Source organism: Trematomus bernacchii, unplaced genomic scaffold (assembly GCF_902827165.1).
Source record: "Trematomus bernacchii unplaced genomic scaffold, fTreBer1.1, whole genome shotgun sequence".
NCBI classification, from domain to species: domain Eukaryota; kingdom Metazoa; phylum Chordata; class Actinopteri; order Perciformes; family Nototheniidae; genus Trematomus; species Trematomus bernacchii.
The window spans coordinates 8,584,357-8,872,714 of record NW_022988097.1 but is presented as its reverse complement, the minus strand read 5'-3'; the positions used below and the strand labels follow the sequence as shown (position 1 = coordinate 8,872,714).

General features: G+C 41.7%; 13 protein-coding genes across 25 annotated transcripts; 6 read left to right on the top strand and 7 right to left on the bottom strand.

Moving 5' to 3' along the window:
- Positions 1-21,506: 21,506 nt before the first annotated feature.
- On the bottom strand, positions 21,507-25,223 carry rhogd (ras homolog gene family, member Gd). Its single transcript, XM_034121135.1, has 2 exons — positions 25,131-25,223; positions 21,507-24,499 (listed from the first exon to the last, which is right to left on the bottom strand). The coding sequence occupies exon 2, from the start codon at positions 24,468-24,470 to the stop codon at positions 23,895-23,897; it is 576 nt and encodes a 191-aa protein (XP_033977026.1). The 5' UTR covers positions 24,471-24,499; positions 25,131-25,223; the 3' UTR covers positions 21,507-23,894.
- A 1,622-nt stretch (positions 25,224-26,845) lies between these two features.
- Positions 26,846-36,067, bottom strand: fhdc2 (FH2 domain containing 2). Its single transcript, XM_034121134.1, has 12 exons — positions 35,849-36,067; positions 34,156-34,741; positions 33,993-34,054; positions 32,118-32,220; positions 31,772-31,857; positions 31,426-31,526; positions 31,028-31,098; positions 30,711-30,818; positions 30,361-30,431; positions 29,820-29,937; positions 29,575-29,739; positions 26,846-29,463 (listed from the first exon to the last, which is right to left on the bottom strand). The coding sequence occupies exons 2-12, from the start codon at positions 34,615-34,617 to the stop codon at positions 27,508-27,510; spliced, it is 3,303 nt and encodes a 1,100-aa protein (XP_033977025.1). The 5' UTR covers positions 34,618-34,741; positions 35,849-36,067; the 3' UTR covers positions 26,846-27,507.
- Positions 36,068-60,858: 24,791 nt separating this feature from the next.
- Positions 60,859-78,737, top strand: ogt.1 (O-linked N-acetylglucosamine (GlcNAc) transferase, tandem duplicate 1). Of its 5 annotated transcripts, none has more exons than XM_034121139.1 (22): positions 60,859-61,207; positions 64,158-64,308; positions 65,065-65,308; positions 65,613-65,681; positions 68,841-68,957; positions 69,056-69,135; positions 69,510-69,705; positions 69,824-69,964; positions 70,983-71,083; positions 71,193-71,346; positions 72,304-72,405; positions 72,506-72,685; positions 73,001-73,159; positions 74,333-74,422; positions 74,557-74,682; positions 74,773-74,943; positions 75,040-75,156; positions 75,305-75,475; positions 76,376-76,528; positions 76,629-76,881; positions 77,318-77,441; positions 77,530-78,737. In XM_034121139.1, the coding sequence occupies exons 1-22, from the start codon at positions 61,171-61,173 to the stop codon at positions 77,708-77,710; spliced, it is 3,117 nt and encodes a 1,038-aa protein (XP_033977030.1). In that variant the 5' UTR covers positions 60,859-61,170; the 3' UTR covers positions 77,711-78,737. The 5 variants fall into 5 exon arrangements, with proteins under 5 accessions (XP_033977030.1, XP_033977029.1, XP_033977028.1 ...); XM_034121138.1 differs by having other exon boundaries at positions 72,506-72,703; XM_034121137.1 differs by having other exon boundaries at positions 64,128-64,308.
- Positions 78,738-79,400: 663 nt separating this feature from the next.
- gcna (germ cell nuclear acidic peptidase) lies at positions 79,401-83,750 on the top strand. Of its 3 annotated transcripts, none has more exons than XM_034121061.1 (13): positions 79,401-79,506; positions 79,845-79,942; positions 80,538-80,730; positions 80,827-80,899; positions 81,040-81,089; positions 81,232-81,298; positions 81,411-81,481; positions 81,572-81,994; positions 82,094-82,259; positions 82,340-82,484; positions 82,588-82,723; positions 82,873-83,077; positions 83,193-83,750. In XM_034121061.1, exons 2-13 carry the CDS (start codon positions 79,853-79,855, stop codon positions 83,419-83,421), a joined length of 1,848 nt encoding a protein of 615 aa, XP_033976952.1. In that variant the 5' UTR covers positions 79,401-79,506; positions 79,845-79,852; the 3' UTR covers positions 83,422-83,750. The 3 variants fall into 3 exon arrangements, with proteins under 3 accessions (XP_033976952.1, XP_033976953.1, XP_033976951.1); XM_034121062.1 differs by having other exon boundaries at positions 79,432-79,506; positions 79,840-79,942; XM_034121060.1 differs by lacking the exon at positions 79,401-79,506 and adding an exon at positions 79,589-79,635 and having other exon boundaries at positions 79,840-79,942.
- A 2,526-nt stretch (positions 83,751-86,276) lies between these two features.
- cetn2 (centrin, EF-hand protein, 2) lies at positions 86,277-88,571 on the bottom strand. Its single transcript, XM_034121069.1, has 5 exons — positions 88,263-88,571; positions 87,889-88,053; positions 87,666-87,794; positions 87,264-87,401; positions 86,277-87,075 (listed from the first exon to the last, which is right to left on the bottom strand). Exons 1-5 carry the CDS (start codon positions 88,263-88,265, stop codon positions 86,986-86,988), a joined length of 525 nt encoding a protein of 174 aa, XP_033976960.1. The 5' UTR covers positions 88,266-88,571; the 3' UTR covers positions 86,277-86,985.
- Positions 88,572-89,582: 1,011 nt separating this feature from the next.
- Positions 89,583-97,509, top strand: nsdhl (NAD(P) dependent steroid dehydrogenase-like). The gene is made up of 7 exons (XM_034121005.1): positions 89,583-89,807; positions 89,921-90,082; positions 93,867-94,013; positions 94,426-94,554; positions 95,053-95,195; positions 96,100-96,202; positions 96,759-97,509. The coding sequence occupies exons 1-7, from the start codon at positions 89,787-89,789 to the stop codon at positions 97,089-97,091; spliced, it is 1,038 nt and encodes a 345-aa protein (XP_033976896.1). The 5' UTR covers positions 89,583-89,786; the 3' UTR covers positions 97,092-97,509.
- A 2,988-nt stretch (positions 97,510-100,497) lies between these two features.
- Positions 100,498-114,225, top strand: znf185 (zinc finger protein 185 with LIM domain). 3 transcript variants are annotated; one of them, XM_034121075.1, is made up of 36 exons: positions 100,498-100,671; positions 101,567-101,630; positions 101,936-102,050; positions 102,146-102,253; positions 102,337-102,363; positions 102,496-102,552; positions 102,635-102,691; positions 102,777-102,848; positions 102,945-103,025; positions 103,202-103,264; positions 103,856-103,978; positions 104,060-104,461; positions 105,161-105,226; positions 105,344-105,415; positions 105,663-105,737; positions 105,963-106,037; positions 106,697-106,777; positions 107,130-107,189; positions 107,333-107,386; positions 107,606-107,665; positions 108,137-108,187; positions 108,295-108,339; positions 108,546-108,593; positions 108,872-108,931; positions 109,062-109,109; positions 109,702-109,758; positions 109,925-109,996; positions 110,123-110,185; positions 110,490-110,603; positions 110,875-110,919; positions 111,210-111,245; positions 111,946-112,017; positions 112,118-112,192; positions 112,384-112,440; positions 113,079-113,184; positions 113,648-114,225. In XM_034121075.1, the coding sequence occupies exons 2-36, from the start codon at positions 101,621-101,623 to the stop codon at positions 113,747-113,749; spliced, it is 2,709 nt and encodes a 902-aa protein (XP_033976966.1). In that variant the 5' UTR covers positions 100,498-100,671; positions 101,567-101,620; the 3' UTR covers positions 113,750-114,225. The 3 variants fall into 3 exon arrangements, with proteins under 3 accessions (XP_033976966.1, XP_033976965.1, XP_033976967.1); XM_034121074.1 differs by having other exon boundaries at positions 100,500-100,671; positions 107,330-107,386; XM_034121076.1 differs by lacking the exon at positions 103,202-103,264 and having other exon boundaries at positions 100,501-100,671; positions 107,330-107,386.
- fut11 (fucosyltransferase 11 (alpha (1,3) fucosyltransferase)) lies at positions 114,112-120,614 on the bottom strand. Of its 2 annotated transcripts, none has more exons than XM_034121078.1 (5): positions 120,535-120,614; positions 117,848-118,186; positions 117,332-117,712; positions 115,779-116,401; positions 114,112-115,612 (listed from the first exon to the last, which is right to left on the bottom strand). In XM_034121078.1, the coding sequence occupies exons 2-5, from the start codon at positions 118,184-118,186 to the stop codon at positions 115,462-115,464; spliced, it is 1,494 nt and encodes a 497-aa protein (XP_033976969.1). In that variant the 5' UTR covers positions 120,535-120,614; the 3' UTR covers positions 114,112-115,461. The 2 variants fall into 2 exon arrangements, with proteins under 2 accessions (XP_033976969.1, XP_033976968.1); XM_034121077.1 differs by lacking the exon at positions 120,535-120,614 and adding an exon at positions 118,480-118,755.
- rab9b (RAB9B, member RAS oncogene family) lies at positions 120,147-124,198 on the top strand. The gene is made up of 2 exons (XM_034121082.1): positions 120,147-120,266; positions 121,130-124,198. Exon 2 carries the CDS (start codon positions 121,187-121,189, stop codon positions 121,796-121,798), a length of 612 nt encoding a protein of 203 aa, XP_033976973.1. The 5' UTR covers positions 120,147-120,266; positions 121,130-121,186; the 3' UTR covers positions 121,799-124,198.
- A 354-nt stretch (positions 124,199-124,552) lies between these two features.
- Positions 124,553-131,520, bottom strand: plp1a (proteolipid protein 1a). 2 transcript variants are annotated; one of them, XM_034121080.1, is made up of 7 exons: positions 131,266-131,520; positions 129,004-129,190; positions 128,721-128,877; positions 128,202-128,370; positions 127,167-127,240; positions 126,999-127,064; positions 124,553-125,149 (listed from the first exon to the last, which is right to left on the bottom strand). In XM_034121080.1, exons 1-7 carry the CDS (start codon positions 131,267-131,269, stop codon positions 124,985-124,987), a joined length of 822 nt encoding a protein of 273 aa, XP_033976971.1. In that variant the 5' UTR covers positions 131,270-131,520; the 3' UTR covers positions 124,553-124,984. The 2 variants fall into 2 exon arrangements, with proteins under 2 accessions (XP_033976971.1, XP_033976972.1); XM_034121081.1 differs by lacking the exon at positions 124,553-125,149 and adding an exon at positions 125,265-126,594.
- A 2,420-nt stretch (positions 131,521-133,940) lies between these two features.
- On the bottom strand, positions 133,941-137,161 carry pcdh20 (protocadherin 20). Its single transcript, XM_034121304.1, has 2 exons — positions 136,927-137,161; positions 133,941-136,629 (listed from the first exon to the last, which is right to left on the bottom strand). The coding sequence occupies exons 1-2, from the start codon at positions 136,972-136,974 to the stop codon at positions 134,125-134,127; spliced, it is 2,553 nt and encodes an 850-aa protein (XP_033977195.1). The 5' UTR covers positions 136,975-137,161; the 3' UTR covers positions 133,941-134,124.
- Positions 137,162-142,941: 5,780 nt separating this feature from the next.
- Positions 142,942-146,615, top strand: si:dkey-27i16.2 (regulator of cell cycle RGCC). The gene is made up of 5 exons (XM_034121305.1): positions 142,942-143,111; positions 143,903-144,067; positions 144,674-144,754; positions 145,375-145,437; positions 146,009-146,615. Exons 1-5 carry the CDS (start codon positions 143,090-143,092, stop codon positions 146,014-146,016), a joined length of 339 nt encoding a protein of 112 aa, XP_033977196.1. The 5' UTR covers positions 142,942-143,089; the 3' UTR covers positions 146,017-146,615.
- A 9,839-nt stretch (positions 146,616-156,454) lies between these two features.
- nlgn3a (neuroligin 3a) lies at positions 156,455-276,973 on the bottom strand. 3 transcript variants are annotated; one of them, XM_034120996.1, is made up of 7 exons: positions 253,241-253,761; positions 252,121-252,180; positions 243,462-243,521; positions 235,616-235,765; positions 201,246-201,431; positions 169,037-169,826; positions 156,455-159,041 (listed from the first exon to the last, which is right to left on the bottom strand). In XM_034120996.1, the coding sequence occupies exons 1-7, from the start codon at positions 253,704-253,706 to the stop codon at positions 158,195-158,197; spliced, it is 2,559 nt and encodes an 852-aa protein (XP_033976887.1). In that variant the 5' UTR covers positions 253,707-253,761; the 3' UTR covers positions 156,455-158,194. The 3 variants fall into 3 exon arrangements, with proteins under 3 accessions (XP_033976887.1, XP_033976885.1, XP_033976886.1); XM_034120994.1 differs by lacking the exons at positions 243,462-243,521; positions 252,121-252,180 and adding an exon at positions 276,725-276,973 and having other exon boundaries at positions 253,241-253,929; XM_034120995.1 differs by lacking the exons at positions 243,462-243,521; positions 252,121-252,180 and adding an exon at positions 249,793-249,797 and having other exon boundaries at positions 253,241-253,332.
- Positions 276,974-288,358: the final 11,385 nt, after the last annotated feature.

Genomic DNA, 288,358 nt, shown 5'->3' with positions numbered 1-288,358 from the left:
AATTTCTTTCATAACTTTAATCTGGAATGTGATCTTTAGAGCTCCATTACCAACAGAGAGATTATCACTAATTATAATTAGTGAAAAACCCAGTCATTACTTCACTGTATATGTATTTATACTGTAAATCAATAGTGGGTCAATATTATACATCAACTGTGTCTTCAGCTGTTTGCTCTTTGGATTTAAGCCAGATAAAGTAAGATTATTGCATATAACATTATGACTTCAAATGAAATGATATTTATCATATCATATAACACATCATTCCAGTCCCACTTTTTCACAGGAAGTGAATCCTCTTCCTCACTGTATTACAAAGATTAGACATTACTTTTTGATGAGATCAGTTCAACTGAATGTTGGCTATGTAATTCAAAAAGTTTGTTTTGCTTGAATTCAATTTTTCTATTGGTTAATAATCCGTTTTAGAGAATCTTTAATATTGATTGTGTTGATCAACACAAATAATCATATGTTTTTCTTTCTTGTTTGTTTGGGCTACAGTCCCAAGTAACAATGTGGGTACAAATAAAATGAAAATAAAATAATTCAAGTTAAATTAATTAAAACAAATAAAATAAAAATGTCTAAAGTCTAATCTAACTATACTTTGCCAAATTATTCTTTTTGGGTGATATTTAATTGTTAACATAAATTCTGCAAAGCCAAAGAACATTTTTGTTTTTGTTTTATTTATTTGTTTAAATCTGTTTCAGATGCCAACATTGAATTTCAAGATCGCTTAAAATATTTAATTCCAACTGTTCTCACCCCACTGTTACTGCCACTTCCATGGTGAGTCCAATATGAAAGTGCTTCCTGTGTGAGGAGACTGGCTTCCTGTCCTCCTCTGCATGGCTGACTCGGGCTGAGCGTGGCGACAGACTCATCTTATTCTGAGCTCTGTTCTACACAACAGGGAACCTGAAGGTATCTGAACAGTATCCTTTGTGTACTTGGTAATCCAAATAGATTGGGGGATAAACACTACCCAGACTAAATCCATGGCTCTGCAACATTTTCTTTGGTTCAAACCCCCAAGGTTGAGGGATCAGCTGAGTGTGCATCGGCAGCCTATTGTATTCTTTATGAGGCAGATGCTGCTGATAAGAAGCATTTCAGATGCTGACAGGTCTATTTTTCTCACTATCTCAGTCCACAATTAATAGAGAAGTTGGTTTATTTAAACAAGGGACTTTTAGTGTCAAAACACCTTTAACTCACCCAGTCCCTCCTCGACTTTTTAAAGAGATATGGGACACTATTGGATCTAATGTCCATACAATTATAAATAGCAGCAGAGAGTCCGGTTCTGTGCCAGTTTATTTCAAACAAGCGGTTGTGGCACCCCTGATAAAAAACAAATCTGGACACTTCTCTCTTCTCAAATTACAGACCCATCTCGAAGCTTCCTTTTATTTCAAAAATATTGGAGAAAACCGTACTCTTACAGCTGCAGTCTTTTATACATGCACACAATACTTTCGATATTTTTCAATCCGGTTTTAAAGTGCTTCACAGTACTGAGTCTGCCCTTCTAAGAGTATTCAATGACCTCCTGGTCACTACAGACTCTGGTGACTCTGCCAGAGGTGGGACCAAGTCATTGTTTTGCAAGTCCGAGTCAAGTCTCAAGTCTTTGCGCTCAAGTCCGAGTCAAGTCTCAAGTCAGGATGGGAAAGTTCAAGTCAAGTCCAAGTCCTAAACTTTGACAAAACGAGTCTTAAACAAGTCCTTATGTGCTTTTCAACAAATGTAATGACATCGATCAACAGAATAATAATCAAACTGCTCTTTATTAGTCACATTAATAATTTAATAATCCATTTTCTCTCTGCTGGTAAAGTAACGTGTTTGTCTTCTATTGTAAGAGGGATCAGTAAGGTAAGGCTACCGTGACGGTTTGATTCAGAAGGAGTTTAATGGATAAGATCCCTGATGTTAAGGTAACCAGAATGTTTATTTCCACTGTGTACAACATGTTATAAGGGACCCACTTCTATCTTTATGCAAGGGATAATGTGCAGCGAGGCGGTCTCTATGGGGAAAAGAACACCTGAATCTAGATCCCTCTGCAGGTGGTACTTTAACTATATTTTGATGCTAATACTTTTCTACTTTTACTTGTAACATTTTGAATGCAGGATCTTTTATTGTAACCGAGTATTCCTACACTCTGGTACTTTTACTCAAGTACAAGATCTGAACTTCTCCCACCTCTGACAATAAATCCTGAGTGGTTACCAAAAAAAAAACCCTGCTCTGAAGGTTATTTTCATTTTACAAATCCTGCACTCAGCTTTGCTTTCTCCAATATCATGGAAATGCAGCCAGATGCTGCTTCTTTTTTCGGTTTTCGCAAATGTCTTGACTTTTCCCAACGCGCTTGCATTTAAATCCGGCTCCCCGTCTCCCCGTGGCTCTGTAGCTGGCCTGTACCACTACACCTGCTGTCTTTGGAGCGTCTGCCCCCCACCCTTCTTTCACATAATGGTATGATCCTAGTGTGTCCTCGCATATGATTGGCCGCATGCTGGCTCAGCAAAATAAAGTCCCGCCCCTGCCTGCATGGATTCTCAGCAAGAGTTGCAGCGGCTGAAGATTCTGCTCTCCCCGACGGGAGTCTGCTCTTCTAGCGGCATCTCGCGATCGGCGTGTTGGAGACCCCTGAATTAAATTATCAAGTCACCTCAAGTCAGAAGGCTCAAGTCCAAGACAAGTCCCGAGTCATTGGTGTTCAAGTCCAAGTCGAGTCGCAAGTGTTTTGTGATTTTGTCAAGTCGAGTCCAAAGTCATCAAATTGGTCTGACTCGAGTCCAAGTCATGTGACTCGAGTCCACACCTCTGGACTCTGCTATTCTTATGCTCTTAGACCTCACAGCTGCCTTTGATACGATTGACCACTCCATCCTTATCTCTCGTCTAGAGCACTGTGTGGGTATCAGGGGCACTGCCTTAGAGTGGTTCAGGTCCTATCTGTCCCAGAGATCTTTCTCTGTTAAGATTGGTGAATTTGTATCTTCTTCTGCCCCCCTATCCTGTGGAGTTCCCCAAGGTTCTATTTTGGGGCCCATTTTATTTTCTTTATACCTTCTCCCCCTTGGACAATTTTTTTTAAAACATGGCGTTTCCTACCACCTTTATGCGGACGACTCCCAAATATACCTACCCCTAAAAAAAAACATTTTCCCAACTGGTTGACTGTCTTAATGACATAAAGGCCTGGATGGCGCTAAACTTTTTAAATATAAATGAGAGCAAAACGGAGGTCATTGTATTTGGACCAAATGGTGATGTCCCTTCCATTGACCTGGGTTCCCTGCAACCATATGCAAAACCCATGGTCACAGATCTGGGCGTCAAAATCGACAGTGCTTTTAAATTGGATAAACAGATAAACTCTGTGGTTGAGTCCAGTTGTTATCACTTGAGGCTCCTGTCCAAAATTAAACCGGTTTTATCCTTTTTAGACTTTGAGCGTGTAATTCATGCCTTTGTTTCTACGCGTCTAGATTACTGTAATGCACTTTATGCCGGCCTAAACAAGACTTCGCTGGCCCGCCTGCAGCTGGTACAAAACGCTGCGGCTCGGCTGCTTACAGGAACACGCAAGCATGAGCACATCACACCTATTCTGGCTTCCCTCCACTGGCTTCCTGTCCATTTTAGAGTTCATTTTAAGATTTTATTGTTTGTTTTTAAATCGCTTAATGGGCTGGCCCCTCAGTGCATCTCCGACCTCCTACAGGTGTACACGCCCTCAAGGGCTTTGAGGTTGGCTGATCAGCTGCTGCTGGTAGTCCCTAAAACAAAGAAAAAGACCAGGGGAGACCGAGCCTTCTCAGCGGTAGTCCCCAGGCTCTGGAACGACCTGCCCCCCCATGTCAAATTGTCGCCCACCCTTCAAACTTTTAAGTCCCGCCTGAAGACCCACCCCTGGCTTTCGAGTCAGTTTGAGCTATGTTTTATCGATTTGTATGCTTTTATTGTCTGTCCATAGCCTTTATGTGCCTTTTATCTATTCTTATGTGTGCCTTTTATCTATTATTGTAATATTATATTTTATTATAATGTTATGTTTGCTGTGAAGCACTTCGGTAAACCCTCTGTTTTTAATATGTGCTATATAAATAAAGTGGATTGGATTAACTATTTTGTTTGGACATAAGAGGAGAATCGGCTGCTGTTGAGGTGAACATGAAGTCCTTAAGATCAAGTGCATTTACGAGCAGAGCGTATCATCAGTTCCTGGAAAAAAGATTCCAGATCAGATTAATCAGATTAATGGCGCAGGAACATCAACCCACACTGGAAATTAATGACAACATAGATAGCAACTTCGTAATAAGCTTTAAGATATGTCACTTAACCAAAGTACTAATATCATCATGTCATATGTACTTTAGTACAGCTGATTATAAAAAATACTGAATACAATCCCCACTTAGTAGCTTTTCCTGCTCTTCCAATCATATGATGATATTGCTCTTGAGATTAAGTTTGCATTGTTGAGTTATAGAAGATTTTTGAGCACTTTAAGGATTTATCATCCACGTTGGTAACTTGACAAACTCAATCTACTTATGAAGATCATGCAATATGATGAAAAGCACCAGATCAGCTATTATGCAATACACAATATGGCGACTGTTTTCTCAGTTTCTTTATCCAAGGTTTATGAAAACTGTAAACCTTATACAGTGCTAGTTATAATATTATAGTATTACTTTGTTATTACTGAAGCAGAAACATCAAATCTGCTTTTTTGTTGCAACTGGCTGAGCTGAGTGTAATACATACTGCTGGAAAATTGTATTTATAACTATGGATAAATATATTAATGTATTAATGTAGCATAATGAGGTTCAAATACCATTTAAAATCGACATTTCTGTGTGTGTTGCTATCTACGGGTCAGGGGTCACTCACAATAATGTTAATATGTATGCATAGACATGCACGTTATTATATGGGGATACACACAGTAGAGTGGCCAAAGGTAAATCCCCCAGAGCCCATGTTCAACCCCTCTTAACTCAAAATCATAGCTGGAGGATTAGAGAGTGTCGTAAAGCCACAATGTCACTGTGCGTGCAGACCTCGCAGTGAAAAGTCGACTAATTCTTGTTTTACTTTCAGGCTTCAAGAGTTTACACTGCCCGTCAAGCTGGAGACAAACAGAAGGTGAAAGCAGCTCTCAAATATAACCACAGGCTGAAACACCTACCCTCTGTTTACAGAGACTCTGAGGGCCTTTTCACTGTTTAGCTGTGGATTTCCGCTCCGGAGCTATCCTCCGTATGAACATGCATGCCAGCCCATTTTCTATAATGATAACATTTACTCTGCTGCAGGTGGGGTGAAAGCAAAACAATGTGTGAGGAGAACACGCTGCAATACATTTCCCATACAGATGGACAGAAACTGTATTCCCTCATGCAGCTTGAGTCGTGAAATCTCACAGCCTGTGTCTATCCCAGAGACGATTAGACTTAATGGAACAATTTGTAATCACATCACATCACATCCGACCCATGACAGGTGGCTTTGTGGGACTTTGTTTTCAAGCGCTCTGCAGTTTGATGTTTTGGGGCTTGCAAGAGCCAGTGGGGATGTGTTGAGGGCTCAGATAGGAACTGTGAATATGTCAGATCCTGTGTTGGATCAAAGCAGCCATCACTCTCGCTCTGACAGGAAAGACAAAATGCAGACTGTCACATCTGGCTCGCTGCTTGCTGCCGCTTCTGCAAAAGCTCAAAACGCGCTCTGACATCTTAGTTATCTCTGTCATCACATTAATTCCTTTTAGCTTCTCTGCTGCGCTACCAGCACGCCTCTCTCACTTTTACAGGGTGAATCTTGAATCAGAGAACATTAGTGCTTGTAAGACCCAATGGCGAGAGAAGGTGAGTTGAAAAGAGGATGTCAGGGCCTTGTGCTTGTGAGTGTTTACATACTCGGGGATGTGAATAGAGTCTGAATTGCCTTGGCCTTGCCAAACAGAATCAGGCCAGAGGTTGTATGGGATAGAAAATAATTGCTTTGGAAGGAGTAAAAGCTTCTATATGTAAACACAAGTGCTCTGTTTATTGAATTAAAGGTATGTCAGCGTCCTAGCCCTGGCACTGTGTGTGTGTGTGTGTGTGTGTGTGTGTGTGTGTGTGTGTGTGTGTGTGTGTGTGTGTGTGTGTGTGGTGTGTGTGTGTGTGTGTGTGTGTGTGTGTGTGTGTGTGTGTGTGTGTGTGTGTGTGTGTGTGTGTGTGTGTGTGTGTGTGTGTGTGTGTGTGTGTGTGTGTGTGTGTGTGTGTGTGTGTGTGTGTGCAGGGAGTTGGTTCCCTGTAATACTAATGGGATCTGATTGCTCCTGATCTCACTGAGGTGGCAGAGTCTCTCCCTTCAGGCCATGTTAATGTGTCTTTATGGAGTGGATAGTGCATGTGAATGAACAGCTGACAACTGTCCTTCCCTTCCTTTTTTCTTTCCCAAAGCCACACCCGATGACACCAAGGGGCACGTTTTTTTTTAGAGCAGTGGAAACATATAGCAGCACTTTGGCAGCAACAAACATTCCTCTACTAGTCAGTTTCTGCATAAAATGTAAAACAGAGCAAAGACAGATAGAAATATATTTCCTGGCTGAAACATGTCCACATTTCTTTTAGATAATAGGAAGGTGACACGAGGACTGACTGCATCCGTCTCCTTTTAGGATGGGAGAATAAAACGTGTAAATAAGTGATTAAAAATACATTAGTGGAAACAGTCGTCTCCTGACTTCATACTTTGCCAGTCCCAGGAGCTTTGGAGGCCGATGCGTGAAACAAGCTCGTATTTGTTTTTGTTCGACACAGGTAGCTTCAGTTCCCACGGGAGGATTGCTGTTAATGACTTAGCCGAGAGAGAGCGTATAGGTATTAGGGTGGGTTGGGATTAAAAGAGAAGGGAATAAAAGCAAGAGCAGGAGTTAATCAGCAATAGCTAATTAGTCTTTCAAATGTATGCAGACGTGTTGAGGTTTGTACTTTGAAAGGTTTTCATGCAATCTGTGGGATTTCAAGGTAACTCAGGCAATGGCAGCGGTGTTTATTACTGTCAAATGATTGTTGAATCTGACTCCTCGAGACCAGATGATGAATTCTAATGTGTGAAATAGTGCTTAGGGTAAGGTTTAATTAATTAACGGCATCTTGGGATATTAACTTTTGATTTACATGGATTAGTTTGACACAATCTTAGGCAGCATGGACTATCATGAGGCACATGTCAACTCAAAATCTAAAAGTTCCCAATTCAATCCCCAATTACTCCAAAGTGTCGTCAAAAGTGCAAAATGCAATCCGTTTTTATAGTAGGTTGTGTACCAGACTATTTGATGACAGGGACCGGTAACTTGCGATAGTATACACTAGGCAATAGTCTGGCGAATCATTTTTTCATATCTCTCACATAAAAGCCAATAAATGTGAATGCATTCCTTTTTATATCAACTTCATCATGAGCTGTGTATTGATTTTGTAATGTTTGCAACTTTAAACCTGCTCTGGGCCTCGTATCCAATCCCTGTTCTCTGTGACTGTGCTGTTTTTTAAGACCCAGGCCATGTATTACTGGGCTCCAATTGTGAGCCATTGTCAAACCTGAAGCCTTAAACACGGCCTGCTTCCCACAGATTGAATCCCTGTCTTGTTGGTCACCTTGCCCGCCAGCCATTTGTGCCCCAGTCAATCCTCAGCGGCTTTAAGTGTGTCAGGGCTGGGATGGAGTATGCCTGCTTGCAGACAGCCCAGTGGGACAGCAGCGTCCACCATAGCTCGGGGCTTTATTATCTCCATCTGTTTCCTGCGAGCAAACCCCAGCTGTGACGAAAAACAGTGGGGCTTTTGGGAAAAGCAGCAGCCTGATTTAGGATTCCCAGCACTTCCTCCTTCCATTCTCCTTCGTGCTGAGACTCCCACTGCAGCATTTCACACAGGCACAGTCCTAAATGCTTGTACAAATTTCGCCACAATTGTCTTACTTTTACTTCATTTTCATTCATTTCCTGCTTCCATTCAGAATCCATGTCTGACCCTTTGACCTCACTCATCATGCTCCTGTTGCTTTCCTTCCCCATCCGCCACCTTTAACCCTCCCTGAAGAAAGCATGTCATTTAGGATGCTGCTCTCCCTGAAGGCCAGAGAGACGCTGACCCTTGGGTTTATTCTCCTCTAACCCTCCCTTTATGGATTGTTAAACTTCCTGTCAGCTCATTTGCTTGCATACATGCAAACCCACACACACACATGCTCATGCTATAGTATAGAGGCATCCTGATCCGTCCTCTCAGTTTTCTCCTACTTCTCCTCTCAGTCTTATCAATAATTCAAGTCTCACTCATGGCAGCGCAGGCAGGCAGCTCTGGGCTTTGAACAGAAGGTCAGGCCTCACCAGGGCCTCGGGGATGGCATTAATTAGATACTTCCTGGTGCCCCCAAACAAACATCTCCACACTGAAACTGCTCTCATTAGCCTTCTCCTCGCAGCAGGTCCTGAAGACTCTGACATCTTTACAATAACACCAAACGCTTTCGTCCTTAACTGCTCGCCCGGGAGCGGTCTCTGCCTGTTGCCCACCTCCCCACACACACAGATACACACTCACATAATCTGACGTTACGAGGAAGAGCATAAACAAGCTATTCTGGTCTCTGTTCTCACTAATACCACGGTGTTTATGCTCTTACTCATCCCGTTAAACTCCGCTTTGAGCTACAGGCTGACCTGGGATGGGCTGATCCCCCCCATTCCCCTCCTCGTCTTTACGTCCCACTTACCCAGTTTGTGTCACAACACCTCTTACAAGAGTGATGGCTCACTCACGCTCCCCATCAGGACGTCCGAGGCAGCCGCCTCCATCCTGATCTGTGGCCATCCATCTCTCTGGCAAAGGGAGTAGAAGGAGGAGGACGATAAAGCAAAAGTGGTTAAGGCAGACAGATATATAAAAGGAGAGCTAAAGTGTTAGCTTTGAAAGTCTTGTTAAGTCAGTCTTGTTGAATGGATGGTTGAATAGACTATCCAAACTTTTTATTTTATACACAAACTATTTATGGGACGCCTATAGGATTATCATCTCTGGTGGGGACGAGTCTGCCTACAGGTGGGAGATGGACCATCTGGTGACCTGGTGTAGGGTTAACCACCTGGAGCTCAACGCTCTCAAAGCTGCAGCGTGTCATCCGCTCTGCAGAGAAGGTGATCGGCTGTAATCTGCCATTCCTCCACGACCTGCACGCCTCCAGGACCCTGAGGCGGGCAGGGAAGATAGTGGCCGACCCCTGCCACCCTGGACACAAACTGTTCACCCCCCTCCCCTCTGGCAGGAGGCTGCGCTCCATCAGGACCAAAACCTCTCGCCACCTGAACAGTTTCTTCCCCTCCGCTACCTGCCTCTTAAATAAGGCCCGTCCCCCCCACAGACACTTACCTCAGCCACAATGTAGACTCTATATGCATTACATTAATGCACACAATTTTTTTGTTTTATATTTTATGTATGCACCTTGACATCAAGTCAAATTCCTAGTATGTGTGAACCTACCTGGCAATAAACCCTGTTTCTGATTCTGATTCTGATTCTGAAAATGTTGGGTACAGAAACACAAACACTTTCACCCTGCCTGCAAGCTGCAAGAGTTTTTGTTTCACCACTACTATTCCAAATGAGGCATCTGCTTTAGAATACACAATATTAAAATGTCTATATCTATTTGCAAGTTGGGTAAAATGAATAATCTTCAGCCATGCTAGTGTTTCTGTGAAGTTGTTCTTCAGTACATGCTAACATGAAGCATGTGCAATGTTAACCATGTTCTTAATTTGAGCTATGTGAGCATGCTAACACTTGCTACTTAGCATTAATCTGAAAGTGTGGCTAAATTTGAAATATCATTTGTTTTGCCAGTGTTAGACTGTAGTTGAAACACGTTAGATACATTTGAACAGGAACATCTGAACAATTATCATTACATTTCACTCAAAACCACACATGTGAACCTCACGGCGGTGCTGGATACAGAAGCTCAAGGAATCACTAGACGCTGTATAATTTACCATGAATGGCTATTTCAAAATGAATGGCATCCATCCAATAGCTGTTGAGATATACCAGTCTGTACCTAACCTGTGGACCGACTAACTAACACTGCCATCCCCAAGAGCCATGCAGTTACAACTACGACACACATTTTTGATTCATTTTCTTCAAGAAGCATGGCAGTAAAGTTACACAATAAACCTCTGTCCAACTGACAGAGGACCATCAAGGTCAACCCAACTGGTTTATGGGCATGACTTCAACAGGGCCTTTAAAACCTCTCCTATGTTGCCGTCCTTCACTGTCAAACTAATCCATCTAAACGTCGTAGCACAGTTGCCATATACTATATACTGAAACACACATAACTCCACTGTAGGCTAGAAAGACACTGGCTATCACTGAGGTAGACATGCAGGGGAATACAGAGCACACAGTTTGCCTTGAGGCATTCACTGGGCTTGTCTTTCGAGCAAGATAAAGGATGAAGGGGTTGTCTTCCTCTCCTGCATAGTAAGTCTGATTTAAAGCTAGAAACAGGAAGAAGCCAAGATCCTTCTCCCTCCCCTGCTACTTTCGCTATTGATTGAAGACCAGCAGGGAGAATAAATCACCTGGCTATGCATTGGTGTGTCATGGAGAGCCAGACGGGAAGCTTAAGATTTGAATCTTCTGTGTCTCCCAACACCTGAAGCCTCCAGCATACTAAAGATCACTCACATCCTTATAGAATCCACCGAGGGTATTTTTTCGCCGTTTCTTATACTCTTCATTTTTCCACCCAGTCAATGTTGTTCCCTCACAAAGACAATTCAGACCTGAGCTCTCTTCGTTATCCCTGACCTCCAGGATACAATGTCACCAGTCTAAATATTGGTTTTCACGAGTCAATTCCCCCCAGAGCTCCTCATTTCTTTTTAAATCCACTGCCTGAAAACAATGGCTGGTGGAATTGGAAATTAATTGTGTTCCATCAGAGTTGATTACTAGGGAGGTGTTCTCATGTTTGTTTGTGAGTGTGTCTGTGCATGTGTGGACACTGCGTGGGCTGGTGAATCATAAATCTATTTTGGTATGGGAGAGAAGCAACACTGAGCGTATAATTACAGTCATCTCTGTCAGTGACGGGAAGTCTGATGGAGATCAGGATATGATGGGCCCTTCAGGTTGATTGAAACACACACATGGAAAAAAAACACTAAGCAATTACCTACAGATGCACCTTAGGCCTACAAGTACATTGATATACAGAGTACAATGGAAGAGCAAAATATCTCTTCATTATTGAATATCATGGCTTCCCCTTCGAGGTTTCCCCTCCAAGAAACGACACTTTGCTCAACACGCCAGGAGCTCGTCGTACACTTCCTCATCAGGGACTACAGGCTATTTTAGGTGGGAATGAAAGGTTGTTTTTGAAGGTGTGGATACTTTCTCTAGATTATTCCCCTTAAAAAACAAGCTTCTCAGTGTCAGTGCTTCTTCAAGGAAAGAAACCTTCTCATAGAACTAGCACCAGGCACGATATAATACATAATGCATGATTTCAGTTCTAAACCTGTTTGTTAAAAACTGTTTTCATTAAGTGTAGGACATAAGGAAAGAAGCTTTCTTGTTTTTAGCAATGCAAGCAGCTTTCCGTTTCTCAGTCAGTTAAAAAATTAAAGGTCAAACTGAATTTAGAATGTATTTTTTATCTGGCGCTGGAAGCTACACCTTTTTGGCATTTGTCCATGTAAGTCAAAACAAATATTTTCCTATTAACTTTTCCTTGACCTTGATAGAAGACGTGATAAATTGTAGGAAAGCTGGGGAACAGAATTCATAAAGACTTATGAAAATACAATGTTCGCACTATCCAACTACAGAATTTGATTTCCTCTTTACTTACTTCCAGGTCATTTCATGCAGTTTAGGAAGTTCCCTCAGCAGAAAAGACAATCACAGTCACAGTCCAAGGCTTAAAGTGCACCTATCATGCTATTTTTAGGCATATATTATGGATCTCAGATATATAAAAATATATAAAAAACATGTCTACAGTATGTGTTTTGCTCAAAATACCAAACAGATCATGCATTTTAGACACCCCTCATATCCCTCTATTTCAGCCCTGTTATGGCGCATTTCCATTGCAGCGCGTAGCTCGCTTTAAGCGTGCCGTGTCGTGCCGTCCCCTTTTTTGGTTGTGCTTCCACTAGGCCTCGTTCCGGCGCGGCACGGCGCGGGGCCACTTTTTCCCCTCTTTTCTGGCCCTAGAAAATTGTGGTTCTATCGGGGCCAACAAACAGGGCTGAGTCGGGCTGAGTATGCTAAACTAGAGAGAGGAGCGCTGGCAAGAGGGCTAGAACTACAACAAGATGGACATATTTGACCGTGATTTAATTGTAATACACGTTTCAAAATGATGCCGAAGTAACAACATACTGATACCGGTTAGTAAAAACCATGAATTAATGCTTTGTCAAGTCTGCAGACAGACGGCAGGCGAAAAACCTTTTAAAATTCGTGTTTTTCTAGATGGAGATTGGCTAAGCTAACGCAGTATATGCCCCGACCGTCCACACTCACAACAATCCCTATACAGACATAAATAAGGCAGCGACTGTATTCACCATGACACAGGCAGTCTGTGGTGTGTACTTGTTTAACTTTTGTCGAGTTTCTGAACATATATAAGGAGCTGTGAGCTCTGAGTGCTAACAGCTAACGGCTGATGTTGTGTTTCTGGATTTCTCATTGAAGATGACGTCACGGCTCCGCCTACACTGCGTTACTATAGTAACTACCCCAGTTCCTAAACTGTAATGGAAGCGCAGCATGAAGTGAGTCGGCCCTGTTAAGGCCCAACGCGGCCAAGCCGTACCGAGCCGTACCGAGTGTGGCCGAGGCCGACCGTGTAGTGGAAATGCGCCATTAGAGAACTGCTGATTCGGGGTCCTGAGCTTGAAAGAAAAAAAAGAGGAGGTGGAGCTAATGCCTGCTCAGAATTACATGGCAGATTCAGCTCAATGCTCCCGTGACTAAATGCCGTCATGTTCCAAACCACATCAAGGATTATTTCTGAAACTGTATGGAGCCCAAATAATTTTTCTGCCGGTTTACCACAAGGTGAGTTGTTTCTGATAGCAACTTTCTGATAGTGCCGTGGGTCCACATTTCCGATATTACGTCATATCGGACGCACATCTGGATCAGCTCCATTGTACCCCCGTTTTTAGAGATTTGAGTGCGGAGGAAAAGACATCAAAAAGTACATTTTGCATAATAGGTGACTTTTAAGTCAAGTGAGGTCATCATGTGTCTGCCAAGCAAGTCGAGTCCGAAGTCATCATTTTCATAACTCCAGCCCAACTCAAGTCCCGTGGTCCACCACTACTGACTGTAACATCTCTTTAATAGGCAAATGTGAGCCTAACAACAATCAATTCATATGTTCAAATTATACTCAGACATCACTGTGTAGGCACTATTTTTGCGACAGTCTCACAGAGCCACTCGATTGGTTATGCACTGTGACAACATGATGTCCTGACACAGTATTAGTAGTATTAGTAGTTGTTGCTATATTATGTATTTTTAATATACAGTTTTGTGCGGTATGAAAATAAAATAAATAAATAATCTTTAATTAAAAATTGAAGGTTAGAACCATGGCGCGTTCAGAGGCTGTCAGTGTCATGGCAACAACCTTGTTCCAATCAGCTGGGGACTTTTGCTGCATGCCTTCAGAAATACAATAACATCAATAGAATATCGATTAAATATATATGTAAAAAAAGGATGCACATACACTCTGATAATGCCTTTAAATCACTGGGAGCAGGGGTCACAGGGTCTTAAAGGGTATGAAAGCTACTTAAACAGTCTTAATAGATTTCTTCAATGATCCTCCTTTTGCCTTCTGAGGCTTAGGTTCAGCTCAGTACTGTGGACTTTAGGGATTCTCACTGGATATTTTATTCAGGACAAATCTAGTTAATTTACCAATGTGCTGTGTGCCAAATACACAGTGGTGTCGCTTCTCCTCAGCTGTGAAATTAAAACTGTTGGGGAATACAAAATAGAACCCTGGTGGGCGTCGAAGAAACGCTGTGAGGGGAAACGTATGGCTGACCTTGAGTGTGCATGCACATCTGTGTGCAGCGATGCACACACAAACAGCACGTCTGTGTCTGGGTAAATGTTTAATGCATGATGATTCTATACAGTAATTATAGTCTACAGTATGTCCTGTGTTTGCACTAGTTTTGGTTAAGCCCCTTGCTGTCCTAGTGAACACTGTGTGTGATTCAGTGTATGGAGTAATCCTGACCTTCATTATTGGATCACACAGTGAAGGCAGGCGGGGGTCAAACACTCTCTGCTGGGCGGTGGTGGCAGTAGTGAGGAGGAGGTAGACTGTATTAGCGATTAGCACAGAGCCCCAAGGGGAGCCAGCTTCAATTACTGCACACAGCTTGCTTCCCAAGCGAGAGAGCCTAACCGCACACTGCTAATCTGCAGATACAACATCTGGAGGAGACATCTCTCTCACAAGCCAACCAGAGCTCTGCTAGACTTCAGTGGAGAGGTGGAAGAGCTTGATCAGGAATGGAGCTGTGATTGAACCAAGACGAGCATCAAGGGTAAACTTGTATCTGGTGGAAAGTGTGATGTGTACACCAAAATGTCAGCATCTCTTCAATTTTTTTCTCCTCCCTTCTCCTTTCCCCTCTTCCCCTCTCAGTTACGCTCTTCAGGATTCTTGTGTCTAAGTGTCAGTCTGAAAATTACCAAAGCCGGCGAACGAGCTAATTTCCCGTTTCCATGGTCACAGAAGAAGCTGTCTCAGTATGTCAGATGTTAAAAAAGCAAACCAGCTATTAGAGCACTCAAACATGCAATGTCTGCACATGGCTTCACACACAAACATCAACACAAAAAGAACATGAAGACACACTTTCAGGCAATTTTGTGCAAACATTATAACGCTGTGAATTTGGGTCCTTTGATATTTCCTGTTGATGAATCTTCAGTCACTGTTTCCACAGATGTTCATTTTATGAAATGATGTACATGGATTTGAGATTCTGTTGTACGTGTTCAATATGTTGTACATTATTAATATGAAATGTTTTTTTTTCTTACGAATAAAACAAATACACGGAGGATATGAGTCAGAATTGGTACTGAAACTGAAATGCTTTGGTATGAATATCAGTAGAATATAAAACACAAGGACAAAAGCAATATTTAAATATAATGTTCCCAATTACAATGTGGTTGTGTGCATCAAAGTGAATGTCCAAACATTATAACACCATGTGACAAAGTTCACAAAGCCCAAAAGAAAGTTTTGTTTTTGTGAGTTTGGTTTGGTGGAAATTGACAGAAATTGACCTCAGAGAGCTTTAATAACTGACCTCGCTAATGCTCTTGTGGCAGAGTGGGACCTAATGATTGAAGCCAGTGTGTGATTGTTAAATATGATTGATTGTTTGACACGAGACACTCACTGTTCTGTACTGCCCTTTTACAAGTCAAAGCTGTTTGTATGTTAGTGTGGTCTGAATCTTCCCATGCCAATTTCTTGCCACTTTAAAAGTGGATAGTTAGAAAGCATCCGGACTAAAAACATCACAAACTGGCATGGGATGATTCTTTTTCGATTTTTCTTGGGTATCATGAATGGACATCAATGTGTACAACTCTGTGTTGTTGAATGGCAATAAAGGAACCTTGAATACTATCCGTTTCATTATATAGACTCTATGCATTACATTCATGCACACAATGTTGACAATATTGCAGTTACTGCACATATTGTATATTCTATAATTTATTGCATTCTATTTCAATGTAAATTACTGCTTTATTTTATTGCTATCTATATTTGTTATTACAGTGTTCTTAATATAGTTCGCTATCTGTGTTCTTTTTTTACATTTGTGTTTTTTATTACTTTTATATATGCACCACGACACCTAGTCAAATTCCTCGTACGTGTGGTACCTATGGTAATAAACCCGTTTCTGATTCTGACTCTGATATCACAGGATCTTCAATAGCAGATGGATTTTGCCCAGTTGAATAGCAGATGTTTATTCCTTTAAGCTGTACAGTACACATTTTTGGCACATTCATTTTTGTATCCATGAAACTTCTTGAAGCCTTTACCAAGGAGGATAAAAATACCCATCCATTCATGTCTGGATCCTTTGGGTTTCCAAGTTAAAATCAGGACAAGAGACAAACACTAGAAAGAGAGCCAGCGGTAAAAGCACACATTTCTCTGCGTATCCATCTGAGACAGCAACAGAGAGATGAGGACAAGAGGAGACGGAATAAAGGAGTGGAGGAACTAAAAAGTTCTCATAGCTGACTTTAAGAGATGATGCTGCCCCTGGGAAAGAAGTGTTTTTCTTTCATGTGAATTAGTCCGCACGAGCTACCTAATTAGAGCGTAAGCTGACATTAATAAAAGTCACAGTTACTTACTGCTGTTTCTTAATACAATGAGACCGACGCCAGATATTACGCCCCAAGGGTCAACAGTTATTGTTTTGTAATTTTTTTATCTCAGCAGATCATATTTAATTGTGTCTTTTTGGCGAAATGCAGAGTAGGTTTATGTATTAAGCAGGGCCAAGGACAACAGTCTCAATGGCAATGACGTGTGCCCTGTCTAGATGCTGACCTCTAGGTAATCCATAAACATTTCACACACACACACACACACACACACACACACACACACACACACACACACACACACACACACACACACACACACACACACACACACACACACACACACACACACACACACACACACACACACACACACACACACACACACACACACACACACACACACAGCACCTGAAAGTGGCATAACGGTGTGATCCTCTACAACAAGAGAGACACCAAAGTGCTATTTCAAAGAGCAGAGATCTGTAGTGAAAAGAGATTGCCTGTGACCACAGGAAAACCCAAGCCCAGATAGGAAGAAAAATAGCTCCCTTCTTCCCATGAAAGCTTTTTTCCACCTGGTTAAACCCCACAATCTACGATGTGAGCAGAACGGTGAAATCTGCTCCTCAAAGAAGAGACGGGTGAGTTCAAAGCAGGCCTGGCACTGCAGGAGAGCGGTAATCACGGCAGCACAGGATGTTCTGCCGTGACAAATGGAGGCCACAGTCCCAGAAACACCAGCGCTCTCTAGGCTGGAATATGTGTTGTTACAATGAGGCATCAAGACTGCAACGTGTCTGATTGCTCCATCCTTCCATTTGGGTTGCTCATCTGGCAGAGAGTTTGCAGATGTGCTCGGTGTTGGCGGCCTATATTGCTGAGCGACCTTTTGGCTGGCCGGTTGAATTGACAAGTTTGTGAAAAGGTTCTGCTCTCTTGCTGACAGATCCTGGGGATAGCTGACACTGACGCACACCGGAAAGCAAAACAAAGACAGAGAGAGGACGAAAGGACGAGAGGCTTGCATGATCTTAATAGTGTTTGGTTTCACGCTGACGTGTTGTTTAAAAGTTATGACAGCTCAGACGGAGCATAACACCAAAGTTATAGCTGGTAATTGGTAAGGGCAGAAGGTTCCCTGTGTGTGACCAGTGATATGTCCTATCCAATCTTAATGAAGAACCGCTAAACTCAAACTCAGATCATCGATTGCTTTCACTTAAAGATAACCACGGCTTGTTCCACAACGATCTTCCCTGTTTTTTCTCTTCACACTTCATCACTCCAACCCTGCGGCGGTGTGAGCGTGCTTCTCAAAAGTGTCAGAGTTGACTTGCTCTGGCACCCCTTGCCATCTGGCCTCTCCCCACTGTGGTGATACAGACATCAGTGAATGACAGCGTGTGAACAGCCTCGTGTGGATTTAGACGGATTGCGCATCAACAATAGCTCATAACACGGGATATCTAATCAGCCTGGCTCCATTCTGCATTGGTTTTTCTCAGAAGAGGGGTTAGAGCAGCAAGAATGTGAAGAGGGCACTCGAGGACTTTCTGTTCCCAAGGCTGTTACTTCAGTGATTCGCAGGCAGCAGTGTCCCACCTCCAAGCTGCAAACCAACAAAATGTGTACTTTAGCAGAGTTCCTTTCTTCTCTCTGTTCTTCTGTCTGTTAGCGTCTCTCTGTACACTCTCATTATAGTTAATCAGCGCATACAGATCTTCATTTCAGCGCCCTCCCCAGAGCTGTGGGCAATACTGATGCTAACATAAAATAAACTGCTCAATGAAAGAAATGTATTGACATTTTAGTGAACATGCTAATCTGATTTCTGGGTGAGATTTAGATGAGAGGATTCATACTTGGTGTTATGGCATTGTGTGTTCAATATGGATCTTCCAGCAAGCAGCTTGGTATCTTAGCATGTTTGGAAACAGCCAGTCTTTCTCTGTAAAATAAACAAGTATTTTAAGTGCCTCTAAACCTCAGTCAATAACACGCCATGTCTTGATTGTGAAATCCGAATAAAAAACAGTTTGAGGAGTAAAACAAGAAATTTGAACGGCTGTTTCAAGTCTTTAGGCAAAGCGAACAGGTTACTGCCAGATACAGCCAGTAAGAGTTTCACAAACACGTGTATTGACCAAACTTTCAAACTACACCATTGTAAGGACAGTTTCTAGGAGTTAGCAGCACCGTTGCGGTAACAAGCTGCAGAATGCTTAACCATGCTAACGCTCACTCAGTCAGAGGCCATCATTATGAAAATATAACTTTAAAAGTAATACTGTTTAGTCGCTGTTTCCATTTACAGCAGCGACTGAACAGAGTTTTATAAATATGACAGATATCTAGGGTGGCCGTAAGATAACATAAAACTCGAAAGGCCCAATCTAGAGCCAGAGTTAGCTCTGTCTGTTCTGAGCTACTTTAGCAACCGCACATAGCAACATTGCGGACTCCGTGGAAGAGGACCCACTCCTTGTTCAGGTATATTAGGCTCATCCTAAGCTTATGAAAACCCAACAATTCTCAATCAATTTAATTAAATTCTACTAATAGATTCTCCCAAATCTTACAAACTGAGCATTTTAACCTAATACTTAGTTCTTGTGACTGAAGGCTCAAGTCCCATTTGTCCTTTTTCCTATCCATTTATTTTGCCGTCTCTCCCAAACTTTCATTCCTTCTGAAGACTAAGACATTCTCTCCATAATTATTATCTATGCTTATTTCTTTCCGTTACAGTCTCAGCAGTCTGTCTCTCTTTCTCCCACGCTCTGACTCCTATTTTGTTGCGAACACAGCTAACGGCCTTCACCCCCCCCTGTTTTACAATCTCATGTTCCCTCTCTGCTGCTGGAACAGTTTGATTTGAATGCAGAACTGCAGCTTTCTCAGTCTCGGTGTAGCTGCGGGCCTTCTCTTAGATTAAGGTATTTTGCTTTCCTTCTTTAAAAAAGGAGAAGAAGAGGAATCTCCACAGTGACTTGACTGAGTAGTGCCGAGAGCTGCCTGGCCTTTCGGCTTCACCCAGCACATCATCACACGGACAGTGAGGGCAAGGAAAGATAAAGGGAGATTGAGTATAGCGATAGACAGAGCTGAGATCAAGGTCCCGGCGGACGCCAGCACTCCCACTCTCTTCATGCTGATGACTCACAGAAAGCATATCCGCTGGTGTTCTTACCCTCAGCTTTACATTTCTATCAACCAGGCAAAGATGGAGCACAGAGAAATTCTCACCTTCTAATACGTTCAAAAGAAAGGTTTGCTTTGTGACTTGAGGAAAAAACATCTACATTTCCATCGGACAAAGCATACCGTAAACAAAACGCCCATTCGTTTTGATGTCACAAACAGATGAATGAAAATGTGGAGTACTGGATGACGTTATCTTGAACAATGTGGTCCTTTTAATATAAAATAAGAAATACAAATTAGAGTAGAAACTCAAATGCACAATCAGCATTTTGTTAAAGGTTTGGAGTGTAGGGAAGACTCCTAGGAAGCACAAGGGCATAACACTCATGGAATTGAGTCTAATTATGTGTATTCCTTTTATTTACACAATTTCATGATGTTTCTCTGTTAATCCTGCTCACAGTTATTCATTATGAGCTAACTTTGTCAGACTTTGAGTGATAATGAGGCTGGATTGGTGAGGTTCTCAATGTAATAATTTAGCAGAATTATTTATTATAATGCCTAGTTTAGCTAAACAACATTCTGTATTAGATGACATGTCCTTGGTCTTAGATAAACCTCCATGTTTAGTGTTTCGTAGGTTAACTAAAGTTTAATATCATAATTAAAAACCTGCAAATGAATGTTTATATCTTAGTATTCAAATGACACATTCTTAACAAAATGCCATTGTTACATGCCACCTGCCATTCAATAGTATGTTTTTTGACTAATTTCATTGCTTAAAGACTCAGTCTTGATCGTGATCAAACTAACTGTGGTGGGCTTTTGGCATTGTTGCTATGACTACAGCCTCAAATCAGACCGTTTTGAAGAACTGGAAAATTCTGATTTGGGCCAAATTATCAAAAATCTAATCAAGCCCCCTACAAATATCCTTGTGCAAAGAATGAGGCTCTTTAATTAGCGAAAGGGAAGGAGAACTGAAATATGTCCAGTGCACTGACCTACAAATGGATCACCTCAACCGACCCAGCTCTCATCGTCCGCCTGCCTGAGTTGAGCCCAAAGCAGACAGTAACTCGTCTTTTCTTATCTCACTTAACCATCACACTTCTCAGTTGTGGCTCCTGAAAGCATCTGCAATTCATACTTGGCAGAGTTCACCGAAACAATATATCAAGCCCTGATAAGCAGTGACAACTTGTACAGGCTGTAAAATATCACTCAGCGTCGCCTTGATTGTAAAACATTTAGACAAACCGCAAAGGAAACGGCTCTAAATGTTGCTGCAGTGACGTTATAATGAGCCTTTGGAGGAGTTCAACACATCTGTCAATTGTCAAGAGCCACCGCCCATAAAGGTCAAGGGAATTTTTCAGAGCGAGAGCACGTCAGCTTTTTAAGCTCCAGCAACTGATTGAACTTGTGGGTGTCTCCTCAACTGAATGATGGCCCTGAAAACTGGATGGGTATAGACCATTAACTCCAAATGTATAGAAATGAAAAAAACAGGCCATGAAGAATGGCACTCATTCTGGATTCTATGGAGCTGAGCAAGAGGGCTGTGTCCATCTAGTGTCCGGACATGGTAATTGAAATGACATTTACATGAAAAGAAAATTAAGTATGTTACAAAATGTATGTGACAGGAAAGTGGTGTGGTTTCCTGAGCTGAAAATACAAGCAGCTGTGAGAAAATGTGACTCTCAGCATGACTTCACTCTTTCATTATTACCATAGGGCTATGCAGTAATGTGCTAATAATGTGTAATACAAGAAGCACTTATGTAAAGTCACAAAACAATAAGGGGAAATAATAAGTAGTTGTCTGGTTTTAACCACCATTTTATTTGGCATAATTTAAAAATCATTTCACTGTTAGTTCATTTATACAAATATGCTTTTGTTATATATAAAACAATTACAAACAGATTTCTACAAATCAAGTTCCCAGTGTAAAAGCGTAGTACCACGCACACGGTAGCATACAGCTCACAGAAGGGAGCCCACAGGTGTACGTTCCACTTCAACAGCATCATCCGAATGAAATCAGGACAAAGAAACAAGCTCACCACAATCGACAGGTTGACATATTGTGCACTTACGTTCAACCCTCCACACACAGATCTGGGACATTCTCAAACATCCTTTGGCAGATCTCAAACCGCATCACTGTTGTTAAACACATCTACTGCTCGTGTCGCGTCTTCCGTTAATTTAGACTTTACAGGCCACAATAAATGTTTACTTATTATTCACCCAGCTCGAGTGAGAAAAGGAAAATAACTTCAGTACAAGGGTTGCTGTTATTACTGGCAGCTGAAAGCACAAAGGAGCAACCAGTCATTACTAAAAAAATAGATTATAAAATGTATAAAAATCTTCAGATGTGGCAAGGCACGTTCCACCAACGCAGCTCTTGCTAACCGAATGTGCAGGTTGTGCTTGTGCCTTGCCCTCACTTGCGGTATGCAATGCAGGGATGTAAACCACATTCTGTAAGAGCTGTGGGCCTCCAGCTGTTTCACAAATGCATAGACTTGCAGAGCAAGATGTCAGTTTAGCACCTGTGTCTTACAAAGAGGGCTGCAGGAAGAATGTGTTTACTGGCAGAAGGCTTTTTAAAATTACAAAAATGAAACCCAGAGGTGGTTCAACCTGGATTTGAAAGGTTGTGTGGCACTTGCGTCACCATGGAGCTTTAAGCTTTGGGTTGAAAAGGAGCAAGACTATGGTCTTTGGTTTGGATAAGGCACCTGACCAAATAAAAGTCTCCATAAGTATTGTGGATAAACTGCTGGTAAATGGTAGAGAAATCAACAAGGCAGCTACAATGCGTTGCTTCTTCCCAGATGAAATCATTATTGACCAACCAAAACAATATAGTGAAAAAGGCTGGTGTATAAAGCCTAGCTAAGCCAGTTAAAACATATTCAGTTATTATATGCTGTACTGAATTAATTAGGAAGTGGTCATAAGTCTGTTGACCTTAAATGTAAGGCTATAATGTAAATGACAAAGGGAGCATTATGGAGATGTGGTTTATCAAATATGAGTATTAACTACACACAAACATCATACTGATCAAATAAACATAAGCTATTACAAAAAATATATTCAACTTTGGCCATAACCGCACTCGTGGGTTAAAAACACTTGAGAAAAAAAATCATTTACAGAGTAAATTCAACATAATTAGACAAAATACAGTCTCTTTGACCCACTCGGTCAAAAAGGAATTCTTAGGCATGTTTTAATGGCACTCCGTGTGAGGCTCAAGAGTTGGGATGGAGACAGAGAAGCTGTACTACAACCTGACTCCCTGATATGCCAGGTTGAAAAATCCTGTACCAATGTGGGTTAATTTGGCAGAGGCCTTATGACACCTGCTCCTCTATTACTGAAGAGGGCAAATGGTTGGCTGCTTTCAATGGGTACAGCTTATATTCAAAGGCCTACTGACTCTTCCATGCATGGCAGTGAGAGAGCAGTGCAAGAGGGTGGAAGGGCAGCCTGCCAAAACAGCTCTAACATGCCAGACTGAGCACAAGTGGGAACTGCAGCTCCAGAATTTAACCTCTAATCTGTGCATATTGGTCAAGGGGTACTGGCAATTGTCCAGGAGTCATCACACTATTTCTGGACTCAAGCTGCTTGAAATTCAAACGTGTTCACCCTCTACTCATTACATCTAAATAAGCAAGCATTTTGTTGGTAACTTTGCTTGAGACTCGTGAGATGCAACCTAGGTGAGAGTATGAGGTAGTCATTATTTCTCCACCTAAAACAAAAGGCAGATCTCTTCTCTCCAGTCAAACAGGGTAGCTTGGTTGGTTGGTTTGGATGTTATTATGGCTTGAAACAACCATGATCAGTATTTTACAAGGCAAAGCAGAGAAGCTATAAATCTAGAACAGATGTAAAATTGGAGAAAAGTGTAAATATCAAAAGTTAAAATTGTAAGAAAAATAGGAGATTCGGTCTGTTGCCCCCATTCTGGCATAGTCACTTTGGTGATGATGACAACGGAGTGAAACCCTCCAGGAGATGAATAAGGAAGAGAAAAATAACAGAGGAGTTGAAAACAAAGTCTAAACTGCCAGGCGTGGTATGGAGGCAGACAGGTGACGACGTTCATTTCCTCATCCTTCCTTTGCTCCTGTGGATCTTCATCATCCCTCTCTACAGTCCAAATCTGGGAACCATTTATTACAACAGCACACACTTTTTCGGGTTCTTTTTCGTGACAGGATACAACACTGCCCTCACAGCTTCAGCAAACACCTCCCTGACACCATCCTGCAGCAGAGCAGAACACTCCATGTATTTAACAGCCCCAATCTGCTTGGCCAGGGCGTTTCCCTGCTGCTGGGTGGTAGGAGCCAGGCCCTGCTCCTTCAGCTTCTTCACCGTTTCGGCATCGCCCCTCAGATCCCTCTTGGTGCCCACCAGCATGATGGGTACGTTAGGGCAGTGGTGGGACACCTCAGGGTGCCACTTGTGCCTGACATTGGCATGGGAAGAGGGGCTGCCAATTGAAAAGCAGATGATAAAAACATTGGTCTGGGGATAAGAGAGTGTGCGCAGGCGGTCATACTCCTCCTGGCCCGCTGTGTCCCACAAGTTGAGGCTGACAGTGCGGCCATCTACGCTCATCTGAGCGCTGTAGTTGTCAAACACGGTGGGAATGTACTCTTCGGGGAAGGCATTAGTGGTATAAGAGATGAGCAGGCAGGTTTTACCGACTGCCCCGTCACCCACCACCACACACTTTATGGTCTGCATCCTGCCTACGACCACTGGGGCTGCAGCACCTGACAACAGAAAAAGCGCACCTGGGTGACTATTTATTACAATCTTTATGACTTGAGAGGCCAATACAGGCTTTTTAATAGCAGTGATAAGAGGGGTGATCATTAATCATGAAATGACAAAGGGTAAAAGGACCGGGGAGTAACTTTAAGGCAGCAGTTTTACAGGAATACATAGTGTACACTATTAGCAGAGGAGCTAACCACCGCGAACGTTAGCTCATCGACGTAATTAACGTTACATGGGATAGCTACCATTCAAGACGTCCGCTAATAAACAAAGTTTGGAAAGTTTACATAGCTTAGTTAACTACACTCCTCGAACAAGGGAAAACGAGTTTATCTCAGTAAGGAGCTTATTTAACGTGTTTATTACTTTACACTGCTCGCCTATGATACTAGGCGTTCCCCCGGTGGCTAGCATCAAGCTAAGGAACTAGCACATTTAGCCGCTAACAAGCTAGCTAGTTAGCAAACAAGTTGGAAGTTTATTTGCAAGCTACTTCTTCAAAAGGTCTTCGCCTGGCCCGATAACTTCCCACAAGTTTCTCTAAAAATTGTTTTCTGTTCTAATATATATCTGAGGCGTAGTAACTTTCTGTAACAGCGAAATTTAAAGGATTTTGTGACTTACCGCCACTTGGCTTTCGATCTCTTTTTGCCTGGTATAGTCAATCACAGCCGCATCCGGGGAGCTGTCCATTACGTAAAAATCGACGTACGGAAGCGATGCAGTTTGGTAGTTGCAGTTTTATTGGTGACAGTTGTTTCCATGACACTAGATGGCGTTGTAGAGCCGTTATGCTCTCTTGTGATTTTCCCTTTGACATATAACACATGGATGCATAGAGCCCAGCACTGTTTTTAGTACCTAATTCGAATTTTAAATCGGGCTGTAATTGCAAGTGTGGTGAGTGGTGACTGAAAATAGTGTCAGAACAGGATAGCTTTTTATACATTCTGATCTAATTAGAAACAAAAGAAAAAGGACTGATACAGAATGGCCCCTTCTATTTGCTGTTACATTAATGGGTAGAAGCATGTTAATGTTAAACGTTTGATATGTAGCTGTAGCAGTGCTTAATATTTTCTGTAGAAAATCTTAACCAGCAAATATATAACATATATTTATGATTCTTTTTCTATTCTATATATATTATAGAATTGTAAAAAAAAAATATGTATGTATTTCTGTTCTATGCTTAAGACCAAAGCAAATTCTTTGTAAACCTACTTGGTAATAAACTGAGTTGCTAAAAATGGAAATACTCAACAATTGTATTTCAAAACTGTAGTAGAGCACTTGAGTAAATGTACTTTGAAAAAAGTGACCCACAAATCTATTCCTCTCTTCAAAGTCATCTAACTGCCAGATTTATGAAAAAAAAGGATATTTCTTCCTTCAACAAATGGCAATTATTTCCTTTGCTAATGGCTTCAAAGATATTGTCAGAAAACTTTATTTTCAATTAGTTTGACCTACAATTTGACTGCAAGTGAGGGATACTGCTCTTTAACTTTACCAGTCTGTTAACATATTAAATGAGTCTTAAATGTATTGATTCTTAAAGACTTTAACCTTTCTCTTGAACTTGCCCCATTCTCGCCAGTAGGTCACTGTTTAAGCTTACATACCTCACTTACAAAGGCTGTAAACAATCCTGTGACCTGGACCATATCCTCCATGTTGGTCAGCACTGGTCTAAAAGCCCATATATCACTTATTCACCTTCAGACAAGTCATTATTCTCACTCAGCCCGTGCTTTCAAATCAATGCAGAATACACGAAGGCAGCTAAAAGAGAGACCACTTTAGACTGCTCTGTCCTGCACCCCTGGAGACCCGTTGATGATGTCACCCCTATACACTGAGGTAGGTTAAGAGGCAAGCGCTGGCCGACAACCGGACACTCAAGAAAACAAAGAGGCACCGGTTTATTGCCTTTCCCAAGAGGTTCTGGCGTCACTGCAGCCCTATAAAGAGAGCATTCCCACTGGGACCCTACACCCACAGTCACCCTCAACCCCAACCCTTGCACCCCACTATTCTGCCAGCAGATTCCCTGGGACGTCTGTAGCATTTCCATGACAACAGCCACTGACAGAGATGGGGGTGACCGTGTCAAGAGATGCAGCAAGTGGGAGTTCAGACGAGAGGGGGAGAAGAAGAAGAAGTGTGACTAGAAGACGATGAGAAGATGCAAGAGCAGTAGTTAAGGAGTGTAGACCTTGAGAGTGAAAGCTCTCATTTGAATCAAAACCTAAGGAACAGATGTTACATTATATCAACAACACAAGTACGGTTTCATTCAACTGATGAGTGCCTTTGCAATTGATTAGAAACTACTATTCAGTACACAGTCTTTATTCGTGTTTTATAAATCCAAATAATACAGTGAATAACAACAAATGCTATTCAATAAAGTTATAGAATATTTTGATACAAAATAAAAAAAGGACAAACATTACAGTAACCATCCCCCCATGGCCTCTTCTTTAGTTTGTAAAGTGCATCAGAACAATGTGGCCTCAACAAGAGGATAAACAGTTCAATATTGTACCGAGTTCAGCTGCACTGTAAGACAGCCAAGTGTGAATGAACAACAATCACTTAAAGGAGGGGTCACAGTATTCAAAACTTTAAGACAAAACTACTTGTTTCTAACAGTTTTCAAAATAACTAGGCACAGAGTGATGTCACTTGGCTGTGTTTTTCTGCTTTTCTATATATTTAAGATAGGGGTCTTGTGTTGTCCTATCGCCTGCAAAGGACACAAATAGGTTACATAAGAGGTAGGATTTATTCTGCTATAAGATGAAGAACATTAGATTAATGTTCCCCAAAGCAACCAGTGCAGCTCCCTCTCATCTACATACACATTTCATAAAAATTGAATTTAGAAAACTCAGAGATGCTTAAGACCAGAAAGCTGATGATGCCCACTTGAATAACATCACACTGTTTATATCAGACTGACATCCATAAAGGCATGATAGTGTATTCACTCCCATCACCTCCACTGTGGTGAGGCTGCAGTAGCTCGGGGCATTTTGGGTCCAGGTATCCGTGAAGTTGCAGGGGCTTTAGGGCTCACAGGGGAGGGGCTTGTGCTCGTCGTCTTGGCGGTTTTGTTTCGGGCGGCAGATATGACAGCTGTGCGTATGGTCTTTGCCGTGGCAGAGGAAGGGCTGTGGGCAGTGCGAGGCTGGGAGGGCGCCTGAGCCTCAGAGTTTGGGGCGACTCGTTTTGACACACGGAGAGGGGTTCCTCTGACAAATGCTAGCTGGGTGCTATCTGAGCCCTTCTCTGGTACAGATCTGTCTGAAGTCCTGCGGGTTAAGGTTGGCTTACCTGGAACCTGTGTCTCACTTACAGTTCTCTCCCGTGTGCTTTTACTGCGTTTCACTTCTGTCTGAACAGCGGCAGGCCGAGTGATAGAAGAGCGCATTGATAAGCTGCGAGGACTGGACAGCCGGCTGGGCGTGGGTGTGTTAGGGGGGGTTGGGGCCCCATTTGAAGGCTCAGTGTTGGAGCGTACCCTGGGAATGCCTGTGCCATTGGAAGGTCCTGCACGTGACACAAGTCCTCTTTTGGCCCCTATTCCACTACGCACGGGGATCTTCACGGTGCGAGCCTCCTCCTTTGATGTAGGAGACCCTGGAGTTGTCCCCGCTCGGAGGTCGCCCTCCCTCTCTTTCCTCCACTTGGAGCACAGGCTCGGCGCGGGTCGTGGGAGTGGGGAGGTCGGGGGTGACAAGGCATCATAGGATCGGAGGCCTTTCACCAGTGTGTGGCACTCCAGTGTTTCACCAACACGTGAGTAAGGCTTTGCCGTCTCCCTCTCAGGACTTGGCAAGTTGGAGATCACCTCTCGCTGTGATTGGTTGAACTCTGGTAGACCTGATGGAATCCAGTTCTCCTCTACAGGTGTTGATGCCACTTCTGAGTTAATGTTTTTTGTTAAACCTGCCTCAGGCAAAGGTGTCACAGCACTCGTTGTCACAGTTGGTGTCTCTCCCGTCTGCGGTTTTGACTGCACCCTCTCTGGAGCATTTACAGATGATTGTGATTGGCTCTCAGTTCTCTGGTACTTGAATGACCTCCTCATGTTGTCACCGTGAGAAAGTATTCTATTTTGAAGAAGAGAGTGTTGTACAGACTCAACAAAAGAGTCATTAGATTTACTCTGAACTGGGCGAGTATTCTCTGTTGCTGGCAGGCCAAACCTATGCCCATGAGTGGGGGATTGGTATTTAACACAAGGGGCAGGTTTATCAGCGGGTATAGCAGCAGAGTTTGAGCAGGAGGTCGGTGAAGATTCAGTGGTCATTGAAACAACACGTTCATGTGAAATCTCAGCATCTTTTTCAAGTACTGTTGTCTTTGATTGGCCTTGCAGCACATAAGAAATGCTTTCAGGCCCGTGCTGCTTGACTGTGAAGCCAGGTCCATGCTGAGAGTGGCTAAAAATGGCAATGTGTGATTCCTGAACAGCTTCCACGCTTTGGGTTGTTGCTCGGCTGTGCTGGGACCTGCTTCCTCTCCCCAGAACAGGTTCTTGGTTGATTGGAGAACACAATCCGTCAGTCTCCGGGGAGCTACAAAGCACAGAGGTGGTCTCGTGGTCAGAGGAACTGTTGGAGTGATAACTGGTCGACGTAGGACTGCTGCCCAGCTCAGGGAAGCCCTTGAGTGTGGCAATATTATGTTGATGGTTATCGTTGTGGAAGTGATGGGAGTGTTTACGGGACTCAGAGCTTCTCAGGCTACGTCGACTCCAACTGTAGCTCAAGTTCTTCTCCAGCAGCTTCTCCAGCTCATCTTGGTTCTCCTGACTCTGAGGCTCTTTGGCGAGGCTGAGGCTCAGGTCCAGCCCCGTACAAACAGCCACAGAGCGACGCTTTTCACCAATCTCACGTTGACGATCCAAACGTTTCTGCTCCTTCAGCTCCCGTTCGGAATTCTCCTATTGAAAATGAAAAGAAACATTCATTTTTCAGTGACCACTAGAGTTAAATCAATACTATTTTTGAGAATATATATGTTTTATCATCCGATGTTTCAAAAAATATCTAACCTGGACAGATCTTTGGAAGCGGAGGCAAAACGAATTGAAGACCCTGCAGGCCTCCTCCAGTTTGAAAGTGCTGTCATCTTCACAGAAGAACTCCACCAGAGCCTGACTAGACATCCTCATGCCCTCTACCTCATCCTCGGCCTCCTTCAAACGCTCCTCAGCTACCTGCACACAAAGTTTACACAGTCATGGCAAGAAACAAGCCATCAGAAAAACTTTTAAAAGATGATGTCATTATGTCATACCTCTAGGAAATGTTGTGTATGCAGCTGGATCTCCGCCTCAGTCTGGATGTTTGCCTTGAGGGCCACCACTCTGCTTTTTAACTTTGTTAACTCCTCAAGCACAGACTCCTCACTTAACCTGCAGAGAAGTAGATGGCATAAAATATAAAGTTATTATTATAAGATCTGTATAGAGATAGCTGTGTGCATTTTATAGTAGGAAAGGCTTTTATAACTAATAATATGCAATAGCAGAAATTGATAAAAAATACCCCAAAATGGGTTATAACTGAATGCAAATGGTCCAAAGTGTCCAGGAATACTTTAAAATGGACACTAAAAAAAAAAAAAAAAGCTTATAAATTGGGTTTGAGTATCAATGTTGTCATGACCCACTTTCTCTCAATGCAGCTAGCTATCGCTAAGAGCTGGGTGCCTTGTTCTGATACTAGAATTAAACAGATTTTTCATTATGTTTGTTTTATCAGTCTCCCGGGTTGTTAGTAAGCTTGTATAGACAGCGACAGTCCTTGTAAGATCTGAGTTTTGGGAAGAGACTGACCTGGAGGCGGAGCCAACATGGCCTATTTGGCTAGGAAATGAGAGTAAACTCTGGTCCTTTTTCACAGCTTCCTGCGGAGACAAACACAAATAATTATCCAGCTATTGTTTCAAAAGATTCAACACGTCATTTGCTATGTTGACAAAATCATATGCTTAGCGGAGCAGCCTGGCTTGAGAAGCTACTGTTCTCTAGACATTTTAGGGTCAGAGAAGATTGTTTTCTTGTAAAAAGTGCTAAAAGTAATATTTACACATTCTTACTGTCCACCATTTCACAAATACCCTTACACACAATATAAAGAATAATGTTTAAGTTTTGATAAAAGGATGTCCTTTTACTGTTCTTACCATTGCTACAAAATGCAGCAGATTCATGCCCGGCTTGTTAGCTTTGGTGTCGGCCAGTTTGAGCAGCGATGAAATCCGGAAACCAGCGGCGTTCCCTGCATATCCACCCTGAGAGGCCACATACAAGGTCAGAATAACACACACAACATGTGACAACTTAAAACAAACAAGGATACAAAAACCAGGTGCGCAGTCAGAGTGACGCCCCTGAACACACACCCAGACCCCAGCGACTGGTGTATTATACACAGATAAAAGAACTGATCCTCTTTGTCGGGCTAAAGAAAAGGAAAGAAACTAAATAAAGAAGCACTCACAGCGTTCATGTAGTTCCCCGCCTTCAGCACCAAACGAAGGATGGAGTGTAATTCAGGACAGCTCAGCAGTTCTAGACAAGAAGACAGGGATTCAATATTTTGCCTCAAGGTTGGGGAATAATGAGGATGAATGTGTATGCAACTGACGTCAAGGCCTTACAAGTAGTCAGCAACTTTGTTTGGAATACACTTAAGCAGACAAGTGTACTAAACTTCTATACAAAGATATCACTGATAGCAGGTTTCTCCTTAATTATGAAACTATTCTTAATTACAATTGCACTCAGGGTATAAAACTTTACTTTCATCTAAATAGGAGTATTTGAAAAAGGGACCTAAATAGGATCTGTTAAAGAGTCTTTATGGTGGTGTACACAACTCCCTGCTGTTAACTTTACCTCTGGCCGCCTCCCTCAGACATCTGGCTGCCACACACAGAGAGGTCACAGCAGGGTCAAACTCTTGTTGCAGGATCATAGCATCCAGACGCAGCCGAAAACTAATGGAAGAGAAAGGAGGGGGACGGATTGACGGAAGAAAGGACAGGGGTGAGTGATGATGGAAACAAAAAGGCACTCCTGATCAATCATCAGTTAAACAAGCAAACGTCATCACAAAGTGAAGCACGTCAGCAGGATAAGTGTCACAAAAATAAATAAACAGGGGTTTTTCATGCTAAAGAAAAGATGGAAAGTATTGATGGTATGTGTGGTCATTTTATCCAATCTAGGACAAGGGGTGTACCTGGGAACTTCCACTAACAGCAGCAGAAAAAGATCAGTCTCTCCAAGCCAGCTCCGCTCCCCACTGAACCTCCTCAGGCGGGACTCCTGAGAGAGAAAGAACAGATGCACAGTCAAATCAGGGAGGCAGCTTCGATTGAAATAACCAACATGCCGTTAACAGTCAATTCTAATATCTTTCAGCGCGATCCTTCTCCGGAAACAGACCACATCATACGACATGGTGTAATGGCAAACTTTTGATCATTCTAACCAGAGCCAGATGATGTGTAAGAGAAGAGGGAGGGGAGGGTAGGGGAGGGGAGGGGAGTCACTGTTACATTTGTATGCCTAAAGAGGCACTTTACCTCCTCATTGTCAGGCAGCAATTTGCAGAGCTCTGCGAGCTTCTCTGCTCCGTAGCGATCCCCCACACCATGCCTAATATCCTCAACTATCTCCTTCGCAGGCCTGTGGAAAAATTACAAAATACATGTTTTTGGAATGACATCATTGATGGTTTTCTCAGGACACCTCCCCAGAAAACTAATGTTGCCAGCACTATCAGCTCTTTGTTTTTCCTTGACCACACAGTGTTGTGGCTTATCCCGTTCTTATCAGTCAGTATTGGGGAGAGACGGTTGGTTGACGCCACACAAAGTGGCAAATCCACTGGGCAAATAAAAAGCAGACATGCAGGAAAACGTTTGAAAGGCCTTGGGATGTGGCTAGAAACTGAACTAACTGACTGATTGACCTTTGACTTACTTTTTCTGACTGAGTGACACATCTGTCCAGAGGTTTTCCATTACCCCCTCCCCCTCATTTTCAGCCCATCACACATGCCTATACTCCATTATGTGCAAACTGTGTTTGGCTTTCTCTCCTCATTTATAGCTCAATATTCACTTCCATTTGAAATTATTTTGACACCAACAGGTGTACACACAAAGACATTATTTATTGTACAAGAGCCCTTACACTATTATTGTGCGTAATCTGTCCCAACTAGTTGAAAACTATTGAAAGCAAAATTCTGAGTGAAACAGCCAATAAAACAGAACCGTCCCAGGATAAAAGGGTATCACAGTGAATACCCAGACACTGAAAATACAAAACCATACTTTGTTTAAACTACACCCACAACTCAACAGTACCTCTGTCTGCCTAAAACAGCAGGCAAATAAGCTCCCGACAAGACACATGTTTGTGTACACAAGAGCTTCTTTACACATAATGGCTTTCCCTACAAGTCTTGACAGATCTGGTCTAGAAAAGAGCCGCTCTGAAGTTGAGTCTGTTAACAATTTACGCACACGTCGAGGCGGGGCAATATAGCAACTCAGCACTTCTTCTCCAAGTCATTGTATTTACCTGTAAATGTTGTATAATGTCAGGAGTTTCAACATCAAAATATAATAAGGAAACTTTGGGTATTAAACTGCATGTAAGTATTAGCGAAAAATGTAAAAGCCATATTAATTTCCAGAAGGTCATCTCTTGTTTGAGTCAGACAGGCATGTTAAACAGGCTTTAGAGGTATGGTGAATAGGACAAGCCACTAGTGTTGTCGCGCTGTAGGGCGTAGTTTTAACATAAGACACTCTTTAAGGGCATCAGCAGGTGTCAACACTAACTCCACAAGGCTTTACCCAGTCACTTACCCCCCACCCTCATACAGACGGTCCTGCTGCTCAGTTGTACCCTCCCCTGCACCTGTCCCCTGCAGTATACCCGTGTCCTCTCCCTGACAGCAGACATCCTCTCTCCTGAGGAGACTTCACACTTCTGACAAACACTGACTGACACTCATCGTTGATATATGGCCACCCACTTCAGTTCAGCTCAAGAGAAGTACTGCTCCCCAGGGTGCTGTTGTACACACTTCTGTTTCCTGCCTCTAAAACTTTGACTTATGTGACCCTCAGCAAATGTAGACATAAAAAGCTGAAACTGTTCAAGTGCAGCACGTTGTAAGGATTAGGGCTGGTGTTTACAATCATTTAACAATCAATTATTCTTGTGATTGTCTTAATTTATCAATCCAAAATGTATGTTTTTCAGCAAATGACATCTTCAAATGTCTTAGTTGGTCTAATCAAGAGCCCAGAACTAAAGATGTTCACATTTACAATGATACAAAACAGTGAAGAGCACCAAACCTTCACATTTGAGAAGCACATGTTGGCATTTTTGCTTTAAAACTTTGGGTTTCAGCTCTAGTTTAGAATAAAGAAGCTTACGTCTTGAACTGGCGTAGAAATATTCCAATGTTCATACTGCGTTTGGAGTCAAGCAGGGAGATCTGAAGAGGCAAAGGACACAAATAAATGTAAGAAAACCGCCCATAATCTCACTATCTTTCAACATGGCTGAAACATATCACTGCCATCCTATTGATCTCACCTCCTCCGTGCTGTCCTGGGGCGATCTGCAGCGCAGCAGAGTGGACCGGCGCCTCAGGGTGCTCGTTCTGTCCTGAGGCTTACTCTCCTTCTGACCAAACAGCTCGTCCAGAGAGTGGAGGTCTATGGGGATCTCGTCCTCTCCCGGGGCCGCCCCGTTCCACACACTCTTCCTCCCCTCCACCTTCTCTTTGGGGATACGATCCCAGTTCAGCTTCCTCAGGCGACTCCGACGGGCACTGTCTTCCCGGCTAAATGGCGAGGAAGATTCAGGTAGAGGTGGTGGTGGAGGAGGAGGAGGAGGAGGTGGAGGTGCCAGGGGAGCCGGTTGAGGGGTCACCAGCACCGGATGTGACTCCATGGCTGTCACTTCCACAGTGTCAGGGGCAATGGCGGGAAAGGCAGGCTGTGTTCCATGAAAGGCACGAGATTCCTTGCTAGCCACAGTCAGGTTGATGAGCATAGAGGCTGTGAGGGTTTGAGAGGGGGGGGGTTATAGCGGATGAGCAGCCTCTGTTCAGAAAGTCAGTGACGTATTTTCCAAATTCCAGTTAGCTCCGGTTCTAAGTTCCATCAATAGTTCCAGCCTGGGAAACAAGACGACAAAACAGACATTATTGAACACTGAGAGCCACAGGATATCAGTTGTTTTTAAAGAGTTTTGTAACAGCTTCTTTAACTGAGGCTGATGACTTCATGAGCTTGTCTGACACTTGGCCTCACTTCTCCTTTCATTAGCATAACTCCAGTGAATTGACTGATCTAACAAGTAGTTTGCAACTAAAAATGTAACCCCTGGTTCAACCATCAAGTTCAAGGAGTTTTGGGGAAAGTACTAACTGAGCAAGATGAGCTCTCCCCCTCTTTGAACAGCTTGTCCCATCCTGTTCAGTTTCACCTCACTGCATGCACACACTCCTCTCCCTTCTAATTAGACACATGGAGACACCACAGGCGAGGTAAGATGCACAGTTTAACCACAAACATGAGAAATAGAGGGTCTGCAACATCAAAAATAAAATGTTCACTTTTAATGTCCTTTCCTCCTTATGGGAGGTTAACATCTGAAAAGCTGGTTGCACACACTTGCTCCAGCAAGTTTAAAAGCGGATTAGTGATGCATGACTCAGAGGTTTCAGTGTCAAGCAAAAGTCTTTAATCATCTCATGGCGAAGCATTTGGCCAAAGCCAAAAACACATCCTGACTTCTCGTATTCTTTCGCGCTTTTAACATGAATCACAAAATCACAGCTTTTGGGAAACTTTTCAGTAATGCCCGTGATTGTAGAGCAGTTCCAACGAGCGCCGCACGAGCGCGCTGCAAAAACCCCCCTCCGGTGATCTCACCCTCCATCATTTAATGAGATCTTTATCTTGACAAGCGAGAAATCATTTGACAAATCGTGTTTCTTAACAGCCAATACTACGGATAAATAGTTCCGGAGAAAGCAAGATATCAATCAAACAAAAATGCAAAATTAACGTAATTTATAACTTTTAATTAAATGAAATTTGTTCTTGTTGACGTTTGGTTTATGCTTACAAAACCGGTTTTCCCAGTAGTGTGTACCCGCGCATTTTAGGTTTACCTCACATTACAAATAATGTCTCAATTAAAAATTGTCAAATCATTGTAAATGAATCTCATCCCTCAGTTTAAGGTAAATCCAATCCAATCAAGTTATGTCACTTACCTGCCGTTAACGGCTGCACTTCCGCGAGGTAACCCCGCACACACCAACAACAGCTCGCGTTTTTTCTTAATTGTAGCCTACAGAACACTGGTACATTTACGCTTCAATCCCAGGTTTTTGTTTCCCGTATGTCCTTTATCCCGGTGACTTGAGCCGCTCCACTCGCTGCAGTCCTCTTGTCTTTCTCAATTTGCAGGGAAACTTCCACAGTCCATCGGGAACGCGCACACGCGCGCACCCGCTGACTGATATCCTCCCAGTTTTCCCATGGGCGGATTTAGGGGTTTTCAGGTGGGAGAGTACACTCGATGTTAATTCCACTTTTTGACTTTCAAGATGTTGTGATGGCACTTAATGTCTAATATGTTTGACATGTTGAAAAGGAGTTATTCAATCAATAACCTTAAGATTTTAAGTCTTGTTTTTCTTTCAGAGGTAACGCAATAAATAACTATAAGATTACAATTATTTTATTTATTTTAGAGGAAACACAATCATCCTAACATTCAAATTGTAATATTTATTTTCTCTTTCAGAGGAATTGTTTTAATTTCCTTTATACATTTTATAGTGCCTGCCTTTACAATATGTTGGGCCAGATACGATTTTACATGAAAGCTTGCTGTCAGGACCTGCACTGACAACCTGATAAGTCTCTATTTCAGGCTAATCATCATAGTGGGGAGGACTCTGATGTGTAATTGGTGCAGAAGGCCTTGATCAGGCTAAGAAGAGTATGCTATTGAGAACCTGAGAGAGGGAGCAGATGGCTATCAGACATGGGAAATGTTGTCCGCATCTCCTCCCTGAACCAGGAACAAGGCATAGGTGAAAGCCAAGAGACCAGAAGTCCCTCTCGGGTGCTGAAATGGCCCAGGTGCTGGGATGTAGACCCATAACAACGACCTTTCATCCAAGGTGCTGGAGCGCTCCTGGCCCATGTCACCTGGTGCTCCTGAGTCCGGCTCAGGTAGCCCCTTTCACAGGCCACGCTGACAGACAGTCGTCATCACCTCCGGGACCTGCAGTAATTAGGGGGTTACGACCCCAAGGATCTGGCTATTGTTGTGCCTGTGCAGCAGGGCATGTTATAGTGAACTTGTGCCAGAATAAACCTCTCTCAGGAAACTTCACTTTCTATTCAGTCACTCACTTCTCAGAGTACAGTGCACTCCTCAGAATTCAAGGAAATGCCACTGGAGAGAGACGGCAGCTTTATAGTCCGTGAAGGCCCTGAACAGCCCTGCACAGTTCCACATGTTATGCCAGCATTCATGATACACGGACATTGGGACTTTGATTAATGAATAGTAAAGAGTTAACTTGGCATCCCTCACTTGTTTCACCGACATAGTGGGCCTGTAAACACCGATGTGTTTACAGGCCCACTCCCAGCCGGTCTCCCCCTTGGCATAACAGTGAGCTTCTGAGCCTGTGCTTCACTCTGCCTATTATTTACTGAATGAATGTGCATCAGGGTGCTCATGTGTAAGATTTGTGTGTGAACCTGTGTGAGTGTAAAGGAGGATCCATGCATTCAAGTAAAATTATGCTGCATAGACATGATGGTGAGAAATATTAGTTATCCGTATTAAGGATTAATGAAAACGCCTTGAGGAAACCTGCTGCCTTTTCCTCTCAATGGATAAATAAGGTTTTACACATCAAACTCCACCAGCAACACGTCTTTAAGAGCCCAGTTTGGTGGAGTGGTTGCAGCCATCAAGTGTTAGTCCATAATCTTGCTTTGAAGTCCAAGAGGGGTTATGTAAAGGTGAAGGCTATTAGCTCCCCCCTCCCCTAACTTACACACATAATCATAGCTGAAAACACATACCGTCAAAAACACAAAAAATTGACATTTGTTTGACAAAGTTATTTTTGCTAGGCTGATCAAATTCTGTAAAGTGACCTCTACTTCAATTGGCTTTTTACACTGCAGAAAATGAACCCGGATGGAAAGAAATCAATACAATAGATTTTTTGCCCTGATGTCCAATTTATATAGCGTGTAAAAGTGGCTGTAAAACTATTCCAAGCTAAGCTATTGATATAACTGTGCAGGGGCTTAGTGTTATTCTGCCAGTCTGGTCGCCCTGCTGGGTCTTGGCCATTTCAATGGTGGAGTAAATAGGTCAGTGTGACTGCAGCTCCGCGGGGGTATTAAACACATACTGTGCCTTATGTGTGCATGAAAAACTGTGCACGCAAACACACACCTGGGACTGATCCCAGACTGGGACAGCAGGTCTGGGGAGGTATTCCTAATCAAACCCAGCTTCCTCAGATCTCTCCTGGTTTCCCAGCTGCACTAAGATCACGTGCAGTTATCCAGAACAGCCTGACAAGGATCTCTGGCTTTGGTCAGACCGCCAGCCTGATAAGGAGAGACAGCTAGAGACAGACAACACAGACACACTCTCAGCGTCTTGGCCTCTTTTCTCCAAACTCTCACATTACTTATATGAAAACTTAGAGTATATTTACCCCCCACATACATGTGTCACACATGATACTAAAAGACACACATGCTTCCACACACAACTGCTGCACAATGTTACTTCAGTAGTTCACAGACAGGACATCAGACAATGATTATGGAGACAGAGAGAGGAAAGGGCTGTGAATCAAATTTGTGAAGAAAGAAAACCCACGCTATTAAAAGCTTTCTGTGGAGGTTTGCAGGTTGTTATCTCTTTGTCAGAGCAGCAAGCATTTTTTTGTCTTTATTCCCTCTATCTTAAGGCTTCCTGTCCATTTATTGTTAGCTTATGTTTCACATGTGCTTTTGTATGAGTTTTTGCTACAACTCCTGCTTTATTATTTATTGAGAGAGGCATGACTAAACCATGACTCCTTGTTTTCATAGACCGTCTTTAGGCCCCATTTACACAGGAACGCAAACGAACCGAATTCGATATAAAAAAAGTCTTCCATTCACACGGATACGGCTCAATAAACGTGTCCCTTCACACGAGACCGCTCGACCCGCTGGAGACGCTGTAGTACATATGCCGGGCCTGTAAGTGGCGCTGTACTTCCGCCACAAAATACACCAAAAGCAGCGAAGAAGACCTCCGAGCATGGTTGCCATGGTTGCCTGGTTGCCCTTCTGTTTATTCTCCGTGGTGGATTTAGCTCCATGTCCACTTGTTGCTGATGGTTGTGGTAGAGGAGCTGTAGATTTTGCACTAACATCTGTAGCATGGTCAGTAGCAGTAGCAGTAGCTACTGACAGTAGCTACTGAGTGAGCAGCAGAGGTGGGGAGAGGCGGGGCTATGGCTTCATCGTTATCAGGAAATGATCGTATAGGACGTACACACGGAGCCGTTTGGCCCCCCAGAGCGTTCCATCCGCAGATCTATCCACCTTGGGACCCGTTGTCGTTTGAGGGGTCCGTTTCCGCGGTTCCGTTACGGCCTCGTGTGAACGAACGGGCTATACGAAAGAGAAAAGTAGCGGATACAACCTGTTTCGTTCCCGTGTAAACAGCGCCTTAGAGCACAGCTGACACTCTGCTTTGTTTACAAAGCTGTCTACTGCCATAACACTTTTAGCGCTGGATGCTTGTGCACACTCATGTGTGTTGTTACATTTCCCCAGGTTTGGATGGATGGGAAGCTTGAGGAGATGCTTGTTGTCATTTGTCCTTGCGTATTGTCTCTGTGTGTGCTTAAATTAAACTCAGCAGGGTGGCAGGGAAGCTGAGGTGCTTGTGGTCAGTTGTCCTTGGGGGTTGGGTCGCCTTTGTTTGTCTTCACACATCTGGCCACTAGAGTCACTTCCGACTCCAATTAGGATTTCCTGAGACTCAATAAAGGGGATTATTGGCCTGCAAAACACTATCCCAGACTCTCCCACCCTCACCTTCCTGCCTCTGCTGCTACGGTCATTACACTAGCCAGAACTACAGTCGCACTCCACTAGAGGCTCACAATGACACAGTGACATTCAGCGACATAGACAAATCAGCCCTTTTCTTCCCATCCTTTTCTTGCATCTCTTTTCTCCTTTTTGGGAAATGAAAGACTCCTCTTATATTTGATCTCTACTTTAGAATCTCCTCATATGTGAAAGGAATCAAACGCTTCATAAATGATGTCAGCAATGGAAACTACATTTCTGCCCAACTGGCTGATGAGAGACCACAAGAGTCTGTGTACCAAGCTGTGGTTGGGCACAAAGCCTCAGAGCGGAGTGCAGGGGAGCTGGGCTGCGAGGTGATAGGGGGTCCCGAGCGGCTGCTTGTGTGGCAAGAGTGATCACACAGTTAATATTCAAAGGGCCAGGTCTGTTCTAAGGAAGCCACTAAATAGAGGTTGACAAAGCGCATCGTACAAACAAAGGCTTCTCTCTAAGTAGGCTGTGTATATAGCACGGAGGGCAGAGAACGGATGGGCTTTGCTGGGTTGGTCATGTATGGAGTCTATAGTGAGTTATTAAAGCAGGGCCTCCTGTTCTTCCTCCCCCATCTCAGTTAACTCCAAACCACACATTCTTCATTTCTTTATGTCTCTTGGGCTTTAATGGGTTTTTTTGTCACAAAACTATACATCTTTGGGCATAAGAGGTAAAAAATGCATTGAATTATTTCTCTTCAACTTAATAATTGCTCCTTCATATACCCTCTTCAGATGAGCGGCATTATTTCTCCAGTGTTCCCTGTGAGTATGGATAGTAATGTCTACGTGCTTCATATTGAGTAAAGCCTTGAAAATTCCTTTCTACATCACCACACACCCACAGTTACTTCAACTATCTAAACCTAATTATTCTACCCCTGCTTCACTGTGCCAACTAATGATGTCACCCACAGAGAGACAGTGGAACTGTTGACTTGCTGCCTTTGGGAGGCAAGGAGAAGAAGAGGGGAGGAGAGGAGACGAGAGGAGAGGAAGTTAAGAGAAGATTAGCAGCTGAGAGGTTAGCAAAGTAGGAAAATGAGGGAGGGGGACCCCTGGAGTTTTGGCTGGCCCTTGTGTTGGGACCGCAGGGATTAACCAGCCTGCTCTGCTGCTGGACCCAGAGAACCCAGCCTACTCCTTTCTGCTCCCTCTGTGGCTCCGATAGACATTCAACCAACACATTTAAAGGCTGAAAGGAAAACACGGAGGAACTATGAGGGCCAGGCCCCAAGGGGACTCCTTCTGGGATTAACCTAGCTGCCACTCTCTACCCATCACTTCCACTGGCATTCACTGGGCCTATGCTGGAATCCATTCATCCTTGCTAAACTGTTGCATAACAATGCTGCATGCCTTTTGCTGCAGCATTGGAGCTGTTGGTAAAACAAGGCACCCTTGGGCCTCCAGAAGCCCCAAGCCCATGGCCCTGTTGCCTGCATTGTCGGTGACGCTTTGGAGGCTGGATCAGTTTGGGAGGGACTAGAAATGTGGGGCACACGTCATAGTGGACGCGAGTGGCGCATGAGTGGCGTGTAAGTTGGGCGATAGCTTGACAAATACTTTGACATTTTGATAATTGGCTTCGTCATGCTGGCAGTGTTAGTGGAGTAGCATTCTCACGTGTGTTCGTTTAATGTGAAATTACAGCGATCATGCGATTATCTTTTCTTTGTTTAAAGACTGGAAACAGGCCAAGAGATTGACTGGCACATAGTCCCCTATAGATTCATACATCAATGTTTGTTCATATTATCTAAAAAGATCATGTATACAGAACCAGGCAAACTGTTTTCCTCTGTTTCCTGACCTTATGCTAAGATAACGTGACTGGCTGTCGGCGCTGTTTACATATTCATCGGTATCTAACTTCAAATGTTGATTGTCACACTTAAAGTGAGGCAAATTCCTAACATTTTCAAACTATGCTTTTAAAAGTGCAGAGAAAATTAAGCATTCTTTAACAGGACGGCCCACAGTCACTTTAAACATGAATAAAACAGACATTGTCAGTGGCAACGGAAATTATTGTCACAATTAAAAAAGACCAGATGATCTCAAAGCCATTAATGCAGAGGGGCAGAAAAGGGGAGAAATGACTTAATGTGGGTCAGATAAATGGGAAGACAGCATGCGGTTCATTCCACTTTCTGGAAATCATGTGCTAACCCTCTTTCCCTCCTTTCTCTCTCTCCCCGACACATGGAGAGCTGGCATGTTTGGCAGAGGCAGAAAGGAGAGGAACAAATGGATGAGTGACCAATGCAGAGTTGCGACGGCCAGCTGAGTTATTTGGTCAAAACTCAGTAAAATGGAAGGACAGGCTGTTGCTAGGCTATGCTGAGAGAAAGAGGGAGCACTCTGGCTGAGCTGATAGAAAATAACCAGGCCTCTGTTTACTCACACGGATATTCCACTTTAGAAGCCCTGCAATCACCACCAATTAGTACTATTACTGTTACCTCCTATCACTCTGTTTGGGCCTTTATTAACCACTCAAACTGTTGAACAGGATCTAAAGGACTTAAGGCACGGACACACCAGGCCGATTATCGGCGTCGGTGGGCGTCAGGCCGACGATGAGCGTCGACACGCCCTACTCAGATTGGTGTGTCCCGCACCATCGGGTCTTTTCAGCCGGGCCGACGCCTTTTCGGGGCGGGCAGTCGGCCAAAGGCAGTAAGCAAAATAAATCACTCTGATTGGCTGTTCAGCTAGCGAATCAGTGCATGAGAAGCGAAACGGAAGAGAGGGACCCAAACAAACTATTAAGAAGGCAAATCTGAGATTTCATTTAACTCCAGCTCTCGACACAGGTTCGGGAAAGCCCCATGAGCTTCTCGTTGTAGATTGAAAATGGAACGCACACGCTATTTGTTGTTTGTTTATATCACGCAGTCTGTTCTTCTTTTCTCGGTTATCACGTAGTCTGTCTTCCGGTTGTTGCCTCTTTTGAATGACGAATACACACTACCGCCGCCTGCTGGTAAGGAGAGTTATTGCCACTCACGCATGCGCTGAAGTCTTTGCGGTGTGTTCCAGTGCGACACATGGCCAAAACGCAGAGACGCAAGGTGACGCAACAGTAGGTGTCTGTCTGTGTCAGTTCTTTGTTGTCAGATTGGTGTGTCCGGGCCTTTACAAAGAGGCTGAGAGAGAGTTTCAATAGCAGTGAATGATGGGTGGAAATTAACAATGCACATGGAAATGTACTATGCCACGAATACTTGGAAATACACAGCATCTAAGGGGTTCTGATTTTAATAATGATATATCAAAGGTCAAAGCATGGTGTCAGTATATTGGTCTCTCTGTCCTTGACAACCAAAGCACAACACACCAAAACACACATAACTCATACTTAGAACAAATCACACCCCTGTTTATCCCTTGCATAATTCTGACTGCAGTGCACTGCAAACATAAATGGTCACAAAGGCCAAAATAATAATAATCATAACCTTAAACGGCAAGACCTCAAAGACTGATTTAAGGGACAATAGCTATGGATGCATTTTCAAAACACTTTAATATTTTTGTTCTTACAAATTACTTGAATGCTATTTGGCAGTAGAGAGTTTCCATTCCGGTGCCCACATTTTTCCCAACCCATATTTTTTTATTGTGATGGTTTTGCAAGAAAGATGGAGAAAAAGCGTAGAAATCTCAGGACAATTAACATATTTTGTGTATCAGATTTATTTTATTTTTCCTATCTGGCCATCATCTTCTAACCCACCAACTACAGCTGTTGATGGAAATAAAAGTATTAAGAAATGACTGTGTCTGACCCTTTCCGTATATTTTCCGAAACCACTGATCCAACATTCACAACCACTATGTGCATATGAAAAGGGATCAGGGTTTAAACTTCTCTCTCAAGCTCCCTTTTGTATTTGTTAGAAAACTATTTCTGTCACTTTTAACTTTGGAACAAACACTTTTCTTTCTGCAATAAATGACAACACGATGTATAAAGCAATTATTATGCTTGCTTAACGCGGCTCTAAAGCATTGTTGATTTTGGTAATTTTATGTTACTTTTTGAACCTAAGGAGAAAGATGGACAATCACCAGCCTTATTCTTTCACAGTTTTAAACCTTTTCAGTTTTATTGTAAAAAATAGAGAAATATTTAACAAACGATTGGAATCCATTTTTATCAATAGTTGACTTGTTTTCTCACTCTAGCCCAAAAATATCTTCAAAAAATAGGAAAAGGGGACAATCACAAGAGTGTCAATCAGAGAAGCTTAGATAAACAGATCTATGCATTTCTGTTTACTTCTCACGTGTGCACCTCTGGCTCCGTGTTATGAAAACTCAGGATGGGCTCTGAAGGAAGCCGGCTCAAAGGATTATCTTAGGCCAGCCTTAAACAGAAACCAGAGAGAGACTAGGGAACAAGAGAAGTGGAGAGAGAAGCAGAAAGCAAAACAGAGAGAGAAAAAGATTTGTGCATTAAATCCCTAGAGGCCAATGTCTTGTTTGAAGAGCCCTGAGGTTAAGGTCAGAGGTCACAGGTTAGGCTCAGGGGTTATCAGCAACTGTTTGGGGTTAACTACAATTGTCTGAATAGATGAGCACTTATACAGTTAAATGGATTAACCCAGTGAAGGTATTCAAGGGTTACAACCAGAGTGCAAGCCCATGTCCACACAAACACAGAGCATACACACTCATTTCTGTGTGTGGGTACTGTAAACTGGCAGACACACTGGGAAATGTATCTCTTGTTGCTCTGGGTGTGGTTGAATGTGGAGCGGGGGTGTTAGAGGAAGTCAGTGGCTAGCAGAGGTGTTGAACCCTGTCATCCTGTTGTTACTGGTCACACCTGTTGTTCCCAGAGAGCATAAATACTGGAAGTGTGTTGGTGAAATGAGACCAATGAAGGAACCACTTAATTATACCATCAACCAAATAGGGCATGGAAATAACTCATTTCTGACTAACCCAAGGGCTTTGCAGCGTACATACAGCTACAACAAACACAACAATCACCCCCTGGTGCACACACCCATATACACAAACACACACTTATGTGGATGATAATGGCAGGGCTCTTGTTTAACGCCCCCTTCATTCAGCATGATGGGGGTTGTACTACAGTGCATTCTTAATGGTCTTCCAACTGTGACCTGAGCAAGAGGTATGGAGGAGGTGGCAGAGGAGGAAAGGACACGGTGTTAAGAAGAAAGGGAGGTCTTTAAAAATAAAAACTTTGGCTCAAATCTTTGTCCTCCATTGGCCCAATTCCAAGACAGAATATTTGATTTGATCATTTGTTTATTGGCTTGGTTTTCGTAATAAATCAAAGCTGTTTGTTGAATATATTTGAATGAAGCGTGTTTTCTGTATTTTCACGCTTGATGGTCAAATCAGAATCAGCTGTATTCCACAAGTATATGTATACATGCAAGGTATTTGAGTCTGTTTCCTTTGTAAAAGCGTGCCTCGATGTACTTGAACAGAAATAGAGATGAAAGTCTTGTTGTTTTGGTTGTTGTCGCACAGGAGACCCCACAGTGTATTCTGTGTATCTCAGGCTGATGTCAGTCATCGCCAGTGACCCGCAGAGGAGTCGCAAATGAAACACGGCAGTGATAATGCCCAGCTCTCCCTGGTGCTGTGTTCAAGCATAAACAAAATACGCCTGATTACTTCCATAGGACTCAGTGACAATGTGGGCATCCCAGTAGAGAAGGCTGCCACTATGTGGCACATGAGAGCTGCAGGGTCCAGGGCACAGATCTGGGCACAGAGTGGGTCTTTCATATGAAAGCCCTTTGAACCTTGACTGACATGGAAAATTCTTTGAAGTGCTGTTGGGTGAATCCCAAAGTCCAAAGCTAGTTCAACATGTTGAAATGGATCCTTTGTATTCCCACTTGGTCATCACAGATCTAACATGTGGAGAATCATAGAGCTCCCCCCCCCCCCGTGTGTGTTTTGCCACGTTTTTTTTTTTTACTGATCAAAGTGAAATGTAAAGAGGAGAGGCATATATGAGGAATTGTAATGACATGTTTGAGGCTCAATGTTAATTCTTAGCCTATTTCCCACCAGGTGCTTAATATGGGTATATAAACAGGGGAGGGCCACAAATTGTGCAGCCGCAGTGCTCCACAGGGCATAATAACATAGTGCGCCCATAAAAATAGCAGATAAGCTAAGGCTACTTATTACCGCTGACAGCAATGATAAAGTCTACTGTATTGTCTTTTGCTGGCAGAGTAGATCATAAATAGCTGACCATGACCATTTGCGACCGGACATGCCACTGAATATTTGTCCTCTGTACGTATGTAAAAGACCACAAACTTATTGGGAGATGGTAAGAATAAGGCAAATTGCCATGTTATACCCATTTATAAGAATCCCATAAAACCATTCATCCAGTTGTCCTTCTTCCACTCCCATTTCCCCAGGTGCACTGGGCATGTCTTTGCCACGCAGTGCTAATTATGAGCTAGTTGGTTTCAGCATTGTGTATCACACAAAGGGGATTTGCTCCAAACCAAAGCCATGCCAAAAAACAGGCCTGCCCCCACTGCCTATAAGCCGGGATGTTTGAATTGCAGGTTATGTCACTACATCATTTTTTGTCCCATAATTTAACCATAATAATAACAACAACAGGTGGCCCTAATACTAACGAACTAGGAATTAGCTACATAATTAATGACAGTCACACAAGTAAAGCAAAATAAACTTTAGATATAACTGTGAAGTATTTCTATATAAATGATCAAATCTGATAATGCCAGCTTCGGTTCTTCATCATGGCTGTTTAAAACTCATATACCAACATCATATCAACTATAACACTAAATAGTATCTAATCGTTTTAAGAAAAGCTATCCTCTGTTTGCCTTATGTGCCAATATCACTCTGTAGGACATTAGTTAATAGTTCCTGTTTTTTGGGCAGACACCCAGCCCTTGATGTAAAGATAGAAAGTCACTAAACCAGAATGTAGCAAACATGACAGCACAAGTTTCTATTGTACTTCAGCTAAGTGTTTTTAAGTTATGTGTTGGCCTGAAAATTACCACACTTCAAAGTGACTTAATAATTGAGTCAATATGTGTTATCTCTCCTTTCCACGCTGTTTTTGATATATTATGTTCTCATTTAGAGTTGCTGGAACAGCCAACATCCTCCAGATCCTTCGTATGGTTGTGTTTTTGTCAAATTTTCTGCAGAAAAATAATGGCCCTTATCTGGAACAGACATGCTCAAGTGTACTTGAGTCTGGGCCCCAATCTGATCCAATTTCTAAATGTTCATGCACTTCCCGTCTTAGTTTTTCTTTCACCTTCAAAGCCTCGCCCAGAAGCCAGCTGGTCCAACAACAATATGAGGACAGGTCTGTTCACTTTATACATCTATGAGCAGGCGCATTCAGTTAGCCTCTTACAGTGGCGAGCCGTCAGGGCCCTCTAGGCCCTCTGTGAGGGCCTAAGATATTCCAAAAAATAATATTTAAAAACATTAAAAAAAAATTTTTTTTTTAAAAATATATATCTTTTTTATATTATTTTTGTTATATTTTTCATTAGTTTTACGGAAAAAAAACTTGATTTAATAAAATAACATTTCCAAAGAAATAAATCCTTCGAATCTGCCTGTTCGGTCTCTGTTTGAATGTGAAGGGTTACATGAAAGAAGGTCTGGCCCTCTCTGCGATTCACAGAGGGCCCGCTATAGTAACTGAACGAGAGAGTAATGTCAAATGACAGTACAATTGACCAATCATATCTTCCCTCTAAATGGGTGGGTTTCATTATCGCGGACTTTATGACAAGTTCCGCCCGCTGTGAAACTTTTCTTGTTTCCAGAGGAACAACAACTTCCTGTCAACAGCGTGAACTCGCCTTCAAAATAAAAGCATGCCAAATTACACGTAAGACATACAACTGTAACGAAAGTAACAAACACAATGCAATATCATTTTCAATGTCAAAGAACACAAATTGAGTTCACAGGTGTTGTTTTGTGTGGTAGAGGGTCGCTGTCATTGATGCGTTTTGCACCCTGGGCCGTTGTTTTGATATTCCGCTGAAGTATACGCTGTGACGTAATAACTATTTTTTTTCCTTTTTTTCGAGGGAAGGGGTGGGGGTCAGAGGGCCTAGGTATAAAGCTCACGGCTCGCCACTGGCCTCTTAATTCATAGCACATTTCACATGTTGTTTTCCAGTAGCTTAATTGATAAACACTTTATAGACTATAAGATTGTCTGGAAATGCTGACGAGCTAATTTAGCAAATTTGTTCGCTACCATTACAATTATTCTCCTGCCACACCTGTCCTCAATATAAGTACTTAATTATGATGGATGTTTAGGTTGTCAGTTGTTTGTTCCTTGTGACAAGTACAACAAGAATTGAGAAAATAGCTGCCTCAGGGTAGGAATGGGACTTGGGTTAGCTATTACTACCTTGCAACCTTAAATCATCTAGCCTGCCACTGTAGGCTAAGAACACAGTGGCTGTTGAGCAGCCTACACACAGTATTATACACAACGTATTATCTTGATTGCATACGTTATGTCTGTGTTAATCTTACTTTTGTTTCTATGGTAAGTGTCCATGTCACAGTGATAATAACTTAAGTGTCCTGACCAGAGAAAACAACAAGGTACATTATTATTTTTGGAGTGGAGTGTAGGCCAGCCTAAGTCTTGACTGAAATATCAGTGATTACATGGGAATGACATTTCATAGCAGGACATGCAAAGATTAAATTAATAACAATAATAATTGCTGTATTCTCTATTACTGTGTCATTTCCAGGGTCAATTGTTTGTTCTGGCTCACTGGCTTAGCTTACTGGGACACTTGTAATAGGACAGAGTGATCATAAATGATACATGTGCTGTACCTGCCAAAATAAATCTAAATGTCTGACACAAAATAAATGGCTATTTATTTTTAGCTTGTTATGGCTTCAAATGCTATGGTGCAGCGCAGTGGAAAGACCATTACACATGACAAACTAGGCCCCTCCTCATGTTCAGTGACTGCCTGTGAACTATCAGTATGTAATAAAGTATAAATGTAAACATATAGTGAGTCATTCGAACATGATTGGTGTTTAAAGACTTGGAGTCTGCAACTCTTTGGCTGTGATGTCAAAGGTCACCACCCCATCCACTCCCTCAATGACCCTTGTTTCTGCATCCGCAACCCCTGACCTTTCACCCCCATGTTTCTCCCCGGTTGGTCCCGTCTCTCGGGGTCTGTCTCTAGGGAGGGACCCAGTGCTGTGGAGAAAGGGATAAAGATCATTCAAGAGTACAGAGCCACTTATGCGGGAGATAAGATTTTAGAACAATACCTGTAACTTTACGTAAAAGCATACTTCTCAACACTTCAGTCAGAGTTTGGATGTCGGTAAAGTATATTTACTATAGAGTCGACATATATATGTGTATGTGAAAGAGTGCCTGAACTTGGACACAGTTTTACATTCTTATTGTTTTCACTTTCCATTCATTCACTCAGCAAGACAAGAGTTCATACAATTCCTGTAATTGTTTGCAAGAGATAACACAGGAAACAGAGAGGATGTAATCCCCTGAATTTGAACAGCTTGCAGATAAATAGAGAAATCATTCACTTATATTGTGACAAGTGGACTTTACAAAGACAAAAACTTGACTTGACTGTATTAGACATTAGATTTCACCGCACTTTGCTCATTTGGTGGCCTTTGACCCTTGCAGCTTCACCACCACAGCTGTGCCTGGCGCTCTCCCACGCTGTCTCCTTGCTGAGCATAATTATTTGTTTTGAGGAACTGTACACCCAATTTCCCTCAAAGGTGAAATATAATTAAATGTACATTGATTTATTATTTCATTGTTGTGGATGAATGCTAAATGTTCTTTTGGTTTGTAACATCATGTAAAACTTGAATAAGGGTGTGTAACCTTGAGGAGATAAAAGCCTGCACGTACCTCACACCTCAAATATTTGAGGTGAAAGAGTAAAATTGTTTTAGTGTTTGAACCATGGTAGTCCATTCCTGCACATATAAGTAGTTTTACTCCAACAGTTTGAATCCCTTTCCTAAGTTTCATTACTGTAAAACCACAGTCATCACTCTGTGAAATCAGCCTGACATTTTTCCTTGTCACTTTTGCTGCAACACTACATTTTACAAGACAAGGTCAGAACACCTACAATGATGTTCGGCTTTCCCTTTTGTAATCATGGGCTCCCTGTTTATGTGTGTGCATAAGTGTGAAATTGTCTCGCAGTGTTTTATTGTACCCTGTGGTAAGGGCAGTGGATTTGATGGCTGACAGGCAGGAGTAACGCCTTTTCCTCCGGACTCCTTCCCTGTTCCTTCCACAGCCGCTGTGGTCCAACCCGTTTCCGATCTATGCTGACACACACACAAAAAAACATAAAAATTGGCCAGACATGACTGCACATGCATAAAGTAACACACACCTTTTTCTAAATTAAAAATACTGTAACATCCTGGCAATCTCTTTGAGATCCAAGCTGGCAAAAGGAGACATAATCTCGAGCAACAGTATTTACAAAATGTTGTCTTTCCTTTATACTCGCTCTCAAATCAAGTGTGTATTGTGTCTTGAAATGAGTCAGGCAGTTTCCGCAATATTTATACAACTGTGAGTGCCATATAAACAGGATACATAGAGAGGAAAAGAACAGGGTGGGAAAGTCAGGCTGAGATTGTAGGTAAACTCTGCAAGCAACCATGAAAAAAAAGTATTCTACAATTACTGTATCAGAGGAAAAAAGTGAATCACCAAGTCAATCAATCAATCAATCAATGTATATTTATATAGCCCAATATCACAAATGTTACATTTGTCTAAGTGGACTTCACAGTTTGTACAGAATATCAGTATGACAATACGACACCCTCTGTCCTTGGACCCTCACATCGTACAAGGAAAAACTTCCAAAGAAACCCCACAGTTTAATGGGGAAAAATGGGAGAAACCTCAGGGAGAGCAACAGAGGAGGGATCCATCTCCCAGGACGGACAGACGTGCAATAGATGCCGTGTGTAAATTGAAAAGATAATACATTTACAACATAGGTAGTCCAAATGTTTGGAAATGCATGTGTCTATAATAAGAAGATGAATCCACGAGGATATCAACAATCCTGCGGGAGCCATCAGGGAAGTAGTATGATGAGAGTCAGACAGGACCACAGTGATAGGTTCAGCCACGACTCGAGGTCTGAGGTGGATATGCGAAGGACAGTTGAGAGGTGATCATCAGTGATAGAGGATCTGTATCTGGATTTGTTGAACTTCATCACTGAGAATGTCTGTTCACATATGTAGGTAGATCCAAAGAGGACCATCATCTTCTGAGCACGTCTCCTGATGTGTGGAAAGTTCTCCTCTTTCAGGGAAGAGTAAAACTCAGGCAGTGAGACTGACCTAAAGTGCTCTGACAGAAGTGTGTCAGACTGCAGGTCAATGAGTTCAAGCTGAACATCACTGGGTGCATCATCCACATGGCATGTAAATGGGGAAAAGATCATGTTCATTTCATTCTCAACTGTTTTGAAGTCTTTAAATCGCCTTGAAAACTCACCATGCAGTGCTTCTAACATGGATGAGTACCTCTGGAGGTGATCAGCTGATGGTGTGGCTTCCTTCAGTGTTGGCAAGTGCGTGAGAATGTTGTCTTCCATTTGGCTTGAGAGAAGCTGCAGCTTTCTCATGAAAGCCTTCACTGCACTGTACATGTCATGCACAAAAAGGCCCTTGCCTTGCAGTTTGACATTTAGTTCACTCATTAGTGCAGTCACATCTACAGCAAAACCAAGGTCTGCCATCCAGTCTGCATCTGAAAGCTGTGGGATGTTGTTTCCTTTCTTCACACAGAAGTCTTGAATCTCTTCTCTCAGGTCCCATACTCTTTTCAGCACTTTGCCCAGGCTGAGCCACCTGACAGCTGCAATAATCTCACTTTCCTCCAAAAGTGCAACAAACTGTCTGTGGTTCAATGCTCTTGCCCTGATGAAGTTAACTATTTTAGTTACAACATCAACAACATGGTTAATTTTTAACACTGACTTACACAACACTTCCTGATGTATAATACAATGCAAAAATACCAATTTCTGCTCAGGGTTAATTTCTGTCACTTTATCCTGCATTCTCTTCAATAGTCCAACATTTTTCCCTGTCAGATTTGGACAACCATCCGTTGTCACGCCTGCCAGCTTGTCCCATTTCAGTCCCAACTTTTCCACACATGCATTTACCTCCATGAACAAATCACTCCCTGTTGTTGTCCCTTTCATTGACTGCATGACTGCCAGCTCCTCCGTGATTTTGAAGTCTGTAGTTATCCCACGTAGGAAGATGAGTAGCTGGGCAGTGTCACGTACATCGCAGCTCTCATCCAAAGCCAAGAAAAAAAAGTCAAAGTTGACCGCTCTGTTCTGCAGCTGAAGCTCCAGATTTCCCGCGATGTCCTCAATCCTCCTCGTAAGAGTGCGTCGGGAGAGCGGCACTTTCTCAAATGCCTCCTTTTTCTCCGGGCATATTAGTGCGGCAGAGTCCAACAAACACTCCTTAATGAACTCTCCGTCCGAAAACGGTTTACTTTTTTTTTTGCAATTTTGTGGGATAAGACATAACTCGTCTTGACAGCTGCATCTCTGGATGTGGAATGTTTTGTGGAAATGTGTTGTTGGCTTTGCAGCTTAGCTAGCAAAGCATCCGACCCCTTTGCCCGCTCTTCCTCAGACAGGTTCTTGTATTTATCTGCGTGTTTGGTAGCATAGTGGCGACTCAAATTGTACTCCTTGAACACAGCGACCTGCGCACCACAAACTAAACACACAGCTTTACCTTTCACTTCTGTAAATAAATACTTAGCGGTCCATGTCTTGTTGAAAACGCGGCATTCAGTATCGATCTTTCTTTTTTTGCGGAAGCATAATGTGAACAAAATAGGTCCAAGCACTGAGCCCTGTGGCACTCCATGGCTAACTTTGGTTTGCATGGAAGATTCATCGTTGACACACACAAACTGAGACCGTTCAGATAGATAGGACCTAAACCAGCCTAAAGCAGTTCCCTTTATGCCAACTAAGTGCTCTAGTCTTTGCAATAGGATATCATGGTCTCTCCCAAGTGGGAGGAAAGGCAAATAAACTTATCCAAATGAGAAGAACACTCCAGACTAAACTGCTTAACCTATGAATATGGATGGACTCTGCAACTGGTGTTATTGAATGAGATTAAAGATTAAACAAAAACACCTCAGAGTTAAAAAAAAAAACAGCTCTGTGCTGCTACTGCTTATTATCGTTATGAAGCTTATCTCCTCAAAGTTGGGTTAATCCTTTATTGTGGCAAAGTGTGCAGTTACATAACTTGGAATGGCATCAATAAGACAGGGAGAGAACAGTTCTCACACACATAGGAAGGCTAAGTTGTTTGTGACTTATGAAGAGTCAACTTGTGATGCGAAAGGTGCAATAAGTAGAGTTCAAACACATAAGGCTTCCTCTTTAGCAGCTTATAGGAAAGCAGCAAGTGGAGACCTTTGGTTGTAGGGTGAACTGTGATGTATTGTGCCCTAATCCTGTCTGATTTCTGCTCTACGGCAGTGACCTTCTTTCCGAACAAAATGTTCCCCCCTCCATCGCTGACTCACAACCAGTGGGAGGAAAGGGGCTACAACAGGGGAGTGGGGTTTGTGATGGATGATCCATTTTTCTGGATAAAAGGTTTTACAAAGTGGATGACTTCTGCGTCAGACACAACAAAAGTCCTATTTGCTCAAGGGAAGCCACAGGTCAATTATGCTGTAACTCTCACTGGTGAGGAAACTGTTTGACTGTTGCAGAGTGGAACCACAAGAGGCAGAAACTGCCAGGTGAATCTTAAGAGAGAGGAGCATCATTCAAGGCAAGGCAAGGCAAGTTTATTTATATAGCACCTTTCAACACAAGGCAATTCAAAGTGCTTTACAAAAATGGAAGACATTATGAAAATGGCATTTAAAATCAGTCATTAAAAAGAAAAGATAATAAAATAAACATTAAAAGAAAAAATACATGGATAAAAGTTAAAAGTTACAGTGCAGTTTAAGATGTGAATAGTTCAATTAAAAGCAGCGGCAAAAAGAAAAGTCTTCAGCCTGGATTTAAAAGTAGTAAGAGTTGCAGCGGACCTGCAGGTTTCTGGGAGTTTGTTCCAGATATTTGGAGCATAATAACTGAATGCTGCTTCTCCATGTTTAGTTCTGACTCCAGAAAGCTGACCAGTCCCTGAAGACCTGAGAGTTCTGGATGGTTCATAATTTAGCAGTAGGTCAGACATGTATTTTGGGCCTAAACCATTCAAAGCTTTATAAACCAGCAGCAGTATTTTGAAATCTATTCTTTGACACACAGGAAGCCAGTGTAAGGACTTCAGAACAGGAGTGATGTGATCCACTTTCTTAGTGTTAGTGAGGACTTGAGCAGCGGCGTTCTGAATTAGCTGCAGCTTTCTAATAGATTTTTTAGTGAGACCTGTAAAGACACCATTACAGTAGTCGAGTCTACTGAAGATAAAAGCATGGACAAGTTTTTCCAAATCCTGCTGTGACATTAGTCTTTTAATCCTAGATATGTTCTTTAGGTGATAGTAGGCTGATTTAGTAACTGTTTTAATGTGACTGTTGAAACTCAGGTCAGAGTCCATGACTACACCTAGATTTCTGGCTTTATCTGTTGTTTTGAACATTGCAGACTGAAGCTCAGCGCTAACTTTTATACGTTCTGCCTTGGCTCCAAAAACCATTACCTCAGTTTTATCTTTGTTTAATTGGAGAAAGTTCTGACACATCCAGTCATTGATTTGTTCAATGCACTTACTCAGTGTTTGAATTGGAGCATTCAGCCAAATGGTTGTTTATTTGGTGAAATCGGGGGGTGCTTCAAGCCCACAGAGCAATCAAACCTGAAATCACAGTGTTTATACTGTATGGGTAATGGTAATTATAGTTAAACCTCTGACAGCTTATTTTTGTTTTTCATGTAAGTTTCCACCTCCATGTAATCTTAAACAAACAAAGGGATAGGCCACAACAAGCGCTCTGTTGACAATGGGGAAAGGAGAGAAGTCACAAAGGAGTAGTGAGCACGTTCCCACTGTTATTTTGTGGAAAACAAGGCCTGGTTGGTGCAACTTCATTTTGGATTAGAAGAAGCAATAAAAAACAAAAGGTTATAAAACAAATAATGAATATCTAAAAGAATGAGTTAATAAGACTATAAAACAACGACTCAAGTGTTTTAACAGGCAAGTGAAAGTAAAGATCACACTCATAAAATAAATTAAATCTGAAGAAAATAGCTGCAGGATAAAATGGTTACAGTGTGTACAACTTAAAGTAATAAAAGACATGAAAGACGAGTGATTTAAGAGTGTGAGTGATTCTGTTAGTCTGTGTCTGATCTAAAGCTGCACACTCTTTAGAGTAGAAAACAACGACGATCAGCTTCCCAACTCACATCAACGAAGGCAAACAGGAGAACCTCTCAGATAGTGCAGGACCTCAGCCAGTCAGGGAGAGTCTCCTCTAATCCTTCCCCACTCCAGACATCCCGTCTCTGAGATTGCACGCCACTTGATGCCCCCTCAGGTGGATCTAAATGAGATCTGGCAAAGCTGGGATCAGTGGAGTTTTCTTTCTGAGGAGACTTTTTACATGGGAGACTTATCCTAAACCCTTGGACAAGTCACATATATTCAAATGCACTGCGATGTGTACAACATCCAGTGACATAATAAGGTGTAACATTTAAGTAGATATGGATAGAATTATTTTTAAATCATTAAAACAATTAACAAATGTATCATCAGAATGCCAAGAGGTTTAAGTCCGGACAGTAGGTCGAAGACTTCTTTGTTGAAGAGACGGAAATGAGCATGTTTAGCAGCTAGCCCCGGCCTGTCCTGTCTTGTAATATGCTTGTTCCTGGAGAGGCGCCTGTGAGTCACTGTTGCGTCAGATGAACAAGTGGAGCTGCCACAAATTTGGCCTATTCTTGCCCAGTCAGTAATTGGCCTTCTTTTATATAACTAATGACTGTACTTTAAAGGTCACCTATTATGCAAAATCCACTTTCATGTATTTTATACATAAACGTGTGTCCCCTCTGTGTAAAGAGATTCTCAAAGTTTCAGGAGAAAAGATTCGCTCCTGATCCATTTATATAAAAACTTGTCTGAAAATGAGCTGATCAGATTTTGGCCACTTTATGATGTCATAACGATTTTTTGGCTTGTATAACCATTAGCCAATATGGGTGCCACAGTGACGCGTCCTAAAACCCGGAAGTAAGCTTCTTCCGGTTCCCTCGACAAAAAAGCAATGCAATTTCTCTATCGATTAGATTTATGATTAGAAAATTATAAAAGTAGGGTATGTGGAGATTATCCAACTGAACAAAACGTGATCCGTCTGTGTCAACCACAGACCTTATTTCGAGCTATTTTCCAAAATCCTATGGAGAAATTGCATTGCTTTTTTGTCGAGGGAACCGGAAGAAGCTTACTTCCGGGTTTTAGGACGCATCACTGTGGCACTCTATAACCAACCAAGGTAAAACCCGCTCACCTTATCACCTGAATCTCCTCCTAGAGCACCATTGTGTTATTTTTAACCAAATATCTCTCAGAGGGGCGTGGGGAGTGGCTCCTTATTTTCATCTAAAGTAACAGACAGAGAATCAGCACTTTTGAAACAGGGCTGAAACAGAGGGGTTTATGGGATGCTACAATGCATGATCTGTTTGGTATTTCGAGCCAAACACTTCAGAGACATGTTTTGTATATAACTGAGAACTATAATATATTGATGAAAAACAGTATAATACAATAGGGGACCTTTAAGATTGTATGCAATCAATAGTAGAGCTGAAATACTGCCCCTCTATTCATTTGGATGATGCCATTATAATGTTACCCTATTTAAACATTAGAAGACAAGTGCTGTGTTTGTCTAACAATGCACTTCTCTCCTGGAGCGCTCCTCCTGCAGCAGCAGTCTTGCAGAGAAATGCTGCATTAGCGTGGTGATAAAGCCAGAGGTGGTTTGCTGTCATAACTGGAAGAGATTCCCAGAGTTTGAATAAAGCCAGGATCAGAGTTGGAGTGGGTGTCAGTCAGTCGGTGTAATTGATAGCAGAGACTGACAGCCGTTGTCATGAGAGGTGTCAGCAGGTCCTCCATACTGCCACTCTCCTCCTTGCAGAAAGAGAAGGAAGGAGGGCCACAGAAGAAGAGGAGCGGGCAGGGTGAAATGAGAGGGGTCAGGGAGTCAGAGGGACGACAGGTGATGAATGAAGAAATGTAGAGGAGACACCAGGCAGGCCTTGACACCTTTACTGCCCACACCAGTCCTGCCCTGTCCTGCTCTGACCCTGATGGACACAGGAACAGACAGGGTTCAACCTTACTCTGCGGCTTCAATAATGGTGAATAATGATGATGTGCCATTTGTGTTTTTCCCCCACATGCACTCAAATATATCACTGGTAGAGATTGGTGTGGAAGCAACTTGAAACAGACTATAAGTATGTTTTCCACCTGGGCCGAATAACTTTGAACCAATAATCCCTATTTGCTTCAAACAAAAACAAACATTTTACGGCAGTGCATTTTTCTACATAGTTGTGTTGTTCAGACACAACTTCCAACCACAAAATGCGTAGCTATAAAACATCAGTCTGCACCTGACAAATGTGTTAAATAAAGGCCAAGAGCATGAATCAAACTGCTAGTACCTGATGATTAACCTGGCAGGCAGCTTGAAGTACAACATTTGCCTGCTTGTTTTCCATAAAGTGCAGTCACTCTTAGCACACTTTTAACTGTTTCAAAACTCGACAAAAAAGGGAATCACAATGATTTTAAAGCTTTACACATCTTAAAGGGACTCAGCATTGTCTCACTGTTAGTGTGTCAACTCACTGTTAGTGTGTCAGCAGCAAAGATTATCCTGAGGAAATGTCTTTGTTATGTCTCTTTTTTCTATCTGTTTTACAGAGGGGAGGATTAGAGTGTGTTGCTGCAGGCCATCTAGCAAAGCAATAAAGTGTTCCACTCATGCAGACACAATGCTTGTCTTCTTTTATGCCATTGAGTTAATCTAAAACTTCCTCTAGTGTGTCACTTGCTATCCATCTTGTAAGTGCAGCTGTATATGTTTATTTTTCTCTCCTATCATTGAGATTTGTGTGAAGACGGCTAACACATTCAGGAAGCACACAGTCCATCTGCTGGCTGTTCCTTAACATGCAAGTTGTAGTTGTTTCCTCAAGGTTTCTTCAATTTCCCCCCCATAACTGTGGGGTTTCTTTTGGAAGTTTTTCCTTGTCCGATGTGAGGGTCAAAGGACAGAGGGTGTCATTTCATAATCTGAATAAGTCCACTGAGACAAATGTAAAGTGTGTGATATTGGGCTATATAAATTAACTTTGATTGATTGATTGATGCAAGTTGTAGAAAACCTAGCAGCTGCAGGGTTGCTTTTAACAATTAAAGCTTTTAAGATATGAATGAAATCAGTGCATTAGGTCTTGTCATGTAATCAGAAATTGAAATATAAAATCTTGCCATTATTTTCTACTTGATGTGTCTAATTCATGTTTAGCATCCCTGCTGGGCTGAAGCATCAATTCTGGATTATAAGACCTCTGGAAAGCACTAATGACACCACCATAAAATCAAGAGGACTCATTGATCAGTCATTCTGAAAGTGCAGATACTGTATGGAGATCCATGACGCCTATTCCAGATGTGTGAGTGAGCAAGAGATGATTCCCTCATTACTGTGAAATGTGTTTCTCTGAGCTCATGCATTGTAAGAAATAAACAGCTCTCTGAGTCTGAGTCACTGAATGGAGCCAAACATGCAACTAATGAACAAATAACTCCCGCTGTATCCCAAAGCAACCCTATTCAACTCTACAGTCGGTAAGCATCCATAAATACTGCAAACAATGTGGGTCATCAGCTTGCATTTGATCTTCTAAAATAAATGGGCGGAAATAATTCTGGGCCACTCATTTGGTAGCAGAATATTCTGGCCTGGAAATTGAATGGCCCAACATACTCCCAATATCTCCAGGCTATGCTGAGATTTTAATAACGGTTAAATTGACCTGTGAGTGAATGAACCTCTTGCCCTCAAATGCTTCCTAAAATAGATTGTGTGAAAGCAATGGCTGTTGTGGAGAGCTGTCACCGATCCTTTAGGCAAAGAAGATGCGTTCACCATGACCGCCTTCCTAGTGACTGTAGCCTGCACAAAGATAAAGCATGTCAGATGCAATTGCCATGCACACAGGGCCCATGACATCATTCTGTGCACAAGTGACCGCTAAGTAGTGTGAAGAGTGAGGGCAAAGGAGAGTAACTTGTGGAAGAGTACACAAACCCTGCACCCTATGCATGCTTTAAGCACACAGAGCAAAGCTAACATGGGCGATGATGTCAACTACTTTCCCATAGAGGGACTATGGGAAAAACTGGGGTGCAGCAAGCAGTAGCCCCCTTTTCATCATATAGAGGGCAGAATGGCACGTTAATGACTATGACTTCACAGGGTAAAACTGACTTGGTAAACATGAATTAATTAAAGAGATGCCGAACATTATAGCGGAATGAAATGATGGGCTGCATTGCCAATGATTTAGGTTTGATATTAATAGTTATAAAAAAAACTGTGACATTGGCCAAAATGTGTATTATCAAACTCAAGAAGGGGCTCTTCCAATGGTTTTTAGAAGTATTTAACTATGTAATAATTTAACACAAACTATTATAATAACAAATTCCGGGGGAATAGTATTGCCAAATACAAATATTAAATTATGGGACCTTCCGAAATACTAAAATAAAGGGCAAAATCATGGTCAAAGCCACTTTGTAGGGCTTTATAAATCCTTCTCTGAAAAAGGTTTACAGAGGTCGCCCTCTGTTGGTGATTATGAATATTGCATACCTTCTGAACAGAAGCTCCCTTACAGTACTTCCACAAGTAAATGCATGCCAATCCTGGTTACCCTTTTTTCCCCAAGCTAAAGTTCCCATACACTCATCGCAAAAACAGACAAACCATATTGTGGCAAAAGAGTTTGGCATAAACATTGTTGACCTAGGTCAGTTTTAAGAAATGTCACTGTTCTTAAATTCAATTTAGACAACAACAATTGAAATACTGTATTTGTCCTTGGATACTGCAGCACAGTTTTAAACAAAAGGCACCACATTTATCACAACTTTGTTACCAGGACAGCTTCTATGGAATTAAATTCTAGTTATTGAATTTGTCTGTTTTGCTTCTTAAAAAAATGCATGTTTGTGCAAGGAATTTACACAAAAATGTGTTTGATTTGTTTACCTTTGGTACAATCTTGCACAGCTGTTCCTAAAAATGCACATTTATTAACTTCACTACCACCACAAAGCTACATTTCTGCATGTATTTGTGCCTGCTCGGGTACAAATGCAAGGTAAAAATCATAGGATGTTGTCGATCTAAATTCCATTACTTTGATGCATACAGTTTTGTGCTTTTTACAGGAAACTCAATTTAGCACTATTAATGCAGTTCTATAGCAGGCTACAAGACTGCATTTTAGAGTATTTTGACCAAATAATTACTTAGTTATGATTATCCTGTATTATTCCTTAGATCTGTTACCCTATAGACTGCAGGCTTTGGCATGTCAGCCACATTTAGATTATTACCATGTCGTAATCATGGAGAAAAATCAACCCATGAATCTTTAAAGTGCGGATGAGGATGATGATGAGGATGCTTTTTCTGGAACATCTCATATCACTTGCACTCAGTCTCTCACTGCACCAATGTATTCTTCCGCGCTATATGATTTGTAATCGGTTTATTTTTCAGCCATCAAACGTATAACGCACGGTTCGCAAACAATACCTTAATCCCACATCCTATGAAATATTATTCTATTCATACGAGGTTGAGATACATTTAGATGCCAATTTCCCAGTAATGGCGATGTTTGGATCTATTTTGTCTCAAAAACGAGTTCCACCATAGCGCCATTTTATGTTCCATAGCAGCTTTGTTGTGAAGAGATGCCTGCTTGAGCCATAGCAACATAATTTTAATGCCCGTTAAAAATATATATGTTAGGGATTGTAGCGAGATTAGTTATCACCAAGTGTAACTACTCTGTCCATGAAGGATCTTGACTGAACACTTGTAAGGAATATCAGAGATTAAGTTAGCTTCTTAGCTTGCCTGGCAACGTGTTAGCTTGTCGAAGCCGACAAAAGACGACTGCTCGTCGCACATTTTTACCTGAAACTGTAATCTACCAGGAGCCACGTTGACGACCACCGTGCAGGACACGAAGACCGAGGAGATGGCGACCTCAGTGGGAAACGTGGCCGACAGCACAGGTTGGTTGATTTTTAGTTAGCTCACGTTAATGTAGCAAGCTGTGAAAACGATATCTCGTGTTACAACGTTAGCTCCCATCGATCGAGCGGCTCGTATGCAGCTAACATTTAAAACAAATAATATAGCAATGTAATATACTTTCACCATTACATACCTTTGCGCCACATTAGTGAACATTATGACAATTGAAAATAAGGCCCAGTTCATGCCCTTTAATGACAAATAACGACTTCAGGGTCGTGCTACTTGGTAAGGTATGTTAGCACAACGATAGCTAACTAGCATCAGGTTCTACCAAAGAAAACTCCAATAGTTGTGTTACGAGTGTCGATTTGACAACTACTGTCATGTGTATAAACGTTGTATCATTTTTGCCAACGATTCGCAGGTATATATTCAATAACGTTGTCGTAAACGGTTTTGCACAACGGTGTGGCTAAGTTAGCTTAGCATGTTTGCTACCCCCCATGACAGCAAGTTGCTGTCGTATTTTGTTTCCTACTGAGTGACTGGATGAAAATGGTTACCATTGTTAATACGTAACCACCGTTGGTTTTTATATCTGTAAAAACTACATTAGCGGCATGACCACTGTTATAATGAGGGTCGTGCCGCTTCCTGCTGTTCTACTGGCTGTGCAGACATCACTGCTTGGCGCAAATGCCCAAGGTTAATGACTCCTTTTGCCTTATAATAATCGTAAAGGTTACCAATACAATGTGTCTTGTATCTGCTTGTGGTTCTTTACCACAAAACGCTGACTTGATTGTTGCATTATGACTGGATTCGTTATGTAAAATAAACTATCCGTCCTTCTTGCATACAAGTATTATGACGTAATAGATGGATGAGCCTGATCTAACGTTCCTGCGATCTTTAATGCTCTGCCATTATAGCCTCAGATTGCAGGCGTGTGTATCCACTGTACACCAGTTGGCATATCTGACCCATTAGACTCCTCCACCCTTCTGTACACTGCGAAACATACAGGATGTGGTTTAAGCCACACCCTGCACACATTTACCTCGAATGGCACTGTAGGTCCATCTGACAGTTTCACCTGTTATGGCACACTGCTTTTTGATAGATATTTTTAAAGGGGACCTATCATGCAAAATGCACTTTTGTACGTCTTTTATACATGAATATGTGTCCCCTGTGTTCCAGGGAACTCACCAATTGTCAGAAAACACAACCCTCTCTATTTTCCTCCATACCCAAATCTCTAAAAAAGGGGCTGCAACGGATCTGATAAAAACTGATCCAGATTTGAACACTGTCCTGACGTCAGGACGGTGGCGCTACGGCTATTGGGCCAACTCTCCACCTATCAGGGGAATGTGGGTTTGGGCCACGGCCGGCCATGCCGCTCGAAAGTGCTGGAGACGCTGTAGTACATATGCCAGGCCTGTAAGTGGCGCTGTAGTCTGTCACAAAAGCAGCGAAGAAGACTTCCCGCGCATGGTTACCATGGTTACCCTTCTGTTTATTCTCTGCTGTGGCTTTTTTTCTCCCTCCCCGAGGCAAGCGTTTGCTCCTGCTGCTTTAATTCAATGCAATCCCTCCCTGTCGAGGCAAGCACTGTAATTCTCTCCGGTTAGTCCACCAGCAGATGACAAAAACCCACCTCTCCGCCTCTTCCAAGGAACGAGGGGACCGTGCGGCAGAGTTTCAGTTTCAGTTTCTTTCGCCGGTCAAGATGTCCGTTAAAGTTTAAATCTTCCGGACAAAATTAGAAAAGTGCCGGTCAAAGGTCTTCTTTGTTATTTATTGAGCTTTAAAACAAATGAATAACGACTCTATATAATAATAATAGGCTATAATAAAACACGGAGGATGGAGATCTATTTTTCTCCCCCTCTTCTGACTTGATCAGAGCGGCTCCTCTCTCCTGCAGGGGGGCGTGGTCAGCTGCAGCTCACAGAATCAGCCCCCTGCAAAAACAGGGCTGGAGAACAGCAAATAGAGCGAAATGAGGCATGGCTAAAATGCATGATCTGTTTGGTATTTTGACAACAGAAACGTATAAATATACCTTATATAGGTATGGCCCTACAATATATAATTTAAATATAGCATGATAGGTCCACTTTAAGGAAAAAGATAAGCTCAACACGTTTTAAAAATGCAAACCATATACAAGAGAATGAGGGAAAGATGAATGCATACGTAATACAAAATATGTCCATATTTACAACCCCAGATTTCTGCTATTTTAGGGCCTTATGGAATTGAAACGTGACTTGACAGCTGTACAATCATGTTTTGATTAATCTTATGAAATGTTAAATCCATGGTGTTAATATCTTCTGAATTTACGTCAGTGTATCATTCCCCTCCCTGTTTGTTTTTATTTTTTCACCTCATTCACTTATTTTTTTTATAGAAATTGTAATACGTTTTTCTTTTTTATGGGTGGAAGCCCTTTCTTTCTTATCAGTAAAACAAATTGGTTAGAGAAATAAGTGTACTAGTTTGAAGCGATTCACAAACTCAAATGTTTACACATTTAAACACAGTACAGTGTGTGTGAGAGGATGCATTTATGTTTTCTTAAATGGACACGCATTCATATTGTCTTCTGCATAATATGCGAGCTATGCAGTTCTAGGACAACCTTACATATTTTCATATATATATAATAAAACAGTTATACTGTAACTGACTTTATTAAAAAAAAATATATAATAACAACCCCAAGAATTGAAACCGGAATGTAAAATTCCCTATAATATGTCATGATTGCAAAACATGATCTCAGTACTACCTTTTAGTCCCCCTAAATGTATAGCCATATTTTTCCTTTGACAGCATAAGCTTCAAATTCTTTATTTGTAGTTTTCATTTGTCCGATTTAATTTCCTCCATCATGTCTAACATGTTGTTTTCCCCCCTCCTTGGGATGTGTTGGTGCTCCAGAACCGACAAAACGTATTCTTTCCTTCCAAGGGTTGGCTGAGCTGGCGCACCGGGAGTATCAGTCAGGGGACTTTGAGGCAGCCGAGCGCCACTGCATGCAGCTCTGGAGACAGGAGCCTGATAACACAGGCGTGCTTCTGCTCCTGTCCTCCATCCACTTCCAATGCCGAAGACTCGACAGGTGAGGTGTGGGGGGGCTGATTCAACGCACACAGACCATGTGGCGGGAAGGTGGCCGAGAATAATGGCTCCTCTCTCACTTTCAGTGCACACAGCTCTCCTAGCGAGTCAAATGCTACAACTGAGCAGCCTTCTGGAAATGCTGTTGCTCTGTATAAAGCTCACTCTTTCCCCTCATGATTCTAACACTGTTTCGGTGGTGGCCCTACCCTTACTTTGCAGGTGCCACGGTGAAGGTTTCGGGTCTTGAGATTTACAGGTTTTAAATGTTTAATCACTTTTCTAGCCTTTCAATTCGCACAACGCCAGCAGTATACTCCAAAGTGATTTCAATGTTGTGGGCATACTACAGTGAAAAATGCACTAAAATGAATCGGAAGCAACTGCAGATAACTCTGAAATGAATACTTTAGCAAAGGATGACAGTTTGTTGAGTGATCTTTCATTGTTTAATAAAATATATATGCAACATTAGTTACTAATGCATGCAATAGGCACCACTTATCTTTATTTGGAGTATAATCCACACACAAATAAAGTATTGAATGGAAATTAATGAAATGTGTGTCATGTACTAATGTTTTCAATATTTTAGGGATATTATTCTTGATATGCTGTTCATTTATTTTGCCGGAAAACAAGTTTCTCCTTTCACCTCCTTCCACTTCGCTGCTGCCTCTGCACAAGGCATTGGGCCAACACTGCCAGCAACTGCCCTCAGGAATGTGACCGTTCTTCATCCATTTTTGCCCTACAGGTCTGCTCATTTCAGCACCTTGGCCATCAAACAGAATCCAATGTTGGCCGAGGCCTACTCCAACCTGGGGAACGTGTACAAGGAGCGTGGTCAGCTGCAGGAGGCCATAGAGCATTATCGCCATGCTCTCAGACTGAAACCAGATTTTATTGATGGATACATCAACTTGGCAGCAGCTCTGGTGGCCGCAGGGGACATGGAGGGAGCAGTGCAGGCTTATGTGTCCGCTCTACAGTACAACCCTGTAAGTGACAGACCACTCGATGCAGTCATTAAAGGGTAACCTAACACTGCTGAAAAATAGTCTGTTTCTCTTCTGACAACACCTATCACTGCTTAACATTGTTTGGTGTGGCTCGTAATGTCAATTCACAAGAGTTGTCACAAAGTCCTGGAGCACATCTGTATTATACTGCAGCAAAGTGAAAAGTTAAACCACTTGAGGAAAGACAAGATTTTCACGGCGTGCTAAGTTGCTCTTTTTTTGGCAAAAAATGTATCTGCCGTTTTTGTAGCAGAAGATTTTAATGTTTTCTTCTTTTTTTCAGGATCTTTATTGTGTGCGCAGTGACTTGGGCAACTTGCTTAAAGCCCTTGGGCGTTTGGAAGAGGCAAAGGTATGTTACAGCGCGTTGGCATTTGTACATAAGTGTTGTTTGTATTTTCTTTTTCTTTTTAAAGGTCCCTTTTTTAATATGGCCATAGATATTATTCCAGTTCACTTTTTTAAAGCCAAATCCAGTCCTTCCTCTTCCCCCTCTGTCTAGTGAAGAACAGGACATGGTAGCATTGGCAGTAAGCTTCTCACACCTAACTTACTAAAAACCTCTAAAGGTATTGGACAGTTAGGAAAGACCTGTAGGAGGCAACCGTTTATTCCTGTAGTTTTTACACACATTTTCTGTTGATGACTTTTTAGGCAGCTTCATCTACTTTTTTTTATATTATATTATGACTTTTGTCCCTACCATATATCACTCTTAGTCCTGATGTCTTATACTTTACCCCGACCTTTTACCAGAGGTCAGCCCCTCCCCTTTCAGGAAGAAAGGCTGGTTTTCTAAAGTATGAATAATTTGATCTATTTTGTCATTTTTTTAACCTCAGCCCATGCATTTTCATATAGATTTTGGAGGGAAAATGCTGGCTCGGTCTTTGAAGAATATATGAACTGATGAGAAGCTAGTTTATCAATGCAATGCAAAAGATAAGATGGTTCCACCCTAACCACTACACTCCAATGTCAAGCTTTTTCTCAGTTTGCTGTCAGTAAAGTTACTGGCAGTGTGGGTTTTTCCCCCAGTGTTACACTTCCCCTCTCGTATATAAGACTTCTGCTTATATAAAAGGGCTCCCAGGGTGGGTGGGATGTGGGGATATGGAGTTGTCTCAGTGGTTACAGGCCATCTTATTTCGTGCTAGAGGGGGGTTAAGGAGTGGGGAGGAGCATAAGGGAGTTACAAGCTCCCCTGCTCTGTCGCTCCACCCCCCCGCGCGCTTGCTAAGGATTGGTGGAGTGTGCGCGCTGAGAGTTGCCTTCCTGACCATTTAGCCATGCCCAGTCAGTGCTCAAGCACACATGCATTAATTCTCCTTTTGACTATGAAAATAATGACAATTGTACTCATCTGGCTATCTCTTCTGATATCCACTGCTGTTGAATAGTGTGGTAAATTGTGCGGGGCTCAAATCTCAAGTGCCTTAAAATGGTTTAAGTGTTGTCAGGCAGACAGCTCAATATCTGCACTCCACCACCTGCGTCAGATGCTGGTTTAGAAAGACAGGAACGCGCAGCAACAGCGATGACTTCTTTATTTCAGAGCTTTGGAGGCTTCTAGATTCCAATAATTACACCACAGACCTTTTCCCCCCATTGGCCAGGATTCAAGAAAGCAGGCCAGGACAAAGATTTGCAAATATTTCATGAAAATGCAAAAAGAACGAGAGACGATGATTAATACTTCTTCCCTTTTGCTTCAAATATGTTATATTATTCCCAAATAAATGGGATCAGTTCATTTGGGCAAGATCAAGCCAGTAACTGCCCTCCTGTAGTTTAATGTGAAAGCCAAATTGATGGACAGCTGGAAATCTGACCTGACCTAAATTGTACTGATAAACTGGACATATAAAAGCCTTTCTTCCCTCCCCGTTACCCCAAGCATTTTTTTTTTCTTCTTTGAAATGAAACAGTCATTGCATGAATGAAAACAAAGTATAGGCTGTTTTAGGTTTGTTGTGATTTCGAAGAACAAACATGTTTTGTTTCCATATACAAAAAAAAATATGTATTGTTTAAAGACTCTTACTAACGATCCTGTTTTCTGATTTTGTCTCTTTTGGTTTTTCCACAACTGATATTGTTATTTAGAAGGTTTCAGGTGGGTGACACTATTCCTGCGTAGGTGCCTGGCGGAAAGGAACACTAGGGCAGCCTCAGTCCTCCTCTTCTTCCAGCCAGCTGCGGCCACCACTCTGACAAAGTCCAAAAATATGGTAACGGGTTTGTAACTGACAACAAAAGAAAAAAACCACCTCACTTCATGCTCCTCTGTCTTGTGGCTTCCTTTGAAGAGCAAAAGAAAGATGTAGCAAAACAAATTACAGTAAGCATTTCTTACAATATGCTATACTAATTACCCAGCTCTGTATTACTTAAAAAGAAACTAGGCTGTGGAAGCAATAATCGTGAAAAACAAGTAAGAACCCTCTAACTCTTACATGTTGTTTATTTTTCCTATTTTGTTTTGTTTTTTCCTTCTTTATTTGGAGTTGCAGCGTTCTGATGATGCAGATAGTGCGCTGTGAGTCTGCAGTAGCGCAGGGGCAGCGCAGCGATATCCTCCAAGCCACAAAAAGGCGGAAAGCGCAAGCCTGCGACCCAAAAACCCCTACTCCCTTTGGCCTGTTGGTTGCGGACCTCTCCCCACTCCAAACCAGCCTCGCTCCCGAATGCCCCTAAATCTCAGACATTTTTGGCTTTAAAAAAACAAAACGTTTTTACTTAATTCAATCAAAAATGACTTCAAATTGCTCCCCTGCTTCAGCCATTGGTTGCCCCCCCCCCCCCCCTTTTCATTCTGAGATGCTCTATGGGTGCTGAGTGTGTGCCAGTCTGGTCAGGTGTTCTGCAAGGGGTTGTTGGTCTGTAGCTGGTCATCAGCTAGTGCGGCAGCGAAATGACCATGCAAGGTCACGCAAACGGCTTTATATGGTGCATTGTGGTGGCGGTGGCAATAGACACACACCACGCGCTCGCGTTTGTTGCGCTCGCATTACAGGAACCATCACTCGCACGAACTGTCCAGCATCCCAGGTTGTAAGATATCATGCCCACATGAAATATGCAACATTTATGCAGATCATTTTGATATTTATCGCTATGGGTTATAACTAACCAGCCTCGATTGTATTAGGGGGACAGCAAAATGATGTGGGGGGCTACTACATCTGCTTAGTATGTGGCCATAACTGAAGTATGCGGGCATACGTGTGGGTGTTGGTTGGATCCGCGCAGCGTAGGAAAAAGCAATGCAGCTTAGCGCAGCAGATTTCAGCGCAAGCGAGCCCATGCTGCAGACTCACTTTTTGCCATGATGGAGAATGGTCACTAATTTTGCTTTCTCTGCCCTTTTTGTTTTTTCTTACTTTTATTCTCAATCTTCTATTCGTTTTTTATTTTACAATCCCTTGTCCTCCCCTCTACGCTCTATACCTCTCCCCTTCTACCTCTTCTCCTCCTGTCCTATGGTTTTTTCATTATTATTCCAATGAAGGCATGTTACCTGAAAGCTATTGAGACTCAGCCCAACTTTGCAGTGGCTTGGAGCAACCTGGGCTGTGTGTTCAATGCTCAAGGAGAGATATGGCTGGCCATACATCATTTTGAAAAGGTCAATATCATAACATTTTGTATCATTATTCAATCCTACCTTCTGTCTTTGTATATTTCTGTGTTGTCCCATGTTTCTAAGATTGCTTTTTATTTTAGGCAGTGACTCTGGACCCAAATTTCCTTGATGCGTACATCAATTTAGGAAACGTTTTGAAGGAAGCCCGCATCTTTGACAGGTGAGTCTAAAAATAAAAATCTTAACATAGTAGATGGTATGATACCCTGTGTGGAACTTAAAATCATTGAAGAACTATGATTGAAGAACTATGTCAGCTCCATTACCTCTTTGTCCGTGATCCTATGTTTAGCAAACGGTACTTGAGGCAGAGCTGCCATCATGTTGTTGTTGTTTTATACAGCAATACATTTAACAATGTGCTCCAATAATTCCAACGTTGTTTAAATGTGTGAACACCTATAAACAATTCAGCTTTGTAAGAAGTTTTATAAGAAGTTATTAAAAGACATTATAACTTCTAATTTTGGAATTTCTAATTCCAGCAAAAGAGTGATCTTTAGCTTAACTTGTATCTGCATATTGTGTTTCCAGAGCTGTGGCTGGTTACCTGAGAGCCCTGAGTCTCAGCCCCAACCATGCAGTAGTGCATGGTAACCTGGCCTGTGTCTACTACGAGCAAGGCCTCATTGACCTGGCTATTGACACTTACCGTCGTGCTATTGAACTTCAGCCCCACTTCCCCGATGCCTACTGCAATTTGGCAAATGCCCTGAAGGAGAAAGGCAATGTAAGAGAGCGCTTTGTGTTTCCACTGTCAACACAATCTGAAATATCGAGATTTAGAAAAGTTGTAATAAAATGAAAGTGAAATGCATTTAACTTTTACAATGCCAATGTGTTTCCAGGTGTCTGAAGCAGAAGAGTGCTACAACACAGCCTTGCGTTTGTGTCCAACCCATGCAGACTCTCTTAACAACTTGGCCAATATCAAGCGTGAGCAGGGCAACATTGAGGATGCAGTTCAGCTCTATAGAAAAGCACTAGAGGTAAGTTAACAGTTAACTCCTCTGGTGTAAAAGGTTCAACAAGACCATCATGGCTATCGTTAAGGTTAACGGTACTACTACTTTTATCGATACCGCTTATCGGTCCGGTCTTTTAACGGTACTCTTATCGGTTCTTTTGGAGAAAAAAAGAAGGTAAACTAACTAAACAAATTGTGAACAAAACTAACATTGCTTTTTATTTAAATTAAATACAATTTCACATCAAAAGAAACAACAATGTTGTAACAAATCGTATTAAAAAAAATCTGATGACAGAATTGTAAACAGAATAGCTGAAACTAACAAAATAAATAACTCAGTTACCTAATCATTAACCCATGTTTGTATAATTGAGTTAACTCCGTGTGTTGCTGCTAGCATACATAATACCTGACGTGGAAAAGTTACTTGTGGATGGGGCTACAGAGCTACCAGAAAGACAGTCGAACCCGGTGCATTTCTCCGTCTGGATGTGGTGCACTTTTGCTAAATGTTTCGACAAATTGCTCGTGTTACCGCCCTTGCATGCTAAACTCTTATTGCACTTTTGGCAACGAGCATTGTCCACATCGAGAGGCGTAACATTTAACCACACCTCGGAGCGTGTTCTCTCCGCCATCTCCTCCGTGTGTGTGTGTGTTGCTGCATGTAGCAGCTGCGTGTGTGTAAGGGAGCTGCCCCGCCCCCTCGCAAGCAGGCGGGGGAGAGAGATCTCTCGTCTGGATTGGAAAGATCGAAAATACTAAAACTAATCATAGACGCATTTTACAGTATATTTACATATTAGAAACGGAGTTTGCGACACTAAAACTGCAATATAATGTTTGTGTAGCAATAATACATGACATATATTTTTACATGTCTCCAGTACCGATAAAAAGGCCGATAACGTTGGAGCTTAACGGTACCACGGTCTTTAATAATTCAGCCCCGGGGCCCGTTTAATACCGGGGCTCGGTACCCATCCCTAATCATGGCTGCTCTTGCCTTTTGGTAACCGTTTTTGCTTTTTCATCAGGTGTTCCCAGAGTTTGCAGCAGCTCACTCTAACCTTGCCAGTGTCCTGCAGCAGCAGGGCAAACTCCAGGAGGCCCTCATGCACTACAAGGAGGCCATCAGGTTTGTACATCTATAATTGTCTTTTCAAAAGTAAATGGTCCTAAATCAACATTAGACATGATGGAGTTGTTTATACAAGTGTTAAATGCAATTATTTGTTTGGTTTTAGGATCAGCCCCACATTTGCTGATGCCTACTCAAACATGGGCAATACACTGAAGGAGATGCAGGATGTCCAGGGAGCGCTGCAATGCTACACCCGGGCCATCCAGATCAACCCGGCCTTCGCTGATGCTCACAGTAACTTGGCCTCTATTCACAAGGTAGGAATGACTTTAACTCCTTACCGTTTTCATTTATGATGATTGATTGTTTAGAATTGTGTCACATCGCTTTAGGGCCTCTATGTTGACCCAAAAGATCCATCAGCAATGTCATTTCAATCGTTTTCTCTCAATAATGCTAATGTTTTTATTTGTACTTTTCTGTTCCAACAGTTGGAATTAGTCTAAAACAGTGTACAAATGAATGGTTCAATGCTTGTTACATTTATATATGCAGGATTCAGGGTGTCTGCAGGGTCTTAAAAAGTATTAAAAGTTGATAAATCAATTTAGCGAAAATTAAGGCTATTAAAAAGTATTAAACGGCATTTTCCAAGGTATTACATTTTGTAGCTTGTTTTCAATAAGTATATAAATTGTCCAAAGAGGTTGTATTTTACAGTTTGCCTGAATGTAATCATTGCGTAGGCGTGTAGTGTGATTCTGTGTAGTCTATTTATGGCATCCCGTTGGATTTGACGTCATCTGAACAGGACATCGCTCGCTCACTGCTTGATAGCGCGAAGGTCCGTTTACGCCGGTTGTTAAACATCGTTATGGGGAAATGCAAGTTTGCGTCCAAATGGTTGGAAGATAAGGAGGAAGGACAATCAATAATGTAGTAAATGTGAGGTAAAGTGTGTCGCCAATGTAACCGGTTAAAACTCGAAGTGGCGATGAGGTCTTAAAAAAGGTCTTAAAAGGTATTAAATGTGACTTCAGGATTCCTGCATATACCCTGGGATTGTACTTTATTTATTATATCCTGTTTTAAGTGGATGAAAATTAGTCTCTGGTTAGGGAAGGGAGAAATCATTATTACTGTCTTCATACAACATTCAATTGATATACATGAATATACTGTATTACCAGCCGTTTGTGTATGTGGTATAACGGATTGCCGTTTTTGGTTTTGGAACTTTGCATTTTGATCTTATATTTATTTCTCCTGACTAGGATTCTGGAAACATCCCAGAGGCCATTTCATCTTACCGCACAGCGTTGAAACTGAAGCCGGACTTCCCTGATGCATACTGCAACTTGGCACATTGCCTGCAGGTTGGTATATGCCAACAGCTTCTTCAAATATATAAAACACAAGCCAATGTTGAATTAGAAGCTCATTTTCTAACTTCTCTTCCTCCTGTCACTCTCCCAGATTGTGTGTGACTGGACGGACTACGACGAGCGTATGAAGAAGCTCGTTAGCATCGTGGCCGACCAGCTGGATAAGAACCGCTTGCCGTCAGTGCACCCCCACCACAGCATGCTGTACCCACTCTCTCACGGCTTCCGCAAGGCCATCGCTGAACGCCACGGAAACCTTTGCCTGGACAAGGTACACGCACTGATCAAAGCAAGTAAACTTTAATTCTTTTTTGGGGGGGGGGTGGGGTGGAAGGTGGCTGGTGATGGCAGTGGCTGTCTGCAGGGATATGGGGAAGGTAAGGGATGGATGGGCAAGTTACTGGATGTATTTGTAGAAAAAGGTGTTATAGAATGGGTGGCTTGCCGGGGTTATTAAGTTGGTTCGATTTTGGATGAATATGTGGTTCAGCCTAAGTCCACCATTGCTACATTCGGTGCAGCTCAGTCAAACTACAATTGGCTATCCTGCTGAGGGTGTATTCTTACACTATTGCTAATTCCACAGATCAACGCTCTGCACAAACCTGCTTTTGAGCATCCGAAGGATCTGAAGACCAGCGGCGGGCGTCTGCGTGTGGGATACGTCAGCTCTGACTTTGGCAACCACCCCACTTCCCATCTGATGCAGTCCATCCCTGGCATGCACAACCCTGATAAATTTGAGGTTGGTGAACCTTGTTTATTTCAAGAAATTACAAACCTGACCATTAAATTGCATATTCCAATGTAATGTCTTAAGAATCACCAGAGGCCCCACAATACAATATCATCAAGATACTTTAGAAACTGTACAATATTATTAAAGTTTTTAACATTTTGAGATATGGTGAGGATTGCAATAATATATATTTCAATTTACCTTGTTCGACAACTGCAAATTAACCAGTTGTCAAAATAAACGTTTCCTACTTTGAATAACCAACTTCCTGCCAATTCCTTTGATCTTATCAAGAAATTAACTCTGCACCATCTAATTGTTACCAAAAAAGTAGAAAATAATTGTGCAATATCTATGATTTATAGTACAAGAGTTGGCTATACTATTCTCTAGGGATGCTCCGATCGCCAATTTTGGGGCCGATCGCCGGAATCAGTATCGGCCGATCCGATCGAGTGGGTGGGGGCTATGAGGTTCTTCCATTTAAAGTGATGTTTAAAACTCAGTTAATGGGGCTCATTCACTGGCGCTTCCACAAACAACAACCAACATAATTATTACATTCAAATGATGTACATTATTCAAGTTTACATTAACTTTGGATAATAACACGGGAGAAATGAGCGGAAGCGCTCTCTTTTCCTCTCTCCTGACAGCCCGTCAGTATCTCATGCAGCTCACTGATCCAGTAATGAGTGACCCGACAGTGAAGAATACATATATTTATAACTAGTTTAGCTTGTTCCAGAGGTAGATAAAATAGCTAAGTGTGTTAGGTCTAACTCTTAGTGTGTGTTTCGCTCCGCTCACAGCGGGGGGAGCTGCAGGATTTCTGCTTCACACGTTGCATACCGCTATTTTATTGTCATTTTCGGACACCTTAAAATACTGCCATACTGGTGAAGCCATTTTGGCGAGCTTGTTTTGCCGCCCACAGAGAAAAGTGTCATGTATTTTATGTCATGTGATCGGCTCTCCCGATCGGCCTTTATGGAGAGCACCGATCGATCGGCAGAGAGTGAATATCGGCCGATATCGATCGGCGGCCGATCGATCGGAGCATCCCTACTATTCTCTATTGGTTTATTTTCAATGTACGGACTTACCAACAGGGGTTACCAGGGTTGACTGATAGTTTTTTATGTTGATGTTAACTTGCTTTTTTAATTTCCCCTCAAGGTGTTCTGCTATGGGCTCAGCCCCGATGACAGCACCAACTTCCGTGTGAAAGTGGTAGCAGAGGCTCATCATTTCACAGACCTCTCACAGGTAATTCTATAATCTATAGAGGCCTCTTTTAACATGAACAATGTGATTATTTATTTTATTTTTGCTCAAGAAATATTCTCATGTGATGACAAAGTCAAACCAATTTCCCTGAAACTGTTGCCTCTTTCCTGCAGATTCCTTGCAATGGCAAGGCAGCTGATCGAATTCACCAGGATGGAGTCCACATTCTGGTCAACATGAACGGATACACCAAGGGAGCCCGAAATGAGCTGTTTGCCCTCCGCCCTGCCCCTATTCAGGTGAGCACAATATGATTTCTGATGACTTGGAGTTGTATTTGAAGGTAAAAAAACGGCATCTTCATCGTCATTTTATTCTGATCTTTTAAGACTATGTGGCTGGGTTATCCTGGAACCAGTGGGGCACCCTTCATGGACTACATCATCTCTGACAAGGAGACGTCACCCTTGGAGGTGGCTGAGCAGTACTCTGAGAAACTGGCCTACATGCCACATACCTTCTTCATCGGGGACCACGCCAACATGTTCCCTCACCTCAAGGTTTGTCCATCCTCACGTTTCTGCTTCTTACTTCAGTGATCAATGTGTCAGGAAACAGGGTGCTTTTAACATCTGTTTTCTTTTTTCTACTCACAGAAAAAGGCTGTGATTGATTTTAAATCTAACGGCCACATCTTTGACAACCGCATTGTTCTCAATGGTATTGATCTGAAGGCCTACTTGGACAGTCTGCCAGATGTGAAGGTGATAAAGGTGAGTGAAGAGAATTAACTGAAAAACCAAGTTGTTTTTCTGTGTTAAAAAAAAACATGCCAATATTAACCTTGTGGTGAAAAATGTCATTATTTAATGATTTGCCATCAAGGATTTCAGTTGAAACTGTTCTGCTGATGTTCTCCAGATGAAGTGTGACAACAACCAGGAACCTGCTGGGGAGATAAATGGACAGCTGTCCATGCCCGTCATCCCCATGAACACAGCAGCTGAAGCTATCATCAACATGATCAACCAAGGCCAGATCCAGGTCACAATCAATGGATTCACTGTCAGCAACGGCCTGGCCACCACACAGGTATGTCAAAACGCATTGGTGTTAATGTAAATCTTGAGGGGTATAGCATTGTTTTAAAACAATAAAAAAAACTAAAGCAATGCAAGAGCAGCCACTTAATTAAGCGTCCCGCTTTCCAGATCTTTTCAACAGCTCTGAGACTGTTTGCTTAACCTGTTGAGGAACTTCCCCTCGATTCTATTGGCTCTAACTGTTAAAAAGAGGTGTCAATCATCAAAATCGAACGAGGGGGGCAGAGATATGGAAAATGCACCCAAATGACCCCAGAAGTGGGTTTCTTTTGCTAAACCTCTCTAAAAAGGTCAAATGTCACTTGTTTTGCATCAATCTTGATACAGGGTACTTATTATATGTTATAGTTTGGATTCCTAAAGCTTTTAGTCTACTATCCCATCATTCAAGGGTGGTTTTCACTACAAGTAATTTTTTGGACGGACACTTATCATTTACATTTTTTTACTATGTTCAATCTGAATTTACTTTAAAATAAAAAAAATCTATATTGATTCTGACTTTTCTACATCCAACTCACAGGTTTATCATTACTTTGAGAAAAAAGATGATTAATTTAACCCTTTTAGAAGGGAAGATATGGTCATTTGTTCTGGGAATGTCATTTTCGAGCCTGAGACCTGAAAAACAGGCTCAGGGCTTAACAGGTTAAAGGTATGATGTCTTTATGAAAGTGAGGTGGAAGTACAGAACAGTTGGTGAGGGAAATGGTGGCATTGTGAATTGGCTGTGAAATGAACGATACTGTATTGGCTTTCCAAACAGCATATTGTCATCAGTAGGCCTTTTACCAAGTGGCTGAAAAACAGTCACACTTGACAATTCTTTGCAATAAAAGCATTTAAGCCTCTCAATGCTCTAAAATACCGTTTTGTTCCCCTTTTTTAGATCAACAACAAAGCTGCCACTGGGGAGGAGGTGCCGCGCACAATCGTTGTGACAACCCGCTCACAGTATGGTCTCCCAGAGGACTCCATCGTCTACTGCAACTTCAACCAGCTCTACAAGATCGATCCCCCTACTCTCCAGATGTGGGCTAACGTAAGTTGGATAGACTTGGTTATAGCAACTGCTTTAAAGTGTTCCTTTTAAAGATCTTGAAGTGTTTAAGATCTGCTTTTAAACTCCTCACTCCCTGCAGATCCTGAAGCGTGTGAGCAACAGTGTGCTGTGGCTTCTTCGCTTCCCTGCTGTCGGTGAGCCCAACATCCAGCAGTACGCCCAGAACATGGGTCTGCCTGCCTCTCGCATCATCTTCTCTCCTGTGGCCCCCAAAGAGGAACATGTGAGAAGGGGCCAGCTGGCTGATGTGTGCCTGGACACTCCTCTGTGCAACGGTCACACCACAGGCATGGACGTTCTCTGGGCTGGAACACCCATGGTCACCATGCCAGGTGAGGAATAGAGGGCACCATTGGCCTCAAACGACTGCAACCATTGGCTGTTAATTGAATATGTATTGAATAATTGAATATGAACAATCTTTTTTGTATATTTAACTAGTAGTCCTGCAAAGATTTTTTGATATTTGCCAGCTATTAAATTGATCGCCCTGTATTTTTGAAGAAGTCCTTTTTAAGAAAAAAGTCAAACACTTGATTCTAGCTTAATACATTTAAATATTTCCTATTTTCCCAAAAAATTATGTAAATCATCTTGGCCTTTATTAAAAAACGTATCAATGTTTTTTGCCATTTTCTGACATTTTATAGCTTTTACAGCAACAACTTGCAGAGGAATTGTGGACATTTCTTATAGTCAAATAACTGCTTATTGGAAAACACATTTTAAGTGCAGGCTGATTTTTTATTGTAAACCTTCTTTGTGTAGGTGAGACGCTTGCCTCCCGTGTGGCTGCCTCACAGCTCAGCTGCCTGGGCTGCCCTGAGCTCATAGCCCACAGTCGCCAGGAGTATGAGGACATAGCAGTGAAACTCGGCTCTGACATGGAATAGTAAGTAGCATTTCAATCTGTTCTTTTGAAAAAAAAAACATTGTTTTTAATAATCTGAAAACTGACAAGTAATCGTTTCCTCTTTCAGTCTGAAGATGGTCAGAGCTCGTGTCTGGAAGCAGCGAATCTGCAGCCCTCTTTTCAACACCAAGCAGTACACAATGGACCTGGAGAAGCTTTATCTGCAGATGTGGGAGCACCATAGCAATGGCAAAAAGCCAGAAGCCCTGGTCAAAATCCATTCAGTAGAGACCAGTGAGAATGCCTAAACTGGAAGCATGCTGATTTATTTTTCCTTGTACCCTTACCATGTCCAGCCCTCCATGTTTTTTTTTTTTAAACCATCGTCTGCACCCTTGTTTGGAATGGTCAGTGTCCACTCCTGCCCTCTCCCTCAATGATTGTCTCCATCGCTCTCATTCACTTTTAATGGGACTCTTCTTTGTAAAGGAGCCCAAAGATGTACACATTTTTCCCCCATCACATCCGTTGTTACATCACACATCTGCATTTCCTGAGCCAGATGCAGCCTGAGACTTTTAGGCACCTCTTCTGAGACTCTTGTCCTAAAACACAGTATATTTGATGAGCATGAGGATTGTGAATGCCCTGCTACCCCTCCAGTCCTTGGATCAGTGGATTTGTGTTGGATCAGTGGATTTGTGTTCTGTCGGTGTGAGTACAGGACTAACTGCAGCTTGTGGAGAGAATGCCCAGCCGTCATTACTTGTTGATCTATTTATAAATGGATTAAGATTGTTGTGTGTTTTTAAAAGGATAATGTTGCCCCATGGAAATTGTAACTCTGACTTAAGTTTCATCAGCTTTAACATGCAATTGTAAAACTTGGATTGCAACTGCTCTTCAGTTTGTATAAAGCTGTTATTAAATTACTGCATTGAATATATGTGCTAGTTTTTAAGGAATATGGTCTTGACAGACACTTTACCCCCCCCCCACACACACAAAATGCCAACTTTTATTCATTTTATCAATCAAAGAATATGTTCAGTGGCTGTTCTGTTTGATGTCACAATATGTTTAAGAAGATTGAACAAAGATGGTCAAAGGAGCTTCAACTCATTGGAAAGGCCCTAAATGTCAGTTTAGATGTCAGTTGTTCACAAATTGATATTTTTTTTTAACTCAAACCAGGAACGGCATAGGTAAGTATTTTCTAAGGGGTTTTTGTTTTTGTATTGTCCGTTACTGTATGCTGTCAATGATGCCGCGAGGTTCTAAATATAATACGAAAAATAAAGAGATGGCAAAACTCTGTACTGTCTGTTGTACTCACTTGGTTGTATTTATTGGAATAAACAATGAAAAGTAAATAACCCTTTCCTTGAATATATGATTACTGTGTCTCAAGTGGCAGCATTCTTAAATTACAAATTCATTAACATTTTGCCCTTTTCTTTGGTATATTTAAAGACATGTTGTCTAATATGCTCTGGTTATTAAACCTGTTCCTAAACAAGTGTTTTTCAAGGAACTTCAACTGAAATTTTTTTAAATGTTTAACCATGTTGGCGAAATAGAAAATGCTACAGATGGAGCATTATTTGATATATTTTACTTATCTAGATCTATCAAACCACAATACCAAAGATATGAGTAAAACACTAGTGTTCAAATTTTGCTCAGTTTTTAAATATTCAGAGCTCCTTAGGATGTGTATTGTTCATTAAACGTTGAAGTACCTAATAGTTTAGAGTTTACAGATTACAATAAACACTACAAATATTTTAGGAGTTTCTGGAATTTCTGTTTCAAGATATACATAGAATTAAATGGAAGTACTGAAAGTGTATAAACTGTGACCATATGTGGGACAAGTACCTCGTATTTGAAATAATAAATAAAACAAATCTTTTTCATGTGATAAGCGATAGATGGTGGGTTGTGTACAGAATGTCACGTGCCATATGAAGCGCGCTCCGATTGGTTGAACGGCTGCTGAGCTGACTACTTCCGGTCTTTCATGGCACACAATTTGAATTTGCCTTCGCTTAGCTTCATCTGCCAACTCTGCTTCTTATTTACAACAGCAGCAGCGAATTCGGTAATCATATCTTATGTAAAATCCATTTTGAATTACCATTATAATAAATGTTCTACTGAGGTTTAAGCTAACTTAGTGGAAACACGGAAATATTGCTCCACTTTCAGACATGTATCGTGAGTCCAAACAGTATGTTAGCTAGCACGTTGCTAACGGTCACTCTAGTGTTTCTAGCAACAGTAAACGCATTATCTAAAATAAGTAGCTGGTTCAATGAAAATCATGTATTATATTTATACCATCTCATATAGCCTATTGTGAGCATACAGGTTTTGCGTTAGGGCTGGACTTTAAATGTTAAATGTCGTGTTGGTATGTGTACCTTTTTCACAGAGCAGAGGAAACGATGAATAATGAGACTCGCACATTGTTTGAGAGAGTTGCGAAAAAGATGGGCTGGGATGATGAGGGAGGACTGGACACAGCAGAAAAAAAGGTTTGTCTTTATCTTAAAATGTTAACAAAAAGATATTTAACTTAATGAAAGATCAGTACACAAAAAAGTCATTTTAAGCAAAAATGCCATGTATTAGTTGTTTCCAGATTCTTAAATTAATCTAATAATCAAGTGATCATCATCAATAATACAAATAATCGTTTTTCAGCCCTATGTTGTGCATCTTAAGATAGATCGATATATAGGTACTTTATTGATCCCAATTTGGGAAATGTTTGCTTTGCAGCAGCATAAAAAACAAAGGCAATGTACATAAGAGAAATTAAGACACTAGAAATAAAAAGTCCAAAATATATCTGAAATAAAATAGCATTAAAAAGTTTTTTTTAAATATACATGTGAAAAATATAAATGTGGAAATACAAATATCCAGTAACAAATATAATGCAAGATATTATTGGTCAAGAAATTGATTATTCAATATTAAATTGAATATAAATGTAAAATGTACAGTGGGAGTTTAATTCCAATTATCAAGAGAAGCTATGGAGCAGAGAGTTCTCTTCCGGCCAGAGGTGAATTGTTGTACAGTGTTAAATGGTAACGCCAATCCGTCTGTCTTTGTTATTTCCAGCTGATAAGCTCAATTGGCAAGACTCGTCATCCTGCTATAAGCAGTTTTGGATCTCTGGCTCCAACAGCCTCTCCGGTCCAGCTGGCCCTCTGCGACAGTGAAGATGATCCAGAGAAGGAGAACCAGTACTCTAAGGGCAACGATTACAGAAACAAGTATTTGATCGAGTCCAGTGATGACGACTTCGACCAATGTGAGTGGGTTTAACTGTACACATTTGCATATCGATAATTTGTATGATTCTGTTTGCAAATACAAATATACGTTTATTTGACCTTTTTTGCCTTAGTTCTTGTGGGAAGAGCTACGCCAAAAGCAAAACCTTCCTCGCTAAAAGTATGTAGTGCTGTAAAGAAAGACAGGTATGGAAATACTTGCGCTGTCAACGTTTCATGAAACAACAGCACTGTGTTGTTTCTTGTTTCTTATTTCAATCTCATATGTCTCATCAAAGTTTTGATCATTTTAGTTTCAGGTTCTAAACCATTTTTGTTGTTCTTAGTTCAAATGTCCTTGTAGTGAGCTCAGACGATGACGGCGGTTTTGAAACATGTAAGTGGTCTTGTCTGCTTCTGTAACCCTTGACAATAAGTGAAACACATTCTAACATCAGTGTTATACCATATTTGTTTGTTACATTATTATATTGTCTGTTTAATTTTCCTCTCCTTTATCCCAATGTTGGATAATGAAGTTCTGCAAAGAGTGAAAACCCCAAAAGCCAAGCCAAAGAAAATTGCAGAGAGTGGGAGTGAAGATAGGTGAGTGTTTAATGTATTTTTTCTTAATAATTAATTGTTTTCTCTTAAATGCTTTGTCGGTGTCTGTAAACTTTTTTTGAAAAATCTATTTTACTTTTTGTTTCTTCTTAAGCCTGAAAAACTTCATAGTGGATAACCTCTCATCAGATGATGACTTTATTCACCCCAAATCATCTGTTAAAGGTAACTTTGAATGAACTTCTCACAACTGACTGTTATATATTTGAAAGAAAAGCAATGCAAAATGTGATGTTTTTTCCCTCTGTTTTGCAGTGCCTAAGAAGAGCTATACTCCAGCAGTCTTCCACCCACTGAGGAGGCCGCTGTCTCAGTGGGCCTCCCCAGTCTTTGTGAGTGACAGTGATGATGATGATGAGGAAAATATTGTGGTCAAGAGCACTTGGAAGAATCGTCACTCAAAACCTAAGCCCACACCAAAGGCTGACCAGAAAAAATCTCTGCGGTGTGATGAAGACGACGGTTCCCCATTCCTACGTTCCCCTCCCATCCATTCTCCTTTTTTTCTTCTTCCCCACAAAACTCAAACATCACTGGCCTCTCCGAAACGCACTCTCTCAGCCCCTCCCAAGATGGATAATTCGTCCAGTTCTGAGGAGGAGTTCATATCCCTACTGGAGAGACTGAAAAAGAAAAACAAGTTCCCTGGCACGCCCTTCTCACCAAGAAGCACTAATGGTACAGGTTTTATTCAGATTGTTGCATCTGAACAGTCTCTAGCTCTTGTTTTGATTGTAGTTTTGAGGCTGATATCAATTGTTTTGTTCTTAAATGTAGGAAACGACAAAGAACCTCCTGTGCCAGCCCCTTCTGTAAAGGGATTCTCAACACCAGTCTCCAAACCATTAAGGGAAACACCTCTGCAGACAAAGACACCAGGAAAACCCGCCATCTTGAAGCCCACGGTCAGTCAGACTGAGCCTAGACATGGACCCACCAGCAGGTACGTCTGTTGACCAGTTTGTATCTTGATTGTCACTCCCTTAATTTGTCTTTAGTTAACCCTGTCCTTTCTTCTTCTAGGGTAGCACTGTGTAGGACCCCAGGGTGCTTCCTACAGACCTTATCAAACCCTGGCTCCAGCTATGGCCGCAATTTTAAGCAGAACAAGGAAGAACTCACCAGTAGACTTTACCTGCTGTACAATTCCAGTGTATTTGACACTAAGGTGATTAAGAATGTCATTGTTGTTGCATACTATTTAACATTGTTTAGGTTGCTTCTTTAACATGTGGTTGATATTGTCTTTACTTGTCTGGCTTGACTTCTAGCTCCCCGTCAATATGTCAGTGATTTGGAATAAGAAGTTGCGTAAAACTGCCGGTTACTGCATCACAGGGCAGCAGCGAGGTGGAGGGAACCGCTACGCCCGCATTGAACTGTCCGAAAAAGTCTGTGATTCTGCAGGTAAGGCTTTAGTAAAACAGTTTAAAGTAATCAATTGTGTCTTTGTCTTAATGTAAATACGTGAAAACATCTTCCATGCACAGTATCATTTTCATTTATGTTCGTTTGATCAAATCTCCCGACCACATTATCACTTTCCACCCGTCTAGATCGCCTCAGGGACACGCTGATCCATGAGATGTGTCACGCTGCAACCTGGCTGATTAACGGTGTGAGGGACGGGCATGGAAACTTCTGGAAGCTGTATGCTCGCAAGTCCACAGTGGCCCACCCTGAGCTGCCCATGGTCACTCGCTGTCACAGTTATGACATCAAGTACAAGTTCCAGTACCAGTGCACCCGCTGCAAGAATACGTACGTGCAACCTATTTTCAGACTGATTGAAATCATTAAACTCATGACGTTCTTTTCTTTTTTTCACCTTGCATTTTCAGCTGTTCTTATTTTATTTTATGATGATTCTTCACAGGATCGGACGTCACTCCAAGTCTCTGGACACTCAGAAGTTTGCGTGTGCCCTCTGCACGGGACAGCTCGTCTTACTGACGTCGGCCAAGCAGCGTGCTCCCACACCTTTTGCCAACTTCGTCAAAGAGAACTTTGGGACCGTGCGACAGGAGTTAATGGGACAAAGCCATGGCGAAGTGATGCGCAAACTTAGTGCTGACTTTGCTTCGACTAAACTCAGTCAGAGCTAAGACCTCGCTGCTCGTTGTACTGTCATCTACAGACTGAGCCTCACAACAACAGGAAGATGAAATACCTCAGTCAACTGGTACCGAGTGTGCAGCTCTGACTATTTATATTGTGTTTTTGTGTTTTTTTCTATCTCCATTTTCATGAAATCTTCTATTCATCACATTGGAAGGTATACCTCCTGTTATGACTGATATAAACTGGAGATCAGTTTCTTAAATAATTGGGTTTCTACAGGACGGTAAAATCTATTTTTATTGCATTTTTTAAATAATTGACTAGTTCTTTCTGTTTACGAATGTTATCAATAAAGTTGAAATGTGTTACTGTTCATGAAATGGCCAATTGACATCTTTACGACATTTAATTTGAGTTCTTATAATTAATCAGCATGTAATAGTTTTTAGAAGTTCCTTTTACAAACATACATTATTGAAATACCTATGTGTAGATCCCTGGTTTTATAGTGTTCATTACTAGCACGTAGTAGTCAATTTACTTCCTAAATAACATATCTTAAAGGGACCACTCCTGCAACTGTTATCCCGATAAGAAACCCTAGCTGTTGACACATCACTGTCCACAGGGAAGAGGTTTTAGGCCTGGGGTCTAACACGCTGACATGGGGAAGCTGAGTAAATGGACAGCCCGGCACATGACATAAAGAAGTAATCTCAATCAGCCATCAGAATGATATTGACTTCTGACATGGGTCTGCTGCACCATGTTGGGTTAATAATACTCTAGAGAGGAGAGCATCTTTGGATCTGAGGTGACTATTAACATATCCTTTTCCCAAAGGTACAAGTGGCTTTTCAAGCTCCAGCGATTTGTGTTTTCTTTTTGGACTATCTGGAAGGCAGATCAGAGGGGCCTGTATTTCATGGATTTCCACTGCAATGTGACCTTACTAAAGGCACCGACACAGATTCATTCCACCATCTACCACCTGGTTAAGACGGTCAGCATGTGTGTGAGCTGCACCTTGAACACCATACTCAGCGTTCCTTTACTCCTGGTCATCCCGCGCTCCCCATCTCTCCTCAGACAGGCTCGATTCCTGCTCCTCACACACAGCCTTGTCTTGTGTGACAACCTCCAGGTAGGTCACCACTGATTTACTTTGAACTGCACGCCCTTTCTCAAAATCTGTGATCCTTATAAGATGCCCTTTGAGATAAAAGATCACCCTTATTACCATTTCAGCAGCTCCTCTGGACAATCAAAGCCGTTGTTCTGAGATCAAGAGAAAGTATGCCAGTGACCCACTGTCTGATCTTCTGAGCTGCTGACCAGGCATTGCTTATTGGTTTGTAAAACATTGATTTATATTTATTCAATTCATATTTGGTCTATAAAATGACTTGTACTCCAGTTTGTCTGCTACAGAAGAGGTCACATCTCATTTTGATTGAACATCACCTGGAAAGGACGACTCTTTCTCCTTTGGATATAGGTTGCGGTCGAATAGTCTTTAAGAATAGAGAGGTTCCTTACTGAGTGAAATGAGCCAAGATAAAAGCCAATCAATTTCTCTAAATGGAGAAGCAGCTTTCAGTTATTATGCTCCAAATATCTGGAACAAACTACCAGAAACCTGCAGGTCCGCTGCAACTCTTACTACTTTTAAATCCAGGCTGAAGACTTTTCTTTTTGCCGCTGCCATTAATTGAATTATTCATATATTAAACTGCACTGTAACTTTTATTCATGTATTTTTTTCTTTTAATGTTTATTTTATTATCTTTGCTGACTGTTTTTAAATGCCATTTTCTTAATGTCTTTCATTTTTGTAAAGCACTTTGAATTGCCTTGTGTTGAAAGGTGCTATATAAATAAACTTACCTTACCTTGCCTTGCCTCTAAATGCTAAGAAAAGGTGCTTCAATATAAGCTCCTTTCACATCTTTCCTTGACCTCATGGTGTTTTTCATCAAGGTCAAGAAAAGTGGTTGGCATATTACATGCTTTATTTGTTTTATGATTCAGCTGCAGCCATCACTCAGGTTTAAAATCTATTGATCTGTGTAAATATCACTTCTTGAGTTTTACCAAAGCCAGTCTCTCTTGAACACATCGGATGGTATCTTAAAATGTACAGTCTTTGTAGTGCTCAAAAAACTCCAGCTGTGTTTGAGCTCCAGTGGAGTGACAAAATAAAGGAAATTGCACTAAAAACATAGTGACAAAAAAAGATTCAAACTGCTAAGGGCTTATTGTAGCTTTGGCATTTGTACTTCATAGTATTTACAGATATGTATAATTACTATCCATGACAATACAAGTGAATTATTCCGGCTAAATTAAGGATCATTTTTGTGTACCGTGCATAGTAAAACAAGACCTGGAGCCCCCTTTAAAAGTGCTGTGATTGACGTGTGTGACCTTAATTCATCTCTACTCTGCAGACAGCCTGCCTGCTGGCTCACCTGTTTTGAAAACTCCACATGTAACCCTGACATAGAATTGAACGGCATCTACTTTATGTATTCCCTTTGCACAGGTGGACCTCTTCCTGAGCACTGCTCTGACTGAGGTCCTCTTTGTAGCTGTCTAGTAGCCCCTGCGCTCTGAATTCTGGATGTATGCTCATCTGTGCTCAAAGTCAACAACCAAAATGAATTATAATAAACATCTTACCGTACCTTCCAGTTAAGCACAGGAGCTTTTTCATTGCATCACGTTTTGTATTTACTGTTTGAAATAGTAAGGTTGGATAGTTGCGTCAATATGCTGCAGTGAGGTAGCAGCATCTGTTTAGTAACAGCAGTAGAATAAATAATGTGAGTTGAAAAATAAGAGGCTGTTCCAACACTGATAGGTAGAGGAACAATGAGAAATAAATGACAGGATAAACTGCTTCAAGATATTTATTCTGTACCTTAAACACTTCTATGCTGTATATCTACTCAATAAATTCACTATGAATCTTACAAAACATTCAAGAATACAGATTATTTGTATATATATATATTAGAGTAGTTTGACATAACAGTGGGATAAATACTTAATTATACAAGAAAAATACATACACAATCATATTTGAAAGATATTGGAATACTCCCCATTTTAGGAGGCACAGGCACAAATCCACAGGAAGTACTGAGGTGAGAGCACTCCCCAATCATCAGTGGTAACAAAACATGAAACGGTGGCATTAAGAGAGTAAACCAAACATATACAGATGGATGAAACGTAATGCACACGCTGTATATTCAATTAAAGTATAGGAATGTACTGTGTTTGTCACTGTGTTGACGTAGGCACTGAGAAGTTCTTGACAATAAATACCTACATATTATCGTTTATATAATCACTGTATTTCTCATAAAATGCAGAGAGAGAGTATTCTCTTACTGTTTCAACAAATACACTGTAGATTATCATGTAAACCACCCGTCTTTAACAACCTCCTTTCAGTGCAGTTGATGACAGCTAATCCTTTTGATAGTCTCCGTATAAGTGTAAGAGGAAATGTATGGCACGACATAATAGGAGAATGGAAATGTTATATGAGCAGCATTGAATGTGAAAACACCGCTGGTCCCTAATGTGGTGCTCTACCTTCAGTACAGACAGGTTTTCTTCATGATGCGCAGGAACTCCTGCTGGTTCACTTCTCCATCTCCATCCCTGTCTGCTTCCTCTATCATTTCCTTCAGACACACACAATAAGAGAAGAATGATTAAAAGGAGACCAGAGGAATTTAAAACAAGCTATTTTGGTAGCATTCGAAGCAAATGTTGTGTTTACATAATGCCAAACTGCAGTCATGACCTTTGAGAGTGGAGTTGAGGGCTAATATGAATGTAATTTTGTTTTTTTCTACATGATTGTCTTTACCTGCAGCTCTTCATCTGTGAGGTTCTCTCCCAGCTCTTTGGCTACTCTCTTCAGATTCTTGAACGAGATCCTGCCCGTCTCGTCGTCATCAAACAGACGGAAGGCTTTCAGGATCTCCTCTTTGGAGTCCTTCTCAGCCTTAAATCAGAGAAGAAGGAGAGCAAGTTTAGTTCAAACTGCATTTCTGCAAGGGTGTGTACTGTAGTGGTCGGAGAACAGACAAAATAAATACAATACAAGTATAGTCAAAAAGTGGCTGATAGGGGTGGAATAAAGACTGGGGCTCTACTGACTAACAGGTTAAGAATCTACAATTACAAACTACAAACCAATAACTCAATTTCAAACAAGAGAAAACAAAGTGAATGCATATCTGGTATATTTCATGATATAGATAAGTACCATTTTCTGTGTCATGACAAAGAGGAAGTCAGCGAAGGAGATTTTCCCTGTGCCGTCCTTATCCACGTCACCAATCATCTTCTTGATCTCCTCTTTCTTTGGTTCAAACCCCAGAGCTCTCATTGCAACCTGTCACATTGAGAGAGGTGTGAGAGTGAAGCCCATATAAAACTGTCTTCTTCCACCTGTTGTGTGACTGTTATCAGCGTTAGGGCTCTTTTACCTTGAGCTCCTTGACATCAATGTATCCGCATCCATCGGTATCGAACAGCTCAAAGGCCTCTCTGATCTCCTGCTTCTGCTCCTCTGTCAGCTCTGGTTTGGGGGTGGTCTTCTTGCGAGGAGGGGGCACAGGACCCTGCAGGGATGGTCTCTTGGCAATGGTCGCCTGATGGGGACACAGGAGGGGAGAAAGAAGCAGAATAATTGTAATAATTGCAGACACAAGAGCCTATGATAACAACAGAATCAGAGAGGCTCCTGGGTGAAAATGGGCATTTCCACATACACACAAATAAATCATAGATATCCATCACTAATGAGTCAAATGCAACACAATAACAAAGATTGTGGTTATAATGAGGATGTTTTACTCACCATCAGCTGCAATGTATTTGTTTGTCAAAAAGGAAAATGCAGATCTTAGTCGAACTATGTTTTTATCTTGGCTATGAAGCCTCCCTATCATTTAGGGAGGAGGTGATGATAAAAACAGGTTAGCAGTACTTGACATCAGTTGCTCGCATTACACGTTAAATCCCTCCGAATGAGAGGTAGTGTCTTATTCCTCAAAATGTTCTATTTATTTCGCAGGAACGGCTGTTAAAATGTGCAGAAAATACCATGGATGTATAATAAGAACAACACGCACAGGTTCCGCTGTTCAGGAGCTGTCGTCATGGAGCCAATGCGTTTAATTTGTGCACCCTTTGTGCCAGCAGAGAGGAGATTGGCTTCATGACCACTGGGAAACTGAAGCAGGATACCGAAAAGGCACGAATGGGGGTGAAAATCAAACGCATCAGTCGGGCGAAAATATGATTGGCTGCTGAAGATCACGGGGTGCAAGACACGATCAGAAAATTCAGAGCTGTTGACTTCCTGGAGTTTCCATAGAAACATAAACGATGAAACTGCATATGGACATTTGGAAAGTATCTGTGTTATATTAACATGCAAACAAAGCACATTACATTTTGTATAATAGCCTATAAATTCACCCTCTGTGTCAGCAGACCTCATGTCAGAGCTCTACCCATACAAAGAAAATTATAGATATAAAGAGACTAATTACATTATAGAGTAGGCTATTAATAACAAAATAAATGATATATTTCTATATTTAATAATGTATACCTACTACCTCAATAACTATGTGCTCACTAGTTTTATATCAAAGTTGTTTCCTTTTTATATCTGTTTATTTTAGCCTACTTTTTGAATTATCATTTGCTCAGTTTAGTGTATTTTCCTCATATTACACGTTTTTCGAAGCTGTATATGTTTTATTTGGACTATTGTTAGTAAAGGATACATCTGACAACAAATGATATTCTGCAAAGTATATGGACACTAGTTAAATCTGTATCTATGGGTTTTCCTTTATGCTTGTATTTTATTATTAATGTACATAGAAAAACAGTCAAAACGAAGTACTAACACTCAAACTATTAACCAGTAGTAGAGAAAAACGTACTCAATAATTTTTATTATTATTGAACGTTTTTGAAGGACAATTTTGAACACTCCCTCACTTGGTGGTCACAAGGGGGGCGGGGTCTTTGAGCCAGAAGGCGGATATAGAACGAGTCTGTGGTCAATGGTTGGTTTAAATTGTGGCGTTCTTTGACGTATGTTGTAGACCATTGGTTATAATCAAACGTCACCTTTGTGCCGACCTTTGGCTCGACCAATCACAGAGCACTTATCACTCAGCTCATTTAGATGGTTGATCCGCGAGTTGAGTTGTAAGAAACTGCAGGTAAACAGTACCTTTGCATGCTTCAATGTTAAAAGTGTCACATTTATGCCCTGTGTGTTATAATATTAGGAGCACCGTTTCGTTACCTAGTATTCCACCTGTAGGACAACGTTATACTTTCGCTCCACTTTTCACTCAGTATGACAACTCGTGTTCGACCGGTGAGTTCAAACGTTTTTCTTTTCACGGTGCACATTTGCTTACACTTTTTATGGTGATAGTGCTTTTTGTTGGCCTGACATGTCTCATTTATCGCTACCTGTGTGTCATGCAGAGTAACAAGCGGTGTGCAGTCATCGGGGGCTCGGGTTTCCTGGGCAGACACCTGGTAGAGAAGCTGTTGGATCGAGGCTACTCTGTTTCTGTGTTTGATATCCGTCAGAGCTACGAGCTACCTGGGGTCGCCTTCCACCTGGGAGACCTGTGCGACAAGCAGGTGAGACCCAATACCCTCCTAGAGTCGGACTTAAATTACAACAATTTACACGAGCCATGGATGTATAAAGATAATTTCATGTGGATCTGATCTGACTAAACACAAAACCAAAAACCATGCTTGCAGGAATAGGTCTTAGCTTTGTTAAAAATACACTTTTAAAGGTCACCTATTATGCAAAATCCACTTTTTCACGTCTTTTATACATACATACGTGTCCCCTCTGTGTAAAGAGATTCTGAAAGTTTCAGGAAAAAAGACCCCCTCCCTTTTTGTCCTGATCCATATAAAAACCTGTCTGAAAGTGAGCTGATCAGATTTTGGCCACTTTATGATGTCATAATGATTTTGGCTTGTGTAACCATTAGCCAATAACCAACCAAGGTAACACCTGCCCACCTTATCACCTGAATATCCTCCTAGAGCACCATTGCGTTTTTTTTTAACCAAATATCTCTCAGATGCCCCTTTCACTCCAATGCGGTTCCCGTTCTAGCTCCGTGCTTGCGTTCTTCTGGTTAGGAACCGGTTTTTCTTTTCAGCCCCCGTTTTGTTCACACCGCCCAGAGCCCGACTGGTGCTGCCGCGGCTGCATCATGACGTCACCGTTTACGTCGCTGAATTTCTTCCCAACGGCGCTCAGTCACGCTCACAACAACAACAATGGGGGACTGCGTCGGGTCGATGATCATGTTGCTTTTAATCATACAAAGCCTGATTAAATTAAGAGTACCGTGGTTCATTGTTTAGTGGGAATGCTGACACAGCATTCCAACTATCTGTTATGCTACGCACGAAATTCTTTATTATTCCGCCGGGTTATTTTGCGCTGCTTCTTCTCCCACATTGAACATCGCAGAAACTCCGTTCGAACATCAAAACGTTCAGCTCTGTCGGGAATCAATGGCTATTACTTTTATCATTCATAATTTTCATAATTCCAGAGATACATCCCATAATACATCCCATTTTTAACATGGAAGTCAATGGAGAACTCTTCAGACTTCAACAATCTTCATGCAACTTCAACTGCTAACTGCTCCTTCTTCAACTGCTAACTGCTCCTTCCTACTTTCACTCAGAAACCTCATTCCAACTTTAAAATGTCACACATCTTTCTGACATTATTCGTGTAACACAACTTTTAAATCTGATTCTTACTTTTACAGATATTAAACATTGTTCAGACCTTGGTAAAGAGGCCTTCTTCATATTTTAGAGTGCGTGATGTCACAGCTAGAGTGGAGGACAGATTTAATTTTGCCTTCATATTTTCTTTTAAACCTGCCATAATTCCCAAACCCTACATTCCTGAGACATAATTTTTCATGACAAACGTAGAAAAACATCTCGTAGCTTGAAAGATAAAAACAAATTAAGCAAAATAATTAAACAAAATGCCTCTTGAGGGCATGAAGTGTCAAAAACGTTCAACAGGTCTCCATTAAACTCCATTGTAAATTCAGCCTCACCTTTCCCCACCACAGCAGCCGCACACCTTTAGTTAATCTGCCAAAAAGGCCACATTATTAACCCGAAAGTACACACAAAGTACACTTCAGATGCTCAAGTTCCTTGACATGCTTCACGCTTTGAAATTTCACCGATATCTGTTACGGTTCTTCAACAAAACGTTCATATGTAACGGGTTTATCTCTCATTCAGAACAATGAAAATGCTTTCCTCTCACTAATCACCATGGAAACCTTTGAACTCTGGACACGTTGTTAGCTCAAATATAAAAACCTGTGTCATGGAACACGATGATGTCATAACTCCAATTGACATAATTAGAGCAGCAGACTAATGACGTGGTCACTGGAGTTTAACAGACTGTCTCAGCCTATTATTTTCCATCTGATGGAGACTTCATACTGACTTCAACATGTTCCACACATTTTAGACATTATTGGTGACGTATGCTTTTAGTTCTAAAGTTTTCAGTTCAAATATTCTGCTGCTTTTTCATGCATTTAGACTTTTATTTTCTTGTTCTTATTTCACATTCAAGTCCCCTCTATTCATGAACCCTTTAAAGTACTCAGCCACACCACTTATATACCACGTGCGACTGTTGCTATGTCAGTTAATCTTTCAAATACAAGGTTGCTTGTTTGATTCAAGCTCTTGTAGTCAATATGTCAAGGTATTTATCCCTAACATTTTATCAGCTAACTAATGACACACACTCAGAGGATCTTTATAAACGTTTTAAGTATTGCACATCTTTAAACATTTTCATCATATGCCGTTTCCATGGAAACCATCCCTTTCCATCCCTCGCCATAAAAGACGATGTCGCTATAACTCCTATAAAATGTTCAAAAAGTGCTCAAACTTCACATGTGTGCTAACAGTACAGCCGTCAAGACATCTACGGGACAGTTTTGAGATTTCTTCAAATGCCGTTGCCATGGCAACACAATGCTCGCCATGAAACACCTCAAACGGCCCAAAACTTCACAGGTTTGGTAACGATGCAGCCATCAACGCATCTAAGCGTATTATGGGATGTCATCAAATGCTGTTGGCATGGCGACAGATCATTTGCCATCAAGTTAGTTCAAAAGTTTGCAGTTCAAATATTCTGCTGCTTTTCCAAGCCTTTTTACTTTCTTTTCTTCTCTCATCACACATTCAAGCATAGCAGTTTAGCGTCAGCTTTTCAGCATAAAGCATTCCCACTAGCAATTTCTTCAGGAATTGCATTCTCTAGTTTATTAATGTGTTTCAGCGGCATTTACCGACCGCTGCAGTGCTGCCCGCTGTTTGGCATCACAACGCTGTTATGAAAGTTTCTTTGGTATAAAATGGGTGATGTTAGCATAGCAACCGAAGCTAAACTGACTGTCTTGACAACTTGTTGCTATTCTATTGTAGCATAAGCCGTTTTCTACAGGCACATTTTACCGGCGTATTTTTCATTATGATTCTACTTGTGATAGTCGGACATGACAACCTGTGCAGCCCATGTATTGATTCCATCTGATAGCTGCTATAATACAAAACAAAACGGCTGCCTGCTCTCCACAATGATCAATGACAGTGAACGGATGGTCAAAGTAAGGTACAAATAAACAGAATCACACTAAGCCTGGTTAGTGTTGCCTGACTTTATAAAGTGTGTGGTTGCGTTCTAGTCACTTTGCTCAGCGCTACTGCTTGTTACAACTTTTATTTGCCGTACTCGCCATAAACTGTTGCTCATGTTGATCCCGCCCCTGCCCCCGCCTCCGACGTAAGCGTGACGTATGCGGTTCTTGCTTCTAGACCGACAATCTTTTGGAGCTTGGTAAGAACCGGTTTTCAGGGAAAAGAGCCGGCTCCGCTGCGGTGTGAAAAGGGAAAACCGGTGCTTATCAGGCTCTAGCTCTGAACCGGCCCTGGAACCGCGTTGGTGTGAAAGGGGCAACAGGGGCGTTGGGAGTGGCTCCTTATTTTCATCTAAAGTAACAGACACAGAATCAGCACTTTTGAAACAGGGCTGAAACAGAGGGGTTTATGGGATGCTACAATGCATGATCTGTTTGGTATTTTGAGCCAAACGCTTCAGAGACATGTTTTGTATATAACTGAGAACTATAATATATTGATGAAAAACAGTATAATAGGGAACCTTTAAGTCTTTGAACTTTTTCTTCAAGGTTTTAGAGACCTCTATTTTCAGCTGACCTGCAGTTTCCCAATGAACACTTGACACTTTCCCACTGCCTGAAAAGACTTAAAACAAATCTCTGACCTGAACCAATTGTCAGAAGCTATGAAATGTCCCTTTCTGCTCCAGGCTCTGCTACCAGCTATGAAGGATGTGTCCCTGGTCTTCCACTGCGCCTCCCCAGCTCCTGCCAGTGATGACCGCGGGCTATTTGAGAGGGTCAACATTCAGGGCACACGCATCGTCATCCAGGCCTGCATCGAGGCCGGAGTACAGGTGAGGCAAAGGTGGAGGCAGCCAGGGGAGAAAAGGCTGGGCTTTTATCTTTTTTCATGCCTACGATGAATTTTTCCAAGAATGTAAGATGCCATTGAAGTAGGGCTGCTCGACTATGGCAAAAATCATAATCTCGATTATTTGGGTCAATAATTGATATCACGATTATTAAAAACGATTATCCATTTACTTTGAAAACATCAATTTATTGAAAAAATAATATGAACAGTATGTTTTTAACAGTTGATTACCCTGAACAATAAGTATAATTCAACTGAAAAACCAATAAACAAAATAATCGTTTTATTTTGATTATGTTGTTTTCATAATCGTTGCAAGCCAAAATCGTAATTGCGATTAAAATACGATTTAATTGAGCAGCCCTACATTGAAGTCGTTTTTGTATTTTCAGAAACTGGTCCTGACGAGCAGTGCTAGTGTGGTGTTTGAAGGGACAGATATTAAGAATGGGAGAGAGGATCTGCCATACGCCAAGAAGCCCATCGACTATTACACAGAGACCAAGATTGAGCAGGAAAAGGTAGGAGAGTGTGTATTTTCACTGTGTGTGCTGTGTGCTCTGCATGTGTGACCATTAAAGAGGGTTTCATTCCTTCTATTCTATTTGGTGATGTTGTCTCAATACACACACCTTTTATACACTTTAATTTTATTACCATCATACCACAACTGAATATCATCTTCAGCAGTAGTAGGTACATCTCTTCAGGAAATCCTCCTGGACGTTATCTGCTCCATGCCCTTGACAATCCCTCACACTAATATGAGCTGCAACAATTAGCCAATAAAAAATAATTACCAAATATTTTTTGATTCATCGTTTTTCAAGAGAAAAATGCAGAAAGTAATTTCGTGCATTTCCCTGATTTATGTCATATAAAACTGTATAATTTTAGATTTGAAAGTTACAAAGTAAAACATGACCTTGGACTTTGAAAAAACGGAGATAGACTTCTGTCCATTAAATCGATAACAAAAATAATATTGTTGAATATTTTCTACTTTCATGGTGTTTTAGCTTGTCCTCGAGGCTTGTGACAAAGAGAAAGGTCTCCTCACAGTTGCTATCCGGCCTCATGGCATCTTTGGCCCTCGGGACCCTCAGCTGGTTCCTATCCTCGTGGACGCAGCTCGCAGGGGCAAGATGAAGTTCATCATTGGGTAAGTCGTAGTGGTTCAATTATTGCTACCAATCCAACTAGTTGAATCTACTAATAGAAAGAAAATAAAAGGCTCTTATTTCATAACTTATTACTGCAAGTAGTTATTAAAGAAAAATGTCCCTCTTATTAAGATTCATGTGTCAATAGTGCATTTCATAAATAAAAATGGTAGATGGAGACATTTCTCTCCAAAACCTGAACTCAAATGTAGGGTTTCAATTTGGCTTCCTGCATATAAGTGTCAAAAATAAACTGCAATGTGTTAACTTACAATACTGACATGAAGTGGAAGTAACTACTAATGCGTCAACCACCCGAAGGCATAACTAGTACAACAAGCACATGTTTCCCAAGGGTGTGGCTAGTTCTGCAAACATTTTAGTGATACACCTGTTCAATCATCATGTCTGCATGTATTTATGTTCTCACAAAAATAGGATTCTGAAAATATATTTTCTCTTATTTATATTTATATATATATATATATATATATATATATATATAATATATATCTTCTTATCAACTTTGTAGCGGTTTGACTAAAGTTGCTGGGGTGCCAGTCAGGTCAGGCCTCACAATTTTTATAGTTAAGGTTGAGTCAAACCCTACAAAGGGTACATGTTACCGACAGGGTAACATACAGCATACCCCTCTTAACCACTTCAATATTTCTGTATTTTTAACCTAGTAAATTAATACCTTTGAACAAAATACACTCAACACATCACTTTAAATGCAGACAAAATAATCACTGTGAAATTAGTGTTATGAAAGTGGCTCAGACGCTTAGACCGCAGTACCCATGTGCTGAATGATTAAATGTTTGAACTCCTACATTATTATTTTTTACCATTATTGCTAATTATATTTCTGTATTAATTTTCCTTCTTTGTTTTATGCAGGGATGGGACCAATCTGGTGGATTTCACCTTTGTGGAAAATGTAGTTCATGGCCACATTCTGGCTGCTGAGCGCCTGAGGCCGGACTCTCCTATATGTGGAAAAGTGAGTGAGAATAGAATCCAACACAGAGCCAATTTAATTTAATCTACTAGAGATATCATGTCGGTAGTCCCACAAGTCCTTTTTCAGGATAAAAATGTGTATATGCTTTTTATTTTTCATTTATTCTACTATTTCAACAATTTAGACAGTTTATACATCTAAAAATAAAAATTAGTAGAAGCGGGAGGGCAGAAAGCATAGCTTCCTGTTGCAGGATAAAGTAAATGAAAGATAATTCCGTAATTAAATACTCACACAGATAAACAAAATTCTATATATACATACACATACATATGTACACATATACATACATACACCCATTTCCAGGGTGAACATAACATATTAAAGTAAAACAAATTTACTAAGATAATTATGATAACAGTCATTATAATTGTTATAGTATTTATAATTATTATTATTATCATTCTTGTTATTATCATTATCATATCATCATATACACTTTTTCTAAAGACACAATGGCCGGATAAAGATAAAAAAAAATACTGAAACTGAATGTCAAGCTAAAAACATCTTGTATCCCCTGCTTCCCTTTCAGCCATACCACATCACCAATGACGAGCCCGTTAAATTCTGGGACTTTATGTCTGATGTGTTGGTGGGTCTGGGGTACGCTGCCCCCCGCTACCACCTCCCCTACGCTCTAGTGTACGGCCTGGCCCTGCTCCTCTGGCTGCTGGCTCTCATCCTGCGCCCTCTGGTCTCCTTTAAACCCACCTTCACCCCCATGAGAGTGGCTCTGGCTGGAACCCACCACTACTACAACTGTGAGCGCGCCAAGCAGGACCTGGGCTACAAACCGGTGGTCAGTCTGAAGGACGGGATAGCCCGCACCGTGCAGAGCTACCCTCACCTCAGACAGGGGGCTTGATGGAAGAATGAAGACTGTTGAGACATGTAAGGCTGTACAGTTACACTCGCTGACAATACAGTGATCACGTAACCCTGACTGGACAATTTAGAATAAGAGAAGAAACCTCACTATGTGTGCCTTTTAGGAAATCGATGTACTTTTCACCAGCAGATGGTAGCAAACAGTTCTATGTTTGGTCAACACACTGCAGTCTAGCAATGTGTGTAAGCACTGAGTAAACAGTAAAACCCCTGTATATGACAACATAAATCTACTGATCTTTCACTGTGAAGACATTACCATTCATATTTTGCTTTTGTTTGACAACATATGCTCCATAAGCATTGCGATTATCGATGTTACTGTCATGTGAAGACATTTTTATGCAAGAAATGTAACAATAATATAATAAAATAATGATAATAATGCAAGTAAACACTTTCAAGAGGAATTCACTTTCAAATCTGAATAATTGTCTGACATTGGAATTGGACCGTGAAGAAAATGCACTAAAATATCCAATGTAAATAAAATAATCAGGCTTCTAAAAAATGACACGCAATATATTGCCATTCGGGGTTTCTCAAAAGTAAGGATGTGTAGAAACAAAAGGTGCAACATAACATAGTTGTGAGTAACAACAACATCAACCCTCTCTGTCGTCTTAAACCCAAGATATTCTCACACCTGAGCTGCAGATGATACATCTAAAATGTTAAATGATCAGGGGCAAAATATACTCATCTTGACAGGCATATTCTTCTTACATGTCCCCATATTTCATCTGTTTGCTGTACACTCCTTGAAATGCTGGTGTTAATGTCAAATGTCTTGATCCGTTAGAAAATGGTTCTCCTGATACTACTTGTGTGAAAATAATTGACAGCCTCCATTTCCTCTTCTTTTAATTAAGCAGCATGCAGAGATACTTTACAACAACAAGCCTGTAGCTTGTAGCAACACGTTGTCCCTCTCTTGTTTCAACAGAACAACACCAATGCACAATGCCACATGCTTCAAAGAAGAATGGAGGCTGTATTACATAGCATCATATTACTAACCACAGTTTAGAGCAGAGGTTCCCAAATTGTTTTGTCTCGTAAAATCCTTGACCTGGTCGTCATTCTATAAGTACCCCCTCACATCTGTTATGATTCACCTACATTTGTTCTTGTGTTAAACCCTCTGTAATCAGATTAAACCCAACTGCTCCTTAGATAAAAATCCTTTTTACAACTCATCCTTAATACAAATGCAATTCAAACTTGACATTTACACTTATGTCAGTGAAAAAAAGACTCACTTCTAGCAGTTTCAACATCTGTTGTTAAGACTAGAGCTTTTAATGACACACTTGAGCTTGCTTGTCTTTCATAAGCTTTGATAGTTCTGGGGACAGGACACCAGACTTATGGAAATTGATTTTAAGATGTTTTGTAAAATAAATTGCAATCCCTAATCTTTCTACATACCACCTGCAATCCCCTCCAGTACCCCTAGGGGTCCCCGTATAGGGTTTATAAGTCTAAAACAATAAATACCCATATGCACATTTAAAGAGTTATTGGTGGCGGCAATTGTTTCTCCTTCCCATACTGGCTCGGTAAAGATTTGTTCCTAATGTTATCCCGAAACCATTAATGGGGGATAGTTCAAAAATGCATTTCAAAGTGCTGACATGGAAAAAATTAAATATGAGGATGATAAATCAATTGGTATCTTAAATTGGTAACTAATTGTGTGCAATATTCTATCTTTGTGTAGCTGGGCGTCAATCATAGCTTAGCACGGTAACACTTTGGAAGTGGAAATAACAACATCATGCTGCTCAAGTCTTTTTACACAGAACAAACACTCTCTCTTACTCTGGAATTGCATTAGAAATGGACCTCTTCATGGATATTATGGACTGGAGGAATGAGCAATAACTGTTATGTATTGGAATAATAGTTGGTGTCCACATACTTTTGACCATACTGGCTATTTCCATATATAACACTGTACCATTTCTTTAATGATTGGTCATCTGTGCTATTAGACACTGTAAATCATCAGGATGGCATGTGTTTCTTCGAGTTACGGGGATTCATAAAATACTATTCAAGAACTGTCATTGAATACAATAATGGGTTAGGCAATGACAATGCATTGTAAGCTAGTTTCAATCCTTCAATTTCCATACTACATCCGTCATTCTGTCATGTTAATGATCGCAAAGTATAAAACAAAACTTGTAAATACCTGAGGGCCTCCTTCTCACAGTATTTATGGCATACATATATTAGCTGTCACAGAGATCACCTCTTTATCTAGGAAAAGCATTTCTGTCATTCCGTGCCTTGGTGTGGTTTCAGAAAGGTTGGGGTTAAGTTGAGATACTTTGCATTCTTCTTTTTTATTCCGAGCCAGCAGCACCTTAATGATTCACTGCTGCAGTCAGCGTCACCGGGCAAGGCCGTCTGACTGGTTTCTGGTTCAGTGGAGAGAGGGATCCAGTTAGATAATAGACTGAAGCGTTTACACTCGGCAGTGTGCTCAGCAGAGTGAAACTTCGCCTCTCAGACTTGCTAATTTCCTCCTCCTCCCCTTCTCTGATATGTTGCGAAATCTTTCACACCCTCCTTTGATTTGAAAAGACTTTGTAAATGTATACACAGTATGCGTGAGATTGCTGTTTGTACTGAAACTTGGTCGACTGATCTCATGTAGTGTTTTCACAGGGTGCTGTAGTCACATGAAAAGTACTTTTTGTTTCAATTTGTCAAAGAAATGGTTGGACAATTGCAGGACTTTTCTTGCCTTTCACTTATACAAATATAGACATACATCTTGCTTGTCATAGGCTTTCATCTGCCAACAATATGTAGGCTCATAGACAATGTTAACCTAAGCTCCATTTGCCTTTTACTACACTCTGATTAGGGTGCATATCTTCATGATTGTGGTTTAAAAGAATGTGTACAGAAACTAATGACAATACTCACTTTTTGATTTCAAATATACACGTTTAATTCAAAACATTACAAATTAGATTGGCTTTTGCTTGTAGTCTATTTTTAAAATTATAATTATATATCTTTGTTGTTGTGTGGGCCACTGTTTGTTCATTATCTCGGTTCACTTGTGTGCTCGTCATCTCATTTTAATGATGTTTGTGCTTCCTGGATTTTCCTATCCCCTGAGCCAACACACTCTGGAGCGTTCCCACAGAAGATCTAGCCTTGAGTCTTTTCCCTTTCGTCTTCCATGTGCACCTCGTTGTCGCCTTTGACGTGTTCGCTCGCAGAAATGATTGTCTGCCACCTGTGCGACAGGTATGTGCTTGCTGTCTCCAATGAAGTAATCGCAGATTTAGAATATTGAGTTCCTAGCAACCTCTATTACACACACCCACATGGATACACAAACACACAGGTAGGTCTCCACCCCACAGTTACCTTCCTTGACTGGCTGGTCTTGTTAATGCTCACGCCCGTACCTGTTCGTGAGACACCTGTCAGACAGAGAGAGACTGCTCACACTCGGAGAGACACACTGGTCACACACACTCGACTCGAGCTGAGTGGACTTTTCTCTGCTGGATATAATCTTAAAAAAGGTAGGTACCCAGGCTTTTAGGTGTTTTATTCGCAACATGATTTAAAGTATATTCTGTTTTAGGAGCTTCAGATCAGCAGATGTAAGAACATAGACATCTAAAAGGAATCAATCATGCTTCATAAACTATTAAGTGTTACCTGGTGATTGTCTGTGTTTGCCCTGCCATTTTTCTGGGTGTTTCCATGTCATGATTTCTTGTCAGTAGAGTTGTCTATCCTGCTCCTTCATTTTCTTAACTGCTTTTGTTCAACATCAATCATTTATGCCGCGTGGACAGACGTGCTAAAGCTAAATAAATATGCCTTCTGAGTCACAAATTATGAAGACAGATAATGCTCCAGAGATATTGTGATGACGTGCTTTAGAAGGAGTGCATTCACAGCCCCAGGAGTTTAACAGGTTGTATTTGCATTCTGAATTTGGCCCTTCAATTTTGTATACGCTCCTAACCGCACCTACTTTAAGATAATGTACCCTTAGTAGTTTATCTCTTCAGCTTCAATAGGAAGTAGTTTTCCCTCTGAGCCGTTCACGTTTGTCTGTAAATAACTGAGAGGTGAACTCATTTGGATATGATTGAGAAGAATATTTATCCAATCACAAATCATTCAGTGAGAGTTATATTTTGAATCCAAACACAAAGGATCCTAATATATGTTTGTGTGTGAGTCCATTCATATTTAGGCAACATGAGTATTTTCTTTGCAAAGTGGTAGGACAGGATCACCAACATGTCTAAAGGATGAGACTCAGGAATGCTTTACTGAGCATGTGTTCTTGCTCTGGTAGGGAACATCGCGTGGGAAGGACTTTTTGAAACTAGGCTGTCATAATACATTTACATTTCCTGCAACTTCTTTTATCATGATCTCTGCCCCCAATATATGTTGTAGGTATCCTGTGAAGATAACAGAACAAAGAAAAAAAGAGAAACCTCTAGAACAAGCATGTCAAAAGGTGAGTTGGCTGACTGATGTGATCTGAATGCAAGATGACGAGTTTCCTCCAATCAAAACAGAGTGCATCCGAGGGCGTATCTCCGTGCCAGGTGGATGACTCTGTAAATTCTGATCTTCTGACATTCCCTTGAATAATGCAAAATACAAGGTGTTGATTATGTGGTGTGTGATGGCGTGTGAATGAATATCAGGCACACTATCAAGTATACACTAATTAAAATGTCATTATGATGCAGACCACAGTGTGTTTTATGTGTTAGATTGTGTGAAGGTAATTGACATAGACTATTTGTGTCCCCTAAGTGGACAAAGAATCTGTGTTTCAAACCACCAAAGTGCGCACCAAGCTGAAGGGAGATGGCAGCTGGATGCAGCGCCGCAATGAGGCTCAGGCTGAAGATGACACGGCAAAACCATGGTGAGACACTTGTTCAAGAAGGTTTCTGTCCAAATGATCCATTTATCAGTCACTGGAATAGACCAAAACCAAGTTCCTGTTTACCAATAATACAGGTTAGCTGAAGTAAGGGCCAGCCGTGAAAACGGAGCCCCGGTTGAGACCAGTCCAGTGTCGTCACCAACAACACCCACGCCACCACCCACAAAGCCTGACGCTGAAAGGTAAACACAGGTTTCTAATGTTATCTTCAGAGCACTCCCATAAACATGATTGTGCTGATAATGACTCTCTGTTTTGAATTTAGAGCACCATCTTCAGGATACCTGATGAGGTAAGATAAGCACTTGCACATTCAGACAACCTGTTTTAAACTAGGATACCTCAATTAAAAGGAGATGTGTCCAAATCTAAGTATATGAATATCATTTTCTTTTATTAACTCACATTTCTGTTTTTCTTTCAGAGGCATTTTCACTAAACTAGACAAGACTCCTTCATCCTCAACAACTAACGGTGTTAGGTAAGAATTTCTCTCATTTGAACAAACAAAGTTAATTGTGTGACTACAGTCCCACGTTAATATACATGTGTTTTTCTAACAGTGGAACAACAACAACAACACAATTCACCAAAAAACCTTCAGAGAGCTACAAGAAAATGTGAGCGCACATGAATCAGATTCCCAGTTGACCGTTGGCAGCTGAGTGAGAATGTATTTTTACGAGGTGTGTTTCTGTTCCTCAGAGCCCCCTACACCGTGAGGCCCACTCTAGAAAGCCAGGAGGACCAACTTAGCACTGAGGAGCAGGAGAAACGGTAAGACTCTCTTCACGCAAAAAGAACACCATCCAATTTGAACCAGCATGTCCCGGAAGAGAGATTACATTAACATCATAATGACTCATTTCGCAGGACGGAGGCAGCCAGCAGTGTTGTGAGGCAATCTGCAGCCAGGCAACGCTCTTATGTGCTTTCTGCTGCTAAGAAATTCGAGTATGTATGGTTTATGACACTCTCCTGCTAATCTTAACACTCAACTTGTTTCTGGAACTCCTACATTTCAAAGGAAGTTTTAAAAGCTTATCCATTGTGCCTTTCACCTGCATTGATTATACATGTTGAGCATTTATGGAGGTTTTTATCGAAAACTGTGTGTTGAAAAACCTCAGGTCTTCAGATACGGCGCCTGACACCTCATTGGTCAACAGCAGTCCATCATTTGTGGCTAGAAGGTAAAGGCTTCAAAAGCATGCACGTCCAGATGATAAATAAGGACATGTAGAAGATGGAAAGAATAGAGTCTGCATACTAGATAATGCACCCATGAACATCAATTAGATGAATTAACACTTCTGGTAATTTATTCATTAGAGACCATCTTGCTGCGATTACACAAGCCGCAGAGCAAAATCTCCAGGGGCATAAACTTCCCATTCCCCCTTCTCCGACCCCCCTTGCTTGGACAACACCTATTTTTGTATTCCTTTGTTTTGATTTGACTTCACAATTGTTTTATATTAACAACAAGCAGAAGATACAAACCTTGCAAAGTAGTCAAATCTGCTTCTTTGGTTGGACCACATTTCTTCATTGACACACACACACACAAAGACATTACCAGTGTAGCTGCTGTTATGTTCATGAGAGCACTATCTAGTGTGCGACTCTATTTCTTGAGTCTTTTAATAGGTAAATGCTCTCATGTCCCTCTAAAACACAAACCTGTGAGTCTCGTGTGTGAGTCTGTTCGTCTGTTTCTGTGTGTGCACACCTAACTCCCCACATGCATTCATGAGTGTGCTCACATGCTCCCAACTCTGCAGGGTACAGATTACTGATGATGATGAGAGCGCGGTGTCTCCAGCACTTGCCAGCACTCCGGCCCCCTCCCCGGTCGCTCCTGCCACATCTGTTGCCCCAGCGCCTGAGACCAAACCATGGAAATTGTAAGTCTGTGTTTCTATTTCCAGTGCAACAAGTGCTTTTTCTGTTCCTTCGATTGATTTCATTACTTGTGTGGTTTACAGACGCGGCACCAGTGTGAAAACAGCTGTTGATGTTGCTGTTAATGAGCCCGTGGCACCAAAGGTGGAGGATGTGAAGGATGACCCTCCTCTGGTTATAGTTAAAGACCCATTTGAAGGCATGAAACCAGGGTGTACCAAGGTGGACACTCCTCTCCCTATTCTCCTCCCAGATTTAGTTCAAACTGTCTATGCAGAGCCACAACCTGAGAAGACAGATGTTTCTGGAAAAGTAAACATCCCTCTGGTTAAACTCACCCCAGCCTCACCAATCCAAATATCACCTGCTTCAGCCCCCCCTTCCCCGGCTTATACTGTCCCAGTGTCTGCTGCAACAGAGATCAAAGTGAAGACTGAACCAGAACCTGAACCTAGACATCGAACACCACCAGCTCTAAAGCCACGGTAAGATTCCAACTTGCCAAAATCAGTGCTGCCACATAGTGTAAAATATTATCAGTAGTGAGAAGTAAATAAGTATCTTAACTTAGTAGGTATACTTGTACTGTCCTAACTATCACATGCTTATTCAAACTCTGCTACATTTCAAAATTGGGTTCTTTTTTCTCCACTATAGATATTTTCACAGCTTTTACTACTTTTTATTTCAAAATATCAACTAAATGTTGACCTAAATATAAATTATTTTCCACGTTATAAATAAAAATGACTCCTTTTGGCCACCTACAATAGTATGAATAACCATAACAATTTTTTTTTGCATTAAGCCGTTAATATTTTAGCATTTTTTATCCTTCAAATAAAAACAATGTCTCACACTTGCTGTATTTTTCTTATGTGAAGTTCGGAAAAAGGGACATTTTCTTGTAATACAGTATTTCTACTCTAGTCATACTTTGCTCTTTTTACTTCAGTGCAGGATCTTCATTCCTGCATAGCTTTAACATCAGTAAGAGCCTCAAACATCAACATTATGTTTGCCCAGATATTTTCTATAATAGAATGAATGAATATCATAATTCTTAAGCAAAGTTTGGACTGTGCCGTCATGTGATTTTCTTTGTGAATGTTTGTTCTCGTTCTTTTCCCCGTGTGTGAATGCTAAAGGAATGTCCTGTGTTTGTTTTCCATCTATTCTCACAGCTCCGGTGTTGACAAGCTCACAGCCTTGTCCGACACTCTCATTTCTTTCGACACAAGTTCAACCAGGTAATGGATCATGATAGATGAAATCAGCAGAAACCAATGATAAAAAAATAAATATTGTCATGTTAGTACAGGCAGCCTCAACAACCATCTGATAATAAGAGTTTGTTTTCTCTCCAGCTCTAAGGATGATGAGCGAGTGCTGGCAGAGAAGGAACAAGGCCCAGGGGACAGTCCCACCGCAGAGGACGGGTAAAAAACCAACAACTTCCTCATTCATGTCATAGCAGGGTTGGCAAAAAAATAAATAATGGCTAACTGCCACTGCGTTCACTCAAAGTAATTACAAAACAAATCACATACCCGTTTTAGGTGCCTAAAACTACCTCACACAAGAGGGTATCTCAAATTAGACCTGTTTAATGTGGTGCTTAATAAATCTAATTAAGGATTGTGTGCAAGCGTGTCTCTCATATTAGTTTTCTCTTCCTGTCTGCAGTGATGATAAGGAGCCAGCTCCAGAGCTCAGCAACTGTATACACATGACAGACGATCTCCTGGTTCTCACTAATGGGTTTGTTAAAAAATGGATTCTTCATGTTGTGCACTTCCTTGCATTAGAAATTCTCTGAATATATCCCACAAGGTGGCACTGTTGGACTTTTAATAATCTCCTCCCCCTCCTTCTCCTCTACCTCAACTGGCCTCTTCTTGCTCTGAAATCTCCTCTGAATCATAAATCCCCCTTTGTTCATCACCTTCTCCGCTTCCTCTTCCTCTCATCCTTCCTCCTCCACAGTCCAGAGGAGTCAGCAGAGCCGGTTCCCCCCAGCCCAGGACGCTGGAGTCAGGATCTGCTGAGCGGACTAGACAGGTGTGGAAAGAGAGCTCTTTTTCCTGCCAAGCCCCAAATAAACAAGTTATACAACAAAAATATCCTTTCATTAGCAGAAAACCAACAGCTCTCTTGTTTGTAGCAGGAAGTGGCATTACCTTAACTTACCTAGTACATAGAGTACAGTTTCCAGGGGGCTTGTGCGCTCAAGTAACAGTAGCAATACTCTGTCAAATCAAAAAATGTTACTGAAGTAAAGTATTTTCATCAAAATAAACTTAATGTGACAAAAGTAAAAATATTCATTATGCAATATTGGCAGTTTTAGAATCATATATATTAAATTATTGGATTATAAATATTGATGCATTAATGGGTTCATTACTTTATGTTGGTAACATTGGGGTTTGTTTTAATTACTTTATATGCTAAATTCTGGGTAGCTTAATCTATAATGATGTATCATACATTATTAGCTGATTTATATTTGGTATTGATAATCTAAATCAGCTTGTAATTAGCTGTTAAAAATCTCAAAGAGTAAAAAGCACAACATTTGGGTGCAAAATGAGATGGAGCAAAGGAAGTATAAAGAAGCATAAGGGGACTGCACGTCAAATATGTACTTTATCACAGTACTTGAGTAAATGTACTTTCCACCACTGTCTGTATCTGACTTTTGCGTTTCATTTCTTCAGTGAGTCGAACCCAGTGAAGACCAGTGGCTCCCTTGATCTGCTGGCTGATGATGTCATTCCAATCAACACAGACGAACGCAGGTGAGAAAGAGACAGCCTTGTGATGGCCTCTGCTCTGCATCCCTCCCTCCTTGCAAACCATTCATGCTTATCACTGCAGATGAAGGGGCCAAGCATCCCAGCTCCCTGAGGTGTAACATTTTTTAATAAACCCCACCGGCCTGAAGTTTGATTAATAAATCATGGCTCCTCCACATCCAGCGTTCTATTTTAACCCCCTGCTCTGTTAGATAGAAAACAAAGTTGCAGATTCCTGAAGCGACTGAGGAATACTTTGAAAGAGAAAGACACGTCTTATGTGTGTTGTGCGACTGGAAATAGAAGAGAATGTTCTGTACTGATTAGTATTGCGGCTTTGTTTTGTCTCCGCCAGCCTAAGCACGCAGCGAGAGGAAGAGAAACAGACAGACGAGACACCAGAAGTAACACAAAGGTAGAGGGAGATGACAGGCTGCTCTTAAACAATTATCTATCTTTTCAGAGCTGCTCCTGCTATGAGATGCATTATTTCCTGATATGTCTCGTAATGATTTATACTAACTCTGCCTGCATCTATGTTGTGTCTCTGCCCAGCAGCACCACAGAGACTGTCACTGTAACCACCAAAACTGTGATCATCACCGACACAAGGTAAGAAAACGCACAAAGAAAAAGCATGTCTGTTCTCTGCTATATTCAGATGGTTTTCATGCTTGTTAAATAGTTCAGTGGGTTTCAGGCTTTTCTAATGGACTGGCAATGTAAATAGTGTATGAGAAGAACCACACTTACCTTTGCTTGCCCTCCTTTCCCTTCCCATCATGCCATTCATCCGTACCATCCTCCTTACTCTGTCTCGCCTCCATGCAGCCAAGAGGACAGTGCTGATCCATGGAGGTCACATTCTACCACCACAGTCCCCGAATCAAGGTAGTGTATTGATTGAATGCAACAATATGTGTTTAAACATTTCTATTCCTTTGACAATTAAAATAATGTTGATTGAAAGAGTGCATTTATTTGTAGAATTGATTCTTTCCCCAGTTAATAAGGCACATGAGTTGATAAAAACAATTGATTCTTCTAAAAGCAGATTCACTCAGGTTATAATCTTTTTACTTTGAGGTTATTTACATAGAAAATAATCAGGGTTAATATTTGGTGAAAAAACCCTGACATACTCTGATTACGCCATTCAACCGCAGAATGTTTTTTACATTTGTCAAAGACATCCCGATTCTGACTTTGATTGAGTTTGGCCCTGGGCTCCTCTGTGTTTCTGTTTACCATTCAAACTGCATTAAATCTTTCCATTATGAGTCAATGTGATCAGAATTCCTCCGACACAAGATGGGCCATGCTGACAATTGAGAGTGAAATCAGTGTGAAATTGTTTTTCAGCTCGGCTGATCCGTTTGATCCATATCCGATAGGGACCACATCCTCTAACAGGTAATCATATTGGTTTGGAGCTGTGACTGTTTTCCAGCCAGCCTGATAGCATCTCGACATGCATAATGCAGCAGATTCTGATTATGAGCCACTTTTCTCTATTGCAGCTCATCTGACCTGCTCCAGCCTCTCTCTGATTTTTCCATCAACAGGTACTGGAATGATAATGCAAATATATTGAAACCGCTGTTTATAGCACTGAAACTATCACGTTACCACATATTATCATTGTAACTACAACTGCTTCGCTTTATCGGTTATTGCAAAAATGATTCATTATCAGCAGCTAGCGTATCAGGTAGTGCCTCCAGATTATTCATACACTGATGTCATATTATTTCTCATTTTCTTCCTTCAGTTTGTCTTTCACCTCAATGGAAAACAAAGATCCAAGTCCAGAGACTAGGTAAATTCAACTAATCCAGAATGTTCTCTATGATCAAGCTCACTCTTAGGTAAAGTGGGGATACACCTAATAATTATGTTCATTATCAACTTGTTTATACAATTATGATTCATCAAGTCAGAAAGTAGTATTACACTTATGTATTCAAATTACTATTATTTAAAAAGACAGAAGAATTGTGTGGTATTTTTGTTTGATAAATGAACACGCTTACCTACCCATGATGCCATTCTTCCTTACCACCACCCTTCTTACAATTCATCTTTGCCTCCATGCAGCCAAGAGGAAAAAGCAGATCCATGGAGCTCACATGTGACGACCACAGTCACCAATTCAAGGTAGTTTATTTACCACCGTGTGCTTTAAGATGTCTGTGTTAAAGTGCATGCACTATGTTAACAAATCATATCGGACACATACGTACTGAGGCTGCACCTTATTGATACACTATTGTTTGTATTCCTTCAGTGTGCTTCACAGTCCAATGGAGAACAATGATCAAAGTCCAAAAACCAAGTAAGTTGCACTCATCCAAAACAAACCAAGTGACTTATTTCAAATAACTTATTTGTGTTACAAACGTGTGCACCTGTAGTTTCTTATTGAAAGATGTTTTGGTATGTAACCCTTCATTAGAGAGCTGACAGTATAGCAGCTATACTCAAATAAAGAAAACTGTAGTGGGAATTTATTTCTGTGTTTAATTTGCACTTTAATTTAAATATGTTGCCAGTGTGCATTAAAAAAACATAAGAAAGACAAATACAGGTTGTTTATTCACATTTAAATAAAAGTGCCAGTATGAATTATTATTATATATTTTATTTATGGCCCCTGGCCTTCTGTCATTTTGCAACATGGGGGGAGGGGGCTCCCCAGCTGGGCTCCGGGGACATTGCGGTTCATAGTCAGTGCTTTAATCCCCCAGGGCACCCCATTTGTATCCTAATGTGCGTTATTATGTTTTCTGTGTCACTCTGTATTATATAATTGTGGGATTTAAAAAATATATACATTAATACAAAACAATTCTGGGCTCCCTTCATGAGATGTTAATGTTTTCTTTGAATGTTTTCTCCCCCTTTTTGTGTGTGCGTGTGTTTGACAGTAATGCGTTGGAATCCCTTGCAGACAACGTCATCCCTATCAGCACTGACACCACAAGGTATTAAACAGAGTTTAGTGCATAATTGTGTTATGAATGTATGAGTGAGACATTCAGGGGAAAGAAAGGCTGTGGACATGCAGAAATGATTCTCTCGAAGAGCACACGTCACCGTATCATATGCTTCACCTGTCAAAACGTCTACATCGATTCTCTCTCTCTGCAGTCTGAGCTCTCATCGGTCATGGGCACGCACATGGGAAACCAGCACACCTCAGCAGGCTAACGCGGAAGAGAGGTGATGACACACTTTGATTTACTCTTACACTTCCACACAATGGGGTCCACTATGTTTCATTCATCTACATGCTCCCATCCATGTCCATTATGCGCTAAAAGCCTTTCAATGTATGTCCCCTCTCAGCCAAGAAGCTGTGCCAGGAGGCCAAACCGTAGATCAAGAGACGCTGGTCAAGTTTGAGAGAAAGTACGTCATCCTTTTTATTAAAAGCCCCGTGTCTGCTCCTTTTATCCCCGTAACCTCTTTCCCTTTCACAACGGTGAAGTAAGTAGGCTCTTGCAGCATCTACGCATTGAGCCGGAAAGCATTGTGCACTGGTGCTGATGAAAATAGGTCAGATATATATTTGTTTCATCTAGCCTCACAACTGCTGTAAACAGATCCCTTCTAGCCTTTTGTGTTGTTGTTGTTGTTGTTGTTGTTTTTTAACAATATAAAGAGTGTGAATTTGTCATCGTCTCATGATACAATGCCTTTGTTTGTGCTCCAGGTCCAAAGAGAATGACTCCCCATGGGACAGGTGGACCTCACCCACTGTCTATACTATCACTACAGAAAGGGATGATGATGAAGAGGAGGACGAGGAGGAGGAGGAGGATGAGAGGTATACTGTGGCTGGCTGGGCTCATTAAATGCATATTAAAGCACTTTACTTTCACAATTTCCGCAGGATGTCATTATAGCATCTTAAAATGCAGGGCCTGTCAACCATTTAATTGAAAGCGAGCTAAACACAAGTTGAAACTTCCACAGCGGCTTAGTCTGAGAATAATCAACTCCTTCTCGACCTGTTATTTTACTTTATCACCGTCATTTTTTCTGCTGTTCTGCCAGACTTTTTTTTATAATGCAGGAAATGTCCTCTTGTTTTGCAGCCATACACAGACAGAGACGGTCACAACCACCATCACCACTATCAGGTTTGAAACGTTACCTCTTATGATAAAAAAAAACTATGGAGAAAAGCTTAATGTAGGTGATGCTCACAGTTACAATGCATGGGGAGGAGGGCTCAGAATGAGGCAGTGCTGCAGCACAATAGAAAAGAAACCACACCGTGTCAATAAATCCACAGCCACCTGGAGCAGTGAGTCAGAAAGATCAGCCTCATTCACTTTAAAAGAAACAGAATTCTTCACTGGATAGAGTCCAGCTTATTGACTGCTACAGCCTACACTCAAAGTCTAATATCGTTTTCTTTACTTTCCAGGGAGACACACAGCGAACAGCAGCCCGTTCTGGATCGGTAAGTTTATGATCTTAATGTCAGACGCAGCATAATGCAAAAGTACTTTCTACAGAATGTTATTTTCTACTATTTGGTCTGTTGGTTTTCTCACATTTGCTAAGAAACTCTACTTCATCTGGAGCTTTCTGGTTTAAGCACTGGTGTGTTACTGCACCGAAATATTCTTATAGAATAAGTGTGGCATTTAAGGAAACGTTTTTCAAATCAAACCATCTTCTGTTACATCATCTAGTTTCAAATACCAGATCGGCTTCTTTCTCTGTGTTTGTGAAACAGATGTCTTTGTTAGAGGGTGAGAGATTTAGGCCAAACCCCGTGGGAACGCAGCTGTATGCTATCTTGATACTGCAGTACGGATCTAAAGTTACCTGCAACTCCCGCTGGTTAGACAGAATCCTGATTAAACTCATGACTATTACTGAAGTGAAATGACAAGATCTGCTCTCCCATTGTCTTTCAATTTGCCCTCATTTCCCTCCCTCTAATTATCAGTCTCCAGATGTCAGATTAATGGTGTGTATTAGAGATGTCCTTTTGTCAAATCACAGCCCGTTTAACAGCCTGCCATTAACAAGCGATGGCAGGAAATGATTACCTCCTGAGTTACATTTGACAGATGTATAGTCCTTCTGTATGAGCCATCACACTGCCATCGCCAGTGAAAGATGAGGCTAATGCTGCTGCACTCTGTCTCCAGTTATGAAACCTATTCCAAGACCGTAATGGAAGAAGACCCTCGCGTCCAAACACCGGAACCCGAGGCCAAAAAGTGAGTGTTTTTTACAAACTAGACATCTAAATTAAAGTGACAGCTAATATTTTAACTATGCATATTAACTCACCCTGTTCTTTATCTGCCTCTTCCCCAGGGGCATTGTGTACGTGAAGGAGTATGTCAACGCAACAGAGATGTCCATGCATAATGCCAGAGACAACACTGACACGTAGGACCAATACTTCATTTACACAACCAAATTGTTACATCATTTTGCATGGGATAATATGGAGATGTTATGTTACGATTATCCTAGCCTAAATAATTAATGATATTGTGATGATATTTGTATTTTATGATGTGACATCGTATATTGTAATGCTGTTTTGATGATTTACTCATAGCTTTTTTTCTCCATAGTGGGTCAGATTATTTGACATCAAGCTCCACCAGTTACTCTTACAGCAGCCCCTCCAGGTAATAACACAAATACTAATAAACATTTAAATAATACAAACTTAACCACCCACACTTACATTGAGACTGTTATTACATTTGGTGCTTGTATTCAACTGAAACTGCATTTCTATTTTCAATTTACCTACTTTCCATATCTGCATTGCAACTACCACTTTAGGTACTTTCAATAATTGTATTGTTATTTCTTCTTTGAATTTAACTCCAGCTATTTCATCTGTAAAAACTGCCAATTCTCAGCAGCGAGCACTCATAGGGGTTTTCTTTTTGTAGTTGCTCTTGTTTCTTTAGTTGGTCAGATCAGATTGTGTGACATCAAGTTCTGTCAGTTTCTCTAAAGAAGCCCTTCCACTGACCCCTGGTAAAAACACAATCCTAAACCTGTTTTAAACCAGCTATAAGCCTAAGCCCTTCTCCCGCTGCCTTGTTATTTCCAGTTCTGAAGAAACTAGATATGTGTAAGCAGTAGGGCAGAAATTCCACCAAGCCTGCTCATTAGGAGGCTAAGCGGGGACATCAAAGGATTATTTACACTTATTAAGTTCCCTCGCAGGGTCACAGGTTATTTAACCAGCCAGAGCTGCAGCTGCTTGATTCAGTGGCCAAACTAACTAGTCTTAATTGCTGTGTCTCCCAAGTGGCTCGCTGTCATCTGCCTGCACCTTCTGTGGAGAACTGGTGGGAAGTGATGCCAAGATCACCATCGATCACCTCAACATCAACTGCCACCCCCACTGCTTCAAGGTAGTTCATCTGTCTGCTCAGACACATTTTCAGTATTTATTGAATACAATAAAAAGTCCTTGAAGGGAAGGACTTTAAGGAAGGTAGACTTTGTTCCCATTCAAAATATATTTGGTTAAATGTGTGAATCTCTAATGGTTAAAAAAAAACAATCTCAGCTAGTCTGACACAAAAATCCAGTAAAACAACAATTTGTCGCTATTAGACTGTGTTTTTGTACAGATTAGACAAATCAGATCCAACGTGTGTTTTAGAGATGCTAGTAGGCAGATATAGTTTTAAAAACTTTGAACAAAACTATTTCCAGATGCAGTAATTTCCCATTCTCCAGTCTTTATGCTCAGCTATGCTAATCCGCTGCTAGCTGTAGCTTCGTATATGGCAGTCACAAGGTTAACACCACTGCTCTTCACAGTATTTTCTCGTTATTGCATTTTCTTATAACATTCTCCTTATTTTTCAGTGCGGCGTGTGTAATAAGTATATGGGAGACCTTCTCGACAGCATGTTTCTGCATGGAGGGAAAGTCCACTGCGAGACCTGCTACAGCAAAGCTTTGGACTGATTATAGAAGCTCTTCCGCAGCCTCTTATCCCCGTCCCTTCATGTTCATTTGCATATAAAGTGAGAACTGGTCTTTCACAAAGTTTTCACTGTGTTCGGTTTGAACTCAGAAAGGATGTGGTTCAGGATGATCAAAAAGACAGTTATAGCGAACTTTATGACTACTGAAGGTTTTTTCTTACACTAGGTACAATTTCTAATTTCTCAAAAAAATTCATTCAAGCTTGTGTTTTCTTTTTTTCTGGTGGTGAAGCTGTATCTGCCTCAGTAAACTATGAAGGATATGTCTGTACAACATGGTGTGCTCCATATAACTGTGAACAGACTAATACTGGCAAGTGGGGAACAATATTATTATTTTGCAACAGTAGAAAATGACTTTATTACAAAAATGTTTACTTCTTTTGCTTTTCTTAATACAAAATAGTGTATTCACATGTATGATGCTTTGTTAAAAAAATAAAATGATTTTTATTATCTTGGTATAAATATGTGTTGCGAGAACGGCTGTGCTCCAAATTGCATACCAGAGCACTGCATACTCCCTGCTAATTACTAACTACTCCGTTTGCCATTACAAGCAGACTGTTCACAATGACAGAGGATGAAGCCTTTTGTATCACATTACCAGGTTAGGCTTCCATGAAATGAAAAACGTTTACCACAATTCTAATTCCACATTCGCTTTTCCAGTCAATTCAATATGTTCCAGTATTGTTTTTAGGAGAATAAACAAAACACTAATTATCTTAGTGTTTGTTTTTTGTCAGTACATTATAAACATAAGCTCCTCATTTTTCGAAAGCAATACTTTTTAAAGCACAGTTAAATCTTGTATAGCTCGTGTCGCATTCACAAAAATGTGTGCTTAGTGAATGCAAAATACACATACTATGCAATTGGAGCACAATTTTACCTTAACGTCATACTTGGTATGAATGGTATGCAACTTCAAACACAGCCAGAATGCAGGCAGATGGACTGTCATGGATTCACAAGCAGTAACATGTTTAGAACACGCATGATTAGAAAAGTATTGCACACAAACATTATCTTAGCATTATGTAACAGAAAACAGGTACTACAATATATTATAGAGTACACAGAAATGCATTAGCTGATCCTGACCCAGTGGTGATTTTCCATAAGGGAGTTAACCTTTACTTTACATGTGCCTTTCTTCACTCCTTAGTGAATATTTTACTTGCATAGTCATTTAAAATAGTTTTGTACATTAATGTAACTTTAGCTCATAACCATCAGCTACCTGCTGAGGACATGCAAAGAAGCTAATGCACTACATCGGCTACAGCTTAATGTTCTCCACACAGTTAAGCAGAGCACCGTCCCCTGGCTCTGCCGCAGCCCAATGAAAATCTGCCTCCAGTTAATGTTAACAATGCAAGGCAGAGTACAGGCAATGATGGCACCTCAGTTCTAGCAATCAAACAACTTAAAAATATTGGCATACAGAACTCTAAAACATTATTTTCCCATTACTGAACTAGGGATAAAAGGACAAACGACTCATGTCAGCTGAAAACGATATCCAAATCTGTTACAGTAGCACCAAATGTCTAATCAGGATAAAGTGGTTTTGGCTCAGGTGAAAAAACATCATTTCTGGTTTATTCCCTTGTTTAAACAAAGGGGAGGCATAATATAGGACACCTCTGCAATTCTGGACGTGCTCCATCCTCTGTAAGGCCTGTGTCAGTGTTTTCCTCTGGCTCTGCTCACAGCCATGTTTTGGATGTGCTTCCACAGCAGCGAAGGGTCGGACTCGTTATGTCTTATCAGAGACTCCAGCCCCTCTGCTTGGTCCAGGCTCTGCCAGTAATCCTGAGGCCATATTTGCAACCATCTGCAGACAGATACAAAAGCAGATTAGGCTCATCACAGAGGTTATTTTAATTAGACCGTTAAATTGGACTGATGTCTCTACCTTCGGGACATTGTTATACACATTAAAGTAGAGAAGGGAGAAGGATTTCACACCTGGCACAGAGAATAATGTAACACTAACTCACCCATCATCTGCAGGTAAGTCTGTGACATGTCCGTACCCCGGGCCGGGCAAAGGGCACCCCATGTGAGAGTTGTTTGCCATTTTAGGCTTTGGAGGTTGGTTCTTGTTGGGGGCTTTCCTATATGTGCGTTCTGCCACCAGTCGTGCATTCTCCTGGTCACACACGTAACATTCAAATCCATTCAGGTAGTTGGGTTTACTCATGTCATTAACCCCCCACTCGCGAGTCTCCAGCGCCTCTAACAAACGAGTGTTAGTAATGCGGCTGGGCTTCTTGAATTCTAAATATCTTGCATATTCATCATCGCTCTCGTCAAGACGTTTGAGGAACTCAGCGAGACTTTTGGGAGAGGGGAAGTGATCTATGATGATGGCAGAGTGGTCGTTGGGCATCCAGTCGGCCACAGAGGAGGAGCCCCGGTAGACGGGCACGCAGCCCTGGTGCAGGGGCCGCCACAGCTTCTCCGTCATGTAGTCCGGACACAGGCCGTTCTCCAGCGCCAGGTGGAACTTGTAGCGGGCAACAAAATTCATAAAGCTGGATTCTTCCCCGGTCGCTGTGGCTGTGTCCTCGAGATTTTCAGGTAGAGGTTTGTTGTTCAGGCATTTCCCGTAAGAGTCCACCTGCAGAGAGGTTAAATAATGAGTCAAAGGAGAGAGATGGGGCATTCAGGAAACGTTAGATTATAAATGAGACGTAGTCACACTTTTAATGGTCTAAGTTTTTCATGAAAGCCTGATTAGACGTTTCTAATTAAACTCCAACATTTGATCCCCTGATGGGATTTCTCAAAACTTGCACTGAGGGCTATATTTACAAAGCCTTTACTAAAGTGTTTCTGCAGTTGACTGCTTTAGCATTAATTATATTTGACCTCTTGACCTTTTCCCCACAAGTAAGTTCAAGTGGAAGCAAGAAAGATGCCAAGCTGCAGATTATTTTATTGCATGGGATCCAAGTGATAGTTATTGTAAAGAATGAATATTAGAGGGTGGAAATTGGAGGAAATTACTGGAAATGGTGTTTACCCACAACCAGCAATGTGTCCTGACATTGTTGTTGTTATCTTTGACAACAAAATGTCAGGGGATTAGTAAATATAACATCAACAAATTACATTTTACTACCATTCTGGGTTTTTTTGTCTTAAAAAAGGACGAAAAACAAACTAAACTGTGTTATATCATGCTATAGTATGAAAACATATTATACTGTCATCTTACCACATCATATAGAATATATTATTTTGCTATATCATTACAGACAACAAAAGGTCAAATACATATCTAAGTATATATTTTATTGTTATGTTATGTTGTTACATTTACTAGACCTGCTGCTATTGATCAAAACATGTCACTTTAACCTCGTAAATGACTTTGTACATTAGTCTTTTGTACTCCTTTACTAGTTGTATTAACCTATTTTTATTGTTATTTTATTTTATTTTACTGAACCTCTCTTGTGCTGCTTCAACACCTGATTTCCCCCTGAGGGTATCAACAAAGGCTTATCTTATCTTTGTGAAAAACATCTCTGTATCTGTGCTGTACCTGGATATACTTCATGAGCTCCTGGACATATCTGTTTCTGTCCGAGGGTACGTCGCAGTGGGACTGCATGTAGAGCACAGGAGCCAGCCCCCCCCTCCTCAGACGGTTCTTCTCCCCCAGGGGCACGGCCACAGGCTGCAGCAGGTAATCCAGAGAGGGCAGCCACTGCAGGGTCAGAGGATAGTCCGACTCCCTGCGAAACGTGGCAGTGTAGTTGAACAGCCTGATTCCCGGTCCATGGGAGAGGAAGTAGTTATTCATGGGGGACTCTTCGTGGAACAGTGCCCAGGTCTGGTGGCGGAGACGAGGGAGTGGCGCCTCATATGCCCGGAAGTCTGTCCCATAAAAGATGATGGATGCAGTCCGCTTGTACATCTGGACCTTTCAAGATCAAACTCAAGATTACTGGCAGAGCAACTTCAGATGGTAAATGTTATTAATGTGAGCATGCATCGTCTGTATGTCTGAGCCAGGAGTTTCAGTCAAAGGCTCAATGAGGTTAAATATCTCTGGTACCTTGCGGTTGCTTGTGACCAGGCAGGAGGATGTGGCACAGTCGATGCGTTCAGAGTCACCAGGGAAATGTGGGAACAGTCCTCCACTCCACCAGAGGAGAATGGGCAGCTCCTTGTTGATGCGGCGGTCTCTGTTGCCAGGTCCTCTGTATGAAGAGATAGAGGAGAACTCCATCTCTGACAGAGCACTCTGGGGTTGAAAGGCTGCTCGGTCCACTGCATCCAAAGCCTCCAGGGGGAGTTGATCATCTGGAAAGGAGGCAAAGGAGACCCAGACCCAACACAGGACACCAAACAGCCCCAGACAAGCACAGGGCACCATCCTGCCCCTACCCGCCATCTAAAAAAAAAAGTCGAGAAGAACAGAAAACACATTTTAGAGACTTTTGCATTAGTTGGAAGTAGGTCACCATTAAAACTCACAAATCAATGAACTTTCTTATTCAAACAAAGTCGTGTTTTCTAAATTTTGCAAATAAAAATAGAGTATATGTTGGTTCTTATAGCCCAGATTAAAGTTAAAGGGATGCAAACTTTGTTGAACAAACATAAGCAGTTTACTCCAACATTTCCATCATACGTGTCAATGTTTCCCGAGCATGCACCAATATCCCAACATTTCCAGTTTCCTACCTTTAACACTGCAGCGAACGCATCAAGGAGCGTTTTAGTTGATTCTTCAAACGGAACACATACAGCTACTCTTTGAATAAGTTGGTTATAAAGAGCGGCGATAACAAAGTGCAGTCTGTTAACACACAGCCAACGGTACACAGATGGAATAATAAAAACAGCCCCAGTCTTCTTCTACGCTGCTTATTTTCTTCTTCTGTGGTTCGTAAACCACTCACGTCTGCACTCCGCCTCCTACAGCTCCGGAGAATATGATGGCAATGTTCAGTTCTGACTAATTCAAAGTTACATTTATTTGGTCGCAAAATATTACAAAAACACCAGAGCACAATGTGGAACCTTTAAGTAAAAGTTTAAAATAAAAGTAACGTAAAGACATGATAGGCCACTTAATATAGAAACAAAAAATAAATTAGTCTCGTGTCAAAATAGCTTTGGAATTGAGTGTCATATACATTTGTATTACACATGTGACACATTTTAATAAAACAATGTCATTGTAAAAAGCATTAGTAAAGTGTGTCATTAGAAATAACATTACAAAATGGGATAGCATGGTATGACCAAGAAAATGTAATGGAAAAGTCGAAAGAAAGTCATAAATAAGTCATTAAAAAAACGTCATAGTATAGCATGTCTTTAAAAAGCAATTGAACGTGTCACTGGATAATATTAACAAACGTATATTGAAAGAAATATGATGAAAATGGCCTATAATGTAAAACTGAATGTTTTTTAATCATTCAATTACAATACAATAAAGAATTGATCTAATTGATGCTACATTCTGTTGGGCAGTTTAATATAATCAATCAGGGTGTATGTTGCATATATTAATCTGCAAAGTGACTAATAAGCAACAATCTGTCAAATAAATGTAACAGAGTTAAAAGCGGAGGTGGAAAAAGTACTCAGTACCAGAGTGTATGAATACTCTGTTACAAGTAAAAGTCCTGCATTCAAAATGTTACTTAAGTAAAAGTACAAAGGTATTGTCAGCTAAATGTACTTGTATGTAAAAGTACCAAGAACTCATTGTGTAGATTGGTCTATTGATGCATTAAAGTTAACAAAGCTGGTAAAGCTAGTTTTAATGACTTTGTATACTGCAGGGTAGCTTGTGAATTCACTTTAGGTGTAACCAAAGTCTTATTTTAGTGTTGTTTATATTTCACATCATTAATCTAAATCTGTAAAGTAGGCCTAACTAAAAGTATTAAATAAATGTAGTGGCGTAAAAGGACACAATATACCGCAAAAAAAACGAGATATTCAATTCAACAAATCCCTCAAAATCTTACAGCACTTGAGTGAATGTATTTAGTTACTTCAAACCACTGGTAAAAAGTACTATAGTTTCCTGAACTCCTGTGAAGCACAAGTACCATAGCAAACACAAACTCAAGTGAGTAGTCCTATTTCCAATTCAAAATGTACTTCAAAACATGTGTGCGATGAATGTATAAAGACATGCATACACCTCACAGGCTACAGTGTACATCTCACACTAATCTATAATAATACAAAAATATATATTTTTTTATATTTATATATTTATTTTATTTGTATTTAATTACATTTTTAGTGACAAAACAATTTCCCAATTTGGGATAAATAAAGTAAATATCTATCTATGTAATCTCACAGCGACACGGAACGGGCTTTAGGACCTCGCTCTGTCTGGGCGGTGTGCACGTGCAGCTTCCCAATGGGGGCGCGCATGTCACGACAGTCATTCAGATGTAGGGGAGGAGGGCAGACAGCGCAATATCAGCGATAGTGACAGGGTGAGTCAAAATACAGGATTTTTTATATTGAAATAAGACGCATACAATCAGAGGTAAATCATCTCAGTGCAACATTTGTTCTTTTGCTGCTTTTAAAGTAGTTTTGATTAGCATTTGCACTGATGCTAGCGGTTAGCCTGAATGTCAACAAGCCTCCAGAGTAGCCGGCTAGCTTGTTCGTTGGCTGTCAGGCTTTTCTAAGCCGCTACACGATTTATCAGTGTTTTTTGCCTGTTGCATTGCATTGGAGGTTTTAGAAACCTGTTACCTCTTTCGGTTCCTAGTTCACTTCTGCTCTAGCACTTTATGCAGAGTTTCGCAGAGACCCTTGGAGATGCAGGTTAGCCAGCAGTAAACATCTGACAACAAGCTGGTACATGTTGGGGCTCTGCGCAGGTGCAGAGGCTGTCCCCAGAGTCAGCTCATGATCCTGACTCGCCCCTGTTGTTGTGGCGTAGGAATTATTATATACGTCATTAAAACTACTATCTTAATTATTGCACGTTCATCTTTAGGTCTTTACGCTATGGCTTGTGTAGGTTATCATGAGCCATGGAGTAAACCATAAGGCTGTAGTCCTCCCTGAGCTTTAAACCGAGACCTTTGGAAGACATCTCGGTCCTTCACCCCTGTCACTGTGTCCCTGAAACTAGTAAACCATTACACATCTCTTTTTTTCATACAAATGTTGCAAGAACAGCATTTTTTCCTAGTTATCTACACTGGATCATCTGTGAAGTAAAGTCCACAGACTTGTGTTCTGTTGTTTTCTAACTGTGTACTAGGTTTCAGTTCCTATAGTGATTTGCATTTCTCTTTAATTGTGTAGTAAGTATCGATGTTATGTTACTTCCTCTTTCTAGGTTAAATCAACCCTGGTCGGCCACCTGGTGTGGAGGCCTTGCTGGGTGGGAGGAAACATGATCAGCGGTAAGAGCCTGCTCCTGAAGGTGATCCTGCTGGGAGACGGTGGGGTGGGCAAGTCCTCCCTCATGAACCGTTATGTCACCGACCGCTTCGACTCCCAGTCCTTTCACACCATCGGCGTGGAGTTCCTGAACCGGGACTTGGAGGTTGACGGGCGCTTGGTCACTCTTCAGATCTGGGACACAGCAGGCCAGGAGCGATTCAAGTCCCTCCGCACCCCCTTCTACCGAGGCGCAGACTGCTGCCTGCTCACATTCGCTGTGAACGACCTGCAGAGCTTCCAGAACCTCGGCGGCTGGAAGAAAGAGTTCATGTACTACTCAGATGTGAAAGACCCTGAGCGCTTCCCTTTTGTGGTGCTCGGTAATAAGGTGGACATGGATCAGAGGGAGGTGGGGGGGGATGAAGCTCGGGCCTGGTGTGAAGAGAGCGGCTGCTGCCCGTACTTTGAGACGAGTGCTAAGGATGACACTAATGTCACAGCTGCGTTCGAGGCAGCTGTCAGAGAGGTGCTGGCTGCTGAGGACCAGATTGACCATGCACTACTGGGTAGTACTATCGATCTCCATGGCAACCGCAAAACATCTCGCAGGTCTTGCTGCTGATTGGTCATGTGTGAATCCACCTTGTCTTAATCTCTCTGGCTGAAACTCGCCTGTGGCAGTTTTGAGAGTCGGTCAGATATTGTTAATGGTACAACTGTAGGTACAGGATACTGAGAACAGTATCCCCAGGAGGATAATAGTGGATAGGGTACAGCTGCTCTGAGGAGCGCTGGCCAAGGATTCAGCTGTTGCTAGATTGTTGAATTATTGCTCCAACAAAGGTACAGGCAACCTTTAAGAGGCACACTTATCCTTTGCACTCTCTTTTTCAGAGTCTACTTTCAGTAGTGTTGTTGCACAAAAAGATTTTCAGCCAGCTTCAGCCGATGCAGGAGTTGTATCTAATAGTGTTTACAGAGCATTTATTCATCGCTGCTTAAAGCTTTAATTTTAGCGGACGAGACATTATATTAGTCCCCTTATAAAGAGCACACATACATTTTCCTGAGGGACTTTGAACACAGTTTCACACTTTTGTTATTAAATCTTTCAGCAGAAATAAAGAGCTAATGTACAAACAGTGTCTATGAGTGACAGTGTTCCTTATACAGGCAGGTATTGTGCATCAGGGCTTCCAATATTAGTGTGATGACCATTATATGATTTGTGGTTTGAGGAACTTAAATAATTTCTGCTCTCTAACACAGAGGTCTTCGATGCGAAGGGAACTTTAAGCTTTCATTCTGCAGCTGTGACTGTAAGCATTTGGTACGAGCTTATGAACATCTGTCCATTATTTGTATTACCACACTGCACCAGACAGTGTCAGGTGTACAAGTTAGGCATTCATTTATTTCCCATGATTTGTGTACATGGGCCTGTTTACCACAAAAGGATCAGTGTTTCTTATAAAATAATAATAATTTTGCTGCTGTGGTTGATAAACTGTTTATTTTTTCTGTGAGGCACATTTCCGTCTTCGCACGTGTTTACTTTTTTGGTGGAATTCTGTTTGACCAAGGGCTGATATGAGTCTGTTTTGTGGATGTATAGAGGAAGTTGTAATTATCAGAATAACAATACGTTTTACAGTTTTGGCAAGTTTGTAATCTTGTGCTGGCTTTTTTTCTTGGCATTTTTCTTGTAGTCTCTTTTTTTTTGTTGGATTTATTACATACAAATTGTACTTCTGTCTGTCTGGGCATTCCAGGTCTCTGTTAAATGTGAAAAAGCCTGAGCACAAGCCTTCTTACTAATGTGTGCAGTGTGCATTATCTCTCCCGTCCATTAGTACAGTACTGAGTGAAAATACAACTGAGTATTCTGACAACTTTACATTGTTTACTTGTTTTCAGCTAGATGGTACTTAACTTTAATGTTTTTGAAACTGGAAAAATAATATGCTGATATTCAATGCTTCAAACTCATTCTTAAACTTAGTCTGAATGTATTCTCACCAGTATTTTGATCGCTGCCTGAATAGTATTTTATGCTGCGTCTACTGTTGCATAAACTAGATCAAATGTCTTCATCTGCTGAGTGCACAAAGCCGTCACTGTTCTTATTATAGTGCTTGCTCTCATCTTTCTGTTTTGTTGGAGGTATTGAGTTTTCTCTCACCTTGAGATTTGCCTTTCAAGTAAAAAAAAAAAAGCCTCATATTTCATTTGGTGAGTGTGCAGACTGATGGTTAAAATTACAAGAGCTTTATTGTAAAAATGAACAGAATTGGGTACGGTCATATTTACTTATTACATGGTTATTTGGTTTAATGTAGACCTTGAATTTGTAATTCTCTAACTGTAAAGGTGTGTTGAGCATTAGTAGTAGCAGTATGAGAGAAACCTTATGCACTGTGATCTTATGGTATTTTAACAAAATCAAACTGGTAGCATTCATACATTCAAAGCAAAAGTGATAGCTGTTAGCGTATCATTCGTCAGTGTTAATGTTTCCTGGGTTGAACCGAATACTTTGTCTCTTAACTTTACCTTTCAGTTTTTATCCTGTTCACATATTGTAACCACAGTGTTTACCTGAAATCTAACTTACCTGAGAATCAGTGGGTACTTAAAAGCTGGTAGCATAACCCGACAGTGTGTTGCTCTCATGATGCTGTCTTATCTCACTGCAAACGTCTTGTATTTAGTTTTTGTTTTTTGATGTCGCTGTACTATTTATGAATGTTAAACACATTTCTTTGGGCTGTCCAAATGAATGGCTTATGTAAATTGCAAAGGGCATTCATTTCATAATAATGTCCATAATGACACTGAGCGTCTGTCTCACTCATGAGTGTGAAGGTCAGACTATTCATCTCGATTATGTGTTCAACTTCCCGCTCTCCTCTTTTTGCACTACCAAGGAAAAGGCTGGCTTGCCGACATGCTGGCAAAACGGCAAATACTCTCCCATGCTTGGCTACAAATAAAACATGCAACATACCAAATGGAGACACTACCTTTGTGTGTGTGTGTGTGGTCCTTTGTGCTCATGCCTTGAACATACATGAAAGTATGTGGCTTTAGAAATAGCTTTCACGTTTGGAAACCAAAAGCTTCAAAGCATTTAAAAACTAAAATAGGCCACTCAAATTAATCAGCGTACCTCATCTCGGTCCACCTTTCAACAGCCATTTCACATGAAGTCAAATGTTGCCTCATTGTTTCCACTTAAAAGTAGCAGTGTTCAAATGAAGCCTTAGTATATTTCTTAGCAAGTTCTAAAAACACAGCTCTGAAAATATAATCCCCAAACCCTCCTTGTTTGTATTTTCTTTACACAAGACCTTGATTGTGATTGAAGGACCAAGTATGTGGGGGGGGAACCCTAGAGACGGTGAACAGTTTATTTCCTCTTCATTAAAAAGGATATCAAGCATGCACCGCATACTGAGGTCAAAACTAAGCTGAAAAAAAACAAAAAAAACTATCATGTATGCCTTTCAAACTACATCTCTGTCTTTAAGGAAATATACACAAAGTATAGAGTCTATATAGACATTTGTCAAATAGAGAATGTTATATAAGAATAAAGTATTGAACAGTCAAGGCTCCTAACTGCATTTGTACCATTTCACTACTTTAGATGTGAACACATTTAATTAAAACATTGAATTAATGAAGGGAATCAATTAACCAAATACTATCAAAGTGGTAAACTTCACTTGAATATGTCATTATTTTATGAGCAGCTTAATTGTGATGGTCGTCATGAAAAGCTCCTGCAGCAACACCAGAGGCGCTGTCAGGAGATATCAGATGTGTCTGCAGGGTACGGGGAGCACAGTGTCCCCCCTCTGTCCCGCTGAAGCCTCCCGTACAGATCATAGCCTCTCCTCTCCTCTCTCTCACCGTGCCTCAGCTTCCTGTGGTACACATGGTTCACAGCCAAGTGCAGGGAGAAGTGCACCTGTGGACACAAGAGGAGAGAATACAAACACCTTACAAAACACCTTGGCCCCTAGATATGGCACTACACCAGACACTGCACTTTTCACAGACTACAAACAAATCTTTTCAAAAGGCACTCTGCACATCATTTTCTTTTTATTATCAAATTTTACCAACACAAAAATAATCATCAAACAGCCAGCTGCCATTTGACAAATGCACCACTCACAGCTGGGTAAAGCTCACACCAAATAGAATAATCTTATTATTATGCTGCAAAAGGTTTTATTAGAAATACCCAAAGTGTAAAAGTGGTAGTAAAAACATCTAAAGTAAGTAAACAAGATGTGTTATACAATAACTACAACAACATTCCTAAAGCATAGGAGACAAAAAAAATCTTTATAAAAGTACCTCAGTCATGCAGTAAGAGCAGCGAGGGGATCACACCTCAACAGTGTGTTTTAGGTCAAATAATACCAAGTCACTTGATAAATTAGCACCTAGTGCTTTTGCAATCTAATCTCAAAACGATGAGAAACAATGTATGACCTTTCTAGATCAGAACCAAACAAGTATGTCCCTTTGTCCAAAAGGAACAATTCCAAATAATCTAAAATTCCTTCACTTTGAATCCATCACTTCAATTATTTGGAGGGAGGTGGGGGTCATGCAGTGTGTGCGTGTGTGTGTGTCTCAGATGGGCTGCATTTAGGAGTCAGAGAGGTCTAACCCTCTCATTGTTTGCTGGTCCCTCTCCCTTGACATGTAATATAACCCTTGGCAGAGAATCGGAGCGCAGGTGGCCCCCACAACTGGCTCCTTATTGGTTGGCTTTCAGAACGGCCATTACTTCATTGTTGAGGCTTTTCTCCAGCCCGTGAGAAAAGTCCTGAGGTCAGCGTGAGACTGCAAATGCATGCTTGTCTGCCACCATGGCAACCAGATGTGAAGGATGGTAGTCATGGTAACATAATCCCTATTCTGTGCAACAGCTGCATTCTCGCAGCACATGTGTCGCAAATTGGTGGTTATTCCTTACACCTGTTAATTTATTAGTGATGTGTTATTTCTATTTTGAGAGCAACTGGAAGCAGGAATTAATTATATTCTCAGCAAGAAAAAAAAAGAGCAATAATTTACAAATATTTTGGTAACATGGCATAGGAAATACTGAAATAAGATGTACTGCATTAAGGCAGTAGAAAAACATACTAGCATAGAGAAAAAGAACATTATTCCCAACAAGAAAAGTAAAAATATAAAAACATTTCAAGAGTCCGTGACCACAGGTGGTTCTGTGCAGATGATGAGAAGGAGAGAATTGTTGCCGTCCCTTTACATCCCCATGTTGATAGTGAGGTAGTGAAAGAGCTGGTGAGCCTAACACCGTGCACCCATGCCCTTTCTCCCCAGATACCGAAGAACCGCAAAGTTATAGGTGGTCGAGACAGTATAGGTTAGCTATGGAAGGAAAAGCAGAGACAGGAGGTGTCAGAATATGGAAGAGTGACAAATCCAGAACATCCAGAAACTAGACATAAGAAAATATATGATTAACTGCTAATGGCATTAATTTGATAGCAGATTCCATCCGTATAACGGCTTCTGTAATGGAGCATGCCGGTATAATGGGTGCTCCATTTGCCTGGCTGGAAAACCACCAGACATTACAGCACTATTATGATGTTTGTGTCAGCTGAGAAAGAGGAACAGAGAGCAATAGTACAAAAGTCATCACTCATGGAGGTCTGAGATGCCTCGCCGCCTACACTTTGAGCGTCACCGAGTCACATGAGTCATAACACTATTGTACCCTACTGTGGAAACGCAGACAAATGGGCCCCATCTGAGGAATAATCACTCACCAGAGCCAAGAGAGTAATGCCAGCACCAGCGAAGGCAGCAATGTAGAGGTCATAGGTCATCTGGTACTGATCGGAGATAAGAGAGCTGCATTAGACATACATCTTCATTTCTTGTCAAGCAAATTGTAGAACATGACTGCAGAGCTTTTATTATTCCCGGGTCCTTACTTCTCTGGTTTTGCAAACATTGGAGAGAGTCATACCACAAGCTTTCCCTGGCACTGCGTTCCATGGCAGGAGACCTGTTAAAAATAACATTTATCTGTTTATTTGATCATTCAAACACAAAATACTGTCAAAGGACAATGTTGGCATTTTTCTATATTTGTTTTCCAATATCACTTAAACCTAAAGACCTAAAATCCAACAACGCTACGTTTTTTCATATTTTTTGAGGTATGCCTTGAGGCACTTAAAGATGGAAATCTTTGAAGTTAAACTCTTTTTGTACCATAAGATACAAGACATGTAGGCCTACTTGTTGGGCTCTTTTTTTACACCATCAGGATTGTTTATGTGGGATGAAGTGAAAAAGTAAAGCGCCCATGAACATGGTTAGGAAGGAACATGTCATCCACTGAAACAGAGTGGGTCATTGTATGGCTAGTTATTAGACACAATAAGGAGGTCAATGTTGAGCTTTCCCCCGCGACTCTAGAATGAAAGAACAATTATTGGCTGGATTGCGACAACATTTGTTCTGACGTCCATGGTGCATGAACATGTACATGTGATGAATCCTCATTTGCTTTGATAATTTCCTAACTTATTCCTCTACTTCCACAATGAGAATAGCATTTTAGGATATTTGGGGAAATCTCAAATTTAGGATATTGCCAAAACATTTCAAAACGTTCTCAACTTTAAAATGTAACAAATAAATTGGTCCAGGTTTTGGTCTGCAAACCTAATGCCATTCCCATCAGCCTCAGCTGTTCTTTGTGCCAATTATAAGCAAATGTTAGCATGCTAATAGATTGTGAACATGGTCAACATAATACCTGCCAAAGATAAGCATGTTAGCAATGTCATTGTGAGCATGTTAGCCTGATTAGCTTAGCATTTTGAACATGTGCTGATGGAATATTCACAGTCAGTTAGTGAAAACAACTTTTTGGCATTGGTCTTTTCATGGGATTTATTAATGATAAACTTAGTGTGATAAGGCAGTCCAATAGGTTGCCATCAAAGATGTCCTGTTACCGTATTGCCTTGCATCAACACAGAGCTGGTTGATACTCGCTGGGGTCTCAGTCAGAACATCAATGGTGTGGCAGGTGGCATCCATATTGTAGAAGAAGTAGACAGGCAGGGCCGAGAAGGCGAACACCAGCAGCCACAGCACGGCTAGTACGTAAGTCATTACTATAAACTGTGCAAAGAAGAAGAAGTAGAATAAACATTAGGTTGCATCATCATAATAAACTGATGCACATAATCTTAGTGAGTGTTTTTATGAGCATTGACTCACTAAGTGACAATTTTTTTTTTTATTAGCTTTTCTTATTATCTTACTCTGTGTTCTACTCCTCTTCTTCCAACCACTCAGCTTTTTTATCCCCACCCGCTCAAACACACAATGTATGCTTATCTTTGCATGTCCCCATAGGTTTTTAGCAGCCTTAAGATTTTCAGCTCAGCACCCACCAGGGAGTGATATGTGTATTAATCCCATCCAATCTCGCCAATCCCCTTTACTTGTCCCACTCTAGGCCCTCTCACCGAGGAGCTGAGGCAGCGGCCACACATAGTGCTCCTGAACTCTCCAAAGGTTTGCCTGGCAGCACTTGTGGTGTAGAAACCCTCCGCCAACAGCACGATGCAGTAGAGGAAGAAAAAGGAGGCCAAACCATAGATGAAATACTGGAAATATTGGATGCTGAAGAAAAAAGGAAAAAGAAAGATTGTTACAAGAAGCTTAACCTTCTAAATACATACAAAGAAATCCTATGACAAGGCTACAAATGTCACTGTAATCATGGAAATGCATAGATTTACCACTCACATGTAGGCGAGGGTGATGTAGTCCTGCATGTTACGAGCAAAGTATGTCTCGATGAGTCTTTCCGTCTCGGTGAGTGCCTGGTGCCCACAACCGCAGAAGAGGGCAATGCCAGAGAAACATAGCAGTGTGGCGACCAGGGAGCAGTATGGCACCCCACCCAAACAGCGCATACAGCAATCATAGCAACCTGTCAAGACGCAGCACCATGAAATTCAATGCACATCATTAACAGATTCAATATGACACAGACTCTGTTTCTATGTACAGTTAAGGAGAGTACAATGTGCTTTTTAACTCTTACCCCCTTAGTCAAAAGCTACAACCTGTAAGTAAGATATTTAATAAATTAACTCCGGTAAAAGCCATGCAGGTTTTCGTCCTATTTGTGAGATATCCCTTTCTCAGTTTTTTCCTTCACACTACTAAAACATGGATCTTTTTTACATGATGATTTTATATTTAAAAAGTCAATAAGTGTTTAAATGTCTTCCACAGTTTCTTGAGCCCAAACTGACATACTCAATATCCTTGTTTTTTCCGAGCTAGATACCCAAAGAGATGTTTGATAATAAATGCTATGAATTGATTATCAAAGTTGTTGGCAATTCAATGTTTGGCGATGTACAAATCAATTATTCAATATGTGTTTCTGTTATGCTGGAGGATTCACAGAACTTGCTGCCAACTGTTTCCATAGTGACTGGTTCTTTGGTAGAAAGTCGTTCCCATAAAAAAGGGGAGCACAATGAGTTGGAATTTCCAGAGAAGGATGAACCATATTAAAATGGTGTGAACACATGAAATTCCATAGAATCGAGGTTAAGGCAGAACATTTTGGGATTGATGCCTCAAAAAGTAGGTTCCATACAAACACAAATATCTCCACAATTAGAAAACAACAAGATTTGAGTGAGATTTCATTGAAATGCTGAATTCATGTTTCTTTGACACTGTTGACTGAGCAGCAGCTGTTAACACTTTCATTCCCTTGGTAAAGCTGTGCACTCTCCCCTATAGTCATGTGATGTCTGAATGGATGCCAAAGGGCCAAGGGCATGGGGATGTATCTGCTCTGACCCCGGCTCGCACCCTGACTTCATTCACCACCCAGCATGGAGAGTGTGAGAAAAGGGGGAGGATGGAGAGGAGAGACAAAGTGAAAGAGAGAGAGAGGCTGCTTTTGTGACTGCAGAGACAACCGTCTTTGTCCTAAGGCATCATGGGGGTACAAGGGCCACCAATGTCATGCAAACAAAGGCCAGAGGCACCTCTTTGCTTGACACACACGGACACACACGCACACACTCAGAGACTTCCTTCTGGGGGAGACACAGGAACAAGAAAGTGATAGTGGGGAGCTGTCTGTGCTGGAAGAGGATGGAAAAAAGCAAATCTATAAACAAACAATGCAACTGTGTGCATGTGTGCCATTACATGCTTGAAAGCGTGCATCCACACAGACATGCACAATGGAAGCAGACAGACTGTGGTTGGTACCATTACAGTAAACACAGATGGCAGGAGGGGCCAATAGATAGCTCTTTAATTGAACACTTCTATGTGCGGGTGTGTGTGAGGGAGAGAGAGAAACTGGGATCACTGTCATTCAGATGGCATCACTACTGTAGCGTGGAAGAGGGAGTTTTGATAGATAAACTGTGAGAAAACTAGCAAATAAAAGGAATTTTTCAGTATTGTTATAGGGAAGGCAATTGTAGTATGCAAATTACACTTTCTACTACGTGCACAAAAAGCTGTGGTCATCATACTATCAAAAAGTAGCAGCATTCATATAAATCCAAACATTTCAGTCTAGCCAACATTGGCCCACATTCCTTGACACCTTGTACCAATTAACTAATGAATGACTTCACGAGGCGGAACAAAGAGCTGAAACAAAGCTGCACCCCCTATGTCGAGTGTGGCTCAAATGAAAACACAGGCCTCGTTCTGGTAGAAAATGCAAAGCTGAGGCCAAGTTCAGCACTTTAAAAATTGAGAAAGATTGCGACCGAAAGCAAATGCGACAATGCTCCTGTGAAAGTAGCCCTGCCATCTCAAGCATGACATAAATCTCTTGATATCAGTGCGGCATCAGCCGGTGAGTATCCGACCTCTAAACTGACAACAAAAGTAATGACTTCTCATGCCCTTTCACAGTCCCATTCATATCTGCGAGCAAATCACATGAAATAAAAAGCACATTTGATAATATGATGTAATGTGTCTGCTCAAAGTTAATACGTGGCCGGAGTTTCTTACCCATGTCTGGATGATGCGTTCGAGGACCTTTCGTCTACTGTTTGCTGCCTGCTCTGCAGCTGGTCCGCTGATGATATGCGCAACTGGTCTCCGGCCCCCGTATATCAACCTCAACTCGCTTTCTGTTCCCCCAACAATGGACAGACCCACTGATGACTGCAAGTGCAATCTTAAAGAAACAATGTCTCTTTTCAATTAACTTCGTGGCGGAGAATAATGAGGAGGTCAAGGTTCTTACGCTTGCAGAAATGTTCTTAGTTCATTGTTGACGCACATTTGCACGTACAGAGAGCAACTTCATATGCAAATACAGAAGAGAGAACGAAAGAAACAACTTTTGTGAGTTAGCCATCCCAACTCTAGGACAAACAGTCCTTGATTCTCAACGGCCTTTTGTTTTAAAGCCAACATCTAGAGCCTGATCAATACAACTTAATACAGCTAATGGATCATGCATAGTCTTTAGGGAAGGATGACAGACACTGTATGTCCATGACCAGTGAAGGTGGTCTGGCTAAAGTTTCACTTTCAAATATAAGCCTGTGGAAAGTCAGGTGATGCTCTCCAGACTAAGGAAAGTATCATATATTTAACTGAAGTGTCTTAGATTCAGTACTGAACATGCCAGATCCAGCTAACAAAGCTGACATGCTTTATCATACCTCTTAAGTGGGTCTATTTATTGCTGGAGTGTTCATTTTATAAAATAAAGATTAAAGTGGCGTTCACAGACCATGAATATGTGGATTACTTGATTCAGATAGTGCCTATATAAACCGGGTAGTTGAGGGGTAATTCTGAGCATCACTTCAGTGAGATCCATTGATAATAAATACATCACTGCTATTTTAATTAGACTGGATTGTTATGTCATATGGGATCATCCAACCCCTGATGGCGGGTATCTCAGAAATAATTCACTGGCCATTTGGGTTGGTGCCAGCTGTTTTCTTTGTCCATGTCAGCTCATGAAACCCCATAACCCACTATTAAATGTTCAGCTTTAGTAAAAAAAGAAAAACTGGATTTGATTAAGATGAGATGTGCTGTGAGCGGAGCAGAGCAGCATGCAGCAGAGAAGCATCACTGATCTCAGGTGACCCGACTGTGACAGAGTGAGAGACTGTCCTCTGATTCATCTACACACCCTCTGGCAAAATACCAGAAATAAAGAGCAAAATGTGGCTTTACCTGTGTCCAGCAGATGGCAGGCTTTCTCCTGCCATAGCATTTGTGAGTGTGGCAGACACATGAGGAGTTTAATCCCACAATACAAATTATATTTTGAGAAAAGTCAGTTTTGTCAGAAAGCTAATCAAAACATGTTGCTCCAAAAATACAGTCTGGAAGGTAGCTAGATATTTAATTTAACAGGTCAAAAATGTCTCTGTTGAACCACAAAAGTGTTTTTTTTAAATTTGGAATATTAATGGATTTAATGTTTTAATGGAATCTGTTATTCCTTATGTCATTACGCTTCTTTTATTTGTAGATTTATTTTGTAGCTCTTTTGTTTCTCTGTTAATGGAGTTGGTGTCACAGTACAACCTTATCAAATAATTTAGTTTCAAGCCACTTGCTCAGAAATCCTCAGAGAAACACCACTCATGTTATACAAGCTTTGTTCTCCACTCTCCAGGTTGTTGTAAAGTGTGTTTTACAACTCTGAACTACCTCTAACACAGGTATATCTTTAAATGATTGCTCAATAGTTGATGCTACCATAAAGACAAAGCAAATATTTTGTATTGTTAAAAGCTTAAACAATGAATCTGCCCTCTTTGTGTAATTGTGTTCCCCAATTTTAAACACATTTTAACCTGATCCTAGTTTTGATATCTCAATTCTTCCCCTGCATACAAATGTAACCCATGAGAGCAACTGCTTTCTTTTACCATAGTATGATTTATCTTGAAACATGTGTCATCAAAACGAAACTGTGGGGGTTTCTGGTTGGATTACAGCAGGTTTGTCTACTTTTTATTGGGTACAATCCAGCACGGTGTTATGTGTGTCCCTCTGCCACCTCTCACCTGCACACAGCTGCGCCTCGCCTCCATTTCCTAATATGCAACATTTTATTAAAAAAAATCGTTCTACATTAATATTTTCAAAGTACATAAAAAATTGCTTCACAATCTTTTTATTAAACAGATAACTTGGTTGTAAATGCTAATATTTTTGTGTTATTATGATTATTTTGTCTTATGTCCTATATATAATATTTTGCATTGTTGGAGGACCTCTGGACCTAAGAATTTCATTGTCATAACTACACTGTAGCTACTGTGCATATGATAATAAAACCCTTGAATCTTGAGTTCCTCTCAGAGCTGCTTCTTGAGAGACTTGCATTATCTCCACACCGGAGGAACAATAAACCCTTTTGTGTGTCAAAATACTTTAGACTTCCCACAACTCTGAAATCTGAGAAAGACCCAATCAACGTAGCAGACTATTATCTCAGTCTTGTTCTTCTCTCTGGTTATAGAGAATAATCCCTTAAAATAATCAATGTATCACATTTTCATTAGCAATGCCTTGCAGTGGCATCTTAATGCTTTACACACAACCTGTGTGTCAAATTACAATTGTACATTTTTTCTCTGCTGGTAACTTCAAATACTTCACTTATCATACCACCTTTTTATATTTACTCACCAGGCAGGTTATCAGAAAATTGATCAACTTTATTTTCACAGATTTGTCCCAGTTTGAACACACATTGTATCAGAATAACTCTAACTATCAAAATGCAAGACGAGTTTGACAAATATTCAGAATGTATTTAAATTACAGGCTGATTTCACCCTTAACAAAGTGTGAGTGAGGATTACACACATTGCTTGCTTTATTCTGTTAGTAATAATTGTCTTTAAGCCTGAGTGGAATCTCATTCTTCTCAATGTGCCCCCTATTTTTATGATGAAGTCTCCTCTGTTTCAGGTATAAAACAACTGTCGCCACAAGCCAACATGTGGACACCAGTATCATACCAAGGCCTACCAACAGTGTCAGCTGAGCAGATCTGATGTCCACTGCCTCACAGATTTGGGTCTTTTGGGGGGTTTGAACCACGTCAGCTGTCCCTGACCAGGTGGGCTCCCGGTCCAAGTGGCAGGGGCCCACGCTCTCGTTGACCAACAGATTAACCCAGACAGTGGTATAAAGTGGAGCTGGCTTCCCCCCATCTCTGACCACAATGAACAGGTGATGCATTCCCAGGTCTTTCTGTAGGAGTTGCTGGGCTACAGTAATGTTTCCTGACATTGAATCCACTCGGAAGGGACTGGTGTTTTGCACTGGGTCTGGCATCACAACAGTGTAAGTAATCTCTGAATTGAGCCCTGAGTCTGCGTCAATGGCAAATATCTTTGTTACAATGGTGCCTGTAACGGCTGTTTGAGAGACAGTCTGGCAGGAGGAGTTGCTGCTTGGAAGGATAACTTTTGGCTGGTTGTCATTGATATCCTCCACAAAGATAGTTACCCTGGCAGTGGAAGTCAAAGCGACCGGGTGCCCATGATCGCTAGCCAGCAGGTAGAGTTCATAACGGTCGTGCGTCTCGCGATCTAAGTCGGTGGTGGTGTGCAGTGTCCCAAGGGTGTTATCCAAAACAAAAGGTCCACTGCTGCTCACAACATGCAACTCTGTGTTCCCATTCGCTCCTTCGTCTGGGTCTGTCACCTTAACCCTCCCCACCTGGGCAAACAGTTTTACATTCTCAGGCATGAAAAAGATAAAGTGAGGGGTTATAAAAACGGGTGCATTGTCATTCTGGTCCAGCACTTGAATGGATACTGTGGCCGCTGACTCCAATGGAGGAGAGCCGCTATCTTCTGCAAACACAGTGAGTGTGTGTGCATCCTGCCGCTCCCTGTCCAGAATGGCTGACACAGACAGCTGACCTGTATTGGGGTCAATGTTAAAGATGGAAGATGTGTGTTTGTCCAGACTGTAGGTAACCCTGCCGTTGTATCCACTGTCTGCGTCGGTTGCCAAGACCTTCAGCAGTGACATCCCTGGCTGGTTGTTTTCTTCCACCTCCAGCTTGTAGTGAGACTGGACAAAAATTGGAGCATTATCATTGACATCTGCCACCAACACCCTGATCGCACGCCTGGAATGAGTGATCACAGATCCTTCAGCATGCACTACAACAAAAGTATGATGTTCTCTTTTCATCTCATAGTCTAGGGCCTTTGATGTGGAAAGGAGATATTTGCCATTCTGTGGGCTCAGAGTGAAAGGTACCTCACCCTCAATGGCAATAGATGAGCCTTCAAATCTGCTGTCACCCTCAAGCTCTAAAACAGCTAAGACAGTGGGGGGTTGGTTCTCTGGTAACACCATAGTCTCGTTTTGATGCTCCACTATGAACCCGATCTTGATTGCCAGCTCTTGGTTGGCCTTGGGGAGCACGGATACAGTTACCTGAGTGTCTGCTGGGGGGCAGTGATGGCCGCTAGCTAACACTTTCAACAGCAGCTCCTTGGAGCTGTCACTCTGGAGGTCCTGTGTTAGTCTGATGGACCCAGTGAGGCTGTCAAGGCTTAAGAGATTCTTGGCCTGCTCTGAGACTTTGGGACTGAGGGAGTACACGATGGCAGCATTCAAGCCTGAATCTGGGTCTGTGGCCCTGACCTGAGCAACCAGCATGTTCTTCGGGGAGTCTCCGGGGATGCTGACGCTGCGGGGGCTGTCGGGGCTAAAGCTTGGACAGTTGTCATTAACATCTGTCACTGTGACTATTAAAGTCGCTGTAGCACTTAAAGAGCCTGTGCCACGGTCAGTGGCCACCAGCGTCATCTGATACATGTCCTGAGTCTCCCTATCCAGAGCTGTTTGCACAACCAGCATGATGACAGGCCCGTCTTCTACTGTTAAACTGAAAACTCCATCAAAATCTTCTAGCTGATAAGACAGCTCACTGTTATACCCAGCATCCCTGTCCAGAGCCTGGTCATCCAATAAGAAACTGGTCCCCACAGACACGTCTTCAGACATCTTCAAGTGTATTTCACTGTTTTCAAAATGAGGCGCGTTGTCATTGATGTCCTCTATGATCACAGCGAACTGTATAAGGTCGCCTGAGGGCCCCACGACAGCATTGTGTAAAATAATGCATTCCTCAGTTTTTGTTTCCTCAGGGAAGAGGGCCTCGCGGTCCATCTTTTCCTCAGTGGTGTAAAAATCTCCAGTGTTTTTGTCCATCCACAGATACTTCTGCGTCAGTAGCTGGTACGGAGGTGGAAAGTGTTCACTGAGTGACCCCACCAGGACACCTGGCCCCTGTTCCTCTGGGATGGAAAACCGGACAGAACCACATATTATCTGCTGCAGATGTACCACAACAAGCAGAATCTGACAGGAGAAGAAACAAACTGTGAGCAGTAATTCTTTTAAATAACACGTTTGTTCACATTCCAGTCATGACAAAGCTAGTGTTTTACTTAAACAAAGGATGAGTGCAAAAGTTTTCAATTAGTCAGTAAACTCATTTGTCAAAACTCCTCAGTACCTCTCCATGTACTCACTACAACATCGAATATTACAGAAAAACATTGCAGATACACCCTTTTTCTCTCATTCATAAATACTGACAAAGTAATTAGACACTATCAGAACGGATAATCCTCACATTGCTTTTGAGTCACTGACCTGCATTAGTCCAACCCAGCTCATATTAATAGGAGTCCCATTGCCCATCTCGCTCACACATACCACCCAGGTTCTCCCAGCAGCAATGTGCTCTGAGGAAAGAGGCAGCAACCTTAACCTGTTCAGCTGAAGGCATAATGAATTACATGCCCCTCCTACAATATTTACCTGGTGTGTCGGAAGGACACCGGATAAGTCAGAGAAGGAACAGGTTTACCTGCCTTCTTTCATAATTATTCCTTTATGAAATACTATTGTGGTGGCTCTACTCTTCAGCCACCTCCCTTGTGAGTGTGTGTTCCCTTTCCCTGTCTGTGTGGGCGTGGTGGCTGTCACTCCTGGGTTGCATTCGAATAGTCCATTTAGCTTAGGAACCTTCCTAACGGAGTGAAATGACCCGGAAGTCCCTCAGTGGCAGCCATGATAAGTGCCGTTCGAATTCTCTAAATTAAAAGGAAAGGAGGTTTCAAACTTCCTTTATAACCTCCTTTAGCCTAGGAACCACTGGACCTCCCTAACCGAAAGGAGAGGAGAAAATGCTGCCCCACAATGCCTTGCGGCCGCAGCATTTGCCGTCACACAACAGTCGGCCGTTCACGGAAACAACCGATTATGAACGAGAAATGATATCATGAAAGTTACGGTGCTTATTAAGCATTTTAAAACGTATGCGGTAAGTTGCCAAAGTGCTTTGTTTTGAACGTTCATCCGTATTATAATCAAAAAGAGAAATATGAACGTTAGTTTTTACTGAAATGATCAAATAAAGTCAACATTTCACAGTCTTTACTGAGCTGTGTGGGGTTTGTTCAACTTTTAAAAGATGTTTGAATGGTGATATACACAGTGATAGATGTTAAGGACTAACGTTTATAATAAATACATTTGTATTGATTTTAAGATCTTTTCATACAATCATATGTATTGGGATCATTTGTATTAATGTGGACCGGAGGGAGAGGGTGACGAGCATAAGTTTCACTTTCCTTTTTTATTTCAATTCCAACTTTGGTCATGAAGAATATGTTTCTCTGTTGTCCCCGTTCATAAAGCATAAAACAACAGCACCAGAGCACGGTGCAGAGTCTCTAGATGAGTTTACAGTAGTCCCTCGTTCTTATTAAACATCCATGTTGTAGTCCGCTGTATAGAAAACTGTAGTTTCCATAGTTTCCCCACAGCAGCAGGCGCACATTTATGACCTCTGCTGGCGCATCATAAACACGTCGGATAGTGAAAGTGCAGTCGGATTCTCTAAAGTGCCGCAGTCTCTTCTCCTAAATCCTTTTGAATTCTCCTATCCACTATCCCTTAACCCCATGACGTTTCACTCCGAGGTCAAGGAATAGACGATAGGGTTAGAACTTAGGAGCTGTTTTTTTGGAGTATTCGAACGCAACCCTGGCTCCCGGCTCAATCTCCACCTGCTGCAAATCTCCACCTGGTGCAATCAGCTTTACACACCTGATTCCCATTCAGCCATTTACTAATGGTATATCAGCGGAGGCTCCACAACATGTCAGCGCCAGATCGTTGTTTAAACCCCAGTGGTAACTCTCAGCCTTCTTAGCCGATTTAAAACTATTTCTCTGTACACGGAATACTTTTCTCATCTGTTTCTCTTATGCTCCAGGATCACTATCCAGCCGCCTTGTTACCATCACCTGCCGCCACCAGTCATCATTCCAACCGGATTACTCTCCACACTCACCAGTCTTCATTCCTACAGGATTACTCTCCACGCTCCTCCACCTCACAATAAACCTTTTTCCAACACTCTGCCGTGTCCTGCGTTTGGGTCCTATCGGATATCGTAACAACTATAGCCTGGGGTACTAATATCAAATGAGCTTGCACACCTGTTTATATAAGCAATTCTGCCATACCTTATCTTCTTTAATTAGGTTTATCCTGTTCATTTAGAGATGTGCTTAAAGGTGGGGTAGGTAATTTTGGAGAAACCAGCTCGAGTGTGCTAGAATTTGAAAATACACAACCAGAAAAAATCTGCCACTTCCTTACAGAGCCCCTCCTCCAAAACACACGCCCTCACATGCCCTCATTGGCACATGACCAATGAGGGCCGTGTCCATTGGACTTACAGCGACATCGTGCTTCATGGCGAGTGGTCTGTCGCCATGGCAACGGCATTTGATGACACCCCATAATACGGTTAGATGCGTTGATGGCTGCATCATTACCAAACCTGTGAAGTTTTGGGCCGTTTGGAGCATTTTCACTGAAGTTATGAGAAAACCGTGTTTCATGGCGAGCATTGTGTTGCCATGGCAACGGCATTTTGAAGAAACCCCATAATTGACGTAGAGCTGTTGAGGGCTGGACCGGTGATATACAAGCGAAGTTTGGGGGGGACGATCGGACCGTGTCCATTGGACTTACAGCAACATCGTGCTTCATGGCGAGTGGTCTGTCGCCATGGCAACGGCATTTGATGACACCCCATAATACGCTTAGATGCGTTGATGGCTGCATCGTTACCAAACCTGTCAATGTGACATCATCGTGTTCCATGACACAGGTGTTTATATTTGAGCTAACGACGACAGCTGTGTGTCACCAATAATGTATAAAATAGGTGGAACATGTTGAAGTCAGTATGAAGTCTCCATCAGACAGAAAAGAATAGGCTCAGACAGTGGGTGTTTCTCAATCGCGAGTACGCTTGCTTGGTAGCACATGTCTGCCGAGCATCTTGCTTCAGAAGCGAGTCAAGAATACTTCCTGACATTTGGAAAACAAAGAGTGGAACAGGCTAGCAAGTGTGCAGGTGTGCGTCATATGATAGGCCCCGCCTTACATTTTCCGCCACAGATTTTGGAAATTGGTCCGTGCGCAAAGCATTGTGGGGATTTTAAGACCGCGGAGTCTACTCATGTGCAGCCTCGATATTTCTCCAAACGGAGTTCGCCGGGCTCGGTAGATTTCCAAGTATGCTGGAGATTGGAACAGTACTTCGGCGGCACTCGATGACGTAGTATGCTTGAAATAGTGGCTCTGCAGCAGCTTTACTCGCGATTGAGAAACACCCAGTCTGTTAAACTCCAGTGACCACGTCGTTAGCTCAAACACGAACACCTGTGTGTTATGACATCATCGTGTTCCTTGACACAGGTGTTTATATTTGAGCTAACGAGATGTGCAGAGATCAAAGGTTTCCATTGTTCTGAATGAGAGATAAACCTCTTACACGTTTTGTCGAAGAACCGTAACAGATATCTGTGAAATTTCAAAACGTGAAGCATGTCAAGGAACTTGAGCATCTGAAGTGTCATTTTTGTGTACTTTCGGGTTAATAATGTGGCCTTTTTGGCAGTTTAATTAAAGGTGTGCGGCTGCTACCGTGAGGAAATATCAGCCTGAAATTACAATTTTAATGGAGGCATGTTGAAAGTTTTTGTCACTTCATGTCACAGATTCTACAGATGGCCAGTCCGCCCCTGCTGACAGGGAGGTATAGGCCATCCAGTTATTTTAGCCGGGCTGGCTAAAATGATTGGTCGTGCTTTTTACAGCGCCACGGCTTCCACAGATGAATTTTTTTAATGTATTTATAGAGAGGCGAAGTCCCTCCCTTTCCGGGGGACCTCCATGGGACCTTATTTCGGAAAAAGTATGTATTGAAGTCAATGGCGAGAGAAAGATTATCTTTTGATCCCGTTTGAATTGTGCCACGAATTACACATATGATGTTTGTCAATTTAAAAGATAATTTTACAAGTAAAAAAAATAAAAATGTGTCGTAAAAATGTGAAGTAACACTTTTTTTTGTGTGAAACCGCTCAATGAACTACATCTCCCGTCTCACACCACACACCAAGACGGCCGTCACGTTGGCACATTTCACTTCTTTCTTTCAGAATGAGGCAAAAAGTATTAAAAGAGGTGAAAATCACTACAAGTCTGGGCATGTTGAGAGCTGTACATACACAAAAGGGGAGTTAGTCGGGTTCCGTAAGAGCCAGCATGCGGGACCGGGATTCTGGGATTTGTAGTCTTTCTAGTTGCATATTTTTCATAGTCTTATATTTCAACAGTTTTTACGACAAACTGTGACTTTTTTAACATGGAAATGATTTTTTAAGATTGACAAACATCATATGTGTAATTCGTGGCACAATTCAAACGGGATCGAAAGATAATCTTTCTCTCCCCATTGACTTCAATACATAATTTTTCCGAAATGAGGTCCCATGGGTCGGAAGTAGATGGGCGGGACTTCGCCTCTCTATTGTCAAAGCATTTAATATATTCATTGCTATCGGGATGTTAAGAGCATTCCATTGAATATAACAAAAAGTGTTTCTGAAATAAATTACATACCCCACCTTTAAAGGGGACCTATCATGCAAAATGCACTTTTGTACGTCTTTTATACATGAATATGTGTCCCCGGTGTTCCAGGGAACTCACCAAGTGTCAGAAAACACAACCCTCTCTATTTTCCTCCATACCCAAATCTCTAAAAAAGGGGCTGCAACGGATCTGATAAAAACTGATCCAGATTTGAACACTGTCCTGACGTCAGGACAGTGGCGCTACGGCTATTGGGCCAACTCCACCAATCAGGAGGAGACAGCCACGGCCATTGCCGTTCGAAAGCGCTGGAGACGCTGTAGTACATATGCCAGGCCTGTAGACGGTGCTGTTCTCACAGAATCTGCCCTTGCAAAAACAGAGCTAAAAAATGTCAAATTTAGCAAAATGAGGCATGGCTAAAATGCATGATCTGTTTGGTATATATAATAATATGCCTTATATAGGTATGGTCCTACACTATATTATTCAAATATAGCATGATAGGTCCACTTTAAATGAAATTGAATTACAAACATGAAAATAAACGACTTTCTTCTTTAGGTGAACATCTGCAGTAAGAAATACATAATGTAGTACAAAGTAAATTTCGTAATAATAATCGTAATAATAATTACTATTAATATCGTACATGTTGTTGAACTAAATTAGTCTAAAAGCTTAAGTTATTTGTAGGTTTAGATTTATTAAAAAAATAGAAAACTTAAAACATGATGAATTTCCCACCAATATTTAAAGCAACCAGGATTAGCTGCAATATAAAATGCTACACACCAGAATACACATAATGTTACACATAATGGGCTATTCTGCATAGCGACCACTTTTGATGAATTAAGTATAAGCCTTCATTTCTGCGATTGAGTATTTTAAATCATGAAATAACTTTTACTTTGAGTGAAGGATAATGAATATTACAGTTGTCCAGACATTTCTCGTGAAAGGCTTCTGTCGATGTCACTATCAGCAAAATTATATAATAAGATTTTCTTCTCCCTAGCTGCTCCTTTCCACCATGCTGCGCTAACAAAACTGTACATGTTTTGTAAGTGTACATGTTTTGTTTTAAAGTAACTGTAAATAAATAAATACAATTATAATATTTCCGACTTTTGTTTTACACACACATACACATACTTCAACTTAAGTGCCACTTATTCAAGTCTGCCCAGAGTCAGGGAATGGGTATGAATCATAGACTATAAAGGCATAGCCTACATTCATAAAATCAAGACTATGTAAGTAAAATATATCCCGTTTTCTATAAATTAATTTTAATGTGATACGAGGTGACAGGACCCTTACAAAGTTCTTAGAGTGATCATCATCGCCGTTTTTATTTTTCAATAAAACTTCATTTAATTGTATGACTCCGAATGTATACAACTTCCTTGTGCCAAAACACGATACATGTATTATCAACAGTTAATGTTCTTTAAAGTCTAAACACATTTTCTTTATTTTAAATCATGCAAACCGCAACCTGAGTTACGTAATGGCTTATTTCCGTGCGTCTCATTTGTGTATGGGGTTCCTTCTCAACTTTCCGCTTACTTTTTTTCCAGTTACAGTAAACCTCTGAGGTTCTTCTGCGACATGATTGGCTGGTGCTAGCTCAGCGCGTGTGTGTGTGTGTGTGTGTGTGTGTGTGTGTGTGTGTGTGTGTGTGTGTGTGTGTGTGTGTGTGTGTGTGTGTGTGTGCGTGTGTGTTAGGAGGGCTTTATAATAAAACTACAGTCCTGCTGGTAAGCTTGAAACCATTGTGAACCCAGTCGCCCAGCAGCAGCAGCAGCAGCAGCCTGGTGGTGTTTAGTTTCTCTGCTCCAACATGACCTCAGACATTAACACAGGTGAGTGTATGAGCCATTCGTTTTAAATTATGACACAGTGATGGTGATCATAGGCCTGTAACTAACTGCTTTCACCTCTACAAATTACTTAATCCTGTTACATGAGAAATCAAAGTTTCAAAGTACATTTAAGTTGTGTAAATCAGATAGCCTGTTATGTTTTTGGGACCATTTACATATATTTACACATTTCAAAAGTTGTATTCTAATACATATTTAAATGTGTCTATCTGCTTATACTTTTCATTGTATATCTTTAAAACACTATTTTATATTGCATATGGGGACTGTTAAAGTTTTATCATATTCATAAAATGGTGGGTAAACTGAGTTGTGGTCATCCGTTCTTTAATGACTAGGAATTTATTCAAGAATTGGCCAAAAGTGTTGCTTAGATTTAAGATAAAAAGGCATTATTTATGTATCACAGTAAGCAGACCAGGTGTTTTACAGGCTATTCAATGTTTTATATGCCTTATGGGCTGTTAATTTTATTTTCCCTCGTCAAGTGACCTGATAAAACCCACTGACATAAAGTTGTACTGCAGGTTTTGGCTTTTATTATATTTCAGAGTCACCCAAAATATCTTTGTGTTGAAAGTTGTATCACAAAGTCTAAGATATGTACTTTTTTGTTTTATTTCAAAAATGTTCCAAATATACGCTTCAATCTCATTATTATAAGAACTTTTCTACTTTTATTTGAGCTTTCTTAAAAAAATAGAGATGTTAACATTTTCCTTTAGTGGAATAACATGGTTTCTTTCCAATCTTTGTCACATTTTCCACAGACTTGGATCTGGAGCTGGACGGGTTGCTGCAGGAGTTCCAGGATGTGGTGGAGGAGCTGAAGGCCCCCTCTCTGAGCAAACCGCATCCTTACCAGCACGTCTTGCAGGAGGCCAAAAGTCGCACGGGGCTGGGAGACGACAGCGGAGTGGAGGACTCGGATTACAGTGAGTGACACGAAACCATCGCACTAGAACAATGTGGCAGTTAATAAGATAATGTTTGCTTATTGTACAAAGTGTGGATAAAGAAGGACATTATTTAGTGCATCATTTTGTTGTGAGTGAGGTTATCCCCATGGGTGCCGGTTGAGCCCCTTTATCAGCCAAAACAACTGCAGCTTGACTCTTTTAATTTGCATGAAATTAGTGTTACAAGGGGACACATCCTTGTACACTTCTATGAAAGGGGCTGTTTTGATCATGACAATAGCTGTGTACCAGAAGGAACTGCAATTATGAATAACCCATCTTCTGTAATTGTCTGTTTTTTGTTTTTGTTGCTGCTGTTGTGCATTTGTCGAGGGTTATGAGATAAAAGAAGATTGTGTGTTCCTCTGCTCCCTTGCGTCATCATTATTGAAAGTATTTTGGCCCCCTAATGTTTTAAAAGCCGACAGTGAATACGCGTTTACCTTCATTTTGCTGCATCTTATTCCATTATCTGCTTTAAAATTGTTTGTTATTGTTTGATCATTTGCATGGGCTGGCCTTAGTGCTTGTCTCCTGTTTATTATTTCCGCTCACCCCCTTCTCGCCTCCCTCTCCCCCCAGGCAGCGAAGCTTCTTTGGGAAACAGTTTGAACACCAGCGAGGAGGAGCTTCACACAGCAGGCATAACGCTGGCACCGAAAGGTACTAACTCCCATCAGCCCATCTCCATCCAGATAGCCCTCCTTCTTACAGTGATCACTATCACTTTTACTCTGATCACTATCGCATCCACACAAAAACCCTCTACTTCAGGCTAGGAGCTCTTTTGTTTTTACACAACAAAGCCCCCTGCCGCTGCGACTGTAGCATCTCAGCCCCCCCCCCCCCCCCCCCCTCTCCAAGCCTCCTGCAGGGGTTATTTGTGCTGTTGTGTAGCAAGGGGATTCACTTAGGTGTATACATGAATGAGAATTGTTGCATTCTGTGACATGTAGATGCAACTGTTAAATCTAAATGGACTAAAACAAGACATTGTCATTCACAAATGTCAGGGTTTATGCAGATAACCTCAACGATATTTACATGGTTTTACATAGATCCTGGTGGGATCCATCAAGGTGTCTGGGATTTATTTAAAAGCAGCATTATCTCAGTTTTAAGAAAAAAAGATGAGCTTTGGTTCATATGTAACTCTGAGATTAGTTTTCAGATTCTGGTCCAAGGGAAAATACCCCTCAACTGATCTGCATTTCCCAACAGAAATGTTCCATTGCTTTACGTCAGTTACTACAATTCCTTTTCTCGCTGTCCTCTTTCTGCAGCCAAGCTGGGAGACACAACGGAACTTGAGAGTTTTATCGACATGTTGGACCGAGAACTTGCAGGTGTGTATTTAAGAGAATTACCCCCCATATTACTTGATCCTTTCTTTATTCCGTTTGCCCTTAAACTGACAAGCTGCAGGCTGCTGGGTGTAATAGGGGCAGAGACCCGGATTGGAGTGCATGATTTGTTACACATTGACAGAGTGCATAGTAGTAGCCACCATGTTTATACCCTGTACTACCCCCCCTCCTGTTTATCTTGGAGCACCTCTTGTGTGTAAATGCCATGTCTGGGGACTCAGGTGGACTATCTGCACGACCTTTAGTGATAATAGTGTACTTGACTACATGAACATCCTGCTATCAGCACTAAAGCAGTGCTGTTTCAGAGGCCTGTGAACACATGGCTTTGTGCACGTACACGCACACAAACCACAAAGAACAACATACATCCGCTGCTATCAGTGGTTTTGACGCTGAGAGAATTAATGTTACCAATGAATCCTAACTCCCCCTGTATCCTTACAAGGCTCAGCTATTAGTCAGTGCATGTGTGTTAATATTCCTGTGTGGTGCCTTTTTATCTTATTCTGGCTTTTGTAGTTTATTCTTCTTCCCCTCTCTTTTGCAGAGATGTGAACTGAGAAAGAAAGAGAGACACGAAGATGGGGAGAAACAGGCCGAGGGCGACTTGGCTGGCTACCGCAGATCTACACCAGAGCAGATCTGAGGGAACAAATGCTCCCCTGGCTTCACCAGGGGAAAAGGTTAACATCAGAAATTAGAAGGGCACTCCATTCCAAAATGCAAGATCCCCCCCAGACCTTTGGCGACGCCACGTCAAGCTGGAAAGACGATGCCCCAACAGCTTCAGATCAGAGATATGCGACAAATTCCTGAAACTAGACAAACCCTAAACCCTCTGGAGGTACGAGAAAACGCTCCCAGAGTATAGGAAGCATGCTATTGCAAAATGTACATTTCCAATAAGTACAACGGCCCTAAATCCTCAGTGTTATTTATTGTATAAGGAAGCTGATCCAAATTACAGATGGCACTTTAGTTTTAAATGAATTAAAGTCCAAGAGGTCCAGATCTGTGTGTAATAGGCCATCAAAAGTTATGTATGTGCAGACATTTCCAGGGTATAGTTCTTGTTAATATTCCTTTATTTTTAGATATATATAAATGGTTGTACAGATGAATGCACATATAAATAAAGTTACATTTTCATTGAATGCGTATAGATTTCCTTTTTCTTTGTTGCTTTACACATGATATGAAACTACATTTAAATGTTGTCCCATATTGAGTGCAGAGACAAAGCTGACCTTGCTGGCCACATCTGATCCTAAACACACACAACGTTAAAAGCTTTTCACTTTTCTGAAGAATACTTCTGACAGTACTGACATTAAATTGTATTCAGTGTTCCTACACTTCACTATCCCTGAAATTGACTGTTGGTACTGTCGCGCCACATGTCTCTGGGGCCCTTCACCCATTCTCCTTGGTTTGTACCTGCTTCCTGTATGTCTGTTCTCATTATGCTTTGAGTTTCACTTCTGCCTCCAACTCAGGAAACCCACAAATGTGGCTCAGACACATGAACGTGAAGACAGCTTTAAGGAGGAAGTGCGTCAGTGGTGCTGGGAGAAACAATGCTCATTTACACTTTGAGCTTTAATTTATTATGTCGGGGGGGCTTTGACTCTGCTGTAACTTAATACCACACATCCAAGCTTTGAACTTCAGGAAGGAAATTGTTTTTCTTTGTTTGATTTCCCTGTGAAACAGCGCCTTAACAGTTTCTTTGCTGTTATTTTTCCACCATGGTTGTGTTTACAGTGCGCTGTCAAATCACTCCACAAGTCTCATCCACTCACAGGTGTCTCCTCCCTGTTGTCAAATCCACACTGCTTAGAGAAACCGCAGAGGCCAGGGTGAATGTTGTGGTTGTAAGATGTGATTTTTCACTTTTGACTTTTAAATTGAGTGGCGTCAGCTGCATAATCCTGCTGAAGTATGCAAAATTATTTTTAGTACACTGCTAGAGAACTGCCAGATTTGAGTTGAGGATGAGGCTGAATGAGAAACAACAGTCAACAATCTTTGAAGTATTTTGCTGCACAGCTAGTTGTAATCACACTTTCAGAACGACGACAGCCAAGGAAAAGTTTTGCCCTCATGGAAACAGAGATGTAATGGACCAGCAGTTTATTGAATTGTCATTGTTTTCTCCTTAAGAAAGACCCAGACAGCATGTTGATACGACCCGTCACCTGAGCCAGCGGCCCTGGTGATATATTACAGTTGGACTGCTCGGTGGACCTGCTGTTTGACATCATGTCAGCCGTAGCAGCCAAAGGAAGGAAGGCTGGACATTTAAGATACTGTCCCTTGTCTGTTTATGTCTCATTAAAAGACATTTTGTTCAGAAAGTCCACTGTGTTGAACTGTGGCCAACTATATAACCCTCCTGCCCCGGACAAGAGTTGGCGCCAGTTTGTGGAGAGTGGGGTGTAGTAGTGAGAGTAAATGATCTTAAAATGTGACATTACTGTAAAGCGTAAAGGAGAAATGGGAATAGAAAGATACCAAAAGGGAAAATAAGATTGTTCAAAGAATGGTAAAATACACAGGGGTGGTAAAAAGTAACCTTCTCCTCCTGTTTTGTCTGCTCCACTTTGAGAAAGGCTACGATGACTGATTGAGGCCACAGCTGTTCAGCATGGTAACAAAAAAATGTGTGTTTTGACATGATGGAACTTTCCTCTCAAAGGTAGGGCATATCCTGTTTTTCAGAGGATAAAGGAAAGCAATGGCAACAATGCAGGAAACGTGATGGTGTAGTAAAGATGAAACTGAAAGGCTTTCGATTGGAATTCCTCGATTTTCTAACTGTATTTCTCAGATCTGCAGTCTGGTCGCTGCCAAACCTGCTCTATTCTGAATTGTCCTTTCATTGTACACTGCTAATTATTCTGTATGATTTTCATTAGACTGTTCTTCAGTAGGATCTGATGTTATATTTCAGTTGGTCTTATGGGAATAACTCCCCATTGTTTAGCTAATTACTATGAGACCAGTATTTGATTGGCAGTGCATCAACGTAGGAGGGCAATATGTCGCCTTGTTTAGATAACAGAGCAAATGATGAATGCGCTCAGTTCATTAGCTGATACATTAAAATGAATTGATGTCATGATGAGTGAATAGGCTGGGGAGATGAAGACGTAATAAATATGGTGCACCTCTTTTGACCCTCACACCTATAGACTCAGGCATCTTGGTTATAAATGTCACATAAACTTAAAATCTGTGCACACAATGCTGGTTTGCTTTAAACTGGTTAGCAAGATAATGAAGATGTAATTGAGTATAGCAGAAAGGAGACACTTGTTATTATCAGACAATGAGCAAATGAGGCGGAGATATGGCCTGTGCAGTGAAGCTATCATGGCCGAGATGAGTGCAGCATGCAGAGCACGCAGTCTTCTGTCATCTGCCTGATGAGAGACCGAGCAACGCCGAGAGCCCCCCAACGGTCCAGGCTAACAACACTCTCCCAAAGAATTAACTGGCTCAACCGTCCAACACATACACACACAAAGACACTCACAGACACACACTCTAAGTAGTCCGATTCTGACTGGGTGTTACGTAACCCAAGCCAGTCCCTGAGCCAGTATCAAGGACTCGGATCACTGCTTTGTTACTCTTGCTCGAATCTCACAAAAGGCAGAATGAGGACAACCATAAAAGGACTTGATGGTGTAAAATAATATTTCTCATATTACACCACTATTCATAGAGGCCATACATACTGTATTTCTTTTGTTATTTTGATATAATGTGATGACATAACATGAATGTTTTAGAAAACTGACTACAACATTTCTTAGCAAAAGGAGTGGTCTCCTTTTGCTAAGAAATGAAACTGACAGTCAGCCTAGTTCAGGGATGTCCAAACTACGGCCCGCGAGCCATTTTCTATCGGCCCTCAGCAGATTGTAAAAGTATAATGGAATATGGCCCACAAATGAAACGTATATTACTCAGTAGTATTCATGTATTAATATGTCCACTTTTCAAATAAATTCAGTCAATTCAAGTTTAAAACAATTTCTAACAAATCTAAGTTGATAAGAAAAAAGCCCAATAACCTATTTGTATAACAAGCTTGAAATCTACCCTTCATATTTCCCCTTAAGCAATCTGAGGCTTCTCTTTTAAGGAATGAGCTGCCAACAAAATAAATGAAACCCTATGGAGATCTGTGATGTAGGCTGTTCTTAAAGCATATTCAAGTAACAAGCATCATTTACCTACATTTGATTGATTTTGCTAACTTTCGCCAACAATAAGTCGTAAAATGTCAAACAACAATGTGAGGGCGTGGCAAAGTGTTTTTTCTGTGAAATGTCTCAACAACTACTGGAGGGACTTCCAAGAAATGTTGTACAAAAGTGTTGTGCTCTTCACATGTGAATGGGAAATATCCTGACTTTTTATTCATTCATTTTGATTTAATATCAGTTTGTCTAATACTTCCTTTATGCCTCAAATGAATGACATTCCCATCAGTATTTCCTGTAGTGCTATTTAGAAAATGTTAACTAGCCTTAACTAGTATAAGTTCACATTAGAACCATAGAGCTTTTATTTATGACATGCAAAGTTTGAGTGATATTTGTTTACAAATTGAAGAGTTTACCTCAACGACGCAAAATCAAAATCAGTGTGTTCGTAAACTTATCTTAATTAAGCATATTGGCCTGTTTTTACAAAAAAAACCTGTTGTAAACAAACGTTTAACAGCATCACTGACATAAATAACTTCAAGTCCTCTGCAGGAATTGAAATAGATCTACCAATACTCGACTCACTCAGGAGAAACAAAATCACTACTCCCTCATTTTAAAGTCATCAGTGCAATGGAACATTTTAAATGGCTTATTTGGATTTTTGTGGTTTCTCTCGCATAAATCCAAGTCTCTACCTATTGTCATTTCCTGTTTTGGTCTCTGAATCTTCAGACCTCATTGTATGGGACAGGAAACCAGTATAATGACTGTTAGAGGAATTCATTCCCAAAGAATGTGACACATGCAGCCTTCCCTGGACTTCAAATGAGCCATTACGTCACTGCCGACTGGGGATTTTTTGACGCCACTTCACCCTTCCTCTTTCAACTCAGACAGGCAATTTACTCGAATTCATTTCTGAAACTCAAGCAAACAACATAGAGTTTATCAAAGTACTCAAATATAGAAATCACTAGATTCTTGGATTGGGAAGAGCGTCTGTACTTTGAATGTTCCAATCTAAGTGCTAGTTATATATTGAACACTAGTGAGAATAGGGAGTTAAACAAGAGTGCTGTGAGGAGATGCAGATGTGTGAACGGAAGTGACAGTGAACATAATTTTTTGCAAATGCCATAGACGACCTAGTGGGCAAGACAAACTGTGTTCTGTATTGAGATGTACCAAGCTGTTAGTCACACATGGAGGTCCCATCTTAACAGCATGTTTCCGGTGTGTAAGTACTTCTAGGAGAGCAAATAGAAAAGCATAACATTTTTAAGATTCAAGAGTTACCTGTCTTACCTGTTACCAGACTGCCTTGCTATTGAATGTCCTGTTTTTAACCCTCCTGTTATCCTCAGATTTACTTTACACCCTTTATCCTCTGGGGTCAATTGGACCCCAGTAGTTTAAAACTCAAGACAATGATCATATTCCAAATTGTAACCAAGTATGTCTCTGGTGCTTTAGGTATCTTAGCTGAATAACCATTTAAATAAAACATTACCCCAACCTTCCCCCCCACAGAGCCCTTTATACATCCAGAATTCCTATTATGTGACTGTCGAAAAATATAGAAATCACAATAAAATCTCACTGACTGAAATAAAATGTTAAATTAAGATATTTTTGATGTTGTTGAAGGACCAATAACTCAAGCAGAGGGTAGTTTTGCTTTACAATGATACATTTGCATGTAATAGTCACCTCAATATCATCCTACACAAATATGTGTAAAATATTGAAATGTTATATGTTTTATACTACTATAGGAAGAATTCACTTCACAGGACTAACATTTAGGCATCACTGACGAAGGAATGTCTCAGCCTCTCGGGGCAAAAATAGGCTTAACTTCAAAGGATGATTCCAGTAGTTTTCACTGGAAAGAAATGGTGCTGATGTTTTTAGAATATAAACTCAGATGCTGAAGTCAAACTCACAGTGTATTTGATCTGAAAGATCTGTGAAAAGCCCGGTAGCCTGGATTAGCACTTAAAATCAAATTGGTGCCACTGAAAGTCATTGTAATATGATCTAAGTGATAAGTTACTTTGAGGAAGTCTACCGGGAGTCCTCTGTAGTCTGTGCTAGAGCAGCACAGGACAGCGAGTTCATACACCAAAGGTCCACTGACGCAACCCCAGCCTGCCACCAGTAACCCACATCTGAGAAAGGCATTAGTGGACTGCCATCTGATGGTGAACTCCAGCTGATGCAACTGGGAGATAGCGGAGTGGGCCTGGCCTCAGCTGATGAGGAAAGCCCTTTCAAAATAGTTCTAAATCTGCAAGATAATGCAATGAAAAATGGGAGCGGTTAGAGAGGGAATCAAACATCCTCGAAGCTATGAATCTTGCCATGAAACGTCCTCTTGAAACCCACCATCAGAACTGGACGTAGAAGCCGGTTACACAGGTTACACAGGTTTCCAGACAGGAAACTAAAGAGATACACTTTGTAGCCTAAAATGTGCTTGTTGCCTGCTGCTGATACTTCCCTCACACACACTGGGAACGTGCAGGCTTTAGTCTCAGCAGCCCCAGTGGTATCTCCAGGCCATCCATCTTACAGAGGGCAGATCATTATGCAGTCGACAGGAAGCTTTAGGCCGGGGGCAGGTGGGACTGCTTGTACTACATGAACTATAGGCTGCTACTCTTCTTTACTGGACCTCCATAAACAACAAACCAGACCCTTAAAAAAAAAAAATGGTTTTAGTGTGGACTAATACATTATACATGTTCCATTCTTGCAATGCTGCCACAGTTTGTTGCACCCCTGCTGCATTTAAAAGTTTTACCAACAAATCCATATTAAAATAGCCAAAAACAGCAATGAATTTATCCCGCTAACAAGTGTTGTCTGTGCAGCCACAGTTTGTATTTTATGCCACTGTGCCACAGAACTCCATTGCCCCTAAAAACCATTACAAATACATAAAAAGCCACACTGTTTGGTGATACTATTGCTTTTTTTTTACACAATTCTGCAGCAACATTTTTCTCTGGACAGTAGCTCTGTGTTGGGCAGACGTCGCTGAGCGTGCCGGGGGCTCCTCGCTCTGCTAGTTTGACGAGCTGTGAGGAAAGGGCTACACTGTCTGTGTTCGTTGTAATTAAGGAATATGTCACCCAATGCACCAGTCTGGCTCTTTTCTCTGTCTTTTTAATTGTTTTTGGACGGCAATGAGTTCAACGGCACAGAGGCATACGCTATATCTGGCTGTGAATTCGGTACTTGTTAGCAGGATAAATTCATTGTTGGTTTAGGTCTGTTGGTGGGATTTTTTGATTGTAAAATAAGCGATGAAATATGCTGTCCTTATCCTTTAAAGCTGTGTATTTTTTTTGTATTTGGGAACAATAGGGCACTCAAATACAGCACATACAGAGAAGCTCTCTGTATAGTCATTTTGTAGGATGAAAAATATACAAAAACAATATTATCAGCACTAAACTTCTTGGTCTCACGCCAACTGAAAATGGATGTCATGTTTTATATTCATGAGAACCACAATAAGATACAGAAAGAATAGATATCTTATTTGGATTACTCCAGTTTGCGAGATTATAAATACATTCTATGGACATAAACATAGAAGTAACAGGGCATGTTTAGTAATCTGTACAATGACACTGAGATAACAGAGATTTCTCATGATGTATTTGGGCTCAAACACCATTTCTTTTTTTTGTATCAGTCCTAGTTTCTAGTGAAAAATGTGTTACAGCATCTGGCTTTGATGCCACCGCAAAAAGGCTCCGCTGCAATATGGTCCTTGTTGGGAAAACCTGAAAGTATGCCAGTGATTTGTCTATACTCTGTGGCAACACAAGACATTTGTTTTTCACATGGAAATAACAGATTATCTGTGTTTTGATGGAAAATGATTTCCCTTTAGAGAAAAACAAGCTATTTAGCTGCAAGAGTTCTGGTTCAGTTTGACTCTGCCTCCCAATAAGTAATGCTAATTAGCGTCCGAGTCAGCAGAGAAACATAGTAACTCAACACAATTAGACCTTAAATGATTGGAAATGAGCGAACGGACCAGATTATGGCACTTAAGAAGGAGAAGAAAGAGAACATGAGCAAATGACGGCCGTGTGAGACAGAGGTAGAGCTGCTCTGAATGCATTTGTGTGAAGAAGAGAAAAAAAAACTGCATGAAAGAGAAAGAGAAAAACAAAGATGAATGAAACAGGAAGAGAGGGATGAGGGTGAGAAGAAATATAGGTAACAACACGTTCACACACACACACACACACACACACACACACACACACACACACACACACACACACACACACACACACACCTCTCTCCGGGTGGCACATCCATTTCCTAGGCTGGGTTTGTCTTCCGTGCTGTCGAGGCAGTCACAAACCCCATCGGGGTATTCCAGCCGATCCTTGAATGATGTCACTTTCGAAAGACATTCACCGAACTGCAAACAAATCTCGACTGGTGGAAAAGAGTTTGCTCATAACTGTGCAATTTTTCTACTTCTTGTCAAAGGAAGTTTTGGCTAATTTAGTCCAGCATTTGGGTTTCTCATGGCTGAAGTGAAGGATTTTGACCCCGTTTTCTCTCACTGCACCACACCACTTTCCACGGTCTGCCCCTTTGGTCCGGCACCTAATTATGTGGCTCTTCACAGGACCATGTATCACAAACGGTGTCCCCGAGGCCACCAGGTCCACCCCTGCCAATACTCAGTGGCATCTGCTCTGCTTTAACGGCATATGGGAAAATTACATGGCAAAAAACAACTTGCCCTCCCATGACATTTCTTCCCTTTGATACCTCGCTCTCAACTTCTCAACTCAATTTTAGCCCTGTGTGTGTGTGTTGGAGCCAAATGGAAACTGACCTCCCACCACTGCAGACGGATCAGACTACTTTAAGTCATGTGTTAAAGGGCGGGTCACACAAATAGCAAAAAACAAACAAACAATATTAGAAAAAGGCAATCAATTTTTGCCAGAAACATCTCATGGCTTTGCGGTGCAAACAGGCATTAGAATGATTTAAATATATATTATATCATTAACATAGCATAAACATTTAAGTTAATTTGGCAAACTGTTACTGGTTCACACATTTAGGAGCAACATTCATTTGGGGTCTTGTTTATGATTACGTGATAAATGTCAAATGTTCACTTGTTTTGCTCCCCACAAACCCTTATGAGGGAATGATCTGACTCTGAGCTGCTACATGCTCAACTGTCTGGGGTGTTGGGCAGGTAGCATGCAGATTAGTTGGCTGTTTTTGCTAAACGGCTGTTGTGTCTTAAAAAGACAAGACGAGAGCAGTGAAAGGAACCAAAGGGTTGAAGTTAAGTTGTGGGCCATTAACCAAAACAGTTTGCCAAAAGACGCAAAAATGCTCTGTAGGGAGATAGCTTTGTAAGAGTTTGTCATTTGAAACATATGAATATTAATAATAGCAGCTTTATGGAATTTAACACCAATTGTATCTTTCCGTAAACAATGTCCACGACTATTAAACGTTTGTATTGAAACTACTTTGTACTGAAGAAATAGATTGCAATAACTAAATACATTTTGAGTTTTAAAAAATATCATATTTAATCGTGTGAACACTGCAAATTAAATTCCATCAGCTTTTATTATATGGAAGTGACTGCTTAAAGAGATTTCTTAAAACCTTGAGATATCAAAATGTCTGCATGGTTGGATGCCACAATAACAATGACAAAAAGCCATTTAAAGTGGTTTAGGTGAATCAAATCTTTAGGACATAATTCAATGAGAAAGGTTTGCATCCATTTTCAGTCAGGGGCAGTTATAAAATGTTTGTTTTTCTCTCATTAAAATGCCGTCATGTTTGTTCATTCTTTGTGGTAAAACAAGGTCCCTCTGATAATACTGCAACTGAAACAAGTTTGACTATTTGCAAAGCTTACTCCTCACATACGCACAGAGACATTAATAAATGCTTCTGTACGAATGAGATAGCTCCAGGTAGAAACCAACTGCCTGTTTCTCTGTAAGTGGCTGCTGCTCCGTTGAAGACGGTGGCTGATTAGGAGGTCAGACCCATATAAGTCAGGATGAGCAAAAACAGGATGACTCATATGGATCAGTCTCCAAGCAATTTCCCTCAAATAACCCCTTCTCTCTTTCTGCTCGTGGCAGGATCAGTGATGAGCTGACCAGACTGTGCTTCTCGCTCTGCTGTGTCTCCAATCATTAAATACAAGGGGAAGTTGTAATGGAGTACTTCATAATAATGTTGAGGTCTATGTGCATGAAGTATCTAAAAATTGTAACACAGATTTTTGGTCAGGTCACGGCAGGTTTACGGCAACTCACTCTAGCACAAGAGACAATCTGCGCTACGACAAGACACTTAATGAAAATTGTCAGTTTTACTTGCAGAATCAATAACTCCAGTTTTCCTGTGAATAACATATAATAGGATGCAATGTGAGCACATCAAGGCAATCTTTTCACAATCTCCCATTGCTGCAGCAGCACTGCTTTGCATGAATTACAGTAAAATCTGGAGTTATGCACGCGGATAGGCCCCAAGCTGTTAGCCTGTTTTTCTCAAAGGTTTCTGCGAAAGAAAAAGAGAGAGGGAGGAGGAAGGGGGGAGAAAGAAGGAGGGAGGTAGAGAGGAAGTCCTGGGGGGAGACTTTCACTTGCTACAAGAATGTTTCGTTTCCAACTTATTCAAAATGGAAATAATAAAAAGTCATAAAAGGGAGGAAAACAATTCTGATCAAGAGAGCAAAAAGTTTTGTGAAACTTTTATATTCTTCATTTTTTACAGGTTTAATTTGGCACATGGCACAATCAGCATGTATGCATCTGGTATACATAAATATTAAATATTTTATACATACATATACATATAGAGCTCTTACAAAGACACCTAGGGACGTCTTGGCAGCAACAACAGTGCTTAGAATGTATTTGTTGGTGCAATCTGAACAATGTTTTAATTTTTTTGTAAGTGGGATTGATATCTTCATAAAAGCTCTATACATATATGTATGTATGCCCATATTTATATATATATTCAAAGAAATACAAGTGTGCACTGATGTAGGTTTATTCAGTGCAAACAGGCCACTGTCTGCTTTTTAAGAGGAACTCTTACAAAGTCAATGGAATCATGTCAGTTAGTTCAGTTGAATCTTTAGCTATTTTTTTTCTCTTACACGTAAAATAATAGATTTATTTTGTAATCTTTAAGCAAAATTAGACATATATAACTTTGAAAATAACAAGTGCTATTTTGCAAAGACAGACACCCAGAGACGCAGCAGAAACACTACTGGTGCTGAACCAAAATCAACAACATAAGAAAATACTCAGCCCCCTCCCCCCAAAAAACCACATTATACAACCTACAAACAAAAAAACAGGTGCACGGACACACACACACACACACACGCACACTCTCACACACTCTCAAAATACACTCTCACACACGCAGACTCAATCCCTCGCCGCTCTTGCTTTTGCAAGTTCCGACAATGTCTCACTTCCTTTATCTCAGCCTCTTTCTACCACGCAAGGAACGAGAAATCATTTTCACATGCACACAAACACACCGGTGCTCTAAGCAGCATGTGTACGTGCACACTTTGTGGAGATAATATCAGATAGCTTAACAGATAAATTGGCTGTAAAAGATGCACTTTTTTCTTAACAAAACAATCACAGTAACATAGTATTTATCTCTGCCTTCTCATTTCCCGGCAGGAGCTGTCCCAGACAAATCATTTCTATACGAGATAAAAAAGATAACACCGTTTGTGTGGCTGTTGCATTGGTACACAACAGAAAGAAAATATGAGTTGCCCAAAAAGGGTTTAAAATCTCTACATCTGCATATCCTCTAGGTTCCCATCCCGGTATTCAGTGTCTCATCTTTGAGTCTCATCGGCTTGTAACACACTCCACTTGGAATAGTCTCAGGGAATAGAAATAATGACAAAAAAGAACAAGCTTTGTAAGGCATTGAAAAGTAAAATAAAACAAAGAAGCAATTAAAAACATTTTGCGAATATTGACGTAGAGGCCATTGTTCGAGATGTGTCTCCCGCAGGAGGAAGGGATGGGAAATAAAAAGCACTTCTCTTAGTTTTATTTATGTATAGAAGATCAGTGTTGATATCTCCTCAGTCTGCTTAAAAAGGCTTTTAAAATGATTATTTTAGAAAAAAACACTGCAGAAAGACCCCCCCTCCCCCAATCAGGAGAAGGGAAGCAGTTTGATTTTGGCAGCTCTGCACAACTTGACATCCATAGAGAGCTCACAGCAACTCTCCTCGTAGTAAAAGTCTAGTTAAATCTCTTCACGTTTTAATCCGACTCATGCCCTTCCCCTCCCCCCTCCCTGTGATATTTATAAAACACAATCCTCTCCTCCAATCGTTCATCCTCCTGCTCCTCCTCAACCACCACCACCACCGCTGCCTCCTCCCCCCCCCCCGCCTGCGCCGGCTGCCCCAGGCCTCCTTAAAGCTATACGCGGGTGGTTGAGTGAGAGTGCGGCAGGCCGGTGGAGTTGAAGCCGGTTGTGAAGGTGTTGTAGGGGTGCAGGTTGGGCATCCCCACCAGGGAATTGGGTATCATGGTGATGGTGTTGGGGGTCATGAGGGGAATGTCGTCCGGAGAGCGCCGCAGAGTGAGCGTGTAGTCGGGCAGCGAGGCCAAGCGCAATGCCCCCTCGTTGCTGTTCCCCGCCTCACACTCATGGTGCGTCTGGTTCATCTGCAGCGACATGATCTCCTCCTCGGGCGCATGGTGGCCAATGTCGTTGGAGGTGGTCTGGTGTTGTGGGCTGGGCTGCCCGTGGCCGGAGTCCTGCCGGCGCTTGTCCTTGCGGTAGTAGAGGGCCGCGAAAGCCAGCACATTGAGGAACAGCAGTGATGCTCCCACAGCGATAGTGACACTGAGCTCTGTGGAGTAATCCCGAGGGTTCTCCACCACCAGCGGTCCCGTCTCCTCGTCGTCGTTCCAAGAGTCTTTGTCCTCATTGTTGTAGGCCGGGGACATGGGGGGCCGCTTGGTGTTGTGTTGTCCGTTGGGCCTCCTGGTGGACAAGGAGTTCTGCGTGGTATCTGGTGGCGGCACTTTGGTGGTGGTGGAGGTGTAGTGGAACATGTCGTGCAGGTTGTACAGGTGGGGCACTAGGTGTTTCCAGAAGGCCACTTTAGTGGCGCGGTAGTGGTCCCGCACACGTGGCTTCAGGCCGATATGCAGATACAGCTGGTCCTGGGGGTTGTACTTGGACCAGGCCACCTCTTCAAAGCGGTTGGCCTTGGTGTGGATGAACTTGGTGTCTTGAGGAACCGGCTTGTTAGGATCCCTACGGAAAGAGAAGAGACATACATGATAAGTGATGAGTGTTAAATGAAATTCTGACATGAACATTTAATTATTCATGCACGTACATTCATGTGGGAGTAGGAGGCACATAACAATACTGAAAAGACAACACAACAGTACCAGTCACAGCCTATATTTTGGCGTGAAAGGGGTTCAGCCACCACTGGAGAATTTATTGATCTTGTTCGGCGTAACCCACAACAGAGAAAACACAAACCCACAACAGCAACTGACAGGCTGCAGTTAATAATTGATCAAGGTGTGTATGTTGTGGTAAAGTTCCTGTAGCTGCATCAACAGATACTGATTTCTCTTCTATCAAATTTAATTTCCCAATACACCATTACATTTGTAATTGTACCACAAGTTCTGGCGGCCCCTGTTCTCTTCCGGCCACCTGTATTTGGGTATAATGTGGCTGTCCCCCCCCCCCCCCCCTCCCCATTCTCGAACCCCACATGCTGTTCTTAATTCATTTCTGATACATTCCACCAACAAAAAACCAAGGCAGAGGCTTTTAAAGTAAACACATATGAATAAGTCAGCAGGCTTTAGGGCTCGCGTCAGGAGGCATCTTGTTGTTGATAATCCAACGCTGGTGGAGCCCCTCTGCTAATTGCTAAGGGAAGGCAGCACAGTGTGCATCGGCATCCAGCGTACTGACGTAGAGTGGACCATATTAATCAAGACACTAAGAGGAAACTGCAGAGGTGCGTGTGTGCTTGGAAACAAGGATGTGAGTGCGTGTGTGAGGGTTGTAGTGAGAGACAAAAAGGATGTGTGAGAATGTGAGACTGAGAGATTTTTCTGGTTGCAGTACCTTTTTTCATCTACAGGGTTCAGTGTTCCACTTTTCAGCTATTGATTTATTGAAAGAATTAACATATAGCAATCTCCCACAATCACACTAAACTCCATGTAGCTTTGTCACCATACAATGTCAGGAGTGGGAGTGCTGCAGCACATTGCTTTCACTTTTGGTGCTGAGGAAATGACTTTCAGTGAAAGAACCTGAAGAATGGTGCTGCGGCCTTGAAAACACAATAATTCATGTTGGAGTTGAGGAATTTGAAAACTGTGTTGTCGCAAGGATCTCGGCAACATTTTCTGTAAATGTCATGAAGTATCCCTTTGTGGGTATGATTGCCATGTCACTGGCAAGCAAAGTTCACATTTCGTTTGGGATTTTGGGATATGTGCGCCTATAGTGGTTTTTTGGCACAGGCTGAAAAACCTCCAAACACGGCCAAGAGAATTAAAAGCCATGCCAGAAGAATTCACCCTCCATCCTCTCTCCCGTTCGTTTCCCTGCTGTCAATTTTTCTTTTTCAGGTCAGTGCTTCTGGGAGAGGTGAGAGAGAGGGAGAGAGAGCAAGCAAGAGAGGGAGGGAGAGAGGTAAAGCAAATTGAGATGGCTGCAGCTGAATATCTGGACCTGGGCCGGTGTCAGCAGAGCAGCCCGTAAATAACCTCTTTTATTAGGCCCGTAATGATCCCCAATGAATATTGACAGCCAGACTATGATGACTTTGTAGCTGAATATCAGTAATTAAGTTTCAAAGGAGTGGGTGGTGGAGGTAAGGTCATATTGATCTGCCTGTGTGCAACATGCCAGAGAACAGGACGTCAATGGAGCAGCCTGAGACGTGGCTGTCTGCAGCCGGCGTGCTTCATGAATTTTCACAGCAGTGTTGTGCATGCTGTCACACAAACACACACACACACACAAGTGCATGTAAGCAGCATTTTCTCCCCCTCTCTTTCTCACGCACATATAAATACACAACAACAATGATAGAGGTCGGAGCAATCTCAGTTAATGGAAATTCTGGTCATTTCCATAACACTGCAATGCTCTCTTTTCAGGAGGGTCAATTTGCTGAATTGTTACGGAAAAAATATTGAAAAGGTACTTGGATAGATCTCAAAAAACAATCAGTGTACGCAGGGAGCAAATGAGCGGTGGTGTGGAGGAGTTAGAAAAGCTCTTTGGTGGCTGGCTGTCTGGTTCAGTGCAAGTGAAGATGAATAATTTAAGGAACACAAAGAAATCAATGTGGCATCTTTAGTTAATTTGATTTGCCGCATTAGAGAACAACTGGCTGCCTTATCTAATTACACACACATATGCTTGGGTAATTGTTGCAAAGTCAATAGTAAACAGCCTGCATTCCTTTGAACAATTTTCTAGCACCGCTGCTCAACTTTTGGCTGCATACTGGCTTTGAAGTCCTGCCCTGAACTGCAGAGTCGGAGGCAGTGATCTCTGCTGCTCGATGTGGTGAGGGCTACTAAGTTACCCTGTTTTATATGAAACAAGGCTTAATGGTCCCTCTGTGTGACGCACCATAGTCCGTTAAACTTTTAAATTGGTCGTTAGTGCTGTGCTGCTTTCAATCTGCACATATTAAAATTGTTCTGAAATCATTGCTGACAGGTTCTGCAGGTGGGGGAAATTATAGCACCTGTACAATATCATCTGATCCAATAGTTCTGTAATGCATACTGCCAAGCTAATAATATACTTTTTCAGTGGAAATCTTACAGACATCTTACAAGCAGTTAAGGGAAAGCTTCTTAGCAAGCATGGCTTTGAAAGCTACCAATTACTTCACCTTAAGAGATGTTGAATTACAGCAAAGCCTTCACAGGGAGAAATTATGTTTGATATTTTGAAGCTACTTCAGCTAAAAAAAGTTCAAACTACTTTAAAAGAATGTTTTTGCAATTCTAACTAGAAAAGTTTATACATTTTTAGACAGTATTGACAGACTTAACACTGGTCTGAAAAATATTTTACTTGTCAGAGCAGGATCTCTTGTTTATGATATGCTGTTAATGTTCTTAACCAACAGCGTAGACTCCCCTGTGAAAAAGGGACTGGTCCAAGGGGTTCAATTACATTAAAAAAAATAGGTTAGATAAAAAACAGTAATAATGTTTATGGCTTACATTTGTAGTTTCCGTAGTAACAAAGCATACCATTTCCTATTCTGTCTTCCCATTGTAGGCATCTGAGGACATGCATATAGGGAATATATAATTCAGCACAAAACAACTACAAAGCACACAGTATGTCTCTGCAACAGCCACAATATGACACAGAAAAAATTATAAGCTTCCCAAGAAATTATTGTGTTTGTAGATAATAAATAAAGACGGTTTGATGTTCTACCTAAACTGTGCAGTGTCTCTACACTGAGCCGCATAAGCGTGTAAACAGAGACATTCTGTTTTGACTCTGTGCTTTTAAAACTAATGACTATGACGTCAGCCGAGACCATCCACAGCCTAATACTCAGAAAAACAGACAAAGCTAAATTAAATTAAAAAAACTGCTGGAAAAGGAACCGTAGACGATAAGATATCAAAAGTCTACCAATCTTGATGGATCGATTACTTTTAGATGTTACCGGGCAGCAAATAATTTTAATTAAGATAAAAGAAAGATAAAAGAAATTAAAACACTTATTGAACCTTATCAAAAACCTCAAAGGCTGAAATGAGGTGTGCTAGTGGTTCAAGTACAAACAAAAGGATTGCTTTGCCTGTTCATTTAATGTATCTGAATACGCAAAAATGACATCAGGCACCCGAACCTCATGGTCATCATATCATTCCAAATATTTAACAGTCTGGCGATAAAACGCTTGACACTTCCCGAGCTCGCCGTATGTGTTCAGCTCTGTAGCCGGCGCCTTGTTGTGACTTGTAGGAATGAGTCCTGGCATAATGTGATGTTTGTGGTCCTGTTGGGCTCTCCCCTGCATTAGCTGATAGCCTGCCTCCTGTCAGACCTCCCACTTAATCCGGATGGTCATTGGAGCTATGGCTGGACTCCCAGGCAGAGGAGAGGGATTATTACACCCATAAAAGCAGGCGTTTTAATGGCCTTTCAGATTTCCTCTGATGTGTTCATATGGCTGCAGTACGATAAACCATCGCCTTCATGTTCTCCTCAGCTCCCCCGCTCACCTCCCCCCTCATAATGACCTGCTGACCCCCGCTAACCTTGGCCTGCCATGCGTGTTTAAGTACTCCCGTGTGTTTGTATCTGTGATTGACTGGGAGTTTGTAATTCATTTCCTGTCTGCCAACTGGTGTACCTGTGTGTATGTGAGTGTGTGTATTTGTGATGCATCATGGTGCGATGACCTGTGGGGCCACACAAGCGCAGCACTTGAACTCAAGACATGTCAAGACATTTCACCGAGCAGTATATATGCTGTGTAGTGATGATGACGAGCCTCTCCAGGCGGATATAAGAAAAAAAGGCATCTGTGAGTGTTAAGCTGCTCTACTGTAGGATGCTGCAGCACCTGGATTACACACGACTCCCAGATCTACCTGCACAAGTGGCAGAAAGGGGACCTAAGCTCATTACCTATTCCAAGCCCTATCTGAACGCACTGATGTAAAAGGTAGATAAGGGGGAAGAATGAATATCATTTCTTCCTTTTTTTCGTTTCCCATGTACCTCCTTTCCCTTTTCATCCTGATGTAATTTGAAGCGCTTGAATGATCATAGACCTAGCCATCACCAAATCTGAAAAGACACGTTTAGGTGCCCTAAGGCAGAAGACAAGAATCTATTTTCCCCCCACTCAGGGTCCCTGAATCCAGAGCGGAGTATAGCTTCTCAATATAAAACAAGGAGCACGCATTAATTCAGCGGCACAGATGCTCCTTTTGCTAAGCTGCTCAAATATGCAAAGTTGAAGCCTGATTTGTTTTTTTCATTTAGTTATTGTTGTGTATCAAATTCATCCCCTGAAGTTGTTTATCTACTTACCAGGTAACAAAGTAAGCAGCTAATTTTAATTTACAAAAGAAGGGTTCTGACACCTTTCCCTTCATCCTGTATACATTTTTCATAAAAACACTCATGAAATGCTCTTTTGTAGCATTTGGCTCGGCTCGAGGTAGGGGGTAGCTTCAGAACTGAGCGGGCAAATTATCAGGCTGTGCTCTTTTACCCTTCATGTGGTTGCATGCTGGGGCAGGGGGCTGAGTGATGCGCGGTTCATATTTTATGGCAGCCTCCAGTTCAGCAGGCTAAGTGATGCAGGGCGAGGCGCTCTGACTTTGGGGCGTGCAGAAGTGTTGGAGGACACAGCTCTCGCACCACTCCTTATTATGGACGCTATTGATTTGTCTGATTAAATGAGTGGCAGCAAACAAAACACCTCCCTCCCCTGCATCACCTGCCTAACATGACCTCTCTCCCTCTTTTAACCAATTAGCAGCGTTCGACCACTTCTATTGTATATTTAGAACGTAACAAAATAGTATTTATCCCTATTTAATCGGACACCCACTTACTTACGGATACACATGCAGATCTACTTTCCTTTTCTGCTCCTCCCTCGCTGCCCTCCTCTCATTACATTCAGCACACAGCATGGACACCGATCAATGGGATCCAGGCCCCTTAACAAGCCACACCACTTCCTTACCTTCTCTAATGCAAATCAGGGTATTGGCTACAAATCTCCTATCAAGTGAGTGCCTTTTTAATGGAGTAGCTAGGTGGCTGTTCGGGGTTGTGCGGTTTCACAATGCCGGGCATTCACCGCTTCCTGGTACAGGTTGACTCGGTCCTAACCAAGGAGTCTGAAGAGAACGGGGGATTATCCGGACGAAGGACAAGAGGAGGGGGATCAGGGATGAGTGATGTAACTACTAGACAGCTGGGGTAAAAAAAGAAAGGCTGAAGGAGTGCGTGAATGAGGTCAGACGGGGAAAAACAGTTGATGTATTTGCATTGTTAACCCTACAGGGAGGGTTGGTCGATTGACAAGTGGGAGAAGAACAAAGAAAAAAATCCACTGGCAGGGTTGTAAATCAAAGAGCTGGCTGCTTAACGGCACTACAGACACACTGTAGTTACTGCTATCTACATTTGTTTGGTCGACAACCGTTGTCACTAAAGACAAAGCAATCAATACTGCATCTTTTTGCTCATGTTGTGAACATAAAACATGAGTAGACTTTCTTCTTTTTTTTTTAAATGAGGGAGAGGGGTATGGAGGAGAATGAAGAAAACATCTCAACACATGACAGCGCTCTGCTCTTTAACTACCTACTGTAGTAAGGCCCTGCGCAGCATGTGGCACACAAAACAGGGGAAATAAGCACCAGCCAGATAGGAAAGAAATAAGCTGTGGGAAGATGGCACAACATATTTATGGCACTAATGATATGTGATGATTGATCTTTTCTAAGTCTTTTCATCATTCTGTCTATTTCTGAAGTGTTCTGCCAGTATTTTATTTGTGTAGCCGGGCAGCTGTGCTTGCATTTGTGTTCGTGAGGGAGAAGTATGTGGAGTTGTTTCAAAAGTTTTGGAGAAACTGTTTAGAAGAAGTTGTTGTGGCTGTAAAGCGCAGGCAATCTTTGCCTGTCAATAGTAAAACAAATGTTGCAGCCAGAAAAATAACTCTGAGCTGAGTAAATCCCTGGCTTGTGAAACATCCCTAACTCTCAGGAAAGAACGGCCCATAGTGTAAACACACACTCTCACAATCCCGCACACACACACTAAGAATATTTGACAGCATGCACTCTCTGTATGCTTTTATGCTTCACTGACACTGATGGAGGTAAATAAAATAAAAAGTGCATGGGAAGGGATTTGCCCTGTAAAGATGACACATGAGAGCCAGGGAAAGGAAGAGCTTTGAGGCGAATGCTGCTATGATACACACTGTTGACATGCAGCCCAAGTGTCTCAACATCGTGTCACACATGTTGCTACAGTCGATTTAGAGAGGGGGCAGGAAATGCAATCTGGGTCAGTTCATTACGAACATCTGGAAGGGAAGCTTTACAGATATAGGGAAGATGGTTGTTGGACGGAAAATGGAATTCAGCTGTGCCTTAATTAAAAGGATGTCCTCTGGAGCCAGATTGGGTTGGGTGGTGTTGGGCGAGAGATCTATATCCCCTGGTGAGGTCTAAATGAGGAGGATGATCTTAAGAATCTTTGAGAAAAGTCTCAGATCCTCATCCCCCCCGATTTGATGGTGGTAGAGTCTTTTTCTTGGCCAGGGATAAAATTACCCTTTGGAGCAGCACACTGAGTTTTGTATTATCCTGGCATCTACTGTAATCCCGGGCTCTTTACCATCTGAGTGCCTAATTGTGGTCTGCATGTAATCCCCCAGTCTGGAGTTACGCCAAGGCGACACACCACAGGGCAGATAGACCCATAACATGAAAAACAGTACAGTCGGTTTACTTTCCCATTATTTTGCTCGTAGACTCAATAAATCAGTGGCACTGCAATCAACAAAACTGACATGGGGTCAGGAGTAAAAGTGCGATTTGTTTTTCGGCTTCTGCTGCTCCCCAGGTTGAAGGCCAGATCAGGGTTACGAAAGGCTTCCCGCTGGTGTGTTAAGTGGTTCTGGGTAAGATGGGTAGGCTGTCATCATCCATTAAAGTTAATTTCTCTGAGGTAGCAAGATCCAAGCTCAGAGTGATTCAGCACTGTGCATTGCAACATGGCGGCCTCAAACGTTTCTCATTAAAATGAATCACGCGCTCTCGTCCTTTAACTGCAGATAATATTCTTGAAAGGGCGCATGAGAAATTCCATCTGTATCTTCACATTGCAGCTTTGTATGTGTTGACACAAGATGGCTGCCAGGCAGAGGAGACAGCTGTTTAGGCCGAACATCGCTGATGGACCTCAGTGCTTCCCTGGAGGAGCCGACATCAGTCCATCTGCACTATTCTGCCATTAGGAGTTCAAGGATCTAGCAGAGCCGGCGGCACGGCCTATCAGCTAGATGTAAATGCCACCTGATTGGACAGCAGATGATGTAGAGAGAGATACAAAAAGATTTCAGACCCAAGTCTCATTCAGGATGGGATCAATACCTCTCTGGGAACAAGGATTGTCAAATTAAATTTCAGTCGTTAGAAATGATTACAAGTAGTCATACAAAATAGCCAGGTTTTGTGACGGGTGGGGGGGAAATTGAGCATTGTGGGGAGCGGGTTCACCCGGGGCATGGGTGATCGACTGGGTCCACGCTGAGGGAATCGATACCACTGAGGGCAAGTGTTTGATATGTCTCCCTGATAAGTCTCCGTGTCTTTGGGGCCTCTGTGTAATAGAGCATAGATAGTATTTCCAGGCAGGCACACACACACACACACACACACACACACACACACACACACACACACACACACACACACACACACACACACACACACACACACACACACACACACACACACACACACACACACACACACACACACACACACACACACACACACACACACACACACACACACACACAGGATATACAGAAAGGCAGGCAGCCATGCACACAAACTCAACCCAAACACGCAGCCAGGCACAAATAGCACTGCACACATTCTGGAGGACCATTTAATCTTCCTCAGATTCAATATGTCTCAGGTTTTCAGAGTAGGACCCAGGAAGTCCAGGCAAATAACACCTCTGAAAAAAATGTCTGTGTTGAAAAATGCCTTTTCTGTCCCATACAATCCAGTGTAAAACTTCTTCTATCCTGCAGCTTCTTTTCTGGAGCACAGAAGGCCTTTTAATAGGACTGAGGTGTGATTTATCTGTGTGACCTTCGATTTATAACCCATTTCTAATCGTGGGATCTCTGGTTTTTACTAATTTGCAAGTACTGATGTTAAAATTCATTTAAAATACCTACTATAATATGTGTGAATAGCTTTTAGTTTCTACTATTATTAGACTCAAGATTTAAAACAACACCTGTCTGATCTAAATTGGGATAAGAGATACTGGTCTTAAATAGGTAGTGATACTCCATACTTCTCAGATTTATAATACTGTAATGATCACGCAGCATTCAGTGCTGCTGTCAGTATTTAAAATGGCATTCAATCATTCAATGTTTTTTCGATTAGCCTACCGTTTAATAATATTTTTCCCAACAGCCATCTGCTTATGATGATGCGACTTTTGCGACTACATCATGGTTGTTTATATTCTGAGGACTGTACAGCAGAGAGATTGACATGCTCTGAAGATTGGGCTAAATCTGGCAAAGAGAAAGTAAACACAGCTAACCCCACCTATACAAACTGATGTGTGTAACAGGCATAACATTGGCGACCTAATGGTATCTAAAGGCCATACATTTACGGTGTTTGACTTTCTGATCAATGCAGCCAGTCCACCACCCTCTCATTAGCAGCAGGCTGACCTCAAGTCAAGGTAACACTCAATATCGGAGGAGACAACTACACGGTAATTACTTTATTAGTCTTTAAACAAAACATGATCTAAGTATCTTCTAGAGCAGGGGTGTCAAACTCAAATACACAGTGGGCCAAAATAAAAAAATCGGTACTAGTCGAGGGCCGGACTGGTTCAATGTTTATTGCAAAACGTATTGAAATGAACTTATTGCACATATTCAACCTGGAACTAACAAAGCTTAAATGATTGCCTATAAAAACAACATTAAACATTAAATAATCAGCTGCATTCATTTCTTATGGCTCTATCTGCAGCTTTTCAGGAGTCAAATTAAATCCACCAAGGGTACCGGATTTGGCCCCCGGGCCTTGAGTTTGACACATGTGTTCAAGAGTGATCAAAATCAAACAAATCTCCTCGCTCCTAATGTGTTTTTCTATTTTAAATCTGTGTGCAGATATTGAATCAATGCTTTTGGGGAGTAGATGGTAATTCATTTGTCCTCTACCAACCACCTGTGCGATAGACAAGCAGCCAACAATGTCATTTTATCTTTCTCCCAATAGGCAATTCCCTCTATACCATGATCGTATAAAACATAAATAAAGGTAACCGTTGCGCCAAGTATAACATTATAATTCCATTAAAATTAAGAAGGATTATCCAAAATAGTACCAATAGGAATCGATACCAATAAGCAGTATCTGTATGGATGCACCTCTAACAATTGGGATAACTTATTCAAAAACTTTACTCACCCAGTCTTGGCAAAGTTGGTCCAGTAGGTCATGACCACAGCACTGAGCATGACATCGTTCTTTGAGAAGTTACAGGGGAAAAGGTCAGTTGGACCAATCATAGGAATTCCAAAAACATATGGCACCTCGTCCCCATGGGCTGCGTCTGACCAGGCTGGCTTCATCAGGCTCTGGCAGTGGTGGTAAAAGGCGTAGAAGTAAGTGGGAGACCCGTAGCGAGCGTGGAGGTCTGCCGTCACCACCGATGGCTCCACCCATTGGTGGTCGGTAAACAGAGCCACCAGCGTCTTGCGCCTTGTCTCTGGATTGTCTCTGTCTGCCCAATCCGTGTACATGAACTTAATGGTCTCCCTCAACGTGTCCTTTCCCTCTGGGTACCCATACAGACTATCCACAAAGTCTGACACAGAGAAGTCAAAGTCATTTCCAGACACGCCGTCCTCTGAATCTACCACGTTCTCCACAAAGCGCAGCCCCTCGCCCTGGTTGACCCCCAGCATGATGTCGTAGTTAAGAAACTCGCCCTGCTCCATCAGGATCTCGGGGTCGTCTGGAATAACATCCCCATCGATTACAGGTCCAAAGGCCACGTGGTATCTTGCTGGTTGTATGTCCTGCTCCACCAGCTCCCTGGAGGTCTTCTTCCTCAGACAGTCCACCATGTCCAAGGTGTCCAGGACATTACAGCCCACCTTCTCCGACAGGAGACGTGTGTACTTGACCGGCTGGTAGTTCACTGCCCAGCTGGAGAGGGCTGAGCCGCTCTGAATGATGGCTCGGTGGAACAGACCTGCACAAGGACACAGAGAGAAGAGACAGGCTCATGTTTAGTGTGTCACTATCACAGACGATAATTCAGTTATGTGCTATACGACATGTATAGTTGTTAATTTTGTTGCTGCCATTATCAAAAGGGGGCTGTCAGCTGCACAGTTGATAAGAATAACAAAGGCTAGACAGAACAAGTCCTTGTTGCCACACAGAACAATAATGAAATCATGAGTGTGATAATGAATGTGCAGATGGCCTAGTCTCTCAGACAGCTCGCAGACAGAGGAGGGAATCAGTCCTCTGCCTGTCATCTTCTCCTCTTCCATCTCTATATGCACTCTCGATATTAATCCCTGTATGTTTGTCAGGAGCAGATGCTGCCACTATGGCTCAATAGGTTTTGTTGCAAATAGAGGATGGACTTCACCAAACATTAGTAGTTGTACATGTATGAAATGCAGTAAGAGTCAGATTGTAGCTTTCTTGAATATTATAAACCCCGCACACAGCTAATGCGTTTCAAGGTGATTTGAATAGGATGACCCTAAAACACTTAGAGTATTTACACACTTCAGAAGATTCAAAAGATTCAAAGGTTTTATTGTCAGCTCCTCCAACGATGAAAAATATATAATAAAATACAGAAATATAAGTGTGCAAGAAGTCTATATACATGTAAATAGAATATGATATATACAAGAACAGAATATGACATTAAATATTGAACATTAAGACGGAATTAAAAATGGTTTATTGCGGTGATAACTATTTAGATATATAAGTAGATTGCAAGATGACAAACAGATGAATGTTTATCGAGGCACTTAACAGAGCCCAGGTGTTTAGCAGTTCACACACACACACACACACACCATTAGTTATGCTGTGTGCATGTTAAAAGTCATTTTTTACCTGAAAGCTCTCTAAATTCTAGTTAGTGGGCGGGTTGCTATAAATACAACTAGACTCCTACTCCCTACATTTGCAAAAAGAACGGAGCTGCGAACATTCAACTGGCAATACAATGCAAGATGGTGGCACACAATGAAAGAAGCTGAACAGAACTGTTTCCTGCCTACAATGTACCGAAAATGAAAAAAGTTGCACAAAGAGTCAACACACCATCTATTATGTGAAGTGTCTTGTTTGTGCGTGGGTGGGCTTTGAAAGGGGTGCAGGGGGTTCGGAGATGAAGATGAACAAATCTTCGGTCTCATGGGGTTCTCTGACAAATGTAACTGCATTTGAGTCCCAGTGCAATGTGAAGGAAATGTACAATGACTTTTCACCACAAGGAACAGATCCCAAATAACAAACGTAATTAGCCCAAAAATAATTGAATTGCGTTTCCTTTTTGAAAAATGTCTTCTCACAGACAGTGGAGTAAAGGTGGAATGATATCCTCTCTTTAAAAAGGAGTCCTTATAGTCTTGACAGCCCCACTCCTCTGTCCTTCTGATGGGGTTTTCAAAATCACTAGTGCTGAATTACGCATCTGAAAAAGGAAGTCAGAGACACAGCTCATACCACTTCACCATGCTACTTTATTGCTCATGGTCGTTTTACTGCCAGAGTCATGGAACACCGCTGAACTCGTGATATTAAAAGCCACAGCATATGAAATGATCTAGAAATATCACGTATTAAAAAAAAAAGGATCATTAGAACACTCCATGTTGAGGCCACAAAGACTAGCAGAGAAATATACAGGCACGCAGACGCAGTTTGAGCTATTTCAGCGTCAGTGTGGGTGGCTGCGTTGAAGTCTTTGTGTTTATGAGGTAAACAGCAGACTTAAGTGCCAGATATATCACTTTGGTAGTCTTAATCAGAGGCGGCGGGGGGCTTATTTCTTCTTGGCGAAGATGAAGCGTTTATTTACAGAGCTATTTACATTTATTTGTTCGCAAGTAGTAAGTAGAATTAATGTGTCTGGGTGAGTGAACTGTGAAATGTTTCTGTGGTGAGTGTGTTTACTAGTATAAGCCACAGTTTGTGTATTTGATCAATGAGTTTGGGTCTGCTTGCGGCAGCTGTTGGCAGCAGAGATTTCCCCGCACGTCTCAAAATACGTTTTTCGATTTAAATGTTTTTTTTTTTCGGTTTCTGCCTAACTCTGCGTGGATGAGCCCCTCAGCTTTATGTGGTCTTGCCAGGACGCTGCCCCGCTGTCCTATGGTTGTGTGCCTCTGCAGGACGCTGGCCTGTGCCGGTTCCCAGGGAGCAGGAGCAGATGTTGAGGGTTTCACCCACTTGAATGCATTAGAGGGGCAGCCGCAAGATGAAAGATGGCCGCTCAGAGGCAAAGAGGGGGGGGGGGGGGGGGGGGGCTGGGGCTTAATCCTGCCATCCCTCCCCTATCCTCCTCCTCTCCCCTCCCTTCCCCTCCCCTTGCTCTTTAGTGGTATTGCCTCTCTTCACATCTCAACTCAGATTGCGCTGTGCAAACAGAGCCAGTCATGGTGCAAGGAGTCTGTCCTGAATCCCAATGCCGACAGCATTGCCGAACACTTTCTAAATGCCTTTGATCTGAAAGTTGCTGTAGGAAAACGTTTTCCAGCAGGGCAGCTCTTGTGATTGCCAAAGTGATTTTGACAGACATACGTATATCAAATCCGTTTGCCGTAATTGAGGAGAGCGGCTTGAAAGCAACTAGCCTGGGTCCCGTGTGCGTCTGAACCCACAGATGGCCCGCTGCTGAGGAGGATGCTGCCAGGTTGACATGACCAGATTTATCTCCTGCTTTGGTTGATGAAAGGGAGGAAGAGTGACTGAGGCCTTACTATTGTTTGTGGAGAAACACATAAATCCAGCTCATATGAGCTGCCAACGGGCCGATAAATATGCATTAGCGCTGTGTGTTATGAGCCCCACTGTGTTAGGAAGCTCACTGGGGAAGGTCAGAGAAAGAGGAGAGCACACTACACACACAACACACTCAATCCCCCACTGTGGGAATCCACTAATTATCCACACTGGGAGGTGTACGTGTGTGTCTGCGAGTGTACGTGTGTGCGTGCACGTGTATTTATGCTGACTTTGATTGATAAGACACAGAGATGATGAATATGTCAACAGACGACAGGGATCATCATAAAGGGGGTTAACCATTTGTGACATTGTTTTGTCTTCAGTATCTAAACTGACATCTACATAGGGAGCGATTCCCCGCTCAACACAGCGAAAACATTGAACAGAAAGGGCATGACGCAACACCTCCAACATATGTAGTGTCAAATTCATATCATGCATGTTTTTATTCTGTAAGAGCAACAGATAGCCCTATCATTATCTGCCTGTGTTTGACATGCGAGAACCCGACACCCAAACTGTGAGCAGATCCATCAAACATAGCGCTGCTGGCAGATTGAGGTCATGCTGAATTATGACTGGAGCTCCGAGGTAATCACTCATTGGGTCCCTGCTAAAATGCTGTCGGGTCGCTGTGCAGACGCCTCTGCTCTGCGGTTTGCCGACCTCGACCGCGCTGCCCCCTCACTAGACACCCGTTAAATGGGCAAGAGGTTCAGGCCCGGGATTGGCTGAGATGCTTGCAGGGATAATTCACCGCTGATAGGAAGAATCTTGACCTTGGGGGTATGATGACCACCACATAGGTTAGAGAACAGACACTGGAAGACTCAAACACACACACAGTTTAGGCCATGTTTTGACAAGAGAAATGTGGATGTGGTGATATTAACAAGCCAATGCCAAGGAGAGAGAGCAACATGACTCGGCTGTGCTCTGGATCCCTGCTAATGTATTACGTGTCAACTATGGGCACGTGTGAGTGTTCAGTTCGTGTTAATGGACAAGGATGTTCTGTTGGTGTTGATGCCAGTAAGCGCCATAAATGACTGTACTTTGTAATCTGGAACAGCTGGCAAAAATCTCTGAAGCATCAGCGCTGAGTTTTATCTCTCCCTGAGATAAATGGGACTGTGAAATGCATCCTGCAAAAACCACTACAGCCTCAACAATGTCATGTTAATGTTAAAAAACTCAAACTTGAAGACGTTCATCAGATGACCTTGAAAGTTGGTATTGGTTAGAGGTCAGAGATTCATTTGTTAACACCACTTCACATGACTTTAAGAGCTAATAGGGGGTTAACAAATATGTAAAGCAGCTACATCATAACACCATTTTGATCAGGAACATAAAAGGAAACATGAGAGAAACCACTTGGTCACAGGGATTCATCTTTTTCTCTTTTTGATCCCACACCTCATACAATATCTTGTACATGCTTCTTCCTTTCCTTTCAATCTTTCGTCTGCTCTGTATTTCTGTCTCCCTCCATCTCACTCTCCCTGTCTCTTTTTCGGAGGGACCACGCTGAGCCCCTCCCTGCTGATTATTAGACATAAGCCTGCGTTCAGCAGAGCCTGAATCCTCTGAGCCATCTTACCTCCACCATCACTTTACTGTAAGCAAATCTCCACAGACCTGAGGACTATGCAGAGCTTCCTCTGTTGCAAACACTTCTCTCCGTACACAGTCAAACTAGGCTAGCAGTTGGACACACTCAGTAAATGTTGCTCTGCCTCCCTCACTGCATTTCATTCTTCTTCTTCTTCACTCTTCTTTTCTTTCCCTGTAGTGTTTCCCCCCTATTGCTTAGCTCTGATTTCCTTTCATGAATACATTATGTTGTTCAAATGATGAATGTATATGCATCCCTCTAATCCTACATACAAATATTTAGCCAATTGGGAGATGAGCACTTATAAATGTTGCTTAATTGTATATCTTTGGCCACTTGCAGTCTCATAACACAGGGTTAAAGCTGCTGTCTCCATGGCTACAGCCTACAGTACCACAGGCTGCATCCACTTGAACACAAGTGCCTCTGGTCTGATCATGCATTAGTCCATGGATAATTTCACATTGGTCTGGCAGCCCTGAAACAACACCTACATTGTTTTTCTGTTCCATTAAAATGGTCACCCAACATCGAACTTGACGACTTCACACAGCACTGATAGAATGAGGAAAAGGGCAACGGGCTGCTTTCTGAGACAGTGGTGTCATTGAATACACTTCCTGGATTCCCTCGGGCTGCTGGGATACACTGTAAGTTAAAGCAAAGGAGAATCCAGGCAGTGTCTGTGCAATAATCTCAGCAAGGCTAGTATTTGCCTTACATGTATGCTTCAATATTACAAATTAAAACATGACATAAAACAGCCCAAAACAGACTTACTTCTTATGATTCATTGCATGCATGATTTGTCTTTCTATTATGTGGCTGCAACTTTTACTGTTACCTGGCTTCATAAGTTTTCTTTAAACCTGATTAACTCTGGGCTGATTTCATAACAGATGATCCAGCTGGATAGCGGAAAAGAAAATGTATCTTTCTCCCAGAAACTGACTGTTTTGTTTTGTTTTGCATTGCGCAGAACACAGAAACGAACTGTTGCCTGATTCCTACAGACTTTAAGTCGGTCTTACATCCCGGGATGTTGTAGCAACATTCAAGTGAAGAGGGCTTTGAAACAGAAGGACCGCCATGCTCATGTTTCATCATCTACATATAGAGACAGTGTCTGAGGGGCCAGTGTTTTCATCCATCAGTGTGGGACATGCTTCATGCCAGCCCTATATAATGCTGTTTGAAGCTGCTGGTCTTCTGCTCCAGCCTCTGCAGAGACTGCCTGCCTGCCTGCAGGCTGTGGCTTAGGCCAGATAAAGAGTTTGATCCACAGGGGTGGATGGAGGGAAAGAGGGAGGGAATGGGAAATCAGAACAGAGAAGAGACAGAAAAGAGGGAAAAAATACAGATGGGATGGAAGAGGAAGACAGAGGAAATATGGTGTGAGTGACGGAGAGGAGAGGAAATGGGAAATAGCAGGAGGCCAAAGGGGAAGGTAGGAGAGGAGAGGAAATAAAAGAAGGAAAGGAGGGAAGGATTAAAATGACCCCATTGACAGGCTGTGCCCAGGTTTCAGGATCGATATGCATCTGAGCCCAGCGAGTGTGATATCTCCTACTAATCACGATGTGACATCCACTGGTCAATACCACACACTCCAGGCCTCATCATCGGGCCCCCCTCTGCCCCTCAGCACACAGGGCCACTGCTCCTTCTTGAACTCATCAATCTGCCTGCTAATCACAGGCATGCACACCGCACCTGAGTCAAACTCTATATGTGGAATTATTCACTGAATTAATTTCAGCACAGAAATTGGCATGGGTGAGGAAATATCAATCGACCTGAGTATCGCAATTTTAGCTTTTGTGATACTGTATCGATTGTGAAAAACAATGTATTGATTTTTAATTAATAGATTACATGCAAAGATTTCTGTCTGAGAGGGGCTCAGAAAAAGTAGTGCTATGATGTTGGATGTTACAAGGACTGTGATGAATACAAATCTCAGACTTTACTGTTATGATTGCATAAAAAGGAACAATATTTTCCAGATTTATGTATATGAATCACTTTACAGTTATATAATTATATAATGCCATTATATAATGTGTTTTTACTGTATTTATTCATAAAAAGTATTTTAATTTGTTCTGTAAAGCACTTTGAATTGTCGCGTACAGAAAAGTGCTATATAAATAAACTTGCCTTGCCTTGCCTACAGTATTGCAATATATTGCAATACATCGTGTTGTACCTGATTTTGTCGCAACACAGCCCTAATAACTACATCTAAAAGATACGATTAAACATTTAAATACTTAATTTGTGCTTCTTGTATTGTACGAAATGACAAATCATATCTGATTAGCGCTGCTTTTTATTTGAAAATTCTACATGATCCAGTTGAATGTGCCCTTTGAGGAACAATCATAAATTGGCATTAACCCACTCACTTATTAGCGGTTGGAGAAACAAAGCGTCTAATGACACTTAAATAAACGTTAGGGCAGCTTTTAAGTACTTTGCTATAGTTGCCTGTAAAGTGTTTGATGGACAATTACAGTGTAGGCTGTCCTTTCTTTAGCTGACATTTGGTGTTATGCAGTATGTTCAGTATATGCAACATTTATGAATAGAGACATTATTATCAAAGTACATATTTTCAATTATAGCAAAGCAAGGAGGACATCACAGGGCAGCAATATTCTCTTTGCCGCATACCTTTTTCCTTTGTCAGTTCCCTGTATTTTCTGGGAACTCATCTGTGCAGTCTCATGACTACACATGCATCCACAAATACAAACTGAATTGATTCCTGTCCTCCTCTCACAGCTTCCCCGCCAAACAGAGAGAAACAGAGAGCCTGCACGGTGATTTTTTCCATTTGCACTCATGCATGTGTCACTAATGCTGCAGCCTCTGAAAAGCAGAGAATGCTATCTCCGTGTCCTTCTACTGCTAGCTCTCTTTGTGCTGTGGCATTCGAGGCGGTATTCGGCGAGCTCACACCACACTGCAGCAGTGCATAGATTGGCCCGATAGCTGTGTACGCAAGAACAACACACACTGTCAGCAAGCCTTTACTAGGCGTCGATGTGGAAATGGGAAGAATAATGAGTTATTACGGGTTATCTGTGTGTATCTCCATGTCATGACTGTGTAAGCGGCTGTGCTAATCTCATTAGATGGGACAAGTTGTTAAAGATGTTTTCTGATTTCCTCTCTCTTCTCCTACTGCGTCCACAAATAGATTTCAGATCAGTGTGCTGAGAGGAAATGATTAGCGCCTTTAGCTCCCAGAGATACTGGATTTCATAGGAGAAGTGTGCATGTGGCTGCTGTCTAATAACAGTGCAAACATCTGACTCCTGTTGTTTCTAAAAATATGCCCCATGTTTTACACCCAAATCTGCATTGTATAGCAGCCCCCAAAGCGTGGTTCATTTTCATATATGCAGCCAGCAGTGACAGCCCGTATGCGCTCACTTCAACAAAGCAAGGCTCCATAAGTACAAATCAGATGTAAAGTATGTCTTGCATGGGAGGGTCAGAGATATAAGTCACACACAAATATGACAATCCAGCCATGAAATGTAGAAGGATGGGAAGCTTCTATTCTTGGCGACATCTTGCCTTTCACAGCCAGATGGGATGGCTGAAAATCTTTTTGGGGAAAAGCAAAGCCACGGAGAGGGCGCAGTTGCATTTGTGACAGACAAATTATCGCGAGGGGTGTACACCCTCCAGGGGGGAATCAGAGGGATTCAGAGCAAAAGGTAAAGAAAGAGTGACAGAGAGGGGAGAGAAAGGGAGAGAGACCTCGGACTAAGTGCCTAATTCTTGCAGAAACAAATGTGCTGTGAGCTGTTAGGGTACAGGAGGTGAAACTGGGATGGATACGCACATCCCAAACTAAAAGCAGATGGTGGGTGGAAGCTTACTGCTTAGCCTGGCTCTTTTCACACTCTTCAAATGCAGAAGATCACTAGCTTACAAGCCTTTTGAGTCTGGTTCACAATAGGATATGTCCCCGATTACATCTGATTGAAGCTTACATACAAAGACAAAACAATGTGCATGGTGTTCATGCAAACGCACAGCCTATATGTGTTGGCTAAGATGCTTCTGTTAAATATCAACGGTTTCTCCAGGGAAGTCCAAGCCTACTGTAGAAACACAAAACATACCTACAGGCTAAATAAATGTCTACTATAAAACACCCACGTAAATGTTACCAGCGTGCATTAGGGTTGGGAACCGAAACTCGGTTCCAGATGAGAACCGATAAGAAAATGCCGGGTACCGGGTACCCATACAAAATAGACAATTTCGGTTCTGCTTAACGGTTCCTAAACGCGGTAGACCCTGTATTCCACCGGGTCCGTCTGCGCCGCGGCGCCGCAGTGACCCGGTGGAATACAGGGTAAGGGCGGACTGGCCATCTGTGTGTTCTGGAGAATCACAGAACGGCCGGTCGTCAGCGGGCCGTTGGCGGTTCGCTGACAGCCGGCACCGCCCTTAATTTTTTAACGGCATCATGTAAGTTGCGCTGACAGGCGACAGAGGTCCACAGTTGCCCCGCAGCGAGGTTCCCCCCGCCCTCCCGTAGACAGTTCACGACCTCAGTCACTTCATAACACCAAAGATGGGTCGCGGTAAACGCTCTAAAGTGAGGCTCCACTACACTAAAAAAGAAAAAGACAAGGCACAGTGTAATGCCTGTTAATAGCTTGCCACAGGCATAGCTCAGTTAAAATAAAGCACAGCTATTGTGCAATACATTTGTATTGCATCATGTATATTTTGTATTTGTAAAAATGTCAGTTAAAGCTTAAAAGAATAAAGATATTTTTGTTATCTAAACGTTTGACCTTTTTCTTTTACAATTTTGGAATCGAAACGGGGAATCGATAAGAACCGGAATCGATAAACAGAACCGGAATCGGAATCGATAAATGTCAAACGATACCCATCCCTAGCGTGCATGCACATGCACAAACTAACACACACACATAATTCAGGAAGCTCATTAGGCATCACACACAGAGCACCTCGCAGGGGGCAACACTTTTTTTTCCTCGGACCAAGAACATAAGCAGCTCTTTGAAACTAAACCGCCATTAATGAAGCAGAACCAGAAGATACATTGGAAAGAAAATACTCCCCTGGATGCACTTTAATTCTCGCTCCCCACTTGGAATTATAGTGCTGTTCCTATTAGAGAGAGTCCTCCTGTTTCTGATGCCTTTAGGGTCAGTGGTCACACCAGCAGCAGCGTCCGAGCTGATTAACTATGGTGCAAAGCATGAGCGTGCCAGGCTGGGCACATGCTCCCACAGTGTAAACATATTCTTCTAGCTGTGCCTATGTCACTCTGTGCGTTCCCCTCTCACAGTGTCTGACACCACTGTTCCCGGCTTGGCCCATTGTGCCAGTAGCCTTGCAGCCAGCGGCCACACAGGCTTGCTCTAATTCAAGCCGGCACACCATGCATACAGCGGACAAAAATAGGATGGATATGCGTCGCCTCGCCTCGCCCTCATTCTTGGGAACACATTAAGGATTGAGAGCGAAACTCAGGCCCGGGACGGCAAGGCGCTCAGACTGTGACCTCAGCACCTGACTGTGGAATTACCTGCCCAGAGGAATGCTGCTGTGTTTGTGCATTTATTGAGTGTGTGCTTCTGTGGCCCGTATACTGTGCACTGAGAGAAACACAGGGGGGGCGGGTTATAGCAGCACTGTCACAACAGCCCATCCCTGGAGAGCACTTTGTCTCCCTTCCCTGCCTCATGCTGTAAACTGTAAACTCCCATTGAGTCAATTACTGTGGCAGACTCTTTAGCCACCATGGCCACTTACTGTAAGTGGACGTTTACACAATTGGGTTATGACATGTCCTACTGTATGTCCACTTGGTAGCACAGGTTCCCAGAACATCTACTACAACAAATCAAGTCAACTGAAAATCCCAACAATTAGGAGCCATTTGTGCAGCCGATCTGAACTCAGCATTCAGCCACTGAGCATCGATCTGCTGCAAAATGTATCTAAATCAATCCATTCTAATGTTTTGATTTTGATTAGGAAATACACTGAGTTGCTGAGATGTTGACGTCAGTGATAGAGATGAAAAATGTGTTGACCAAAGTGTTCATCGGACTGAGATCCGTCATTTCTGCCTTCTCGGAGCAAAAGCGTGCTGACTACACACTTATCTGTGGTGCAAACTAGAAAATAAATCTTACCAGGACAAACAGACAGACATATGGATGAAGTAAGCTGTCTACATCTATTCTCATTGTGTAACAGACGGAGAGGGAAGGGAGGGGGAAAATGGGGAGGTCATGAGAGGATAGGAGAGGAAGGGGAAAGAAATAATAAAAAATAAAAAGCGAGACTCAAAAATCCTCAGTGGGTGCTATTGTCCCTGGAGAGTATTCATGGCAGGGAAAGGCTCTCTGCATAAGGAAATGGCACTCCGCATGCTAACTGTGACTTTGCATTCATTGTGAGGAAACACAGGCATCTCAATGCATTTGGTGACTCATGCAACCATTTTATCTCAAATATGCGCTGTTCTCCAGCTCAATACAAAGGCTCTGAAATGATTTTCTTATTCTGATGTTGGTTGAATTACATTTCTGAACACCAAGATAATTCTATAAAGAAATATATACCACATATTCATTACTCGAACTGAAGACAACTTCTTCCAAATTAGATTTGACCGATCGAATCAACGACAATTTCATTTATATTAACTTTAAGACAACGAGAAATCTATAAATGTTATTTGGTTTGTCAAAGTGCTGTCGGTAGTTTGATCCTGTATGACAGTGTAAGAGAAACAACTGTTTTCTGAGCTAGTTTATGGCTAAAAGGCTTCGATGGCTTTCGGAACAGTTTGCTCAAAGCATTTTCATTTAACTGTATTTTGCGCAGCTCTGCCACCCCTCTATAGGGTCATATTGGCTTATGATGCTCTGCAACTGTGAGTAAATATAAGCCAGTGTATTAGATCTGGGGCCTGAGATGAAATCTAATTTCTGGGAGCTCAGAGAGAGAGATTGCTTGCCGATACGCATCCACATTTCCAAGGCCACATCTGGCAGGCCCTATCAAATATACATGGACCTGAGGAAATCATGATATCGCTGCACTCCCATTATTTCCTCAAGACTACAACACATTCTTGTGCTTTGTGGGGTGTTTCCTATACCAACATTGACATTTACTTTGATATTTACCAACCATGTTCATATAAACATGCTGTGACACCTGTGTTTTTGTATTACTATTTGCCAATGTCTTAGTTACTGTCTGATCACATGAGGATATCAAATACGAAAAGTATATTGTAATGAAGGCAATAAAGCGTGTAGATGACTTGGCTGATATTGAGAAGTGACCGTTCATTTCAGTCATTGGGGTAGCCAGCAGATAACAGATTGATAGTGTCACAAACCGTAATGGACAAGTAATTAATATATATTGCACAGACTCCATTTGGGACACTAATGTATCATATTGAATTTCAGATTACACAAAAAAGAACAGAGTGACAGTAAACATCTCAATGTCTGGCACTGGGTCAACATCATTTCAGTGAAGCAGGCCTAATAACAAGGACTATATACATTCCCCTTTCACAGCAGCACTCCAGCCGTTTTCAATTTTGGCAGTACATAATGCAGTATATATTTTCTTTTACCTTCGGTCCTTTCTGTCAAACTCTGAAAAGACCAAATTGGTAGTGGTGGACAGTTTCTTTATCACCTCAATACCCCAAACATTGTGTTGGCTGCTTACACAGAGGAGTGCTGGTGCAGGGAGTAAAACGGAGAGTGACAGGCGGAGGACCCGGCGCAAGGGCAGAGAGCTGTGAGCCGGGCTCTGGTGAGGATCAGTGCCCCCCCCTGCCCAGGCAGCCTCATTCACTATTTATTTGTGTGCCTCCATGAGTGTGTAACCATGCTAGCTAGCGTCATTCTGTTTGCTTACATTGTGTGTGAAAAGCATTCAATAGTTGCCTTTCCACCTCAGCGGTCACACTTCAGATCAGTCTTTTACATTCAAAGCAAGCAGTAGGTAGTGGAGGAGAAAAAATAAATGAAACAAATATATATATTACAGTCGTGTGAGAGAGCGCACGGGTTCCTTTCTTATGCCTATCAATGCAATCGGTCGGTTTCCATATCCTCCTCTATATTGTGTCTCTTGCTGCCAGAGCCAGTAGGCACACAGCTGTAGCCACATGAAATTCCCTGGGGTGTGAGAGTATGTGGACTAACATGTACACATGGACTCTGTGTGTGTGTCTGTGTGTGTGTGTGTGTCTGTGTGTGTGTTTGCGGGGATGAGCCAAGCATGGGGGGAATATTTACACAGGCCAACCTTTAACGACAGTCAATCCCGCAGGCCTGGACCTGCCATAGCGGTGTGTGTGTGTGTGTGTGTGTTCAGAATGTGTACAGCGGTGTTTGTGCAGGATCGATGTGGGTCTGTGGAGATGAGTTATGCGTCTGTATGGGCGCGCACGCGTGTGTGTGTGTGTGTGTGTGTGTGTGTGTGAGAGACAGAGTGTGCTTGTCTATCAGTTAGGCTGCATGCTGGCACGCTCCACTTTCTCAATGTCAACCCAACACACATTCAACAGCAACTAACGTCAGAACACTTGACACATATCTCACCCACAGACATTATTTCCCAGCACACATTCAGAGTGGCATCGGTAAGCCTATTGCCATTACTATAGAATGTGTCATTGTCGGCTCCCATCACCTCATTAAGAAATGACACGCAGATCTTTGGCTTCATTTTTTAAGACAGTGCGTAGGATCCATACTAAAAGTGGACATGCGCAAAAAGCTGAAAATGGTGTGCTTCAAAAATCATATTTGTTACAGTCGATGTTTTTTTTATAAATCCCAGTCCACCTGGTAATGTGCGCACATGGATCGGCCTAATATCCCGCTGTCTGCACGCCCACATTCAACCATAAAAAGGTTAATGCAAAGCACCTCATGAATGTTGATGCATAGAAAGCAGCCTGCTGATCAATGGTTCTTTACAGTGAATCACGGCAAACAACCGAGAGAATGGACATTTTCTGACACAGAAGCACGACTCTAGGGATTCTGAAATCGGCTTATTAGTCATCATCACAAGCCAGGAAATCTTTGTGGTCCCCGAACACTCGTTCCCTCATCATTCTTCCATTCCTGTTGTCCTCTAGCAGTGGCAGAGCGTCCATCATGCAGCATTTCACCCTAGTATTTATATGTTTACAGCAATCACACTGATTACTTCACTACTTGCCAAAATGATTGCAACAATCAGTAATATCCCCCACCCTGGCATATCATTTAAACAATGGAAGTTTGATAGGGGAACCCAGTTTGTTTGTTTATTTATTGAATGTTTGCTATAGAATTAGGACTCTTAATAAGGATATGTGGTATAATATGATAGCCGTTGTATTGACCGACTTTGCTAATTTACACAATCCATATGTGCAGATGGTGAAGATGTGCCTGGTGAGGTGATTGGAGACGGCAGAGCTTGTGTGGCAGCCACCGCTGTGCCTCAAGTAATTATATATTCACAAAAACTATTTAAATTCTGTTATGCAGTTCTTTGTTATTTATTTTTTTTGCTACTCGGATTTCTACAACCAGTGATGATCATTTAATCAGTTCACCTCCTGTAGTTAACGTGGGTCAGGTGTAAAGGACTCAGTTATTCTCAATATCATAGAAAACAATCCAGTCTTTTCCTGAATCCTGCCACATCCTGGCATCGTCCTAGCATTATATCTTCTGCAGTGCAAACTGTCCGGCCCTCTGCTGAGACAGCGCTGATGAAATATTGAACAGATTTTTGATTTGAGTAAGCTTATATCTTTTACAATTGCTTATGGAATAGCTGTGGCTCACTCACAAACAACACCGCTAAGATGATGTGGGAGTAACGTGTGATAAAAAGAAATGAAATGTGTGAGAGGCATCATTATACTTAAACTCTCAAAATACATTTCTTCAATCAGCCTTTGATTAACCAAAACAATCTGCGTAACCAATTTCTCATCTACTTAATGGGGCAGGGTTCACATACAGGTGCACACATTATCTCATGTATGTTTCCAAATATTTGTTTATAGATCACAACCTTTTATTTTGGGGGTGACAAAGCCTCTTTAAGACCAAGTGTTGTGCTCTAAGTAAATGTTTCACGCACATTTGAACATGATCTTTTTGTACTGACAGGGTTCTTTATTTGTAATGACATTTTAACAGTTTATATAACCACTAGGTTTTTCACAAGTAATGTGTTTTTATATTGTCATTAAACTCATTGTGATGTACATTGACAAAATCAACTGAAAAAAAGTGTTTTAGGAATAAAACAGGACAGGAACTTCTGATTTTGGCAAATCAAGCCAATTAAATATCTGACAAGTCGAGGCATTTCATCAAATTGATGCAAAGGTTTTATAAAATTCCAATTTGACAGAAACCATTCCTGCTTACTGATTTGCAACGCTGCCCATAATAGTAAAATAACAGTATAGGATCTCTGACAATTTGTCAAACAGTTTGTTTCCCAATCTAATTTAAAAGATTGATATATGTATCTTACCTAAAATAACGTATTTATAACAAACTGTCAAAAGGGAGCATTGTTTTATTATCCTGTAGTATTATTATTGAGAATATTACGTATTCTGTGTACACTTTTCCCCAGGGTATATTTCCACATGACAGCAGAATCTACAGTAGCTGTCATTTACTGTAAATAGCTTGGAGCATATCAGTTCTGCCTCACATTGTCTCCCCCCATGTCGCTGTGCACACTGTTTGCCTGTCTTCCTGCATGGGGAATGTTAGGAACTGGCCAGTGTTTATTCAATGAAGTACCTCCACGGTAACATGTTTTCCTGTTTGGATTTAAATCAAACATAGGCCACCCTTTTTTTTTAGCCAGGGATGTGTTTTGGCTGTGACAGGGGAGTGCAGTTTTTGGCTGTGATCTTCAGCTGTTCCCATCAACACCATCAGATATTCACAGCGCCATCTCTGATGTCGCAGCATTCCCTCCTCCTCGCCAGCTTCATCAGTTTTGACACAGAGAAATAGACTGGTGCTTTTGGGTTACTGACAAATTACGGCAGCACAATCTACAGTGTATGAATAATTGAACACTGTGCCACTTCGGGGGGGGGGGGGGGGAGAAGAAAAAAAAGGAAACCCACGCACCAAATTAACCACTTCTTTCTTTAGGGTTTGAAGCAGGAGGTATCCTGCTTCTGTCCTCTGGGATTTTGTAATCTTGTATCTTTCACTATCTCTGCGATTGAGAACCATGTTTTGGTATCACAGAAGCTGGTGGCTGTCTCAGAGGAGATCTCAGGTACCCATACAACCCCCCCCGGTCTTTCCCAAGAGGTCAGGGTGAGATGTCAAGGTGGGCTGGGTATGTAGTCTATCCACACAGGGAGGGTTTATTCTGTACAGCGCTTTAAATGAGACCAGAGGGAGAGGAGGAGTAGTGAAAGCTGGTCGGGCTGTAGCACAGTGGCGCTGTTTCCCATCCAGTCTCCCTCCCCTCTCCTAATGAGCATTCTATTAGCAGCAAGGGGACGGATTTAGGCAGTTAGGCATACGGAGAAGGCTGGCTAACAATGCAAGTTGTTAGCTAAACAGCTGTTCTCTCTCTGCTGCCACCTCCCATCCCCGGCTAATGAAGCCCTCACCGATGAGTAGGAGTCCCGGGACATGCCTGTGAACAGCCACAGACAGGAAATCTCAGTCACTCACAGGCCTAATAAAACGTCTGTGTGGAGGAGAGCTTCACCAATAGGACAGCCAAACCTCCAATTAGATAGTGGCTCTGAGGGAAACCCTAAGAATAGCACATTGGGCGAGTGCAGACATTTTGATGAGCACTATGGGCTGCGCTGTGCTGTATTTGGAAAGCAAACACTCCATTGCATTGTTTTTTTTCCAAGTGGAAACACTGCAGAAGCCCCGATGCCTTTCATAATGGATAATAACAGATCACTCGGGTGATTTTTGTGAAAAGTTTCATTGCTACATTTGAATTATCCTCTACAGTGTGAGTGGTTTACTCAGTGGTGGGCATTGATCAAGATTAGTGGCTTGCCATATGGGTATGTCAACATCTGAAATATTGCGGAGGATGCGCGCTCTCCAAACAGCCTTCACTTAAACAAGGATTCCAGGAGCGATGTCTATTTTTCATTAAATCAAAACTTGATACGGCATTATGTTTGTGAGCAAAAAGCAGCATTTATTTTGGTTAAACGTTAAGTCTGTCAGAGACGTGAGTGTCTGACAATGGCCCAGGTCACCTTCAAATTATACATGCGTCAACGTTTAGGTATTTTGTTTTCTTTTTGTTGAGCACTTTAGCTGTCAAGGCTGATGCATGCTTTAACACTGTGACTGTCTGACACACCGTCTGGGGTTTTGTAATGCAAATAGCTCTGTTTAAATAAAAGCTACGAGCCTTTCAGCCCACAACTTTTCTTCAAAGTGTGTTTTCTGAAGCTTAAAAGTTCCTAAAATAAGACCAACGTGATTCTGAGCATTTATATAATTACACAGCATTTCAACAGGGGAAATTTGATAAATGATTTCATAAAAACACTTAATCACTTAGTGTCGGATTTATCGTTATGGATTTTTTTTTACGGAAGACTCCAAAAAGCCACTGCAGTTCAAGGCTGGATTACAAAGCTTTTAAAAAGGGATAAGATTGCACCTGAGCTGGCAAAACAGATAGCTTCTGGGCAAGAAGTAAGTCTCTGGCATGCAGCGTTCCAGAGTACATGGTAGCCTATATGAAATACTTCTGCTGAACCCCATAATATTGTAGGCTAAAAGTGATATATTGGTGTCGATGTGTTATAGTGTAAAGCACATTGGTCGATAAGCATGAAAGACGGATTGAATAAATAAATGCATATTTAAAAAATAGTAAATAAAATACAAATGGTTCTGTTTGTTTATTCCCCATAACCTCTAGTAAAGCCATCACACAAATGCATTATTGATGTGCCTGTCAACAACACAAACAATGAAATGACATTCTGGGGGACAGTTGTAGGGTAAGGTAGGACCCTGGCAGTCCAAGCATTACATCTAGAGCCTTTCTGAACATGAGACTGCACAGTTTCTCATTCTGAAAGCCTACATTTATATTATGCAGCAATTAGCCAGGTGTGCTTGGGTGTGAAAATATACAGAGTTTGGAGTACTCTGCAATTTCTTTTTTTGTTCATTCTTCACACGGCTACGTCTGCCACTGTGTTGAATACTAAACTGCTCATCGTGAACGGCTTTGAGGAGAATCTTTCCTTTTAGTGTTTGCTTTAATCTGCATTTGTTAGCTCATGGATATCGTAAGAGTCGCACTGGGACTTTTGTTTTACTCCTACATTCCTGTTCTAACCTTTTATCTAACAGATAGGAGCTTCACTGGTTTTTGATCCACTTCACTGATGTGCTTTGTCAGCAAACTATTCCTCAGAACTTCCTGCAGCTGCTTCAAAATAAAAGCCTTCCGGCAGCTTCCTTCATTTTGTAGGAACCTCTTTCTTGATTGTTTGTATGCCTGTATGTATACTTTTCTATTTCTGAAATCATATGGGACCACAACACCTTAATGATAGCTGACCCAAGCCTGGAAACATTCAAACCTGTAGTGTAGATCATTTACGTGTTAACAGCTTCTTAAAGATATATTTTAATGATATATGTTATTTTTGTTATAGAAATTAGACAATCGAGGTTTAAAACTATTATTTAAATGGTAAAGTTATTATGAGGGAATTACTCTGGGGATCATCAACTGTTTATAAACTGACCTAACTTAACTCGCACTGCCCAAACACATTTTCTCTATCTTCCCTATAATTAGTAGCAAATTACACAAATATTTTGCAGTAAAAGCATCGCTGTTTCAAAGAGATAATGAATCATTTATTTCTTTAAGCTTAAGAAAATGGCCACCATGTTAACACTTTTTAGTTTATAATAAAACCACACCAGGTCACGGAAAAAACAAAATATTCACAGAAAATATACAAGGACAATACATTATTCTCAAATGATTGCTGCTACTGCTTTCTTTCCCCCAGATCAGATTCAGCAGTTAAAAGCATCAGAAACTTTTAAATCCTACACATGAAGGCTTTAGGGTGCCCTTGAAGGCTTTTTCAGTTCAGCAGCTGTAGCTAACCAGCCACTGTGGGCTAACATAATAATATGAAAATGTAATGCTGTAACAGTTTTTTCGATATTTCTTTTTTGGCAGAATATAGTGAGCTTTATATCTGACCTTAAAAACAGTACACAAATCTCCAGAAGTAGCCCCAGAGGTGCACAGGTTCATATTCTTTCATGTTAAAATCCAACGCCTCTCTATGTCAGACAGATTCTCACCCCACTTTCAATTTGGAAAAGGTGTGAATGATTCACTGTCACACACGGTTGGATGATGTGTTGTGTAAGCTCGTTTTTTTAAAAGCATAACGCTAGTAGAAACTCTGATCTGAGATGATACCTTTGTATTTGTAACATGCAGTGTCAAATTGCATTTGTGTATTTGCAGTCTTCAGCAACAGGTAACCTCCCTGTCCAGGTATTAACCAAATACAAGCTTTGTAACTTGACAACTTGAGAAATTGCCTTACAATTGTGAAGTAGCCAATTTGCAATATTGTTTTGTGAAAGTTGCATTCGCAAGTAACTCTCTTTTACCACTGCAAGGGATCTATAGAGTATGTTACCTCTCTAAGCTAAAAATCTATTACAGCCTTGCGGGTCTGAAAGCTAAAGATTTAGTCTTTTTGTCAGGTTGCACAATGTTGGCTCTTTATAGTAGAGGTTTCAGCTCGTCAGCATGTTTGCTGAAGTTCCTCTCATTGGGGATTTCATTGTGCTCAGACTATGCAAATTTCACAGTTAAGGCTAATGCATTTGCACTGCCCAGAATTGAACGTCTTGGTAGGCAGACTACAGCTTGTGACTGCGCGTACACACAGTGGACAGTGAAAGTGTGCACTTACAGCACATCAAGTCAGTGATCACGATCCAGATGGCATACATGAATTCCATCCTTTATATCACATTGTTAAAGGCTCGCAGTAAGAACATCACACAAGCTTTGTCGTACAGCAAAGTAATTGGACTGATGTTTTTCCTATGCGACACTCCTTATCACAAATTGAAAAACAATTTTCTTTTCAAATCATTCTGTCTGTAAGCACAGGCTGTAGCAAGCAGGCTCTGTGTAAACTGAATGATATATTCCTGGAGGCCCATAATCATGCAGTAAATATTTTTCTTCTCTGTGCAGATGAAGCGGTTATACCAGAATTAGTGTGCACAAAGCCATACCTTTCCTATTTCAAAAGTAATTCAGAAGTTTCAGAAACGTCATATGAAACAGTTTGAAACAGCAGTAATGTTCCCTTTCTGCTGCAGAAGATAATAAATCACATGTTATCAAAACCTGTGTGGCTTCATAGCAGCTCCACAATATATTTTCTTATTCATGGAGAGACAACGAGTGCTTTTCTCTTAGCAGGGATGATCAGATGTATGGAAACTGAACGACTGACCCAGCTAGCCGCAGAGGTGAGCTGTCAGTAGCAACAAGCAAACACAGAACGCTTGTGGTCATTGCTAAAGGGCAAAGTTCAGCTAATTACACCATGGTTGTTCATCTGGCAGACAAACGGGGAAACAGCCTATTTTAGGCAGCCGCGTTGCCTAGTGCAGAATGCCCTAATAAATAAACACATATACAATTCTGTGCAAAAGTGCAGTGAAGTAAACAAAAAGAGAGAACAGACTGTACAAAGGAAAAGATGGATCGACATAATGAAATGTGAAAACAGCGAAAGGGAAACTAGTGAGTGGTGGCAGGAATTGGGCCAATATGTGTGGAACAACAGGGAATAAAGGGAGGGTGAGAGATAGAGAAGGTGTGAGAGGAGGAGGGAGGTCAGTGGAGATGTGGAGATGGGCGGAGGAGGAGGGGGAGAGATGAGCCCCCAGTGCTCAGCTGTCAGTGCTTCCTCTGCAGGTGGGGCAGGAGGAGTGCCAAGTCCCTCTCTCCCACTCACACAGACACCCATGCATCACTCTATAATGGATGCTTTACACTGGTGCCAGAGAGAGAAAGACTGAGGCAGAGAGAGGGAGACATGGTGAGAAGACGAAAGAGAGACATGGAGGAGGGTGGGTACTGGAAAGAGAAAGAAACTGCTATGAGGAACAGCTAAAAGGAGCCAAGGAAAATGCCTCAGAGATTAAGGCAGTGGAGTCGAGGTAGCAGACAGACAGACAGACAAACAGAAACCTCCATCAAGCCATTAGGCCAATCAAGAGAGGAAACAGACGAGACAGTCTGGGAGCAATATGATGCAGCTATTGGTTTAATTGATCCAAAGCCTAACAGGATCAAAGAACGGCGGGGCACAGCCCGGAGCAGCCAGCGTTCCTCCTCCGACATTCTGCTGTCACTGTCCATTAGGAGGTGTATGAATGCGCCCTTGACAATGATTTATCAAGAATGATTCATAGATGGCATCTACCTGAACTAATGACTTTCCAGCGTCTTCGCTGGGGATTGCGGGTCATCAACAGATGACATATTCTGTAGTCACCTCGTTCATCAGCTGCGATTAGATTCCAAAAGCAATCTCAGCGATACATCACCAGATGGGCCTTATTGTATTGTCTTGGAGAATATTGCTGAGACAGCCCATGTGTGCCACATGTCGCTCAAGCTGCTGAAGCCCATTTGTACGGTTGTGGATCTGAGGCTATAGGTATATGCAATGCTCTGAGCTATTACCTTGGTTGATGGAGGCATGGATTTACTAAAGTACTCAATTATCCCCTGCTTCTTTTTCTGACCTGCTGCTCAGCTCTTTAACACCTATAACTCCACGCTTTATAGGCTCAACTACCTGCTGCAAGCAGAGACAGACTGATGGCTGGACTACCTGAATGAACTGCCTTCACTGTTTTCGGGCCATTTGTCAATTCTTCATTCCTCGGCTCTCTTCTGGCTAGGGATAGGTAAAGCTACCTCACTCTGATGGACAGCCCTACTGGATATTATTTTCTAGAGTGTAACTTAAAAGTGGTTATCTGACCTCAGCAAAGCCATATTTAACCCAATAACACCCCTCCCCCCTCACATTACTTTGCAGGGCTTTCTCTTTTTTTCTTCAAAACGTTGGCTTCATTTTCTCTTTGCTACGCTGAGTAGTGAAGAGAATACAACCTATTACCTGCCTGAATTAGGCCCTTTCCAATTTCTTATGAATCCAAAAGGGTTCAACACCTTTTAGAAGTAAACCTCCATCTTTGTTTTGTAAAAGAATAAAGCAATTTATTTGGTTTTTCTCTGCTATACAAAGTCATACACACTGCCGTTTAAAGAGTGACTGAAAAATGCCACATAGGCCACTTGTTAAAACCGGTTTGCTTCTTCCACACAATGACGTCCACATTATATGGCAGACAACAAAGCCGAGTAGTCAGCGTAAATAAATACAAGCATTCTTGCTCCACAGAGATGGCATCCCCCTGGTTTAATTATCGCTCTTGTCAATCGAGGTGGAAGAATACGGCACCTGACAAGGAGCGTCCCCATTCTCTCATCTCGCATAGCCCTTTTTCACACCCTGAGATGCACAGACACCCTTCAGCAAACAGCCCAATCAAAGCTGGAGATGGAGGCATTCTGGTGCCCCAAACACCCAGGTAACTTTACAGTGTCGAGTTGCTGAATGCCTTTGACATCTCAGAAATAGGGTCTATTCAACTTCTGACAATTGTCCCTGTTTTTTTCAAGCACAAGGCATTTGCACAACAATGGCAGCTGAATCGTGTATGAATAACATCCCAGGGACGTGGTTATGCAGCTATCTTTCCCCCTGACTCCAATTCACATTCCAGCTCTTGCAAGGGGCCTTTATTTGATGCTTAAACTCTACTACAGGAGAGGGATGGATGATACGGGATGCCCGAGCCCACAGAAATTAAGCGTGGATGGATCACACCTCCAGATCTGTATGGTGACAGCTCGGCACAGGGGCATTAAAGAGTGCTCAGGCCTGTAGGCCATTCCACATGGAGAACCTCCCCTGGGTCTCGTTTCAGGAAGGAAACCCACACGTGTTATTTTCAAAGGTCATAGCCAGATGTAACATTACAGTTAAAGCAGTGATGTAGTGTAACGCTCACCCACTCTTCACCTATATGGCCTGCTGGCTTCCTTCCCCACTCGGTGAGACAGGGTAATTTGGAGCAGCATTTACATTAGTCTGAGATTGCCTGTCGATATCTCAACATACAGCAATGAATGGCTACACAAGTTTACAAAGCTCAACACATCTTCACAATTCCCTGCAGCCTTACTACAAAAGTAGTTGTGTTGTTCCCTCAAAGGAAAACTACGAGCCTGCATGTACATGGCAAATTATTGTCAGAGCAGAGGTTAGGTGCTCACGGTAAACACAGGCTTTGAATCCCACAACGGCAGCACTGTGTCAGCAAGATTGACAGAGGCAGATTGATCCGTGCTCTAATAAACATTGTTGTCAGTCTTATTTCCTTCCTATAGGCCCTTGTGGTAAATACATGCCAGAGACAGCACTGTAGTCATTTGCACTGATTTGTGTGGTGAATTCACAAGAGGGTCCACACAACACCTTACAAAGAGGTATGTTACTAACCCGCCTTGTAATGTTGTTTAGGTGAAGTCAATCAAAATGCACTGAAACAACCAAAATATTAAGAGATTTAACCCTTTGATACACAACATGGGTCAAAAGTGACCCGAGTGAGTTTTAATTGTAAATATCTTTGCAACAAATTACTTTAACAATTCAAAATTCCAGGTATTCCTCAATTAACTTGTTTATGATCATCACAACTTCTTACTTTCATTTTTCCTTTCTTCATTTTTGAATAGAAATCATTTTTGTATCACTACCCTTCTAAGGGACAACATGGGTCAAAAATGACCCGTATTGACCTACAATGTTATTTCGTGCATGGCTGAGTGTTTCTTAGCTATATTTTGGGAAATTAATTAATTTAATCATTTAATATTCCAAGTATTCATTTAATATCTTGTTTTTGATCACCACACATCATTATTTTCATTCTCCCTTTCTTAATTTAGGAACTAAAACTGTCCATGTATGCAAGTGTGATAAAAATGAAAAAAATACATACTATAATAATCATTTTAGCAGTGATTTGGACCAAACATGTATTCACTATGGAATTTGATAGGAAGCTTTTATTTGTAAACGATTGCAGTTAGGAACATGTTAACCGTGGACAACTTTTCACATGCCAAACTTGTCACAACTCAACAGGCTACTTTTGCACGACTAGGGTTGCAAAATTCCGGGAATTTTCAAAGATGGAAACTTTCCATGGGCATTAACGGGAATAAACGAGAATTTATGGGAATAAACTGGGAATTTTCTAAATTGAAGGTTGGCTCTTCATAGGGAACTTAAATATAGTTGGGGAAAGTATATTTTAGCATAATCTTGACTAAAACAAACAGATGCCATTCAAGTACACTTGAACATCCATGCCATAGCACACTGCTTACTGCATGGCTATTGAGACCACACCCCCTACAGGCACTGTGCATTCCTCCATCACATGCACAGATGATTAATATTTAACTCAACATTCCTGTTTTCGTTCTTCAATGAAACAAATAATTGTTCAATAAAATAATTAAAACTTGTTCTGTTCTACTTAAAAAAAAAAAATATTAAAATAAAAAAAAATCTGTTGAAATGTCATGTTTTTTGTTTAATTTTGCATCGAATATTTCCAAAATTCCCCAGCTTAACTTCCCATGGAAACTTTCCGGAAATTTACCGGAAACTTTCCGCCCCTTTGCAACCCTATGCACGACTGACTCATGTAAGTCTTATTTTACACTTCTTTTACCTAAGGAGATATTTGATATCTTGTGAAAGATAACAGTACATAATATTTGAACATTACCTGACCTTGTCATCCATTACTAGTGAGGAAGAGAGTTCATGTCTATGTCAAATTACACAGGAGGAACTGGCCAAATGCTGCTAGTGTACGATATTATTATATATCACAATGGACAACTTCTTCACCAGTATCCCTCTGGCTGAGAAGCTCCTTGAGAAGAACCTGACCATTGTTGGGACTCTTCGCCAGAACAAGCCGGACATACCACCTGTCATGAAGCCATCCAAATTGAGGGAGAAGCATAGCTCAGAATCTGGATTCAGTGGCAACACGACCATGGTGAGCTATGTGGCTGAGGCGCATAGTGCATACAAGTGGCCAAAGCTCTGCTGACTCAATAACTGCAGAGTTCCAAACCAGCTCTGGCATTAATATCAGCACCAAAACTGTGGGAACTTCATTGGTTTTCAAGGCCGAGCAGCTGCATCAAGCCTTACATCACCAAGCACAATGCCAAGCGTTGGATGGAGTGGTGTAAAGCACGCCGCCACTGGACTCTGGAGCAGTGGAAACGTGTTCTGTGGAGTGACCAATCACGCTTCTCTATCTGGAAGTTTGATAGACAAGTCTGGGTTTGCCGAATGCCAGGAGAACGTTACCTGCCTGACTGCATTGTGCCAACTGTAAAGTTTGGTAGAGGAGAGATAATGCTATGGGGTTGTTTTTCTGGGGTTGGCCTAGGCCACTCCAGTGAAGCGGATTCTTAATGCTTAATCTTACCAAGTCATTTTGGACAATTCTAGGCTTCGAACCTTATGGAAACAGTTTGGGGAAGGCCCTTTTCTGTTCCAGCATGACTGTGCCCCACAAAGCAAGGTCCATAAAGGAATGGTTGGAGGAGTTTGGTGTGGAAGAACGGAGATTGCGAGCCAGGCCCTCTCGTCCAATATCAGTGTCTGACCTCACAAATGCTCTCCTGGATGAATGTGCAAAAATTCCCACAGACAGACTCCAAAATCTTGTAGAAAGCCTTCCCAGCAGAGTGGAAGCTGTTATAGCTGCAAAAGGTGGGACCAACTTCAAATTAATGCCTGAGAATTTGGAATGGGATGTCATAAAAGCTCCTGTAGGTGTAATGTGTAGGTGGCCCAATACTTTGTCTATATTGTGTATAAAGAGGCGCATGGATGGCACGCCCCACCTCCAACAGCACATTACAGGAGCAATGGAAAGATGTGGGCTAAAAAGACTAAATGCACAAATCCCCCAGCCACATGTATTGTTTGGTCCAAATCACTGCTAAAATAATTATTTATAACATAATTATTATTATTATAGTATGTTTTTTTTTAAATAATTTATAACACATTGCTTATATGGGTCATTTTTGACCCATGTATTCAAACTTGATGTAGAAGTACAAAAACGGTTTTATTTCCTAAATTAAGAAAGGGAGAATGAAAATAATGATGTGTGGTGATCAAAAACAAGATATTAAATAAATACTTAGAATATTAAATGATTAAATAAATTGATTTCCAAAAATATAGCTACGAAACACTCAAAATAACATTGTAGGTCAATACGGGTCATTTTTGACCCATGTTGTCCCTTAGAAGGGCTTTGCATAGCTTGTGTATCAAAGGGTTAAATATAATATTTGAAAGAGTGAAGGATCATTCACCTCAATTTTTTGCCAGTTTTAGAGATATTTGATTTACTATATTATATTTGTTGACTTGGAACCAATTTATTTTTGGAGCTTCAAGGAGCTACTAAAATATTGTTTTCATTATGAAAATAGTTACTTAGTTAATAATAAATTAAACCATAGAGGAAAAGGAATTAGTTAAAAATTGAAATAGACTTAAATAAATGAAAACAACAAAATTAATTACACTTTATCTTCCCAAAAAATCTAGGTTTGAGAGGTGACACACGGAAATTAGAAAAAAATATAAATAAATGAAGCCTGAAAGCACGGCTTCAGATGTCAGCATCTAACACATTTGATTTATATCAACACCTAATGCCAGTTTATGTAATAGTAAATCACATTTAGGATTGATAAAACAATTGCTAGTATTTAATGAGGGGGCCAGTCAATTTCAATAATATGAAATATTCAGCCCAAACTAACAATTTAACATGTTACAAATTCTCATTTTGATGCTTATGATTTGATTACTATGAATATTTTCAAAATTCGTAATTCTTTATTACTGTGCTTTTATCTATTTGTTTTTGTGCTTATGTATAAATATCGTTTTAAGTGTTTGTCTTGTTCACCATTCAAAGGAAGATGCGTAGAGGGTGAGAGGAGAAAGGTGTTTTCAAAGAAACAACAAAACCTGTTTCTGGGTGAAGTTTATCATTGAAACACCGACAACAACCGATGGTTAAAGAAAAAAGGTCAGACCAGTGCAATTGTTGTGATAAATGTATTAGGGATGAATAGCACTGAATAATAACAAGCTAAATATCCGATTTAAGTAAAAAGTGCCGCTCTAAATGTCTGGGGTATTATGGTTCTTTTTAGTTTGTTAAAACTTTTATTTGACAGCCATTTTGCCTTCAAATGTTTCACTGACTGCACATACTTTATCAAATATGGTCATAAAGGAAACCACAGTTTGTGCCTTACTGTAATCATAAGTCCCTCTTAAGAGACGTTCCAGTTTCTATCCAATCAGCTGGAGGAAACTGCACTGAAACACATGAATTCATATGACTTCCAACTCACATCCCTTTCAAGACTGCATGAATCATTCATTTGAGTCCAAAATCCACAGCGGTATTTCACTACGAGAAGCCACCATTAATAAAGTTAATATTTTACATTAGATTTGAGAAGAATTACCTGACACGCCATTTGATTTTTTCAATCTCTCTGATCCTCGATCTCTATACATCCCACAATGCACTCCTTCACCTCCTGTGCTATCCTTCACACTAAATGGATTCAAAACTTGTTACCCTTAGCTAAAAACCGAGCACCTGTCCCGCTGCCCTCTCAATACTCATGGTTCAAGGGGTTTCACTGTTTGCTCTCTGGTGTCTTGCATTAAAAAGCCTTGGTACTCATTGCACTGCTGTAATAAAACCTAAGCATTTAACATGCACATTTATGGTCCTCAATAACCCAGAAGTCTTCATAAAAATGAAAGCTGACATTGGCATGAAGGATCCTCCACACTAGCTGTCTTTAATGTCCAAGACGTTCCATTAAAAGGGGAGCACTTCCTCAGAAGCGGAGCTTTTATCCTGATTGCTTACAGGAAGAGAAGAGAAAAAAAGAAACCAAACGACCTTCAGCAGCTCGACAACTAGCCCTTCCCTTGTGTGCGCTCCGTGAAGAGAGGGGTCGGCGTGCACACTGATGGAGACACTTTTGCGTAGATACACAGTGTTTTCTCTAAGTAGGTTGTGAATGGAGAAACAGATGTAACAACTGCGCTAAGATACATATGTACAAACCCAGAGGTCTGCGTCACAAGCTACTTGGTATTCTGTTCATGTGCAGAGAAGCTATCTCACTTTTTATATCGTAATGATTATTAGGAGATAGGGAAAAAAGCCAAATCTGCATGTTCAATTAGTGCCTGCGCGATGCCAGATAGATAATACATGGGACTGGCTAATGTCCTTGCTCCTGAACTTCTTCAGCCGCTTTCTGTTTGAAGCTGGTGAAAAAGAAGATGGGGACATAGATTTCCCTCTTTGGGAACACAACTGTTGAGCTACATTTAATAAGCTGCTCAAAAACACTCTCCTGCCGAGAGGGACTGCGCTTTTAATGACCACTCTGCTTCCAAAGTCTCAGATGTGCGCCAAGATTGCTTGGCATATAGAAGACAAGGCAGCCATCTTATTAATAGCAACGCACCACACATGCTGCAGACTAAGGAGCAGAAACCCAGAGAGAGAGAGGGAGAGAGGGAGAGCGACACACTGGCACATGGAGAGAAAGCGTGTGTCCCTTGCATGCTTTTACTGTCTCTGAAGGCAGGGAGACAGATGGGTGCAGTGAGGAGGAGATTAGATGGAGGAGGCAGGGCAGGGACCGGGGTCTAAAAGATCTAGCCCTCACGAGAGGACGTCCAGGCCAGCATCCACGCAGGCCACGAGGGGGGGGGGTGGGGGGGGTGATGGATGTACCCTGTGACTGGACCCCTCGGCACGCCCACATAGAGACGCCACCAAGGCCAGGCCAGAGGAGAAGGCAATCAAAGAGAGAGGCCGTAGGGCTAGGGTGATATAGGAGGATCCAGCTTATTAAATAGGCTTCAGGAGGAGCATGGAGCATCTGGAGTAAGTTGTCACTATGCCACCAACAGGCATAAAAGGAAGTCTCTGTTAGATGGAGAGTCAATGCACTGTAGGCAGTAATGACAGACTGTGTACAGTAGGAGCAGGAATACTGTCATTAAATACACTGACATACCAGGGAGCTCCAGAACAGTGTGTCATCACTGATTTACTTGTTCTCTTTTATACCTGGGCCCCGTTATCCTGAATGTGAGCATCAGGTGAAAGGAAATGTTTGTGAGTCACATTCTATGTTCATCATATCCGACCGCATGCTACTTCTGAATTCAAACATGCCGCATTCAATAAGACACCACAGTCTCTATATCTAGACGCTGCAATGAATCTTTATACGTGACCAAAGAATAAAGAACAAAATCAGGAAATGAATTTGGAACTATGACGCATTGTTTACAAAAAATAATTCCTGACTTCATTTTCATTCAGAGAGCAAAGTAATAATAATAATAATAATAATAAATGGAATTTATAAAGCGCCTTTCAAGGGACCCAAGGTTAAAAATGAAATAAAGGAAGCCGGGGGACCAGGAAAGGACTAGGGTCCGAAGGCCAGGGTGAACAGGTGCGTTTTCAGTGAGTAGAAACAAGTAGAAAACTCCAGTCTGCTAACATGGAGAGGAGATGATCACACAACTCCATTATTAGAGGCCATCTGAGACCAGGTGTGCTCATGCCACAGTATGTAATTCACTTGATGATAGATTTTAACATCAATTTTCACACCGCCATGCAGATCCAGACACTTTGATTCCTTTTTTGTTTATTGAGTCGCCTTGGCAACAAGAACATCCTACGTGCTTTTACCTCAGCAGTTAAGACTATAGGAGAGGAGGAGGAAGATGACGACGGGAGGGGTGGTACAGTGAAAGCAGGTGCGAAAATACATTTTTGTCACTCGGATTTCCTGTCACATCCTGCAGCCCACTCCAGTCCTAAACTTTATATAATTACAACAATCTGTGCTCTGAAAGAGACTGTGTGAAATCTGATTGCCATTGGTAACGTTCGCAGCAAGAGTCCTAGCGTGATAGAAGGCTTCCCGTTTCAATTTCCTTGGATCCCTCAAATTTTACTTCCTTTTTCTTTTTTGTATCCCATCAGTGGGGCATACATTTCCATTCAGGGGAAAAAACAGACCCGGTAATATCCAATTTACTGGGAGGCAGAGGAGATGGTTTCACTGGCAGTATAATAACATGCTACATGAAGCGTAACATTATGGAGTATGAATAAAAAAGGCATTTATGGTAAAAATTCAATCCAAAAGCAGTCATCATTCATCGGAGGAAATCAAGGCAATTAGTAACACTTTAATGCAAATTGGAGAATGCAAAACACATCACAAATCCCTGGCATTGTAATAGGGACCGGAGAAGAGGAGTTCAAATGACCTCTTTTAAATGCACGTCAGTCTAATATCAGAAATCTGAGAACACAGATTCTACTCTCAGATGTGTGTGTGTGTGTATGTTAATGTGTGTGGTGGTTGTGCGTTAGCCACCTAATAGCTTCTTGACCACAATATCGCCTAAGACCAATCATTATCTCGTGCAAGAGCGATTGCTTTAATGTTATTCACTTGCATTTCATGTAGAGTAAAAGCCCTGTGTTACATTTGCAACCGTGCGTGTCAAAAGCAGCATGTTTGTGGCTTGTGAACATGTTCACAAGCAGGCTGTGAGCGTGGCTGAATGTAAAGATTTCTCATTTGGAATATTACATCCACATAAACACTGCAGGAAAAAACCCAGCATGCTATACAACAGCACCTCAATATCCTAATAACCTGTCATGTACCCACTGCTACTATCAATTAAACGCAAAACAATCAGCCGGCTTTTTTAACGGCTGGTTGAATACGTGACTGAGTGTAATTACTCCAGGTCAAAGATGATACTGTGTCCTTTTGGCTCTGCAGGGTGCACCTCATGGACGGAGCTAAAAAGAATCACTTCATGTATGAACTTACCTATAAGCAATAACATGAGGGATGTTTATCACATGTCCAGGTTTAGTATTGAAGACTTGGTCGAGATGGGCAGTTAATCATCATGAAGTAGCACTAAGGTAGCCAGCAGATGAACAACATTGCTTACAGAAGAGAACAGCGTGTGTGTCATTTAGCATGCCACCGAAAAGCTCTCACTGGCACATCATGTCCCTTTTTATCTACGTTACAAAGACACATTATACCTACATGTTCATTCCTGACATAGCGAGAGAGAGAGAGAGAGAGAGAGAGACGAGGAGAGAGGAGCTGCGAGACCCCGAGAGCGAGAGAGAGAGGAGAGCAGAGCACGGAGAGAGGAGATGAGAGTGACGAAGAGAGAGGAATAGAAGACGGCAAGAGGAGAGAGATGAACTGAGGAGCGAGATGACCCCCGAGAGAGAGATGAGAAGAGAAGGAGCCCCAGACCACGAGAGAGAGAGCAGACGAGGGTTTAAGAGTACATCAAGACCCCACATTGTGGTCTGAAATCTGCCGAGAAGTTTCAATTTCCGGATGGTAATGAATATCACAATCATTTAAATGCAAACATCTGCTTCTTTCGTCATGCTGTGCAGTACAGTAGAATACATTACTCAATAACTCTCGAGCTGGATCGCCAGTTTCTAATATTAAGCAGCCTACACACTAGCAGGCATGAGCTGCTGTATCCCCCAACCCCCCAATTCCTCCTACATCTCTGCCGTTCTTTACCTTCAGAGTGGTGGGAGAGGGTGAGCAGGCTGACGCAGGAAGCTCCGATCCCAGAACCGAACACGGTGATGCGGTTGGAGTCTCCTCCGAAGAAGCCGATGTTCTCGCTGATCCACCTCAACGCCTGGATCTGGTCCAGGAGCCCGTAGTTCCCTTTAGCAGCCTGGTCACCAGTACTGAGGAAGCCTGTAACACATACAGATATTACATCATTAAAAAAAGTCACCTCAATGCATACAGTGATTCGCCTTTCAAACTAAATAACAATAAAAAGGTAGTCTGCAACTTTCACATTAAATATGCCACAGATATTCATCCTCCCTGTGCTCCTGCAGCATAAAAGGTTATCCGCAGGGACTAGACCCCTGCTCGATTTTGTCAGAAGAACCGTCACGCCGGGCGACAGCAGCGCTGAAATCATGACTTATTGGATGATACGGCTATTGATAAAATAGGAGTACGTGTGACCACATGTCATCTGCACCTTATGGGAAATCAATGGCATGTCTCCCCGGGTGAGCACCCATCATCGGATATATTGAGCAGTGCTGATGAAAACCACAGGAATCTATGAAAACTCCATGCACAGAGGGGAGAGAAAAAGACGTGATAATAACATTTACAATCATTTTGATGCTGCAAAACCCTCCATATGGATTGCAACCTTATTACATATCCTATCAGACACCACCTTCCTCTGACATGCTTCGGTCTTTCCACTCGGAACTACACATACTTTCAGTCTAACCATTCACAAAAGGCAGCATCCGTGTGCTCTTTCCTCCCTTGTCTGTGTAATCAGCTATATGATGCCTTGAGTTGGACAGTGGGTCTCTCATGGGCGCATCAGAGCTCATGTTAACACACCACCTTCTCCCAGATGCTCTCCAGGGCCTAAACCCAGCTGAATGATGGGTAATGGAGAGTCGTGGGAGAAGATCAAAGGCAAGCAATCCATGAAGTCCCCAAGGTGGACTCGGTGTCCATCAAACCCCTGCACACACATGCGAGGTGACAGCTAGAAGATGTGCGTGGAAACCAAGACCCCCTTTCCTCTCTTTAGTGGCAAACACTTCACATGCAATGGTGGTAAATGCTTGCCAGCCTCCGGTGATGGTCTTTCAGCAACACAGCATTGTTTCTAACATCTATTTCATGGTCTATGCCTCCATATAATGATGAGCCCTGTGTTTAAGTCCTAAGGGGGGAAAAGGGAATAGTTTTGATATCAACCATGCAGAAATAAATAAATAAAAGTGTGTTTTTTGACTCTGGTCAGCAGCAGCGATGCTCACTTTAGATACACACTGATCAGAAAGCAGCTGCTCCGGGCTCATGTATGAACACAAAAGGATGGCATGTCCACCAATCCTGATTTTCTCTCTTTGTGTGAGTCTACAGAGGGCACAGGCCCCTTGCCCCCACCCCCGACAGCACACCCGCCTCGCCCCGAGTGCCTGTTGGCAGTTACAAAGAGGGGAAAGGCCAGGCCTGATCATCGATAGGAGAGAGGCGGTGGCAGAGGAAGCAAAGCAGGAGACAAATGGATCAACAGATGGTCTCCTTCAGACGCATCCCTGAGGATGACAGAGCAGCAGGGCACACGCAGAGAGAGAGAGAGAGAGAGAGAGGGAAAGAGACAGGCAGAGGAACAGAGAGGGACGCAGACAGAGAGGGAGAGGAGGACTCCAATTGAAGAGCTTTTCCTTTCCCTCTCGCGGCTCCTCCTTGTGTTCCGTCATAACTAAAGGACAACAGCTTTTACAACCCTCTCCCGGGTGCCGTGGAGAGAGAGGAGACGTGACTCTCCCAGAATAACCCTCATTTGCGAAATGGTTCACACTTCACCAAGTGTATGTCACATGGGTTAGGAAATGTCAGGAGAATGGCATGTAAAAGGGATTCTGTGCAACTGTTAGCCTAATTGAAAATATATATAGCAAATGTTACCCATTTGGCAATGTAATATGAGGAATTACTAAATGACAACATGTAAATGGGTTTGGATCCCCAGCTGGCGGAATAAAGCGCTGCTCAATTCTCTATTCTTTTTGGTTTTTTTTTGTTTTGTTTAGCCGTGTTGATTCCCCCTGCATCTATAAATGAAACTGGTCATTAAAATGTAGAGGTAGAATCCAATATCTTAGACAACAAGACATGCTGCAGGCGCCATTTAAAAATACATCTAATATAGCTACTGGTTATGTTTTAATTGGAAAGGTGACAGAAAGTATTTTCTTTGGAAAGCAATTAAGATAGCAATGTAATTGTTTTTGTGCATGGTTATTTCAATTTTTTTACATTTATAGCAGACCGCTGACTTTATGATTGTACTCCGGAGGTGTTTGGTCTGTTTTCGTTTTGTGCATGACCTCCGGACTTTCAGTCTACTTTGCTAGAATGAGGTACAGGAACTGGCTGTTTACATAATGCCACGGTACATACTATGCATTTGCCTCTGGTTTGAGTTATCTTAATTTCTGAACCTCCTTACTCACCAGGGAGAGGGTTATAGATTTACAGATCTAGCAGATGATCTCTGTCTCATCAGCACTGCGTGGGCTCTGGCTGCACATGAACCGTGAGTGCAGAGCACTATCTGCTCACAGCTCACTCCTACACAGGACCTTGGGATTCTGGGATGTAGCTCAGTGCTTCTCAAGTATTTGGTCCGGTTGGCTATTTGCTTGACTGCACTATTCAACCCGATATTCAATTGAGATTATTACTATGGACAAGGTATCACTTTACCTTAAGCATTTAATTATAAAGTATAATACTTTTTTATCCATCTTTGTTAGCTGCCTAAATTCAAAACTATATGTAAATTCTCATTTAAATGATCTGACCAATTCACTTTGGCACACACAGTAAACAAAATTAGTTTCACAGTCAAGTGGATTCTACAAACATAAAGTGATCAATAGATAGTAAATAATCTGAGTTGAAAGTAAAGTTCATACAAATACATTTGTTTTAAGTAAATGTTCTCTGTGACATACCCAATAATGCCAGTTCTGTGAGAACCTCAACATCAAATGTAGGATGCTTTGTTTTTTTATCAATAGCTAAGGCAAAGCCCAAGCATTACACCTTCAGGCTGAATACGAATGTTGAATATGATTTGCTACTAAAATAGGATAGGAGCAAAACTTTGTGTTTCTCCAAAGGAAAAGGGAAATCTAAAAATGGAAAGAAATGCCCTGAAGATAAACTACACTTGAGAAAATAAATCATATAACTGATCTTCATTTAACCTTCTTGAGTCATGTATGCCAAATCCAAAATGTATTTACCAAGATCTGTTGAGAGTACCGGTTATATAAGTTGCAAAAGGTCATGCCAGCAAATAACATCTCAAATTGACGCTGGAAACATGAAAGACATGAAAGTTAAATATTCATGGCAAACAAACTGTATGAACTAATAACATTGATTATGTGCGCTTCCCTGCATGATAGAACTGTCATTTGTCCTGATTGATTACATGATGTGTCTTTGTCTCATGTCTTAAAGCTGCTCTTCCTCGACAGTGATGCAGTGCACTCCCGCTGTATGAAGACGTGATATCTTCTCTTTGTGGCCGCACAGAGTCAAGAGATTCAGTCCTGATATCAGCTGTAGTGGCAGCAGAGACCTCGGTCCGGTCGCAGCCAGGTCAGGTTGCACCTGTCACCTTGCGTCGTCCTTGCGGGACACAACATTATGTGTGTATTGCTGCTCCCCCTACGAGGGACCGAGCTGCCCTTGTCACCCTCACATGAGCAGAAGGGTCAGTTAATGTATACGGCATGGCAGCGCTCCCTCTCTGCAGCGTTTGTGCTTTAGCCGACATGCCGGCAGCACCAGAGACCTGGAGATCTCCACACCTTTCTAAATTCCACACACTTTCACACACACGCCACAATCATTGCATCAGCGGATACGTTTCTTTTCCAAAAATAAACCCCCAAAACTGTGCAGAGCGGGATGCCACATAATGCATTTTCTGGCTTGATCATGTTTTATCAATAATCATGCGCCACTATCTCAGTCTAAACGGAGCGCCTCCGTCTCCCGCAGAGCCCCGGCAGTGATTTCCTTTAGCCGTGCCTCTCAGCATTGATATTGCTCTATTGATTATGATTTAAATGTCTGTTTCCTATACGGTGGGCTATAACTCAGAGTGTAGCGGAAAGAGGTGATGATAATGATCGCTCCGACCCCAGACATCTCTCTTAGCCTGGTCTCCCGGATAATGGAATGTGTGTAAAGTAATGGCAGAGGGTGAGAAGAGGGCACGGAAGGGTGAGGGGGAGGCCAAAAGCTTGTTATTGAGCTGAAGAGAGCGCTTACATGGGGACAGATGGAGGGAACGGATAGGGAAAAGCAGAGGAAAAGAGGGAATAACAGCGGTGACGTAACTGAGGGCAAGTTTATTTGGCTTTTTGCTGGATTCATTCTTGCTTTTGCGTTGCCTTCTCCCTGTTTCTTTCTTCCTCTCATCCTCTCGCTCTTTGGGGGTGCCCGTTAACAAGGCCCTCTGTGTCTAAACTCTCCTTTGGTTCTCCCTCCCGTCTCCCTCTTGCCCTCTCTCTCCCATCGTTTCTCCCCCCTTCTCTTCTCTGGGGAAATAAAAGCCCACACAGTCGCAGCCTTGACAGCCTCCCCTAAGAATCCCCCACTACAAAAGAGCTCCAACTTCCCCCCAGCCAGGCCTGGGCTGAATGGGAGCCTCTTGGGTGTGGATGAGAAGCAGAGGAGGGAAGGGGGCCACCCTCCACACAGCCACATAAAGGGCCTGTGTATTGAGTTCATGATGAGCAAAGGACATACCCAGCGGACCATCCTCCGCGCAGGGAACCATTCCCACAAGATTTTTCATTCTCTTTTTCTTGGTGAACATTTCAGCACTCGAGCAAGACTTACAAAAAAACGTGGGTGAAGGGAAGGGGGCGTGGGTCTGAACGGAGGTGATTGCCACTTGGATCAGTGTACATCTCCTGTTTACAGCTCGCTGCCCAATAGCATGGCTGCAGCGCAGTCTGCTTTGAGGGTAGGAGAGCGAGAGAGTTAGGGAAACAGAGAGCAAGAGAAGGGGCAGGCAAGCACAAGAAAGCCTCTTTATGGTAGCCTGAACAACGGAGGCCATTTACCCAACACCACATGCTTGCTTCCGGTGGAAGAGAAAATAAAGAACCCAATACTTTTTGATTGTCACCCCTACATGTTACTAGTTCCGTATGAATTAATTGTAGCGTAATAGAAGAATCAAACCGGAGAACAATTATGAAAAAGCGCCTGATTCTTGCTCATCGCCGATCAATAATTTAAGAAAATATCAGAGTGCTTTAAATAGCAAGAAAGTCCTCCGATGTTTCAAGGCCCTGCCCCTCGACACTGGGCGAGTTCAAACTGAATGATAACATGCTCGCTAAACTGCACGCTGTAAATGTGAAGAGGCCGATGACTAACAGAAACCTAAATGGCTCAGCATGAATATTTATCTCCGTTGCACAAAAGGACACACATAGATGCGGCGTGTTAAGCATGAACCAACACAGAGACTACACTATACTATACACCTGAGAAATGTTGCTGGTCTGATGATGCTGAAGATCATCTTGTATACTGTGCTGCCGTGTACAGACCGAGCCAGTCAAATGGAAAATGTGGTTTGTGTGCAACAAAGCGCTGGGTAAAAATACAAACAACAAAATGTCAAGAGGGAAAATCTGCGCCGCACAAACACTAAAGCTCATCTGACACATATCTGAGCCCCTAAAACCCAGATCTCCTGCAGACAGACAAGGGCCTGTTAAAGCAGACAGGGAGGGCAAACAGATACTGTAAGTCGGCGCTGGTGGTGCCTGGGCAGCTGTCGGTCGTCCTGCATGTGACTTGGGGGCTGCTTAATCTGATTGTGTGATGTGTCCCGGTGGTCAGGCAACACTATTCAAGGGCTCTCGTGAACAGCAGCTCTGGCAGCAACTACAAATGAGCAGTTTGCATATGTATGACCCCTGGCACCTGCATGCCACTCAATCAATCGCACATCGGCTATAGCGGCTGTCGGCTTTCCGTTTTTTTTCTTATCTCCCCCTTGCTTCCCTCCCACCCTCCCTCCACCAACTCTCCCTCTGCTCCAGCTCCCTGTCATGTTTCCCGTCTTCCTCGGCTCTCAGTGTCTCTCTCTGTTCTCCGTCCCTGCCTCCATCTTTATTCCCGCTACTCATCACCTTCTCTCTTTCTCTCCACATCCCTCCATCCAGTGAGTAGCACAGACAGAGTATTCTCAAAGACAGCGAAATGCTTTTACATTAAGGGAAAGCTTTGCATCTCACAGCTGGTGCGGAGGCGGGCCTGCATGCTCCCACAGAGGGAGGGGGAGGCGCTGGGGGCTGGAGATTCACAACTGTGAGGTTAAGCAGCGCTTTGGTTCCACTCGGAGGAACATGCATTCTGGGGACATGTTTCATAAACAATAATTTGCCTTTAACTAAGTCCAAAATTAATAAGAAAATCCTTCTTACTTTATACTCTCTTTGTTGGAGCAAAACAACACTATATGCAAGGTGCTCTGTCTTTTTGGCCTGTGGCTGCACAAGTTCAAAGGCATGGTGTGAAACATGACAGCGAGCCCGGGTGATGTCATTTGAGAGCTTGGTGAGAAAGTTTAGCAACACACAGCTCTGGGAGGACGGAGCAGTTGTGCTGTGATGCGCCGTGATACCACAGAGGAGATCAGAGGCCGGCTTATCAAAGCACATCAGTGGAGCAGGGTAGTGCAGAAAGGTCATCATTCAGAGGATCTTCAAAGGCCCTCTCCTCAGGTTAGAGTAGCTCTGATAGCTGCCCATAATGAGTTTAGTTTTGGTTGACCCTTACCCACCAGAATCCCAGGCAGCCAACTCTAAAGGTTTTTGTTCCTGCTACCGTAAATCCTTTCTTCTTATATTTGTTCATTTGTAAAAACCCTGCCAATTTTAGTTGTAAATCAACGACAGCAATTTAAATGAACATCTGTTTTCCTGAGGTTTAGCACTCTGGCGAAACGTGTGAGTGATGTTTTATTTGTCTTTGGAAGAGTATAATATTGTTGGCTACAAAAAGAGGTGCGGCTGCCAGTGGGGTTGTGTTTTGTTTTAGAACTGACTCCAAATTGAACAAGAAGCAAGGATTTGTAAGGAAACCTGCTTTTTGATTATGCTTATCACAAAGTTTGGACCTGCTCCACTTGTAAGTGTTTGTGCCATTCCAAAATAAGCAAAAAAAGTGTTAACGATGGATCTCGTGGTATTCAATATCTTTCTTATTGATACTATATCTAATGAAAAGAGAAAAATGGGCAATGTATTGGTCTTACTAAAGTATTGTCTGTGTAGTCTAATATATCTTTTTTCCATATGACCATTGTTGTCAGAATAATATGAGAACCCATTACTCAGCCACAGTGTGTCACTGGAGGACATGTTCCTTTAATATGATGAAATCTGACACTGTTGTTCATTTCAAATCAATCTTGCATACACTGTCCTGCTGCTACTGTATCACTTTGAGCACACCAAATCTTAAGCAGAAAAAGTCCCTGAACATATACATATATACTTTCTACTTTAGTGTGTAACATTTTATCCATCTCTCCAAAACATATATGATTAGTCCATTATTAGACAGGCACACAAAATGGTGTCTGATCCCACCCACATGCTCCACCCAGAATTCCAGCTCCTAGCTTCTGGTAGAAGATTCAGGGTTCCCAAGAGCAGGCTGAACCGCTATAAGCACTCATTCCTACCTGTCCATTAAGCTTTTTAACATTCACATGAAATGAAATGTAGTCACATGTAATGAAAACTTTTAAAATGTTGGCCATGGGGGTTGTGCAATAGGTCGCCATTGTCAGTATGTGCGTCTGTGTATTGTGTTTGTTCAAACGGTGTATGAGTGATGATATGTGTATGTATTTTAATGTCTACTATGTTTGTATATGTACATGTATGCACTGCAGGACGGAGTCCAGAACAAATTTCCTTACAGGGACAATAAAGTATATCGTATCGTATCGTAACATTTACAAAAAAAACTGCAGTGCTAAAGATGTTTTCAGAAATAAGGTTTTCTTTAAAAGAATGAAGTAACCTTAAAAACCTTAGACACATTGTTGGCTCTGGTCTTTTAATGTGACGGTTGCAAAAACATAAATGATCACCAGCCTTTATTTCAAACTTCTCAAAAGAGACTAGTGATACCGCATGTTGTTATCATTGCATAGCTGAAAGAATTAGAGGATCATTTGATTAGTTTATCAACAGAGCCATATTAAGCAATTTGATAATCAAATAATCTCGTTAGTTTATATTTGTGTGCCAATTCCTCCAGCTTCTGATTTGGGAGGATTATCTTTTTGTCTTTGCCTTATTTAACATAAAGTTGATTCATATTATTTGGTTTGAATCTGATAGGTAGATGATTTGCAAATTGGTATTTTCACAATATTTTCAAAAGTGATTAATCCAGAAAATAATTTGCAGATTAATCTTTGATTTAAATAATTATTAGAAGCAGCTTTGAATCATTGTATGAAAATGATTGTGGGTCCATTAAACATAACTGCAGTATTTTCTAATGCATCATATAAGATTACAGTACATTCATGCTCCCATCTTATTCAGCTAGTACTGTGTAGTGTTATAATGTTAAATATTAGCAATTACCAAATGTGGACCCTTTTAACAAAGATATTAACAAATTGCCTGACTATTTAGGACACATGACTATTTACTGTATGGAAGCCCACATATCAATAAAACTACATAAAGATGTTTTTTTTGCATTCAAATTAGAAAAGCATAAGAACTAATTAATTAAAGTAATTTGAACGAATATTAAAATAAACAACTGGAATGGGTAAGAACAACCAGGATCGATAAAAGTATATGCCCCCCAGAGCAAGGACAGTATGTTTTTGGAACAATTAGGAAGTTCATGTGTGGCTGGCTGTGCCCTGGGCTCCAGCCATGTGTGTATGAGAGGGTAAATGGAGGTGCCATGGCACTGAGTGTGGGTTAGTGCGCAGCCACAGTTAGCATAAGTGAAGAGAGAGGGCTTCCAACAGTGTGTGTGTGTGTGTGTGTGAGTGTGTGTGTGTGTGTGTGCGTGTGTGTGTGTGTGTGTGTGTGTATTTGTTTGTTTGTGGGTTTGCATGTGTGCAGCAGCAGCAGCTGTAGTGTGTGAGTGCTGGGAGAGGGGGGGAGTGTATGCAGTACTGGGAGGGAGGTATGGATATTAATCACCAGGAGGAGCACGGTTCTGTGGCGCCGGGCGGAGATGGATGGGGTGTGAGTGCAGTGATGTCACCCTGACAAATGGACCGGCCATGTTGGCTGAGACTCGCACATCGCCTCTCATTTCAATTAGTTCCTCACACAACAAACCACCTAACCCACAATCTGCAGGTTACACACACACAAACACATACACTTTGGCCACAAACACACCCCCCCCCTAGGTGCCCCAACCCATAGCACAGCGCTCTAACAAGATGCACTGATCTGTAAGAGTACAGTGGAGCTCCTTTAATTAATCTAACTCAATTATGACAGCACTTTTGCTTTCAATCCCAGCAGTCACTCATTACCATTCATATTATCAGCCAAGCGCACTGACTAGGTCTACGGCCAGCACACTAGCCAGTGGGAGCTGGCAGAGGCTCTGGGTGTGTTTACGAAATAAAGATTGGGCACTGCCCATGTGTTTTCCCACAATATCAATTTGATTAAGTGCCGAAACGATGCATGCAATATGAGCAGTCACTTGGGACAATGGTAATAGCATACATGTACTCTCTGATGTGGAAAGAGGTACAAGATCCGTACCCAGCCTCACAGCGAGCAGCAGTGCTGACAAACTGAGTTCAGGTATAAAAGGTTCCACCTCCTCACCAGCTGTTTATAGCCCTGTTCTTAAAAGCCTGACACCATTAACAAATGGAGCCGGCGCTGATTTTGAAGTGTCTGTCACCGACACAACAAGCATTAAGCCCAGTATTCAAATGTCTGAGGCAGTAAACCTTCAAACTCCTTCAAGTGAACTTTGAAGGACACTTTACTGTGGACTTTGCTCCAAGGCAAACAAATTAGTTTTTGAATTGTGTGTGTGTGTGTGTGTGTGTGTGTGTGTGTGTGTGTGTGTGTGTGTGTGTGTGTGTGTGTGTGTGTGTGTGTGTGTGTGTGTGTGTGTGTGTGTGTGTGTGTGTCAGGTTTCGAAGAGAGAGCAGCCCTTCATTATTTTGTTGGGTGGTAAACGAACATTTGTGAGTGATTATGAAATATGCCGGTGTTAAAAGAAGAACTGATATTAAATGAACAATGGTGTCATTTATGTACAAAAGTATTCGAAATAAATAATATATATGTTTTTTCGCTTTTAACTTTTGAGCAGTTTTGTTATTATTACCTACAGTAATAGAACACACTTACTTCTATCTTTATTTCTTGAAAGTGCCTTTTATGTATTTTGTTAAGGAGAGTATTTTAAAGGTGATTAGATATGAGTACATTTTTTTATTTATGTATACTGAAAATTCAGACATTGCCATTTGCCATACATTATAGGCCCTTTGAAAAGACAAAACCCATCTCCTTCATGTTTTCTTTGTAAAATAGTGAGTAGCAAAAACAATGATGATTGCTGGGTGATATGTATGTTTATATTGTCCAATGTTTGACCATTTGACAAGATGATGTCACGGTGTTTGCTTCGTAACTAGTAACTAGGGTGCATTAGGGCCCATTACAACAGTGTGCACTGAAGCTCATTATAGCTAACTTACCCCTCTGCTGTTCATGTTAAACTACCTCTCAAACACCATCTTACCTACTCGCTTTCTGCTTCCTCCCTCTTATATCTCCATCTGATCTCTGCCTCTCTCTGCTGCGACCCCACTCTTCTTCACACCAGGAGGATCTTGCAAAAGGATCACTTTGGAATAAGCTAGGGCAGACTGGGCCATGTGAGACTGAAATGAGCTACGTAGTGCACAGTGGAGCGCTAAGTTGGGGATTTGATCAGAGCCTCCTGGGGCTCCAGCTCCATTTCCAGCTTAACATCAGTGGTGGGTATCTCTTCATCTGCCCGTGAAAGCATCAGGAGGTTAACACCAACCCTATACAGAGGGAGGGAGGAACGTCATTGTGCCACAGACCTAATTAGACCCCTATACATCTGCATTTATCACATTAAAGATTCCTCGCCCCATGTTTAGGAGCTCCAATTGCAGATGTTCCATGAGACAATTGTGTGTCAGTCCTTTTAAACTGTGCCCATTTTCCCATCATGCAATGAAAAGAAGATACCTAGAATGCAACCGACTTTAAGTAAAAGCAATCAATGTGGTGTCTTGTGGTTTGTTAACAATGCTCAGCAAAACCGAACATACTTGGCAAGTCGATAATGGCGGTTCAATGTCTTCCTGTCTCATAGAAACTGAAACCACCAGGTTTGTAAATATGCAGAATGTATTACAGTACAGTACCTTGAGAGGGTGCTTGGCTTGCTTGGTTTCACATACTCCTTTGTTGATGAAACATGCCTGTTCCCTCACCCCGTGAAGAGTGGGAAATGAAAAATTGATGAAAAGCTTTTGAAATAGGGTGTATGATTACCATAACACTTCTACAATAGAGGGAGAGTGCCTGTCATGTATTGTTGCATGGAACACAAGGGGCATGCACTATACAAAAGACACTTGTACCCATGTCCTACAAAAGATGACAATATTTGCTTCATTTTCTTCCCTTTCAATTGATATTGAAGTCTTGTTTCCAATGAGGGCGTCCATGATGGAACAGCTGAAGTTATTCCTTTTTTCATTTCACTCCGCCGTTCTTCCTTTTAATCTAGCGGCACTAAAGAACTAGATTCCAGCAACAACAAAAAGGTTAGATCTCGCTTTCTGTTTCATCTCGGCCTCCTGCGATCCTCAGGGACGTCTTTCTGTGCTCGTCTGCACTGCTTGGCGAGGGGAGATTGTGCCAGGGCTCTGTTTGTTTGGCTCTCTTCCCCCTCCTCATCGTGCTGAAATCTGCCTGACAGTTCGGCAGCATGGCTCAGGCCCCACAGGAGCTACCGTCAGATAAAATGTCACCGTGGCTTTGTTCCACGCGCCCTATAGGCGGCCAGATGCACTGTACACCTGAGAGCCCGTAGGCCAAAGCACACAGCGAGAGAACAGCGTCCAGTCTTGTTCATTTTGCTTCATGTGCGACATTTTGTTGACTGCTTTTATTCTCATAACAAAATCAGCTTTGATTGACAATGAGATTAGGGGTTTTAACCTTGGAGCTATAAGATGAAACCACAAATCATCAAATCATATATGGTTTATCGACAGCACTAATTCAACGGTGCTCTTTGTTGAAGGGAGATGTGAGTGGATGCCACGCTATGCTCACCATCTCCTAACAAAACAGCTTCTGAGCCTTAAACGCTCCACATCCACGGTCAAAACGTGTCCCATTTATCTTGGAACGGCAGCAGCACCGAGCCTCAGATGACTCTTCTCAATGGTTCCCTAACGACGCTCGAGTGGAAAAGCCGACTGGTCCTCTCCCAGCCGAGCACTAGGGCGGTTGCCACTGTCAGCTCGTGTTAGCTCACCCCTCTCTGGTTCACGTTTCCGAGAGCACAAACACTCTCATCCCAAAGGAGTTCATCCGCGCTCCTTCACCCATCCCGACTCCCCTCACCCCGACTCAATAAATTAATAAAGCAAGGAGCAGCTCTCGCAAGTAATTTGATTAAATACGACATCCCTGCTTTAAAGAGTGCGCTGACGAAGCAAAAATAGGACGGGACATTGTCGAAAGATATTGTCACTGTACTCGTACATGACCCCCGCCCCGGTCGCTACGCTCTCCTCCCGTTGGATCAGCTGAGCATCAACACACACACACACCATTTTCCAAGGACACGTCTGAGTGGTACAGATGGAAAAATGCTATGCTATATGCTCCAGATTACTTGGCTTGTCAGTCACTTAATTTGATGATATCCCCATAAGATCTCTTCCCTTAATTGAGTTTCTTTTGCTTCATTTGATGGCAGACGTTCATGAGTTCATGTGTTTGAACCGCGGCTGCGTGCTGCATAAGCCTGTGGGCTTATCTAGGGCACTTGCTCATACTTTTCAAAACAGACATAGTGTAAACAACAGCATGAGCTCAGACATTTGTTATACACCAAGGACGCAAATAAGTGTAACCAATTTCTGACAAATGTGCTCAGGGAATTGTATTAGCATATTAGAAGAAAAACTTCCAAACACTAAATTCTCACATTTAAACTAACATGGTTACTCGGTAATTGCAATATTATTATCAAAGCAACTGAATCAATGTGATAATTTATTTCATTTAAATACAGTGTATGTTCCATTTTCCTGGTGAACACTTCCTCTCTCTTTCTGTGTGTAGTGTCCCCCCCCCCTGTCTCCTCCTCTCTCCTCAGGCTTGCGAGGGCTGACTAGAGCTGGGAAGGATGTATCGAGCTACGACGTATGAATGGAATGACAAGCCTTCTCAGTCAGAGGGGAAACCACTCATTATACAGATTGCTTTGTAGCGTTTCTGGGTAGTCGAGGCACAATGTCACCTCTCCTCAGTCTGGCCACGGCCTGAACAAGCACTGCAGCTCGTCTCCCAGCCCCCGCTAGCCATCTCCGAGCTGACACACTTTGTTGTTAACTCCGTGTCCATCAGAGTCAGTTTGCCTAGAGGTTACGAGGGTGGATTACTGACCCAAGAACAATGCCAGTAATGCGAAGGAAACAGACATGTTCTAATGGAAGGAAGGACTGTGAATCTTATTAGCAGGACATCTTGTTTCAGTCAGTGCTTCAGTAGCCCCTCTGGCTCCATGATAGCATCAGCAGCAAACGGCTAGCAGGTGCACAGCAGGAATAAAGCCAATTGTCATGATCAAATCATCCCCCATTCTGCCACCCTACATCTATTCTTTCACTTCAGTGTCCACTAACTGGCTGTGCTATGGTTAATGCTTTATTATGTCTATAAATGCTCTCTTTGGCGCTATCAAGACATATGCTGATGACACCGCCTTTCCTTTTGTAGGTTAACTACGCTCCCGTGTTGGGAGACAGGTGGTTAACTGCTCTTCCTGTCTGTGACTGGTGGCTCACTGTCACTAACATCTCTACCTTTTGGCTGAAAATGCATTAATGGTGGCAGGTTTGTTCCATACCGAGCTACTGAGAAGAGCCTTATCTCTTTCAGCCTGAGAATCCAGCTTTCTGTCCTCAGGATGGCGTAGGGAAACAGCCTTGAGTGGCAGGCTCCAGCTCTAATTAAACCTGCAGAAGCATTAGTCCCGCTTGTGAGCAGTGTGAGAGTTTTCATAATTACCCGTGCAATTCATTCATTATTTAACTTAACGAGGTGGCTCGGTGGCCAAACATAGAGTGGATAGGAGGGCTCATTTGAGGAAAATGCCACAAAGATATTGAATACCTGCAACTTTTGCCCCCGCCACCTGTAAAGCTTCTGGATGATGTTGGATCAGGAATGAATCACTCAATATTTGGTCTTATTAGGTTTGAATTTATATGCTGGTGATGTCAGCAAACACAGAAAAGCACTCATATTGCAATGTCTATTAGGTTCAAATGAGTATGACCTTTCTAAGCTCCTTAATTCAGCTAAATTGGCTCCAGAGGAGGCTAATTTAGCCCTTTACAACATGGGGGGAAATGGGCATTAGAGCAGTCGTGCCACCAGCTAATGGCCCTGGACCTTGACTTGTTTGCACATAAAAATGTGTTAGCTTTATATCTCGGAAAAAGGGTGAATTCCCCTGTCCTTAAAGGACTTTAAGTCCTATTTCCAACTCCAAACTATTTATTCTTACCCAATTGCTGGTATTACCATTTACATTTTGACCACTGTGGTATTGTTAGTAAATGTAAATAGGGGTTTACATTAAAATGCAAATGCAGCACATAAAAGCATGCAGTCAGCATTTTATAATCCTGCATGAAAAATGTTACCTTAGTGAGGCCATGCATTTATGTAGATGCCAGAGCTGGGATACCAAATCATACCGGGCTGTGCTTAGAACCCTGCTGGCTCTGGCTGGGAGGATAATTGATACACAATTCATGTCTAAAATGATGGGGGCGGATGATCAAGTTAGACTGCTGTGATACAACCCTGCAAAATTATTGAGTCAGGAGATAATCTGTTTGGATGCAGCCCTTATACCACTTATGATAATTCATATCGTTTCATGTTCACACTCATATATAACAGCTGGCACTCATCCACCCTGTGCCCTTTTAATATTTTAGGAACAAAAACATAAAAGGTGAAACATCCAACATATATTAGCGTTGTCCGGGGGGAAAAACCTCATAAATCCAGCTCCAAGAAAGTCGAAGAATTACACGGTTCCTGTGTGAGTCAGAAACAACAGGGACACGCATCTTAAAATCTGAATTAAGCTTACAATGTTTGACACTTTAACAGTTTAACTAATATGATCTGTGTCATTACATTTCTGCCACTCAGGGATCCATATCCTTTTTAATCCCTGTCAAGCATTGTTAACTTGTTTACTGCTATATTAAGCACTAGATATGCTGCCTCAGAGTGAGGAATATGGCCCGTGGCAATTTGCTTCCAATGAAAGCATTAGACTCACAGCGGTGTTACAGCAACAATGAATTAAATTACACATGTGTTCTTGCGCAGTATGGACCCTGTATTTTAGATTTCATTAAATATTTATAGAATACTGAGGTCTATTTTGGTGGCAATATTACTCACATTGGTACATGCTGTGCTGTGCATATGTGAAATGATGGCTATGTTTACATTAGGCTTAGCTTCCTTGTAGCCGGGTTCATGCATTTGTTTTGTCCCCGCTGTGTTTGCAGCACAGATTTAAGGACTGCTGAGATGTGGAGAATAAGATTAGAATATACAGTCTAAAGTAAAACCCTGGAAATCTACATGATTGTGGCGAGTGTAAACCTGTTTAAAGTGGACCTATCATGCTATATTTAAATGATATATTGTAGGGCCATACCTATATAAGGTATATTTATACGTTTCTGTTTTCAAAATACCAAACAGATCATGCATTTTAGCCATGCCTCATTTCGCTCTATTTGCTGTTCTCCAGACCTGTTTTTGCAGGGGGCTGATTCTGTGAGCTGCAGCTGACCACGCCCCCCTGCAGGAGAGGGGAGCCGCTCTGATCAAGTCAGAAGAGGGGGAGAAAAATAGATCTCCGTCCTCCGTGTTTTATTATATTATTATATAGAGTCGTTATTCATTTGTTTTAAAGCTCAATAAATAACAAAGAAGACCTTTGACCGGCACTTTTCTAATTTTGTCCGGAAGATTTAAACTTTAACGGACATCTTGACCGGCGAAAGAAAACCTAACTGAAACTCTGCCGCACGGTCCCCTCGTTCCTTGGAAGAGGCGGAGAGGTGGGTGTTTGTCATCTGCTGGTGGACTAACCGGAGAGAATTACAGTGCTTGCCTCGACGGGGAGGGATTGCATTGAATTAAAGCAGCGGGAGCAAACGCTTGCCTCGGGAGGGAGAAAAAAAGCCACAGCGGAGAATAAACAGAAGGGTAACCATGGTAACCATGCGCGGGAAGTCTCCTTCGCTGCTTTTGTGGCAGACTACAGCGCCACTTACAGGTCTGGCATATGTACTACAGCGTCTCCAGCGCTTTCGAGCGGCAATGGCCGGCCGTGGCCCAACCCCACATTCCCCTGATAGGTGGAGAGTTGGCCCAATAGCCGTAGCGCCACCGTCCTGGCGTCAGGACAGTGTTCAAATCTGGATCAGTTTTTATCAGATCCGTTGCAGCCCCTTTTTTAGAGATTTGGGTATGGAGGAAAATAGAGAGGGTTGTGTTTTCTGACACTTGGTGAGTTCCCTGGAACACCGGGGACACATATTCATGTATAAAAGACGTACAAAAGTGCATTTTGCATGATAGGTCCCCTTTAAACAAAGCAGCATGCATGGTGTTTTCAGCACCAAATCACATCACAAATCAGACAAAAGCCAAAGTGAAACAACTTCCTCTGCTTTCACTCTCAGTGTAGCATTGAATAGCATTACCAGTCGTGTAACTGTGCTCCAGTGACCCAGAAACAGATATTTCTAATTGGTCTAGCTGGCCTCTGGGACTTCCTTCACAAAGCTATGACCTCTTTACGATCGGACCACAGCGCACGGCCCACCAGGACCCAAAGGAGAGCCCGGCTGAGAACCATCCCCTCAGGCCTGGCAGCTCTCACCTGACATGGCAATGCCAACCTCTTATATGTTAGCAAATCATGCTTTAAGTGCGTAAACCCATACAAAAGCATTGTACACGTGCAAACCTCACATACACACATTTGCACCCACGCACACAAAAGTCAAACACCCCCAGACAGCTCTATTTGTTCTCCCTGTCCCCTTGAAAGTACACCGAAGACCAAACGGAGGCGAGTTGGACTGCGTTTGCTTTTTCAACCTTTCTCCTTCCTGGACAATCTAATAACATCAGACCGCGGTGATGCAGCAAGGTCGGCCCCGGTCCAAGGTCACTCTCTGCTGGGTCCGCGGCTGAGGAGGTGTGCAGCGAGGCGGGCGGGGGGGGGGGGGAGCAGCAGGCACACTGAGAGGTAGAGGCAATCTGATCCCACATCTATGAGCTCTTCTGATTACAGTATAATACATGTATAATTGGGAGTGATAAGGTCTGTGCCATTTCAAATGTTACAAGTGTGCTGTTGATAATTAGTGACCCTGGAGAACCGCTGCCTCTTTTTTTTTTTTTAATCACAAGAGCAGCGAGTTGGTGCTTGTGATGAGATCCATGCTGATGCAGACAAAATAAAAGCCTGAGCAATGAAGAATCACACTCTTATCAGCTACGATCTTATCAATGGGCAAGTATGATTTGAAAACGGAGCTGCGACTTCTTTTGCAAAGCTGTTTGGGGCTTTAAAACAATAATCACTATACTTTGGAAATGATCATCCACTAGAGTCCTCTCTATCGGTTTTCTGGGGGACATGTCAGGGGCTAATTGTCAAGAATTGAGTTATTGAGCTGTATGCCCTTCTCAAGCCCCTGAAGGACTAACACCAATACAGATAGCTTCCAAACACTATTGGAATTCCAGTGGGGTGCCCCTGACTTAGCCCAGCCATAATATTGTTCTAATAATTGGAGCTCACAGGCCATCAAATATCATGCCGGTTTGTTCAATTGATTGAGACAGGCTCAAAGAGGGGAAAAAACACGCATTTGCAATTTTTCCATTACTAATCTAAATAGCATTCCTCCGCTCTGTTACTAATGATGAGAAATTCGGCGGGGCGAAAGCGTTCTGTAATTTGTCCTTTGGCCAACTTTTATGTAATATGGTATGCAGGGCAGATAAGGCTTCGACAGGACTACAAACAAGTACACATGGAAACAGTATGCACAACTAAGCTGTATCATTTGGCTCCAAGTACAAAGTGTATATTCCTACCTCCAAAGCTGCACATGGAAATGCCTTGATGATAGCCACACCAAAACACTATAATTGGATGTGTAACATTATCAGGTAATTTGGAAGGATTCACGTTGATAGTGTCGTGCTCAAATTGAATAGTTGACAGAGCAGAAGTGGGGTGTCAACCGCCTGTTTGCCACATTCAGCGGCCGTCGCTGCAGCAATGAGACGATGAGAGCTATATCTCAGCCCATCAGTAAAGGCAGCGGATTACTTTTTGTTGGAGTCTGCTGACTTTGCACGCAGCAGAATGAGGGCGAGTGAAGGCAAGTGCCAGAGTCGCATGATAATGAAAATAGTTGTGATAAAGATGTAATGGATGTGGGATCGGGGTAGAAAACATTCATGAATAATATCATTGGGAACGTGTGTGACGCGGATTGACTTGGTTTGATAACACACAGTCAATCTGCACTTTAAAATACATCCCTGCCAACTCATTTTTGCACACGCTCTTCTTATCATCCACGTACAGGAAGGAAGCAGCAATGTGTCCTATCAAGCAGTTGTCGTTCAGAAGTGTTTGAACATGTTTTAAAGCATTTCGAGTGCAAACTGAGTTTAATTAGAATAACTGCTGATTAACACGGCCGCGGATAAAGACGACGAGTGTCCAAAGAATATCAACAGAGCCTCAGCCACAGTGTGTGGCGCCTCTTGTGTGGCTGGGCTTTAAACATCAAAGACACAAAATGGAACAAATGCTGTGACTAAAGTGAAGAGATGAGACTAATCAATAATATGAACAAATGTGCAGATGTTTGAGTTTGTTTGCATTTCTGTATTCTTTGCAAATATTGTGCTGAAGCAAATGCATGTGGGTGTGTTTAGTAGTATATGTGTGTCAGATAAATGAGGTACGCATGTGTGTTTCTGCCTGTATGAGAGTTGTTGTAACTGTTCCGAGAACATGCCATTTTTATATTTCTTATTGTCCACTGCTTGTAAATTCTTTGTTGGTTTCTCTCAGCAGCAGCTAAGTGCTATAATTCCTGAGTGTAAATGTGCTAACTAGCTCTGCAGCCCTTGTCCATGCTCCCTGGTATACAATATACCCAAAGGGAAGCGTGAATAATAAAGACTTCAAATGACAAGCACGCAGCAGGGTTAATGATAAAGGTCAGCTTGCCAGCATGCAGCCAGTGAGTGTAAAGGACAAGTGGCATGGGGTCACAACTCACATGGGCTCCTGGCCAATATAAGGGAGCAGGAACCCACAATCCTCCACGGCGTGATGAGAGCTGCTACTCGGCGGCGGGCGTTCCCCGAGCGGCTGCCATGTGCTGCATACTCCACTGATGCTTCTATTAGCCCGCTACGTTGTGTTAGCGATTACAGAAACTAATACAGTTTGATATGGGAAACACAGCAAGGCTTCTATCAGTGTAAACATAACAGGAACAAATGAGACCCTGGAATATAAGGGAGGAGGGCGCGGGGGGGGGGGTTATTGCTACAATATGCTAGAGAGGTTGTAGATTGTTAGTAATATACTCATATCGCTGAAAAGAAGCAGCTATTGGAAAATATCAGCAAAAGAGACAGTGACGGCGCTCCAGAGGCCCAGCATCCGTTTGACAGGCAGCTCCACAGAGAGAATGTCAGCCAACACCTGAAGCCATGCAACTCCAACAAGACATTCAGGATTTATCAACCCATTTCCGCCCCTATTATTCATGAAAAACTGGCATTCGGCAGTACCTGACGCTCACATCAGTTCTGCATGGTATTTACAAGAATCCCTTGAACTTCTTTTGCCTGCGAGGAACAAAGCCTCTCCCTGTTCTAAGGACTAATCTCAATTAAGCCCTGCTGTTGATTAGGAGCCTTTTCCACAGTTTTGGAAAATCAATACAGGATGGACACTGTGGAAAAAGGAGTTCAATTCAACAGCATTAGGTATAGAGGAAATTATAATTGTGTATACTGTATATTTTCATGAAATTGAATAACACTTTTGAATTTAGCTAATTCCTTTACTATCTTAAATTGAATTAAAATGATTTATAATGAAATTGTTCTGTTTTTACAATTTCATACAACTGCAACTTGTATAATATATTTATGTATATAACTCTTGAAAACCATTCAATCCTCTGACAAACACACACATTACGCTTAAAAAGAAGAACTGTCTGACGTGTGCAGAATCAATGTTTGATTTTGATCGGCAACATCTCCATTTCATTAAAGGTTTATCTACACTTGCATGCATGCACGTTAACCATGTGCATGCAGAAAGCTTCCTTCGTTCAACTGGATTGCTTTTGCACGTCAGGATGGCCTTTATATTTGTCTTATTTTGTTCTGGTTTATCTACAGGCACGTCAGACTTGCTCTGTTAATATGTCATTTTCAAATGAATCTGCACTACTTCCCTTCATCTGTGAGTCAAGCTAGGGCTGTGCAATTAATCGTATTTTAATCTCGATTACGATTTTGGCTTGCAACGATTACGAAAACAACGTAATCGAAATAAAACGATTATTATTTTTATAATAAAAAAGAAAAATGTAATTATTATTATTTTTTATTTTTTTTGGTGTTTCAGTTGAATTATACTTAAAGTTCAGGGTAATCAACTGTTAAAAACATACTGTTCACATTTTTGTTTCAATAAATGGATGTTTTCAAAGTAAATGGATAATCGTTTTTAATAATCGTGATATCAATTATTGACCCAAATAATCGTGATTAGGATTTTTGCCATAATCGCACAGCCCTACTGTAAGTCAAGCTGTACTTGAATGTTCACCATCAGGCTGCTGTTAGGGGATACCTTTCCTTTGCTGTTGTTAACGTTTAAAAACAGAAGAATCAAAACAAATCAATCTTAGACAATACGCTGATGAGGCATTTTAAATTCTGGACATGAAGCGCCCAAGGCAGTTCAGCCTGTCGGGATGACATTCATGTTTCAAGGATGTTCTACTTGTTCTGAGATTGGACAATGGTGCAATGAACTTTAAATCATTAAACAATCATATAAATATAACAGTTGGAGTCTCAGTCAGGATTATTCTGAATTTTACACATCTCAAACTACATCATGCATTGACCCCTGACCTATTTCAAGGCATCATATGCACTTACATATTCCATTTGTCTTTTTCTTCTCAATATATGTTTCATAATTTACACAAACGTGTAGCCACCCCTAAGTTAAACCATTGAAAGTCATGACCGCTGTCCAGGGTGCTGAATCTGGGGCTGTGATGTGAAGGACTCCCAAAGAATTGATTATTTTGCTTTGACTGATCAGTGTTTTTATTTGCTTTCACTGCCAAGCTTGTATATATATTTATATTTCCAGATTCTGGATGCTGTGTCTTTTAAACGCCAAGACCAAGCTCCCTGGACTTTAGTAAGTCCTGCCTCATTAAGAGAGGATTGTTTTTAGTTATTTCACTATCTTTTGTCTGTGGCCACTTCAGTGAATTTCCCCTTCCCATTCTGGCAGAAGATGTTATTGTTTTATATTTGCTTGAGCAATGACTAAAAGAAAGGTTTGTTTGAAGTCAGGAATAATGCATATGGTGTGTTTCTACACTCGGGTCCAGTAAAGCAGCAGTGAAAAAACACAGGGTGGTATTGACTGAACCCTCAAGCTGCACATTGTATTCTACCAAAAAACATTCTGACTTTTTATATTACATTTTAAAAAGTGAAATAAATGAGAAAAATCATGGGAAAACACATATTCGGTATTTTTGGCATTTGCAGTATTTTTTACATGGCCATCTTGAATTTCATTTTTTCTTCCAACTTTCCGGACTATCCACCATTCCCTTTTCCACACAGCCTATGACCATGGGCTGATTTCTAAAGGAGCCACTCCTAACCTTTCAAATATACATTGGTATTTCATTCAAAAATGTTGCACAACCTGTCCTTGACCTTAACCATCCAGTGTGGCTCTGTCATACAAATAAGGCTAACTTGTCCAATGCACGTAATACAATGCTCACATACTACTGATACATCATCTGTTTTTGGCATTGATGTATGATGCCTACAGACAGGCAGAGGATACAGACATCGCTCACCTACTCCAAATGCCTGCTTAAGTTACATAAGCAGAAGGCATTCAGGCAAAGGCAGTGCCTGCAAAATGCCTTGTACACTGGCTTACTACAACAAAGCCCTTCCAGTGTGTTGTAATTCTCTACATTTCCCTCCAGATTATCTCCCCGTTCGTGGGGTTGAAAAGGATGGATGGGTAGAGGAGATGGTGGGAAAATCCCACTTGGATCAATTTTATAACAATCAAGGCTCCTAAATAGTGTAGGAGATGAAGTTGGACTAAGTTTGGACAGCAGCCACGGCTCAGTTCACCACAGTTTGTAAGGATATATTGCACCTCTGTTTCCCACCGCAGAGAAAATGATTGTGTTTTTCTTCTTGGCGCTTGAGAGGATTTGCCCTTACACACGTTTGATGGACCTCCTTGAGGTTATGACACATTAAAAAACACACATACTGTAGCCCTATAAAAGACTCTCTCAAAGGAAATATACAGCTATCCTATAATATAACCTGATTTGGATGTTTGCCTACCTACTGAATGTTCTTACTATGGTGCTTCTGTGGATAGTTTGTTTTTCAAGTAGTACTACACTGGATGTCTGGCTCTGAATTCTGCCACATTAGCGGCACCTTTATCATCCGGCATCTTTCACAAAGCTACAAAGCAACAAGCAGTCACGATTCTCTCTGAATGGGCATTCATTCTCACCTCTGTCCTATTCTAATAATACCAAACTCCTACTCGAGAGGTGTGATTAAAAGCATTGTGAACAGACCTCGTTCACACAGTCCCTCCCAGCCTTCCTCCCTCTGATTGGTGCAGTTCCACCCACAGCACAAGTGCATCACACGCTGTTATTTTGCTCCCCTCCCCAGCTGTGCTGCCCACTTTAATCCATTATCCCAAAATGTCCACCTACCTTTGCTTAGCAATCTCCTTCACTATCACCTCAAGTGGCACTCTTTGCTGACCACGCCCCCCCCCCCCCCCCCCCGGGGTCCCCACTAATCCGACCTTGTTCTCCTCCCCATTCTTCTCCTCCTCCTTTCACCTTGTCAATTCAACACCCTGCTCCTCACCCTCTCCAGACTCCTGCCTCCCTCCATGCAGCAGTGCATTGTGGTGGCAGCTGAAGAGAGCGCCTCCCACATATGCGAGGACTGCTGACCTTGGCGGTTAAGCTTGGCCACTGAGATGATTAATGCTTCTACAAGACAAGAAGCAAGTACTTCTACCTGCCTGGCCAACATATATCTTCTTACACACATCATTCCTGTCTCAGGACACACCTGATGATGGACAAATCTAACCCCCCCCCCCCCCCGTCCTTCCTCTTGCTGTACCCGCTTTCTAATTCTCCCCCTTAATACCCTTCACATTGCTGCTGAGCAGGAGTAAGGAACATAAAAAAAGAGGGAGTTTTATATTCTCACACTTCTTTTTTCCCTCTCTGAATGATCAAACACGCCGCAATGGGCTCATCTTGAAGGTGTACATGCTGGCTTCCGTTCGATAAGGCTGTTACCTGTACGTTTTTTGCCCCGAGGAAGAAGAAGAAGCGCCTGTGTGTTTTTCGGTTGTGAAGTTAAAAATCCCTTAAGGACAAATGCACTAAGAAGAAAAGCAGTTGCTGCCATTAGGAGCCCCATACTCCCTCCTAGAGCAGAGTATAAAGCAAAACAAAGCATTCAAGCAATGAATCTCCGCAGATAGATCTTTCCGGCACCATAAACAAGAAGCCCAATACGAGTTGGGAATAGAATAAAGTTATAAAAGTCTCAGAAATACAAATATTCACCTTCGGGTGTACAATAGATCTCCCTGGTGCCATCTTCTGACAGAGTGGTGTTTGTTCAAAGAGTTCCTACAATGATAAGTATTGTTTTCATTTAATTGATTCTCCGTCCTGGAGTCGATAACAAAACAGTAATTTGCAGTTCCCATTACCCAGACTGCAATAATTCTTCTGTAGCATTTTGTGCCCCTCAAAGTACCTTAGTTTGATAGTGTGAATGGTTTTGTGCTATTACTATGTTACAATCTAACCCTTCACTGTTAGATTAAGTCTGTAGAACTTTTTCAGATATGTTTAGATTAGTTAGTTTTGGTATTTAAGTAGTTCAGTATGATCCAGAGGGGAAGATAATTCATCAATTACAACATCTACAAATTCCATGTAGCTCATATGTTATGCAATGACACAATAAAGATTGAAAGAACCTTCAATTTATATTCTTGAGAAAGCAAGGTCATTTTGAAATGACGTGGCAATAAACCGGTCAAAACACGACCAAGTAAAGCAGGTCACACAAAAACCCCTGTTGGTGTGAATATATTTTGGGATTTACTGGGATGGCTATTAAAAGAGAATCTGGCTCTCAAAGCAAAGGCAAAGGCCAGCTAGGGATTCACACACAACTCTGAAACGTCTATTTGTGCAAGTTAATAGCCTCTGCCACGTGAACCAAAGGTGAAAGAATAGCTTAATGGCTGCATTGGCAACACCTGCCACTGTGCATGCATTGCATCACCAATTGCGGGTACTTTTTTTTTAGTCTCACACTCAAATACACTCAATTATAGACCACCTGAAATAATGAAAAAAGTGTGTCAAACTTGGAAACTGCAGCTCTGCTCCTGAATCAGTATCGGGTCATGTGCTGGGGTGAAAAGAAATAAGTAATCTCTTGCTGTAGCGTACAAAACAGCTGCTCAATACATATGACTTCCTTCTTTAAGGACGCATTCAAATCTCCATACACAAAACCCTAATTCTTCGTGCCACCAAAACCAAGTGAGAATAATGTTTACTAATGTTAAGGATGCAGATGAAAGCTTCACAGGAATCTTCCATCACTGATAGCAAAGGTCAAACATCCATCAGTAAAGCATCTCGACTACAAACACTGACACAAGGTTGACATTTTCCCTCAGTGAACCTTTCCATCTGTGCATTTCATATTGCCGTCTCCGGGTGAAGTGTTCCACTTTTACATGAGCCGCAGCAGAGGACCCCTTGACCAGATGAAAGCAATTGTCGGGTTAGCGCTTTGATGTTTTTGTAATGCATATTTACTGTTTTGGTGGAAGTGCTGCGATCATGGAAAGATGTTTTCATCTCAGGGCACCAAAGCTTGTTTTGCATAGTGGAAATCACTACTGTACCGTAGAAATTGATTTCTTAATGTCACAGTTTTCTGAAATGTCATGCTTATGAAATATAATGAGCTTTGTTCCCGTTTCCATTTGTTGTAAGATGAAAAAGAAGGACACATTCTCATTCAAAGTAAATCAGCAATATGGGTTCAAGTCAGAACAGTGAGGGGGGGGGATTTGTTGTTCAGTCAGCGTGGAACATCTTTACACAACGCCGATGTTCCTGAGCAGGTGGTTACACGTACAGAAACAATAACTCAATAGAACTTGAATGTATTTTTACTTCAGCTCTTTTAAAGTGGATATGCTTCATCACAATGGAAAATGGAAAAAGTAATTAAGCTTTTGTCTGTCAGCAAGGTAGAGCTGACCGTGTCAACGTTTGAATTGAGTGAATATCCATGAAATCAGCCCAATAACTTGATTAGAAGTGATCAAAAGGTAAAAGTTATCTGAAAGACTACTTTTATTCTCCTGTCTCAGTATGTCCATATTTCACACTAAAATGTTGTAACGCACACTCTTTTTGCAGATGAATCCAGCAACAGCCAACAAATGAATTATTCACAGCTGAGCAAAGACAATCAGGAGGTAATTGTTTTTAGGGGGAAAAAAACCCTAAGATATCTGAATATTCAGTTGAATGTGTATTTTAAGCTGATCCCCTACAAAGGGACCTTTAAAAATAACATCTTGTTTTGTGGAGACTATCTTAGTCAGGTCAGTGGCTAATACGATGCAACGCATGTTCTGTGTCTGCTTCACATACTGTACATGCCACAGTGGGTTTAGCCAGTTAGTTGTTTTGAATCTGGGCTCATGGCAGTAGGAAATGTTTGATTTGCATTAGCAATAACCTAAAACGCCTCTGATAAGACTGCAGGGGAGGTACCAAACAACAGGGCTGATAACAATAAAACATGTAATCATTAACGCTGCATTAAATGTGGCGGGGTAGTCTTAATGGCGAACCCCTCCATTAAAAAATATAAACCGCTATATAGAGAGAGGTAAATATGGAACCTAAATACATCAAAGGGCTATTTTTGACTACCACAATTAGTAGCATCAAAAAGATTTTAAGAAAATGTCTGTCAGGGTTTAAGAAATACTGCATGAGGTCAACATTACAAGGAACCCCAGGTGGATGTTTCTAACACTGAGCGACAGCAAAATTAGTCTAGATTAGTTTCGCCTCCTTCAACAATCGGTGAAATGCACTCAACCAGGAAAGTCTCCAGCATTTGAAATGACACTCTGCCTGGATGTGGTGCAGATTGAGCTGTGAGCAAATTAAAGCACAGCGCCACAGCAGTTACTGAGGACTTACTTCAAGACTGGAATCATTATTTTAAAGTGCTTTTTAAGAAACAACATTCCACATTTTTTTTTCATGAAAAGCTAATAACGCAGAGCCTATTAATGCTTGAGCAGTTCTATATTTAAAGATCATGCTACATGAAGATTCGAAGTCCTGCTGTGTAAGTGCTGTTTGCACCATTACTATCTAAAGGGATACTAGTCCCCCTCAGTGCTACTCCCCTTCGGTTTTAATCAATACTTTTCAAGAGTTTTAAGCTAGACAGCAAACATCTTCTTAAGGGACGGTGTAAATCCGAGTGCCGGGGCCCCAATCTCGGCCCTGTCTTACAGAGCCAGACGTTTGTTGCAGTGAGTCTGGCAAGAGCGGCTTAAGAGTTAATTTCCTGGCAGTGATTTGTAGGAGAGCAGCATCAACAAGCTGCTGCAGACTGGAGCATGAAAACCATTACTTCAATCCCTCACTCCCTGACATTAATAGGATGAATAAATGTTTTTGTTCTCTGCTTAATTTGGATGAATTCATCCAAATGGCAATGAAAACAAGTAAATATCCATCTCAGCTCTCCTCCTGATAGTAGAAAACAAAGAGAACTAACTCTGCCTTCGCTTTGTCTTCCACCTACTGCTTGAGTATTCCTCCGTATGGCGCCAAGCTCATATATCAGATGATAACCGTAATGACTGAGACTGGGAACATTTTGTGAGGGAGGCTCTTGTCTATATTTTATGTCGATTCACCCTCGCCACGCAGGAGGTTGTCACGCCGAATTTAATTCTGTAGTAACTTACAGAGCGATTTTTGGGCTCCCAGACATCAAATGTGACAAAGGAGACGCACCCAGACAGATTATTTCCCGCATAGGATCATGGGAAAAGAAGCTGTGCACAAATTCAATAAAATCATGGAAGCAGGGGCCGAGTATTCTGAATCAATGCAGAATACACGGCAACAACAGAGTCCCCTTTTTTCTCCTAGACACTCAATGTGTTTTGGACAATAAGAGGTGACATTCACAAAAAGATAAGACAGCATTTTGGGCCGATAACGCTGCACAGATAAAACACAACACATCTTGTAATTCTTAAAGCACCCTTTAAAGGGTGTAATGCACACCAAGGAAATCTCAGTGCTTCTTGGCTATTTGCACATATTAAATAAGTTAATATGCAAACAGTTAGTGCAAAATCAGCACTAATATCTGAACGCAGTTACAGTGAAATGATTGAATATTCCCAGGGCTGGCTGGTGACTGAAGCCCATTGATAAAGGGTTTTATCTGTTACGTTTAAATTCTGTGTATGAAGTGTTGAGGAATGCCTCTGCACCTCGTCGGTCAGGACCTGTAGCTGGTACTCCAAAAATATAATTTTTATTTTTCTCTCTGCCCTTGTTATGTTTACTGAGTTATAGGCACAAGGGCCACATTGACACGTTGCCATGGATAATTGGGATCAGACAAAAAAGGGCAAATGGCACTCAGCCGCTAAACTTTAAGGCTGTGTTGGTGTTGTAATATCATTAGCGTAATGTATTTTGTGAATCGGACCTTGAGACAAGGTAAATAAAATGTTCAAGTAATGCGCAGTTCATCAGCAGCCGCAATAACATCTTTGTGAAGTTGCCTCTAAGTGTAAAGACATTCAAGATGCATCCAAGAGGAACTGGTTTTATTCTTAATGTGCTTGCGGTTACTAAACAACTCTCCTTCCTGACCGGAAAAGGGGCCGCCCCGATAGGCCTGAAGCCCGTGAAAACAACAGCAGATTGCAGATGTGTAGTCTCGACAATGGAGATGCCTATATGTGGATCAGTGTAAATGAAAGTGTATTAAATCACATCTGGACTCAATCTGGATGTGAGACACTTGAAAGGACACGTGTAAATGAGGCCAATGGTTTTAAAGCTCAGAAAGGAAGTATCCTGATGACATAGTATTACTACTAACCAACAATCAGCAGACTACAGTGTCTGGGTCAGGAGGCCAGGAGCACACTGTGCGCTGCTCAGCTCTCAGTGGAGCTGCTCGGCTCTCAGTGGAGCTGCTCGGCTCTCACTGGAGCTCAGTAGTAATTCTCCAGTAAGTGAAAAACAACTATACAAACGTGTGTGATAGGCTATCTGTTGCTCTGCAATATTGTTCACACATTTCCTCTGCTCCCTAAATCCCTGGCTGTATTACCAACAGTCACTATCTTTGGTTCAGGAGAGGGACATAAGCAAGAAAGGCAGAGTCACTTACAACTCGCAGGATAACTCTGGCACCTGAACTAATCAATGCGGCAGCACCTGCGCTGCTTTCATGTACACTCCTACAGTGAGGTTGAGGTTATTCTGATTGGATCTAAAACTATTCTTTTGAAGGCCTGAATAACTTGGTGGACCGAGGTGGCAGTCCATAGCTGTGATGCCAGCACCGCCATAAAATGGCTGTGATCAGAGCGATATGAGAGATAGACATCAAAGGTCACAAATAAACCCTGTCTAAGGTGACAACTCTCCAAAAGTACACACTGCACTTGACCATTCTATTTTTTGGAGAAAGGGAAGGCATCTCACCTTGAGTTTTGGCAAGAGAGACAGCCTTTGTTAATTTTAAATGCATTTGGAAACTAGTAATTAAGTCACCCCCCCCCCCCCCCCCAATGGACTGGGAAATTGACATGCTCTGGAGAGCCAGAGTAATTATATTTGTAAAGAGCAGTGATACAAGATACTCCCCTCTGACTGGGACTCATTACACATCATTAGAGAGGCGCGGTAACTACGCAAATGAATGCGCATTACAGACCACACACACACATTCACACAACTTACACGCACACAATACCTGTCTCACACACACACACGCAGATCAATGAACACACACTGTTTCTCTTTGGTAAACAAACTCTGTTCTTCATGCTGACCCGACTGTGGAAAGCCCTGCGCGGACAGCGTACAACTATTCTGCATTTCTCTTCTGGTGTTACTCATACTGCGGTGGGTCAATAAGTAATTAAAGATTACATCTGAAATGAATTCACATTCATCTAGATAGTGAAAGGTTCAGATATGAAAGTTTCCAAATGGGGCCCCAGGAGGATTGTGGGCCACCCTTTGAAGCAATAATTACCATTACAGCAGCGTAGGGCGTGAAGCTGCAGGGGGATGATAGAACACAGCTAGAAACTTAGTGGTCTCCTTTAATTGGAACTGGAGTGGCAGCGACTACAACTCTCTGCCATGTTACCTCTTCTTCATACAGTATTTCTCCTCTCTCTCTGCTTCTTTTTTCTCTCTGCGAGTGTTTGTGTTTCACTGTAGAATCTTAAGACACCATGCATACATTATATAACCACAATGGAACATCGACTAAATCCACTGCGGCCCGTCTTTCGGAAAACACCAAACAAATGCTAAATCTATATTTCATGACGCACTGAGCGCCATCTTTCAATATCTTTGCTCCGTTGAAAAGCTGGAAGAAAAAGTCTTGCTGCAAAAATGGTAGAAGGGGAATGAAATGAATGCAATAGATACATAAAACATTCATCGCTGACATTTACCAAGGTTTTGGCGCTGTCCAATTTGTTGAAATGTGCTTGCTGAAAAATGTTTTTCATACTTCACATTAAAAATCCCCTCAGCACAGATTTGTTTGTGAGGGCTGTTGTTGCCCAACAGTTTGGACCTATTGTTTCTGTGAGATGAGTTACTATTCAGATTGTTGTGTGTATTTCAAAGGTGTTTACTGCATTATTAATGCCATATTCAGATTGCCCAGGGACAGTGGGAGAGCTATATTAGTGTCAGAAAGTGTAGTTTGTTGCCTTGTCTGCTTTCACTTTAAACTCATTATCTTGTCTAATTCTCTCTGCCGCCATTATTCCCTCATCCCTTTAAGCAGCCTAATTAAAAGAGCTTTCATTTTTTCATTAATATTAATTTATTTATTTATTTACTCTGCGTCGCTACAAGAAACTGCCAGAGTGGAATCTAAATGACTAGTTTTTTCTTCTTCTATAAAATGGAAGAAGTCCTGCTGCACAGCACTTGAGTTGACGCCATAGTAAGATCTGGACTATTTGCTCTCATCTATCTGTCGTAAGTCCTGATGTTTCACTGCAAGCTTTCAACTGTGTGTGCAGTGGCTAATGTACAGTGTCCAATACAAACAGCTTATCTACTCCCCTTAATGCTGTCTGGACTAGATTAGTGCTGAAACTCTTAGCGGCACCCGTATTCAATAAAACACTGCAAACACAAATAAAATGAAGACATGTAATTATGATTCCTCATGTTCTGAGTATTCACTCTTTATGACTGAAAATCTTCAGACAGATTAGTGTTGATTGGCCCATCACGGTCTTATTTCTCTCTGGCCTTGGTTTTATTTGGTTTATGTGAGTGCGTCTGTAATAACAGTTTAAAGCCGTACCATGGGGAGATTATCCGACCATGCTTCAGCGATGGACATTATCGCTCAACTACATGCATCACTTCTTCTCTGCTCATCTCTCCGAATGGCTGCTGGGGAACTCACCAAGAGAGCTGCTTTGTGAACTGTACGTATGTGTGTGTCTGTGCATGTTTTCGAGTGTGTGCGTGTTTGTGCTAATCCACATCTGAATGTATGTGTCCAAAGATTGTTTTTTGCTTGGTCCTACTGCTCAATGTGTGCTATTAGCATGTGTGTGAGCATGCACATGCTCCGAGTGCTCGCATGTGGCGTTTGAGGGTGTGTGTGCATGCATGTAGAATGACATTTAGCGAAATGTGGCAGCGAGAAAAGAAACATCTGACTCATAATTGAAGTGCCATGAAAGAAATATGATCATGAATCTGTGTTAGGCTTACGTGATCAGCGTTAAACCAGCGGCAGCTCCCGACTACCTTACCACCCTGAAGGCTGATTACAACGCTCAAAATGATACTCCACAAAAAATGACAGAGAAAAACACAGCGCATTCAAGGCGAGCATTTCTGATGACAAAATCGATAGGCCGTAGCGCTCTCATCTCCATCAAAGAGAGAGTCTCAAGATGAATGAGTGATTCAACCACACCAGTCATTTCAATGTCCTGGAGGATAAGGAGGCAGCAGTCCTCAGTCACTTTCCGCCTCTTTGTGACACGTGGAGCTCTCTTAACAGCAAAGCGAGGCAGAACGCTCCTTTAAGGATAAGGCTGGTCATATTGATATTTTTCTTGTTGATAAACATATGCCATGAAAGTACCAACGTCAAAAATGAATTAATTCTGCAAGCAGTCAAAGCCTGATATATGTTTGTGTCCCTTATATGTTTTGCTTTTGACTCTATTTGTGTCACTTTGCCAGAGTTTGTGTATTTCTCAGCTTTAAAAGGAGGCGTGTGGCGCAGTGGATAGAGCCTTGGTATGGCGATCAGACGGTCACAGGTTCAAACCCCACTGCAGTCAGCATGCCGTTGTGTCCCTGGGCAAGACACTTCACCCCAAATTGCTCCTGTGGGGATTGTCCACAGTATTGAGTATGTGAGTCGCTTTGGATAAAAGCGTCTAACAAGTAACATGTAATGTAAAAGTTAAAAAAATTGTAATTTTGAACTCTTTAAACATTTTTATGAGAATAAATTTAAGAGGCCTGAACAAGTTAAAAAAACTCAATGTACAACAATTTAAATAAAAGAGTTTAGAAAGACTGGGAGCATCCAAATTTAGCATATTCTTTCTCTCCTTTTTTATTTTCTTGTTTATCATCCTGTGAACATTGAGATTCATGAAGCGACCTATACATCCCAGGTTGGGACTATTGATGTTGCTATATATTCAGATTCACTTAAAGGTGGGGTAGGTAAGTTTGAGAAACCGGCTCGAGATACACTTTTTGTTATATTCCATGGAATGCTCTTAACATCCCGATAGCAATGAATATCTTAAGTGCTTTGACAAAAAATCCATTTAATCTGTGGAAGCCGTAATACTGTAAAAAGTACGACCAATCATTTTAGCCGGCCCAGCTAAAATAACTGGATGGCCTACCTGCCTGTCAGCCTTCCATCTGTGCACAAACTTATCTCGTGCCCTCATTGGTCATGTGCGCGTTCGTGTGTGTTGGAGGAGGGGCTCTATAAGGAAGTGGGAGATTTTTTCCGGCTGTGTATTTTCAAATTCTAGCGCACTCGAGCTGGTTTCTCCAAAATGACCTACCCCACCTTTAATTACAAATAGCATATTTATAGTAATAATGACTTCTTACATGGTCTAGTAGACATAGACTGGATCATGCTAGCTAATCTTAGCACACTTGAGATAATGCTTTGAAGACAGCAACGAGTTGGTTCCATATTATGCTATACGTCGCTTGTGTTAAACAACATTTGTTTTAAATTGCTTCAACCAAACGATTATCCACAGTTTGAGGAATTATTTGAAATGAAAGCTGAAAAATGAAATGATATATTTTTCAAATGAACGATTAACATCTCTAGTTACAACCAACAGGTTTTGGGTTGTGAGCCACAGACAGCGAAGAGCACAGATGATTCATTTTAGTTTGGGTTATTTCATGGGATTTGTTGACCAAATGAAACATGTCAAATGACTCTTTTCCTTATCCTTTACAGTATGTAAACAGCTGCCTGCAAAAGACCAAATCTTACAGGCAATATATTCCAAAAAGGGACATTTTATTTGATATGCAAAGTGTGTTGTAGCCGGTACATGAAAAATGTAAATATATAGAAATGTGAGGAGAGAAATCCGCTGTGTCAGAGAGACAGATGGAAAAGGTGCAAAGCTTGGGAAGTGTGCTAACAAACTCCATTTTGTGTAGCTGCAGCTGTTTCCATGGAGCTCTCTCTCCCTCTCCTTTGCTCTCTCTCTCTTTCTCACACACACACACGCACACAAGTGTCTGAAAGAGGATTCAGCTGTGTGAGTCAATCTGCAACCAAATGCAACTCGGAAAGAACCCCTCGCTCTCTAACAGACTCTCCTCCTCTCATCTATCTCTCCGGCATCACGCCCATCTCATCATTTTTTTCAACCTCATTACAATAATTTCTTAATTTATTCTTTTACCCCAGTCACAACAACAAACCCACATTCAGCACACTCAATTACTGTGATTTTGATACACGAGCACCGCATCAACAAGAAGCACAGGAACCAGTCGATGCCTTTAAGTGCTGTGCTCCTTCCCTGCTCTTATTTGGAGTGTGTGTGGCAATCAGCAGTGCTCATTACACCTAGCTGCCCTATAAAGATGGCCCAGAAAAATGTCCTTGAGGGAGAAGGTGAAGTAAAAAAAAGAAGAAAGGAAAGCTGCTTACCGAGGACTCCGACGCGGTAGTTGATAGTGATAACGATGACATTTCCGTAGCTGGCCAGGACGCTCCCATCGATCATGTTGCCCGTCCCCTCCATGTAGGATCCTCCGTGAATGTAGACCATCACAGGCTTGGCCCCAGTGTCTCGGATGTCTGCAAGAGCGGCCATCATTAACACATTCACAATGTCGTCCACCCACTCCGATCAAGGGTCGGCTCAGATTCAGAAACAGCAGATACAGTGCATGGTGGCCACAAACAGACAAGCTGACGGTCACCTCTCAGATACCAGCTGTAAGGATACAGTCTGCTGGCTTACTAATGCAAATGAAGGCAATAGTCTTTCATATCTGCTCTATGAGAAACAAATTAATGTCCACTCATTACGATGCGTTCTACTCCATTATAGTAATTGGCCGTTTCAGCTGAAAATGCGGCTTGTCATTTAGCATATAAAGTATTTATCCTATTTAAACCAAACTATTAGGGTTATATTTGGTTTTGTGTTGCCTTCCAGGAGGCAGACCCACTTTCCCATATAGACACACAGGAAGCCATTAGGGAGAATAAAGAGAGAGGTACGCTGACACATCTTCTAACCAGGGAGAAGGCTAATCTGGCTTGACAGTGATAGGGAAAACGCACCGGCTAATTACACAATGCTACCATGCGCCTCTTTTTTACACAGGCCTATCTCTGTGCAACAATTTATTTGCACGGCCCTGCTTGGCATCGCAGGCAGTTACATTTGTGCTTCAGTTTTTGCTAAAGTGTTGTTTATTCTATTCCCAAAGCAGGGCTTGATACCCAGCTGGAGCGACACTCCAGCCAGATAAAGCACATCCAGAGGTATAGGGGAAGAAAAAAGCCTCTGTTTGAGGAATTGACTGAATTACTGGCTGGCTAGCTAGAGCTGGAAGACAAGACAAGAAACTCTCTCTCATTTTCACTCCTGCTCCCCCCCGCCCCGCATTCTGTGTAGCTTCTCGCCTTCCCCTCCCTTACTTTGTATCGCTTTCACTCACAGACTCTCCCCTGTTTCTCCCCCGCCTTCCCTCCATCTCTGTCCAACTCCCTGCCTCTCTCTTTTCCCCCCCCCTAAGCCCTGAGAGTGGTGAGAAGGGAAGAGGTGGGAGGGCAAAGAGTGAGGAAGACAGAGAGATAGAGAGGGAGGGAGAAAAACAGAGCGGAAGGAAGGAAGGAAGGAAGGAAGATAGAAAGAAAAAGGAAAGAAAGTAATAAAGATATAAAACAGAGAGAGAAAAGAGAAAGTGGGAGCAATGGGCTCAGATTTAAAAGGTCGGTATTGTATTCTGGTTGCTATGGCGACTGAGAGCCAAAATTCAAAAATCCTCAAGAACAGCTAATCGCCGACCACATCCTGCATAGCCCAATCTGCATCCATCTGCAGCAGCGCTCGTCGTTATGCACCCCATCACATTAGCATGCCGAACACCAAGGACAACTACTTAAATGCATTTTGTAGAGACACAGCTTTTCTGTGCCCCCTATAGCAGAGCTCATCCTGGATTCACATGTTTGGTTTTTTTCTTCTCTTCCCGTTATTCCCTTGGTTATTCATGGCCCTGTTACGTTTAAAAGCAAAGCAATAACTTGTATATGATGTGCCCTTATTTATGGCTTTCTTTATCTTGCTGGTATCTGAGAAGGCTACACAGTGAAATGTGATTTATAGCTGACACTTCTCTATGCACACACTTATCTTAGACAAGAGGAGGGGATGCATGGGGTGAGGAAGCATGATAGGTACAGTCAGAGAGGGGAGAGAGGGAGAAATACAGCATATCCTACACAAGCTACTCAAACAAATGGGCCACAGATACAAGAGAATGGCATAGAGGGTGACGGAACAGGGGGCAGAAATAAGAAAAAGAGATTAGTCATGTCAATGTTATCAGTCACCTCTTTTGTTGATTCATATCGGGTCTCCATGACAACAGTTAAATCCCTTTGAGAGAGCGATACAAGACACTGAAGCTCTACTTGGTCTAATCTATTTTTTGGCTTGATCTGATGTGGGGGGCGTCACACTGATGTGATATACAGTTATCACTGTGTCAGAGGGAAATCTACATGCAACAGATCTTAATTTGACTCCAGTTAAAAGTGAGGAATAATAATCCTTTCCAAATACAGCCACATGCGGGCTGCAGCACCACATGACATGGAGGTAATGAGGTGAGTTGCTCTTCTTAACCAATCAGATCTGAGCTTTATCGGCCGCAGCGGACGGCTTAATCTGGTGTAACAGGTGACAAAGTGGCTACCTCGAAAAGCTGCCTCCGTATTCACTAACGTCTCCGAGGCAAACACATCATTACATCGATACACATATTCACAGCATCAAAAAGTAGCACAGTGCTAGAAAAAGAAACAGAGGTTCATTAATGCACAGACTTGAATATTTGCAAGACATATCGCATGCACAACCAGTTGAAAAATAAGAAGAAATAAAGAAAAATACACTCGTGTTTTGGGGATGAACAAAGAAATCTATACGTGACAGAAATGCAGATGAAAGCTGATGTTCAATGGAGAGTGAGCTGGACGGAAAAATAATTCATGTAACGCATCATTTGCTCAGATATTCCTCGTCATGCATCACCAACTATACGGTGACACACAGTACACACTCCCAGCACATTTTATACGAACAGCAACACAGTGGAGAGAAATAAATACATACATAGAAAACGCCAGTTCACTGCACCGGCTTAAGGGTGGGGGACGGTCAACCAATATGTCACAGGACCTGAGGATCACCTTTCATAGGTGCACCACCACAGTGGCTCTGGACTGATTGGAGTGTCAGTGGGAGGCATAACTCAGGCCTGAGCCGATCCTCTAAGTGTTGCTGCTGCAAGTGTAACCCCACCAGGAGGGCTGGGAGCACTCCTTCCTTCCTTCCTCCTCCATCTTATTTCCTCTTCCCCTCACTGTACCTCAACCTTTTTGTCCTTTGCCGCACACTCCACTGAAAACAGTCAGTCATATATCTGACGTTAAGCGGCCCCAGAACCGGCCTTGACACTCCAGAGTGGGACGGGACAAAGGCGAGTGGAGATAACTGTCGGTGGCATTCACTGTGTCAACACTTGGTGAAACATGGTGGCTGTCAGCGGCTATCAGTGAGGTTTGAGGTGGGAGGGGCGGGGGACGGTGACAATGTCCTGATGTGGCAGGACATGACATGCACCCTACTGTAGTGCTCTTGTCATGCCAAGCTTCACGCTTCACTCACGACAAGTCCATTACTGGAAATGTTCACATTTGAGAAGCACATTTAGTTTAACTGGGGAGCTCCTTGCAAAACAGGCAGTGTAATTACAGCGAATTATACAGCAGTGTGTGCCGTTGTACTAGTCACTAAGAGTATTCTGAATGTCACCGAATGTCTGCTTAATATTCCCTTTATACTGGATCAAATGAGCTAGCTCTGTGTGTGACTAGGCCTTGGAGGGGGAAAAAGGCTGAAGTGAAAAAACACACAGTAATACATTTTCTATTTTGAACTCCTCTGAGAAACTGGAAGGAAACCACGGAAGAAAAAAATAATAATTGCGGTTGCTATTCCAAGCCAGTGGACTTTCAGAGCCTGCACATCATCAGGAGTGACGGGATGGGCAGGAAAAGAGCGTGTCAGATTTCACAGTGTTCTCCACAACACTTGACATTTCTGAGAGGTATGACTTATGTATATAAAGAAAATCTAAACATGGCATATGAGAAGGAGAGAGAGTGTGCGCCTCTGCTATGAATCTTGACATCGCTACAGTTAAAGTAATAGGAGGAATGACCTTTGTGTGAAGGTGACTTCCTGCTCACTGGCTGGTGTGTTGGCGTGTTAAATGTGATGTTGGCAACGGGGCAGACAGAGAGCAGTGAGTGCGGGGATGGAGAGAAAAGAGCGCAGAATAGACGCTGGAGGAGTCAAATAAAAGGCAAGACACGGTGAGAAACCTACAAGACTATTGGCAAAAGCTTCCTACAGCTGGCCTGGATCTAACTGGGATGAGGAGGCTGTAGAGGTGCTGTCATCTCTAAGACTCACAGACAGCTGTTTACTCCTTGACTGAACCAAGACTTACTCTTTAGTCTCTGAGAGAAGTCTGTTGTCCTTGAGGCAAGCCACACAAGCTGGCATTACTGTACAAACCCAGTGGAGGGTTGAGGACAGCACCAATACAGGCGTTACAGATGTGCAAAACACAAACTCCCTCAGCCTCAGTGAGCAAATTCAAAGTCCATCTCCACTCTTCTTCCAATCTCCAGAATGTTCAAAAGCAGCCTGTTTTTACATGTTTTTGCCTTCCCAATTATTTCCTGCCACTCAAGAGCAAAGGACAAGTTGGGAAACATACATGACAGCAACAGTGTGGTTCTCCGATCCTTTGAAATGGCTCGTATGATGCCCTTGTGGATGAGCCATTAGCAGCAATGCTTATCTTGAAAAGAAGCTGAGCAGTAGCATCCAAATATCTCTGCATAAATGGGCTTCAAAGGGGCATGATTCCTCAACCCTGCCACATCATAGAGAATAGGATAGTGGCAGAATGGAGAGAATGGAGTGTGAATTGCCCCCGCTGTCGATTCACCAGTCTTCAGCCTGCCTGAGCTGAGGGCTTTGCTGGATGGGGATCCAGTCAGGCCTGTGCAATGGAATTAATGGTAATACCCAGGCAGGTGGAGCTCAGCTCTGCTTCCTGGCACAGCAACCAAGGAGAGCTCCTCTGGGGGTGGGGGGGGGGGATGTGTGTATGCTGTGTATTCGGCGCTTGCTTCTAGATCTTGGATGCAAGCATTGTGAGTGTGTGCGCGTGTGCATGCATCACTGGTTTAATGGATGCGGGTGTACGTGTCTGAGCGTGTGCACACTCATGCTGGGTGGAAGCCTTCCTCCTGATTAGAACTAGAGTCTCAAAGTGCCAAATGACAGACTGAGAACACACACACAAACACACACATGCACACACCTATTTTTCATCAGTGGGAGAGGGCCGAGGCAGCAGTGGTGCGAGACACTCTGGAGGTGGAGTGGGGACGGCTGCTCTCTGCCGAACACTGGGCACAGTACCTCAGCACCACTGCCATGTTCCACCTGGGAGATTTAGCTCCTACACAGCCTGACTTCCTCTATGTACATGGCCACCTTTTATCTAACAACAGCAGGTAGTTGATTGAAAGCTTGCACAGCTTTTTTACAGTGCAATAACAGCCTCTGTAAAATGGAGTCTTGATTGTGGGCCGATGTAAATCACAGCAACTTGGCCGGCAACACTTGTGTTGCTGGAGGGAGTGTTGCGTAGAATTTGAATGCACTTTGGGGGTGCCAGGGGGCTGACTGTGGCTCAGACAGACAGGCGGACACACAAAAGGAACAGATAGAAAGTTGAAGGGAAAGATGGGCGGAAAGGATGCTGAGAGGGAGAGCCTGTGGGACAGCCAGGGGACCAAGAGAGATATAGAGTTTTAAAAGAGGTCATTATATTACTCGCTATTTAATTTTGCCTATCTCCAGGTCTCAGTAGAATGTTTTTATTGCCGCTTTTTATTGTGAATTTATGTATCGCTGGTCCATTACATATGTTACTTACTTTTGAGAAACCCTTTATTGTTCCAATAAAACGTATTTGAATTTAAAAGCGTGTCTGGAGGGTTATAACAGGAGGGTGGCTCAAATATGATGGAGGGAGGGATGGAGGGAATTAGCCCAGGAGAGACAGACTGCCAACTGAGACAGCATGGTAATGTTGGGATGAACAGACTGAGAGATGGAGGGGGTTAGACACAGAAAACAGACAAGACGGCAGCTCACTGGACTGAATGAGAATATGTGGATAAGAGATGCATCAGCTGAAGAGTGAGAGAGTGGGAGTTCTGCTTGTGCTTTGATTCTACTTGGCCTTTAACTTGAATACAAATGTTTGATTTTCATTAGTAATGTGTGCAGCACATTTACTGTAGACAAGGAGACTGCTATTACTCGCTATGATAGTACAGCCAACTGTGAGAGCAGTAGTATGTAAGACAGCTTACACGGACTTTGTAGTTTGTGCAATGCACTCGACCATCCTTCAGCGTTGAGTATTGTTCTCACAGAGGTAACAGTGCTCTTTGGGGACAGTTACAGAGGGCTGTCACTAAATGCTAGAATCATGTTATTGGCCATGACACTTCAAAACAAAGACATTCAGCAGAACAATGAAAACCTTCTGGATCATGTTTAGGGATTGATGGCCAACTCTGTCACACATGCATTAGTTACAGTGCTGTGGCAGAGATTCTGCTGGGACCGTATTGTGCTTCTACGGTGATGCTCTGTAAATAGCATTAGTTGCGCTCAGTGAAGAATAGACTTGTCACATTTTCAGTAAGACTAGTCTTGCACAACAGCTTGGAGTCCAAGCCTCTGTGAGCGCATGCAAAGACTTGCCAGACAAAGGGATCTGCACTTGTCAGCAATTTTAAACGGACTTAGGGCTACATACAGTACACTGACGCATGTGGGCTTGCTCGAAGGAACACAAACAATTCACATGCACGCTTATATACATACAGTCAAGCTGAAAACTGAAGGCAATTTGGCTTCAGTTGCAACAGCTCGCCCTGGGCTTGAATGAAGAAACACCTGTGTGTCAAAGTGGTGCCATGGCAACGCTTCCTGTTCAGTGATCAAGGCCAGCGTCAGCCTTCGTTCTGAAAGAAGAGCCAAGAGGCAGAGAGGAAGGAGTTTCACTACAAAACCCCTAAACATCTGGGAAGAAACCTGGATGCCAGAGGCTGAAATACCCAATGCACGACCCACAGCAAGGCCGACATGAATTAAGCCAATGTTCAACCCATATAAGTGAGGGAATATACCAACTTGCTGTGACATCTCAGCTTCCCTGCCAAGTAACGAGTCCATATGCCCTAAACAGGCGGTAAGGTCCCAAGCAGCTTTTCTCCAGACATACAATCTTGCACACCAAATATACACATAATGTGCAAAAATCCCATCTGTCCAAACCGAACAGTATAAATTCAGGGCTTTACCTTGATACCCGACATCAGGCTTGCATCACCTGCTCTACCGTGGCAAAGGAAGACAAGGGCGGGGCGATATCAAGGGTTTGATTTAGATTCAGAGACTTAAGCCGTTTCTGTTGCAGCACAAGAATCGTCTCTCATTCTAATCTCGGCAAAGATCCACCCTGAGCCAGGAATATCCCAAGATAAATATGGAAAGTGAACAATGCGATTGCTGAGCAGCAACTTCCCATTTTCTACACCTCTCGCCTCTAATCCTCTCCGGCAGCACTCCTGAACTGCCGCGCCTCATCTAAATCTGCTGGTAGACCCAGAGAACAGTCTGATATTATACTGCGGCTTCACTTTCCCTCTGCCATTATCACCAGAAACATAGCGGCTGGCCACACCTTACCACTGCCTCTGCCCTTGTAATAACAGTTGCTCCAGTCACTGTGAGATATTAAAATGCAACCCGGGCTTGGTTATCTAGACAGCTACTACAACCGATCTGACTCTGAAGCCAAACACTATACTCATCGGCTGGATGTTGATACCCAGAAGACCTCACACTCACACACACACACTCACACTCACTCACACACACACACACACACACACACACACACACACACACACACACACACACACACACAACATTGTTCTAAAGATTGTAATGTGACAGGGGTGCTTAATGGTTGCAATTGCAAGTAGAAAAACAAAAATAAATCAAACAAAAAAACATGAATGATCTGAAAACGATGACATTGTTTTAGGGGGAAAATAATCATGCACCATCTTTGTTCACCATGGAAAATACCTTCATCTTCATCACCGTCGTTATCCGATAAATCCTCGCCCTGTTTTTTTGCATGGACCCCTGTTATTGAAGCAGGGAGAGACATAGAGAGGCACAGGGAAATTCAAAATAGCATGTTTGGCAACACACAGATGGAAAAAGAGGCAATTTAATTAAAAGCAGTATTTGAGACCTTTGTGATGAATAAGAATGTTAATTCAAAAACACAATTCCCAGCAAAAAAAAGGCAATGGCATTTCTTGTTATGCTCAAGTACAATAAGACAAAAAATGACATTTTAATAGTATACTGTAGACATTTGAAAAGACTACACTGGGTACAAAAGAATCAAAACAACCCTTGCAAAAATGTAACGTAAACAAAAAACACTTTTATAAGAGCATATTTGGAGCAGAGTCATACACCATTGGCATTTCGAGTAAAACATGTTTAGATTGATCAGACATAAAGCCCTGAATCAGTTCCTATAGGTTTGCGTATCAAAACCTTTAGCTTAAGAGATTGCTGTAAAAATGAACTACAACATTCAACTCGAGGGGTTGTAATTGCATTTTTTAAACGGCTTTTTGAACAGGGTTTTGGTGTGTTTAAAACAAGTCTTTTGTGACTTTATATTCCCTCCGGCAACTAACGTCAATTTCCAACTTGGACATTCAGTTTAAGAAACCATAAAAATGCTAATAAAATGATATTCAAAATAAATGTGGTTACTGGCAAGTTCAAGAATAATAAAACAAAAATCTGTTAAAAGAACCACATTTTTTTAACTTCAAGCAAAAGCATGTGCAGGGTGGAAACTTCCCTGGAGGAGGTAGATTTAAATAAATCAGAAGATTGCGTGTATTATGTATACTCAGTGATGTGTGCAGCTACTTGTCTCTTTGCCCTGAACAGTAGGCAGTATGCGTTTGTCCTTGTGCTACATGTTAGTATGGAAATCTAGCCCTCTAGTGAACAAACCTTATCTTGACCTACTACTTAGTTGTATTATAAACTGGTTTGTGTAATATCCATGTATAATCACTTTTTAAAGCCTACACCAGCAGAGCCTGTTGATACCAATGCTGCTTATGGAGTAGGCCAATCTTAACATTCCATCAAATCAACAATCCATCTTTTTCTGACATGAATTTAAAAAAATGTTGTATTTCAATGTTTTAATTTTGGTGGTACCCTGACCTTTTATGTAGCAACACAGTCAGTTCGGATTTTCCTCCCGAGCCATGCTTGACACAGTTAATCCTAATGTTTCAGTGACCTTGGACTGTTCCCCTGGTGCAATCACTAGGCCTCTATGAATACAAATTAATGTCAAAACGAAATGGCCTGACTGTCATGGAATTTTCTTAAAGCATTCATGATTTTCTTAAGATTCTTAGCGTTTCCCAGAGTGTTGAAACAAACACCTCATCTAACATCATGTGGCTTTTCTTTTACGTCATCTACTGAGTGCATTGATCATGAGATCAAGCTGCTTCCATGGATAAATCATTTCCTAGGGGATAACCCTGGTCTATGTACACTTCACTCTTTCTCTACCTTTAGGCTTGATTATAAACCTTATTCTTCAAGACAACTAATAGCCTGTGTATCATTGCATTTGCTGTGAGCATTCATGATCTACAAATAGGAACATTCTGGGATTTTTTTTCTTTTTTCTGGATTGCTAGTCACATGAAGCCCTCCCCAAAGGATCATAATGACAACCGCTACATTTAATATTTCCCTAAAAGTCTCTAAGAGTCTTCATGTTGGCAAGCCAGTCAGTTGGGTGGAGTAGGACACGGTAAAACCCTCTTGGGCATAGGCTCTAGTTAAATAGCTTTTATTTGAATGAATGCACCGGCGTGTTTGAACACCTCATCCATTGTTAATTGATAGATGCAATATATTGCATAATGTAACAGGCTGAGTGTCGTGACATTTACCGAGTACATTCAAGCTCTTAAAGTGGAGAAGCCTTTTAAATGCGTTGATTCCACAGTCAATGCATTGACCTTGTTCAGTCTAACAATTGTGCGTGATGAATAATGCAATCTGTATGGGCTGCTATATCAGCTTTAGACAAGCAAACCACCATATGACTAAGGCAACTTATTGATGTTGCATCAGCAAGTGGTTTGAAGGTTGGGATTTAATTAAGCCATAAGAGAGGGTAAGGTGAATGGCTTGCCAGGTGTGGCAGGCAACTTTCTCCTCAGTCATTTACTAATGTAATCAAAATGTATAATCTATTAACAACATACAATCTAAAATACTTAGTTTGCATTTGTTCCCTTGAATTAATGGCAAGCAAGCGAGAAAAGGTAGAAATCCATCACATGGATTGAAGACAAATTGGTCCTTGTTGTGGCACATCAACTTCAATACTTCGATTCAAAAGCAACTTTGGTTAAAATAGCTTAAAGTGAGTGGTTTCAGATACAGGACTGGATTCTGGATTGTTTAATCTCTTGGTGCAACAATCCCCCAGCAGAAATCTAGCGTTCACATTACAAAGTAATCTAATGTTGGTTTGTTGTATTTGAATGTTGCAGCAAACATTGAGGTAGTTTTTCAATCCCAACATATACTTCTGAAGCCCTCTGCTTCGGGGGATCTCATTGAAGTGAAGGAGACTGCATTGTTCTAGAAAGTGCTGATGTCTAAAAATGCCACTGAACAGTTTACGACAGCACCAGGTCAGTCAGATGCATCATCCTTGCGTTATGAAGCGACTTCCATTAAGCCATCAGATGTCAAGCCTCTCTCATATGGCCTTCAAAAACGTTTTAGCCAAATAACAGTCAGCAACCCGGCAAATAAACATGCTTCACCTGCTGAAACAGCCTTTTGTACGGCTTGTTAGCGATTAAGGTTATTGTAGTGCCGTTGAGATGGTAAAACAGTGATGCTATTGAGTGATCGCGCTTCAGACAGGCAAAGATTAGATGGCAGGTGTCGACAGGGAAGCTCTGTCACTTTGAATCTTGTTCTCTGTGAAACTGTGTGTGTCAGACGCTGGATCTATAACAGGCGCTTCAAACATGTGGCATCCTCAGTGACTCAGCATGTGAGCCTATATTTGACCTTGAATCTGATAAAGCGATGCCACAGCGAAAGAGTGACACGTTTAAATTAAACGACAATGGATTGATGAGTTTCTTTGCGTAGCCGGCCTCCAGGAGTCAACATTTGCATCTTTTGAAAACAGGTTGCATCTACAATAACAGCTTTTATTGATGTTTCTTGACAAGCAAAATAGAAACCTGTCGCATGTATCAAATCAGGTTCAAAGAAAACACCTTTGATGGGCTTATTTATTACGTAAATGCTGCATAAAATGTAACAATTCAGCCGGTTGGAATTGCAAACAAAAGATAGTATGCTAGTTGATTGTATTTTTACATGAATAACCCCAAGCATGTGCACACACACGCACACACAGAAATAGACTGCTTTCAGGCTCTAGAGACTTCTTCACTGAATCCAAAATTCACTCAATACATCGCAGAAGGGCTGAATGTTAACTGCCTTTCCTTTGCTGGAAAAAGGTTCGCTGACAATAGATGGGCCTTAGAGTTAAATATCAGAAAGGTCAGAATGTGGAAAGGGACTTAGTGAAATGTGAAATGTTGCAGCCTTGACAATTTGGAGCAGTTATATTCAGTCTCTAATCCTCAGGTGGCCATTTTCCTCTTTCAGAGGGCCCGGATCACTCTCTCCTCCTGTCTTCCTGCTCTGTGTCTCTCTTTCCGTCTGTCTCTCTCCAGCTCTCTCAGTCATTCTCCCAGTGTAGAGGTTAGGAACAGCTTGGGAGGGACACATAAGAGAGAATGATGGAGAATGCAGCTAAAAGGTTAAGGAGGCTGTAATCCTGCAGTAAAGGACAGCCAAAACTCACACTGTGCTTCAGCTGTTCCCAAAATAAAAAAACAAACAAATAAAAGGCAGCCAAGTTGTCTTTCTGCCTGTCCAAAGCTCCATAATGGAAAGAGACATGTTTAACACAGACCGCAGGCTTCTGAGTATGGTGGCAGCCTAACACACTGGGGTCTCTTACCTTGGCAGCGGATCCTTAATGAACCATTTGTTCCCCTTATTAGGAAAAAAAGACTGTGCTGCACAAATATCTTAGAAAAACTATCGAGACTCACCAGGCTTCAGGCTTCTTAATCTTCTGTAAGACACAGCAGTCAGTAAAGTAACTGCTGCACCACAGTTGAATATGCATAATTACTGATTTCCGATTCATTCAAAGCCTTTGAAAGCCAGAACAATGCAGGTATTTAGCCTTTAACACATTGGAGGCAGTAACACACCAAGAAATGTGTCAACATCCCCAAAGGCAGTAAAGAAGAGAACTGTTAGCATCCAAACCTGATTTGTGCTGCATCTTTACAAAAGTATTGTGAGGAAGGAAATGCACGGAAAACATGTGGTGAATGATTAAGTCCAGTTAAAGGAGACATTCAAGTTCAAGAGCACACGTCTAATAAAGCTAATAAAGATACCGGAAGTAACATCAATTGTGTTTTCTCCTTTAATTAACGCAGCTTCCACAGGCTGTGTCCTCAATTCTTCTTTGTTTTGGGATAAACAACGAACAGAACAGAGATATTGAGCCCTGGGTTGACTAAGGAAGCTGGACGGCTCAGCAGCAGAAGGATTCTGAATAGGCACTTCCTGCTTAGGTCGCGTCTTGCATCTCAAGTCAGTGTGTGACTGTATCTGCTGCTGGCTGGGTACAGCCTACACTCACTGGGGTCACACACTGTGCCATATAGATGGTCACAGAAGATCATGGAAGTCATTTTCTGTCAAACAAAAGCGGACATCTGATCTGTTTTTCAAATTGCACAAGCCAATATTTGTTCTTTTCTTCTTGGAAAGTTTTTGTACTGTCTGCTTGGCGTACAGATTTTCTCTGCAGCACCCCCTTCTTCCCCGAGGCAGGGGTGAGTTGGCCAACGAACGGGATTACCATGGTGTGAAACTGAGTGCCATGGCCTAGACGCAGTCTAACCAGGATCAGGGCTCTTTCATAGCGCTCTAGCATCTGGAGGTCATCCTGGTAAGAGGAAAAAATGGTCTAGTGTTTCTGTTCGGGTACTTAATCTACAGGTTTGGCAACTGATAGGGCTGCTCAGTACTGGCACTGGTTCTATAACACATGACAGCCTGCTGCCTGTGAGGACTGCATAAGAATGATAGTTAAGTGGTCCAAATCAAGCCAAAGCGTACAACAGATTTCGCCGCACTTATCTCAAATAGACTCATGATGAGGCATGAATTTAGGAGTCAGGACAGTTAATCTCAGATATATATATATATCTCAGAACTGTGTTATACAGCGAGAGCAGTGTGAAGGACCCTAAGGACATTATTTACAAGCGGGATGTTGTAAAACCCCATAGAAAATAATGCTCATATTGTATAAACAGGCAGCATGCAGCACAGTGAGTGCTCCTTATAACCTGCAAAACGCCTCAATGAGGATCTCATCAGAAGGATGTGAATTTATAGATCTCTTTTTACAGTTTGTCAATCAGTTTTACAATGTAAACCTCTTTTAAAGAAGAGATTGACCTCATAAGGCTTTGTCCTCACAAAATTGACCCATCTCGAGCCAATCTAGCACTCTGAGGCTGAATAGTGCTTAGCTGTGTCCCCGCACATCATTACCCCTCTCTTCACTCCATTCACTCCGACCGAGAAAAGAGAAAATGACTGAGCGATATAACCAAGGCTTAAATGTCTGCTGCTATGTGCCCTGTGTGCACACTATAAGGCGACTTCAGAGAGAGCAGTGGGCTGCGATGCTGATCTTGCACATTACCCACTACACACTAGTGACACACTACACACTAGTTACACACTACCTGCTCAGACATCTTGGACATGCAGTGCTGCGCTAGTCTAGCTAAAGAAAGGACAGCCATTCTCTAAATTGCCTTTTAGTTGGTGTAAACATCAATTTGTTTCTGAACAAAGACCAGTGGGCTGTTGATTTTGCACAGCCAAAATTAGCTGCACAACAAGCAAACGATACTGAATATAGGAACATCTACAATAGAGCCTTCCATTATTTCTTTAATGAGTCTCTCTGATTATTTGTCAGGACACGGCTGTGCAGTTTAAGGGCTTTCCCCCTGTTTAATGAAGGAAAATGAGCTACATATTTGATAACAGCACAATAAGTGGTTTCCCTGCACAATACCCAGTAGGATGCTAATAGCACAGGATCTGAAAAGCAGACTTCCTTAATAACTCTCAAACTCTTGTAAAACAAGATTTTGTTCAAGTGTATTCTTACAACCATTCCTCTAATTCATTAAAGGGTGAGATGTACACAAGCTCCAGACTGTTCAAATGGTAACATACTAGCCTCCTGTCTTGTATGTAATAGGTGGACGAAGTGATAATGGCATCACCAATGGGTTTTTGGATTACGGTTTTAAAGTTTTAGGTTAAAATAAACTGCAACAAAAATCTCAAAATAAACTTAAATAAACTAAATACAGACTGAAATAATGTAATGATTAATGATTATAGATGACAAGGTAGCCACGCCCTAAAGGATGTTTCTCTGAATAGAAACATGCAAAGAAAAAAAAAAACGTTAGACTAGTTACTGAGATAACAAACTCATCACGAAAATGTGTACGGAGACAATAAGTAAACTATAAATAAGTCATTTTCTTACAGATTTCTACACAATGTTCTATCCATCAACTTCTTTTAGACTGCTGGATAATAGAGAGAATGCAGGTTTAAGGTACTTCTTTATTGGCTTCTCTTTTTAGACCCGGAGGTTGTTGCATGCATAAAATAATCACTATTGCTACAAAGGTGCTTCACGCTAGGTAAGATAGCCATTTCCTCCGCTACAGTCATAACTGCATACTGTTGCTTGGCAACAATCACACAACCATTTAATCAGAAGTCAAATATCATACTTCTTTGTGTAAGTTAATCACTCTCTCCTCCAGAGGAACCACATTCATAGAGATACAGATTGTAAAATTGGTAGTGGAGGTGTTATTAGTACTGAATATGCACGGTGTGTATGACTCTACTCCATTAAACAGGTCTCTATTGAAAGCATCGCAAAACTTTAAATAGAAAATATATACCCATTTTATTAATACTAATTTTATGGAAGATATCTAACTGTTGAAATGGCACTAATTAAAAGATTTAATGAACCGTTAAAGTGTTTCCCAATTCCCTTTAAACTTGTCAAACATGACTTTAACTTCCTCGTTGGAAACATTTAACAAAAACAAGAAAGTATGCTTCAGAGCTTGCTTGCTACATTGCCTAGGAAGGATAAATGATGCTTCATTTGCACCGCTAATTCAACATAAGCCAAGATTAGTAGAAAGCAGTTTAAAAAGCGGTGCAATTGAAATAAAGAGAGTTTCCAGCCAGACTGAAAATTACAACCTTTGTGTTTGTGCATTAAGAACGATGCAGCAATCATTTTCCTGCACAATAATGTGTCACAAAACCAACATATGAAACTTATGATAAACCATTTTCTCATTACCAGACATGGGGAAGATAATTGAAAAATTCCATGTGGAAGGGGAATATTAAAGAGACATTTCTGTGTATATTCCACAACTGGGACTAATTCAGAGGCAGAAGTGCCTGGAGGGCCAGTCTGTCTCCAACTAAATTGGTTTACCAAAGCAGAATGTACGAGAGCAGAGTCAGGCCAATAGCTGCTTCCTGCCTCCATGGAAATCAACAGCCGAGGTCTCAGCTGAAACTGAATCTTTGCTGTGGAGCGAGGTATGCTCAGGATCACAGTCTTCAGGCAACTTGTAAGGTCTCCTAGTGCCTTCAGGCAGGCTTAGAGATTGATCCGTCTGTTGTTATCAACAGAGACTTTAGCTGTAGCTAATGAAATTGGGCTGTGTCTCTCCATGACTGTGTGTTTTAGTATTTGCCACATGGATGGATGAAAGCTGTCATGCCAATAAAATACCCCACCACCCCCCTATTAGAACAATTGTGAATCATAAATTTAAGACAGAGGTGGCCCTCCAGATTTGAGTGGAAATGTAATCAACGGCTGAGGCTCTGACGCTTTCAGGTGTCATGTTTGACAAATACTTCCAATAAGCTGGTGTCTTAAGTGCTGTCAGAGCAGTCTGAAACATTACTTAAGTTCTTTGCATACCAAGTCGAGTTTTATCTTGTAGTATTTCAAAGCGGCACTCATGCTTCTGATTTAATCAACCGTTGGATTTCAACAGTATTCCACTCTGAACATGAAAAAGCCATACAATCATGTAAAATAAATAAATAAATAAAATACATGTTATTCTTAGACATCATGATCTACTGCTTGACAAAGCGTCATTATTTATTTAGGGACTGGCATGTTCATTGCCTCACACACTCTTGTAGTAAAACCACAATTCAGCATGCACACACACACACGCACACACACGCACACGCACCACTTTCACTTACTCATCTCTTACACTCATGTCAAGGTTGATCTGAGTCACGAGTCCCACGTTCATCTCAATTAGCACTTTGATTTGGGAGTTGATAGGTGGTGATATTGGCAGCTTTGGAAGGATGCACCCATCACTCCTCCCCTTTTCACTCTTTCAATTCCTTTCTTTCGTTCCGTGTTGGCTTTCTTTTTTTTTTTACATACCTCCTTTTCTACACATTTTCTTGTTGGGTTTCCTGGCACATTCCTTGGATATTCTTTTGACTGTAAAATGAATGGAAAAACTACAAAATAACAGAGAACTCTGGAAAAGATTGCATGTGACATGCAACAACTCAGACTGAGTCAGACCCCCCACCTTCACCCTCTTCCCTCCCCCATCCCAGTCATCATTAACAACAAGAACAACAGAGGACCTGTTGAGAAAGTAACTGGGGTGTTGCTGCAGAAATATTCCAACATGGTAGAATGAATTTGCTGCATCCTGGGACACAGGAAGCCCATATTCACATGCACTTCTATTTAAGACCCATTACAGCCACACAGCAGGCAGAGGGGCTGGATTTCCAACGTTTTGCGGTTTGCATTGTAATCTGATAAGTGAAAGTGTTATTTGACATTGCCCATTTGATTCTCAGAGCACTTAACATTTCAAGCCCATTTTTTTCCTGTGTGTGTCTCCTTAAAGTGGCAAAATAATGGGTGCCATTAAAAAGAGTCAATATCTAGAAATCTTAGTCAAGGTGGAGCCCAATCTATGTTTGCCTTTTGCACAAAACCTGCTTTGAGCTTTGTGCAAGGACAAACTGGATAAAGCAAGGAGAGTAAAGGGTCTTACATAGGTCAGGCTGATGCCACAGGCCTCTCGTGTACCAGACAGAATATTTCACCAACCCTACAGTAGTAGATCATTCACTTATGAGGCAGGCTACAAATGACTAATGGCTAAGATCCCCAGAACAGTCAAGACAGTGAGGGTAGGAAGGTGCACCAAGTATTTCCAATCTGCTCCTTGTATGATTAGATTTCTTTCTTTTTTTTTTCTTTTTTTTTTCAGTCATATTAATAAGTCATTAAGTCATCAAAAGAGGAACCTCTAACAGTGGCATGGAAGGGGAGAGTTGATGAAAAGACTAAATGAAAGACCAAGTCAAGATGGGAGGTTGAGATGATGGACACGGACACGGCATGCGCCAGACAACAGGTCATGCTCAGCGCAAAACACAGAGGTGACACAAAATTAAAGAAGAAAGACAGAGCGAGAAGGAGGCAGAGACAGAAGAGTAGGAGGAAAAGTTGGGCCCTGTTTACTCCACGCACTCACCATCCTCAGTTGGAACATAGATGTTGAGATAAAGACAATCTTCGTGTTGATCCTGTATGTAAGTCGTGACTATATCCAGGTTGAAGGTGAACCATACAGGCATCATGATCTCTGGCACAGCGTTGTGAATATTTTGTGGGCAGACCGGAGCAAAGTGAGTGGCGTTCTTGATCCCTGACCAGGAGGAAGGGGGCTCCGGGGGCATGAAGCGCTTTTCTCCCACTGGGGACGCGGCGTATGGGACCCCCAGATACTGGTCCACGGGCCCCAGAATCTCACTGGGCAGGGGCACCCTTACCCCTCTGAGTTTCCCATACTGCGTGTTTACAGTTGGGTGGTAGTTCTGACCTCTCACGGCCACAAAACACCAACAAAAGCTCAACACCCACAAGGACACATTGGTGCAACTGTGGGCACTGTGCCAGTTCTGCGAGGGGAGACGACTTCTCCTTGGAGAGAACCACATGGTCCTTGTGAGTGAGTGCAACTGCAAGTGACCAACATACAAGCCGGGGCACCCCCCTCAGCGAAAAAAAACGTTCCGCTCAGCCCTGCAGTCCAGCCACCTGAGGGACAGTCATCAGCTGCGATACTGGAGCCCGCCGACTTAGAGACGAGGAGAAACGGTCACAGATGCCTCTCCGCACGGAAGTCCTCATTCAACGTTCTCTTCTATCTTCTATCCTGTGCTGCAAGAGAAGAGGACAAGACAATTAATGACATCTCCCTGACAGCCCACCGGTTCAATCCCATTTTATTCACTCATTTTGATTGACTTGTGGAGTCCCTTTCTGGCATGACATAAAACAGCTCACATAAACATGACAGAGCTCTTTCTGTTATCATCAATCCACAAATTCAAGAACCTGCCTTTAGCTTGATATTGCAATTAACTGCTGGGCAACTTCTCAATATGTGCGTAATAATTCCACTAGGACAAGTAAAATGTGAAAGGCATCAACTATCAGTGGGTAATTATTCTTTACTTCAAAGGCCAACATGTACGGATAGATGGACAATTTTTCTTTAAATCTGGCTTAAAACAAATGTCAGATGTCCGTAAGAACACTAAAAGAGGTTTTGATTGATGTTATCATTCCTAGTGTTTATGCTAAGCTTTAAAATACCTTCTCTCATAATGCTTACAATGGAAGTGATAGGGGGGAAATACACAGTCCTTGGGCTGCAGAAAAATGTATTGAAAAGCTTATGTGAAGCTGATATGAGGCTTCTGCAGTCGGAGTCAAATCAAGTGGGTATCATCCAGAGTTACATCCTTTTGAGTTGAACTTTTACCAAACAGTGTTCCTCTGTTTAGATGCAGTAAAATAAGTAATAGTAAAAAAAAAAGAAGGGATTTTGCAACCAAAAGAAACTGAGTGGTGAGATATTTTAAAGGCCTGTCTGAAAGTAAACACTGATTCTAGCCTGCAAAGCCTGTACAAAATGTACAGTATGGACAACAGACAACAAGGAACTTGTGAACAATTACTTTAAGATTAGTTTCATGTACTAGGAAAACATAACTAAAATCCAAGAGCAGGAGTCACAGAAACATAATAACATGATAAAAATGTCATGCCCGGGCTTAATGTCATGCAGTCTTTTCCCTACACCTCCCTTCGGTAGAGATATGAACAAGATACAATTTAAATGTAATCTCCCCTGTTTGCAGTTCCAAGAGATCTCTTTTTGGGATGAACAGGAGAAGAACCAGAGGAGGATGAGGCTACAGGCTGCACAGCTAACTGACAGCGCTTAAAATGCTAATAAAGAGTCCCATGGTGAACCAGTGGTGTCAGGGACAACACCTTCCCACACTGTCTGATCAATTCTCAATTTCTGTGGCTAAAGGGTCCCCCTCAGCCTTGTGCGCCTACTGCAGTATTCATTCTAATAACAATGGAGAAGAAAAGCCAGCATTTAGAGGAGGATATTGCATTCCAAAATGACTGTGTAAATGATTTATAATGTATCACAAGTCGTTGGAAGGCCACTAACCACTGAGAGAAAGCAATCCTGACGTTCCTGGAGGTGCTGTTATCGCTAGGCAGCTTTCCCTATTTGCGGCAGACATGGAGCTATGGAGAGCCTGCCTGTGGAAGTTGTGAAAGTCCACCGACAGTACATTTTGTAAACATGTCAGGTAAACCCACTCTCACTGAGACCACACCACTTACATGTGTGTGGTGGACAATTCGGCTCGGGTGCAGTGAGCACCTGCTAAGTGATAATACATGAAAAGCCATCCATATCCAATCTGGGGACTAAAAGGCATGCATTGCTGGGGGCTAAGGGCTGGCAAAGGTGTCAAAATGTAGAAGAGTCAAGCTAACAAAGTCCCTCCCTGCTCAACGGGATTCCTTTCTAGCAGGAGCTGAAAACCTAGCAGACGACTCTGCCATATCCTTTTCAAAGACTATATGAACTATATTGTTGAAAGTTATTCTCTCCTGTATATTTTTCATAAAAGACAAGTGTAAAGTATCGACCAGTGCTACCACAGCATTTATAGGCTCAGCTACAGTGAAACACTTGAACCTAGGTGGACCTTTATCAGAGTACAAACCACTCAACAAATAACACCTACAAAAACATATATTAACCATTTAATTAAATTACATTACATAACAAAAACTTCCACCTATATAAGTTATACGATTCAGCTTTTGTTAAAAAACTGTTCTATAAAAGTGTTCATCAAACGTTATGGTCATTTAAAAGGCTGTATTTGATGTGCTGTTTAATTGTATCGCCTTATACACAGAGCTTTTGATAACATGTATTCCATCCCATTTATATTCACTCCACTTCCATCAATAAAACCTATTTACAGTATATCAGTGACAAAATATTGGAAACACCTGTCAGTATAATGCTATAAAATGAAATGGCCCCGCAAACTACAGCCTACAAAATGACCATTAAGTTGAATAAACACCTCTCCAAAACAGTTTCAACTAAAACTGAACATTAACGAGTTGCAAAGTGAGAGAAGCTTTTTCTGGCACCCCTGGTGCTGGAATTTTTCCCACAGCTAATATCACTTTACTCACATTTAGAGCTCTTCTATAGCGCGGATCAGCATTAAATTCTCCCGCTTAAATGATCAATAAATAACATTAAGAACATCCTTAGGAAATATCTGGTTCTTAGATAAAAGGTCTTGAGTACATCCCTGGATACATTAAAACTTGGAGAGATGTTAATTATGGCTACCGAGGTGAATTCGAGCAAGAAACATCAGTTCACTAGATTATATTACGTTAGGGATTCGACTAACAGGGGGGCCCGAATGGGCCTACCTGGAGGGGGAGGGGCGAATGCATGGGGTTAATCCCGACTGTTGGTTTAAGCTTAAGGCATTTTTGACTGCATAAATTAGCCTAGCGGCTAACAACCTGTTCTTTACCCACAGCTCTTCTAATATTAGTTGATTTAAGTAACTGCATCTCCTGACAGAATACCGCGGGTACATTTCAGAATGCCTGCATGCACAGGTACAAGTGTAAAACATGTCGCACTGTTGGAGGAGCCTGTAACCTACGTTTTTCATTGCCATATCTACACTGTAGCTAATGTGCAAATTACAATAAAGCCTTGAATTGAATTGAAAACATGAATAGGGCGAAGCCTGCGAGCTAGTTCAGGCAGTCAACTCGAGCACTTATGCTGCATTCATACATAACGCCCCTTGCCAGTCTACAACCAACCAACCAGAGTCTCCTTGATATGCCGCTCTATTTAACCTGCCAGATATCTCTCTATGCATTGCTTGCTGCTGCTATTGCTGCAGCTACTTCCACGTCGCTGCTGCTTGCCTGAACCACCACCACCCCAGCTTCCACCCCAGCTTCCACCTGTAGGCTCGGGGGGCTATGTATATCTGTGGAGTGATGAGGCCCGAGCCTAGACGCCAAACTCAACTATATGCTGCTTCTAATAAACATGTTAAAGAAACACGTGAGTTGTCTGACTGAAATGAGGTAATACCATTTTATTTTTATTTTCTTTCAAGGAGGTGGGGGCTCTGGGGTTGGGGGTTAACATTGCACTTCTGGTGGTTTCTATTCAGCAAAGCATACACAGGTATACTGTAGCATAGTATTGAACTTGTGATTGTGACTGGGCTCTTCGCCATGGCAACCGCTGCCCAGTATTGTAGTTTTGAGACCTGTCGTCTGAAGGAAATGATGTGGAAAACATGATTTCTCAGAAACTACAACTAATAACAACTACCTATGGATAAAATAATAGAAAATAGTTAGACATCGAAGAGAGAGAAAATGGTGGGAAAGACTTTAGGCGAATTAGTAAAAAAATAACACGGAAGAAGGTGTTGGATGACCTTTGTCTAAATGTCCTCTTAAAATAATGTTCAACTTGAATTGAAATGAATACAATTTATAATCCACACCGATCCCCTTAACAGAGAAATATGTCTTCCCAAGACAAGTTTCCAAAAGGGCACCTTATTATTCACCATGGATACACGATTTTTCAATTTCCAGTACGACTGAGGCCGGATATGTTTAGATCTGCAAACACAGCAGCAGAATAAGTGCGATAACACTAATTCTTGTCGAGATAAAATACATCAGGTCAACATTTTTAATCAGGACGTAGCAAGGACATAGGACAGTGTGATGGAGTGTGTGTGTTTAGAGGACACACAGCACAGAGGACTTCATCAGTCTCCCCTCCAACAGCATCTCAGAGGTCCTCTCGGCTCTGATCTCTCTACCTGCTGAAGCACTGCCAAGGGAGGAACAGAAAGAGAGAGATTGCATGAGTTCTCCCTCATCATCCCAGAAATATTGATCGTCTCATCACCGTGGCCTTGCTGCACATAATAAATACAACTGTGCCGGTGATGTAGGCGGGGGGAGGATAGAGGGGAGCTGAGCTGAGTCTAAGGAAGGTTATTAGCCCTTAATGCAAGACGGCACTCCACGAGTACAAGCCGTTAAACGCCATCCTCCACAATTCTTCGGCTCCTGATTAACAGGAAATGTTCATTTCTGCCAGTCCCATCCTACTTCATCAATATTCAAAAGCACCCCGACAGTACAACACGTGAGTTGTCCCCATGCAGATTCTGTATTTAGAAGAAAATACAGAGACTTTATTCCTCTTTATTTTGGTCAGAGCCCACAGCCGTGTAAGCTTAGTGTAGAAGACCCTTTGTTCTCTTACAGCGGAGAGATCTCTGCATTGCAATAAAAGTATGCGCACAGAGCCAAATGTACTCCTACGCCCCAACATCCCTTAGAGAGAGGCTGAATGGACTCTGTTAAAAAAGGAACCAATAAAAGTTCTCAGTAGATGGAGTTTCTGACTCTCACCGCTCTGTTATTAGACTGCAACAAAGGCGTTCACAAAGCTGCATTAGTCCTCCGGAACATCTAACTTCAAATGAAGTGAGCCATCCTGACCTGAGAGAGTGTAATCACTGATTACAAATGCTTCTGGTGCTGTTACATTTTAACAAAGGCTGAAAGTGCCATTATAGGAACGATAAGAGACAGGCAACAAGACAGGACGCAGAAACCTATGTACTTGGGTGGTTACCTCAGCTGAACTCATTAAAATGTGAGAGGCAACGGCATAACTTAATTTAGTGTCTTCACGTTCAATTTGTGTTCAAGAAAGTCTAAATCTAAATCGATGCTCTATTTTGAGACAAGCTTAGCTTACGTTAGGATTGCTCCCTGGCTCCTATACTTGTCAATAACTAGGTAGATATATCTGTAAATTGTCCGCTTACACATATTTATTCCTAAATAGGCAAACATGAAATTCAACACGGAGATATCAATAAGGAATGTACACACATACTGCACGTCTCCTCTCACCGGCACGCTCCGCATATAAGCTCCCTGCCTTGACGAACAACAGTCCGCCATATTGAATCAAGGAGATTGGCATGTTTCAGAAACAGCATTCATAAAATGTCAAAAGCAAACTGCGACTTCATACGGCTCCAGCTGGGAACCAGTGCCACTATAACAGTGAGGGATGAGGGCCCACTCTTCCGCTCCTTTGCTTTTTACGTCAGACACAGAGCCTGTGCAGTCATTATTACTTAGGAGATTTGGCATTAAATCAAGGACAAAGACACAGCACATTCTGACTGCTAATCACCGCGGAGATGCTGACATATTTCTAAAGAAACGAAAGGGAGATGGTGAGGAATGAAGGCACCGCTGCTGTGGACGCCTGCTAAGCCGTGTCTCCACTCTTTCTCCTGGCTGCTGGATAAAGGCTGCCTTGAGTATCATTACCAGCCAAGGAAACACGGAGGGGTGAGCTTGGCAGGCCAAATCAAGACAGATTCCAGGTGAGTACATGTTGAGATGAATCCTGTGGCTACACAGCAAATAAATAATGGCCATTCTGTTAAATGCTGACGGTGCTTGAAACAACTGTTTGCTCTTGGTGACTAAAATGACAGATTTGATCTAGAAGTCCTAAAGCTGCAGGTTGAGGCAGTCGGCCTGTCCCTACATCTATATTGCCTATTTTTCTCTTGACTGGTTGTGCATCTATAAGAATGTCAGATACGATTTAGGCATTGATACGATATGTGAAACAATATGTTGGAGAATAGGGATATTAATCAAAGCAAACTGACTCAATTAGACGGAAAAGCACTAGGGAGCTTACTTATTTTTTCTTTAAATTGATAAATAAAGAAATGTCCCCAACAGTTCATCATCCTAACTCTTATTGATCCACTGCAGAGTCCCACTAGACAGTCCTACTGAAAAGAACTCAAAGTAGCAAATCACTCAAGTAGCCCACAGGGATTCTTTGAGAAGCTACAGAAGCTAGTATTGGGTCTGTCTCTAAATTTGCTGTATGTAAACACATTGGTATACTCATTATCCACCCTCCAACAGATACCAATTGCAGGGCGGGATCTGATCTCTGGACAAAGTGTTTTGTGTGCGATTCCTATCACCCTGCCAACACAGCTCTAAAGTGCTGCTAACGAAAGAGGTAAAGACGGTCTTTGTGATGTCTTCAAGAAAAAACGGCAAATCATTTACCATAAACAAGGGAAGTCTAATTAAAATAGGACACTTGTGTTTATTCTACTCATTTCAAATAATCCAGTACAGACCATTTCCCATTGGATATCTAGGCGGCTTGGCTCAGGAGGTAGAGAGGACTTCTGGTCTAGTCAGAAGATTCTGGTGGGGGTGTCCTTAAAGAAAGATGAATGAATGAACCCCTTACCATTAGCGAGAAGCAGGTGGGCACCTTGCATTGCAGCCTCTTCCATCAGTGTATGAATGAGTGTGTGGATGTTGGCTTGTGTTGTTAAGGTTTTTAATTGGTCTGTAGATGAATAAATGCAGTCTACTTACCGTTTGCACATATTGTTGCATTTCATTGAACTCAGCACTGGTTTGGTCGGTAAAATATCCCAGTAAAATGTCAGGGATGGGTTGACATGGAATTATATCCAACTGACCTTCCCATAAGCCTCAGCTGTACTTAGTTTTAAGTGCTTCAGTTAATGTTAGTATGCTAACAAGCTAAACTAAAATAAATGTTGAACAGTGCAGCGTTATTGCATTGTAAGCATGTGGATTTTTGCATTCAGCTCAAAGCACCGCTGTGTAAGTACAGCCACAGAAAGCTACCTACTGTAAATGGCTGTACACTAGTCTTATCATCTTCAACACCAATTTCACATGAGTATTGCTGATTGAGTCAAAGAGAAGAAGAGTGGACCAGATTTCGCTTCAATGTGTTTCATTTCAGCATCATGACTGGGTAAATATCCAAAGAGCATTTTCGTCAGGCATATTATCACAAAATGTCAGTGAATCAGATATTCAATGTTTGCATTACTAACGCGGATACCTTTCTGAGTGTAGTTGGTCATATCATCACACATCTACGAAAGTGACTACACATTTGATTGGACTTGGTGAGAACATGTGAAAAGTGATTGAATTCCTAGAGAGGATACACTTGAGCATACCAAGGAGAATTCAGCAGATATTTCAGGCTGCTGCTCTCATCTCCTTCACTGTAAGGACAGCACGTATAACATGGCAGCACTAACATCAATTTCTGGCTTACAGTTGAAAGGAGGATGGATTTTTAGCCTTCTGGGATGCATCCCTAATAAAAATCCAGGCAAGTGCAAGGATCCTGAACAGCGCTGGCATGGCTTTACGTATATAAAGCAAATCAAAGTTTATGACAATCACTTCAAATGCGATTTGCTGTGTATTACTCGTGCTGTAATGTTACAGCAGGAGTAACAAAATGTTGCTTTACATGGACTTCACCGCCAGTTGATAGGAGTTACTACGTGAGAAGAGAACTCACTTAACATTAATATTGATTGGTGTTTGAAATTAATGAGAGTATGAATTTTGGATGAATCCCTATTTCCAATTTGATCTCTGTATTAAAGCATGTATTTTTTTAAGTAATCTGTTTAACACTATGCAGCACATTGAACATTGATACAAGCCATACCAAATAATTGACAGGGATGGGAGTGGGGGAAACATTTCTCTCATTTTTCTACACTTGACAAACATATAGAGTTGAACTGTGAGTTAATTGAGGTCTGGCTGGTAATTACAACAGGGAGTTGATCTCTCACAATCAGGGCTCTAAATTCACTGGCACTGCATTATAAAATCTTAGATGGATCAGCTCCTATGGCTAGTATTGACCTTTCTACTCTGGGTTAAGGAGACCATGTAGTCGTCCTTGGCCTGAATAATCATGTGTAGAGCTTGTATCAAATGCAGATATGCAACTAAGAGTAAAGCCCACTGCAGAGCAATTATTTTCACAGAATAAAAGAGTTCCCCCAGGCCTGAGGAATGGTTTTAATGATAACGTGATTGACATCGCCATTGCAGCATACAATATACATCTAAAACTGGATGTGCGTAATTAACAAAGCAGTAATGTCTACAATTTGGTGGATATTTCCTGCTTAGAATAGAGAAAATTCAGTATTGCGGTTTTAATATGCTGCCCATCCACCAACACCCCATCACATAAGCTAAAACACAAACAGAAGTATCCTCATAAACCATACAAAGCCAGTCCTTTGAAGAACTGATCATCCTGAGGACAACACTTAGCTATGCACCATTTCAAAAGCAGTGAAGCCCTGCACTGAGTGCATGTAATTCACCACTTTCATCCACTGCATTTTGAATTATGTTTCTGCAGACAATGATTAAAAATTCAGATCAACTTGTCCAGAATAATGTAAAATTCATTTCTTTTTTTACAATAAAGCGCTGTTGGCTCTTCACTGTGAAATGTAAAAGCCTTGGGCATTTCTGTGTGTGTATTATGTACTGTTAACATGTTGAGAAAAGAAATCTGTTCATGGCCTCATAAGCAAAATAACAGCTTTAATTTAAGGTAACTAGGCTGCAGTTCTTAGGGAAAATTGAAAGATCAGCTTTATCAGTAGGTGTGAAAGGGCTCCAAAGAATAATACATTTACCAAGCGGAGACATGACCCAGATGCTGCCTGTAAAATTAATGAGCTAATAATGCATTAGGTGCGTTAGCATTTGCAGCAGTTACTGTAATGTGCAAACCCAGAGACATTCCACATTCAGGTAAAACATGGTGTTAGACTGCTAGTCTTAGGGAATTCATTAATCCAATCTGATTTATAAGTATCACTGAGTGTTGCATCATAGAGAGCAGTTTGTAGCTCCCCATTTCCCTTGAGGCATGTGCTTTAAATGGTGCATGTGCTTTTCAAACTGTCCTGAATTGTACGCCCTAGAGACATTAATCGTGATCGATGATCAAATGAGACGTGATGAATTTGGAGAAAATAACATGTTAATGAAGTCGGCAACGCCTAACACATTATTCCGATGTTTCTTTTCAAAGACCTCCAAATACATGGCTTCCTTTCAGAGTATTCACAAAAGCCAAAAGCACAGTGGTAGACTGATGCCATTGACATGCAAATGTCTAGTTGCAGAGAAGTGAGAGGTGCCAAAGTGTACTGTTGTGTGACAAGCAGGATTTCTGAATACATACTGTAGCTAAAAGCCCAGTTGTACACAAGTGAGCTTGACACAGCAAAACCCTCAGCATATATTTTCTTATATGAAACAGTCATAATGGGCTCATGAGCATTATGGTGCTGGCCCTATTTACAGAGGGAGCACAGGGTTACTGTAGCCTAATGACAACCGATTAAATGGGGTCTGTCCACTGTACATGATGCCTGGAGTTTTATGGGAGCATAATTAAGTTTGGAATCGACTCGACAGTGATGTGCTTTTAACTAAAGGTCAACAGTAAACAGCGATGTGAGCCACACTTGATTACTATGTATATCACAACATCAAAAAAGATGCTGCTGCACTAATGAGGGGGTGACCTTCATCTTCAGCGTAAACAAAGACCAAACGAACACATGCCGCGCCACATGGCCTCTATCAGCTATTAATAAGAGGTGAATCGCTCTTTAATATCCAGAAAGACTATATGGCACACAATATTTGACATTTCAGATAAAGGTTTGCTGTGAAATGCCATTTGATCTTGAACACGAGCTGTATAGTACTTCACAGCATCAGGAAAGCCTGAAGACAGATTTATAAATCCAAGAAAAAATATAATCCTGACTGCTTTCATTTCAACAATTAATAATCCACATCAAAAGAATATGACAATCGGAGATGTTAATGTGGTTTGGAGCATTGACATGTTAATTCATCACATTACAGGCTCATTCCGAGCTACAGCCAGGTGGATTTAGAGAAGATGTGGAGGGATTAGTGAGGTGATATCAATCACCGCAGTTGAACCTCCCCTTTATCCAGCTGCATCACAGCCCCTGGCTTTTCCCCCATTGATAGGGCTGAAGCTAAATGCTAGGTTTTCCCTTCAGGGAATCTGAAAGCTTTTGAAAATAGATAGATTCATTAATTCAATTTAAGAATAGATTCCCATTTATCTTTACATGTTTATGGTGTCCAGTTATTTGAATGTGTTGCAGAGCAAATGAAAAGGCTTCATTGGTGTAGCTTGGTTAAAAAAAGAAAGAAAACATCAGAACCATGTCCTTGAGGCAAAGAAAGCAGCTGTTTTCCCTCCAGAGACTCTCCCATTTGTCTGCATAGAAGAGCCGCCGCCTTACTGCTCACTGCTTTTACACATTGATATTCTAGATATTATTAGAAAGGCCAAAGACTCCTCCAGACTGTGATGAGCTCCGAGGGACATTTTAAATGACAGCGCCCTTTCTTGAAGAAGGCTGTAAACAACAGAGGAGACCAGCGCTGTCTTGTTACCAAATCTGCATTTGTGTAACTGAGGGGCAAGACCGGGAAGAAAGAATGTGACTTTTCAGATATGAAAGGGGGTGGGAGTGGTTGGGTGAGGGGGTGAGTCAGAGACGTGTCTCAATATCACACATGGAGGAGGGAACATGTCCCCTGACAACAGTCCTTTGGGTTCGCCCTGGCAGATATGTCTACTCTCCATTCACTATTTCTAATCCTGTCTGAAAGCCTATCTTGAATGTCAAGCTTCTTCCTAAATTGGCTCGTGTTCTTAGTGATTGATTAAAGTACTGTAACCCAGCTTTATCAGACCGCCCTGAACTCTGTATTTCTGCCAAATCTATTAGGTAATGCATCTTTTGTTATTGCACCGGTTTCTCTTTTTTTTCCCGCCCGTCTTTAGGAAACGCACAGATCCATTTACTATGATACAGAGTACAGCGTCGTACCTGGCTTTGTGATAGCACGGCAGCCTACAGATCAAACAGGAGAGCAGCCTTAAGCTCACAACAGATTGTGACAAATGTGGCATTGTAATTCAGTGCAGCATTATTCAGTGAAATTGGCTCAATTTATCAAGAAAGTCCAAAACAGTGTGCACAGTGATGCACTTAATACACATTTCATAATCCCTAATTCCTCCTTTTTTAGTGTTTGACGGATGCCATGGTGGAACCAGAAACACGACTATGTCCCGTGACATTGAGCTAACAATATGGCTATAATTCATGAGTTCTAATGCTTCACTATCCCCCATGCCATTGCACACAGAGGAGAGGAGAGGAGAGAGGAGAGGAGAGGTTGCCCTGATATTACTGCTGACGCCTGAGTCCTAGACGCTGCACTTAGAGTGTCTCCTGCAGGACATTATTCAAACACACACAGGCACTACAAAGTCCGTGAGACAAGAGTAGGCCACTACGGTATCGAACACACACACCCTATGAAGCTGAGGGTACTCAAGGTCATTTAGCAAGGCACCACATGGACAGGATGTCACCACTTTCTAAAAATCCATTATATTTAATCAACAGCATAATGTATATACATTGTGTTACAGCTCTGAATGTATTGGGATGAAAAGACCCTCTGAACACAGAACTCTGGGAATGAATTAAAATCCCATTTGTGTATTTGAAACAGAGAATACCACATTAATGACTGAATGCTTAGAAGTAGGCCATGTCCAAACACTGCAGGCAAATTCGGCCTCGGGTTGTCTGTACTTCCTCAAAAGCTGCACACAGCACGCACTGTGAGCTACTACTGTATCTCACTTCCTTTACTCTGCCTACTTTGAAGCAAATGTGCCTAGAGCAATCACAACACATACTGTAGATACTGTATATGTACTCAAACTCCCTGCATGCAAGCAGACTTTCACATGAAGAACGATTTCTGAATCAATTTTGCTCTTGTGAAACAACTTCTCTCATCTACTTTCTTTCAACATTCCCCCTTATGTCTTTGTTGGTGGAACAGCTATAAACATCCTGCCTGTTCCATGTTTCATTAGCAACCTGAGGGGAAAAAAAGGGTTTTCCTCTAACATCTGGATGTTAGCTACCTTGAGTGATAAGTCATATCAGATTGGATCCTGCTACATCAAATGCAACTTGAGGGCGCATTATTTATTCAGTTGGCTGCTGACATCCAAACCATGCCCTAAACGGTGACACTTTGAAAAACTATTCCTCTGTGCCTGAACTGTGCAAGTGCTACTACCGGGCTTGCAGAGGGGAGAGAGTTTATGTTCCTTTTACCAGGCATGAACGCAGATGAGAAGGAACAACAAGGCCATTGTTGTTCGCTAGCTGAAGAGCCTTGGAGCTTCTGCGAGGAGCAAACACAACTGCTGTAAAATTTCATGTGACTACAAGGCCTCCCTGCTATTTTCATAGCCACTAAAAGCAAAGCCCTCAGAGCCAGAGCAGCACATGAGCCATTACCAATATTCATCTCTGTAGTGAACAGAAAGCCTGGCTAGCATAAATACTGGCCTGTGTAGGTGTGTCTCATTTTGAGTTTATGTGTGTGGGTGATTTGTATTGTACTTTTTCATGTTTTATGAGGTCGCAGGGAAAAAATATAAATCAGGAACATTTTTTTACTCGAATGAAATCCGGATTTGTAAGCAAAGCCGGCCGTATGACAGTGGCAAATTGCAATGCTTTAAGTTTTCAGGAGAAAAAGCATTTGTTAAGAAGACACATTCCTTTTTCTATCTCAGCGCTACACTTCTACTTTAGAATTATTTAAAAGGCATCTGTATACGGTTAACACACCCTTGGGTTGACCTTAAGAAGGTCATAATGGTGAAGATTGACTCCACAAGTTAGCATTAGCAACTTGGTATGCAGACTTACTCCAAGAAGGAAATCCATATGTGATAGAAACAAAGCAAATGTTTTTAGTGGAAGAGGAGTGCTGCCTTTGTGCAGGATTAAGTGCTTTAGATCTAATGATGAGAAAGGGCCTGTTTTTTATTTGTTTCCAAACAGGCATTTTGCTCTTGATAGAATAGCGGCTGTGTTCCGTCTCCGGGGGGTAGACATGCTCATCAAAGACCGGGCTTTGTCAAACAATCCATAAACTCTTAATGCCACATAGTACAAGATACTTGCTAGACAAGTTCAGAGAAGGAGCAAAAATCAATAGGACATTGTATCCCAATTTACAATGTGATTATAGTACATAACATTTCATATCATGTTATAATTAGTTTCTGAACCATTAAGGGAGAGCTCATGTTTTGGGAAGTTCACCCCTTCAGCTCAGAATTCCTTGGTGGGATTCCCGCTCTTCCTATCAATATCTGTGGCAGTGGCTGCCAGAAGATTTGGTGGCTCTGGATGCCTGGGGCTGTAAATCTGGGCCAGGGGTTGTGTGGGATGCTCAGATAAATGGGTTGGGCTTTGTTTTATTGCAGCACTGCTTGTCTTAACTTTCTGTGTCTACCAGGGATTTAGTCAATTTGCTACTGTCCTTGGGCCTCTCTCTGCAACAGCGGCTCTGAGTCGGGTTTGACTCAGCCCTGGTGCCACAAGATTACATAAATATCCTCTATGAGCCATTCAACACTGTATACACGCTCTACTGTTTTGGTCGCTTTTTATCTTCAGCAGCGTTGTGTTTTTGCATGGGTACAGGGTGCAACTCTCAGATTAAAAGGGGAACTGAGGATCTTCATACAACCCAATATGACAAGTCTTTTCTCACTGTGCTAAACAATTAAACGCAAAGAGTAAACATTTCCTCAATAGAGGACATTATGCCGTCACGTCGTGTGCTCTAAACCTTTGCTAATTGATCGACTAAAAAATAACTTTACATGTGATGCAGCTGAGGAGCAAAGCATCAATATGGAGTAAAGTGGGCCACCGAGACGCAAAGCACAATTATCCCCGAGGAAATATGTCACATTTTCGACGTCTTTTGTGATAAGGTTCCCTGATTCGTGCCTCTAATGTCTTCTTTCAAAAAGCAGTGGGATACAAAGGCACAGATATGGCTTATTAGGTCAGTTCTGTATTTCTTTTCACACACTGATCATGGATCTGCTGGATAAATCACATGGGTATCATTAGAATCAACCCCGAGGAGTCTTCGGGTGCAGCTTGCAAGTGTGTGTACGCTGGGTAATGACTTTCCTTTAGCTATTTCTTCAATAGCAAAATCAAGTAAAATAAAGCGCAGCAGCTTGGCAGTCTTGCTGAAATATCTTTTGCAGTTCGGATGCCTTTTGCTCGGTGAAATACACAATGCCTCTTCCTTTCAATAATTGATTACAGAAGTAGACTTGGGAGATATCTTGGTCATACAAATCAAGGAGAGTCTAAAATAAAGTAAATTCAATATTCTGTTTAGTGGATTGTTATTCTTCAGCAGAAATAGCAAATAACTTCATTCAACACCCCATTAGTTAACATATTACTGGGTGCCAGGCTACCAAATAGACTTCAACAATAAATGCTTATTGTCACTGTTTGCTTTGGAGTTACAGAAGGGCTTTTGGAGAATTTTAAATGTGTGTGAAGCAGGTTTGAATTCAAAGTGGATGTGATTAAAGAGAATAAGAGATGAGAATGCCAGTACATTCTGGGGAGTCAGAAAACCTTGAATCATTAAATAATGTTCAGCTTGGCAGGGAGATCTGCCACAATCAGAAATCTTCACATAAAAGAGGGAGCACAAAATACAATTTGGTAGCATTGGTATTCTGGTTGTCGTTTGTGCATCGCTGTAAAAAAATGGATGGTAACGCGGTAGTTGTCCACAGCATGAATAAAACAAACTTGACTGGCTTTCTCGAATCCAGAGCTCACTTGTCAAAGGCTTATCCAGGCTTACCTTTGTCCAACCTTACCATTTTCCTCTTGTTTCCTTTCAATCTCAACTCTTCCTTCTGTCCTTGCTTTTATCCACTCTGATCCCTGCTCCATTCCTGCTGCTCTCAGAGAACCATTTCTATCCAACAGTATCATTTCACTCCTCAGCTTCAGGACTGAACTGCCCACCACTATTATGTCATTCAACACCTGCACTTAAACCCAGCTAAAATTCATATTGGTTGCAGGCTGAAAAGGACGTATGAGAAGAACTACAACTCTAGGGTCTCTCATCGCAAATCTACCTTCCTGTTAGAGTGACTCGAGAGACAAAACAAGAGTCACTTCACAGGATACCAAAAGAAAATACTGCAAGTTGTATTTAATATGACACACAGTAAATGTAGTCCATGAAGAATATACAGTATATTAATAATCATTGTTCGGATTGCATCCCACATAGTTATGTGTTCTACAGATAATATGTGATTATGGATTTTAAAGCGCAAAACAAATCTGTGCTTCTTAAAGGATCAGAAAGCGCCTGAAGGATCCCTTTAGTCTTCTGTGTTTGCCCACATCAACAAACTCCCCCAAAAGAAAACTTTTTTCTAGATTAAAGGCAGGAATGAAATAGCAAGCTCCTGCCCTTATCCTCACTTTTTCACTCAAACCATTGTCCTAGTGACCTACAGCCACAAATTCATCAGAGCTGCCATCTTGGGAGAATGAGCCACAAAGCTATTTTTGTAGTGACCCAGATTTTCAGGTGAATCTGGATCGGTATCAATGTAATGAGCTGCAGCAAGTCAAAGAGAACATATTAGGTCAAATAAACTCCATTCAGCATGGATTTTAGAGCTTGACATATACTATGAATTTTAAAATGATCAATAAACTAAAAGATCTATTTAAGCTCCAAGAGCCATGCAATGTGTGCATCTTTCCTTTAAAACCCAATCAATGTCAGAGAAAACTCCCCCTTCTAACTTCCTTTGTTGGTCATTTTTTTTCAGATTAATATCAAGTCAATTTCCTGGAGCCTGTTCTTACACAGAGTGATGGCATGATGATGTTATCATTGGAAGAACGCTATAATTGTGGAGGATGGCTCCTTTTGGGAGGAATGTGGGCACAGATGGACCCTGAGTTTGATGGAGGAATTTCTCTGTCCTCAAAGGCTACCAGGAAGTATTGCCAAGCTGGCAAGAGATATAAATAGACCGCAGTCAGGTGCAGGTCTTACATGTAAGCACCAAAATAAAGTGATCCCAAAGCAGGTACTATCCTATTTAGGAGGAAGGTTTACAATGTCATAAAGCAACAATAAAAAGCTCCCACACTGTAAAACATGATACTATTCTGGGACTCTGATAAGATGTGCTTGCTTACTATTTCAAGACATTGTTACTCACATATCCCTATTGAGGTTACTGGAGACTTCGAGTACATCAGGACACAGTGGACATCCATCAAAGGGCTAACACACAAAGACATCCACTCACGCTCACATTCAAACCTGCAGGCAGTTCAGAGTCTCCAGTCAACCTGATTTGCATGTATGTGGAGTGTTTGAGTAAATGTGAGCAGCAGTACAGATTGTGTAGCTACCACTGAAGACACACAGGACATGTTTTCACTATTATTTTGGGGAAGTTGGGATTTTACTCCTCAGATCATAAAAAACCTGAGTTTACAATCTACTGCTTTTTAAGTGTACTCTTGCATCGAGTTTATTCTAAAAATGGTTTGAACTAAAAGCTCAAACCAAGGGATTTAGTATTTTTCCGGCAGAGTTGTATCTCTGGCATTGGGGAGAAGGTGTTAAAGCTACAATTTACAAACAATCAAATGAAAGAAGAAAATGCAGGAGAAAATCATTATTCACTTTTTTAGGGCGCCAGTCAATGGTTTCTAAGGAGGCAGGGGTTGCAGTGCGATCATTTGGACTCATTGCCTCAGTTTATCTAAAAGTCTGGCTACAGCCCTGAGTACAAAAACAACATAGTCCAAAGAGAGGCCAACCAAAGGCATTAATATACAATGCTTTACATGCATTATACACACACTACATTTTCATTCGGTCTCTAAGAACCTGAGTAGTCAAAATAGTGATCTAAAAATATAAAAGCTAAAACAGTAATCTCAGTCAGCCATATCTTTGAACATCTGTGGCTAATGCCTTCTCCATGTACTGTCCCAAATACAGGTGAAAAGAGCAGCGGAGAGTCTGCCTTAACAATTATTTTTAAAAAGGGATAAAAATAAAGGCTTTTACAATATTTACAACTTGCCTTGAGAAAGCAAGAAAGATAAAGCAGCATGACACAGATGCTGGAGTCAATGTCAGCACTGATTTGGCTACATTTAGTATACATCACAAGTCTCCAATAATATGAGTGTGTAAGTGTGTGTGTTTGTGTGAAATATGAAGTTAATATACAAAAGAGTATAAAACAACTGTAGTTCAAGAGTCTCAAGAGTATAGAGTATATAATGGTTACCCCGTTTCAGTAAGAGTTTCTGCATGTGTGTATTTGAGTATGAGTGTGTGTGTGTGGGTGTGTATATGTGTGTGTGGGAGAGTGAGGAAAGATCTCTATTAATCTCTTGCATTACTGCAGTCATTTTCACTCTCTTCATCACCATCAGCATGTGCTCTGTGAGATTTAAAATATTTAAATCTGTAATCTGTCAGCATTATGAGGCACACACACACACACACACACACACACACACACACACACACACACACACACACACACACACACACACACACACACACACACACACACACACACACACACACACACACACACACACACACACACACACACACACACGCACGCACACGCGACTGGTGTCCTATCAGTCACCATGCTTTCCACTTCACGTGGCCCCACATACATCACAGGGACCTGACACTGCCTTTTTTTCTGTAGCTCAGGCTGGGAAAGACTCCCCGACAGACCAGTGTCTGTAATTCTTCAGCAGCCATACTGCCATGCTGCTGGACCCTAGAGAACATTTAAGGGAAATGCATGCTGCTGAAAAAAGAAAGAAAAAAACAAGCTGCGGCAGTGCGATGCGCGAGGAAGCCTCTAATTGTTTCCCCAGTGTATGTGACCCAGTGACTCTGGAGGAGTTCTTACTTGTTCTTTTACTACGGTTAAACCAGCATTCATTATTGATTTGGTGGCACAGACTGTTACACAACACGGTCTTATGAGTGGGCCTAAGTGTTCTGTCAGTTTGGTGCGCATATGCATTTGAGCCTCACTAATACAGCCTATTTTACCTTTCTTATACATAGTGCCTTATTTTCCTAAAACTCTGAATTAATAACCAAGAATGAATACATTGAATGGGATTAAAGCTTGAACGACAGTGACCCATATATGAATATTAGGTTGATGGAAGACACTCCAACGTAGCCCATTTAGCCAGCTCCATGTCATGTCTTCATACGACAGGCTTTTACTAAGCTCCTTAAGAGCCGGCCCCAGGGGGATCTATGGGAAGCTGGAGGTACTGACTCAGGCCTTATCTTCACTAATTTACCCCATGAATTAGACGGGCCCTTGCTTCTGTGTCCTGCCAGACCCACACAGTACTCACTTATGTTAAGAAAAATTAGGAGAGAAAGGGGCTTAGCGATTACTTTATTGGATAAGAAACCAGGGAATTGACAGGGGGGGCACACTCTGCCACATCAACTTTACCTGGACAGTAACATTCATCCCAGGGATTTAAAAATGTTGATTCCCTGTCACTTGTCTGTCTAATCTCAGGGTGGATTAAGAGGAATAAAATGCAATTTGATTCATATGGATTAAGGTAGACTTTTTTAAAACAAACAGGCAGGGTTTCACCCTGTCAGCCACAAAGTACAGTAAGGACAGAGTGACTGCGTCTTTGTTCCTCTCAGACTTGCCTTAAATTCTCTTTGACAGATCATTTAAAATTCAAATGAGCTGGCAAGCTGCAGATGTGGACTTTTAGAGGACAAAAAGTGTGGGGCTTCAGAAATCTATACACACATTTGAGAGTTATTTGTTGTGTCATGTCATATCACATGTGCAAGTAGACTGTGCAAATCATAGTCCTAGTCTGGAAGAAAGTGTGACACTTTGACAAAGTAAAATCAATGGGATGTAAACAAACTTGCATGCACTGCTTCACAGGATTGAATCCTGTACACCCGAGTTAAGAAAGGTCATTCATGTTGTTCGCATGTTCCACATGAATGAAATGAACTGAGCTTCATCCCAAGCTAAGCTTATGTAAGTTTAAAGTACAGATTTGCATCCGAGAGCCGCTCTCCCTATCATCGCAGCCTCCCGCCCCCTCCTCTCCCTGCCTCTCTCCATGTGATGCATTTTTTAAAAGTCTCCTTTAACAAAAGGAAAACAATCGAAAATAGCTCCTCACTTCTGCCGCTTATTCGATTAGGTCCATGATTTTTACTCAGCAGGCTCTGTCCTCTGTCTGTGATTATTGAGTGTGAATTTTATAATGAATAAATAAATAATGAATAGATAACTTCTGGCAGACAGTGAGTGGAGACATACTGTGTGACATCTGCTTTGTAGTTAGAATGGTGATGTCCAAAAGAATCCTGTTTACTAAGCAGACATTGGTCTTTGGCAGGGAAACCTGTTAGTCAGGGGAGATGTTGTTGGGCCATGAACAATGTAAAATCTCTGTTAAATATGTTATGTGCAGTAGACTTGAGGCGTATCTTTGTGCCTCAGGCCAAAACCATTTTGTTAGTCAAACAAAGACTCCTTCATCTTTTCACAGATTTAACAAATTCATCTTATTCATTATTAAAACGAATATGACACAAGTGTATCGAGTGGATGTCGCTGGTTTCAAGTAATACTTTAAGAAAACAATCAGGGTGTTTTTCGGTAATTTCGTGACAAAACGTGTGATTTAATGACGATGAAAGCTCATCCTCCTGAGCAAATATGAAGAGACAAGTTTATCCTCCTTCATTAGTCACCGCATATCTGTGGATAGCCAGATTCTGAGAGAGCTTAGCTGCCACGCCATGATACAATTTGACTTTGATTTAAATGACTTTGTTGCTTTAACCCCTGACAGTTTTTAGAGCCATTGTTTAGCCGAATAAGAAAACAGAAGTACTTTAAATCATTTATGATTTAAGTGCTTATCCCTACTCTTGCACAAAGAGAAAGAAAGATAGATGAAAGGCACTCTGTATATGTTTGTATTATATGACATTTTTATAGTGACCATCCGCCATCAAGGCCATGCAATTCTGAATCTCGTTTGCTTGGTAATGTAGACTAAATCTATATGCATTAAATACAAATATTCCACAACTGTCTTTTTTTGTGTGTGTATGACATTGCCAAGTAGGGAAAATAGTGCTAGAACAATGACAGGCTTTTCTTGCGGTGTGGGATAGGCAGCGATAGGACATATTTTCAGAAGGTCAAAAGGTATCCATTTGGGAAATTATTCAACTCCTGCTCCTGCTGCTCCAAGACAACACGTCAAACACAATGAAGAATATTAGAAAACACAAATAACCTTCCTCAGTCTTTCTCATATGTGCAACAACACACCTCTGCATATACACACAGGAGCACACACGCTCGCACGCACACACGCTCGCACGCACACACGCTTGCACACACACACGCTTGCACACACGCGCTTGCACACACGCTTGCACACACGCTTGCACACACGCGCTTGCACACACGCTCCAACACGCACAAGCGCTAGCACACCTTCCATCCAAGCGTCTGGGTGTGAGAGCAATAACGAGAAAATACGGGGAAAGAAACTCAAGGCTAAGAACAAGAGGCCTCTTGGGCCAATGAGCGGCTCATCCATGTTAAGTCAGGCAAAGGTGTACTCAGGTGTATTCACTTTAGGTCAGAACGAAGCCTCGCTGACCTTTGCAGCAGACAGGGAGTCTCATTGAGCTTTTCTTGAGCAGTTCTGAGACTCACAGGATAAACAATAGACTCGTGCTGCACTTTGAAATGTTGTGTGTTCGAGTGTTTGGGCTTGTCAGTGATCACGTGTTGACCACCTCTCTGTGGATCTAGGTCCAAAATGTCCAGCTAATGAACACATTCAGCAAGCAGCTCGGTAATTATACTCCAACAGCTGAAACACAAAGCTCGGTTTTTAGCTGCCATGATTGTCACAAGCACAAACCCAGATTTTGTTTAAGCAAAGAGTATAGGAATGGATAATAAAACAGCAGGGCACTTGAAGAATAGCACTTTGCTGGACTGGAATACAAACTCTGAAAGGCCAGAGAGAGAATTCACAAGCAGCAGCCACAGCAGCAGCAGCATGCATAATCCTTCACATGATACTGAAGGCACACATACAATATAAATGAACGCAATTTGCTTGCAAATCAAATTCCAAAGAGTGCTAATCAAATTTCATAGGGTGGTTCTTAAATGCGTGCAACAACAAAATATGAATTCAATGAGTCTGAGTTATTATCGCCCATTAAGAGCTTCTTTCATCAATAGTGTGGTGTGCATGCCAAATAAAAAAAACTGGATCATTTCCCAAACGCAGGGACACATAGCGTACTTAACCAATCACCATGACAACTCTTGGTCATGGGTTATTTTCGCTCCCTCTTTCAATTTTTTGGGATTCAACTCTCAGTTAATTATTCTCTCTTCTATTGACTACAACACTTATTTTCCCATGTGTCAGGAATTCTAAGATTTGAAGAAGGCACATGGGGGCCTGCAACAGGATCATCATAATGCTTTAAATGTATACTCCGTTTTTACACAAGCAGTGTGTGCATGTGTTTTTTACAGCTGTCATGGGAATTATAAAGATGGCAAAGTAAGGCTACTCACTAGAATGTAGCAGACATAACACAACTCAAGATCAATGATGAAGAGGGCCTACATTTATGCTGCAGCCTCAGAAATAATTACAGTGATCAGTATAGGCATGGAAATATGCACATAATTAATAAAAGATCATATGTAGGCTACACTCTTTTTGTCACTCTAAATTAGACAGAAGTGTGCACTATCATTATAGCTGCTAGAAAAATACTAAATATACAACTCATTAGCTAAACTTAAAAAATAATAATTGGAAAATCGGGACCCCCAGGTACGCTTGTGGCAGACCATCCTGCTCCATCACCACAACAGATGGAGGTAGCCTGCTGCAAATTAGTGCCAGATCGCACTCGCGTTATACAAACAAACATCTTTAGATCTGATGTCATCCTGGGCGATTTGATTCAGTACTTCTTCGTTTGATTCCCCCTAAACTTTAGAGCTTACATTTTAAATTGCCTAAAGCAAGTCACCGGGCTATTTCATTTGCGTTAAAAGGGAGAGCAATGAGAGGGAAGGAGAGAGAGCCTGGCTGCGCGTCACTGCTCCATCACGCACACAAGATATCTTCATGCCCAAGTAACAAGTGCTCTGATCAATTATCGCATGTGTTTTACTCCCTGCATTAACGTGTGCAGCGCGGTGTTTGCACATCTTACGTATGGCAGAGTGGGTAAAAGACACACAGTTACCCAGCACCCACATTTCTGCCTCTAATGAGCCTCGGTTTAGTCCGTTCAAGTCACACAAATCCAAATGCGTTTTGGAAGTGTACGTGCCTTGTGCCGGTGTACTGCGCTTCGTCGATGTAGCTTAAAACAAAAATACCTGTTATCATATTTAAGTAATAATTAAAAACAAAACTGGTATAATTGTAATCCAAGTATCCCGGTGCCCCTGCATCTAACTCTCTCACTACGCACGCAGCCTTCAGGTTTTTACCCCCAAATGCTCATCAAGTAGTATCATAAAATGACTCACCTGCCTTGTCGAGATGTGGATCCCCCCATGCCTTGCTTTTCTGAAAATAAAAAGCCGGGACAATGTTCCACAGCTTCGGGGTCTTCTTCACTTGCAGTCGGGTATACTCCAAATATCCGTACAGTCTGCGCACTGCTTAGCTTTTTCAGGGAATGACCTTCCTGTGAAGCGGTACCGTCTTTCAATATCCTCACTCCAATCTTATTTCACTGCATTTGTCCCGTGTTGTTGTTGTTTTTTTTCAGCGGAAAGCTCTCCTTCTAGTCCTGGTGCGTTTTGATGCTTTTGCCTGGACTCTCAGGCTCAACACGAGCTTCGCGGGAGCGCGCGGCGCGTTCTCGGCTGAGCATTCGGGAGCGCCGATTGGAGATGGAGAGGAGAGTTACTAAGGTAACCAAGGGCACACGCATGATACATGAAAAGGAGCAGAGGATTTATGCCTCCAAACTATGAGCTGCCGTCTTTGACAGGTCATCAAAAAAGGCTTTTTCATGTGAGGGCCCTTCTTCACTGTTTCTCACACACTATTAAAAGGCATGCTTCCTTCTAGTGCAGCTGCGTCCATTTTTACATTTGCGTTTTAGAAAATGTACCTCTAAATCAACCTTAAATTCTACTTAAGATATGCCACAACAACATAATCTTAAGAGCACACAATTGGTCTTTTATGAGGTTGGAGAAAATTAATGAATGAAGAGGTGATGCAAAAGTTCCTTAAACGCTGAATAGTTTAGAAGCTAAACTAAATAGGTTTTTTTTGCAGGGATGCGCTTGATCCTGCAATTCTCACTCAATAAATTACCTCAAGGCTATTAAAGCTATACTTCCAAACCTTTATTTGATTTCCACAGTAGTAATTGTGAGCCAATAAAGAAATGCAAGAAAAACAAGGGCTGAAAACTTTAAACAATCAACTCTTCTTTGAAGAAGATTTAAAACGGAGGTGAGAGAAAATATATTTCAATTTAAATTGATTACAGTATTTTGTGAGGGATAATCAGGGATTTTATACATTTGATCAAATTATATTCAAGCTTATAAAAGCCTATTCACTTGACTGAAATGTCATATACATGAATGTAGTGTGGTTGCCTGTGTGTGTCTACAACAGATGCCGAGTGCCATTCATCAGGCTTTGTAACAGTTCAGCCACACCCCCATAATAAACCTTATTTTTCTGAGAAGTGTCCTATAATTACAGCTGACACTCCTTAATGGATTTATTTTGATGTTAACAATCTGAAATGTTTGTGACTGTAGATATGTGTGTAATGCTGTGGAAAGAAAGCCATCTCTTTGACTCTGCGTTATTTTAGACCCACAGTATTGGGCGGCATTATCCTATGGAACAGTTTATCCCTCCACATCAGTCGGCTCCCCCCATTGACACTTTTTGATATATGTTGAAAACCCATCTCTTATCCTTGGCCTTTAAATCCAATTAAGATCAATACTGCATCATCAGTGCTTTGTCTTTCTGCGTCGTTCCTCCATCGTCCTTGTGTCTCTGATATTATGTTTGTTTTGTCCTCTATGTGTTTATCTGTTTATTAAAGTTGTGCCAGACTTTGGCCAACATTATGTATCTTCAAAAGTCCTCTATATATAAACATATGCAATAAAAGGGACCAGTTCAAGTCTAAATAGAGGTCATTTGAAGCAACAATTACAGCCACATTACAGAATCACTCATACCCCTTTTATGTTAAACTTGGTGATAGATGTAGTATTTGGAACAGAAAACGGGGTACAGCACATTAGCCTCCAGAGTTAACAAGTTTCACAACTGAAGAGCAATGTATCAAGGCCGTAGCTGAGTTTTTTCAAATGCAATTCAACACTCTTACAGGTAGAACAAATCTTAAGGGAGGCAAAGACAGTGATAGAAAAGCTCCTCCAGGCCAGAATGCGATGCAGCCGTAAAATATCTTGTTATTTAGAGGCTCAGACCAAAACCAAACTTTGACTTGAATTAGCAAGACAGACTAATAACACAAATACAATAAAGAAACAAAGGAGAACATTGCATGAGTATCTAAATGAGCTCTTAATCGTGCAGTGCACAGAAACAACGCGTCGGTTGTTTTGAGGTTTTACAGGTGGGTGCAGGCGAGTCATTCATACTCACGAGGACAACTTTTCTCTCAAGGAGAGTGTCAGCTCAGTGGCAAGCAGAGGAATGTTGTGCCTGAGGCAATGGGTTAGTTCAAAAGCATGCTGGAGAATAATATTTACACCTTATAAGTAAGTGTGAGCATTACAATGTGAAAAAGCGGGCTTAAAACAAATGGTGGATGGTGTCTAAATTATACTTTTCCAAATGAGCTCTACATGAAGTTCAAATTGATTTGCCCTCATGTGGCGAATGAAACAGAGGGAGCTGACTGCACAGAACACTTTTCAGGGTGGGATTATGAATATATTTCAAAATGATTTAGTCTCTAGGTTGGTTGTTTTAAAACTGCTCTTATTTCGACGTATTTTCACTCTAAAAAACAAAGATAAACTGCCAGGAAATTAGTGTTGTCTGCTATAGAAGAATTGCATATTTATTAAGGATTCATTAGAATTTATAAGCTTGTTAATTACAGTCAATGGCCATTTATGAACGATAAAAATGTAAATGAGTTAGAGTTACCTACATGGCAAATCTTGTAGTTGTCTCATAAAAATAGGAACATAAAAATGACATTTGTGATATATATCGTGGCAACACTAGTCGTGAAATATAAAAGCACAAGGCAGCACAGAATACAAGAGGCACAGAAGAGTTAAAAAAAAAGAAGACAACAGGAAGGAGAAAAAGCAAAGCTCAGGTCTGTCAAATACTGTACAGTCAAGATAAGGAGAAATGTCAAGCAGGAGATGCAGGAAGGGGTAAAGATAAATAAACAAGACAGGCCAGCAGAACAAGAAATCTTAACTGACATCCCGATGACCATGAATATGTATCAATAAATAATTATTTCAGCTGTAAAGGAATTTAAAGTTATCTAAAGAGGACCATCTTTTTCCTTGTCCTCCAAAGGAAAACAAACACATTTACCTGATGTGCAGTTACTCTCTATTTCTGCATCAGTGACGCTATATATTTTAAATACTGTCTGTTTTAATGTGCTCATCTTTCACCCAGCTGAATTATATTGTTTCTCCGGCTGCTGGAACTGCTGGAATAGCCTTCGCAGGAGTATCAATAATTCAATCTGTTAATGCTGCATGGGATTGTTACCCTCCCAAAAGGTTTAGTTACATCCTCAAAGCAAGATATGAAAATCAAGACAGAGATGTCAGAATCACAACGTCGGGCTAATAGAACTTTGAAAGGTTTCAGGATCCAAAGGTGACTTCGCCATGAAAATAACCCACATTTTATTTTTCCTCTTTATTACTGACCATCAGTACAGTAGGTCACAGTGTGTATAATCAATCTTCAGTAAACCAATCACTGTGGAGAAAAATATGAAAACGTAAGTACAATTATGACCTGCTGTGGTCAAGTGTCTGCTATTTGTTTGAAGTATGTTTTATAGGAAGAGTGGGCCTGTTCACCTGACATTTATTACAACGCTGATGAATTATCATGGAAAGCAAAGTGATACTCATGCTGTATTTCACAATGCACACTGCTCGGCTTCTTGTCACTTTAATGTGAATGTAGAGCCTTCATCAATATAAGTCCTGAGGGAGTTATGAAGTTTTTCTAAAGCATTGATTGGTTAAAAAGCATGCTTTCCCTATACTTTGATCTCTATCACCTTGTGTGACTGGAGGCAGGTTAGGCAGGCAATAGGTTACCATTGATCCTTTGGAAAGTGAGCCATCTCTCCTGACAGCAAAATAACATTTAAAATTAACCCAAAATTATCTGGTAAACCATCAAACTTAATTAGAATACCGTCCAGTTGATCTCCGTGTCTAAAGTTACTAATTTAAAGACTATTGTACCCATCTGTTCCTTTATCTTAGAATACATTTAAAGGTTAAAACTTCACTTGCTACGTGTTGCATGTATAGGCCTGTAGGGATTTCATGGTGAGTTCAACCCGCTAATGTAGCAATAATCTAGTTTTTTTGGAACAATCTAGTTTTCTGTTTCAAGCTGTGCCTTGTGCTTAGGTCTTATGACGCCTGTGGCTTTCAGCAAACATTTCACTTTTTATATCGCTCTGCTTCAGTGTCTCGGTGCTGGTGTCCTCGCAGCACATTCCTGAAGCCTGTCATCCATTCAAATTGTTAATAGAGCTGTGCCTGCCGTAATAGGACTAGTAAAAGGACACATTTCCTATGCACAACAATTCAAATGTGGCTTTTAGAGTAATATTGTGAAAAACGATACATTATAAAAAAACGTTTTGGATAGCCTCTGGTGTGTTAGTGGTTTTAATTCTGTGAAAGTCCTTTTCCCCAGATGCTCTTAATTTACTTGAGCTTGTTATAAAATCATTAAAACTGATATCTTTTGTGAACCGATTAATATGTTTGATAAGCGGGCACATAATGAGCAGGATAATGCCGCTTCAAATTGCTAGTGTTAACAGATAAAGCCCTCGGCTCTCATGTTGTGTGCTCAGGTGTTCTCTAGGAAGCTGGACAAATGGGTTCTCAAAAACACGTTTGGGATCCCAAAAGAATAGGAGAAGCTCGGTTTAAAGCACTGAAGAGAGACTATAGCTTCAAGGTGACCCATTGAAAGTTAATTCACACTTAAAATGCTTAAAGTTTGCTGGGCTCTCCTTTGCTACATGTTCATTTGTTGTCGCTTTTGTAGCCCGTGGGGTGAAACATGGATCCACAGTCCAATATTCCCTCAGCAGGGAAGAGTCACAGTGGTTGTTTTATCCACACATGGATGAAAGCCAAACATAATCAGATAACAGTCAAACTGAAAAACAAGGCAAGACATGGCCTGTGCAAACCGAGCAGTGTGAGAGCGACAGAAACCTGCGACCCGTGAAGCTTTGTCCATCAACAGCCGTGTACTCTATATGAAAATATTGCAACATTATTGGGGTACAGCCAAAACCGACTTCTAACAGGGAGCTGGTATATGCTATTGGGTACATTTAGCTAACGTGTTTGTACAGTATGTTCAAAACAAAAAGTTTAAATTCCTATTTTTTTCTTTCTACAAAACTGAATCATAAGGGATTAATGTGGAGCTACTTGAAGAGTCCTCCGTCATTGTTTTGCTACCATACTCACTCCACTCATATGATGAGCCTTTTAACTGATTATATAATATAACATATACTGTTATTTGATTCACTTGTAAATAAGAATTTATTTAAAACCATTTCTACAGAATACTGTATATATATCTCTCTTTCTCTTCTTATTTGACATTCAAGTGCCCTTTTCTGTTGATCAGTGTATAAAAAAACCTTATTTTATTTATTCGAATTCAGTCTTATAAAGCGATAATACATGAAGACTCTAAAGGAGAATATTTCTTTATAGGCACTGTGTACTACTCGCATAATACATGTCTGCATGTACAGATACAGAATTAACTTAAAGGTGGGGTAGGTAAGTTTGAGAAACCGGCTCGAGATACACTTTTTGTTATATTCCATGGAATGCTCTTAACATCCCGATAGCAATGAATATCTTAAGTGCTTTGACAAAAACATCCATAAAAAAATGTCATCTGTGGAAGCCGTAATACTGTAAAAAGCACGACCAATCATTTTAGCCTACCTGCCTGTCAGTCTTCCATCTGTGCACAAACTTATCTCGTGCCCTCATTGGTCATGTGCACGTTCGTGTGTGTTGGAGGAGGGGCTCTGTAAGGAAGTGGCAGATTTTTTCCGGCTGTGTATTTTCAAATTCTAGCACACTCAAGCTGGTTTCTCCAAAATTACCTACCCCACCTTTAAGTATGTGTAAATCAGGAGTAATAATTATGCAACATGATCAAGGTTGTATGAAGAATGATGTACTATAAAGACTGTTGAGAAAACTCAGAACTACACAAAATCACACTAAGTTAAACTCAATATGAAGCACCACATGGAAACTAGTCAGAGCAGAGTTGGACTTTTGGGATACTTCAAAGCTGACAAAATGTATTTTTAGTTGAACCCGTTACAAATGAATCAGGATTTCCTGATCTGCTCTGTTGAGTGCTTCCGTCAGTTATCTGTAGCAGCTGTCAAGTGGAAAGCATTACACAGTTCTCACATAAACACTATACAATCATTCCAGCTTTATTTTGAGTAATTTGCAGCCTGTTTATTTCCCCTTTTCGTAGCATTACCCCAGAGATCAACACTGTAATCGCTGTTGGAGCTTGACCAATTTACCCAGCAACTTTCAACCTTTAGTTTGCAGATCGAATATTAATACAGAAGAGGGTGCAGATGTTACCGCAGCATGAATTTGAACTCTTTTCATATTACATCCTTATCTTGCTGTGAAATTATGCCAGACTTTTGTCTTTTTTTGTTTTCTTCTTCAACCGACAATCTTCTCATCCTGGCAGTCGGGCTGAAAATGTGATGTTATGATGACCTTGTAATTTATTACTTTCCCTCTCAGATTGTTGTTTTCCTGCTTATGCATCTCAATGGCGGACAAACAGCTCAGAACACATACGGACACACACATATATTAGCATCATTTACAAACCCACGGTCAACAGTTTAATTAAAAACATGGTGATGCAGTAGTTAGTCACAAGATGACTATAACCCTAAATGATCTGAAGAAAGCAAGGTTAAAATAAGAAGACATATTGGCTAAATGAATAAAATCTGATGCCAAGATGTTTTTCCTGTCCAAGCTCCATAAAGAGGCTGTTTGGCAATTTAGAAAATTCAGCTTTTCAGTTTTTCAGGGAATCTTGAAGGTGCTGTAATACTGTCATGGTTTCAAACCCAGTTCATGTCCACAGTCAACTCACTTTAATCCCCCTGTTTATTGTACATACCCTTTCATCATTTCTGCTCGTAAACATCAATTTTCAGCTTGGTTGAACTGCTTTTAGTGCTTTCAGAACACATTCGTGGTATTTTGAGACAGTCTCCTCCAGCAGTGATTGGGTCTCAGGCAGAGGCTGATTACAGCGCACCACATCAGCCATTTTGCAGGTAACCTCGAAAATCAGGAGATCTCCCCAGGACCCCAATAGTCAAGGAAACAAAGACTTATAATCAAGCTGTTGATGCATGCTTTTAATACTAATGTCCTCATCAGACACACTTTTCACTGGTTCAATGTTTACTACCAGACTGTATTTATTAAGACACGCTCCTCTGTACAATCATCTTAACGCCATTATTGCAGAAAAGGGTTAGTCACAGCATGTGTCACTGCCCAGGGTGGGAGAGGGGATTTAGGGATATGTTTGTGCCAAGCGCCCAGGGCTCTGCTGGTCCCTCTCTAACGCAAGTCTTTAAAAGAAGCTACATCTAACATGCAAAACCGACTGTGCACTGATGATTTCCTGTACTCATTATCATATCTTCTACGTTTACTGTAATTACTGACAAACTAAGGTAACCAGGATTGTGCAAATTGGAAAGGTTTAATTTGTATGTGTAAAATGTTCTCCGGGTAATCATGTTGAAGTAAATAGTTGCCAGTTGAGAAAGCTCCAATCTTACTGTTTGCTATCAGTCTGTTTATGCTGAAGTGATACTTGACTAAACTGTGCAATAGGCAAAAAGGCAGCTAGACAAGAGCTTGGCTCTCATGCTCAGATTTCCATATTTATTGCCTGAAATCCTGCAGGGAGTTCAACTGAATGCCAATCGTAGAGCTGACTCACTGAAACAAATATGCATCCACAGCCTGCACACTACAACACAGAGCCCATGCTGTATGATGCTTGATTGATTCAAATCTACCTTTTCAAGCTAAATGTTAAGGTATAAGTAGCTCACTGTGTCAGCACTGAAATGGTGATAAACCCCAGGGGCTGCTGTTCTTTCAACAACAACAATCTCTATTTATACAGAGCTTTTCATAACCGCTGTTAGAGAGTGCTTCACACAAGGCAGCATATAGTTTTAAGACAAATGTCAGTATTCTAAGACAAAATAAATGACAAAAACTCAAATAAAGTAAGGATAACTCCCAGGTAACATATTTTTAAGAACATGTTTAAAAGATAGTACGGAATTAACCAGATGGTCCAAATGAAGGACCCCCCCCCCCCCCCCCCTTATCACCTGAATCTCCTCCGAGAGCACCATTGTGTTCTTTTTAACCAAATATCTCTCAGAGTGGCTCCTTATTTTCATCTAAAGTAACAGACACAGAATCAGCACTTTTGAAACAGGGCTGAAACAGAGGGGATTATGGGATGCTACAATGATCTGTTTGGTATTTCGAGCCAAACACTTGAGACATGTTTTGTATATATCTGAGACCTATAATATATTGATGAAAAACAGTATAATAGGGGACCTTTAAGTAATATAATGAATACTTTTCAAGGATGTTGACAAGTAAGTGACCTGCTACTCTAAAAACTCAGCAGACTCACATATCGCCATAGGCGCCATATTTATTACAGGATTGTGTACGTGTGCCACAGCCCATTTAATTACACTAGACGACTTTTCCCTAATTTCTTCTCTTCAACAGTTGCCAACAGCTTATCTGTGGAGCAAATCCAACCGCCATCACTCTCTCTGTCACTTATTCACACACTGGCTGCGGCCAAACATTACGCTGCTCTGCTAAAAATAGGATGTAAACATGTGGATTTCACTTTAACTTGGCCTTTGAGGACTTGGGATTTTACTTGTTTAATATTCCAATAAATTAAAAACACATAAATAAAACCTATAGTTTAAAACGAAAAGAACATCCATGTGTTTTTGCTGTCGACTCACTACATTGAAAACCAATCAACATAACTGTTTTCTACTTCTGTAAGGCTCTCAGATTACATTTAAAAAACCTGCAGCTTATGATGAGGGAGGCCAAGTACTGTAGAAATTGTTTTGTTTTATAAGGTCACAAAAAAAATGACATGCACAACTGACGTAAAGTGTCCTACATTACATGAATTAATGTCTCTACTTCGTTGTCAAGAAGCTATTTCCACAGACAATGCGCGCAATTTTTCGGTGTGCAATTTTTTTTATCACAAAGACCTTTATCTCAAAAGAAAAACAAAGAAAGGATCAGAAAGAAAAAGGGGAATAAACAACAGCATGTGTAGTAAATCAAACAGCGGGGGTCAATGCAAACCAACAGACCTGAGCAGCGGCACCACCATACTAGGAGCTAACTTAGCGATCAACAACAGTCCCTCTTTTGTCTCCATACCTCAAGACACAGAAACATGTGACACACCTTAGAGAAATGTCTAATTCTATCTGAAGCAAATGTATGCATTGCCATTGTGAACTGCATGTCAATTATAGCACTGTGGTTATTCTGAGCGGGCTGAAGGTGGAGGCACCTCAAGACATTAGTATGCCAATGTGTTTAAAGGCCAATTTCACCCTGCATGCCTCTGGAACAAAACCCTCCAAAGATTAGCATTTCAACAGAATATCACTTTTCACTGCCTGTTTATGAATCCTCGTCCCGTTGGTGCTCCCATTTCACATTTCCTAGCCTGGATGCGTAATCACTTTTGTGTCAAATTGTCTTCATTGAGTTATAATAAGCAGAAAAATACAGTTATTTTCTTCTTCCTTTTTTGTTTTGATTATACTTTCTAAAAATGTAGCTGAGAGTTGGTGTTCTTGTTTCTTGCGGGGATTACCTCAAGTGTGCAATGTCGTGTTTGCATTATATTCTTCATTAGATACAAGCTAAGAGGAATGAAGAGAGCGGTTTTCATTGCTCTCTGGACTTAAACGCAGGGCTCCCTGTGCTGTACGAGGAATTATTGTAAAACTCAATCATATGTTTAACACCCCTCAAAATGGATTCTTGACTCTTCTGTTACAAAAGGACGAATTAGAGCAGCGTATCCCCTGTGCGGCCCTCCATCCCCTTTATCATTGGCAGTAATGACAGCTTTACAGAGGAAACTAATTGGCAGGTTTCCTCTGTCTGCTGCGCCACCAGATGAGCGTAAGCAAAGTCTCGCAGGTGGAGAAGAAGGCATCGGTGTCTCACACTTTTGCATTCTCAGATATTACTGTTTATTTAATTGTCAGCTCTTTGAAATGGCCCCTTCTCTCAAGAAGATGTTCTTTTAGCAGCTTAATGCAATTAAAAGCTGAATCAAAAAATGGAAATATACTAATGCCTGTGTAGTATGGATCCACAGTGTAATTCTGAATAACTGATATTAGTTATTAATTGAAGTTTTGTAACTCAGACTTTAAAACCATTATGTGATTTCTGGATGAGAACATCTAAACATTGCAAAGCACTGTTTTGGGTGTATAAAGAGTGTATGTCAAGCGATGCCATTAAAAATACATCACTTGCCAAAGCAACAAAGAAAAACATTTTTTCTAAAAGACAATTGTTCCACTTTGAAATGTTTCTTGCCTGGAGCATACAATAAATGAGGCTCCGGTGAGCAGGCAATAACTTTTGTCAACAATACACTAAATGTTATGAGCTGTAGATGTGCAGTATGTAGTTTAACAACATCCTATGAAACAACAACATAAAACGCCTTTGTACTGACAATGAGGCAACGTACCAGGTACAAAGAGAAGTCGAGAGAAGGCACCATTCACTGTTGCTTTGGCAAATTAGCAATACTTGAGTCACCCAAGGCATGCACTTTGTGTGTGTTTGTTTATCTATTTCTTTTTGAAAATGAAAAATGGATTCAACAGTATGTGAATATTACATTTAGGAGGCTGTCACCATGAAATCAGGGACTTTGCTGAGGTGCACTCTAAACTCAGCCGGCAAAGGAGCACTACGAGTGCAAGGTTGGTGAAAAAGCATTAAAGTACATATCAAAGGAGGAGAGCAAGTCAATTATTTATCAAAGTGAGGAAAAACCACAAGGGCAGATGGGCAAACAAAGGTAAGGTTCTACAGGATGCTGCTGGAAACAGAAAAAGACAGAGCGAATGGAGGCCAGCTCGAAAGGAAGGTCCAGCACTCAAGTCCAAGCCGACTCACTCTGCAGCCGAGATAAGGTTATTCATCGTACTTTATTTTGTTTAACCACACATTCCCGACAAAAGAATTAGTGTTTTCCACATGTGTACACAGATTAAAGTGCTCTTTGTGACCCGTAAAAGCTGCGGGGTGTAGAGAACCCTGCAGCATGAGTAGCATTGTTTATACATGGTAAAAGGTCAGCATCTGCACATTTACAATGTCTCTGGCATTTACCTCAATTTGCAAACATGCATGCACAACAAGTCAAAAGTTGATTGCATTTACCATAATCCGTTCTATCCGTACACGGCTTTGTTTGCACAAAAAAAAAGAATTCACACTCTAAAGAGACAACATACACTGACATGTGTACAATCCAGTTAGGGAATGTTTACTAATGATTATATATTCTGTTAAACGTGTACACTGGGAGAAAAAGCTACACAAAGCGACCAAATCGTTGAACCTTGAACTTAGTTATGCGTCACGTTCACAGGTCCATTTATCACCCTTGATGCTGCGATATTAGGGACCCTGGAGGGGTAAAAGCAGCAGACATACAGCTCCTCCTCTCCCCACTGCTACTGAGAACAGAAG

Bases quoted from the DNA above. Each gene is read 5' to 3' on its own strand.
- rhogd (XM_034121135.1), bottom strand. From the start codon at position 24,470: ATGCAGACCATAAAGTGTGTGGTGGTGGGTGACGGGGCAGTCGGTAAA.
- fhdc2 (XM_034121134.1), bottom strand. From the start codon at position 34,617: ATGCTCATCAACCTGACTGTGGCTAGCAAGGAATCTCGTGCCTTTCAT. The intron at 29,938-30,360 runs GTCAGTCTCTTC...ACTTCTCTGCAG, and splicing joins CATGTTGGCTCCGCCTCCAG to GTTAAGTGAGGAGTCTGTGC. The intron at 29,464-29,574 runs GTTAGATATTTT...CATTTTCAATAG, and splicing joins GCTTCCAAAGATCTGTCCAG to GAGAATTCCGAACGGGAGCT.
- ogt.1 (XM_034121136.1), top strand. From the start codon at position 61,171: ATGGCGACCTCAGTGGGAAACGTGGCCGACAGCACAG. The intron at 69,965-70,982 runs GTAAGTTAACAG...CTTTTTCATCAG, and splicing joins TCTATAGAAAAGCACTAGAG to GTGTTCCCAGAGTTTGCAGC. The intron at 71,347-72,303 runs GTAGGAATGACT...TCTCCTGACTAG, and splicing joins ACTTGGCCTCTATTCACAAG to GATTCTGGAAACATCCCAGA.
- gcna (XM_034121060.1), top strand. From the start codon at position 79,616: ATGTATCGTGAGTCCAAACA. The intron at 82,485-82,587 runs GTGATTAAGAAT...CTTGACTTCTAG, and splicing joins CCAGTGTATTTGACACTAAG to CTCCCCGTCAATATGTCAGT. The intron at 82,724-82,872 runs GTAAGGCTTTAG...CCACCCGTCTAG, and splicing joins AAAAGTCTGTGATTCTGCAG to ATCGCCTCAGGGACACGCTG.
- cetn2 (XM_034121069.1), bottom strand. The intron at 87,402-87,665 runs GTACTTATCTAT...CTCTGATTTAAG, and splicing joins TTGTCATGACACAGAAAATG to GCTGAGAAGGACTCCAAAGA. The intron at 87,076-87,263 runs GTAAAGACAATC...GTGTGTCTGAAG, and splicing joins TCACAGATGAAGAGCTGCAG to GAAATGATAGAGGAAGCAGA.
- nsdhl (XM_034121005.1), top strand. From the start codon at position 89,787: ATGACAACTCGTGTTCGACCG. The intron at 94,555-95,052 runs GTAGGAGAGTGT...ATGGTGTTTTAG, and splicing joins CCAAGATTGAGCAGGAAAAG to CTTGTCCTCGAGGCTTGTGA. The intron at 95,196-96,099 runs GTAAGTCGTAGT...TGTTTTATGCAG, and splicing joins AAGATGAAGTTCATCATTGG to GGATGGGACCAATCTGGTGG.
- znf185 (XM_034121074.1), top strand. The intron at 110,920-111,209 runs GTTTGAAACGTT...TTTACTTTCCAG, and splicing joins ACCACCATCACCACTATCAG to GGAGACACACAGCGAACAGC. The intron at 112,441-113,078 runs GTAATAACACAA...GTGTCTCCCAAG, and splicing joins TCTTACAGCAGCCCCTCCAG to TGGCTCGCTGTCATCTGCCT.
- fut11 (XM_034121078.1), bottom strand. From the start codon at position 118,186: ATGGCGGGTAGGGGCAGGATGGTGCCCTGTGCTTGTCTGGGGCTGTTT. The intron at 117,713-117,847 runs GTACCAGAGATA...TGATCTTGAAAG, and splicing joins TGGTCACAAGCAACCGCAAG to GTCCAGATGTACAAGCGGAC. The intron at 116,402-117,331 runs GTACAGCACAGA...ACCTCTCTGCAG, and splicing joins AGCTCATGAAGTATATCCAG to GTGGACTCTTACGGGAAATG.
- rab9b (XM_034121082.1), top strand. From the start codon at position 121,187: ATGATCAGCGGTAAGAGCCTGCTCCTGAAGGTGATCCTGCTGGGAGAC.
- plp1a (XM_034121080.1), bottom strand. The intron at 128,878-129,003 runs GTGAGTGGTAAA...TTTTTTCTTCAG, and splicing joins TACATCACCCTCGCCTACAT to CATCCAATATTTCCAGTATT. The intron at 128,371-128,720 runs GTGAGAGGGCCT...TTCTTTGCACAG, and splicing joins GCCGCTGCCTCAGCTCCTCG to TTTATAGTAATGACTTACGT.
- pcdh20 (XM_034121304.1), bottom strand. From the start codon at position 136,974: ATGGGCAATGGGACTCCTATTAATATGAGCTGGGTTGGACTAATGCAG. The intron at 136,630-136,926 runs GTCAGTGACTCA...TTCTCCTGTCAG, and splicing joins GCTGGGTTGGACTAATGCAG to ATTCTGCTTGTTGTGGTACA.
- si:dkey-27i16.2 (XM_034121305.1), top strand. From the start codon at position 143,090: ATGACCTCAGACATTAACACAG. The intron at 143,112-143,902 runs GTGAGTGTATGA...CATTTTCCACAG, and splicing joins GACCTCAGACATTAACACAG to ACTTGGATCTGGAGCTGGAC. The intron at 144,755-145,374 runs GTACTAACTCCC...CTCTTTCTGCAG, and splicing joins CATAACGCTGGCACCGAAAG to CCAAGCTGGGAGACACAACG.
- nlgn3a (XM_034120996.1), bottom strand. From the start codon at position 253,706: ATGTGGTTCTCTCCAAGGAGAAGTCGTCTCCCCTCGCAGAACTGGCAC. The intron at 243,522-252,120 runs GTATGTAAAAAA...CTTCAATAACAG, and splicing joins GAAAATGTGTAGAAAAGGAG to GGGTCCATGCAAAAAAACAG. The intron at 159,042-169,036 runs GTGAGTAAAGTT...CTCTTTCCGTAG, and splicing joins ACCAACTTTGCCAAGACTGG to GGATCCTAACAAGCCGGTTC.